The sequence below is a fragment of the Chiloscyllium punctatum genome, chromosome 7 (genome assembly GCF_047496795.1).
Source record: "Chiloscyllium punctatum isolate Juve2018m chromosome 7, sChiPun1.3, whole genome shotgun sequence".
In the NCBI taxonomy this organism is placed as follows: domain Eukaryota; kingdom Metazoa; phylum Chordata; class Chondrichthyes; order Orectolobiformes; family Hemiscylliidae; genus Chiloscyllium; species Chiloscyllium punctatum.
Window position 1 is genome coordinate 45,875,115 of NC_092745.1, and position 288,358 is coordinate 46,163,472.

At 44.1% G+C, this 288,358-nt stretch overlaps 1 protein-coding gene across 9 annotated transcripts; it reads right to left on the bottom strand.

Annotated features, from left to right (window-relative positions):
• Positions 1–31,692: 31,692 nt before the first annotated feature.
• On the bottom strand, positions 31,693–196,987 carry fam163aa (family with sequence similarity 163 member Aa). 9 transcript variants are annotated; one of them, XM_072573500.1, is made up of 6 exons: positions 195,718–195,784; positions 156,904–156,975; positions 61,986–62,097; positions 51,923–52,029; positions 37,556–37,670; positions 31,693–32,832 (listed from the first exon to the last, which is right to left on the bottom strand). In XM_072573500.1, the coding sequence occupies exons 5-6, from the start codon at positions 37,646–37,648 to the stop codon at positions 32,467–32,469; spliced, it is 459 nt and encodes a 152-aa protein (XP_072429601.1). In that variant the 5' UTR covers positions 37,649–37,670; positions 51,923–52,029; positions 61,986–62,097; positions 156,904–156,975; positions 195,718–195,784; the 3' UTR covers positions 31,693–32,466. The 9 variants fall into 9 exon arrangements, with proteins under 9 accessions (XP_072429601.1, XP_072429603.1, XP_072429602.1 ...); XM_072573502.1 differs by lacking the exon at positions 61,986–62,097 and adding an exon at positions 118,809–118,889; XM_072573501.1 differs by lacking the exons at positions 61,986–62,097; positions 195,718–195,784 and adding an exon at positions 196,910–196,987.
• Positions 196,988–288,358: the final 91,371 nt, after the last annotated feature.

The following is a 288,358-nucleotide window of genomic DNA, read 5'->3' on the forward strand; positions in this document are numbered from 1 at the left end:
CATCACAGCTCAGTACGGTTAACAAAAACCTAACTGATCCCTGGGCAGGTGACTGTGCCCAGTACAGCAGAAACATTCAGCCCTCACTCTCCCTTCTGTGCAGAGGAGTGAAAGAAAGTCCTGAGCAGCCAACTAGTATTGCTCAGCCTTCTTTTATAAGTCGTACTGTCTGCAAATCCCTTGTTGAAAGGAAAAGGATAAAAACCTCCTTCTGAAGCACAGAGAGGGTGAACCCTCAACCGCTGAATGAAAGATTGAGAATTGGTTTGTCCGTAATCTTGTGTCATCAGTAAGGAATCAGAAGGAGTTGAAAGAAAAGCAAAGGAAAATGTCTCATTGATAGCTGTCATCCAGATTGGTGCCAGGACTGTGCTTCTTCGTTTTTTTTTCTTTTCCAGCCATAGTGTTTATGTCTTGTCTCTTCGTGTGTCTGATTGCATTTTAGTGGGTTTATTTCAAAAGTGTAGAATTTAAGTTGTAGAGTTATAAGTTGGTAATTCATGTTTTGTTCTTGCTATTGGTTAAAGCCAGTTTGGTTACAATAAATAGTTATTGCTAATTTATAAATTGAGGCATATGTATAAATTGACAGAAGGTAAATAAGATTAGAGAGGTAAATGCTTCGCCCAAAGATCACAACGGGAGGAATGAGTTCTGATTTGTGCGGCACTGGCTCCAGTACTAGGGAAAGAGAGAGCTGTTCCTGTGGGATGGGAGAGGGTTCAATTGGAGGAATATTTTTTTAAAAAATGAGAGAGCAGAGGTGCGAGGTAGTGGAGAGGCTAAGAATTCAGTATTCCAAGCCTCTGACCTGCTCTTGTAACCACTGTGTGTTTGTGTGGTGAATCCAATTGAGTTTCTGGTCATTGCTAACCCCCAGCATGTTGATAGTGGGGGATTCAGCGAGGTTAACATTATTGAATGCCAGGTGATGGTTAGATCATCTCTTAGTGGAGATGATCAAAGCCTGGCATTTATAAGGTGCAAATGTCACTTGTCAGCCCAAGCCTGGATATTTTCCACATCTTGTTGCATTTGAACATGGACTACTGCAGTACCTGAGGAGTCATGGATGATGCGGAACATTGTGCAATCATTGACAAACATCCCCCCCTTCTGACCTTATGATGGGAGGAAAGTCCTTGATGAACCAGTTGAAGATGTTTGGGCCTAGGACACTACCCTGAGGAACTCTTGCAGAGATGTCCTAGCATGTCTTCGATAGTTCAGGTTCACATTGTTGCTCAGGCTGAAGAGGTTCCAGAGAATATTAAAAACAGAGTTCTGATAAGGAAGTCAAGACACTCTTGTCAGACCTGTTGATGAGGTAACAATGGTTTTTCAATTATTGAAAGGAAAATATTGTGAGGAGCACATGAAATTCGTACGGCAGGCCATGCAGCAATATGGAAAACTCAGACTTCATTTCACATTGCCAAGACTTCAATACAGATATGCAGTTCTGTGAAATAGATCTGTGTCAAATCATAGGGAAAATTCAAATGAGCACCATAATACCAGCTTTTGAAGTAGCATTCAGTTGAATAGCAGTTTACTGTGTCGGATCATCCATTAGCAAAAACAAAAGTAGGTCTATTCTCACAACTATGGATATGACAACCTGGTTTTCAGATTCTATCCCTTTTAAGATACCTAAGGTAATGGTGGAAACATCAATCAAATTAATCTGCTTGGTTTAATCCATTTATGCCATGAGATAATCAATTTTGAATTAATTAAAGTAAAATTCGTAAGTTAAGAAGACAAGTCCTCAATGTTAGTTAACAGGCCATATTTTTAGAGAGACTCACAGGGACATGGAAAGTGAAGCAGGAGCACTTGAAAACTTGATAACCAAAAATGAAAGAATAAACTGAAAAACATGTTGCATCTAGAACACTTCAAGCAGGAGACAAAATTTTGGTATTGCTTTTACACAGAAAAACTGCTGAAAACAAAACTCGGTGATCCCAAGATGTAGTTTGGAGGGCCGGTAAACTGACTTAGATACTGCCCCTCACAGGAAAAATAATCAGTTATGTCAAGTGAAGCTGCTGATTTGATATCACTGTATGGCAGAAGAGGAGAAAGAGCTGTTGTTAGGTAGTAAGAGCAGTGGTGGATATCAGTAAGAGTGAGGTGGATGGAGAAGTACACAGCTCGTTAAGTGAACTGTGGGCGGCACGGTGGCACAGTGGTTAGCACTGCTGCCTCACAGCGCCAGAGACCCGGGTTCAATTCCCACCTCAGGCGACTGACTGTGTGGAGTTTGCACATTCTCCCCGTGTCTGCATGGGTTTCCTCCGGGTGCTCCAGTTTCCTCCCACACTCCAAAGATGTGCAGGTCAGGTGAATTGGCCATGCTAAATTGCCCGTAGTGTTAGGTAAGGGGTAGATGTAGGGGTATGGGTGGGTTGCGCTTCGGCGGGGCGGTGTGGACTTGTTGGGCCGAAGGGCCTGTTTCCACACTGTAAGTAATCTAATCTGAACCTCTGACAATTCTACTACAATATGGTACAGTCAGATATTGTGTAGAGAAATGACAACTGAAAGAACTAGTAAGCTTACTTAGAAAGTATAAGGAAATCTGTAGTGATTCACCTGGACATACAGTTTTAGCCGAGGAGGTTCAGTAGCTATAAACCTTATCACTTTAGCTCAGCCAAACAAACTCAGGTGGGAAAAGAGATTCAATACATTCTGGAAAATCACTTGATTGAATCTAGCCAAAGCACTGGTGATATTAGTTCCTGGATGAATCAATTAGATTTGGCATGGACTACAGTGAAATAAATGCAGTAATGACAATGAATTCCTTTCCAATTTCTCGGTTAGAAAATTGAATTGAGAGAGTAAGCAGTCGCTCATTTCTTTCAAAGAATTATGTGGGCCTGGCAAGTACCACTAACATCAAAAGCTAAAGAATTATTTGCCATTGTTACACTGAATGGCTTGCATCAATGTTGTAACATGCCATTTGGGTTTAAACTTTTTCCCAACTACTTTACAAAGACTTACATTGCAACCAAGTCACAGCTAAAGAACTGAACTGTGTAGTTTATTTTGATAATCATAATAATATGGGAATTGTGTATAAATAGCAATTAGAGAACCTGTTTAAGCAATTGAAGTTAGCAGGCTTGGTATTAAATCTGACCAAAAATGAATTTGCAACAGCAAGGATAATTTGCCTTGGCCACATTATTCGACTATGGCAGGTGTTATGGACCAAGCCAGACCCATCAAAACATTTCGAGGAATCAGCCCGAACCCTAACTTTGCTAGTTGTTTTAAGCAGGTGTATAGTGGATATTCCAGGAGAGATGCAGTTGATCAACCCACTTAGTTTTAAACAAAACAACATTTATTTACAAGATTACCAAGTGAAACACAAACAAAAGAGAGCAGAATACCGAAAAACCTAACCTATTCAAAAACCCAAAAGATTATCCCATCTTAATGATGCTGTTCCTAATGCTTGCAATAATTCCCATAAGCATCCCTTGGCACAAAAGATAAAATCAAACCCAAGGTCTTACAGGAGAGAAGCCAGAAAGAGAGGAGGATCAGCCTGGACTTGCTGCTTAGGGCTCCAGCAGCTTTTTCAACTCGAATCTGCTAAAACCAAACCAAACCAGAGAAAGCTGAGCTGGGAGAACTGGCCACCCCCCTTTCATTGTGCAAGTGTTTTGTTTCAAAACTTGAAAGCCTTTTTCCTGAGGCAGTATCTGTTAGCTATAGTCAAACTGGCCCTAAAACCCTTAATCTTAGACTTTTCGGAGTCTGTGTCTTTTGCGATCTCTCTGTAAAAAACAAACCCAAGGACACCCTAACCTTGTTAACGGCACAGCATTGTCATACAGGTAATGCCAAGAAAGGCCGAGGTTAAGGCTCTGATTGAATTCCCTGTTTGAAAAATGAAATGGAAAATCATGGGATTTTTAGGAATATGTGGGTTTCTTTGAAAAGTTGTGCCCAACCTCAGCACAATAGTTGCATATTTATTATAAAAAATCACAAAAGTGGTATGGTCAACAGAATGTCAAGCAGACTTTGAGAGGAATGAATTGTTGCTGACTGCATCTGACTTTACCAAACCATCTAAAATGACAGTTGATTCCAGTGACTCGGATATAGGTACCAAACTTTTGTAAGACAATGACTCTAGAATAGAGAAGCCAGTGGAGAAACCAAACCAGTATTGGAGGCAGTATAGTATAGTAGAAAGGGAGATTTTTGGATTATTATTGGTTCTTCAACATTTGGTAGTCTGTATCCAACATGATTGCAATGAAACATTTATCTATATAGACTATAAACTGCTATAATTCATTGAATAGTTTAAAATTCAAAGTGCAAGTTGATCAGATGGAGTTTATTGTTTCAAACTTTCAATGTAAAGCCTACTTATATTGTTGGCAAAAGTAATGAGATGCAGATGTATTATCTTAAAAATTTAAAAAAAAAACTTGACTAAGGTACAAATTTAAGAGAAAGATGATAAATTGCATTCCAATAACGCCTCAGGGATAAATGAAGATGAATGGATGGAAGTCTCATGTGTTGTTGTATATATCATATACATTGTGAAGAAATGCATTTTTGAAATGAATTCCACTTCTCCTAGGGGTGAGGATATGTAAAAAGATGTTTTTTGGGGCTACGAGCTAAAATACATGGGACAAGATGGTACAAGATAAGAAAATGTATGCAGTTTTCAAAACAAGTACCTGGAACACATTGTAAGTTGTACCAACAATATTGCTTTATTCTAGCAGTGAGGGAGAATTCTAGACAGAACGGCAGTGCGTGTTTTGCCTAGAGACAGTCTTTTGATCGGCTTTTTAATCCAGACAAATTATTGTGAGCTCAGCATTGAAACAGCAATTTAATTGGTTCCTCGGCAGGTGGCAACAGTACAGTCGAAACATCCAGCATGTGAAGAGAAAGGATCCATATCTCTTTCCCCCTCTGTGTGGGGAGATAAAAGAAAAGCCCTAGTGGTTAACTGCTCTCCCTTCCCTTTCAGCACAAGTTGTTCTCTTTGTAAACCTTTTAAAGGAAAAAGGAGAAAACCATCCTTCAATGGCACATTGAAGATGAATCCTCAACCAGTGAATGAAAACTTGAGATTTGGTGTATCTATCACATAGAAACATAGAATTCCAACAGTATGGAAGCAGGCCATTCAGTCCATTGTGTCCAGACTACCCCTCTGAAGAGCATCCCACCCAGACCCTCCCTATCCCTGTAACCTCACGTTACCCAGGGCTAACCCTCCTAACCTGCACATCCATGGACATACCAGCAAGTTAGCATGACCAATCCACCTAACCTGCACATCTTTGTGACCATGGGAGGAAACCCGTGCAGACAGGTGGAGAACGTACAAACTCCACACAGATAATTGCCCGAGAGTGGAATTGAATCTGGATCTCTGGTGCTGTGAGATAGCAATGCTAACCACTGTGCCACCCTAAACCGTTACCTTGTGACATCAGCAAAGAATCAAAAGGAGTCAAATGAAAACTGAAAGAAAATGACTCTTCACTGTCAGTGATCTGGACTAATGTCAGAACAGTGTTACTCTTAATTTTTTGTTCTCACCCATAATATTTGCATTTTGTCTTGTGTGTCTCTATGTGCAAGGAATATTTTTTAAATGGGGTTTAAGTTATAGAGGTATAAGTTAACAATTCATTTTTCCTATATTGGCATTGATTGAAACCAGGGTCAGTTGATGCGGAGCTGGAAAAGGAAAGCAGGCCAGACAGCATCTGAGGAACAGGCAAGTCAATGTTTCGGGCCGAAACCCTTTGTCAGGACTGAGGAGAGGGAGGGAGCCCAGAAATAAATAGAGGGAGGGGGATGGGACTGGGGGAATTGTAGGTGGGATGGTGATAGATAGATGCAGGGTTATTGTGATTGGTCATTGGGAAGGTTGGAGTGGATAGGTGAGTGGAAGATGGACAGGTTAGGCCAGGTCAGGGAGGTGCAGAAGTGGGGTGGGGTTAGACATGGGATAAAGCTGGGGAGGAGCGACTTTGAAGCTGGTGAAGTCGCTGTTGAGGCCATTGGGTTATAAGCTTCCCAGGTGAAATATCAGGTGTTGTTCCTCCAGTTTCAGCTTGGACTCACTCTGACAGTACAGGAGGCCAAGGATGGACAGGTTGCTCGAGTTGGAGTGGGAGGGGGAATTAAAATGGATGGCAACCGGAAGGTTGAGTTGGTTGATGCATACAGAATGCAGATGCAACTGATCCCTCATTTTGATTACAATTATTATGAAGTTGAAGGCATGTACGTACCTTTAAGAGAGAGTGAAAACTGTTTTGGCAGTGAGAGTTTGCAGGCATTTGTCATGTGACTGTCTAGCAGTCTCAAATTGTACTGGAAAATTGGAAATATGTAACATTTGGCTGCTATGTTCTCAATAGTTCAAATTTAACCAATCAGTTTAAGTTATGCCCTGGGATACTAAATCGAATTTGAATTGTCCTGTTTTGATAACATCAAACCAATGAGACGATCGGATGCTTGGGTATAAAGAAGCTGGAATTTTCAGAGTTAGCCAGAGAGAGAGTAAACTGCCATCTAGAGAGAGACTGCTATTCAAAACACTCTCTATCAAAGGTACCTTTTTCATATGAAACATCTTTGCAGCAAAAGACCGAAGAGGACGCAGGGAGATCTACAGCCAGAGGAAGACAGACACTGTGGATGACAGCTGCTGTGTGGTTTTGAAAATTAAGTTGATGTAATTTTAATAGGGGCTTTGGAACAAGATTGTTAGGGAGGGAAGTGGATATCAAACCTTTACCAGAAAGGAAGCTTAGGGTTGTAAATAGTTGTTGTTTAATGTTCACCTTTCAAGTTAAAGAGTAAATTGATTTTCTTTTTCTAAATGGTGGAATTTGGGAGTTTTCTGTTACTCATACTTTAATAGATTATGAGATGAGGTGAGCTTTTCTAGGTGTTTGGTTTAATTAGCGCCATGTCATAAGAGTTTGGGGGCTTGACCAGGATTTGGACAGGTTTAGATAGATCCAGTCTGAGATTTTGACAGATCTGAATAGATTTGGGGTATGAAAGATCCCAGTAGATTTAAACACTTGCCAATTAGTGTCCCAGATATTTAAATAAGACAGAGGTGAGATAATTTGGATATTTTCGGTTACTTGTGGTTAGTTAAATTAATAGTGAGAAAAAGAGCACCTCGGATTGCTAAAGAGGTTCTGAGATTTGAAGATGATTCCCAAACTTGCCAAGAAAGTTCAGAAAGACAGAAAAAGGCCATACTTTTAGAATTAGCAAAGTGGCCAAAAGTAAAGCTGAAATTGTAAGGAGTTAAGCAAGCACTTGGGTGTGTCAGTGAAACAGACAAGTGCAGTAGAGTTAGAAAAACTTAAATTTCAGTTGAGGAAAATGGAGTTAGAAGATAAAGAGAGAAAGAGGAAAATGAAAAAGAGAGAAGGTTCTTAGCTGAGCAAAGAAAAAGAGAAGAAAGGGAGAGAAAAAAGAAAGAAAAAAGCAGAGAGAATTTGAACTGCAGAAGTTGTGTCTTAGCCAGGAAAGTTAAGTTAGCAGGATGGAGATGAAGAGAGAAAGTAGTGATATGTACAAATATGTTAAAACACTGCCACATTTTGAAGAGAAAGATGTCGAAGCCTTCCTTATTTCATTTGAAAAATTGGCTAGACAGACATTCAGGGGACTTGTGGGTAATGCTAGTTCAGGCTGAACTGGTAGGCAGAGCTAGTGAGGTATTTGCAGTGCTGTCAGGTGAGGGGTCAGGAGATTGTGAAGATGTCAAAACAAGCTATTTTGAGTGCTTATGAATTGATACCAGAAACATATAGACAGTGGTTCAGAAACATAAAGAGGGAACCAGGTCAGACTTCTGTTGACTTAAAAAGAATTTTGATAGATGGGTGCAGGCCTTAAAAATAGATAACACCTACGAGGCTCAAAGAGAGATTATTCTGCTAGAGGAGTTCAAAAACTCACTTCCAGAGATGATAAGAATTCACGTGGATGAACAGGAAGTTCAAGAAGTGAGAAGAGTAACAGAGATGGTAGATGAATATTAATTGGTGCATAAGGCAAAGTTTAGCTTCTGGCAAGAATTTCATCCTGGGAGGGATAGAATTTGGGAGAAGGGGAGATCCTAAACTACGAAACAAAGAGTAGAGAACACTGGTAATTGTTTACCGCAGGTTAAAAAAGAAACCCAAGAGGGTGGAAAGGAGGTGAAAAGCCTCAGGTGTTTCCACTGTGGTGAAGTGGGGCACATAAAGTCACAGTGCTGGTTGTTAAAGTAAGGCACTGTGTGGGAAAGATGTGGTCAAAGAGGCTAAGCCAGTGGCATCAGTGAAAGTAGTGAAGGAGACCCCAAGAAAAGCTGAGAAGCTGCAGGAGAGTGCACAGCCTGGGCAGGGGCTGGGGTATGGAGTTAGGGTCTGATCTCTATGAGGAATTCACCTCTGTGGGTTAAGTTTACTCAGAAAGTGCAGGAGGAGAAGGGAAAGAAGTTATAATTTTGAGAGATACAGGATCTAACCAGTTTCTAATAGTAAGAGATGAGCAAATTTGCACTCTTTCTGAACTGTTACCTGAGAGAGTGGTAATTTGTGGGATAGGTGGACAGAAATGTAGCTTTCCCCTATGTAAGATCAGGTTGGACTGCCAACTCAAGACAGGGGAAGTAACAGTGATTGACGGAGTGTCAGTTCCAGGAATTGTTCTTGGGAACAATTAAGCAAGGTCCAAGGTGGGAGTGACACCCCTTGTTGTGGACAAACCCAAGGAAGTCCAGGGACGTGAGGAGTGCAAAGAAAGATATCCTGGAATTTTCCCAGACTCAAAGTTTGCGCGAAGATTTGTAGCTCGGGTGCTCGTTGTTGTGGTTCTGTTCGCCGAGCTGGGAATTTGTGTTGCAGACGTTTCGTCCCCTGTCTAGGTGACATCCTCGTTCCTTGGAGCCTCCTGTGAAGTGCTTCTGTGATGTTTCCTCCAGCATTTATAGTGGTTTGTCTCTGCCGCTTCCAGTTGTCAGTTCCAGCTGTCCGTTGCAGTGGTCGGTATATTGGGTCCAGGTCGATGTGCTTATTGATTGAATCTGTGGATGAGTGCCATGCCTCTAGGAATTCCCTGGCTGTTCTCTGTTTGGCTTGTCCTATAATAGTAGTGTTGTCCCAGTCAAACTCATGTTGCTTGTCATCTGAGTGTGTGGCTACTAAGGATAGCTGGTCGTGTCGTTTCATGGCTAGTTGGTGTTCATGGATGCGGATTGTACACTACACAAAACCAATGTAGTGTACAAAATCCCATGCAAGGACTGCACAAAACACTACATAGGACAAACAGGAAGACAGCTAACGACTGGGACAACACTACTATGATAGGACAAGCCAAACAGGGAACAGCCAGGGAATTCCTAGAGGCATGGCACTCATCCACAGATTCTATCAACAAACACATCGACCTGGACCCAATATACCGGCCACTGCAGCGGACAGCTGGAACTGACAACCGGAAGCGGCAGATTCAAACCACTATAAATGCCGGAGGAAACATCACAGAAGCGCTTTACAGGAGGATCCCAAGCACTGAGGATGTCACCCAGACAGGGGACGAAACGTCTGCAACACAACTTCCCAGCTTGGCGAACAGAACCACAACATTTTCCCAGACTGTGTAGTATCAAGATGCCACTATCATAATTCACAGCACGAAGAAAAAACTAAAGAGAAAGATTAAGGAGTTGAGTTTCAGTTAGTGGACGCCCTGTTTGATGTAGTGGTGCAGGATAAACCCGAACAGGCCGAGGGTCAGGCAGAAGTGTTTAGTTCTGAAAGGCTAAGAGACTTGCAACAGAAAGACGAGACAATGAAAGATATATATACTCAGGAAAATAGTCTTGAGGGTTATTATCTTAAAGATAGAATCCCAAGATGAAAATGGAGACAATGGAAGGTTATTGCAAAGGAGAAATGGGCAGAGGTACACCAGATTGTGCTGCTGGTAGCATACAGACAGGAAGTGATATGGTAGCACATGAGCTACCAGTAAGAGGTCACCTAGGTGTATGGAAGACTCAGGCTAAGGTACCAAAGCCTGGAATGCACTATTGGCCTGGAATACACAAGGATGTGGTTACCTTTGCTGTACATGTCATATATGCCAAATGGTAGGTAAGCCACAGGCGGTAATAAAACCAGCACCTTTGTTGCCAATTCCCACATTCGAAGAACCTTTCACGCTGGTTATGATTGATTGTATAGGTCCCCTCCCGAGAACTAGAAGTGGGAACCCGTACTTGCTAACCATAACGGATGTGTCTACCAGATTTCCAGATGCAATTCCATTACCGAGTATTCAGGCAAAAAGGGTAGTGGAGGGGTTAGTAGCTTTCTTCACGGGTATGGTCTACCCAGAGAGATTCAGTCAGACCAAGGGTCTAATTTTACAGCTAGGCTCTTTAAGGAAGTCATGGATAGCTTAGGCATACAGCACTTTAAATCCAGTCCATATCATCCTGAGTCCCAGGAAGCTATAGAAAGGTGACATCAGACCCCGAAGATCATGTTAAGAGCATACTGTCAGGATTACCTGAATGTTTGGGATAAAGCTGTTAGAGGTACTCCAAATGAATCTACTCAGTTTACTCCCTTTGACTTAATATTTGGACATGAAGTGAGATGCCCTTTGAAATTAATCAAAGAGAAATTGACAGTACCAAAGTTGGAGATCTCACAGTTGGATTGTGTATCGGACGTGAGGGAGATATTAAATTGGGTAGGTGAGTTAGCTAAACAGCACCTGAAGAGGTCACAGCATAGAATGAACCAGGCAGCAGATAAAAACTCTGAAATTCAGACATTTTCCCGTTGGGATGACGGTATTCATATTGTTACCAGTGGTGGGAGATACCTTCAAAGCCATCTTTAGTGGCCCCAATCAAATTGAGAAAATGTTGAGTCGGCTTAACTATTTGGTAAAGATGCCGGAGAGGAAAAATCTGTATCGGGTATGTCATGTGGAAACTCATTATAATAGAGAGAAGGAACTGGAGGAACTGGTGTTAGTTACTGCCCCGCAGAGTGAGGAATCAAATCCAGATGTAGTGGAGTTTGATGTGCCTCAAAATACATTAACCAATGAGGAAGTCCTTGAGGAGTGGGATAGGTGAGTAAACTATCTCAGGAGCAAAGAATGCCATTGAAAGGTTTGTTGCTGTAATATAATGACATATGCAGGAATTCGATGGGGAGGGCTAATGCTATTGTGCATGAGGTAGAAAAAGGGAATGCTGTTCTGATAAAACAACACCATATCGGCTGAATCCTTTCAAAGCCAAACACGTCCAGAAGGAAGTGGATGTGATGTTCAATGAGTCAGAGCGGGTGCTGATCATGTTAGTTCCCAAACCTGACAGGACTGAACGATTTTGTGTGGACTATCAGAAGGTCAACACCATAACAAAATTGGACTCATACCCAATACCGAGATTGAAGGACTGTATAGAGAGAGTTGGACAAGCCAGTTATATCACAAAGTTGGACCTACTATGTGGTTATTGGCAGGTATCTTTATCAGAGAAAGTGAAAGAAGTCTTTGCAATTGTAACCCCAAATGGGCTATATCAATTCAACGTATTGCCCCTTGGAATGAAGAATGCACCCGTCACATTCGAAAGACTCATGAACAGAGTTGTGGCTGGGTTAACAAACTGTGCAGTCTATCTGGAATGATGTAGTGAGTCATGGAAAGATCACATGGTACAATTGGCAGAACTCTTTGAATGATTTGGAGAAGCAAACCTGATCATAAACTTAAAGAAAATGGATTTTGCGAAAGCAGAGGAGACGTTCTTGGAACATAACATTGGTCATGGAAGATTGACCCCAAGTAATGCAAAAACAAAGGCCATCAAGGAATTTCCATGACTAATCTTGAAGAAAGACGTGCTTCAATTGTTTGGACTAAGCGAATTCTACTGGACGTTTGTTCCAAACTTCTTCAGGGTAGTGGCTTTGCTAACAGATTTGTGAAGAAGAACACAAAATTTCAGTGGAAGAACAATGCCAGGAGGCATTTGACAATTTAAAAGCAGTATTAACCACTGCACCAGTTTTAGCTACACCAAACATTTTGGAACCCTTCAATATTGCAATCAATGCTTGCGACATAGGAGTTGGAGCTGTACTGCTACAGGAAGATGATGATGGAATTGAATGGCCAGTTAGTTACTTTACAAAGAAACTCAACACCCACCAGAGAAGGTGCTCTACAATCGAAAAGGAATTATTGAGTTTGGTACTGGCCTGACAACATTTTAATGTTTATGTCACGAACAATGTGTTGGAGATGGTTGTGTACATGGATCACAATCCTCCTATATTCTTGGAATGATTGATAGAATGTAAGACAATTTCATTAGAGTCTTATGTCACAAACCTTTAATTTACAAATCATACATGTTGCGGGTCACAAGACTGTGATAGCAGATGCGTTATCACAGATTTAACGGATAAGGTATAGATAAGATTGAATAGATACCAATGTTATATATATGTCTGTGCAGAAATTAATATGAGCTTAGATTAATGTCCTATGTATTTCATTGTAATGGGGGTTAAGAATTCGAAAACATGAAGCCATCTTTTCATTATGATGGTTCTTTTTCTTAAGGGGAAAGGTATTATAAAGTTGAAGGTGTGCACTGTACCTTTAAGAGAAAGTGAAAGCTGTTTGGGCAGTGAGAGTTTGCAGGCACTTGTCATGTGACTGACTAGCAGCCTCAGATTGTACTGGAAAATTGAAAGTATGTAACATTTGGCTGCTTTGTTCACAACAGTTCAAATTTAACCAATCATTGTAAGTTATGCCTGGGATATTAAAACCCAATCGAATTTGAATTTTACTGTTTCGATAACATTGAACCAATGAGACAATCTGATGTTTGGGTATTAAAAGCTGGCATTTTGAGAGTTAGCCAGAGAGAGAGTAAACTGCCATCTAGAGAGAGACTGCCTTTCAAAACACTCTCTATCGAAGGTACCTTTTTCATATGAAACATCTTTGTAGCAAAAGACTGAAGAGGACGCAGGGAGATCTACAGCTAAAGGAAGACAGACACTGTAGAGGACAGCCACAGTCTAGTTTTGAAAATTAAGTTGATGTAATTTTATTGGAACAATATTGTTAGAGTGGGAGGTGGATAGCAAACCTTTATGAGAAAGGAGATTTAGAGTTGTAAATTGGTTTTGTTTAATGTTCAGTGTTAAAAAATAAATTGATACTTTTTTAAGTAGTGGAATTTAGGATTTCTCTGTCACTCATACTTTAACAGATTACAAGGCGAGGTGAGCTTTTTTGAGTGTTTGGTTTATTTAGCAGAAGGGTCTACTGCCGTGTGTAACACAATAAATGCTTATTTTTTGGTAAATAAAGAAACCCGGTGCTCATATTCTCTTAACCTGCATTGGACAATGTGGTGAAACTTGGGAATCCAGTGGTTTAATCAGATGTTCACATTTGTGACACCTCCAGGAATAGTAAGGCTTGACTATAACCCCAGTGAGTCATGACAGGATGGTTCTCTCAATCAAAAGCAATTAGTGTCTGATCAACGGGTTCAGGCATCAGGTGGTGCAGTGAACACTGGGAAAGGCATGTCAGCCCTTGCTTCTGACTGCCTGCCTCCCTCAGTCTGTGACCCCAATCTGCCAATGCCAGTGGTCCAACTGAGCTTTGGCCTGGGTCCTCTGTGGTCCTGATCTAGTGCTCATTGAATTTCTACAGTGAGGAAACAGGTCCTTCAGTCCAACAAGTCCACACTGACCGTCCGATTTGCCATTACTCTATATTTATGCCTAATTAATGCATCTAACCTTCACATCCCTGAACACTGTGGGCAATTTAGCTTGGCCGATTCACCTAACCTGCACATCTTTGGATTGTGGGAGGAAACCAGAGCACTCAGAGGAAATCCAGGCAGACACGGGAGAATGTGCAAACTCCACACAGTCGCCTGAGACTGGAATCAAATCCGGGTTCCAGGTGCTGAGGCAGTAGTGCTAACCACTGAGCCACTGTGCCCCTCATGTATCACCATCCACTAGGCTCCTTCTTAGCACAGCTGAGCGCAAGAAGTGCCAGCCTCTAACTGACTGGTTGCTCTCACCAGGCGAGACTTCACCCTTCAAAGTCTGAATTCCAGGAGAAGATCACTAGTTGTTTATGGAATGGAGGACCCTCGCTAGAAGAGACAGTTGAGGGTATTCTCAGTGGCAGATGATTTCCCTCCCCCCTCTTCCACCCACAACTGTCTCACCAACATCTAACAGGTTTCTATCCTCAGTCTTAGCAAAGTAGCAGAGCCAATCTCTGCAGAATATCCCCTGCTGCACCAATGACTAATGACATTTTCCGGGAACCTAAGATTTCTACCAACCTGTAGGAGAGGTGATGGCCTAATGAGATTATTGCTACAATATTGCCACAGACCCAGGTTCAAATCCCACTGCAGCAAATGGTGGAATTTGAATTCAACCTGGAATTATGAGTCTAAAGGTGACCATGCATTGATTGTTGGAAAAGCCCATCAACTTCACTAGTATCCTTCAGGGAAGGAAATCTGCCATCCTTACCTGGTCTGGCCTACATGTGACTTCAGACCCACAGCAATGTGGTTGACTCTCAACTGTCCTCTGGGCAATAAATGCTGGCCTAGACAGTGACAACCCTCATCCTGTGAATAAACATTTTGAAAAAAATGCTTCGCTTTTGAGTGCAAACATGAAGTTGAATCTAATGAAATTCTAGACTTACTAAATGCATTTCTTCTTAAATCAGTTAAAAAGCTTCTCTCAAAGTCAATAAAAATCCCAGCAGCATCCAGAATGTGTGTTACTGCACATTTGCATATGTGTTCCAATGATAACCCACTTTGTGGAGTCCAGTGATGACGCTGTATGGTCAGAAGAAATGAAACGACCCTCTTATTGACCCAGATAGCATTTGCTGAAACTCTTGAGCTACTAAATTCTGTCAGCTCCTAACTGCAGGGGCTTGAAGGAGCAGGTGGCACAGTGAGTTGGAGCATTAGCCTTTCACCTCTGGATTACGCAGTTTGGAATCGGGCCCAGGCTAGTTGGAAGGAGGCCAGCTCCCTCCAGCTGCTGAACATCCCCAAAACAAATGAGGTCGGTCAGCTTCAGTTCAGCTGTCAGTGGGTGCGAGTGCACATTGACAACTTGACCTTCTGAGGGAAAGGATTGAAGCAGCAATGTTACTTTGCTGCACACATTCTGGGAAATGATCGCACACTTGCATACTTTGTACATTTAGCATACCGTGATACTGGATTTTCCTGTGTTTTAATTTGACCATCATGTGCATAGATACTGTGCTGAAAGCAGAACATGACAATATACCAGCGTGGATACATTTGTGAGAGATGTGGAGCTGGCTACATTGATTTTGCGTTGAGGATAAGATACTGTCATCTCTGTGCTGAACATCAATGTTCATTTACAACCCCCTCAACTGTTGAGGTTTTTAGGAATGCTGCCTTTGATAAAATGTGGATGGAAAGTCCTGTGTTGTTTTATTCAATTTATCCTAAACATCACATTGCATTCCTGCTGTGAGCTTGACACCTGGCCGTCCTGCACACTCATGACAAAAAAAAACAGATGCAGTAAGTTCAAAAAGGTGATTACACAATATTATTACATGGGGCTAATGGGAGCACTACACTGTCGCACATTCATCTTTGGACCTGGAGAGGGATAGAATGATTTTTACTGTCAATAAGCCATTCTACCACTTGCTATATCATTTATTAAGCTTATAGTTCAACTTCTAGTTTAACTCCACTTTCCTGATCTACTACATTACTCTTGACTCCCTTAGAGCCCAAACATTTATCGATCCATGCCTTGAATGTGCCCCTTAACTGAGCATTCGCAGCTTTTCTGTAGAGAGTGCAGAGGAGTCGGAACCCTTTGACTGAAGACATTGCTCCTGGTATCAGCTCCTTCTCCCTAGGCCTCAATGTTTAGATTCTCTAACCAGGGAACAAGCTCTCCACATTATTGACAGGAGCTGCCAGAATTGCATGTAATTTTCCATAAAGGGCAGAGCCCGAGCGGTGGAATGTTGTAGGGGCGTACGTGACGTGTACGGCTAAGCCGATATTGATGGCAAAATGGTGTGAAGAGTTCAGTGAAGCCTATCTTTAAGTTGGGAGTGACTCACTGCATTTTTTATGGATCCGCCAGGTGACCAGACAGGTCTCAACAGCAGCAAAAACAGAAGTTGCCGGAAAAAACTCAGGCAGCATTTGTGAAGAGAAATCAGATTTACTGTTTTAGGTCAGGTGACCCTTCCTCAGAACCCCAGGCAAGTCTCAAATGTTGCTCAGTATTAAATAGAATCCCAGGGTCCACAGGCACCATCCCTATGCACTTCTCGTGGATGGCCATTGGCACCCGCCATTTGCTACCCTTTCTTGATCCCCGTGGCACCTCCATTTCCAAGAAGCACACCTACATCGCAGGGCACACCAGCAAAGGTTGCTGTGAGGTTACTCCGCAGACAGTGACAGGTACCCCAGCTAATGGATTGGAGCAGGCCATATCTCAGGGCTGCTTGCTTATTCTCTTAGCATATATCAGCATGCTTCCAGCATCCACAGCTTGCCTTGCGTTGTCTTACTGTGCCAGGCTTGTCAGTGACTTGGAGCTTCAGCCACAGCCTAAGACTCTCAGCCCTGCCACGATGAGATCCTCTTTCATGCAGGCATGTGTTAAGGATTTGTCTGGGTTGGCTGAGGTGGGTAGGATGGTGGTGGATATATCTTCTTATCTCGTTCACTGAGACACCATATCGCCACCCAAGGGTAGGTCTGGGCTCCCGGTATGATCAGTCATGGGGACAGTCCCAGATGCTGGGACCATCATGTGCATAGGTACTGGGACTCTCCTTGAGCTGGGCGCAGTCACAGGTTGAGTCTGGCGACATCCTGTAGGATCATTGCAAACTGTCAGGGCTATCATGTATCGTCCACCAGGGAGCTGCAAATACAGTGGTCAAGGACCTGGTCAGTCCCAGCCTGGGACTGTTCGTCAAACTCTGATCATCAGAAAATCTGGGTTGAGCATAGTCTGAAGAGTCCATGCATTGAACATTGAGGAGGGTTCAGTGGGGGCCCATAGGAGCAGTCACGGGAATCACTGCTGAAAGGGGTGTAGGAATCAAGACTGGAGGGGCTACATGGTTGGCAGAATGGCCTCAGAGGGAATGGTGGGCTACCAATGGGGATATGTATTGGCAGTTATCAGCCTGTTATCTTCTAAGGGTGTGTGTAAGGGATCATGGTGTTGTCATTAAGGTGGATGATGGGATACAGCAGGAATGGAGGAGGCAAAGTTCAAAGTGTCAGTCTCCACACTGGGAGGGGGGGTTGGCGGGGGGGATTGTGGTGGTGGTCGGTGGGTGCGGGCGGTGGGTGGAAATGAGCCATTGGTGTTCAATAAAGACATGGAAGTTTGGTGGGTGGGGAGGCAGTGGGGACATAACTGGTGACCAGGCAGACCCTGGTGTTGACACTATCCACCGTGAATTGTGTTCCCTGTCACTAGCATTCATTCTCTAGATGTGCATGCCACAGGAAAATGGGTAGGTTACATTGAGCTACATGTGATTTGCAATCATTTCTTCACCAATTTTCAAGACAGGCAGAGTCAAAGTGCTTAGGCATCAAATGCTGGTGAAAGGTGAATTGTGCCATGCTATTGGTGTTTACAGATCTCAAATGGACATCTCAGTGATGGGAATTAGTAAGAATAACCTAAAATGAGGTGGATCCTGGCCGTAAGCTTCCTTACATCAATGGAGCTGTGGGAGGACAGAAGCATTACTTCATTAAGTATCCTGATAATGGACTCACACAGTCCATGCCAACCATAATCCCAAACTAAACTAGTCCCACCTGCCTGCTCCAGGCATATATCCCTCCAAACCTTTCCTGTTCATGTGCTTATCCAAATGTCTTTTACACGTTGATTGTACCTGCATCCATCACTTTCTCAATAAGTTCATTCCTCATGTGAGCCACTGTCTCTGTCAATAATTTGCCCCTTGTGTCTTTGGCCTGTTTATTCCTATTCTCCAATTCCTGTCTCTAACCCAATCCTTAATTCAAGCTAATGTTTATCTCTAAACCCACGAGTCTGAACATTCTGTAACAATCTCTTGTGGATTGCCCTTTGGAAATCGAAATGAACTTCATCCACTGATTCCCACTTTTCCAATAGTCTAATTGCACTCTCACAAAACATTAATAGATTTAGACTAATGTTGTCTTATTAACCTGTGTTGACCCAGCCTAATTGCACTATGATTCTCCATTGATTTTCTAGTCAAAGTTAACAACTTGCTGCGTTAAAAACAAAACTTTCCTACATCACTGCACAGTTTATTTTGTTGATCACCCTAAATCTGTCTCTTCTGGTGACAGAACCTCCTACCAGTGGAAACAATTTAGATGCTCTACCCTTCATGGTTTTAAATAAAAATAGAATACTTTGGATGCTGGAAATCTGAAGCAAATATAGAATCCCTACAATGTGGAAGCAGGTCATTCGGCCCATCGAATTTATTTTCTCTCTTTCTCCTTTCCACTCTCTCCCTCTCTGTCTTTGATCAATGGGGGAACATGTTGTTTAAGATATAGATTTGAGGGGACCAATTTAGAATCATTGAATCCCTACAGTGTGAAAGCAGGCCATTCGGCCCATCTAGTCCATGCGGACTCTCCGAACAGCATTCTACCCAGTCGCCCAAGGGTTGAATTGAATCCTGGCACTATGAGGAAGCAGTGCGAACAACTAAGTCACCATGCTGCTCCTAGCCACACCAAGTCTGTGGAGAGAGAAGCAGAGTTAAGGAAGTTTCAGGTCTGGTTTGACTCTTATTCAGAACTCATGAGTTTGAACATGCCTAATAGATCTGGCCTTGACCTCCTCTATTTGAATGTGAACAGTCCCATATTGTCCAGCCCTTCCACATAACTGATACAATTTGTGTTACTTTGGATGAAGACTCATACTCCAAGGCCTTCCATTCTCCTTGAGTAGTGACCCAAAAATCTCTGTCACACTGTTATCAGAAATAATTATCTACATAACAAGATGGTGAAGAAAGATCAGGGTCGAACAGAGGATGGAATGGGTCATGACTGTCAAAATATTTGGTTTGCTAATAGTCCAGGAGAGACAAGGGATGAATGGATCTTCTTTTGAGTAGGCAGCTGTAGCTATTGGAACGGGGTCAGTACTGGGGCCATGACTATTCACAAACTTGCATCAATGACTTGGACACATTGTCTTGAATGTATGATAGCTGTACTTGCTGATGACATCATGTAGGAGGTTGTCAAGTTGTCAAGAGGAGGTGGAAAATCTGCAAACAGTTAAGTGAGTGGGCAATAAAATAGCATATTAAGTATAATGTGCAAAGAAAACCTGCTTGCCTACTTTGGAAGAATATAAAAACAGAATCCTATTCTAATAGAGAGAGATTGCTGAATTCTACAGTGCATCGGGATCAGGGAGTCCTGCTACAGGAATCACAGGATGTTAGTACGAAGGTGCAGCAAGTGATTACAAAGGCAAAAAAAAGGTCTCCATTAATTGTAAGAGGGATTGCATTTAAGAAGAATGAAGTGTTACTGTAACTGCTCAGACCTTGGTGAGGCAACGTCTAGAGCACTGTTTTCAGTTTTGCTCACCTTATTTGAAAAATTATTCAATTCCTGGGTTAAAGAGCATACCTTCTGAAGAAAGGTTGAACATCTTAGGCCGATACACACATTGGAGTTTAGAAATATAAGAATCAATCTCCCTGAAACATAAGAGCTCCTGAGGGTACTCGGTAAGATGGATACTGTGAGGATCTTGACACCTCATTTTCTGGTCTGTCTAGTGCTGCTCCTGGCATGCCCTCCTGCACTCTCCATTGAACCAGGGTAGATCCTCTGGCTTGATGGTAATGGTTGGGTGGGGGATATGCCAGACCATGAGGTTACAGATTGTGCTGGAGTACAGTTCTGCTGCTGTTGATGGCCAACAGTGCCTCATGGGTTCCCAGTCTTGAGTAGCTAAATCTGTTTGAAGTCTGTCCCACTTAGCCTGGTAACAGTGCTGCACAACATGATGGAGGTTATTCTCAATGCGAAAGTGGGACTTTGTCTCCACAAGGATTGTGTGGTGGACACTCTTACCATAAAAACAACACCTGATTTTAGTTTCTACAATGACTATATTCCACCTGAAAATCTATACCCAAACAATGACAAAGAACAAAGAACAATACAATACAGGAACAGGCCTCTGACACTCCAAGCCAATACATTTTGCCCTTCCGTAAAATCTCTCTTCACTTACAGGATCTGTATCCCTCTATTCATGTATTCATCCAGGTGCTTCTTGAATGCTGCTATTGTGTCTGCTTCTACCACCTCCTCTGGCAGTGCATTCCAGGCATTCATCACCCTTTGGATGAAAACATTGCCTAACATATCTCTTTTGAACTATGGCGTTCACAGCGAGAATCTGTGTCCCCTAGTAATTGACTCCTCCACCCTGAGAAAAAAAAGCCTCATACTTTCCACTCGATCCTTGCCATTCATAACCTTAGGAATGTCTATTCAAGTCACCCCTCAACCTTCTACATTCCAATGAAAACACACCCAGTCTATCCAAACCTTCCTTCATAGCCAAAATTCCCCACACCAGGCAACATCCTGGTAAACCTTTTCTGTATGCTGTCCAAAGCATCCATATCCTTTTGGTAGTGTGGTGACCAGAACTGTATGCAATATTCCCAGTGTGGCCTAATTAAAGTTCCAGGAGACAGTGAGGATTGCAGATGCTGGAGATCAGAGTCGAGAGTGCGGTGCTGGAAAAGCACGGCCTGTCAGGCAGCATCCGAAGAGCAGGAGAATTGACATTTTGGGCATATGCCCTTCGTCAGGAATGAGGCTTGTGGGCCAGGGGACTGGGAGATAAATGGAAGGGGGTGGGGCTGGGGAAAGGTGGCTGGGAATGTAATAGGTAGATGAAGGTGGGGGTGAAGGTGGTAGGTCAGAGAGGAGGGTGGAGTGGATAGACAGGAAAGATGATGGACAGGTAGGACAGTTCAAGAGGGCCATGCTGAGTTGGAAGGTAAAGATGGGGGGAGGGGAAATGAGGAAACTGGTGAAATCCACATTGATCCCATATGGTTGGAGGGTCCCGTGGTGGAAGATAAGGCATTCTTCCTCCAAGTGTCGGGTGGTAAGTGCTTGGCGAAGGAAGAATCCCAAGACCTGCATGTCCTTGGGGGAATGGGAGGGGGTGTTAAAGTATTCAGCCACGGGGCAGTGGGGTTGTTTATTGTATGTGTCCCGGAGATGTTCCCTGAAGCATTCGCAAGTTGGCATCCTGTCTCCCCGATGTAGAGGAGACCGGATTTGGGAGCAAAGGATACAGTAAATGACATGTGTGGAATTGCAGGTAAATCTCTGATGGATGTGGAAGTCGTCTTTGGGGCCTTGGACAGAGGTAAGGGGGGAGGTGTGGGCACAGGTTTTGCAATTCTTGCAGTGGCAGGGGAAGGTGCCAGGAGGAGATGGTGGGTTGGTGGGGCGGCATGGACCTGACAAGAGGTCTGCTCCCAAGAGGACCAATTCCATCACAGAACATACCAGATGGTCTCCTTCAACCGCAATTTCCCCTCCCACGTGGTAGATGATTCCCTCCAGTGCTTTTCATCCACTTCCTGCACCTCTGCCCTCGAATCCCACACCTCCCAATGCAACAAGGACAGAATGCCCCTGGTCCTCACCTTCCACCCCACCAACCTCTGGATACATCGCATCATCCTCCACCGCAGGAAGTGCAAAATCTGTGCCCACACCTCCCCCCTATCCTCCGTCCAAGATCCCAAAGGAGCCTTCCACATCCATCAGAGATTTACCTGTACCTCCACACACATCATTTACTATATCCGTTGCTCCCGATGTGGTCTCCTCTACATCGGGGAGTCAGGACGCCTACTTGTGGAATGTTTCAGAGAACATCTCCGGGACACACGCATGATACAACCCTATCGCTCTGTGGCTGAACAGTTTAACTCCCCCTCCAATTCCGCCAAGCACATGCAGGTCTTGGGCCTCCTCCATCGCCAAACCCTAACCACCTGATGCCTGGAGGAAGAACGTCTCATGTTCCACCTTGGGACACTCCAACCCCAAGGGATCAATGTAGATTTCACCAGTTTCCTCATTTTCCCTCTCCCCACCTTATCCCAGATCCAACTTTCCAACTCAGCATGGCCCTCTTGAACTGTCCTTCCTGTCCATCTTCCTTCCCATCTATCCGCTTCACCCCACCCCGACCAATCACCTTCATCCCCACCTTCATCTACCTATCGCACTCTCAGCTACATTACCACCCTCCCAGCCTCAACACCCCCCCTCCCATTTATCTTTTAGTCCCCTTGGCCCACAAGCCTCATTCCTGATGAAGGGCTTATGCCTGAAACATTGATTCTCCAGCTCCACAGATGCTGCCTGACTGGCTGTGCTTTTCTAGCACCACACTCTCAACATTAACTAAAGTTCTATAAATCTGTAGCATAACTTGCCTATCCTTATACTCAATGCCCCTTTCAATAAAGGCTAACGTAATATAAACTATTTTTACTACCTTACCTACCTGCACCAGCACCTTCAGTGACCTGTGGACCTGTATACCCAGATCCCTCCGCATATCAATACTTCTTAGGATTCTGTCATTCACTGTATAATTTCCACCTGTACTTGAGCTTTCAAAATGCATCACCTCACACTTGTCTGAATTAATCTCCACCTGCCATTTTTCTGCCCTTGTTTCCAACTGATCTATATCCTGCTGTATCCTCTGATAATGCTTCTCACTATCTGCAACTCCACCAATCTTTGTATCATCCGCAAACTTACTAATTAGACCAGCTATGTTTTCCTCCAAATCATTTATATAGACCATGAACAGCAGAGATCCCAGCACTGATCCCTGTGGAACACCAGTAGTAACAGCCCTTCATTCCGAAAAGCATCCTTCCAAAGCCATCCTCTGCTCCTATGACTAAGCCAGTTCTGTATCATCTTGCCAGCTCACCCTGATACCATGCGACTTCACCTTTTTTGCCAGGCTGCCTTGAGGGATTTTGTCAAAGGCTTTACTGAAGTCCATGTGGACAACTTCAACCGCTTTTCCCGCATCAATCATCTTCGGCACCTCCTCAAAAAACTCAATCAAATTAGTGAGGAACGACCTCCCTGTACAAAACCATGCTGTTTATTGCTAATAAGTTCATGTGCTTCTAAATGCACAAAGGTCTTGGTTCTGAGAGTCTTTTGTTTCGGTTCTACTGTTTTCTACTATTTTTTATGTGGCCTTTCTGACTAGAGCAGCCTCGGTCAGGATTTTCCTGATCACTAATTCAGTGTGTTCATCAAGATTTAACTTGTTGCAATGCTGTATAGAGTAGATTATGCTGGATTCGATGGCTGGTTTGCAATGCAGAGGTAATGTCGACAGCGTGGGTTCAAATCCCCGCATAGGCTGAAGAGTTTCCTTTTCAACCTCTCGTCTTTCCTGAGGTGTGGTGACCTTCAGGCTAAACCACCACCAGGTGTCTCTTGCTTTATGTTCACTTTACCTTTAGTTTAAGGACGCTCCAATCTAAACATCTGACCTATACCTATCTGACCTAGAAGCTCGTGGGCAGCGGATACATAGGAACAGAACCACCAGTAGCTCAAGACAAGCTGAAGACGGAGGGTCACCACTATCTTCTTAAGGGTAACCAGGGATGAGCAATTAACCAGTCATGTCCACAGCCCATAAATGAATAAAATAAAGGCATTGACTCTTCTGAAAGCTCATTTGACTTTAGACTTAAGATTTACACTTTATCAGTTATGGCTGGGTATATGTGGACAAGGCGAATCTGAGTGATCCATATGCCAGTTAACTTGTGCTGAAGCAATTTTTGATTTGATCTTGGCCTGTGCCCCAATGCCCTTACCTAGCACTTGTGTTTTAGATATCGATTTATACTTGCTACGTGTTTAAAATGTGAATTACCTGTGCGCTGCACTCCCCCTCAACAGCACTTTAAGTTGCTTCCACCGGATTGGTTTGATGCAAATTTATTAATTGTGATTGAAATGTATCAATTATATTCCGGCATCAGCAGATTTCTTCAGAGATGCTTTGCACTTAGTTGGCATCTTTCACAGCCTCAGAGTATCCCAAATCCATGATGTACTCCCATAGCTGAGTCCAGCATGTGCAATGGTCTGTACCTAACTCTGCAACTCCATGTAATGAAAGTATCCCTCTTGTCTACTTGGTTTATTGGAGACTGGCTCCATGGTTCAGACCTCTTATGGAGACTGTGTGCCTTCACTTCAGACCAGGGAAGACCAATGATCATGCTTTTAATTTAGAACCATGTCATTTGGAGAAAAGGACACTTATAGATTTCCCAAGGCTGCAAGGTCAGGAGCTGAATGGTCTTCTTGGTTTTATTACTTAGCGCTTTCTCCCAGATCTCACCTGCCAATGGCCTCTGATGTTTTTGTCATTTTCCTTTGTGTTTAGATTTCCTCCTGTGACCGAGACAGCCGTTGACCTGAATACTAAGGTTTATCAGCAGTTAAGTATTGATTACAAGCTGCCCCTGCTTGTTATCAGAAATGGCTGATTTAAACAGCCTGTCATATTTTGGATGGGGGAGGTGAGGGAGATTTATATGACCAACAGTTTTGAAGGGATGGGCCAGATAGTCAGCTGAATGGGCTGTGAGACAGCCCGCACAATTGCAGTTAGTTTTTAACTTATTTTCTGTTCATTCATTAATTGCCAGAACGGAGAGGTTTTCGGGAGCTTCTTTAACTTTACAGTAATTGAGCAGTACAGTTGGACTGGTTTGTCCATGTTATTGATGTTTCTTGGTTTTGAAGTAGCTTATAGAGTCTATCACCACAGGCAATCCCTTTTCTGTGTCCCCTCCTCCAGGGTAAATTTGAACAAATTGAAGCACAGAAGGTGTGAAGCAGAGATGATATGCGTGGGATGAGTCCTGGGATTGGTTTAGCAAAGGATTGAGGTGCACACAGCAGATTAAAATGTAAATGTTTCAAAAGGAAAAGGTCTCAGTTATGTGTGTATATGTGCAGGCTCTAGTTGTGATAAATGACAGCTGATACTGGGGCAAGGTTTGGGCACAGATATAAGAGGTTGTTACCACATAGGAGTGACAAGTCGGTGGAAAGGAATGGCAAACTGCACCTAAATGGTACTGGGTATTGTGAATACATCCATATGGAAAACATTCAAATTCCTTGTTCTTCCTTTGCTAGATGGATGTTTACCAAATTGACGTAAAGGGCCTTTCCCTATACTGTAAATTTGCAAATGTTTCTTTAATGTAATAGCATTTTCTCTGCTTCCAATTCATTTTCGTCTGCAGAGCTCCACATAGGAATATAGCCAGCTGCCTGAGAGCTGGGAAAAGACAATTAGCTTTGGCTCAGGTGTGAACACACAAGTCGGATTTACCAGGATGTTGCTGTGACTGGAGGGCTTGAGCTATAGGGAGAGGCTGGATAGGCTGAGACTTTTCTCCCTGGAGCGTCAGAGGCTGAGGTGTGAACTTATGGAGGTTTATAAAATCATGAGGGGGCATGAACACGATGAATAGGTCTTTTCCCCAGGGTAGGAGAGTCCAAAGCTGGTGGGCATAGGTTAAAGCTGAGAGGGAAAAGATTTAAAAGGGAGCTGAGGGGCAACGTTTTCACACAGAGGGTGATACGTTTATGGAACGAGCTGCCAGAGGAAGTGATAGAGGTGGGAACGATTGCCACATTTAAAAGGCAGTTGGACAGGTGTACGGCTAGGAAAGGTTTAGAGGTATATAGGCCAGATGCAGGCAAATGGGACTATTTCAGTTTAGGAAACCTGATTAATGTAGACAAGTTGGGATGAAGTGCCTGTCTCAGTGATGCATGACTCTATGAATGAGATTGAAATACAAACAAGACACTTGATCCACAGCAGAGGCTTCACATCTTCAAGATATTTTATTACAATATTTTTAAATAAATACGATTTATTCTCCAAATCCAGTTAGCAAGGTACATCCAGCCCTTTCCAGTTTACACTAAGGGAGCATGCAAGGCTTTGGTGATGTATTGAATGCACACAATGAAGCCCTATTAATCAGAATGGGTATTGTAAAGAATGGTGCCCCCTTAATCTGCACTGTCATTGACAGCAGCATTGACACCTCTTTCCTGATTCACTGCAGAATCCTGAAATAGGCCATAAGATGTAGGCCATTCAGCCCATCAAGTTTGGTCCAAATTCCACTCTCCAACACAACGCTCGTCCGGGGGTGCTTGGGCCTTGCTTTTGTCCTTCCTGTTGATTCTCTGGGGAATTTTTTCGGCACATCTTGATGTCCCAGGGTGGAAACATTGGAATGAAACATGGCGGAGAAGGAGATAGGAGGTGAGGTGAAGGCAGGAGGTTAGAGGAGAAGGACATGTATCCCAGCTTTCCACAGCCCAGTGTCCTAAAGGAGTGCTGTGTGATCCTTCCACACTCTTCTGGCCCCTCAGTCTGCCTCATAAACGGTGCCCTGGTGTGACAAGGCTCTTTTGAATAAAGAAGTGAGCCCTCTGAACACAATCCCTGTCGTTGTGGGCTCTGTACTAAGCTTGGCCACACTGGTTGCACGTATTCTTCTCAGCTTCATTCCGTAACCCCAAAGCACCCTGGCCCTCCAACCCCACTACCTTCCCAAACCAGCCTCATGTACAAGGCCTTCCCACAACAATTGGGAAAATGCTCACCTCTTGGGGGGGAATGTCTTTGCTTCATCTGAGCCACAGGGATCGGGTTGGTCAAAGCCTTGAGGGGAAGCCTCCAATTAGGATTCCCTGTGCTCTGTGGCACTGGCACGACCAGCATTTCTGACCCATCCTTACGTGTCCTTAAGAAGGTGGTGCTGAGCTGCCTTTTTGAACCATTGTGTCCACATCGTGCAGTTTGGAAGATAGCTCGAGGATTTTGACCCAGTGACAATAAAGGGAAACCCATATAGTCCCAAGTCAGGATGACGTGTCGCTGTGAGGGGGAGTTTGCGGGGGTTGGTGTTACCATATATGTGTCACCTTTGTCTCTCTAGTTGATGGAGTTTGCTTATCTGGGATGAACTGTGATAAAAGATCTGTCATCAGAGAGCCACTAAATATTAACGTTTTGTTCTCAAATTACTTTCCATATCTCATTGCTCATGGTGTCGGGCTAGTAACGCACTTACATAGTTTCTGGCTGATAAAATCCAGTCAACTGATGAAGTTTCTCTGAAGGCCTTGAACTGAACTTGTGGGCTTACATGTGAATTTATGAATTAGGAGCAGGGGTAGGCCATGCACCGCCTTGAGCTTGTGCTACCATTTGATAAGATCCTGGCTGCTAAGATTATGGTCTATACTTTCCCATCTAATACTAATAACCTTTGAATCAGGAATCTATTTAATTCAGCCTTAAAAATATTCAATGACCCTGTCTCCACTACACTCTGGGGAAGAGACTTCCACAAGCTAATAACCCTCGAATAGGGGAAAAAAAATCCCCATGTCTTCCTTAAACAGGAACCTTTGGTTTATGGACAATCTCCTCAGTATAGCTGGGGATGTTGCATTTACAGAAATGAAACTATTATTATGCATCCAGCATGCAGCGTGTTGCAAACTCAGATGAGAAATGTTTACTAAAATCAGATCCTGTTACTTTCTTAAAACTAATGAATATGACCTTCTCTTGCTCCACCCTGCTATTTCAGAGAGCTCAGATGTTGTTGGGTTTGATATGTCTTGAGGTTTGGAGCTGGAGGGGTCTATTCCACGGACCATTGATCTGTCGACTTGAGTTAGCGCGGGACAGTGCACTAGTCTGGCAGAGAACACAGTAGCTAAGGAGGACGGAGGAAAAATATGTCAGAGAAGGAGAGCCAATTAGTGGGGAACAGACTGGATGGGAATCAGAAAATTGAAAGCCTTGGTATGAGTGAGGGACGGCAGTAGAGAATAAGAGAAGAGCAAATGCTTGGGGAAATAGGGAGAATACATGCAAGCTGTCAAATAAAACGATGAATGAAAAATTAGATACAAAAAAGGGAGAAGGTAATGAAGTAAAATATAGAGTGAAGGGTGGTTGCCAAACTGGTGATTTGACTGGCAAACAAACATTGGCAACAGGAAGATCTTCTTCAGAGCAAAGGGAAGGGAGAGAGGCAGCATTGTCACTTTAACCATCAAAGGTTTGATATTCTGCTCAGCTGATACCAACACACACACACACACACTTTCTCTTCACACATACACACTCATTCACACAGACAGACACAAACATACGCAGACACACACTTTCTCTCTCTCACACACATACAGAATCTCTCTCTCACACACACATGCCCACATACACACTCTCACAAACACACACACAGACGTGCATACACATACCAGTCCACACACAGACGTGCATAAACATACCAATGCGTGCGTACACATACACACACACACACACAATTTTCAAAGTAAGAGCTACTTTCACCTTAATGTTTCAATGTTTAGCACACCAAGGGAGGGTGTTGTTTATGAAACAGAAGTGCCTTGTCTTCAGAGCCAGCAGGGGATTATATCATAATCCAACTCCAATCCACAAAATTAGCAGGTTCTGGCTGAGCAAGGTTGAAAGCTGATCAATACAATTTGACATTGGATGATCCTGTAACAAGATGTCATCAAATGTCTCATCCTCACCATCAGAATAAACTCCCCATCACATAATTCCCAAGGAACAACTGTGATTTTAAATTCGTGCACTCTTTTGAAATGTACTACTGAAAGTATTGGATTTATTAAGTTGTTATTTCATTGTGACAATCTGTTGTCGCTACTTGTCTCCTTGAGCTTGTGCTGAGGATGAGTTACTGCTCCCCATGTTGCTAACAATTGGGAGGAATTGAGCATGTAGATCAGACCTTGTGCTAGTTACGATGATGTTGCTGGCCAATGGCGCATGTCCACTCCTCAGCACCTTCCATCTTCTATTGCTTTTGGCTATGGTAGAGCTTGGGTTGAAACAGTTTAGCAGCTCCACCAATATCTTTTAACTTCACAAGTGTTTTCCCTTTTCCCCCCGAAACACTGAGGTGACATTTCCAATTCCCATCATTGAGGTCTTTCTCGGCCTTCATGTGGAAATTTGTGCAGAATTATCAGCAAGGAGATGGAACCATGTCAGTGTACATCTGTTTAAGATCCTTTAGGTCACGGAACAGAAGAGACATCCATACCAAGAGCTGAGGCTTGTTTTAAACCCAGCCTGCCAAGGTGAAAAGCAAACCTTCAGTCTCTCTCTCTCTGAAACCTGCTGGTTTCAGCAGATGAACCACATGACGAGGTGATTTCACTCTTTGGGTGTTCCAGTGTGGACACACACACACACACAGACACACACACAGACACACAGATACACAGACACACACACACACACACAGACACAGACACACACACACACACACACACACACAGACACACACACACACACAGACACACACACACAGACACACACACACACAGACACACACACACAGACACACACACACACACACAGACACACAGACACACACACACACAGACACACACACACAGACACACACACACACACAGACACACACACAGACACACACACAGACACACACACACACACAGACACACACACACACAGACACACAGACACACACACACACACAGACACACAGACACACACACACACACACACACACACAGACACACACACACACAGACACACACACACACACACACACACAGACACACACACACAGACACACACACACACAGACACACAGACACACACACACACACACACAGACACACACACACACACACACACACAGACACACACAGACACACAGACACACACCTCCCACATGCTCTGAGACACACACAGGGCATTGACATTTCCTTGTAAACATAGCCATGAAACTGAAGTGAAATACAGTTCACGAACATCTCTGCAATGATGACATTGCCCACTGCAGAAAGCTGTTAGCTCGACCAGAAAACCAGCACACACAGCTTCACAAGAAACTTGACTTGTTAGTCGGTTTACCACTTTCATGGTAACGCGGCCACCCAGCTATGTTGTGAATGTGAAACAGTGTTTGGGAAGTGAATGTAAAACAGTGAAGCTTGGGAAGAAGCAGGACCCTTTCACTTTGAGAAGGACTGAACTTGACCGGGAATGGATTAAAAGCATATTCCGCATTCTGACGGGAAGCTGAGTAGTTAGTCATTCGGTGATTTTTACCATGAGCATCAGTGTTGCATGGATATACTGATCAAACCAGCAAATGGTCAGACCGCCCTTAGGCAATTAGACCATGCTTTCAAAAGCATATGTTTTTGGATGGAAGAGAGAAGGAGATCCCTAATTGTAGGGCCAATATCTCATAATAGGAAAGAGGAAGAGAGTTCCTGAGCATCAGAAACATCGAGAATCTTCTCTCAGACTGGATACTATTTCTAATTGACTGATTAGTAAACAGCAATCTTCCTTTATTGGAACTGACTACCCAAAACCTATGTCATTGTGAAACCCTCTTTCATCCACCCCATTACCCAAAAAACACTAACCTCCAGCCCAGCAACTTTAATGCAGAAAGACGACTCATCTTAGCAACATCAAACTCCACTCCATCCTTGACGTCCAACACCACAGTTCAATGCTTCTGTCCCAGTGGATGCTGCAATGCCTCTACTTCCTCAGGAGGCTAAGGAAATTTGGCATGTCCATAAAGATCTGACCATCTTGGTCCACCCAGGTACATCACGGCTTGGTATGGCAACTGCTCTGCCCAGGCCCATAAGAAACTACAGAGAGTTATGAACACAGTCCAGTCCAGCACGCAAGCCAGCCTTCTGTCCATTGACTCCATCTACACCTCTAACTGCCTCGGGAAGGCAGCCAACATCATCAAAGACCCCTCCCCCCCCCCCCAACCTGGTCTTCCGGCCTCTTCCAGGAGGCAGAGGGTACTAAAGCTTAAACATATGTGCCAACAGATTCAAGAACAGCTTCTTCCCCGCTGTTATTAGACTTTTGAATTCACCTCTCAAGTTTTAAATTTAATGTTGCTCTTGGTGCAACCTTCTGTGCAGCTGTAACATTGTATTCCTCGCTCTGCTCTATTACCCTAATGCACTTTGTATGTGCACATTTCACTGTACCTAGGTAAACAAATCAAATCAATACATTTCCCTAGTGTAGGGACAGGCACTGAGAGTCAACAAGCCAACTGAGAGTAGACAGTCATTGGAGCCTGGCCTGATCCTCCAGTCTATAATACATCTTCCTATAGGGACTGTTCCTTTTCTCACCCACCATCTCTTTCTCTCTCTAGCTCCTGCCAGCTGTGGTTAGATGCACTCTTGGAGCTTTCACCATAATATCTTCCACCTTCTACCATCCCGCCTGGTCACCAGGATTTTCCTCCATCATTCCCCACCCACCCCACGCCCCATATCAAAACTTCAGAAGGGTTGGTCGAAAAACAGAGTGAACAGACTTGGGAAAACCCGCAACCATATCCAGGAGCTCAAATTCTCTTCCTTCTCCCAACAACAGCCCCGTCTATTGGCTTAGGACGAGAGTGCACGAGGTGGAATGGGCAGTCAGTGATGCTGGAGAACCAGCAAGGGGAGTTTTAAAAGAAAGGTAAAGTTAGTGACTGGGAGCTGAGCAGCAAAGCTTACAATCTGGTACAGAACACAACCAGGTGAACAACATCTGAGGCTACCATGTGATGATCCGTAGTCAATATTAGTGAGTTGACGTGACAGCGGAAGCGAAAACAGTGAAATGGCACTTGTCCTTCTTTGATGCTTAGATTCCAAGCTGGTTTACTGGTGTCACCTTCAGGCCTTACATTTTGAAAGACAGTGCCCTTGGCCTCTTTGTAAAGAAAGAGGAACCACACTTTCTTTGCAGATGGTTTCCAAAAACACGTGAATGTTTCAAACAAAAGCGTGCAGCGAGACAGGCTTTGTTGCTTGTCCTGTGTTGTTAGTCCTGAGGGAAGAACGTTCAGGTGGATGCCCTGCAGAGCAGGATGAGTGCTGGGTCTTCATCGATGAGAATAGAAAGGGGTGAATTCCTTTATTGGAACCTGTTGTCCAAGGCCATGTGTTGTTTTTTGCAAACTCTCTTTTACCTCCATTTAATAGAGAAAACTAAAATCGTCTCCTTCTCTCCATCTCCCTGGTGCCCCAGTTCACACCTCAGTACTTATAGCCCTGACGCCCACAAACATCTCCCGCACAGTGTTCTGCCGGCTCATCGGGAAACCTTGAAGTGACGGCACCTTGAGGGGCAGCCCTGGCTCTTTGTAGCGGGCAGGAGTGTATGAGATACGTTCGCCCCCGTTGCGCATCTCGTCAGCGGTTCGAACATAAAAGGGCGTGCAACTGGGACACGAGCCCCTTGTGAGTGTCTGGCTAGGCTCCCCTGGCAGTGCCAATTGAGGGACCAATCCGTCCATGACATGCGCGTTGCATGAGTTGCAAGGGATGTGTGGGTGAGCGGGTATGTCCGAACATTCCTCCTCGTCGTCTGATTCATCCTTCTTGCAGCAGTAATACTGGGAGGGGAACAAAGAGACAGGAAATTTGTGTCAGTTGAAGCCAGCAATAAACAGCTTGCTTTGCCCACTTCCAATTATCTCCTGCCTGGCATCTCACATGCAAACCTAAAATTCTGCTGCCCTTACCCCGACTCTCACTAAATCCCCTCATCTGTCACCCTCAAGCTTGCATGTTAATTCCCTGACCAACGATGCTGCTATTTTTATTCTTGATTTCCAATTTCTTACTACCCCACCAGCCTCTGCATCCAAAGAATTATAATTTGCCGTTTCCACCGCCTCCAGGTGGGATGCCACCTCCAGATGCATATTCCCCTCCCCTCCCCTGTCAGCCTTCTACAAGGACTGTTCCCTATGAGGTACCTTGGTCCACTCCTCCTCCTCCTCCGACACTACCTCATAACCCCACAGCACCTTCCTATGCAATCGCCGAAGGTGTAACACAAGCCTGTTTACCTCCTCCCTATCTCTTTAATGTCCTGCGACCCTGAAAACTTCCAGATCTCTGTGTTTTTCGAGTTTTTGCACATCCTTGATTTTAATCACTTCACCACTGGGTGGTTGTGTCTGTAGCTCCCTGTGTCTGGGAGGTCTGGAATTCCCTGCCTAAATCATTCCACCTCTCATACCTGCTGTAAAATTACAGCTTACGCCCACCTTGGTATCTAGCTCTTACACCAGTCTGTAGGCCATCTGTCCTAGAATCTCCTTGAGTGACTCAGTGTTGAGTTAAATTTAAAAATGCTCCAGCAAATGACCTGCATTATTGTTGCTGCTTTATAAATGAATGAGTTGTTGCTGTACTGAGGAAAACAGTGGGTCAGCCTGCTTGGAAAAATTAATCAATTTTGCTTCCAATTTCCATCCTGCCCTCACCTTTTCCTGGTCCATCACCTCCCTTCCCTTCCTGGACATCTCTGTTTCCATTTCTGGGGATAGGCTGGCCATCGATATACACTACGAGCCCACCGGCTCCCACAGTTACCTTGACTATCCATCCTCACACTCTGCTTCCTGTAAAGACTGCATCCCATTCTTCCAGTTTCTCTGTCTCTGTCACATGTGTTTTAACAATGCCATCTTCTGCAGGGGCTGCCTCAGAAATGTCTACCTTCTTCCCCAACTGAGGATTCTGCACCACTGTGGCCAACAAGAGCTCTTTGTGGTGTCTGACCCACCTCCCGCACTTCGGTCCTCACTCCTTCTCCTTCCTCCCACAGCAAAGACAGAGTCCCTCTGACCCTCACTTAATACCCCACCAGCCTTCGCATCCCACCAATTTTAAGTTGCCATTTCCACCATATCCAACGGGTTGCTACTACCAGATGCATACTCCCCTCCTGTCTCCTCCTTTGTCAGACTTCCGCAGGGACTGTTCCCTCTGGGACACCTTGATCCTCTCCCCTTCCACTCCCAACAACCTCTCATACCCCCACAGCACCTTCCCACGCAATCACAGAAGGTCTAACACCTGCCTGTTTACCTCCTCCTGCCTCATTATCCAATGCCCTAAGGTGCACCTTCCACACGAGGCAGCAATTTACCTGCAGCACTTCACTCAATATAGTCTACTGTGTTCTCCGCTAACAATGTGCTCTGCTCTACGTTGGGAAGATGAAATCTAGGCGGGGTGACTGCTTTGCAGAACACTGAGAATCTGTCCTAAAAATGAGCCTGAACTTCCAGTTGCCTGCTACTTGAACACACCACTGTGTCCCAGACGCAAACGTTTCTGTCGTGAGTTTGCTGTAGTGTTTCAGCGAGCCTCAGTGCAAACTCAGACAACCACATCTAATTTTCGGCTTGGGGATCCCGCAGTCTCTAGGACTCAACATTGAGTTCAATAACTTCAGACCCTACTTTCTTCCTTCTATGTTTTTCACCCAGCCCCACACCAGGTCCTATTATGACAAGGGATTCTTTCAGCACACGCACCCATTCTCACGTCCTCCCAGGCTCATTATCACATCATACGGGTTGCATTCAGCTCAATTAACTCATTTTCTCACTCGCTCATAGCTCTGATTATCTCTTAGTCAATTTTTCTTCGGTCCTGGCTTGCTATGCATAATCTCCTTTCTTATCTCTCTCTCTCTCTCTCTCTCAGTTCTGTCTCCACTTACTTGTTCATCTCTCCCTAACCCTCACCCTCCACTTCTGTTTCAGCATAAATAACACCACTCTATGTAGAGTCATAGCGAAGGACAGCACTACATTAATCTAGTCCCATTTGCCAGCACTTGGCCCTTATCCCTCTAAACCCTTCCTATTCATATACACATCCAGATGCCTTTTAAATGTTGCAATTGTACCAGCTGCCACCATTTCCTCTGGCAGCTCATTCCATACACGCACCACCCTCTGCACAAAAAAAGTTGCCCCTTTTATATCTTTCCCCTGTCACCCTAAACCTATGCTCACTCACTCTGGACTCCCCCACCCCAGGGAAAAGACTTTGTCTATTTATCCTATCCACTCTGCTTTCTTCCCACAGATGCTGCCCAGACTTGCTGAGTTTCTCCAGTGATTTCTGTTTTGGTTTCAGACCTCCAGCATCTGTCGCTTTTTGTTTTATTATAGTTCAAGTGTGTTCAAGTAGCAGGCAACTGGAAGTACAGGTTCATTTGCAGGACAGAGTCTCAGTGTCCTGCGAAGCAGTCACCCCGCTTAGATTACATCTTCCCAAAGTAAGGCAGAGCACATTGTTAGCGGAGAACACAGGAGACTATATTGAGTGAAGTGCTGCAGGTAAATTGTAAATGATCCTATCCATGATTTTATAAAGCTCTATAAGGTCACCTCTCAGGATCCAACACTCCAGAGAAAACAGCCCCAGCCTATTCAGCGTCTCCCTAGAGCTCAAATCCTCCAACCCTGGCAACATCCATTGAAATCTTTTCTGAACCCTTTCAAGTTTCACAACATCCTTCCGATAGGAAGGAGACCAGAAGTGCACACAATATTTCAAAGGTGGCCTAACTGATTTCTGTACAGCTGCAACATGACGTCCCAACTCCTGTACTCGTACCAAACACCTTCTTCACTATCCTCTCTACCTGCGACTCCACTTTCAAGGAACTATGAACCTGCACTCCAAGGTCTCTTTGTTCAGCAACACTCCTTTGGACCTTAGCATTAAGTGTATAAGTCCTGCTCTGATTTGCCTTTCCAAACTGCAGCACCTCACATTTATCTAAATTAAATTCCATCTGGCACTCCTCAGCCCATTGGCCCATCTGATCAAGGTCCTGTTGTACTTCTTTGCTGTCGACTAGACCTCCAATTTTGGTGTCATCTGCAAACTTACGAACCATACCCATCACGTTCGCATCCCAGTCGTGTTCCCAGCTGCCAACAGTTCTGATAAAGAGTCACAAGTCACTTGAGTTGCTTACTTCACACAGATGCTGACCAGACTTGCTGAGTTTCTCCAGTGAATTCTGTTTTGGTTTCAGACCTCCAGCATTTGTAGTTCTTTGTTTTATTATAGTTTAGCCAACTGTGTTCTCTTATCACTGAATCTAATTCACTGCTGTCTGCTGCTTGTGTACAGCATCAGTTATTGCTCAGTCAGTAGCCATTCTACCCATGTTTTGTGAAGCTCACTGGCATAAATAGTGCTTCAGGGACTTGAGAATATTAATTAACCTGACACAAGCGCCCAACTCCATACTGAGAGGGTGCTGCACTGTCAGTTGCTGATGCATTTTGGATGAAATGCTATACTGACGGCCTGTCTGCCCTCTCAGAGAGAATAAGAGACGTCTTTGCAATATTTTGAAGAGGTGAGGGGTGAGATGACCCCACAGGGGCCACTACCCTGTCACCACGTCACCCTCTATTTCCAGGTGGAGAGTCCTTGACACTGATCCAGCTCCCTAGAGCCAGCTCTCAGAGTGAACAGAATCTCTGCTACCTCAGCTCTGATGAAGAGTCATCTAGTTTTGAAACATTAGCTTGCTCTCTCCCCATGGGTGCTGTCTGACCTGCTGTGATCTGATCATTTGTTATTTTCAGAATCGCTGACACTCCTGTTTATATCTGTCAGCCAGGACTCCCTGATTGGACTAGGCCCCTATCAGGAAACTACGAAGTTCACCTGGCTGATCATATTACAATCACTATAAAGGCAAAATCCCCTTTATGTCTGACCAACCATATGTCCTTTAACCAAAAACCCAGAAAATGGGGGGTAATTTATTTACAGTCGAGACTGTGGTGCTGAAAAGCACAGCAGGTCAGGCAACATCCGAGGAGCAGGAAAATCAAAGTTTTGGGCAGAAGCCCTTCACTCTCGTCTCTAATCTGCAACATCTACAGTCCTCACTTTCGCCTAGGTAATTTATTTACATGCCATTTAGATTGACAGCCCTGTTCCTGATGAATACATGAATGATGAATACACTTCAAAAACTACTTCCTTGGTTGTAAATAAATTTGAACCATTTCCTCAGACTGGGGAAGGCATTATAGAAATGCAGGCTGTGATTCTTTGTTCACAGCATGGTCACTGCTTACACTCTCACTGACAGTCTACCCTTGGTCACAGTCAAAGCATTCCAAACTGAGAGGGAGTGACAGACATCAAATTTGTGATACCCCTAGGGATTCATTCATCAATCAGAGCCCACTCACTCATCCTTCCCATCCCTCCACCCTCCATGCTAGCAGCCCCCTCCCATCCCGGTTACGGTCAGTCACGCGACATTTGTAAACATACCTGGAGTCTACAGTAACAAAGTACACCAATGATACACAGCAGTATCACTGTTGCTAGTATTCCACCAGTGATAACCACAGTTCCAGCTGTCATCCGACCAATCCTCCATCAAACCCTAGAAGAGCAAACAGAGAAATGGGTGAGGTTGATGGGTTTTGGGGCATTGGAGTAAGTGCTGGGCAGGGGCAGTAAGAGCAAGCTCCTTCCAAAATGACAATCTCACATTTTCATTCCACCCAGTTACAAAGGAGTGAGGCCAAAGGGGGGATTTGATGGTGAAAGATAAGAATTTGCTTCCATTCCTTTTACTGATCTATTTCCATATCTGGGGATAGGCAATCAACCAGTATATACTGGATTAGTGGTGCTGGAAGAGCACAGCAGTTCAGGCAGCATCCAACGAGCAGCGAAATCGACGTTTCGGGCAAAAGTCCTTCATCAGGAATAAAGGCAGTGAGCCTGAAGCGTGGAGAGATAAGCTAGAGGAGGGTAGGGGTGGGGAGAAAGTAGCATAGAGTACAATGGGTGAGTGGGGGAGGGGATGAAGGTGATAGGTCAAGGAGGAGAGGGTGGAGTGGATAGGTGGAAAAGGAGATAGGCAGGTCGGACAAGTCCGGACAAGTCATGGGCACAGTGCTGAGCTGGAAGTTTGAAACTAGGATGAGGTGGGGGAAGGGGAAATGAGGAAACTGTTGAAGTCCACATTGATGACCTGGGGTTGAAGTGTTCCGAGGCGGAAGATGAGGCGTTCTTCCTCCAGGCGTCTGGTGGTGAGGGAGCGGCAGTGAAGGAGGCCCAGGACCTCCATGTCCTCGGCAGAGTGGGAGGGAGAGTTGAAATGTTGGGCCAAAGGGCGGTTTGGTTGATTGGTGCGGGTGTCTCGGAGATGTTCCCTAAAGCGCTCTGCTAGGACGCGCCCAGTCTCCCCAATGTAGAGGAGACCACATCGGGAGCATTGGATACAATAAATGATATTAGTGGATGTGCAGGTAAAACTTTGATGGATGTGGAAGGCTCTTTTAGGGCCTTGGATAGAGGTGAGGGAGGAGATGTGGGCACAGGTTTTACAGTTCCTGCTGTATCCCTGGTGGTGGGGTCTTTTTGGAGGTGGCGGAAATGTCGGCGGATGATTTGGTTTATGCGAAGGTTTGTAGGGTGGAAGGTGAGCACCAGGGGCTCTGTCCTTGTTACAGTTGGAGGGGTGAGTTTTGAGGGCAGAGGTGCGGGATGTTGACGAGATGCGTTGGAGGACATCTTTAACCACATGGGATCAACCAGTATATTCATGCTCAGCTCACCCAAGACTTGGGCACACTGCTTCCTCAAGCCCTACTTCCTGTCAGAATTTCATTCCATTCTCACAGTTCCTGACTCTGTGACCCACAATGCCCTTAGAAAGGGAATTCCAGGACCTTGACTTTGTGAGAGACAAGGAACAGCGATATATTTCCAAGTCAGAAACGTGAGTGGCTTGGAGGGGTATTTGCAGATGGTGGTGTTCCCATATATCTGCTGCCTTTGTCCTTCTAGATGGAAGTAGTCATAAGTTTGGAAGGTGCTGTCTGAGGATCTTTGGTGAATTTCTGTAGTGCTCCTCATAAATTGTACACACTACAGATACTGAGCGTTGTTGGTAGAGAGAGTGGATGTTTGGGGATGTAGTGCCAATCAAGAGGGCTGCTTTGTTCTGGGTACAAGCTTCTTGAGTGTCAAGCTTCTTGAGTGTTGTTAGAGTTGCACCCATCCAGGCAAGTGGGGAGTATTCCATCACACTTCTGACTGGTGCCTTGTAGATTGTGGACAGGTTTTGGGGAGTAAGGAGGTGAGCTACTCATCACAGTATTCCTAGCCCCTAACCTGATCTTGTTGCTGTTAAGCTGATATGGTGAATCAATATGGTGAGTTTCCGGTTAATGGTAACCCCAAGGGTGTTGATAGTGGGGGATTCAGTGATGGTAACACAATAGAACATCAAGTGGTGAGGGTTAGATTGTCTCTTATTGATGATGGTCATTGCCTGGCATTTGTGTGGAGCAAATGTTACTTGCCACTTGTCAGCCTCAGCTTGGATATTGTCCAGATCTTGTTGCATTTGAACACAGACTGCTTCAGTGTCGTAAGTGGTGTTAAACATTTTATAACCATTAGCAAACATCCCCACATTTGACTTTATGATGGAGGGGAGGTCATTGATGAAGCAGCTGAAGATGGTTGTGCATAGGATTCTACCCTGAGGAATTCCTGCAGAGATGACCTGGAGCTGAGATAACTGACCACCAACAACCACAACCATCTTCCTATGTGCCAGGTATGACTTCAACCAGTGGAGAGTTTGCACCTTGATAAATGCCAGGCAATTACCATCACCAATAAGAGACAATCTAACCACCACCACTTGACATTTGGTTGCGTTACCATCACTGAATCCCCCACCATCATTGATTGCAGGTTCTCTATGGTTCCGTGATGCCACACTCGGTCGAATGCAGCCTTGATGTCCAGGGTTTGTCACTCTCACCTCACCTCTGGAATTCAGCTCTTTTGTCCATGTTTGAACCAAGGCTATAATGAGGTCAGAAGCTGAGTGGCCCTGGTGGAACCCAAACTGGGTGTCTTGATGGAATTGCTGCAATCAATGTCTCCCCCCCGCCCCCTGTCCCCCCACCCCCCACCCACACCACATCACCCCACTCATTCTGTCCGTTTGTTTCATTTCGTGCAAGGCCTTTCAATAAACATTATTTTTTGGAACGGAGATAGTTTTCTATCGAGCATACTGAACACAACGAATAAATACATTCCCACAAATGAGAAAAGCGGTCAGCCCGTGTTAAAATCGGAACGTAATTGATTGAAATGCTCACTGTGCATACTTAGCCCTTTACATCAAACAGCATCTTTGCACTGAAACCGAGCTCAGCCCCTCCATTATTAACGAGGCACCTCCAGGAAGCTTAGTCCCTTCTCTGGTCTCCTCAACAACTCCAAACTCTTAGCCAAGTCTAACTTCATGCAAGTCTTAACACCAGTTCTCTAACTTGGAGGCTATTGTCCCACCTGTCACACACAGCAGGTAACCCTTCTCTCACTCCTCATACCTATATCTTGGGATGTCTATTTTTTGTATGTTTTATCAATATTCCTGCAGTAAGTGTTTGTCACTAAATTTCTGCATCTCACATTTTACCTTGAACGTTGTCCTGAACAAGGGTGAGAGGTAAAGTTAGTAACACTTCTTATGCTAGATCCATTGGATTGGAAAACCTATGGAGGTGAGTAAGGAGGCAGATGACTTTACCAGTTGTATCAATAATGTCCAAGCTGCCCTGCATGAGAGCCAATGGCAGTAGCTCTCACCGGTGGGAGTGCCTCTCACCCAATGCTTTAGCATTAGGAGTCGACTCGCCCACTGAGCAAAGATGCTTAACTATGGAAGCCATTAGATACTCTTCAGAACACCTTTCCTCATCCTACCTATGTGAGTGGTAACTAGGTAGACCATGACAGCTGGGTCTTTCCCATCTCCAATTCCCTTTCTAATCCAGAAGTGATACTCCAAACACCAGATACAGCCTTCAGGATGGCTCTGTCCTTGCTGAACTCAACAGTATCTATTCCCCTAACTATTCTATCTATTATTACAATGACAATTATTTTTTCTCCTTCCACTTGAATGGCGCTTTGTACCACAATGCAGTGCCCATTCTCCCTGCAGCCTGTGCCCTTGTTCACATCAGGAGCAAGAAGCTCATATCTATTGGACAAGGGCATAGACAGAGGTTCCTCTAAGGCTAAATTCTGTATTCCTATCCCTGCCTCACGCACAGTCACACCCTCCTGTCCCTGATCATGGACTGAATTTGATGTCACTAATCTAAGGGGTGGGACTGAAACAGAGTCCAGGTACGTCATGTGTCTAAGTGTCCCTGGTTCAGACGTCAGCTCATCAGCTCTGTGCTGCAGGTTCTGGAGCAGCCAACTACGTACTGAGGCTCTACCTGTCCCCAGTGTTGCGAAGGATGGGCCTGGCCTTGCTGCCGCGGAACGCTCCGAGTAGTTGGACCGTTCCGTATCATCTGTCCTTCGTGGAGAAGTTTATGAAGAAAAACACCTTTGACCACAAGTCCATCAGGAAGTGGTCAGCACGTAGTGTCCTTGAGACCCTTTGGGAAAAGGAGAGGGTGGATCCTATTGAGCGGTTCCCTGAGCAGACTGTCAAAGCCATTTGGCAGAATGCCTCATCGCCAGAACTTTCCAACAAGCACCGAGACATGTCTTGACTGATGGTGAGAAGGGCTCTGCCTGTGAGATCCTTTATGCACACCCGGACTCTCAGCCGCACTGCATGTTGCCCTTGAAGCAGATGCAGAGGGGACGAGACTGTCACACACCTCCTTCTGGAATGTGCCTATGCGAAGGAAGTCTGGAGAGGAATGCAGTGGTGTTTGCCAAGGTTCATCCCAAGCAGCTCCGTGACATGGGACTCCGTGCTCTACGGTCTGTTCCCCGGGACGCACACCAAGACGGACATCAACTGTGCCTGGAGGATCATCAACTCGGTCAAAGATACTCTTTGGTCTGTCCGAAACCTGTTGATCTTCCAGCTGAAGGAGCTGACCCGGACTGAGTGTTGCGGACTGGCACATTCCAAGGTCCGGGACTACGTGTTGAGGGACGCGCTGAAGCTTGGGGCATCTTCCGCCAAGGCACGGTGGGGAAAGACCACCGTGCAATGTCTGCCTGCCAAAGAAGAACAGCAGGTCCACACAGTAAGTGGGCTCTGCTGACACCTCAGCTAAATATATGGATGATTAACGTACAGACCTGAATATACGAATGATTAATTCTGATCTCTGTATGTAAAGAAACGGAATGTATATGTATGTATGGCATGACCAATTGTATAGATATCAAAATAATTTTGTGAATAAAGTATATTGTTGAGATAAAAAAAATCTGCCCAGTTTCTGTAAGTCTCAATACTTTACCTCATAAAAATCTGGATATCACTTTTTAAATTTTATATTGGCCATGTCTCAAAAGTTCATCTTTGTGGGGAGAAATGTTTTTGGCATTACCACTGAATAGCATTCCTTTTTTCTGGACTCTGCCATCAGCAACTGACATCTCTCAAATTTTATAATCATAAGATAGAGTGATAGAAACAAAATCCTGCAGGTACTGAAAATCTGAAATTAAAACAGGTCTGATGAGTAGAGTTTCAAGTAGGATATGACTCTCCTTCAGAATGTAACTCAACTTTGTCTCCTCTCTCAAATATCACATTCTCTCCATGGATCACTCAGAATGGTATCCACTAACACCCCACCGTTGATACATGACTGACAGTTTTAGCCCTCAACTCATTCTCGAATGTTGATTTGATATTAGCAATCTTCCAGTTCTGTGCCTCTACTCTGTTAGTCCCTGAGATGAGGATTGAAGGATTGTGGCCAAGGTCTCTGCTCTTTCTACCTTTCTACAAAGGCCTTCCTATAAACAAAGATGCATTCCATCAAGACTAGGTAAGTAACAAAGTATTGCAATGTTAATCTATTTCTGATATCTTCTCTGTTGATACTACATCCTGTCCATAAGTAAGATCTTCCCTCTTTGTATTGCCTTCACATCATGTTCCTTAACAAACATTAGCCATGTCCTCTTCCATCAGATGAAACATTCTGCAGCTATCTCCTTGTAATGAACTATTTAGAAACTTTTTAGGGTGTATTCAGTGTTGCCTGCCAGTCTTTTCTCATAACTTTTCTTCGCCCTTAATGTTTACAATTGCTTTCTGTTTCTATTGAAAGATGTATTGTAGAGAAAGGCGCCATTTGGCCCATCTTGTCCATTACTTTCTAGATTTTCCCTGGTTATAACTGAATTTTGCTCTTGGCCTTTATCACCAACCTCCTTTTTCAGTTTCACTTTATCTTATATTCTCCTTATTATCAGGACACATTCATTTTAGATTCTCTGAGTTATTACTTTCAAAGGAAAATGTCTAATTTGCCCCCATCACTGTTGATCCCATCCCTTCCATTCTTCCCACCTCTCCACTCTTCCCCACCCCTCCACTCTTCCCACCCACTTTCTCACTACAGTGAGGGTCTTCTCAAAGCAGTAATGTTCTGAGGTGCCCAGAGGTGTCTCCTGTCTCACATTCTCCTCCATGTGGTTGTGTAATGTCTTATGGTCAGTATTTCAGTGAGTCTTCAAGAAACATGCTCAGGGTATCTTTATTGCATGTGTATGACCTGAGTAAATAACAATCTCATGCTCCATCTTGTCTCAGATCACTTGAAGCATGACACTGTCCTAAAAGCTTGCTGCTCTTTCATAAATCCTACTCATTGACTACAGTTCAGCTCTCAACACTAGCATCCCCTCGAAACTGATTACTAAACTTAGTGATCTTGGACTAAGCCCCACTCTCTGCAACTGGATCCTCAATTTGCTGACCCACAGGTCACATTCAGTGAAGACTGGGGACAATATTTCATCCTCACCAACAGTCAACACTGGAGCCCCCCCTGGGGTGCATACTCAGCCCCCTACTGCACTCGCTGTATACCCATGACTTCGTTGTCAAATACCAGACCAATTCCATTTACAAGTTTGCTGATGACATCACCATACTTGGTCAAATCTTAGATGGCGACAAAACAGACTACAGAAGGGAAGTGGACGACCTCGAAAAATGGAGCACTGAGAACAACCTAGCCCTCAAGGCTGACAAAACCAAGGAACTCATTATTGACTTTTGGCGGGATGTTACTCATGCCTGCCTACACATTAACAGCACAGAGGTGAAACAAATGGAGAGTGTCAAGCTCCTGGGAGTGGTCATCAACGATTAGTTTTCTTGGACTCTTCTTGTGGACACACTGGTTGCAAAGGCCCAACAACATCTCATCTTCCTCAGGCAGCTGAGGAAATTTGGCATGATGGCGAATACCCTTGCCAACTTTTATCGGTGCACCATCGAGAGCATTCTGTCTGGATGTATCACCACCTGGTATGGCAACTGTAGCATTGGAAGCAGTTACACAGAGTGGTGAATTCAGCCCAGACAATCACAAAGGCCAACCTCCCATCTATAGAATCCATCCACCAGGCCCGCTGTCAAGGAAAGGCCACCAGCATTCTCAAAGATCCATCCCACCCTGGCAATGTTTTTCTACAACCTCTACCATCGGGGAGAAGGTGCAGAAGCCTGATCACACGCACCAGCTGGTTTCGAAACAGTTTCTACCCTACTGTTGTTGGAATACTGAATGGACTCACAAACTCTTAACATTTGCCTGTACCTGTGTTTTTTGTTTGCCGCTATTTACCTATTATTTACTTATCTATGCTACTTAATTCTGTGATCTGCCTGTATTGCTCGCAAGACAAAGCTTTTCACTGTGTCTCGGTACATGTGACAATAAATTCAATTCAACTTATAGCTTATGACTAGCCAGACACTTCGGTGTTTGTGAGTACAAGTGTGTATAATAGTTGTAATAAATGTTGGATTCTTCAATACCATGATATCTCTGCCCAGATTCTTATCGCATGGGGAATAACATAGTATTGCCAGATTAAGTTGGAGGCAAACTCATCTTCATCACTCGAGTTGAAACCAATACAATGGTCCACTTGACTTCTTTAATGTGCAATGTCGCTGAAAGATCTAAAACTGCTCCCTCTTGTAACCTACTGTATCTCTTCAAATATTAATTCTGTTGACTTCCTTCTCCTCAAGTGTGTATCTCAGTGAAGCTGAATTGTTCCTCTCCCTTAATTTTTCTTCTTTTTGTATCTTGCACAAGGTGCCTTCACAGTGTGTGTGTTCTGCTGCTTACTCTTATATCACGTGGTGTTTATTTTCCCTGACTGCAAGTTTCTCCATTACTCCTTCTCTCTCTCATACGCAACCCACTGACTCCATGGAATCTGTCACTCTTTCAGCTGTGCAGTGAAGCATGTTTCAAATCTTCTCAATCAAGTTGAGCTTCCTTCCCTCCCCTGGCTCACACAAACCGTGTTCATATCAAGAAAATGCTTTGTGCTTCCAGATCCACCTGATCTGAGTGCCAAGGCGCAAGAAACACAGCACTGGTCGGCTTTCCAATGACCCCACTCCATCTCGCAGCTCAGCTGGGTATCCAGACCTTTCCCTTAAAACTGAACCAAGTCTTTTCTGCATGTCTTCCAGAATACCTTGCAAATAAAACAAAAATCACAGTTCATAAGCCAGTACATCACAGTGGCATCATCAGCGAACAATCTTTCTACCTTCTCTGCTCCAGCAGCTTCCAGCTCCCGATTTCTTGACCACTGCTGCTGAAATAACTGATGTTATCTGAGTTGGCATGGAGAGTTTCACGCCTCACTGTCTGCCTCTTGTCAATTCTGGTACAACAGCTTACTCTAGTCGTACTTGTTTTTCTGCTGACTTGAACAGTGAGAAACATTAGAGTTGACTTTATCTCTGCTTGGAGTCTCTGTGAATCTAAGAGCCACTTATTTATTCTAACAAAGCCTCAACCCGCGTTCTTGTTTTACTCTCTGAATCTTTTCCAATACTCCACCTGATTTACTTTCCTCCTCTTTTCCATTCCAATAATCCACTGCCTTTCATTTAAAGTGAAAACTGACCTTTTAAAAAGTAATTGTCTCTGTTTTGTTTCACCACATCATTCACTATCACAGCCAGGCCTCTCTACTTTAAAGGCTCCATTCTTTGTCATTCATAGTGCACTAATGTTCTTGGCCTTGCAAACCTTATCTGACCTCAAACTAACCACGCAATCACCTCAACTAATAAAGGTCCTTCTAGGACCTTTGTTTCCTTCTCAAGTCCAAATTATCCAAGTCTTGAATATGCTCCCTCTCCCTGGTGCGGTGATAACATCTCTCCTGCACTCCTGATCAAGTTGAAAGAGATGTCGATTGTTTAGTAGGTCATTCCCCTCCTTCCCTCAACATCCCGCTCATCTCAAGGTACCTCTGTTGTATTGCTGCTCCAATTGTCCCTTGGGTGTCATGCCCCTCCTGAAGTCTAAGTGGGCCATACATTCTGTTCTTCCTTCTCACTCTGTTGCAATCCAAAAGTATTACTCAATCTCCTCACCAAACTATATGATCTACACTTGGCTTCATCTAATCATCAAGTTTTAATGTTCTTGATTGATGCCCTACTCTGGGAGTTATGGTGCTTCATCCTGGGTTTCTCAAGTTAAGAAGGACATAGGACAATTTAGCAGCATATTCCGGCTGTGTGTGATATCCTGTCAGTATAATAAATGGCTATGTGCTGGATAATACAGAGGTCTGCCCGAGATATCCTCGCTAATGAAAGGGACAGCAAAAGAGCAATATGCCATAATATTGCAAAGTAAAGATCAAGATGGGTTAAGTTTATGTGAATTTCTCCTCAAGGTGAGATAATTTCTCCTCAAGGTGAGATATTTCACACTAAGCAGTATTGCTTGGGTGATCCTTGAGAACTGCCAAAGATCCTGAGACAGCACCTCCCAAATCCATGACCACTTCCATCTAGAATGGATACATAATCATAGAATCCCTACAGGTGGAAGCAAGCCATTTAGCCTGTCGGGTCCACACCAACCATCCAAAGACCATCCCACCCACGCCCAGCCCCCTACTCTATCCCTGTATCCTTGCATTTTCCCTGGCTAATCCACCTATCTTGCACATCCCTGGGCATTATGGGGCAATTTAGCATGGCCAATCTCGCTAACCTGCAAATCTTTGGACTGTGGGAGTAAACCAGAGCACCTGGAGGAAACCCATACAGAGACGGGGAGTATGACCGAGCTCCACATGGACAGTCAACAAAGGGTTGATGCTGTGAGGCAGCGGTGCTAACCACTGAGCCACCGTGCACACATAGGAACATCACAACCTGCAAGCTCCCCTCCAAGTCACTTGCCATCCTGACTTGGAAATATATCGTCATTCCTTCACTGTCACTGGGTCAAAATCCTGGAATTCCCTTCTTATAGAGTCATACAAGCACAGAAACAGACCTTTCAGTCCCAACCAGTCCATTCAGACCATATTCCCAAACTAAACTAGCTCCATATGAGCATTGTGATTCTACCTACAGCACATGCATTGTAGCGGTTCAAGATGGCAGCTCACCACCACCTTCTCCAGGGCAACTAGGGATGGAAGAGCTTATGCCGGAAACATCGGTTCTCCTGCTCCTCGGATGCTGCCTGACCTGCTGTGCTTTTCCAGCACCACACTCTCAACTAGGGGTGGGAAATAAATTCTGCCTCAGCCAGCAATGCCCACATCCCATGAGGGAACAATGAAGAAATGCTGCACTGTCTTTTGGATGATATGTAAAACTGATGTCTTACTGTTCTTCCAGAAGGGTAGTAAGACTCCACAAGATGATTTTGAAGAAAGGTAGAGGGGCTGTCCCAGCTGAGTTGCCCAAATGTAGCCTTTCATCCAATATCATTAAACCAGAAAATCTGGTCATTACCTTGCTGCTGTTTGTGGGATCTTGCTGTGTGCAGATTTTCAGTCGTGTTTCAACAGTGACTGTGCTTTAAGAGTGTTTGCTTAACTCTAAAGTGCTCTAGGATGTTCTGAGGTCATGAAAGGCGCTGTGTAAATGGAAACCTTTCTTTCTTAGTGCTTTTACATCTACTCTCTTCAATGAAGCCTGCAGGGCACAACACAACACAACTGAGGCTTTTCATGAATATTTTATTTATATTTAAGTACAATGGTTCATTTGATGTTTCCTCCTAAGCCAAGAAGCAGAGATTCATGTGAGTGTAAATAATTGTTTATTTGTGATGGATCATTTCTGACTGCTTTGTCATACTATTGACCCTATTTGTGGCCTCCAAAATACAGATTAGATTAGATTAGATTACAGTGTGGAAACAGGCCCTTCGGCCCAACAAGTCCACACCCACCCGCTGAAGTGCAACCCACCCATACCCCTACATTTACCCCTTACCTAACACTATGGGCAATTTTGCATGGCCAATTCACCTGACCTGCACATCTTTGGACTGTGGGGGGAAACTGGAGCACCCAGAGGAAGAGAATGTGCAAACTCCACACAGTCAGTCGCCTGAGGCGGGAATTGAACCCGGGTCTCTGGCGCTGCGAGGCAGCAGTGCTAACCACTGTGCCACTGTGCCACCCACAAATGTTATGTTTTAATTTAAGATTTGTCTTTCTAAGCCAAGCTCCTGGACATTAACCCAGTGAGCACTTGTGTAGTCACAACTCAAGGCACAAGGAGGAGTTAATCAGCTCTTGTGGCTCACTGGTGGTGTCCCCACCTCTGAGCCAGAAGGACTGTGTTCAAGTCCTACATGCTCCAAAGGCGTTTCCACACTGATTGATTAAAGTGCCGAAAAGGAGGAGCTTTAATTTGTACCCCTGCCCTGACATACCTGAGGAAATGTGAAAAATAAATCACCTCTCTACAGCTCAGTGTAATTTACACAAAGACCACTCTATCACACAATTAACCAAGGTTAAGGAACTAAATGTAATACGCACAGGCGGCCTGGTGGCTCAGTGGTGAGCACTGCTGCCTCACAGCAACAGGGTCCCAGGTTCGACTCCAACCTCAGGCAACTGTCTGTGTGGTGTTTGCACGTTCTCCCCGTGTCTGCGTGGGTTTCCTCCCACAGTCCAAAGATGTGCAGGTCAGGTGAATTGGTCATGCTAAATTGCCCGTAGTGTTAGGTGCATTCGTCAGAGGGGAAATGAGTCTGGGTGGGTTACTCTTCGGAGGGTTGGTGTGGATTTGTTGGGCCGAACGGCCTGTTTCCACCCTGTAGAAAATCTAATCTAATCATCTCCCAGTTTGCAGATGACACAAAGCTGGGTAGTGGGTGGAAAGTGAGGAGAGTGCAAAGATGCTTCAGTGTGATTTGGACTGGCTGAGCGAGTGGACAAAGCATAATGTGGGTAAATGTGAGGTCATCCACTTTGTGTGCGAAAACAGAAAGGGAGACTATTACTTGAACAGCAATAGATTGAGAAATAGGGAGGTACAATGAATTCTTGTGCACCAGCCACTGAAAGTAAGCATGCGGGTCCAGCAGGCATAACAAGAGGATTCCAGTACTGATCAGTAGTCTTGCTGTAATAGTCCAGGGCCTTGGTGAGAGCACAGCAGGAGTATTGTGGGTGGTTTTGAGCTCCTTATCTAAGGAAGGATGATCCTGCTATGGAGGGACTGCAGCAAAGGCTTACTGGACTGATTCTTGGTAGGGCAAGACTGATATTTGAAGAGAGACTGGATCGGCGAGGATTATATTCACTGGAGTTTAGAAGAAGGAAGAGGATCTTATAGAAACCTATTAAATCCTAACAGGACTAGACAGGATAATTGCGGGAAGGATGTTCCCAATGACCAGGGCGTCCAGAACCAGGGGTCACATTCTAGAGATATAGGTAGACCATATAGGATATGGAGAAATTTCTTCACCCAGAGAGTGTGAGCTGTGGAGTTCACTGCCTCAAAAACTGGCTAAGGCCACGTGTTTTCAAGAATGAACTGGATAAAGTTCTTGGGACTAAAGGGATTAAAGGGTATGGAGTGAAAGCAGGAATAGGGGACTCACTCAGATGATCATTCAAGAGGACCTTGAATGGCAGAGCAGGCCTGAAGGGCTGAATGGCCTACACCTGTTCCTATTTTCTAAGTGTATAGTCCAGGCAAAGACACCCTGACTAATGTGTGCCACTCAGATGTTCATGGTATTCATTCCCACAGAAATGCCAGGCAATGGCCACTTCTAACAAGCGAGAGTCTTACAGTTGCCCCTTGACATTCAATTCCATTACAATTGCTGAATCCCCACCATTTCAGTGGGGGTCTCTAGCGAAAACTGACCTCGACCAGCTATATAAATACTGTAGCTACAAGGACAGGTTTGGAATTCAGTGTCAATCAACTAATTTCCTGGCTTCCCAATGCTAGTCAGTTCACTTCCAAAAAAATGCTAGTCAGTTCACCTCCAAAAAAATGCATTAAATGCATAAAGGAACATAATTTTGTTCCTTCATAGTCTCTGGGTTAGAATCCTGTAATTCCCTTCCATGTGATATTTCCTACAATACATGGACTGCAGTAGTTTAAGAAGCCGGCTCACCTCCTCTACCAAGCAAGAGTTCACATTCAGTCTGGAGAGAGGTTTCTGAGTGCCAATGGAACTACAGCTCCTGTATGACTGCTCCTAGATGATTAGTTGCCTTGACAGTGATTGATCCTAACCCAGTGGAAAGTTAACACGCAGTCTGAGCATTTTCTTCCCAAGCCTTCATTGCCTTCATTTTAAACTACCACAACTGATTCAGGTATTATTAATCAATTCCCGATGAAGAGCTTAAGGTCGAAATGTCGACTTTCCTGCTCCTCGGATACTGCCTGACCAGTTGTGATTTTCCAGCACCATATTTTTTGATTCAGGTGTTGTTAGCCAGACTTCAGAATGTGAATGTATTATTCTTCCACTTGTCTCTCCCACTCTCTACCTATCCCTTTGTTGCATTATCTCTTGACATTGCAATCTGTCTTTTTCTCTCGTAATAAAGTGGAGATTAATATAGGAGCTCAGCAGAATGGGAAATGGCCTGTTTAATTCTTGTTGAGGCAGGCAGCAAGTATTTTTTGCTGCTGTTGACTGCTCCAAATGTCAAACGTGGGAAATATTGAGCTGCAGCCCACTGCAGCAGTTTTAAATCAAAAGCATGCGGTCAATCTGTCCCTCTCCCTCTAAATCCCATGTCTCCTTAGCTTTCTGCAAAACCCTGAGCACAACACTAAAAGTTCAACTGTAAATTGGCAAAGCATTGGCTGTCAGCCCAGCAGTGCAGGCTCTGAACTGGCTGGCTAAAACATTTAGATAAAGTCTGTATTTCTCTGCTGGCTTCACATCACTGCGGCAGACAGGGTAAAATGTTTGTTTCACATCCAATAATGGGGGTCATAGGCATGTTTTACTGTAGGTACACAATACTCACATCAAGGACAGGTTGCAAAATGAACAAAGAACTGATGTGTGATGATGTAGTGTACGGTCAGGAATGAATGGGATTGGCTTATGGGGATATGGTGTATGGTCAGGAATGAATGGGATTGGCTTGTGGCAATATAATCTGTGGTCAGGAATGTGGGGACGTAATGCATGCTCAGGAATGAATGGGATTGGCATGTGGGGATATGGTGTATGGTCAGGAATGAATGGGATTTGCATGAGGGAATGCAATATATGGGATTGGCATATGGGGATGTAGAGTATGAGCTACATTCTCACTTGGTAAATAAGGTTCAATCTAGCAGAAAATTGTCATGGGACTAACACTCACATTAGAACAGGCGTTGTTGTGTCTCGTTTCTTTTTACATGAGGGTTTTGAATTGTATATTTTGAATTGCAGTCAGATGTTTATCGTCTCTCTCTTTCTCTCCGGTCCCTGAAAGGTATAAAAATTCACGGTCAGTATTTGAACTCATCCAGCGTCACCTGCACATGATGGAACATTGACTTAAAGGGAAACATGCTTTCAGGCATCAAGTCACCTCAGATATCCTGCATAATGTCAACTTGTCTGAGACAGCTAGACAAAGTCAGTGCTTCGCTGAGCATGGAATGACCTCCAGAAATCTATAGCCTCAGCTGACATTTTGCATTTAAAGAGACAATTTCTCTTCAACCTTCCACACACCGGGCACAGTAAGGTTTTTGATGTCTTCCTTGCTCACCATTGAGATTACCCCACACCCCAACTATACAAGGCAGAGTCCTCAACCATGTTTGACCCTTTTCCTGTGCATCTGTGCTTGCTGCTACTTCCTTCCTCCCAGAACTTGGTAGGGTTACCCTTGTACTCTCCTCCTACCCCACCAGCTTCTGTTTCCAAAGGGTCATCCTCCATCATTCCCAGAACTTCAAGCATGATGCCACCATCAAAAACATCTTTCCCTCTCCTTTCTGTCAGCATTCTGAAGGGACCGTTGCCTCCGTCACATCCTGATTTGTTCCTCTTTTCATGCTCAACCTCATCCCCCTCCCACAGCACCTTCCCATGCAGTTGTAGGAGATGTCCTTTTATCTTCTCCCACCTCACTGTCCAAGATGCAAACAATCTTTCAAGGTGAACTAACAATTTACTTATCCTTCTTTCAATCTAGTCTCCTGTATTCACTGATCACAATGCGATCTCCTCTCTATTAAAGAGAGCACAGAATGGGCAAATACTTCACTGAATACCTCAGCTCAGTTGCTTGCCATGTCAATCTTGTTCTCATGCACATCCTTCTGCTCTGGGGATTCTGGGGTTTCCCACTGGAACCCAGCACAATCTGAAGAACATCATCTCATTTTCTCTTTGGGAACTTTACAGTCTTCTTGACTCAACATTGAGTTTCAGAGCTTCCGACCTTGAATTCTGTCCTCTATTTTGTTTCCCTTGCCTTTCCCTTCGACTCTACCAGGTCTGTTTTTTTTTCATTTTGCTTTCAGCAGATTAGAACCAAACTTGCCATAACGAATTGAGTTTTTTGAAGAAGTAACAGAGAGGATTGATGAGGGCAGAGCGGTGGATATGATCTATATGGACTTCAGTAAGATGTTCAACAAGGTTCCCCGGGGAGACTGGTTAGCAAGGTTAGATCTCATGGAATACAGGGAGAACTAGCCATTTGGATACAGAATGGGCTCAAAAATAGAAGATAGAAGGTTGTGGTGGAGGGTTGTTTTTCAGACTGTTGGCCTATGACCAGCGGAGTATCACAAGAATCAGTGCTGGTTCCATCACTTTTCATCAGTTATATAAATGATTTGGATGTGAGCATAAGAGGTGTAGCTAGTAAGTTTGCAGATGACACCAAAATTGGAGGTGTAGTGAACAGCGAAGAGGGTTACCTCAGATTACAACAGGATCATGATCAAATGGGCCAATGGGCAGAGAAGTGGCAGATGGAGTTTAATTCAGCTAAAAACGAGGTGTTGGATTTTGGGGAAGCAAATCTTAGCAGGACTTATACACTTAATGGTAAGATCCTAGGGAGTGTTGCTGATCAAAGCGACCTAGGAGTGCAGGTTCATTGCTCCTTAGAAGTAGAGTCACAGGTAGATAGGATAGTGAAGAAGGCATTTGGTATGCTTTCCTTTATTGGTCAGAGTATTGAGTATAGGAGTTGAGAGGTCATGTTGTGGCTGTACAGGACATTGGTTAGGTCATTTTTGGAACATTGCATGCAATTCTGGTCTCCTTCCTATTGGAAAGATGTTGTGAAACTTGAAAGGGTTCAGAAAAGATTTACAAGGATGTTGCCAGGATTGGAGGATTTGAGCTATAGGGAGAGATTGAATAAGCTGGGGCTATTTTCCCTGGAGCATTGGAGGCTGAGGGGTGACCTTATAGAGGTTTATAAAATCATGAGGACAAGGATAGGATAAATAGACAAAGTTTTTTTCCCTGGGGTGGGGGAGTCCAAAACTATAGGGCATAGGTTTAGGGTGAGGGGGCAAGATTTAAAAGAGACCCAAGGGGCAACTTTTTCACACAGAGGATGGTATGTGTATGGAATGAGCTGCCAGAGGAAGTGGTGGAGTCTGGTACAATTGCAATGTTTAAAAGGCATCTGGATGGGTATATGAATAGGAAGGGTTTGGAGGGATATGGGCCAGGTGCTGGCAGGTGGGACTAGATTGGGTTGGGATATCTGGTCGGCATGGACAGGTTTGACTGAAGGGTCTGTTTCCATGCTGTACATCTCTATGACGATGACTCTATGACCTACTATGTACACCCACTCTGTACCTTTTTTGCTCTTCCCCACAATCATTCATTGCCAATCTCTTTGCTTTAATTCATGGGAGATGACTTGCATGATAAAATTGCCTTATTGGTTTGCCTCCTTGATTACTCCACAATCAGGCACTAATTTATCCACAGACTTAATGCTGGTGGGCGGGAGATGTAGAGTCAAGATTAGAGTGGTGCTGGAAAAGCACAGCAAGTCAGGTGGCATCCGGGGAGCAGGAAAATCCCTTCACCAGTCTATATCTCCAGCATCTGCAGTACCCACCTCTGCTCAGGCCGGAGATATAGCCAACCAAGGCAGTGCTATACTGTTGAGGTCATACACCCGAAGCATGTGCAAGTGGCGCGTACAGGATCACCTTGTTGTTTGCTGGCTTGTGACCATTACCTGTTGCATGTACACAGTGTGTCTGATGTTGACCAGTATACTACCCCAAATACACCTTTGCAGGCACACACACAAGGTAAACCTTGCAGTTCATTGGCAGGAATAGTTGCAAAGCTACAGAATGTGATATCACTGAAGCTCATTTCCATTAAAATCCATCACAAAGGCACTTCTAGATAAATTCAAAGCATATACCATCGATACACTGCTTGAAGAAGAAAGCAAGTTCAAACCAATTGTTGCCACATCTTCAGGTGCTTGATTCTACAAAGTCCATTGCATTCTTCAATGAGGTTAATAAAATGGAATCTTATACACCATGTTGTGTGCCTCACCCAACAACAAAGTGTCCAGAATGTCAACATATATACAAGGTATGGGCGGCACGGTGGTTCAGTGATTAGCACTGCTCCCTCACAGTGCCAGGGACCCGGGTTCGATTCCAACCTTGGGTGACTGTGTATAGTTTGCATGTTCTCCCCGTGTCTGTGTGGATTTCCTCTGGCTGCTCTGGTTTCCTCCCACAGTCCGAAGATGTGCAGGTTAGGTCAACTGGCCGTGCTAAATTGCCCATAGGGATGTGTAGGTTAGGTGCATTAGTCAGGGGTAAATATAGGGTAGGGGAATGGGTCTGGGTGGGTTACTCTTCGGCGGTTTGCTGTGGACTTGTTGGGCCGAAGGACCTGTTTCTATATTGTAGGGATTCTAATTCTAATTCTCGATTCCACAAGAGAACATTGGGCTAAAATATGCATGAAACCCAGTCGCCCAGAGAAATCCAAAATACAACACAATACAGCAGATAAAGAAGAGCTGACTATGGAACAATGTCAAGGACATTTCCACACAAACATGTAATAGAGTCCAGGAAATAGCTGTGACATCACAGTTTACAGACCTCAGTCAGACAGTACATGTGGTCAGTTTGGCATCCACATGGATGCCATTGAAAAGCTGAAGCCATTACCTTCATCCATGTGATACACCCTAAAAGGAATGGACATCATGCTCTAGATGCCAAAATTGGTGCAAATATCATCCCTTTTCTTTCCAAGAGGTATACTGGGATACCTGCAATAATGTAGTGTGGTCCACACATAATAAGCTAACCGTGTATAATAGCCCTAACAGCCCATACTTTAGTATTACCCATCTTCAATATTAATACAAACTAAAAATCAAAAGAAATGTGGATACTGTAAATCAGAGATGAAAATAGAAATTACTGGAAAAGCTCAGCAGATCTGTGAAGAGAGAAATCAGAGTTAATGTTTTGGGTCGAGTGACCCTTCCTCAGAATATTAATACACCTATTCAGGATAGACATCTGTAACCTCTTACATTGACTCCAGACCACCACATCAATCTGACATAGTTAGGTCACGGCTGAGCTGAATAGAACAGAATCAGCAAGTTACATCAAATGATGACCAAACACAGCAGCTCAAAAACAAAAATCAGCTTCTTCATTTGGTGACTTTGATACATCCAATAGTTCCTCAAGTTAGTACGTTCATTGTGGTTGTTCACAGATGAATGAGGACTCTCCAGGAATGTCATTTCTAAATGCAAATAAGTGGTAATTTTAGCAAGCTCTATGTCAAGATATACTTGACTATATTCACATACGTAACATGAATCCATGTGGCAATCAATAAGAACTAATGGATAAATCAGGTTGTGTGAAATATGTCAATTCCATCAATCTCAACAACTGAGAGAGGCTGTTTCATTAGATTTTCTTTTGTGCAACAAATCAAAGATTCAATGTGTACAACAGTCGTCAGGACATCAGCCACCACACTCCATTTATACGGAGCCCCTCACGAAACTGAGTCTGACAACTGTCTTTCGTCTAAGTGCACCAGTCCCAGACATGTCAAAGATACGATGTTTAACATATCACAACCCTCAGTCAAACAGTCTTGTAGAGCGCACTGTTGGTATTGCAAAATTCTTGATAGTCATATGCAAACTGATTCACCAAGAATTTTGACTAGTTATATTAAATCTATGTATTGCTCCCAAAGGTAATGGTTACTCTCCCCAGAAGCTGTCATTATTGGGAGACAGATCCCAACAGTTCTTCCCTCCCACACTGTCATTACCTGACACTTTTTTTGTTAGAAAGAAGGGAATAATTGATACAGAAGCAAGTGGTAAACATGCAAGCAGTTATTCCAACTTAAACCAGAACAAATCACAGGATTTCAAGATTTTCATACAAACACATTAGTCATGTGGAAAGATACTGTATCATTGTGACAAGTTGTATGATGTTTTAATGAGTAATGGTCAAGAATCTATGAAGATATAACCAACATATCCAAACTGCGTGTAAGCAATCACTTCTCATACAGGATTACGTCACAGAGACAGAACATACTAATCTACACAACATGACAAATGAGACACATCCACTTGAGATGACAGACAGCTCACTATAGCGTTAAGCTACATCGCCAACTCGTGGTAACCATATAAGGACTGGATCTTGCTGTTTTGTGTATCTGCCAAAGAGTCATAACGTCATAGAATGGTACAGCATGGAAACAGGTGCTTCAGTCCAAGTTGTCCATGCCGACCAGATATCCTAAACTGATCTAGTTCCATTTGACAGCATTTGGTCTAAATCCCTCAAAACCCTTCATTTTCGTATACACATCCAGATGACCTTTTATATGTTGCAATTGTACCAGCCTCTACCACTTCTTCTAGCAGCTCATTCTATATGCAAAAACCCCTCTGCATGAAAAGGTTGACTCTTAGGTTCCCTTTAAATCTTTCCCCTCTCACTGAAAACCTATGCCCTCTAGTGTTGGACTCCGCTGTTCTGGGGGTAAAATTCCTTGGCTATTCATCCTACCCATGCCCCTCACGATTTTATAAACCTCTATAAGGCCACGTCTCTGTCTATGATGCTCCAGGGAAAACAACTCTAGCCTATTCAGTTTCTTCCTGTAGCTCAAACCCTCCAATCCTGACAACCTTCAAGGCATTATCTTAATGTGTAGAGATTATATAAGGACTCAAGTAAATATATACCATGAAACAGGTGCCATTCGTTAAAGAGAAAGGGAGTTTGTTATATAACTGTACAGATTCATATTAGATTCTTATTAGATTCCCTACAGTGTAGAAACAGGCCCTTCGGCCCAACAAGTCCACACCGACCCTCCAAAGAGTAACCCACCCAGACCCATTTCCCTCCGTCTAATGCACCTAACACTATGGGCAATTTAACATGGCCAATTCACCTGACCTGCACATCTTTGGACTGGCCAAACAGACCTGTACCTTTAGGCAAGTTACTTGACATCATGACATATGAAGCTCTGAGTATAAAGATCCTGTTTATCAGTCACTTCCTGGTCAGTGCAATGGTCAGTAAATACAGAAGCATGATTCTGTGTAACTCTGAAAGCTTTTGTGCACTGTATGGTCAATTCTGGTATTTCAATTACTTTCATTCATACAAACAGTGACAGTAGCTGTGGGTTTTTCTATTGCCAGCTCAAGGATTCAATTTTCTTTCCTTCAACTTGCTTGCTTGGCACTCTGGGGCGATGAATACCATAGCCCTGCATTTTTTAAAATCAGGTTTTAATTAGCTTCAGTTTCCCTAGCAATTTGAGATTTTCAATTTCCATTGCAGTTAGGGTCTGTGCACCCAACAGAACATCTATAAGTCATCCGCTCAGTCAACTGCTCTACAAGCACTTTAACTTGCCCAGCCAGCCATGGATTCCATCCCAATGCTATAGAAATAAATAAAACCAAAATCAAACCTGGTTCAAGTCACTGATTCTCTCTTCCATTACTGTAGGAATCTTACTTCCAGGAGATGACATTTACTTAGAAAACTGCACTAAAGCTGCCTGACTCCCGGATTAAGACATACTGCACATTATTGTTTATCACAGTCTGATCCTTGCTTCCGTTCCTGCTATTGTCCCCGTCTCCACCATCCAGTCTCTAGTGCTCTCTCTCTCTCTGTCTCACTTCACAGCTTGCATTGCCGTCCCTCTGCTCCAGTCTCTCACCGGTTCCAGGTGATTCTTATTGGCCATGCTGCCATCCACCTCATGCTGTATGATTCTATGACGCATTACTGTTCTTGTGAAATTTGCATTCAGTGAGCAAGTGGTGCGTTCTGAAAAACTAGAAGACCAGCAGGGCTTGGATAGTTCTGAAGAACAGTCACATCAGATTTGAAATGTTAACTCTGTTTCTCTCTCCAGACAAATGCTGCCCGTCCTGCTGAGTTTCTCCAACACTCTTCTTCTTTACTTCTGGGGTTGTTGGACAATTACTTATACACTACTAGAGAGAAAGCAAGGTGTAGTGAGACAGCCAGCATGTGATAGAGGGGATTCATGCATAACCATTTCTGTGTATAACGCATGGAGCAGACTTTGAAGAGTGAACTCCACTACATTCAGCTCTATTTTTAATCCAAGGGGTACTTTCCCCAGAGTCCATCAGACAGGTGAAAGCCAGCCATTAAACTTTAGGGCATTGTCACGATTCAACCTGGGGTCTTAAGTTTTGGCTGGATAACTTTCACTATTGCTAGGAATTTGGGACTCTTATTCCCTCACTCCCCAGCTGACCTCCTGTTCACCTCAGACCCAATCCTGGTCGAGACAATTGGGAGTTTAGTGACCAACATCCTGAGATTCCCACTGGATATAGAAAATGTAGGGTCTACTTTGAAAAGCTTGATTACCGTGACTGTACTCCATTTTCGATCCATTGGTTTTGCTGAGGCAGAGCTCATTTTTATGACCGTTTCTATCTTCCGCTTTGACAGGCAATCAATATAAGTGCCCTTGCCATTACTGTCATTGTAATACCACTGATCTTTGCTAGAATCTGCATAATATAAGACCCTGTGAGTAAATGCAAAGGCCATGGAAACCAGTCTCATTGTAACCGTGGTCAAACAAACCCTGCTCTGCACGCTTTGTTGATTGATAATACTGTCTCACCCTCTGTGTGTTCCTACCCACTGGACTGTTACGGATACTCCTGGCCCTAAATGGCAGCCCGCAGAGTCAGCAGCACTTGGTGTCTTACTCTGCTTTCTGAGCAATCAGCAATAGCTCTCGTTTAGATCCAGGGTGTTAGGCAGGGGCTTCTTGTTCATGCAGCTTTGCTAGCCCAAGTATGTTTATTCAGTTGAATTTTCAGCCACTTAGATCAAGCAGCTAGCAAGATTTGCCCTCCCTATATAAAACGGGCATTCTGTTTCCTGTTTGCTTTGTCTTGTCCGTCTGGCCTTCAAGCATTGGATGCGAAGCAAAAGAAAAATGGGAAAAGTATGGTGGAGAATTCTATGGTTGGTGCTCTGTTATTTGTTCGGGTCTCTTGTTTGTAATCTCCTCCAGCCTGGAAGGCTGTTTCTTTTGAATTTGATTGGAAATATTGTATGTAAAACACGCTGAGTTCTGCAGGACAGATACAGAGTCAGGCATTATATCACTTTACTGAAGATCTGCAAACGTTATGTCAATAACAGACACACTGTGTGAATGTGCTGCGCTTTGCAAGCTAAAAATAGCGAATTGGCCGTGCCACCTTCTCAATGTGAGGCTAATATTAGAGTATCTTTTTACTTGCAAATGAAGTTTGTAACATCTTCCTCCTCTCCTCTGTCTCTCTCTCTCCCTCTCCCCTTGATCCCAATTGACCTCTTTCAATAAAATGCCACCAGCTTTGATATATGTTAATTGTGACGTGAGAAAAATGATGAGACTATCACAAGCTACAAAAAAAGGAAGTATTGGTTATCACCCGTGGCATCGTAAGTCAGCAAAACATTAATTCTTTTGACAGTGTCAAAGTTAATCGGATGGTCACATGTGTGATCCTTCTCCCACAAGGTCAAGAGCCTTTTTGGGGCAAGAATGGACAGGAGGGGAGGGGAGGCTTCCAATTCAGGGTCTCACCTCACACCCCTTCATTTATATTCAGGCAGCGCTGTTTAAACAAAAATCCTGTGTCTTTTTGGAACTGAGACCAAAGTCATTATGCAAGGTGTACATTGTGAGTGTCCCTCTCTCTGAGCCAGGAGATCCAGGTTCGTGCCCCACCTGCTCAAGAGGTGTGTAATGCCCTCTCCGAGCAGGTTGGTTAGAAAATATCTTCAGGGAGTAAATGTTTTACAGGACTAACTGTATCCCTTTCCAACACTGCTTTGTACTGAAGGGCTGTGCAAAGCATTCACCTTTTCACTGTGAAAGGTACTAAACATTGGTCCTGTTGATTCCAGACTAGGTTAAACAGTCAAATTTATTTGCAACTAAGAAAGTTACACAGAAGCAGAGACACACCGCAATGAAGTAACAGTACAGCTCCCAGATGAATAGAGATTTAAAAGCAATAAAATGCCTCAAAACTGTAACTGTTGCCAGCAATAATGATTTTGACCTAACTATCTGATGAATTATTACCTGCCAAAGGAAAAGAACCCAAAGGAGCCATCCTTGGCTATTTCTATAAATGGCCGTATGAATCAGGAAATTTAAGTCCTTGGGACAAACTTACAGCTCTTGCAGAATATTCTGGGAATCCAAATTTTCAAGTTCAAAGTTATGATGCAAAATTCACAAAGAGTTTACTCATGGAGAGAGACTTCCCTGAGGGAGGAGTTACCATCCAGCTGGAGTAGATGTGGAAATTATTGGGAGCATCGGGACGAGATAATGTGAGGTCCAGCTCAGGCATGTTACTTAGCTGAGGAGAGGTGGAGGAGACATGGAAGAAATCGAGATCCTGAGTGTGACTGAGTTTGAAAAAGAGAGAGGAGAAGAAAATCAAACCTGTGTCATGAGGTAAGGTTATTCGTTGGTTTAATGATTGCTGATTTATCTTAGCATTATTCCCCTCTCTTCAAAGTTGAGACTTTTATCTAAGATGGTGGTGACTCAAAAAAAAAATCACTTGTAAAACAAAGTAAAACGTTGTTTACAGTGGGCCTGACTCCTGACAAAGAGCTCAGCACACTCATTGGAAAAGTAGCCACCAACTGGGAAATCAATTATCCCTGGATTGTTAATGCAGATAATGCTCTGGAGACCCGGGTTCAAATCCTACTATGGCAGATGGTGGAATCTGAATTCAATAAAAATTTGGAATTAAGCGTCTGATGGTGACCATGAAACCATCGGCCTCACTAACGTCCTTGAGGGAAGAAAACTGCCATCCTTACCTGGTACGCGCTACATGTGACCCAGACCCACAGCAATGTGGTTTACTCTTCACTGCCCTCTGGGTAATTAGGGATGAGCAGTAAATGCTGGCCTAGTCAGCGATGCTCACACCTGTGAATGAATAAAAAAAGTTTGGCTGACTCAGAAAAGGAGAACTCAGAAATAACAAAATGACAGACAGAACCAAGATGATTAATTATACAGCCTGTATTGCTGTCTGGCAGCAAAGCCTAGAGTCTAGGACATAGACAAACCACATCTATCAGGAAAAATGGCTCAATAACCCTCAATCTCCAATCTTTACAGCACTTTGTTGGCATCAGAAGGAATGACAAAGTCCCCAGTGAAGCAACCCTTTTAAGGATAAACATGCCAAGTATGCTATTGCCACTTCATAGAGAAGGCTTCAATGGCTTGAAGTACAGAATGGAAGGCAGTTGCAATCCAGTGAACTGACTGAGTTGGGAGGTGCCTGCACACTTGGAGCCCAACACAGGATCCAAAGCATCTTGTCTAAAGAGGCACAACTGCATCAACATCAATCACGACAAGTGGGAAACTGGAGCTGAAGACTGACACCAGCTGTGGGGGAGGGTCCACCCACCATAGTGAACTGTGGCATCAGAAACTCCAAAGCAAATGCCAGCCCTGCAAACACGATATCAACAGAGATCATCTCAACCAGAGACAACTTTGCCTGAGGCTAACGTTGTGGGAGACTTTGCCTTTCCAGAATCAGAATGCTTCATCAAAGGAAATGCAGCATATATGAGCCCCTCAAGGTTCTGAATCGACATTCCCAGCACCTCTCACACATAGAAATACAGACCTGTCCTGCATTGCTGGAGCAGGACAATTATATTCTGTTCTGTCTTCACCTGACATTGACAAGAGGCTAGAATCAAGAGTGTGGTGCTGGAAAAGCACAGCAGGTCAGGCAGCATCCGAGGAGCAGGAGAGTCGACGAGGCTGATTTCCAGCTGGACAGTGGTCAGGAGCATAGAGGTAGCCTGATATTTCCATTACTTTGGTCTCATTAAAAAGGCTCCAAAGGTATAATAGATATTCACTAACAAACTACTACTCCCTTTAGCTGCACGTGGTGGGACTTGAACCTACATCCCTAGTGCATTAGGCTGGCCCTCTGGCTTACTAATTCAATGACACAGAACACTAGAGCAGTGTGAGGACCTAGAAGAGACTAGCTTTAGAGGAAAATACAGTTCAGGAAGAGGCCCATTGTTGGAGTTGGAAGAGGTGACAGAAAAGGCCAAGGCATGAAATAGTTTAAATATATGGATAAGAATACTGATTCTATAATTATAGTACTAAATTTGAGGCACTGCTGGAGCAGGCAGCTATGTAAATCAGCAAGCAAGTGTGATAAGGGGATTAGTTACACGTGGTAGGGATTTCTTAAACATGGTGTGGAGGAGGTTGGGAGTTCAGTCAGGAGAACACAGGGGTGACATGATGGCTCAGTGGTTAACGTTGCTGCCTCACAGCACCGGGTTTGATTCCAGCCTTGGGCGACTGTCTGTGTGGAGCTTGCATATTCTCCCTGTGTCTGCGTGGGTTTCCTCCGGGTGCTCTGGTTTTCTCCCACGGTCCAAAGATGTGCAGGCCAGGTGAATTGGCCATGCTAAGTTACCCATAGTGTCCAGGGATGTGCAGGTTTAGTGGATTAGCCATGGGAAATGCAGAGTAACAGGGATAGGGTAGAGGGGTGGGGTTTGGGTGGGATGCTCATCAAAAGGTTATAGGGATAGGGTAGGGGATGGGATGCTCCTCAGAGGATCAGGATGGGCTGAGTACCCTGCTTTCACACAATATGGATTCGATAGTGCAGTGACCAGAACATTAGAATAGCTATATCTCCTGGTGACAAAGCACGTATTGGGGTTTTAGCAGCATTTGGGTTAAGCAAGGAGCAGAACTGGGTGGTGTTCCAGAAGTGGAGGTTGAAGTCCTTCACCATTTGAATCGGATGTCAGCGTAATGAAGTGATGGCTGGAGAATGAGATGGTGCAGCTGGCATGAGTACAAAAATTTACTTCCAGGGGCTGAAGACATTGGCTTTGGTTCCTCCCTGCATTAATATCCCCAGATATACCTGGCCCCTCTGTGCCACCACCACTCCCCCGCCCCCATTCTCACAGTCACACCTATGCCTGCACACCAACGTGCTGGAGATGCACAATCCATGGGGTAGTTGGCACCCGGAATAAAACTGTGAATTCCTGCTAGCCAGGTTGACCCACTCTTCACTTGGTACCCAGGCAGGATTTGACGGACTGCCTCTTCTGCACCCTGTAAGATCGCCGCAGTTAGCAGCCGCTCAAAGCACATTTAAACCAAGCCTTTAACTAATGTGTCGAGTGTGACAGTCCGTTTGTAGAGCTGAAATAGGAAATGGCAGCTTGATCTTAATAAACAGTATCATTGCATTATTGCACAACATCTGTGCTCAAATCGATCACTTTGAAGAGATCCAGCAGCGTCTGCAAGGTTATTCAGTTTCTGTATTATTGGGCTCACAATCTTCTTGCAATTTGCACAGATACTCGAGAGCTCTGCATATTGCCTGCACTTTATTTCCAATGAGTCCTCAGAATGGTGAATATTTACGGTTGTTGCCAGGATTGTCTCAGTATTTACTGGGGATGCAGAAGAATCTCAACTGGTGCAGAGTGCTCTTGAGAGTGTATTTATATTTACAGAGCATTCCAGTTGTGTCTTTATTTTACATGCTGGACAACAACATATAATGCCCAGGAATACATGCACTGAACCTCCAGGCCATTGGAGATTCAGTAAGAAGCACAGCAGAAAGACTTTATCTGATTAGGTTAACTTGTCTTCCTAATAAAGCTGTGTTTGTGAGCTGTGCTAAAGTGCTTCAGTGCCTGATAAAATACTTGCAGCATAATATATCTAACTCAGCACCCAGTTTGTGCAGAGCAAGCACCCACAAGCAACATCAGGGAAATAATCAGATAACACACTTTAATGAGACAAGGCCAGGCAGGGCTATGGTTTGGAAAAAAAATGCGCAGCCATTAAATAATACTGAACATCCTCAGCAAAAAGTTGTCAGCTCAAAATCTGCAGAGGTTACAGCATAAAAAAACAAGTTAGACCACGAGTGCAGTGGGACATGAACTTGTTATAATGTCTGCACTGGCTCTCCAAATCAGCATCTTATCTATTGCCTTCCCCGGTCTTCTCCCTGGGACCTTGCACATCCTTCCTTTTCAAATACAGCAAACTTTTTATTGTCTGAGACCTCGGGCCCTGAAATGTTCTGGTTGTTCGGATAAACAAGAGGACCACCTAATCAACGTAAAAGCACACACTGAGTAATGAAAACATAATGCAGAAGGTATACACATCATTGTTGTACTTTATTTACAGCATAAATAATAATGCAACTTTGCCTGAAATACTTTGTCTTCTCACTTGCACCTCAACTGACGACTCAGACATTGCAGTGAATCACGGTATTTGAGGAGAAATTGAATTATCTGTTGGTATTTCATATGGCCTTTCGATTGAACAATAAGTATATTTACATTGAGGTAAATACATTCAAAACTTACAATAATTGGACACTAATACGGTAAACATAGAACATAGAACTTAGAACCACTCTGGGTCCCACTGACCACTGATCATCCACTCCACTCCAAGCCCACTGATTGTTGGTTGTACCATTCCATCCTGGGCCCACTGGCCACTGACCATCCTGCCCCACTCTGGGCCCCACTGACTGCTGACCATCCCGCCCCACTCTGGGCCCCACTGACTGCTGACCATCCCGCCCCACTCTGGGCCCCACTGATTGCTGACCATCCCGCCCCACTCTGGGCCCCACAGACTGCTGACCATCCTGCCCCACTCTGGGCCCCACTGTCTGTTGGCCATCCTGCCCCATTCTGGGCCCCACAGACTGCTGACCATCCCGCCCCACTCTGGGCCCCACTGTCTGCTGGCCATCCCGCCCCACTCTGGGCCCCACTGTCTGCTGGCCATCCCGCCCCACTCTGGGCCCCACTGTCTGCTGGCCATCCCGCCCCACTCTGGGCCCCACTGTCTGTTGGCCATCCTGCCCCACTCTGGGCCCCACAGACTGCTGACCATCCCGCCCGACTCTGGGCCCCACTGACTGCTGACCATCCCGCCCCACTCTGGGCCCCACTGACTGCTGACCATCCCGCCCCACTCTGGGCCCCACAGACTGCTGACCATCCTGCCCCACTCTGGGCCCCACAGTCTGCTGACCATCCTGCTCCATTCTGGGCCCCACAGACTGCTGACCATCCTGCCCCACTCTGGGCCCCACTGACTGCTGACCATCCCGCCCCACTCTGGGCCCCACTGTCTGCTGGCCATCCCGCCCCACTCTGAGCCCCACTGTCTGCTGGCCATCCCGGCCCACTCTGGGCCCCACTGTCTGTTGGCCATCCTGCCCCATTTTGGGCCCCACTGTCTGCTGACCATCCTGCCCCACTCTGGGCCCCACTGACTGCTGACCATCCCGCCCCACTCTGGGCCCCACTGACTGCTGACCATCCCGCCCCACTCTGGGCCCCACAGACTGCTGACCATCCCGCCCAACTCTGGGCCCCACTGACTGCTGGCCATCCCGCCCCACTCTGGGCCCCACTGTCTGCTGGCCATCCCGCCCCACTCTGGGCCCCACTGTCTGCTGACCATCCCGCCCCACTCTGGGCCCCACTGACTGCTGACCATCCTGCCCCACTCTGAGCCCCACTGACTGCTGGCCATCCCGCCCCACTCTGGGCCCCACTGTCTGCTGACCATCCTGCCCCACTCTGAGCCCCACTGACTGCTGGCCATCCCGCCCCACTCTGGGCCCCACTGACTGCTGACCATCCCGCCCCACTCTGGGCCCCACAGACTGCTGACCATCCCGCCCCACTCTGGGCCCCACTGTCTGCTGACCATCCTGCCCCACTCTGAGCCCCACTGACTGCTGGCCATCCCGCCCCATTTTGGGCCCTCAGCTGCTGTGGTGCTCTGATGCTGTCAGTGCTGCACACTCCACAAGATAAGTAACAAAAAACAAAATAAACATTTAAAAAGAGAAGAATGAAATAATGGAAAAAAAAGAGAAGCAGGTAGAAAGGGGGAGCCAAGTCTGAGCCGGCATGCTGCCTGCTCCAACACTGCCACCTCAGTAACAAAATGCCTTGACAGGCCTCCGCAGTGAAGAATTCAACAGATTCATTAGCTTCTGAGGGTAGATATTCCTCCTTATCTCTGACCTAAATATGTGACTCTGTATTCTGTGTTTATGCCCTCTGGTCCTAAACTCTCCCCGAATGGGAAACAACCTTTCTGCATCTACCTGTCAAGTTCCCCTAAGAACCTTGTATGGTTCAATCAGATAACCTCTCATTCTTCTAACTTCCAATGAGTAGAGGCCCAATCTACTCAACCTCTCCTCATTGATTGTCCCTTCATAGCCAGTAATGCAGCCTAATGTATCTTCTCTGGACTGCCTCCAATGCCAGTGCATCCTTCCTTCGTTAATGGGCCCAAAACTGTTCATAGTATTCCTGCTGTGGTCTGCTAAGTTAGTTTTAGCAATCAGCTTTATTTTGTAATAGTGTGAACAATTCCTCCCTACTTTTATATTCTGTTCCCTGTGAAATAACGGCCAACATTCAATTTGCTTGCCCTATTACCTACTGAACTTGGATGCTAGCTTTTTTGAGATGCATGAATGTAGAATCCCAAATCCTTCTGTTCTGTCATTTTCTGCAGACTTTCTTCATTTAAACAATATTCAGCTCCTCCACTCTTCCTACCAAGGGGCCTCACATTCCACCACATCATATCCCATCTGCCAAGATTTTGCTCATTTTTAAAACTTATCTCCATCCCTTTGCAGACTCTTACATTCATCCTCACCACTTGCCTGGGCAGGAATCTCTCCCTCGCTTCTATTACATAATAGGCCTCCTCCACATATGCATGAAGGGGGATAAATTGTAGGCCTACATAGAAAAGAGCAGGAAAGCAGAGCAAATTGAATAACGTTCAAAGAAAAGACACAATGGAGTGAATGGCCCCCTTTTTGTGCTATGATACACAGCAATCTGTCGTTTAAAGGTTCATGTCAATGATGCCAAGGAGCTGCACATCACTGATTATAAAAAAGCACAGTGTGGGTGAAGTTAGAAGAGACAAAAAACATTGCTGGAAGACACAATAGTATCTCTGGAAGAAACAAACAGAAAAGATGGACTTGAACATCTGTTACTTAGTGTAACCAAAAGTAGAACCTGATGTTTCTATGATTACCATGCATAGCAATATTTGTTATTTTTAATGAATAATATTATCTTGCCTGAAAGTAGTCTTTGCCTTCTCCTTGACCAGTCTGTGAAGAAACCAAACCTCATAATGTGTCATCAAACCACAAGATAAGCAAGGATAAGGCTTCAAAACTACTAGAGTAAACAGCTGGTAAAGCCTTGGGGTATTTTTTTAAAAGTTGAAACAATAGAAGTAGCCTGAATGGGTGTGGTCAAGCTCTCACAGATCCAGGATTTTAAATTAGCTTCAAGCAGTTATTGCTGGGGTCTGAGCAGGGTTGGAAGGCAATGAATCTCTCCCAGCTATAACACTGTCTCCTTGAGTTTTCTCTGGATGCTTTCCTCCTGGGCTGCTGGAGTTGTGTGTGAGTCAAATCGGTTTTCCGAATTTGCCTTTTGCCAAGGGTGTGTTTACGAGATGTTATTATATTGGAACAGTTACTGTTTAGTAGTAAAACAATCCTTTATTCTGTTAAGTTTTCCAACAGTTACATTATACCAAACCTCTCTTTCTTTTGTTGTATTTTGCATAAATTGTGTAATGCTTAATGTCAAGTAGTTTGACCAATCTATTTGCAACTGAAACACAGCATCTCACATTTACCTTTAAAATAAGAAAATGTTGGGGCCTAGGCTATCCTCTTAACATATTTTGAGGAGGTCTGTTCTGGTCCATAACAAGTTATACATTGATAGTTCATTTTGGGTTTGCTTCTGGGGTTAGCATTGATTTATTTGAAATAAATGATAGCTTGCATTAGCTGGTCAGTAATCTTTGTTAGCTTGCGTCTATCAGACAGACAAATTGGGAACTTTGAGGAAATTGAGTAAAACTTTAACTTTGGTGTCAGCCCTGGGAGCAGGGGAGGCTTGAGTATTAACACCCTTTCTGAAGTGGATCATGACGGAAGGAATATAAAATTTTAGCTTCCACTCAAAAAACTGAAGAGCAGAGTTCAGCTGCCCAACAGTGACTTAAGAATTTCTAAACTATTTGACAGAAAAGTTAACAACAGAAAATGAAGACCATTCTTCAAGTACAGACTTAAAGAAAATTTATTGAAAAGAGGAAGAAAAATCAAGAATGCAAGTTTGCATTGTAATTTGGAGTATCAAAACCCTAAAAGTGAAGTTAGAGAAATTGTTACTATTTCAATAGTTAGAATGAAAAGTTCAATGTTTTATTTGACAACTAAGAAGTTTCTTCAATCTTATTTATTAAAATACAAAAAAAAGTCAGATAAAAGAGGCATTTCTAATTACATGATGTTGAATTCCATGCAAAAATACTTGGATGAAAATTGCTTGGTGCCACTAATGTCATGACCGACATCTTTGATACAGTCAAAAAAAAATTAAATCTTATTGAGTGATGCCATTTTTGAGAAAGTTTACACCCACGGATCTCTGAAAAATCTTCAGCTATCTTGGAAAAGGGATATCTTCTTTCAGCACTATGAAAAATCCCTATTAGCAAAGGACAACTGATCTTTACGTTGGAAACAGCATTTAACACAACAAAAACATTGACAGCTTTTGGCTTTACAACACCTTTTTTTTTATGACAGTAAAGGTTCAACAACAACTTTAACCAACAAAGAATATAATAAAGCAACAAAATTAGTATAGTACATACAGAGTAAAATCCTAACAATATTCTGGAACAGGAACACAATTAACAAATTCAAGTTGTTCAAAAAAAAATCTGTAATTAAGAGTCTAATGTTGACCATGGATCCATTGTTGATTGCTGGAAAAACCCATCTGGTTCATTAATATCCTTTGGGAAAGGAAACTGCCATCCTTACCTGGTCTGTTCTACATATGACTCCAGACCCACAGCAATGTGGTTGTCTCTTAACTGCCCTCTGGGTAACTAGGGACAGGCAATAAATGCTGGCCTAGCCAGAGATGCCCTCATCCCATGAATAAAATTTTAAAAACGTCCCTATCAATAATCGTACAATGCAATGAAGTTCACTGGTACCAATCTTTCCATCAGAAAGATTTAAGTTTTCTGATCCATTTGACAGGTGGAAAGCACAATTCTTGAGATTTCAAATAGCTTTACATTTGGAAGTCAAATCAAATACAGAACAAGTTAATGCACTTCTTAACCACTTGCGGACAACATCAGATCATGTGTTATACAGAGAACAAATCAATGAGAAGCAAATTACATTTGGTGATCCCATAGCAGCTTTTGATCAATGTTTCACTTCAAGAACACGTGAGACACTGGCAAAATCATGTTTCAATAACAAATATCAATCCCAGGACAATCTGTAGAAAGTTAGAGTCGTAGAGTCATATAGCACGGAAACAGACCCTTCAATCCATGTTGAACATAATCCCAAATTAAACTCGTCCCACCTTTCTACTCCTGGCCCATATCCCCCCAACCTTTCCTATCCATGTACTTATCTAAGTTTCTTTTAAACAGTGTAACAGTACTTGTATCCACCATATCCTCAGGACGTTCATTCCACATGTGAACAACTCTGTAAAATATTTGCCCCTCATGTCATTTTTAAATCTGTCTCCTCTGACCTGAAAAATATGCCCCCTTCTCTTGAAATTCTCCATCCTAGGGGAAAGACACCTACCACTAATGCTATCTATACCCCTCATGATTTTATAAACTTCTATGAGGTCACCTCTCAACCTCCTATTCCCCCGTGAAAAAAATGTCCCAAGCTATCCAGTCTTTCTTTATCACTCAAACCTTCTATACCTGGCAACATTTTGGTTAATCCCTTCTGAAACCTCTCTAGCTTAATAATATCTTTTTTCAAAACTGGGTGGCCAGAACTGGTCACAGTACTCCAGAAGAGGCTTCACCAATGTTATGCACAACCTCGACATGACTTCCCAACTCGGAGAACTGAGCAATGAAGGCAAACATGCTAAACGCCTTTTAAATTACATGTACATACTATCTGAACTATGGAGTTTTGGAAACATACAAGATCTCATTTCTGATAGAATTGCTGTTGGTTGCATAGATAGGTCTGTCACTGGACCTGTTCAATCAAAAGCGGATCTAACTCCAAAATGAGCAGCTGAAATAGCAATGAATACAGAGTCACAACACTGTTCAAGAAGCGCTACACAGCAAAAGTTTAATTTAATGCAGAACATTGTACAGCGAGATTAGGTTAAATACTGTAGATGCTGGAAATCTGAAATAAAAACAGAAAGGTCTGGCAGCATCAGTGGACAGAGAAACAGAGATAAAAGTCTGAGTCCTACGTGACTTCTTCAACATATTTGACAGAGACTGTTGAAGATGTAAGGCATAATAAACCAGCTGATCAGAAGAGACAGATCAGAACAATCAAATCAGGACAACATCAAGGTTGATATCCTAAACAATGTAATGTTATAGTATCTTGTTAAAAGTGTGGTTGAGAAACCTCCAATAGGCAAAAATAAAACTGAGTAATGTTCTAAAGCACAAAGTACTCATGATAATACAACAGCCACTTCTTGGACATGCACTACATTATGAAGAATATGCCAATCAATAAATCAAATTGTTCCAATACTGCATGTACATTAATGCTTTGAAGCATGAACCACACTTTGAAGAACACGTCAATTGCTCAGGGGAACAAACTTCTTTATTTGAAAAGAACCACACCTGAATGGACTCCTCATTTCTTCCTGGGGGTGACGAACAATAGAATCCAAAACCAGTAGTGGAAGAGATAATATCTAACCACTTTAAAATTGTCTAACACCATGGTAGTTATATCACCATAAGTTCCTTCAGTCAAATCAATGAAATCTCTGAGTTAATAGAACCCTGCGGAGAAATTTCCAAATCACCTATCAAGTGTTCCTGTATGGGGTCATAAACTTTCCCTATGGACCGACCAAAAATTATAAAGGCAGAGGCTGAATAGGCTGGGCTGTTTTCCCTGGAGTGTCAGAGGCTGAGGGGTGACCATATAGAGGTTTATAAAGTCATGAGGGGCATAGTTAGGGTAAATAGACAAGGCCCTTACCCCAGGTGGGGGAATCCAGAAATAGAAGGCATAAGTTTAGGGTAGGATAGGAAAAACTTTGAAGGGACCTAAGGGGCAAAGTTTTCACACAGAGGATGGTGCGTGTATGGAATGAGCTGCCTGGGGAAGTGGTGGAGGCTGGTACACTTATACCATTTAAAAGACATCTGGGTGAGTATATGAGTCGGAAGAGCTTAGAAGGATATGGGCTAAGTGCTGGCAAATGGGACTGGAATAGTTTATGATTTGAAGATACCGGTGTTGAACTGGGGGTGTACAGAGTTAAAAATCACACAACACCAGGTTATAGTCCAACAGGTTTATTTGGAAGCACAAACTTTCAGAGCGCTGCTCCTTCATCAGGTGGTTTCAGTATAAGATCATAAGACACAGTCTTCTTCAATATATAATTTCAGTTACATCACACTGTAAACTTTTGCTATAAATTTTGTGTCTTATGAGCTTATACTCTACAATCACCTGAAGGAGCAGTGCTCCAAACGCTAGTGCTTCCAAACCAACCTGTTGGACCAGAACCTGGCATTTTGTGATTTTTAACTAGGGCGGCATGGTGGCACAGTGGTTAGCACTGCTGCCTCACAGCACCAGAGACCTGGGTTCGATTCCCGCCTCAGGCGACTGACTGTGGGGAGTTTGCACATTCTCCCCGTGTCTGTGTGGTTTCCTCTGGGTGCTCCGGTTTCCTCCCACAGTCCAAAGATGTGCAGGTTAGGTGAATTGGCCATGCTAAATTGCCAGTACTGTTAGGCGAAGGGGAATGAGTCTGGGTGGGTGGTGGGTCGGTGTGGACTTGTTGGGCCGAAGGGCCTGTTTCCACACTGTAAGTAATCTAATCTAATTAATTAATTTAGAATATCTGTTCAGCGTGGGTGAGTTGGACTGAATGGCTTGTTTCTGTCCTCTACATCTCTATGACTCTAAGTCAAAGACCTGTCAAGGGATGGGACTGAGAAGGAACATACAGATGTTGTAGAAATGAGTAATCTAGGTAACTTGTTTGAGAATGTATTTAACATGCCATGACTAGGAAACTTAGGAATTAGAAGACTAGGAGAGATTGAGATCCGTCTTGTTCACCTCCTACCACCCTGATAGTCACATAGTTCAATAATGGAATTGTGACCATTGATAGCAACAGATCAAAACATGACTGCAGTTTCCTGCAGAATATTTCTGTATGGGTTGCCATGCCTCCAAAGTCCTCCTGATCTTCTCTGAAAGACTCCTTGACTGTCATGTCTCAAATTCCTCACAGTTTGTTGTCCAAAGAAATTTTTCCCTGTGTGTTAAAAATTCAGCCAATCAAAAGGGCAGAAATGCTTCTTGAAAAGGTGTTTGAATTCATTCCAACACATTCTCTACAGTTGCCATCTGCTGGTGCATTTTTTTGCTGTGACTTATCGCTCTACTGAATAATAACATTTCCCTTTGTTCCCATGATGAGAAATCAAATTACATCTTTTTGAGGAATATGGGAGAGAAATCTGATTGAATACTGGAATTGGCTCTTCTCGGGAAAGTTTACTGTTCCAAAACTGTTGCCCCTTTTCTTGTTGACCTACTTTCATTCCTGTTCCTCAATCTAAGTGTAAGTTCTTGTATCAAATCATTACCTCACCTTCCTTGTCTTTCAAACTCTTCTATCCTTGCAAATCTTCTTCTTGAACTCTCCATTCTTCTGACTTTAGCCGCCTGTACATCCCCACCTCTTCTCAGCCCTCAACCTGTCTCACCACTCTTTACCAAGTTGATAGCCTCAGAATTCTCTCCCCTACCTTTCTGCTCTCCAGCTGCTTCTCCTTCTTAAACGTCATCTCAATGACCTGAGAATTTGTTTGTCCCTCCTAATACTGCCTCTTTTATCTTAGGATTCATCATTTTATTGACTCTTTGAAGCACTTAAGACTCTCCTCTACTTCAAAGGTGATATGATAACAGACAGTAGAGTCTTGTTAGGCTTGTCAAGAATCTTCACCATTCATTAAGATTTCTGGATTGTGTAGTTGTTCACGCCAGTAGATCTTAAATCTACTGTTGCTTCCATGTAGCTCAGTGGAATTTGAAACTTGACAAAAATACAAGCCTGATGGAACTCTATTCACCTTGTTATCAAGGAGTTCTGTTAACATAGGTAGAAAAGTCTGTCAAAAGTTAACTGGAGTGTGGGCTGTCTAAACCAAGGCTGGTACTGAGCTGTAATAGAGTCAGAAAATGCTGGCGGTACTCAGCATGGCAGGTAGTACCTGTGGAGAGGAGCAGAATTCACATTTCAGGTCAATGGCCTGAAAAAGTGGAAGCATCGTGGCTGCTTGGTTTGATTTTTTTCCCTCTCTCTCACTTCTTTCTTCATTCTTTCACTTTGCATTCAGTGGCTGTTTTTGGGCAAACTTTACTTATTTACTTTGCCCATTTCTGAGCTCTTTTGCCTTTGCAAAATGAAAACTCCTGTCATTTAATCTCTCGTGCCCTTGATGCTTTTCGACGGATTTTTCCCTTTTGTTCAGAAAACAAAAGCGCTGGAAGTCATAGCCGGCCAGGCAACCAGAGCTCTGATGAAGAGTCATCTAGACTCGAAATGTTCGATCATAAGCTCATAGGACATAGGAGTAGAAATTAGGCCATTCAGCCCATCGAGTCTGTTCCTCCATTCAAACATGGCTGATAAGTTTCTCAAACCCATTCTCCCGCTTTCTCCCTGTAACCTTTCATCCCCTTGAGACTCAAGAACCTATCTATCTTCATATTAAATGTACTCAGTGACCTGGCCTCCACAGCCTTCTGTGACAGTAATTCCAAAGATCCACCACTCTTTGGATGAAGAGTTTCTCCTCATCTCCATTCTAAAAAGGTCTTCTCTTTACTCTAAGGCTGTACCCTTGGGTCCTCATCTGTCTTGCCAATGGAAACATCTTACTAACATCTACTCTGTAAGTTTCAATTAGATCCCCCTTCATCCTTCTAAACTCCATCGAGTATAAACCCAGTGTCTTCATTCACTCTTTGTATGTTAAACTTTTCATTCCTGGGAACGTTCTCGTGAATGTCCTCTGAACCTGCTCCGGGGCCAGTGCATCCTTCCTGAGATATGGGGCCCAAAACTGCGCACAATTCTCCAAATGGGTCTGACCAGAGCCTGATGGAGCCTCAGAAGTACATCCTTGTGTTTATATTCAAGTCCTCTCAAAATAAATGTCAAAATTGCATTTGCCTTCCGAAACACTGACCCAACCTGCAAGTTTACCTTGAAAGAATCCTGGACTAGAACTCTCAAGTCTCTTTGCACTTCAGACTTCTAAATTTTCTCCCCATTTAGAAAGTAGTCCATGCTTCTATTCTTCCTACCAAATTGCATGATCGGAGCCACTAATCCACATTCACAGCTTGCTCCCTCTCCAGGAATGCTGTCTGAGCCACTGTGATTTCCAGCACTGTGTGTTTTCAGTACAGATTCCAGCATCTGCAGTAATTTGCTCCTTTCCCTTTAGATCTTCCTACCCTCATTCCCCACCCCTTCACTCACTCAAAATCTGTTACATTTCTGTCTTTGCTTAGTTCTGATGAAGAATCATTACCCAACTGCCGTGTCACCTCTCGCTCTGTCTCCACAGATGCTGCTTGTTCTGTTTTTATTTCAGATTTCCAGCACCTAAGGTACTTTGATTTTGATTTCTGATCCCATTTGGAATCATTATCACTATCATTGCTGCTCTGCTACAGACCCAAGAAGAGGAGACTTCCATGATTCTTGTGAATCCAGGAAGATTGACCCGATTGTCCCCACTTTGACTGGTCTTTTGCTGAGCTGCTTCAGGTAAAGTCAGGGCAGCCAGGTCAGTCTCCAAAGGTGGCCATGTTTTGGGTACTAGCTTCCTGAAAATAACTTGTTTCTTCAACCGTGCAACATTAGCAGTGGGAGAAGATTGAGAACCAGTGGCTAATCATATGATCACGATCGTAGCCCCACCCGTCCACTTTGAACCAACAGTAAAGTGATAGAGAGTATCGTCCAGATATACAAGGAGCAGGAGTAGGCCATTTGGCCCTTTGAACCTGCTGTGTCATTCAGTAAAATCATGGCTTATCTGACTGGAACTACAAATCCATGTTCCCACTACAAGTATTCTGATTAGATTTCCTACAGGGTGGAAACAGGCCCTTCGGCTCAACAAGTCAACACTGACCCGCCAAAGAGCAACTCACCCAGACCCATTGCCCCACATTTACCCCTGACTAATGCACCTCACGCTACAGGCAATTTAGCATGGCCAATTCACCCAACCTGCACATCTTTGGACTGTGGGAGGAAACCGGAGCACCCGGAGGAAACCCACGCAGAGAATGTACAAACTCCACACAGACAGTTGTCCAAGGCTGGAATTGAACCTGGGACCCTGGTGCTGTGAGGCAGTCGTGCTAACCACTGAGCCGCCCGCTTCAGAGTTGAAAAGTGTTGCACTGGAAAAGCACAGCTGGTCAGGCAGCATCCGAGGAGCAGGAGAATCGAAGTTTCAAGCATAAGCTCTTCATCAGGAATGTGAGTTATTGACCGAAATGTCGACCCCCATCACTGTCTGACCTGTTGTGCTTTTCCAGCAACACAATTTTTGACTCTGACCTTCAGCATCTGCAGTCCGCACTTTCTCCTATAAAGTATTCACTCGAATGCTTGACAAGAATCAATCTACTTCTGCTTCAAAGATATTCAAGGATTCTGCTTTCACTACCTTTTGAGGAAGAGACGTAAATTTCTCAGTGAAAAATATTTGCGTTATCTCTTGTTTTAAATAGGTGGTGTTTGCATTTTAAATACCTTCAGATTCAAGAACAGCTTCTTCCTCACTGTCACTGGAATATTTCTTATTTATTCATTCTGTGGGCTGTGGGTGTTGCTGGCTGGGTCAGCATCTATTGCCCATCCCTTGGTGCCCTTGAGAAGGTGGTGGTGAGCTGCCTTCTTGAACCGCTGCAGTCCACCTGCTGTAGGTTGACCCATTAGGGAAAGAATTCCTGGATTTTGACCCAGCGACAGTGAAGGAATGCTAATATCTTTCCAAGTCAGGATGGTGATTGACTTCAAGGGGAACTTGAAGACGGTAGTGTTCCCATACAGCTGTTGCGCTTGTCCTTCAAGATGGAAATGGTCGTGGGTTTGGAAGGTACTGTCTGAAGATCTTTGGTGAATTTCTGCAGTGCTTCTCATAGATAATGCATACTGCTGCTACCGAATGTTGGTGGTGAGGGAGTGGATGCTTGTGGGTGCTGTACCAATCAGGTGGGCTGCTTTGTCCTGGATGGCGTGAAGCTTCTTGAGTGTAGTTGGGGCTGCATCATCCAGGCAAGTGGGATGCATTCCATCACACTCTTGACTTGTGCCTTGTAGATGATGGACAGGCTTTGGGGAGTCAGGAGGTGAGTTACTCACCACAGTATTCCTAACCTCTAGCCTGATTTATGTGGTGAGTCCAATTAAGTTTCTGATCAATGATAACTCCCAGAATGTTGACAGTTGGGGATCCAATGATGGTAACACCATTGAATGTCAAGGGGCAGTGGTTAGATTCTGTCTTGCTGGTGATGGTCATAGCCTGGCATTTGTGTGGCACAAATGTTACTTGTCACCTATCAGCCCAAGCCTGGATTTCGTCCAGATTTTGTTGCATTTGGGCACGGACTGGTTCAGTGTCTGAGGAGTCATAAATGATGCTGAACATTATGCAATCATCAGTGAACTTCCCCACTTCTCACATAATGACGGAGGGAAGGTCATTGCTAAAGCGGCTGAAGATGGTTGGGCCAAGGACACTACCCTGAGGAACTCCTGCAGAGATGTCCTGGAGCTGAGGTGACTGACCTCCAACAACCACAACCATCTTCCTGTGTGCCAGGTATGACTCTAAGCACCGGAGAGTTTTCCCTAATACCCATTGATTCCAGTTTTGTTAGGACTCCTTGATGCCACACTCGGTCAAATGCAGCCTTGATGTCAAGGGCTGTCACTCTCCCCTCACCTCTGGAATTCAACTCTTTTGCCCATGTTTGAACCAATGAGGTCAGGAGCTGAATGCCCCTGGTGGAACTGGGCGTCACTGAGCAGGTTATTGCTGAGCAGGTGCTGCTTGATAACACAGTTGATGATACCTTTCATCACTTTATTTTAATTGAGAGTAGACTAATGGGGTGGTAATTGTCTGGGTTGGATTTGTCCTGCTTTTTATGTACAGGACATACTTAGGCAATTTTCCACATTGTCTGGTAGGTATCAGTACTGCAACTATACTGGAAGCGCTTGTCTAGGGTAGCAGCAAGTTCTGGTGCATAAGTCTTCAGTACAATTGCCAGAATGTTGTTAGGGCCCAAAGCTTCCAGTGTCTCCAATCATTTATTGATATCACGTGGAGTGAATCGAATTGGCTGAAGATTGGTAACTGTAATGCTGGGGACCACTGGAGGATGGTGAGATGAATCATTCACTTGTCAAACTTCATGCTGAAGTTTGCAGCAAATGCTTCAGGCTCATCTTTTGCACTGATGTGCTGGGCTCTTCCATCATTGAGGATGGGGATACTTGTGGAGCCTCCTCCTCCAGTGAGTTGTTTAATTGTGCACCACCATATGTAACTGGATGTGGCAGGACTGCAGAGCTTAGATCTGATCGGTTGGCTGTGGATTTCTTAGCTCTGTGTATCCCTTGCTCCTTATGCTGTTTGGCACACAAGCAGTGCTGTTGGTAGCTTCACCAGGTTGACCATTTCATTTTAAGGTTTGCCCGGTGCTGTTCCTGGCATGCGCTCCTGCACTTTCCATTGAACCAGGGTAGATCCTCTGGCTTGCTGGCAATGGTTGGGTGGGGGATGTGCCAGACCATGAGGTTACAGATTGTGCTGGAGTACAGTTCTCCTGCTGTTGATGGCCCACAGCGCCTCATGGTTGCCCAGTCTTGAGTTGCTAGATCTGTTCGAAGTCTGTCCCATTTAGCACGGTGGTAGTGCCACACAACACGATGGAGATTATTCTCAATGTGAAGGCAGGACTTAGTCTCCACAAGGACTATGCAGTGATCACTCTTACCAGTACCATCTCTGACAGATGCATCTGTCAAATATGTTTTCCCTCTTGCTGATCCCCTTCCCACCTACCGCAGACCGAGTCTAGCAGCTACGTTCTTTAAGACCCGACCAGCTCCATCAGAAGTACTGCTGCCGAGCCGGTTATAAATCAAATTATAAATCTAATGTCAATCTCACTCTTTTTGCACCTCTCTGCAGACATAATATTGTATTCCTCTCTCTGTTCTATTAAGCCGTTGCACTTTGTATGGTATGATCTGCGTGTACTGCATGCAAAACAAAACTTTTCGCTGTACCTAAATCAATTCAAGTCCACAAAAATAGTGACCCCTAGTTCTAATTTCTCCCACCCTCTCCATATCTACGCTGTCAAGACCATTCAGTATCTTCTGTGTTTCAATCAAGTCATGGCTTACTCTTCTGCAGCCCAGTGGATACAATCCCAGCCTGTCCTACCTTTCATCATAAGACAACTCACGCACTCCAGTTATTAATTTAGGTAAACCACCTCTGAATTGCTTCCAATGCATTTACATCCTTCCCTAAATAAGGGGACCAATATATAGGGAGTACTCCATTTGTGATCCCACCAGTCCACTGTATAACTGAAGCCTGGGGCCTGATTTTCCAATGAGTGGCATTCTCATGAAACAAGGGAGCTCCACATTTCTGAGAGAAGACTCTGCTCAGGTCTCCCTTGGAGATACAGAGGGGTACTTCTCCTCCAATAGTTCTTTTGTTGTGCAGAACCAACCGAGGAAGGCAAACCATTCCCTCTTTACACTGTAGTCAGATGCTGTAAACTGACATTTAAAGGCCCTAACAGCCACTTTGACAAAGGTTTACCCTCATGGGTGAGTACACAAGGGAAGTGCAATGCTTGGGTGCTGGGGGAGTAGGGTGACAGGTGGGTAGGGTGCTAGGATGCCAGTTAAGGAAGGTGCAGGCTGGGGAGGGTTAAGACGTTAGGATAAGATGGACACGAGGGTAGGGTGCCAGGAGAGTAGGGCGTCAGGTAAGTAGAGTGCCAGCTGGGGTCCCGGTCCAGGTCAGGTCAGATCAGAAGGAATGAAGGGGGCAAGGATTGGTTGTGTGTTTAGATCTGGCAGTAGTGATGGGAAGGGTTCTGGGGGAAGATGTTGGGATGGGGATGACTCTGACAGCATTGGGGTGAAGGTATCGGGTTCAGTGGTGGCAACAGGTAAGGAGCTTGAAAGTTGGCATGATGTTGGGGAAGATATTCGATCTCGGAGCAATGAGTATTGGGGCCCATATCTTGTTGGTGATGGTGTTACGCCTTGGGGATGTCAAGTCTAGCTCTGGGGGTTCATAAGTGGTCTGGATGAGGTATAGCTGGGTGATGAGTGATGTAAGCATGGAATCAGTTGAACAGTTACTCAGGATTCAAAGTATTTAATAGTCTCAAATTTCCTGAGTAGCTATTTAATTAGTGCCATCGGAACTCTGTTTAAATGGAGACTTTTGGAGGATTCCCCATGTAGGGGAACTGCCCAGCAGACTATCTGATATCCTGGGCAAGATCTGTACAATGGGGATTCCATAGAACCTCCACGCACAACTCCCACCTAGACTGTAATAACAACTGTCTGCCCATCAGAAAATCTACTCAGTAATCTCCCTAAGTTTATATTCTCTTCTCCTCGCAATAAATGTTAGCATTGTATTAGCTTTCCTAATTATTTGTATCTGCACACCAGCCTTCTGTGATTAATTTATCATTGACAATGTTATCAAGCATCACTTACTCGGTTGTAATTTGTTCATTGACGCTCAGCTTGGCTCCTGTCATTAGTGCAGCTTCGCTCCAAAAACAGACAGAAGAGCTCAATTCAAGAAATTAGATCACCATTCACAAGTCTGAGAATTCTATGGGGAGTAATTTTTGACTGTTCACTATCTGCAGGGCTTAACTCAGGAGTGTGATGGAATATTCTTCACTTGCCCTGGATGGGTGCAGCTCCAACAAGACTCTAGAAGGTTGGCCGCATCCAGGAAAATGCAACCCACATCCACCATCTTCAACATGTACTCCCTTCTCCATTAATGTGTCAGCAGTGTGTACAAACTACAATAGCACCTTCCAAACCTGTGACCCATACCAAACAGAGGAACAAGGTAGCAGACATGTGGGAACACCCATACTTGCAAGTTATTTGCAAGCCACACCTGGAACAATTTCGCTGTTCCTTCACTGATGCTGGGTTAAACTTGAGGAACTCCCTCCCTAACAACATTGTGCATATGCCTACACCACTTGGACTGCTGTGGTGCATGAAGGCAGCTCTCTACTATTGTCAAGATTGATGAAGGATGAGCAACAGATGCCAACTTTGCTGGCATTCTTACATCTCACAATGATGGCATAATGAACTCTGAGTCGAATACATTCTCTCCCAGGACCTCAAAGTTGCTGTATCCTCATCTCACTCAGTTATGTGCACATTCTCTGGATGTTTAATGCCACTTGATCCTGACATTTTCTTATAATCTCTGCAAGTCTTCCAAGTGGACCTCCACCTAAAATTTCAAAATAAAATAATTCCATTTTCTCAGTTCGGAATACAATGTGGTCCATGTATTGAATGCAGCATTATCAACATCAAACTGCATTTATATAGCACCTTTAACGTAGCAAAACATCACGAGGAATTTTATAGGTGAATTAGCAAATAAGATTGGACATGGGCCTCAGAATAAGTTATTAGGATGGGTGACTGAAAGTTTGATGAAGTGATTATTTTAACGAGCATCCTAAGGAGGAAAGAGTGGTCGAGGGGCAAAGGAGATTTATGGAGAGAATTTCTCCAGAATTTAGGATAAGACACAGCCTGGTCACCAATAGTGGGGGAAGACTGAAATGCACAAAAGGCAAGATCAGAGGCATGTTGCAATCATTGAAAATTGTGTGACTGTGATGATCACAGAGATAAGGAGGGGTAAGTCGTAGAGGGTTTTAAACATAAGGATGAGAGTTTTACCTTTACTAAGAGAACCTCGTCAGAGCAGAGCTTCTCTCTCCTATACTCGTGATATCCAAAAAGAAAATGGTTACTACTCCTTTGACTTGCTACAAAATCGCATATATGCAGAATAAGGTGAGTGGTTAATCGTAAATATTACAGCCATCCACTGAGAAGTACAGAACTTGTATATTACTGCAAATCCACACTACACACAAATTCAGGTGACTGTTTGAAATTTGTCATTCTTGCATTTGTCCTGTTCAACAGAAGATGAAAATCTTTAGTAAAATATCTCCCTTTGTGATAATATTAAAGTCATTGGTGATAAAAAGAGCTAATTTCTGGAGATGTATTATTTTTAGAACTGCTATTACAGATTCATTAATTATCTAATAAAAGCAGCACCATAATGAGGAAGAGGGATAGAGTTAACAGTGTTTAAAGCAAAGAGAATTATTGGGGTGTGGGGAAGGGGTTTGCCTGCAGCATTAACATAATAACCATAGAACCATAGCTGTGAAAGGTATGTAGCTGAGAGAAGGAGGTTGTGTGATAGCCCTACATTGCCATTGGTGCCAATCCCCACTGGGTCCATAACTGGTGCACCACATTAGCAGTGGGTGCTACCAATGAGATGCATTGAGTCACAGAGTCCTACAGAATGGATGCAGACTCTTTGGTCCAACTTGTCTATGCTGACCAGGTTTCCCAAACTGAACCACAGGCGGTTCTGCTACAATACATGTTTGTTCAGCACAAACTAGCTTTAACGCCATTGAAGAATTTAGACCATTATTTTTAGAATGGGATCGTTCCTTACCTGTATTGGCTATAACATGATTCCTGTTCCATTAGTTTAAATGGTATAGCTATTGTATGATTTTCTTATAATGGAAGATCACATGAGAACAGAACCATCGTGTTATGTCAGAACCGACTGTAGTTTCATTTGCTTGCATTTCACCACCAAACCATTCCTATCCATGTTCTTGCCCAAATGTCTCCTAATTGCTGTAACTGTACTCATCCCTACCACTTTCTTTGGCAGCTCATTCCTGTTATGCACCATGTTCTGTATGAAAAAGTTGCCCCTCTGGTTCTTTTTTAAATTCTTTTCTCTGTTAAACCTATGTCATCAAGTTTTGGACTCCCCTACCCTTGGGAAAAGACCTTGGCTATTCACCTTATCTGTGTTCCTCATGATTTTATAAACTTCTATAAGGTCACCCCTCAGCCTCCAGTACTCCAGGGAAATATGTCCCAGGCCACCCAGCCTCCCCTGATAACTCAAACCCTCTTGTCTCAGTAACATTTTTGCACATCTTTTTTACATGCTTTCCAATTAAAACATCCTTCCTATAATGGGGCGACCAGTATTGTATACCATATTCCAAATGTTGCCTTACCAATGTCTTTTACAGATGTAACATGGATTCCAACTCCTGTGCTCAATGCTCTGACTGATGAAGGCAAGCATGCCAATTGTCTTCTTCACCACCCTGTCAACCTGTGACGCCATTTTCAAGGAGCTATGTACCTGCACCCCTCAGTCCCTCTGTTTGACAACACTCCCCAGGACCCTACTGTTAACTGTGTAAGCCCTGTACTGGTTTGTCTTACCAAAGTGAAACATCTTGCATTTATCTAAATTAAATTCCATGTGCCAATCCTTGGCCCATGGCCCAGTTAGTCAAAATTCAGTTGTATTCTTAAATAACCTTCTTCACTATCCACTATATCACTAATTATGATGTCATCTGCAAACTTACTAACCATGCCTCCTATATTCACGTTCAACTTGTTTATATAAATGACAAAAATCACCAATTGTTGCAGCACATCGCTGGTCACAGGCCTCCAGTGTGAACAACAATCCTCTACCACCACCCTCTCTCTCCTACCATCTAACCAATTCTGTATCCAGTTGGCTAGCTCTTCCTTGATCCCATGTGATCTAACCGTACGAATCAGTGTACCATGCAAAACCTTGTCAAAGGCCTTGCTAAAGTCCATGCAGACAATGTCTACTGCACTGTCTCCATCTATCTTCTTGATCACCTCTTCAGAAAAATCTCAATCACGTTGGTGAGACACTATTTCCCATACACAACGCCATGCTGACTATCCCTAATCAGTCCATTCCTTCCAAATGCACATAGATCCTGCAATTCATCAAATATAATTCAGCAACATCTCCCACTCCTATATTAAGAGGAAATCAGAAAGAGAACTGAAACCCCAGGATTTGCCAGAAGGTTCAGGTGATGAGTGAATATCTTCCCTGGGATTGCCAGGAGGGGGTTAGGGGCTGATCTGCAGCTTGTTGCCTGTGACATTAAGAGAAGCATTCAGATTGTGTAATTTAAGCAATTCAAGAGAATAATGTTTGAATTGGTGGTTTATGAATCTGTGTATTAATATGAGATGCTGTCATTGTTACTGATTCTGAGGTGGGAGAGTACTGTTTCAAATCAACGTCAGTGCTGTTACCTCGAATTGATCTGGACAGAACTTCATGTTAAATTCTGCATTTATTGGCCAGTGTTTGCAATATGATTATATATAATTGAGGAGCAGGAAGAAACTGGAGTCATAAGTTCACAACTGTTCACTCAACCTGCAGTCTGCCTTTTGCAGACTGAAATTACTGAGCAAATTAATATTGAACAAGGCTCTCACTCAGGGGTTTAAAGCTTGCTCAATGTGGTTAAGTAGACACAGCAAAGGACAGATGAGGTAAGAGAGTACAGCTAAGACACTCCCAGTATAGGTATCACTGAGGCAAAGGTGAGACACTGGGCTTACAGGTGAGGCATTGCTGTCAACTAATTTTGAGGCTACAACATGTTTGAATAATTGCAGCTGACTTTGCACCTAATAGGTTTTGGACCAGGAGGGTGGTGTGAGTGGGGGAATGTTATTGGTGGTGTTGGGGGGAGGTGGGGGAAGAGGCATGGAGTTAGGGTTATAATTTGCAGATTTGTAGCTCATAGAGGCAACTGCAAATTTTAGAATGCAGCTTAATTAACTGATTTGATTCTTTCTGTTGGGATTCCAAAACACAATTTATATACTTTAGAGCTGAAAGGAGAATTTCTAACTCTGCTGGGTTTCTTTGATGAGATGATGGAGCATTTGGAATATGGTCCTTGGAGACATTTTGGGGGAAGATTATGTGCTATTTGGAAATGTAATGTTCCCTTTGAGACTGCTAAAATTGGACAATGTGATGTAGGGTGTGCAATTTATATATTTGTTGGCATCATTTATTTATCATTTGGATTTTGAACTATTAACATGTGGGTTTTATTGTCTGTGCATTGGGTTGTGTGGGGGTGGTGAGGGGGGTGGTGTGCGGTGGGGGGAGAGTTGGGGCTGGGACTCAATAATTAATTAGTCAGTCTGTCTGGAGCCATAACCTTTAAAAATAGCATGGGACTGAGATGACTTCTAAAGTGATCATGGAAATTTGTTTACATTGTAAGAGTTTTAAAGTTAGGCAGATCGGGCATTGAAAAGCATTGGCTTGCTTCTAGTTTAGAAGAATCAGAAATCGATTTTATTTTGCTTAAGGGAAGAATCAATAGATTGGACAGCGTTTGGTTACATTCTGCAAAGATACTGTTTGAAATTAGATGCAATGACAGTTTCTTCGGGACAAAAGGAGTTTGTTTCGAACAGTTAGATGTGAGGTGGGTGGAGGCTTATTTTGGGTATGGAGGGTATGGGGAGAATGTTGGTGTGGTATGAGGTAGCATGGGCTGGCCTGGGGGATTCAGGATGTTGATATTATTTGGGCTAGTTAACTCTGTTTATGAAAGTTAGTGTTTTTTGCATCCATTCCTGGAGGGTTTGTCATGGAGCCAGAGTCCAGGCCCAAGTCCCACTCCAGGACTTGAAAGCTACACCAAGATGTATTCATAAATTGGTCAAAAAGTTGAATATTAATTTTATTGTATGTTGAAAGCAGGCACTAAGAGTAGAAGAGACTCCTGGTAGGCCATCTGATGGAAAGATGAAGCTTCCATCGTCACTAAACAGATCTCCGGGCTACAACATGTTTGAATAACTGCACGTTGCCACAGTAACCCGGCCACTGTTGGGGATTGGTTGGCTCAGTTGGCTGAGTGGCCAATGTGGGTCAGTTCGTTGCAAATAGCATAGAGTTTGATCCCCCTGCTGTTTGGGCTGGGGTTAGGCCCTGCCTCCTAGCCTCCAGATCCTCCTTTACTTCTAACTTAAGTGTAAAGTGATTAGCTTAATCTTCCTGAAATGTCACTTAATTTTTATAAATCAAAATATATTTGTCAATTGCAGGTCTTATCCTCAAGTTTATTAACAAAGGCTTATATTTTGCTGCAGTCCTCCATTCTATTAGCTATATTTAACTTGGTCCCACTCTCACATTTTGATGATCTTTCCAATTTCCTCATATTTATGTTAACAGTGAGCAACAATGGTTCCAGCAGTTATCACCTTTTGCTAGTCTAAGTAGGTATTTAACCCTTGTTTATTTTAGAGTAAGGATTCCACTCTCTTTCCTACTATCACTGGACTGTCGTCTCTTGTGTTTGTTTTACCTCCATGTCCAAACCTAGAAATTACATTAACTATCTGGCTTATTCCCTTTCCTAATGTCTTTTATATATCTGATATCTCTTCTAAAAATTCTTTTAACATGCTGGATGCAATCTCTCTGGATTGGCATTCATCATCCATATATTTGATGGGAATATTCTTGAAATCCCAATGAATCCTTCCATGTCAGCCTATTGAATACAGATCTTTCTGCTTATCCCATTAAATCCTCCTCAGTCCGTGCAAAATAGTATTATGGCCTCCTGTTTGCAGGTGGCACATTAATGAATTATATTGGTCAGGTAAGATAGCAGCCAGTTGACCCAGCCTTGAGCCTATTGAGCCCCTTAACTGGCTAATTACTGGCCTGTTTCCATACCCGTCGCAATGATATATAGCCTGGGGAAGATTCCATCGTCAATTCCATCGTCAGATGACTATCTGTGTGGAGTTTGCACGTTCTCCTGGTATCTGTGTGGGTTCCCTCTGCGTGCGCTGGATTCCTCGCACAGACCAAAAATATGCAGGTTAAGTGGATTGCCCATGTTAAATTGTCGATAGTGTCCAGGGATGTGTAGACTAGGTGGGTTGGCCATGGGAAATTCAGGGTTACAGGGATGGGAGCGGGGTGGGGGGAAGTTTGGGTGGGATGCTCTTTGGAGGATCAGTGTGGACTGGATGGGGCGAATGTCCTGCTTCAGGTGAAAAAGTAGGAATGTACATTCACTTGGTGGGGGTCTCCTCAGTCAGCCTTCCAAGATTCTACTGCTTCCTTAAGCCTCCACCTAGCCTGCAAAACCCAGTCCCCTCCACCAACCACACCTCCCAACACCTCCTGAAACCACCCCCCCACCCCAACTCCGACCGATAGTCCCCAATCCACCCTGACCAAAACCCTTTGAGGTATCTGTAAAACTGGCATCCATGTTCCTTCTTCTTGGGACTGGTGATAGCCCAGCAGCAGCCACTGTTGGGTTCTCAATCTGAATACAAGGCAGCTCTTGAGAAGTCCTATTCTGAGCTCATTAAGACTGCACCCCCGTGTACTATTGTTGTCGGTAAGCCTTTTTTAAAGCCTGTATAGTCAAGAAAGACGTTTCTACTAGCAATATGAGTTATATGGCCACCACTCTCTCCGGTCAAAACCTCTCATACCTTTCCATGATAATCTTCTACTGTTTCAGTTTTGAGGTTATAGACTTATCTCCATGTCCCAGTGACTCTCTCTGTGGCAGACTCTCTCTGTAACTGCAGACATTTCTCGGTGTGTCCCAGTTATTTCCCTTGTGTTGATCGCTGGATGACTGGCTGAGCCCTCTGTTAATCTTCCTTTATGTTTCTGCATTATAGTTGTATCTCCATATCCTACCCAAGTGTTAATCTAACACTGTATCACATCATGGATTACGAACCCATTTCCCAGATGCAGTTAATATTGATCGGTGTTAGACTGTGGGTTACAGCTTTCCCTTTGTGCATAGATTGGGACTAATGGATAGAGCATTAGATGAGAGATGAGGCCAGTGGGAGGCTAACACTGAAATGTAAGTATGGTCGAGGTAGAAACTTCATTGTAAATGTTTGAAACTGGGGTCCATTTAAAAGTGAATGTTTTTAGTATTTCCTGCATACCATGAGGTCTCATGTAACGGCTGCTCCAGCATTTATCTCCTTCCCTCTAACATAAACTATTTCTAATAAATGCAGATAAAAGGAAGGTGACAATAAAAGGTCACCGAGGTCACTATATTCTGTAAGCTGACGTCAAAGAATTAACTGGCAGTTTATTAACAATGCATTGTTTAAGGAAGTGACAGATTTGTTCTCAAAATGAATGGAAACTAGCCTTCAGATGAAGGTGGCCAAGGGAACAATGGTTATCCTAACAGAGTCGTGGAGTTATACAGCATGGAAACAGACCCTTCGACCCAAGTCATCCGTGGTGATCAGACATCCCAGTCTGATTTAGTCTGATTTGTCAGCATTTGCCCCATGTCCCTCTAAGCCATTCATATTCATTTACCCTTCCAGATTCTTTTTAAATGTAATTGTATACCTCTCTACCACTTCCTCTAGCAGCTCATTCCATACACGCACCACAGCATAAAAAGCTACCCCTCAGGCCCCTTTTAAATCTTTTTCCTCTCTCTTTAAACTGATGCCCTTTAGTTTTGGATTCCCACACCCTGGGATAAATACCTTGGCTATTCACCCTACCCATGCTCCCCCTGATTTTATAAACCACTTTAAGTTACCCCTCAGTTTCATATGCTTTCGGGAACTATCAGACTATCAAACCTCTCTCGATAGCCCAAATCTTCCAGTCCTGACAACATTCTTGTAGATATTTTCTGCACCCTCTCAAATTTAACAACATCCTTCCAATAGAAGGGCGACCAGAATTGTATGCGGTATTCCAAACGTGGCCTCAACAATGTCCGGTACAACTGCAACATGACATCCTCATACCTTTGCTCAATGTTCTGACCAATGAAGGCACACACACCAAATGCCTTCTTCACCACCCTGTCTACCTGCAGCTCCACTTACCAGGAACAATCCACCGGCATCCCAAGATCTCCTTGTTCAGCAATACTTCCCAGGGCCCTACCATTAATTGCATAAATCCAGACCCGTTTCCCTTACCAAAATGCAACACCTCACATTTATCTAAATTAAACTCCCCATTGTTACTCTTTTACCTAGTCGCTTATCTGATCAAGGTCCTGTTTAACTCGGAGATAATCTTCTTCACTATCCATTACACCGCCAATTTTGGTGTCTTCTGCAAACTTACTAACCATACCTCCTATATTCACACTCAATTCATTTATGTAGGTGATATTGTGAATAGTTGTCCCGTGACATAGGATGCCAATTCTTCAAACAGACAATATCAGCAAATGCTCAGAGTGAAAGGGCAGTCCTTGTCCTGAGACAGTGCTCGTCAGGCAGTTGTCTTCTTCAGGTAGAAGATGGACCTGATGAGTTTGAGGGATGACCCAGTGAAAGGTTCCCTAAACACTTCAGCTAGAGTGCAGGAGGCTGCCTTCACAGCTTCAGTAAGATTGACATGCTCTGTCCATCCCTGGGATCATTGAACCATCCCTAAGTGTCACAGGTCGTATACTTTATTTATCTAATTCACTGAAGTATTTTCTGTAGTAACTTTAATAACCCATCTGAATATTCCTTTTGGATGGTTGACTGCCTAAATCTGGTAACTGTGGTCGCGAAACTCTAAAGTTCGAGACAGTTAGAAAATACTTAGCTATGTGGTTGATGTGCTGTGACCTATGGAGCTATGAATTGAGAGTTGAAAAGTGCGATTAAGCTGAAACATTCTTTTTCAGAGTCAAAATGTGTGATGCTGGAAAAGCACAGTAGGTCAGAGAGCATCTGAGGAGCAGGAGCCATTTTGGGCTTAATTTCAGCTTGAGTAAACATTTTGGACCAATTGGCCTTCTAAACTATACATTTACGATGTTTGTATGTTTTAAACTATCCTCCAGTGTTAAGAGTGTATCTTAAATGGTACTCCCCTTGTATTCTAATCAATATAATAACCAAAATCTCATAAGCTGTCTACTAAGTAGTCTACTAAATAAATCTATCTATGTCAATCCATGGGTTCAGATTTCTCTCCATATCCCAATTCATCCTTTGCGGTCTCTGACCTTGACTGAGCATTCATGCTACATTTCCCAATGATTCTGTTTACATCAGTCCACCAGTTACAGCATTGCCTCTATATTGATCACAGTTAAGAGCAATCCAGTTTGGACCCTGCATGGCTCAGCTCTCTCCTTGCTCTAAATAATCTCCTTGCACAGGCAAAGGAGTAGACCAATCAGTCTCCCAGTCTGTTCTGCCATTCAGTGAGGTCATGGTTGACGTGTGGCCTAATTCCATTTATCGGCCTCTGATTCATATCCCTTGCTACCTTCACCTAACAGAAATGTATCAATCTTAGACTTCAAATTAACAACTGATGTAGCCATTGTGGAGGACAGTTCGGAATATCGACCACCCTCTGTGTGTAGAGGTGCCTCCTAACATGTCTCCTGCATGGTTTGACTCTAATTCTCAGACTATTCCATCTTGTCTTAGAATCCTCCAACCAGTTGAAATAGATTATTTTATCTACTCTGCCTTATCCTGACTAATATCTTGAAGACATCGATCAGGTCACCCCTTAATCTTCTAAATTACAGAGAAAAAAGGCCCAATGTGTATAATCTCTCCTCATAATTTAACCCCTAAAGTCCAGGTATCATTCCCGTAAATCTATGTTGAACTGCCTCCAAGGCCAATATATCCTCCCTCAGGTTGTGCCCAGATCAGCTCACAGTACTCCAAGTGGGGCCGAACCAGGCTTTCATGTTATGGGGCAACACCTGAGGAAGAGGAAGAGATTTTTCTGCGATAAACATTCTGGAGATTAAGGAAACTCCAGACAAGGTAACGGAGCAGACACCTGGGTTAGAATAAAAAGGACAGAAATTGCTGGAATAAAAAAGCTTAGCAGGTCTGGCAGCATCTGTGGAGAGAAATCAGAGTTAACGTTTCAGGTCCAGTAACCCTTTCTCAGGACTGGACCTGAAACGTTAACTCTGATTTCTCTCCACAGGTGCTGCCAGACTTGCTGAGCTGTTTCCAGCAATTTCTGGTTTTGTTTCTGATGTCCAACATCTGCAGTTCTTTCAGTTTTTATTTAGGAGGAGCGATGACCTCCGAGAAAAACAAATTCAATAGCTAAAAGGCCTTCCAGTGTAGAAACAGTTTATAGATGGTTCACCATCAAAATCAAAATCTAGGCCATCAGTTCTCAAGCCAAATGCCTACCATCTTCCAAGTCTGAAGAGAAATGGGTTCTGGAAGAATTGTAAATCTTTCAAACTATCTGAAATTGTGAATCCAAAGGCTTGGGGGACGATAAATGGAATAGTGGTAAAAATAATTACATACAGGAATGTACGAATGCTAAGTGTGGAAAGAAATAAAAATATGCCTTGAAATATTATTCTGGAAGGGTTAACATCAGACAGCATGCCTACCTGGGTGGGGAAGCTGGGAAAATAGCTCCAAGTCTTGAATGGGATGGTTATGTCATCAATGTTGCCCAATAGCCTGGGTAACAATGTCTAACGTAACTTCTACTGAGTCACTATCATGAAATAAATTGCAGCTTGAAAAGTCAACAGCCCCTTCTGCTTAGGTCTAGTGGTTGCTCTTTAAACCTAATCAAGGAATGGTGGCAACATCCTGAAATCCATAAATACCATAATCTTATCACCACAGTTATGTCAGCCCTTAATCTTTACATTCAAGGACATACAAATCTAGCCGGTGCAATATGTTTTCACCATTTAACCTTGTTAGTGGCGGTATCAGACATTACTTTCAGATATTGGATAGCAACGGTATCCAGGGATATGGGGAAAAGGCAGGAGGATGGCAGTAAGTAATAGAACTGGCGTAGGCACAATGGTTTGAAAGCTCTCCCTCAGCACTGTAATAATTCTGTGCATCTGTCATCACTGTGGTGGATCTTTACCTTACACTCTTCAGGGCTAATGTACCTATTCTAAGCTGCAGTCCACAACCCTTTGATTTCCTGTGCCAATCTGTGGGATGCAGACCCTCCTGCAGTTCATCCTCCTGGCCCAAGCAGCACAAGGCATTTGCTGATCTCCTGTCAGTGCCTTCCTAGATAACTAAACTAGATAAGACCTTACTGGCCATCCTAACTAACCTTCAAGTGCAGGTGCAAAGACTCGGTTTGTGAGATAAGGGTGGCTTAAGTGTTGGAAAACAAAGTTGGTTCCCAGGAAATATTATTGAGTTGAGTAGCTGTCAGTTAAGGTTATTTTGGAAGTTTATTGATAATTGTCAGAATGTACTATATGATTATGGCCTGTACCTTTCTTTTAAAAAAAAATATAAAAATGTTTTTGTTTAAGCCATGTGCACAACTCCTCTGAGGAACATGGAACTGTATAACCTCTGTTTTTCTGGACGATCTGTGCCCAGCCGTATGAAAACTAAAGTGTGAAGTCTTAAAGGACCAGATCAATTGTGAGTGTTTATTGACTGATCACGGAACAGAGAGATCCCCCGAGGGTTCAGATCTTCACTGTTATTGAAATGGTCGTGATGGAACTGATAAGGCATAACCTTCCTGCCCAGTAGTGAGGCTTATGTTAGTGTATAATGGCTTTTATAGTTTAAGCAACTTCACTCATGGTTAAAACACTGGGTGAGTTCAACTCCTAATGTTAAAGCACTGGGTGAGAGCAAGAGGAAAATGAACTTCTTCCAAGACACCCTGGGTGCAAGAGGCAAGCTTCTGTGTGCTACACACTGCCTGTATCTGAGGCAGAGAGAGGAGAACCTAATCTGGTGCTAAAACACTCTAGGAGGAGCTACAAAAAGAAAATCGGCCTATGTTCTTGAACTCAGAGGAGGAGGGATATAGTGATTATAATGAGGTCAGCCAGATGGACCTCATACAATATGAGTTCTCTGATTGGGGCAGTTAATCTGGTTCAATCTGAGAACCCTGGCTGACTGATAGAAACAGGAATGTCAGACATCCACGTTCACACTGAGAGCTGACTCTGAGAGAGTTGGACCAGTGTCAAGGGCTCTCCACATGTAAATAAAGGACGAATGGATACCAGCCTATGTGGGGTTATTTCACACATGATTACAAAATGCACAAATTTCACAAAGCTGCCTCAGATAAAACAATCAATTCTGTATCAAAAAAGCTCTGTATTAAAGAGCGTGGATAGAGGTGGAAAGGGTGGATCTGGGTGAGAGTGGTGCAAGTGTGAGTGGAAATTTTTGATTTGAATTGGGGTAAACAGGTCACCCATGTCTAATTGTTAGGATCTTGAACACACTGTGTGCCAGGGAAGTGGGAATGGATTCCATAAAATGAGAACAAAAAGATTTCTAGAGCACTTTTGACAACCTAAGGACCTTCAAAAGCTTTTTATAGACAAAGAAGCACTTCTAAATTATAGTCGCATTTCTAAAGTCGGAAATGGAATAGACAATATTCCACTAACGTCAATGTGATAATGATCAGATAATCTATTTTTAATGATGTTTACTGAGATATAGTTATTAGCTAACAGTAAAAACAAACTGGATATGTACTTGAAAAGAGAACATTAACAGAGCTATGGCCAAAGGGGAAAGCGACTGCTTGTATTGTTCTTTCAAAGAACCAGCACATTCATAATAGTATGGCCTTCTGTGATTCCAACAGACACATGGCACCTCTTTGAAGAAAACAATAGCTTTCGTTAAGATAGATTATGATACAGCACATTGTTACGATAGGAGAGTCCTTAAACCTGAAATAGAAGCACTTGGCTGTGGTCGTTTGCAGGATTGCATTACAATAATAGAACAATATAGTTCAGAACAGGCCCTTTGGCCCTCAATGTTGCGCCAACCTGTGAACTAATCTCAGGTGAGATCATCCCAGATGAAAGGTGATATCACAAGCAACTGAAAACATCAGCGACTATAGACGTTACTGTGGAGTCCATTAGATGGGACTCTTCTATTGTCCAGTCCCTTAGTTTATAGCTGCTGGAAATTTGAAATCATCCAAAACTCTGTTTCCCACTTGCACCAAGCACTTCCCTCAAACCCTTGTGGTCTCTGATCTACATCAGTTCCCAAAGAAGCAACATGTTGGTTTTAAAGTCCTCACTGTTTTTACACTTTTTCACTTTAGAATGAGTAGAGCATGGTCTGGATATTGTTGCAAGAATTTGGTCATAGTCATTCTTGGGAAGGCAAAGCAGCAGAGTATGTTGGATAATGATTAAGCTCTGACATGTTAATACACAGAACATATCATCATTGTTGGACAGCTTTGGTGAAGAGTCAGAGAGTCATAGAGATGTACAGCATGGAAATTGACCCTTTGGTCCAACCCGTCCATGCCGATTAGATATCCCAACTCAATCTGATCCAATCTGCCAACACCTGACCCATATCCCTCCAAACCCTTCCTATTGATATACCCATCCAGATGCCTTTCAAATGTTGCAATTGTACCAGTCTCCATCACTTCCTCTGGCAGGTCATTCCATACACATACCACCCTCTAAGTGAAAAAGTTGCCCCTTAGGTCTCTTTTATATCTTTCCCCTCTCACCCTAATGTCCTCTAGTCTGGACTCCCCCACCCCAGGGAAAAGACTTTGTCTATTTATCCTATCCATGTCTCTCATGATTTTATAAACCTCTATAAGGTCACCCCTCAGCCTCCGACGCTCCAGGGAAAACAGCCCTACCCTATTCAACCTCTCCCTATAGCTCAAATCCTTCAACCCTGGCAACATCCTTGTAAAGCTTTTCTGAACTGTTTCAAGTTTCACAACATCTTTCCGATAGGAGGGAGACCAGAATTGCACGCAATATTCCAACAGTGACCTAAAAGAAATCAGAGTTAATGTTTGGGGTCCAGTGACCCTTCCTCAGAACTGATGGTAGCTAGGAAAATTTACAGCATCCACACTTATTTTTTATATATCATCAGTGTTGCCTGTTAACATCAGCACACATGCGGAACCAGGACTGAGCCAGTATGATTCCATGTACGCTGTCTCCTATCTACTCATGTATACAGTGTCAACAGTAAATTAAGTTTCAGTGAATACACATCTCATTTGCCTCTCTCTACATTCATGCTACGAACATGCAACATTCAACAATGGCAACATTTCCATGCCACCTCAGAGACTGGCAGCAGCAGTTCCTGTGGGATTATTGGTCTCGCGTGTTGGGGAGCACAAAACTGGAAAAATCCCTATATACACACGTTGCCATGGTTACCCTGGTCAGAACAAATTTGGACAAAACCAATAGCCACAGTGGAAGGGAAGCAGATTCATTAGGCTGGATTTTATTGGGATGCGAGTGCAGCAGATAGAAGGAATGCCTCAAGAAGGACATTTGTCAGTCTTCTGTCAGACACAGAAGAAGCCTGCCCTGCAGCCATGTTGTGCCCATGGATGGGCTAAACTAATGCAGAGTAGGAGGAAGACTCATTCACTGGAACTCTTAGCCAATCAGATTGAACAGCAGCTCCAGCTGCCCAGAGATTGGGAGCAGGCACTGCCCATGCTGTAACCAATACCAAGGAGAAGACCCAATGGATTACTGGTCCATCGCAGCATTGGGTGAAAAGCAGGAGGGATGGTAGTTTGATCACCTTAGGGAGGGGTTAACCAAGGTGGATGGGTGAGCTTTAAAATCCAAGCGAGGAAGGAGGAAGGAAGGGGACCATCTTCTGGGGTGGATGCCCTGATGTCCTCCGAACGTTGTACCCTTCCTTCTGTTATGCCTTTTACAAAGCTTGACAGACTGTCCACTCATGCCAGCCTTTCAACGCTGCCTCTGCTTACAGGATGGCTTTTTGGAACAGCTAGTCATGGAGCCCACAAGAGAGCAGGCTATTCTGGACCTAGTGCTTTGCAATGAACCAGACTCTATAAAAGATCTTAAAGTAAGGGAACCCTTAGGAAGTAGCGACCATAATATGGTAGAGTTCAGTCTGGAGTTTGAAAGGGAGAAGGCGAAATCTGATGTAATGGTGTTACAGTTGAATAAAGGTAATTATGAGGGCATGAGAGAGGAACTGACTAAAATAGACTGGAAGCAGAGGCTAACCGGGAAGACACTAGAGCAAAAATGGCAGGAGTTTGTAGGTATAATTGAGGACACTGTACAGAGGTTCATTCCCAAGAAAAGAAAGATTAACCGGGGAGGGATTAGACAACCTTGGCTGACAAAGGAAGTCAGGAAATGTATTAAAGAAAAAGAGAGATCCTATAAAGTGGCTAAGAACAGTGGGAAATCAGAAGATTGGGAAGGATACAAAAGCCAACAGAGGATAACAAAGAGTGTAATAAGAAATGAGAGGATCAAATATGAAGGTAGGCTAGCCAGTAATATTAGAAATAATAGTAAAAGTTTCTTTCAGTACATAAGAAACAAACGACAGGCAAAAGTAGACATTGGGCCACTTCAAACTGATGCAGGGAGCCTAGTGATGGGAGATAAGGAAATAGCAGGAGAACTTAACAAGTACTTTGCGTCAGTTTTCACAGTGGAAGACAGGAGTAATATCCCAAAAATTAAAGGGTGTCACGGGGCTGAGTTGAGTATGGTTGCCATTACGAAAGAGATAGTGCTAGAAAAGTTAAAAAGTCTTAAAATTGATAAATCTCCTGGCCCCGATGGGATACACCCTAGAGTTCTGAGAGAGGTTGCTGAGGAAATAGCAGAGGCATTGGTTGAGATCTTTCAAGAGTCACTGGAGTCAGGAAAGGTCCCGGACGATTGGAAGATGGCTGTAGTAACCCCCTTGTTCAAGAAAGGATCAAGGCAAAAGATGGAAAATTATAGGCCAATCAGCTTAACCTCGGTTGTTGGTAAAATTCTAGAATCCATCATTAAGGATGAGGTTTCTAAATTCTTGGAAGAGCAGAGTCTGATTAGAACAAGTCAACATGGATTTAGTAAAGGGAGGTCATGCCTGACAAACCTGTTGGAATTTTTTGAAGAGGTAACAAGTAGGTTAGACCACGGGAACCCAGTGGATGTGGTCTATCTGGACTTTCAAAAGGCCTTTGATAAGGTGCCACACGGGAGACTGCTGAGCAAGGTGAGGGCCCATGGTGTTCGAGGTGAGCTGCTGGGATGGATTGAGGATTGGCTATCTAACAGAAGGCAGAGAGTTGGGATAAAAGGTTCTTTTTCAGAATGGCAGCCGGTGACGAGCGGTGTCCCGCAGGGTTCGGTGCTGGGGCCACAGCTGTTCGCATTATATATTAATGATTTGGATGAGGGAACCGGGGGCATTCTAGCGAAGTTTGCCGATGATACAAAGTTAGGTAGACAGGCAGGTAGTACTGAGGAAGTGGGGAGGCTACAGAAGGATCTAGACAGGTTGGGAGAGTGGTCCAGGAAATGGCTGATGGAATTTAACGTGAGCAAGTGCGAGGTCTTGCACTTTGGCAAAAAGAATATAGGAATGGACTACTTTCTAAATGGTGAGAAACTTAATAAAGCCAAAGCACAAAGGGATCTGGGAGTGCTAGTCGAGGATTCTCTAAAGGTAAACATGCAGGTTGAGTCTGTGATTAAGAAAGCGAATGCAATGTTGTCTCTTATCTCAAGAGGGTTGGAATATAAAAGCAGAGATGTACTACTAAGACTTTATAAAGCTCTGGTTAGGCCCCATTTGGAGTACTGTGTCCAGTTTTGGTCCCCACACCTCAGGAAGGACATACTGGCACTGGAACGTGTCCAGCGGAGATTCACACGGATGATCCCTGGAATGACAGGTCTAGCATATGAGGAACGGCTGAGGATACTGGGATTGTATTCGTTGGAGTTTAGAAGATTAAGGGGAGATCTAATAGAGACGTACAAAATAATACATGGCTTTGAAAAGGTGGATGCTAGAAAATTGTTTCTGTTAGGCGAGGAGACTAGGACCCGTGGACACAGCCTTAGAATTAGAGGGGGTCATTTCAGAACGGAAATGCGGAGACATTTCTTCAGCCAGAGAGTGGTGGGCCTGTGGAATTCATTGCCACGGAGTGCAGTGGAAGCCGGGACGCTAAATGTCTTCAAGGCCGAGATTGATAGGTTCTTGTTGTCTAGAGGAATTAAGGGCTACGGGGAGAATGCTGGCAAGTGGAGCTGAAATGCGCATCAGCCATGATTGAATGGTGGAGTGGACTCGATGGGCCGAATGGCCTTACTTCCACTCCTATGTCTTATGGTCTTATGGTCTATCATGGCACGGGACCGGAAATATTGGCATCACTTTTACTTGTAACACGCTTAGTTAATCCTTAATCATTTATTTACATATGGGGGTGGGCTGACAGTTTCAGCCCCCTGTCCCTGCCCATTCCCCCACTCCTTGGAAATGGCTTGGGAGTAGGTGGAAAGTTGGTAGCCTGGGCACATGCCCCCATTCACCTGTCTCTCTCTGCCAAGGATACACGAAGTGAGGGACATGTAAAAGCCAGCCCATTGCACGTTAGAGAGGGAACATTCCTTTGTGACTAATGATTTCAGATAAGCTGAGTAACACAGAATGCGAAGTGAGGTTTCTTATGGTGACTGGAATCAGATAATAAAATGAAACTGTCCCGAGTATCTTTGGGCAATTGTCTATCTCGATGAGAGCTCACTGGTTGTCTCAAAGATCCAGAGTGCAGAAATCTGTAAAGCAACGACAAAAAAAACAGCTGGCTTTTGGAAGGAAAAGGAATATTTTAGTTCAGATTTTCATTAGAAACAGGGTAGGTTTTGATTGTTAGACTGAAAAATAATCACAGTACTCATACCCTTGAAATTCCACACAGTGAGGTGCCCTAGTTTACCATCAGTTGGGAGTGAATTGCGGCCCCCTTCAATAACTGGGGGAAAGGCATTTAGAGTCAGTTCATTGGCATGGCCATTAGTGGGGCCATTGGTATAAACTCAGTGTAAAACAGTAGTATAGGAATTGGCGTGCAAAGTTTGAAAACCAGCCAGCTTGGTAACCGCACCAGCGAGCTATAGGCATGGCTGAAGGAACAGAGGGAAGGATTTGTTTTGGTTAAGTGATCATCAGTCAGTTTGACTGGATGTCTGATATTGCAGCACTCTGCAGAGGTATCTAACGTGAGCAAACCCAGACAAAGAAAGGACAAGAGCATGACACATGGGGACAAGGAGATGCCACAGTTTCACTGAGCCAAACCTACCAACATCTGCTGGATACCACAAAGCCAATGGCAGTTCAGAGGGCTAGACCTCACTTGTGAAAAGAGGTAGAGGCAATGGACTAAATTTTAACAAACTTTCAGTAACAGGCTGGGAGGCCGAGCAATGGGCATAGAATTGAATTGAATTGAATTGATTGTCACATGTACCAAGGTGCAGTGAAAAGCTAGAGAAGGCATAGGTCAGGCTGTGGGGGCATCTTCCTGCATTGTTGATTTGACAGTGACACCAAGCAAGAAAGTGACTTACGCTAGTTTAGTTACTAATAAAAGATGTAGCTTCAATCACTTTTATAACCAGTTAAGTGACCACAGAATCTAAGATTGAACAGAACTATGGAGTTCGGATGAGATCTTTAATCTTTAATGAGAACTTTCTATATTCATCTCCATTGTATTAACCACCCAATATCTGTCAGAAGCACACTCTTTCTTTTCATCTCAGTCTCTATCTCTTTCACCACCCAGACAGCTATGTATTTGTTTTCCCTTCCTTACCACTTCATTAACCATGACTTTGATAGCAACTACCTCTTCTTTAAAGACACCTCATTGTTCAATTAATATTTTACCTTTCAAACTGTGATTCCAATTTATCCTAGTGAGATCCACCTTTAGCCCATTTGAAGGTCAGTTTTCCCTCAGTTACTTTGGATTGTTTCATGTCTTTTTCCATAGTTACCGGAAACCTTATCATACAATGATTGCTGTTCCCTAACTCTCCTTCCTGACACTTAATCCAATAACCTAAATCATTTCCAAGGTGGAGGTCTAGCTGTGCTTTCTCTCTTGTTAGATTGGAAACATACTGTCCTGAATATAATCTAAGAACTCTTGACCATTCTGCCCTTTATGCTACCACTATCCCAGTCAATAGCTAATTGGTTAGTCATCTCTGTAATTTCCTTGAAAATATTTTCTGCTACCCATTAGTTGGTACCCTACAGATTACACAGAGCAATATATTGTTGTTCTGTATATCTCTAGCCAAACAGATGATGTCACTGAGCATCCTGTCTCTCCAGCTCTGCAATATTGACCTTAATTGACAGCTTAAATCCTCCTCCTTTCCTATTTTTAAACACCCAGTCCAGCTCTGATTTGAGCCAAGCCTCTGTTATAGCCACAGCATGATACTTCCACTATGACACCTATCAAATTGTCAACACACTACCTCATAAACTGTAATGTAATGTGCTTTTGACTATATTACTGTCTCCCTTACCCTGAAGCCACCTAATAACTTACAATTCCCTACTCCAGTGCTACCGGTCTCTCCTGACATTCTGTACAACTTGGTATTGCTCTCTGATATTACCTGTTGGTTCCCATACCCCTCTCCAGTCAGTCTGAAGCCTCCCTTATACCAAATTTGAACCACATTTAAATTGTAAACAGGAAGTTCCAAACATATATTCAGAGTAACTGAAAAATGGAACTAAACCATCAGGTGAGATGGTAAATAGTATGTATTAAGGACAATCAAAGCTCAGTTGAATGTTGCAATGCAATGGAGGGAAATGGGAAGTTTGATTGGATTGGGGTTGAAGTTCAATATGCTAGAAGCTTGAACAGGAGCATTTAATAAGTTGTTTCAATGTTGTGATGAATTAAACTCAAACTTGAACAAGTTCTCTTTGAGGCTATATATTTGGGGTGAGTGATGGAGAAGTAGGCAGTTTCTTTAAATTGAGCTGGGAGTGCAGAACTAGAGGATATGAACATTACATAATGAAAACAAGAATCCAGCAGGACTTGTGTTGAAAGGATATGTTTTGCCTCTTAGAGATCTGGAATCATCTGGTTCTGTGCCACATAGGAGATGGATTGAGGAATATATATGTTTTTTTCAGTCTAATAGATGATTTCAGACTGGACAGTGTTATGGACCAGACCAAACCCTCCTCAAAATATTCAGAAGATTGTCTAGACCCTAACCTTTTTTCAATTTAAAGGCAAATGTTGCGTTCTAGATGCAATTTGTTTGGTTAAGCTACCAGAATTAAAGTTTTACGGTAGAGTTAAGTTATTCATCCACTATAGTTAAAAAAACAACAAAAACGAGAAGGAATTGGAGTAACTTAACTCTACCGTAAAACTTAACAGGATGATAGATACAGAAACTATTGTTAATTAGCTGGTCCAATGTCGTAACATCCCATAAACACACCCTTGGCAAAAGACAAATTTGGAAAATAAATTGTCTCACATGTAACTCCAGTAGCAGGCACAGAACCCTCCAGCTTTTGGCTGTAACCAAGAGTTTGATCACACCCACTCAGGCTGCGTCTATTGTTCTAACTTAAAAAATAAATCTGTGGCCTCACAAGCTCTTTACTCTAGTAGCTTTGGTAGATTGCTCAGTATTTCTTCCTTAAAACCTCAATTCAAGAAAGAACAGGACAAAAAAAAAACCTTAAAGCCACAGCATCATCACAACAGCATCAGTGTGTGTCATACAGTCATAGAATCATACAGCATGGAAACAGACCCATTGGTCCAACTAGTCCATGCTAAACATAATCCCAAACTAAATTAGTCCTGCTCCTGGTCCATATCCCTCTAAACCTTTCCTATTTGTGTATCCATTCAAATGTCTTTTAAATGTTGTAATTGTACCTGCATCTACCACTTCCTCAGGAAGTTCATCCCACACTTAAACTATCCTCTGTGTAAGAAATTTGCCTCTTATGTCTTTTTAAAATCACTCTCCTCTCCCCCTAAAAATGTGCCCCCGGTCTTAAAATTCTCCATCTTAGAGAAAAGACAACTACCATCAACTCTATCTGTACTTCTCATTATTTTATAAACTTCTATCAGGTCACCTCTCAACTTCCTACGCTCCAGTGAAAAACGTCCCAGCCTATCCAGCCTTTCTTTATAACTCAAACCTTTCACACCCAGCAGCATCCTGGTACATCTCTCCAGAACCCTCTCCAGCTTGACAATATCCTTCCTATAATTGAGGAGTAGATTGGATTTGTGATTAGATTAGGTTGATCACTACGGAACTCTATATTGTGAATTAGTTGTTAGACTATAGTAGATTTTAAGAAGATATTCCCAGCACTGACTATTATCTTTAGAGGAGCTGTTCAAAGTTCAATACCCACTTGTCCAACACTTTCCAGTCAGCGTTGGTGACTGGCAGCTGCTGATGCCTCATTAACCTTTGGTTGTGTTTTTGATTACATTGTGATCTTGTCTTTATTGGCTGTTTACTGGGCTTCTGATGATTTGAGTGAACCGAGCAGTTCCATAAACCTATCCACTGCCAGGTGATTGATTGCTGTTCCAAAGCAGCTGGCGATGACAGCCCAGGAATCGCTGTCATCATTTTCCAATTGAATAGCTCACAAAGTTTCTGCTTCATAGACCTCACTGGCAAGAGTTTGTCACATTGTTGACGAAAAATAGTCACAAAAACAATGCCACAAGATTTAAGCTTGGCAATGACTGCTTAACATGTCAAAATCTTGCAAATGTTTGGCCGAACAGAGGGAATGGATGCAAACACCATGAGTCACAGGAGTGCAAGTGCTGACAGTGAGGATGCTCAGGTATTGTAAGGATACAATGAAGGCTCTGTCCAAACACGATAGGGATATTGCAAGTGTAAGGTGAGTAAGAAGTGCTCTCAGAATGTGGAACAACTCGATACATTTCACCTGGGAGTGGCCTCCCTAACGAGTCTCATAAGTCTTTGATGCAAGGACCATCCAGGAAAATGACATCTTGGAGGTGCTCAGTGTATCACAGCTGTTTTAGAATTATTGTTGGTCCAGGGCAAGTTTTGTACATGCAGTTTAGCTTTCACTGAAATGAAGGAGTTCAAAAGCAAATTTTAAGTGAAAATCCAACTCAATCCAGAAGGAATGTTGCACGTCTGAAAGCCAACTCGGCAAATGGAAACACACCGTGCACATAAAATGTCTCTGAGCAGCTTGCTCAACCTGAAATTGACTCGTTAAAGATTGTCTTTTGTCTCTCTGACTTTACTACAATCGTCCTGTCTTCTTCATCTCTTTGATAGTTATCCCTGTCCAATCTAAGAATCTCATTTTCTTCCGCTGAAGTTTCCCCTCCCTCTTGCAGGTCCGCTCTGGCTCCCTGAAACAATCCACTGGCTAAGAAATTAAGGAGAGCTGTTACCTTTAGGGCTGCAAGGATGGGGAAGGCACCCAAGGTCTAGGGTGTAGGGTGTAGGTTTGCTCGCTGAGCTGTAGGTTTGATATCCAGACGTTTCATTACCTGGCTAGGTAACATCATCAGTGGCGACCTCCAAGTGAAGCGAAGCTGTTGTCTCCTGCTTTCTATTTATATCTTTCTCCTGGATGGGGTTCCTGGGGTTTGTGGTGATGTCATTTCCTGTTTGTTTTCTGAGGGGTTGATAGATGGCATCAAGATCTATGTGATTGTTTATGGCGTTGTGGTTGGAGTGCCAGGCCTTGAGGAATTCTCTGGCATGTCTTTGCTTAGCCTGTCCCAGGATAGATGTGTTGTCCCAGTCAAAATGGTGGTTTTTTTCATCCGTGTGTAGGGCTACGAGGGAGAGAGGGTCGTGTCTTTTTGTGGCTAGCTGGTGTTCGTGTATCCTGGTGGCTAACTTTCTTCCTGTTTGTCCTACGTAGTGTTTGTGGCAGTCCTTGCATGGAATTTTGTGGATGACATTGGTTTTGTCCATGGGTTGTACTGGCTAAGCAAAGACATGCCAGAGAATTCCTCGAGGCCGGCACTCCAACCACAACGCCATAAACAAATGCATAGATCTAGATGCCATCTATCAACCCCTCAGAAAATGAACAGGAAATGACATCACCAAAACTCCAGGAGAAAGATATAAATAGAAAGCAGGAGACAACAGCTTCACTTCACTTGGAGGTCGCCACTGATGATGTTACCTAGCCAGGTAATGAAACATCTGGATATCAAACCTACAGCTCAGCGAGCAAACCCACACCCTAAACCTCAACCTGAGCTACAAACCTTCACAAACCTTGCAAGCACCCAAGGTGCTTGTCCAGTGCCTTGCAGAGGTATGAGCCAAGGGTTTAGACATTCTAGGGTATCCTTGACACTAGCTGTCATTCATCTGCAGAGAGCTTCCCTGCTACATGGTTGCTCCTGTTCTGCTCCTTCTCCCTCGCAAGGCTGCTATTTGTGTTGTTGCTATTCTCATAGGAGCCATCAATGGCAGTTCCTTCAAAGCTGTAGGAGCAGAGGGAGGTTGGCAGGCTCAATGCAAACTATGCTTTCTTTTGTTTCAATTCACTCACAGCAGATGGACATTGCTGGCTGCACCAGCATGCATTCCCCTTCCCCAGTTGGCCTTGAGAAGGTGCCTTCTTGAACTGCAGTGTGTCCATTTGACATAAGTACACCCTCGATGCCATGAGGGAGGGAGTTCCAGGGTTTTGACCCTCTCTGTGAGCAAGGTATGTGTGAATAGTAAGTGAAAGCACACAGTGCTATTCAAGTGCCACTTTGCCCTGATACCCCCTCCTCATGAATCATTTGGTTCTGTCCATACAGAAGGCCGAGTCTACAACCTGCATCCTCTCCTTGTGATCCTGCACTGTTGTGTGACCAGAGAGGACAGCTCCGTGCCGCTAATATTGCAAGTTCTTGAAGAAATCCCCACCAGCTGGACTATTTTCTTGCCTGATAATGTTCCTTCTCATGGCACAACAGTCACACTGTTCTAAGTTGGCTTAAGAAATTCTCAAAAACGCCTTGGCATGAAGGAGCTGCCCGAAGGTACTGGACTCCCCTGCACTCTCTCCTAAACCTGGGTACACCAGACCTCCCCTGGCACTCTCTGTCTTGGGTGCAAGGATATGGCAGCCGCAGTGTCATGGCTCACAGACTCTGGCCTGCCATCCCTATTGGGGAGGATGGGGTTTTGAGTGAATGCTGTTTTGACCCAGAGATCACAAAACGTCAATTAGACCACAATGTATCCTCACTCAGGTCTTCTTCATGGGAGCAGGCTGCAATGAGATGATGGGAGCTACTATTTCAAAGCAACTTGGAGATAAACGTGATCAAGTTAGACCAAAACTGACAACCCCTCAGGGGTGCTGTAGCCAAAGAAAATATGGAATGCTATTGATAACTTCAAATTCAAATATCATTTTGGGGTGAAAAATGCACAGAAGCCTCGACATAATTGCCTTTTCTGGCCCCCACCCTGCCTCGCCATAGAAGGCCTTGAATGGACCAGCAGCCATTAGTGGGCGGCACGGTGGCACAGTGGTTAGCACTGCTGCCTCACAGCGCCAGAGACCCGGGTTCATTTCCCGCCTCAGGCGACTGACTGTGTGGAGTTTGCACGTTCTCCCCGTGTCAGCGTGGGTTTCCTCCGGGTGCTCCGGTTTCCTCCCACAGTCCAAAGATGTGCAGGTTAGGTGAGTTGGCCATGCTAAATTGCCCGAAGTGTTAGGTAAGGGGTAAATGTAGGGGTATGGGTGGGTTGCGTTTCGGTGGGTCGGTGTGGACTTGTTGGGCCGAAGGGCCTGTTTCCACACTGTAATGTAATGTAATCTAATCTAATCAGCCATAAGGAAGTCCAACCACAGAAGTAACTGCAAGTCAGGCTGAACCACTTTCTCAAGTACCTGCCGCCTGTACCTGTTCCTGGCCAGCCTTCAGTAGTTAGGCCCGTGAACCGGTAGCAGCCCCTGGACTGATTGTGGTGATACCTACCTGTGATTGAGGGAAATCTACCCTTGCTTCATGATCTGTGCCATCCTATTGCTTTTCGCACATTGTCGTGCTCTTCATGGGCAAATGCTGCTTTCTCCACACACGCTTCAGACACATGCACACACACCACCCTTTCACACCTAGGCTTCACTGTGCCGGACATCTAGCTCAATCCCCTGCAGTAAATGCCAGTCTGACCCATAAGCTGCTGTCTTGCTGAACTCTGCTTGGGTCATAGGGTCATCTCATGCCTTAGACATGCCAAGGTAAAGCCTACAGTGAAGGTGAGGACAACAATCATTCTCAATGTTTTGTTTGAGGGGGGGGGAATGTCAAAGGTCAGATGGCCACCTGGGGCAGCACTCCGAAAGCTACTGCTTCCAAATAAACCTGTTGGACTATAACCTGGTGTTGTGTGATTTTTAACTTTGTGCACCCCAGTCCAACACCAGCGTCTTCAAATCATCCTATAATTAGGGCGAGTCAACATGATTATAAAGGGAAAATTGACTAATGTATTAGAGTTGTTTTTGGCTATAACCACCAAGATGTATAAAGGAATTGAAACAAAAATTATACAAAATGATTTTGCATAGGATAAAGTTTCACAGGGTCATGTCCAGTACAGATAAAATATCAATAAAATGACAGAAAACAGAGAATAGGAAGAAACTGGTAATCTTCAGTTTGGAAGGTTTGAAAATACTATTGGGTGACAGCAAAGATGAGACCTGGGACCCCCAGTTATTTACAACCTACATGAAGAACACAGGTGAGTGAACCTACCGTAATGTCTCCAGCTTGGTTCATAATACGAACCTAGGTGTTAATGTATGCTGTGAGAATGCCAGAAATTTACAAACAGATACAACTAAGCTCCCTCCATCATAGATAGACTTACAAATGAAGATTGTGTTCAGCTTCATTCATAACTCTGAATAATGAAGCATTCAGAGCCGAAATATAGCAAATCTGGACAAGTTTGACTAACACGTCTTTAGTTAAATTCATACTGTCTCATTATGACGTCTCTAACAAGAGAGAATATAAATATCTCCCTGTGGTCTTCAACTACATTACCACTGGTGAATAATCCCACATTAATGATCCTGAGGATTAACATTGACCAGGAACTTTACTAGAGAAACCATATGTGGTCACTCAGTGGTTAGCACTGCTATCTCACTGGGCAACTGTCCTGTGTGGTGTTTGTACGTTTTCCGTGTATCTATGTCAGTTTCCTCTGGGTGCTCCGGTTTCTTCCCACTGTCCAACAATGTGCAGGTTTGATGGATTGGCCATGCCAAATTGCCCATATTGTCCAGGGATGTGCAGGCTAAGTGGGTTGGCCATGGGGAATGCAGGGTTATAGAGTAGGGGGTGGGTCTGGGTGGGATGCTGTTTGGAGGGTTGGTGTGGATGGGCTGAATGTCCCAGTTCCACACTGTAGTGATTCTATGATTCTATATAAAGACTGTTGCTACACAAACAAGTCAGAGTCTGGGATTCCTGCAGGCAAGTAATGCAACTCTGGGTTCAAGAATGAGGCTAGGTAGCTAAGGTGGATTGAATAAATAGCCTTAAAGGTTTGGTGGTAAGTCAAACATGTATAGAAATTACTCAAAAAATTCACAGAAATATATAGAACAAAAAAAAAGCAAGAAAGATGTCTCCCTAGGAAGTTGAATATTAGATTAAAGGAAGAGTGGATGAATAGTCCCAGAAGCATGATGACATGGGAGTGTTTGAGAAACAAACAAGGGATGACCAAAAGAGTTGATGAAGAGGTTAGAAATAGATCAAGAGAGTGAACTAACCAGGATTATAAAAACAGATTGTTAGAGGTTTACAAATTATGAAAACAAAGAGAGTAGCTACAGATTGGTCTCTTAGAAGCAGAGAAAGCAGAACTTACCATTGGGAATGAAGAAATGACAGAGATAGTGAACAAATATTTTCTTCTGTCTTCACAGTAGAAGTGGCAGAAACTCTATACCAGAAATAGAAGGTAACCCAGGGTGAATAAGAGTGATGAACCGTAAGTAATTAATGCCAGCAGAGAAAGAAAATGAGGAAAATGAGGTCCTGAGAGTTTAGAAATGTCCAGGACATATACCCAGGAGTCTGATTTCTCATAACCTCTTAAACCCTAGAACAGTCTTATGGATTGAATGTGTGGCATGGTGACTCAGTGGTTAGCATTGCAGCCTCGAAGCACCGGGGCCTGGGTTCAATTCCTGCCTTGTGTAATTGTCTGTGTGCAGTGTACATAGTGTGGATGCTCTCCAGAGGATTGGTGCAGATGTGATGGACTGAATAGCCTCTTCCTGAACTGTAGGAATTCTATGAATGTTAGGAAATATAGCACTAGCTTTCGAGAACAACAGGTCAATTAGCCAGTCATCAGGGAAATGCTGGGTTCAGATATTAAAGAAGGTTTAATAATGTACTAGGAAAATCAGATATCATTAACGCTGTTCAATGAAAGGGAATTCATGCTTTGCAAATTTGTTTGATTATTTACTTAGGAGGATGGATGCATCCTTTGGGCCAACTAGTTCATGCTGACCATAATCTCAAACTAAACTAATTCCACCAGTTTGCATTTGACCCATATCCCTCCAAACATTTCTTATTCATGTACTTATCCAAGTGTCTTTTAAACATTGTAATTGTACCAGCATCCACCATTTCCTTTGGAAGTTCATTCTCCATGCAAACCACTCTCTGTGTTAAAAAAAATTCCTCATGTCATATTAAAATCTTACTCTTCACACCTTAAAAATATGCCCCCTGATCTTGGAATCCCTCACTGTAGTGAAAAGCCCACTGCCATTCACCTTACCTATACCCCTCATAATTATAAACCTCTGTAAGGTCACCTCTCAACCTTCTATGCACCAGTGAAATAAATTCAAGCCTATCCAGGCTGTCTTTATAACTCAAACCCTCCATTCCTGGCAACATCTTGGTAAATCTCTTCTGAAACCTCTGCAGTTTAACTAACTGGCAACTAACAAGGCAACTAGAACTGTACACGGTATTCCAGAAGAGGCCTCAGCATGGTTTGTAAAACCTCAATATAATCAATTAGAATACTTACGGTTAAGAATCATGCTGGAGGTAAACTTAAACCTGGTTAGACAATATGTGAAGCACTGAGAGCTGTTCTGGGTGTGACTCCTTAATAAAAATCTTGTGGAGGATATCGGTGTCGATTTACCAGAATGCTACCTCTAAGGGTTAAAGTTGCCTACAGCACACAAACTAAGTTGTATTTCCTAGAAATTAGAAGGTTGAGAAATATTTGAGTAAAACATGTAAAATTTTAAGAGAATTAAATAAGAGGTTTTATTGATTGATTGCCATGTGCACCGAAGTACAGTGAAAAGCTTTGGTTACGAGCAGTCCACGCGGATCATATTAAGCAAGGATGTCCAGATCAAAAAGGCTTAGACAGAGGTATACAGGTTACATTGCACAGGGTGCGTCCTAGGCGAGATTATCGTTAGCTAGATCAGCACTTTTTGAGGCTAATAACATCCGGGAAGAAGCTGTTCCTGCAACATTTCACCAATTGCATAAACTAGTGTTTGGCAGTAGAGAACTTCTACCTGCTGTGATTCTTGATTAATCACTCTCGGCAATCTGTCCTGCTTGCAAATTGAACGCCATAACCATGGCAGGAACTTCCAACTAGCATATGACATTGCTGACTTTGACTGGCAGATGGCCCAGGGTGTGTGGGAAAGGTGTGTTGTTCGCTGCTGTGCAGGAAGTGTTCTGTTTTCACCCAAAGCCAGTAGTCTGGTCAGAATCAAGTTTTTACTGAAGTGTCACTCAGATAGTCGCCTGCAATGTGTGCGCCTCATGGTAGAGGTCACATGACTACAGTAAGGACATTTGCATTGCCTTTCGATCCGAACACTGAGTAAAATAAATCGTGAAGGAGATGGATATCTGTTTGAAGTAACCATTGATTGATTTTCAGCAAGAGCTGAGCTTGCAATCACGGGGAACAGTATGTTTTCAGACTAATTGGTCCAACCAATACTCTGTTTGTAAGGTAAGACTGAGCAGTTTGTGTAGGATGTGCATTCCTGACTCTCTGTGAGTGAGCACAGAGAGGATGTTTTCACTTGTGGGGAAAAGCTGGACATCATCAATATAAGGTGGTCACTACAAAATACAGCAGGGAATTCAGAGCAAACGGCCTCAGCCAAAGAGTGATAAGGATGTGAAATGCGAAGTGGCTGGAGTGAAAGGTTTAGATACATTTAAGAAACAACAAGCACAGGAGGGAGATAGGAATAGAGGTATACAATGGCAGATTCAGATAAAGAAAAATAGGCAGAGCTTTACTGGAGTATGATGGACTAGTTCCTGTTTGTGATTGGCATACGCTGCGTAAACCTTAGGAATGTTTATTGCCTAGCATAGCTGTCCTTGAAAACTGCTGTTGAATAAATAAATCCAAATATATTCTGCCACAGAAATGCCAATATGCACTGGCAGAGTGTTTGTTTGTGGATTTCATGCAGTTATTTGGCTGCAGAGAGACGGGAGCAGGTCTCTCCTGCGAAGCCAGTCTCGTTTTTAGCTGCCGCATGTCTGAGGAAGGTAGTTTGTGAGCAGCTGCCATCCAGTTGGAACTAGTACACCTTCTGGGCAGAGACAAGGGAGAGCAGCTGAGCTCCAAGTTATGATTACTCTCCTCAATCTTCAAGGTGTAAAAAGATTGTAATGGGAGCTCTTTCGAGGGAGCTCAATGAACTCTCACTGTTAGGGTGAAATTTGAACCCACGACTCCCCATATGCTAAATTTAAGCAAACCTGTTGGTCAAAGCACTGACAGGTGCAAGCTTTGTTTTTCTGTTCATATTGATTCAAAAATACAGTTTTGTGTTACAAACTGTCATACTTTCTAATTTCAAATCTTGTCTTCACTCAATCCACTTCCCAATAGATGCCCAGGACAGAACTATATCAGTATCATCTGCATATGAAAGCAATATATTGCAGGTGCTGGAAATCTGCAATATTTCAGAAAATGCTACAAGTAGTCAGTGGAGTTTTCTCCTATAGGTGTTGCCAGACCTGATGAGAGTTTCTGGCATTTTCATTTTGCATTTTCGACCTGGTAAACTTAGCTATTAGAGTATAGGAAATGCAAAATCTCTTGAGCCTTATAACTAAAGAACTCTTGTGAACTTGGAACAGAGTGCAGAGACTCCATGTGAATTTTCTTCACTTGTGAGTTTAAACAGTAGGCTGTTCCACCACAGAGTATTCAGAGCACGCTGTCAGCCAATGTTCACTTTTCCAGGATGCTCATAGGTTACCACCAGCTCCCCCCCAGACCACCACCACTACCAATGGATTTTGACATAATGACAGTGTGGAAATCAACTGAGCCAGCATGTATATCCTATAGTGATCGGGTATGATGCGATAGGTGACTGGATCAGTATTTACAAATATCAGGCCGATAAACAAGCAAAGATCCATGACCGTGATTGTCTTTGACAGAGAAACTGTAATGATATAAACAATGTGTAATTACTTTGAACGTAGAGTCATAGAGAACTACAGCACAGAAACAGACCATTTGGTCCAACTTGTCCATGTCAAGAAGATACCCTAAATTAATTTTGTCCCATTTGCCCCATATCCCTTGAAACCCTTTTTATTCATATACCCATCTGGATGCCTTTTAAATGTGTAATTTTACCAATCTCCACCAGTTTGCCTGGTAACTCATTCCATACATGCACCACCCTCTGTGTGAAAAAGTTGCCCGTTTAAATCTTTCCCCTTTAAACCTACGCGCTCTAGTTTTGGACTCTTCTCCCCTGGGGAAAAGACCCTATTTGGGGAAATCTGTAATTATTTTTAAAAATGTTTGCAATGGCTTTTAAGAGTTTGCACCAAGCACAAAAGGAGTAAATTCTAACTGTTGGATAGTGAAAAACTCCTGATCCATCCCTTGACATGAAAGCAGTACTAAAGGGAAGGATGTTAATATGCAGAGATCCTGGGACACAAAAAAGTGACAGCGTTGGAGAGAGGAGATGTGGTCAACAAGCTGACTAGGAGAGCTGGATTCCTGTGCAACATGAATAGGACTGCAGCTGCTGTTTCTTTTATTTCCAAAAGATTGAATGCCCAGATTTGGCCTCGGATATAAAAGCGATTTTGGTAGCTTTCTGCTATCATAATGGATAAGACTTGTCTGTTGGAAAGGTTCTGGAAAAATGTGTACAACACAGGGGAAGATAGCACAGGAAGAAACACAATTTACATGAAAGCTGCAGCCTGCAGAGAATGGGTTAAGTCCAAGAAGGAAAGGACTGGGGATCTGCTTGTAGGAACTGTGCGGCTACAATTGGGACTGTTTCCTACTCAGGAGCTAATCTCCACTGTATCTGGTAGTCCTGGATAATTTGGGGATTGCACTGACACTGGTTATTAGTTTATTAGATTATTAGAACAGATGAGATTAGTTTTAATTTATGCTGATTCTGATTTGCTGCTAAAGTGAAGAGTGAAGTCTTATCTGGTAGTTTCTTCATTTGTTGGTCGCTCAGTAAATTTGGTTTACAGATTCCCACAGGGATTGTGATACTAGCTGATGGCTGATAATACAAGAATGAGAAGAGTGTCATTCAGGCCTCTGCTGGTGCTGTTTCTACGCCAACCACAACTACAACTTGCATTGGTGCAATGAAATGCTCCAAAATGGCTCACAGAATGCACCACAGGGGAGGACTGGACTGGACTTTGCAGTCAGGGATGAAGGAAGAGCTTTTACCGTTCATTGTGCTTTTAGCTGTTCACTGACTTCCCGTAGACATTGAGTGAGAATTTATAGTTCCTAGAGATCATTTCCAGCCACAGCTCCTAACTAAGGGGTACATTTTTAAGGTGAGAGGAGAGAAATTTCAAAAAGATGTAAGTGGCAAATCCTTTACACAGAGGGTGGTTCATGAGTGGAATGAACTTCCTGAGGAAGTGGTTGATGCAGGTACAGTTACAACTTTTTAAAGACACTTAGATACCTACATAAAATGTTTGGAGGCATATGGACCAAGTGGAGGCAGGTGGGACTAGTTTAGTTATGGTTGGCAGGGACTGGTTGGACTGAAGGGTCTGTTTCTGTACTATGCAACTCTGTGACTCTATGATGGAGACAAACTGTCGTCGTAAGAATTTATAATCAACTTAGATGAATCATTTAATTATATCAAAGAGGGTTCATAAAATCATCAAACTGTAGAATATACCATAAGTTACCAGGTGACGGATTTTTAAAAATATTGTGCCAGACTAGGCTAACATTTGTACACTCAACCTAGATTGAGGTATTGAACTTGGGGAAGTTTTATCTCATTTAGTTTCTTTGCATAGCTTAAAGAATTTCTTTGGTTGTGTTGTGTTATTCGGGATTTGAACTGAATGGGGTTGCCAGTGCAATGGAAATCCTGCACAAACATAATGTTAACGAGCCTACGTTCTCACAACTATAAAACGTGTAGTGAAGAGAATTCAGCAATCAATTTGCGTGCGGCAGTATTCCGGAAGCTGTAATGGGTTACACAGTCAGTTAGACTGTTTCTGTGGATGTTGGTCAAAGCAGCTGGTTTGAGCTTCCGTGTGGATTGCATGGACGCCAAGAGTGCAATCCTATCTTGTTCAATCCTCACAGTGTGGTCTGGCCTGTATTCTGCACTATAAAGATTGCTCTCCTAGACTAGACCATGCCTATATTCCTGATGAAGAGCTTATGCCCAAAATGTCGACTCTCCTGCTCCTTGGATGCTGCCTAACTGACTGTACTTTTCCAGCATCACACATTTGGACTCTGATCTCCAGCATCTTCAGTCCTCACTTTCTCCAGTGCCTACTCTGGGTGTACTGCACCTTTGTTTATGTTTTATCTAAACGTCACTGTGGTCTGCCATTTGGGTTCCAACAAACTTTTTTATTTATATATTAATGCAGCGATTACTGATCCTTGCGACATTGTAGAATTGTCCCTTTCCTCTCTCCTCTGACAGAATGCGACTATCCATGCTAGAGATTCATCGCCATCTTCATCATCATCGTTAATATTTTCATTCTCATTAAACTACAACAGCAATTTGAAATGACATACTGTTGTCATGGCAATTTGTTTCCCGTCACTGTCTAGAGTTATTGTAATGTTCTATTTCATAAATCCAGCTCCGTCTCTATGCTTCAAGTGAAAGATATCCACAATTAGCTCCTGCAAACAGGATCTGCATCAAGGTCAGGTTGGGAATTCATTTAGAATTCATGGGACAGATAGAACAGATATACTGTGGGGGTGCAATCTTGGAAGTCCTGAACTTGAGATTCTGTATTTGGTGGCTGGTAGGATCAACAGTGGAGGTTGGAGGAATTATTAAAATTCTGGTGTTCCACTTGATACAATCAATGATAGCAGAAAGAGTGCATGAGGTGTGGAAGGAGATTAAATGGTTGGGTAGAGTGTGAGATAGGGAAGAGTGTACATGGGATAGGGAAAGGGATTAAATGGGTGGGTAGAGTGTGAGATAGGGGAGAGTGTACATGTGATGGGGAAGGGGGTTAAATGGGTGGGCAGAGTGTGAGATAGGGGAGAGTGTGCATGTGGTGGGGAAGGGGATTAAATGGGTGGGTAGAGAGTGTGTTGGGGGAGAGTGTACAGGTGGGGAAGGGGGTTAAATGGGTAGGTGTGTGATAGGGGAGAGTGTACATAAGGTGGGAAAGAGGTTAAATGGGTGGGTGGGTGTGTGAAAGGGGAGAGTGTACATGGGGTGGGGAAGGGGGTTAAATGGGTGGGTGGGTGTGTGAAAGGGGAGAGTGTACATGGGGTGGGGAAGGGGGTTAAATGGGTGGGTGGGTGTGTGATGGGGAGAATGTACCTGGGGTGGGGAAGGGGATTAAATGGTCAGTACAGTGTGTGATAGGGGAGAGTGTACATGGAGTGGGGAAGGGGATAAAATAGGTGGGGTACAGCTTGTGATAGGGGAGCGTGTACATGGGGTGGGGAAGGGGGTTAGATGGGTGGGTAGACAGTGTGATAGGGGAGAGTGTACATGGGGTGGGGAAGGAGGTTAAATGGGTGAGTGGGTTTGTGATGGGGAGAGACTACATGGGGTGTGGAAGGGGATTAAATGGGTGGGTAGCATATGAGGATAACACAGGACAAGTCAGCTCCAAGAGAAAAACCTGGCTTCCTGGTTCATCAATTGAATTTTGTGCACTTGGTTACTGTAAAGGTTAATCACTGAATATATTCAGACAAGATTGTCAATGTTGTTTAATGAAATCACACACTTTTATTAGACTAAACAAAACAAGCCCCACATTTCTGACTGTTCAGAAAGATCTCAACATAAACTGCAAAACAAAATTTCAATCTTCGACAATAACCATTACAGGTAATCAATTCCACAGAAATATCACTCTGAACTCAATTCTTTCATTTATTATTTAAACCAGACTTTTTGGTTTCCATTCTTCAGTCAGATTTCTCATACCATTCCAGTTCTAAACCATTTTGTCACTTCTGACAGATTGGAACTTGCTCCAGAACCTCTCAGATTGGAGATTTCTCAGACTGAAGCCCTTCTGCGAGGAAGAAACTATTCTCCTGGAGAGAACTCTTGATTCTTCTTAACAAAATTCAAAACTGAACTCATGGCCTCTTGTCTATTTTCTCTGTTGCAAACTCAGCAGTATAAATGTTTAATCTATTAACACCACTAGAATCCTGCTAAGCACTTAAATGAATCACATGCTTTATTTTGAAGTGGTGTATTAAGGTCAATAATTCAAAAGACTTTGTGACATGGAATCGGAGATTTGTAGAGTCATACAGCATGGGAACACACCCTTCGGTCCAACCAGTCCATGACAACCATCTTTCCAAACTAAACTAGTCCCACCTGCCTGCTCCTGGCTCCTACCCCTCCAAACCTTTCCTACTCACATACCTATCTGAATGTGCTTTAAACATTGTAACTGTACCTACATCCAACACTTTCTCAGGAAGTTCATTCCACACACTAACCACTCTCCCTGTTAAAAAAAATTGCCTTTTTATGAATCTTAAAAAAACCAAAAAAACTTTAAAATCTTAAGACCCTTTAAAAAGCTTCATTTGCAGAAATTAACTCCTAATCCATCTACTTGTTTTAAAGTTTAAATTTATAAAATGACAGTACAGTAGTCTCCCTTATTCCGCCGGGGATATGCTCCAAGACCTCCAGTGGAAGCTTGAAACCACAGGTCAGTGTGAACCCATTCATTTAAATGGGAATCATACCTTCCCAGCAGCCCCCTGGTCTCTGGTTCTGGAATGTTCCCTGTTATATGTTCAGGCTGCGGTAACCCACGGGTAACTGAAACAGCGGAAACCGGACCCATGGATACGGGGGTCACCCCTGTATATTGTACAGCTTCATGCCACTCTGATTTTAAGTATGTTGATTCCCTGCAAATGTTTATGCAAGTAGGAAAAGCTACTGAAAGGTCAATAGTATCATTTGTTTTAGAAATTAGAGTTTTTGAAATAATGAATGTTTTCAAGGAGTAAATTAGGGGGAGGGACATTATTTTGCTTTCAAGCATAATTTGTTGTTCGGATTGCTTTAAAAAAATTCAATGGTAGAGCTGTATTGTCATGTCTTGGCAAAATTCAGTTAACATCAGTTACATTCGCTCCTCAGTAGTGCTTGTGGCATCCTTGAAAATTGGCTGTTATATTCCCTTTAGAGGAGGACAATAAGTGCACTTCAACAGTAACTTATCAACAGTTAGGGGATGTGGGACATCTGGAGGCTTGAAACCACAACCTCCGTTTTGATTTGGGGAGATATAAATGATCCTCCAGTTAAAACCATTTCGATGGAAGAGACTTTGAAACATGGAGCACTTCTGGTGCAGAATTTGACTAAAGGCTGAGATCTTTGCAGCTTTTTAATCAAGGTTGGATAGACATGTGACGGAGGGAGATAGAGGGTTACAAAGATGGCATGTTATGGCTTTGTAAGTCTTTGGTTAGGCCACACATAGAGTACTGCATTCAATTCTGGTCACCACATTACAGGAAGGATGTGGAGGCTTTGGAGCGATGCAGAAGAGGTTTACCCTGCCTGGATGAGAGGGCATGAGCAACAAAGAGAGGCTGGACAGTCCAAGGTTGTTTTGTCTGGAGCAGTGGAGGCTGAGGGGAGACTTTCTCCAAGTCCTTACAATTATGAGATGCAGATGTCAGAATCTTTTTTCTAGAGTTGAACCGTCTACTATAAGGGGTCATGCATTTAAGGGGAAAGTTCAAAGGAGATATGAGGGGCAAGTGTTTTTACACAGGGAGTGATAGGAGTCTGGAATACGCTGTCAGGGATAGTGCTGGACGCAGATACAATAGGGGTGTTTAAGGGACTTATAGATAAGCACATAAATGTGCAAGAGTTTAATTTGGTGTCATGTTTGGCACAACATTGTAGGGTCCATTCCTGTGCTGTACTGTTCTACGTTCTATGGGGAGACAGGGAGCAGGACAATGGCTTGACTTGTGAATTGCTCAGGCAGAGAGTTGGCGCGCACGCACACACACTGAACTGAATGACCTGCTTCTCAATTTTCATTTTGCAGGTTATCTTCAAAATACAATCCTGCGCTGTGTGCGTCAGCATATAATTAAATCAAATACGTAATAGGAAAGATCGAGATATGAGCCAACTGACAACACAATGGTCCTCAGCTTTTATTAAGCTCTAGTTTTATTTTTCTGGCAGTAAGCTTGTGTTTTACTTCCACTTCTGCCTGGCTCACTCATTTAACAAAACTGAAAGAACAAAGTGCAGTACAGCTCAAGAACAGACCCTTTGGCCCACCAAGACAATGGCAACATACATGAAGTCTTTCTAAACTAAAAACTAATTGCCTCCACACAGTCCACATCCCTCTATCCTCTGCCTATTTGTGTATCTGTCAAGATGCCTCTAGAACATTGCTATTGTAAAGAAGGGTGTTCTTGGGGTGGGAGGGGGAGATGATTGGTAACGGTTCCACCCTGTTAGATGGGGGTGGAGAAATGATCAGTTTTGGGAGGGGGCATTGCAGGAGCAGCTAAACAAAACAGCTAGGTCAGCATTTTCAAAGTGCTGACGGTGATTTCTACAGCTGTGTGCACAAGGGGGAGACCGGGGAGCGAAGAATCATAGTGTAACTTGATGTGAGAGAAGGAGGCACACATACCACATTATAAAGTTCTGTCTATTACTCACCTGGTCCAACAGACTTCATTTAAGAACCACATCTGAGTTACCAGTCAGCTATTGCTTGACCTGTCAATATGCGTTAATGTCCTGGCAAAGACAGTGAGGTTATGGAGTGAGTACGTTTTTGGTTTTCAGTTCTGTAAAGCAGGTTTTTTTTAAGAAACAGAGACTCAACTTTTGCATTAAGTGAAAACAGCATTTCCAATAAATCATGTGACTTAAGCTAAATGACTAGACAAACCTTTTGGTGGGATAATTGCTGGAAAGCTTAGAATATTGAGCTTCCCCTTTTGGGAAGGTCAGAGGCTGGAAGCAGGTCTGATACAGAATGTTCTATCCGGATTGGTAGTTGTGTTGTTTCTCACCATCAAATTGGATGAAGTAACTGTGAAAAAGCCCTTAGATCTCAGTGAGGAAAATCAGCCCATCTCTGTGTGCCTTGGGGATGGATAGAGAGAATCACACTGAAAAATATGTATAAAGTAACCAAAAGGAAACACATGCAACCTTATCAGTTACAGTGCAAAGATAGGAGTGATATTTGACCAGGCCTGAGTGTCTGCAAAGATTCTTATTAAGTGAGAAAAAAGTGAGAAACAATTTTTCTTTTTGTTGTTTATGATAGGCTCTTTCCAAATTGTCCTATATAACTCAGTTTTTTTGGGGTGTTTATCTATTCTCTTTTGTTGAAATTATACAGGCGATTTAGTGTGAAAATGTTCAAAGACTGACCATTAGGTAACCAAATTGCAAAAATAAACTTTATATAGTCTCTCGAGCCAGCTTTCACCTTGCAATCTGATTTGTCCAGTATTATGACCAGCTGGGACGTAACAATACCACACGATACAGAAGCTGATACAGAATTCCAGGAGTTTGAGCAAGTGTTTATGAAGGAACAGTGAATATCTTTCCAGGTAAGGAATGGTATGTGACTTGGAGGGCAACTTGCAGTTGGTACCATTCCCAACCTGCTGTGCTTAGCTTTTTTGGGTGTTAGGGGGTCACTGTTATGAAGGATGCTTTTGAAGAAACTTGACTGTGCTGTTGGAGTGCATCTTGTCGATGGTTCACACTGTAGATGTGTTCATGGGGTAAAGGGAGATAATGCTTAGGTTGCTGGGTGGGGTGCGAGTCAAACTTTGCCCTGGGTGGTGTTGCGTTTCCTGAGCATTGTTGGAGCTGCATTCATCCAGGCAAGTGAAGAGAATCTCAAAGCACTCCTGACTGTGCCCTGTAGATAGTGGACAGGCTTTATTTAGGTGCTCCAGTTCAGATTCTGGTCAATAGCAACCCCCAGCATTTGAAACAGAAGATTCAGTGATTAATGTTTTGAATATCAAGGGGTGATGGTTTGAGTCTCTCCTGCTGAGGTTGGTCATTGCCTGGTATTTATGTGACACAAATGTCAATTGCCAAATCCTCTAAGTCTTGCTGCATTTGAGCATGGACTGTTTCTGTGTCTGAGGAATTACACTTAGTACTGAGCACTGTGTCGTCATCAGCAAACATCCTCATGCCTGACCTTTTGATGGAGGGAAGGTCATTGCTGAAGCAGCTGGAGATCGATGAAGAACCCCCACAGTAACGTCCAGAGACTGAGATGATTGGCCTCCAGCAACCACAACCATCATCCTCTGCAGTGCCGAGGGGGTGCAGTGTTGAGGGAGTGCAATGCTGAAGGGGTGCAGTGCAGAGGGAGTGCAGTGTTGAGGAGGTGCAGTGTTGAGGGGGTGCAGTGCTGAGGGGGCGCAGTGCTGGGGGGTGCAGTGCTGGGGGAGTGCAGTGCTGTGGGTGTGCAGTGCTGAGGGTGTGCAGTGCTGAGGGTGTGCAGTGCTGGGGGAGTGCAGTGCTGAAGGAGTGCAATGCTGAAGGGATGCAGTGCAGAGGGAGTTCAGTGCTGAGGGGGTGCAGTGCTGAGGGGGTGCAGTGCTGAGGGGGTGCAGTGCTGGGGGGGTGCAGTGTTGGGGGGTGCAGTGCTGGGGGGGTGCAGTGCTGGGGGGGTGCAGTGCTGGGGGGGTGCAGTGCTGAGGGGGTGCAGTGCTGAGGGGGTGAAGTGCTGAGGGGGTGAAGTGCTGGTGGAGTGCAGTGTTGAGGGACTGTGGTGCTGAGGGGGTGCAGTGCAGAGGGAGTTCAGTGCTAAGGGGGTGCAGTGCTGGGGGAGTGCAGTGCTGAGGGTAGTGTGGTGCTGAATGAGTGCAGTGCTAAGGAGGCTCGGTGCTGAGGGAGTGCGGTGCTGAGGGAATGCAGTGCTGAATGAGTGCGGTGCTGAGGAGGTTTGGTGCTGAGGGAGTGCAGTGGTGAAGAAGTCCCGGTGCTGAGGGGTGCAGTGCTGGGGGAGTGCAGTGCTGAGGGGGTGCAGTGCTGGGGGAGTGCAGTGCTGGGGGACTGTGGTGCTGAGGGGGTGCAGTGCTGGGGGAGTGCAGTGCTGGGGGGCGCAGTGCTGGGGGGATGCAGTGCTGAGGGAGTCATACTGAGGGAATGCCGTGCTGAGGGAGTGTGGTTGCTGAGGGAGTGTGGATGCTGAGGGAGTGCGGTTCTGAGGGATCATGATGCTGAGGAGGTGTGGGACTGAGGGAGGGAAGTGCTGGGGGTCTATGGTGCTGAGCGAGTACAGTGCTGAGATGGCATGATGCTGAGGGAGTGCAGTGCTGAGGAGGTTTGGTGCTGAGGGAGTGCGGTGCTGAGGGAGTGCAGTGGTGAGGAAAGGCGGTGCTGAGGGGGTGCAGTGCTGAGGGTAGTGTGGTGCTGAATGAGTGCAGTGCTGAGGAGGTTTAGTGCTGGGGGAGTGCAGTGTTGAGGAAGTTGGTGCTAAGGGACTGCAGTGTTAAGGAAGTCGGCGCTGAGGGACTGCAGTGTTGAGGAAGTTGGTGCTAAGGGACTGCAGTGTTGAGGAAGTCGGCGCTGAGGGACTGCAGTGTTGAGGGAGTGCAATGCTGAGGGGGTAACTTGCTATGATCTCTCCCTAAATTAATTTGTACAGTTTTGGAAATTACTTGTTACTTTGGTTTGACCCTTAGCATGTGATTCTGATACCTATCATGTTATTCCTGTCATTTGGTTTGTCTCCAACACCACCTCACTTTTAATTTTTTGTAATTATCTCACTGCTTCAATTAATCAGATTAGAGGTCATCTCTTCACTTGTTTTCAGCTGTTGATACTTTACTCACACCATCTGACACTCTTGATCACCCACAGAGACCTATTATTCAGGCTGTCGACAATCCACTCACACCCTGTGTGTGATTTTTTGATCAGTCTGATTATAAAGTTTGTGCCTGGGTTCCCTCTTCACTTCACCTGACATAAGGACAGCACTCCAAAAACTTGTTATCTCCAGTAAGCCTGTTGGACTATAACCTGGTGTCATTCCCTAACAGTAAGAGACAGAAAAATGGGAAAGGGGGATTGTGTTACATTTTTCTATAATACAACTGTGACCATGTTTCACAAGGACTGTGCTTGCTGGAGAGGTCCCGTGAAACCTCGTCAGATTATGAACAGTGCTATTTAAATGCAAGTTCTCGAATTCACTGAGAAATAAGAAAAAGGTGCTTTCACAGGAATGGTTGGTGTACAACACTGTCTCCAACCCATGCTTTAAATGCCTGTCACTTTGGAATGTGTGCAATTGATTTATAAACACAATTATCAACGGGAAATTAATCTTACAACATTGTCATAAATAATTGACTAAGATGTTCCTGCTTCATATCAAAATTAATCCAAGATGCCAAACCATCTCAGTTATCCTTCTTTCTATCAAAATCACAAGATTAATGGCAGATATCTGACCTCTGTGTTACGACAAGCATGAACTTAATTAACAAATTGAGCCTCAGTGTCCTCAAATGCTATTGAGGTAGGTGTGGACTATTCTGTCATTAATCTCACCAGCACGTAGGGAACACCATTAAATCATCACATTGTTTCATGGTTTCTCTCCCCCAGTATTTCAACCTGTCTTATCTCAGACCTGATCAATTGCTTGTCTGATTTTGTCCGGAATCTCTCACTATTTCAGCTCGGTTATGTGCTGGGAGGGGAGTGAGAGCAAGGGGCCTGTGTTCTATTTCTTACACTGACCTAGAAAGAAGCTCCCTCCTATGGATGGCCCCCACTCTACCCCCCCCCCCCCCCCCCAGAGCCCAATGGCCCCCAACCCTACGCCTCCAGAGCCCAATGGCCCCCACTCTCTCCCCCAGAACCCAATGGCCCCTACTCCCCTCCCCCAGAGCCCAATGACCCCCACTCTACCCCCCAGAGCCCCGTGGATACCCCCACAGTGCCATCACAGCAGTGGGTCCTGCTGGTAGTGTGGGCGGAGGTCAGGATGATCTGATGTAAGGGTAGAGGAGCATGGATACCACCATATGCTGTGAAACTGAAAACTGGATGAACCCTCTTGGACTGTACACACTGTTTAAAATGTGACTGTACTTTGTCCGTTCAGGGTAGCTGTAATGAGTACCTCGTGTGCTACATGAGAAGAAACCATTCTGGACCACCGTATGTAATATCACTGTTGTACAGCACACCTTTACAAACGTTATGAATCAGCTGCAGTTTTCAGCACAGAAAAGGCATTCCACCAGCTCCACACTCCAAACCCAACACCGTGTCACTCACTCTGAGGCTGGATTTAACTGACTCCACAGGTCCTCACTAGTCTGTAACCTTCACCAATGCACCAATCGGAAAAAAACTAAGTGGTTCTTCATTTCAGCTGCTGTCTTGCACTTCCTTCCTTTCGAGAGTTCAGGCTCTGATCTGGGCTTCCGAACCTACCATTCCTTCTGTCCGTAAAATTTCTGGATGCCAACTCATACTGACTCCTGTCCAGCCATCAGCGCCTGTGCTTTCGGGCCTGAGCAATGCTTTTGTTTCTGGGTTCCTCAGTCGTGTCTACAAAGCAGCCCATCGCTTCACCTTCCTCCCTATTTCTTTAGTCCATCTCAATTCCACACCCACCAAAAAGCATCCAGATCCACCGTTCCTCCAATTCTGCTGCTTGTTTATCATCATTCCACCATCCTTCAGCTCGTCAATTGCTAAACACTGGGAATCCCCTCTGTCACCTCTCCTCTACTCTAAGACCCACACCTCCCTAAAGTTACTATATCAATACAGGCTATTATTAATGGAGATATGATTTCTCTTTGAGAAACCATTGCTGTGTTTTAGTTGTTATTAACTGTTTTCATCTGTTACTTCTCTCTGAGTATTAGCTGCTTGGTATGATTCAGTGCTGGTTGCACAGATTGGGTTTGATGTTCTGTACTTCTCCCCTGATTAGCTGGGAACGATCAGTTTCTGTACTATTTGCCATGGAGGTAACATTTACACTACAACTCACCCAGCCATGAGCTAACTGATCAACACCAGGAGGTTTGCAAACTCACCTCACTGTCCCTGTCCAACACGATTACCTGAAATACTCGTCACCCAAAGGAAATCTCCTGTTCCTGCTGCTGCTGCCACTTTGGGATACTTATGCCATTGACGTGACTGTCACTGTCCTGAGGTTTAGTGTTGTGACAGTGTGAAAATCTGTGACCCTCTTTACTTCTCAGTCAACCTGTCTGCCTGTCCCAGGCCCTCTCTTTCTCTCTCTAACTGTCCCTGACATTTTCTCTTTCATCTTTGCTCCAATGTTCCCTGCCTGTCCCTGACTCTCCCTGTCTGTCCCTGATCCTCCCTCGCTGCCTTTCCCTGATTCTCCCTCTCTGCCTGTCCCTGATCCTCCCTTTCTGCCTGTCCCTGACTCTCCCTCTCTGCCTGTCCACGATCCTCCCTCTCTGCCTGTCCCCGACCCTCCCTCTCTGCCCGTCCCCGACCCTCCCTCTCTGCCCGTCCCTGATCCTCCCTCTCTGCCCGTCCCTGATCCTCCCTCTCTGCCTGTTCCTGACTCTCCCTCTCTGCCTGTTCCTGACTCTCCCTCTCTGCCCGTCCCCGATCCTCCCTCTCTGCCTGTCCCCGATCCTCCCTCTCTGCCTGTCCCCGATCCTCCCTCTCTGCCTGTCCCTGACTCTCCCTCTCTACCTGTCCCCGATCCTCCCTTTCTGCCTGTCCCTGACTCTCCCTTTCTGCCTGTCCCCGATCCTCCCTCTCTGCCTGTCCCTGATCTTCCCTTTCTGCCTGTCACCGATCCTCTATCTCTGCCTGTCCCTAACTCTCCCTCTCTACCTGTCCCTGACACTCCATCTCTACCTGTCCCTGACTCTCCCTCTCTGCCTGTCCCTGACTCTCTCGCTCTGCCTGTCCCTGACCCTCTCTCTCTGCCTGTCCCTGACCCTCCCTCTCTAACTGTCCCTGATCCTCCCTCTCTGCCCGTCCCTGATCCTCCCTCTCTGCCTGTCCCTGATCCTCCCTCTCTGCCTGTCCCTGATCCTCCCTCTCTGCCTGTCCCCGATCCTCCCTCTCTGCCTGTCCCCGATCCTCCCTTTCTGCCTGTCCCCGATCCTCCCTTTCTGCCTGTCCCCGATCCTCCCTCTCTGCCTGTCCCCGATCCTCCCTCTCTGCCTGTCCCTGACTCTCTCTCTCTGCCTGTCCCTGACCCTCTCTCTCTGCCTGTCCCTGACCCGCTCTCTCTGCCTGTCCCTGACCCTCCCTCTCTACCTGTCCCTGATCCTCCCTCTCTGCCCGTCCCTGATCCTCCCTTTCTGCCTGTCCCTGACTCTCCCTCTCTGCCTGTCCACGATCCTCCCTCTCTGCCTGTCCCCGACCCTCCCTCTCTGCCCGTCCCCGACCCTCCCTCTCTGCCCGTCCCTGATCCTCCCTCTCTGCCCGTCCCTGATCCTCCCTCTCTGCCCGTCCCTGATCCTCCCTCTCTGCCTGTCCCTGATCCTCCCTCTCTGCCTGTCCCTGATCCTCCCTCTCTGCCTGTCCCTGACTCTCCCTCTCTGCCTGTCCCCGATCCTCCCTCTCTGCCTGTCCCCGATCCTCTATCTCTGCCTGTCCCTAACTCTCCCTCTCTACCTGTCCCTGACCCTCCCTCTCTACCTGTCCCTGACTCTCCCTTTCTGCCTGTCCCTGACCCTCCCTCTCTGCCTGTCCCTGATCCTCCCTCTCTGCCTGTCCCTGACTCTCCCTCTCTGCCTGTCCCCGATCCTCCCTCTCTGCCTGTCCCCGATCCTCCCTTTCTGCCTGTCCCCGATCCTCTATCTCTGCCTGTCCCTAACTCTCCCTCTCTACCTGTCCCTGACCCTCCCTCTCTACCTGTCCCTGACTCTCCCTTTCTGCCTGTCCCTGATCCTCCCTCTCTGCCTGTCCCTGATCCTCCCTCTCTGCCTGTCCCTGACTCTCCCTCTCTGCCTGTCCCCGATCCTCCCTCTCTGCCTGTCCCCGATCCTCCCTCTCTGCCTGTCCCCGATCCTCCCTTTCTGCCTGTCCCCGATCCTCTATCTCTGCCTGTCCCTAACTCTCACTCTCTACCTGTCCCTGACCTTCCCTCTCTACCTGTCCCTGACTCTCCCTTTCTGCCCGTCCCTGATCCTCCCTCTCTGCCTGTCCCTGATCCTCCCCCGCTGCCTTTCCCTGATGCTCCCTTTCTGCTGTCCCTGATCCTCCCTTTCTGCCTGTCCCTGACTCTCCATCGCTACCTGTCCCTGACTCTCCCTTTCTGCCTGTCCCTGACTCTCCCTTTCTGCCTGTCCCCAATCCTCCCTCTCTGCCTGTCCCTGATCTTCCCTTTCTGCTTGTCCCCGATCCTCTATCTCTGCCTGTCCCTGACTCTCAATCTCTACCTGTCCCTGACCCTCCCTCTCTGCCTGTCCCTGACTCTCTCTCTCTCTGCCTGTCCCTGACCCTCTCCCTCTGCCTGTCCCTGACCCTCCCTCTCTACCTGTCCCTGACTCTCCCTTTCTGCCTGTCCCTGACCCTCCCTCACTGCCTGTCCCTGACTCTCTCTCTCTCTGCCTGTCCCTGACCCTCTCTCTCTGCCTGTCCCTGACCCTCTCTCTCTGCCTGTCCCTGACCCTCTCTCTCTGCCTGTCCCTGACCCTCCCTCTCTACCTGTCCCTGACTCTCACTTTCAACCTGTTCCTGATTTTCCTTCTCAACCTGTCCCTGACCCTCTCTCTCTGCCTGTCCCTGACTCTCCCTCTCTGCCCGTCCCCGACCCTCCCTCTCTGACTGTCCCTGACTCTCCCTCTCTGCCTGTCCCCGATCCTCCCTCTCTGCCTGTCCCCGATCCTCCCTTTCTGCCTGTCCCTGACTCTCCCTTTCTGCCTGTCCCCGATCCTCCCTCTCTGCCTGTCCCTGATCTTCCCTTTCTGCCTGTCCCCGATCCTCTATCTCTACCTGTCCCTAACTCTCCCTCTCTACCTGTCCCTGACCCTCTCTCTCTGCCTGTCCCTGACCCTCCCTCTCTACCTGTCCCTGATCCTCCCTCTCTGCCCGTCCCTGATCCTCCCTCTCTGCCTGTCCCTGATCCTCCCTCTCTGCCTGTCCCGGACTCTCCCTCTATGCCTGTCCCCGATCCTCCCTCTCTGCCTGTCCCCGATCCTCCCTGTCTGCCTGTCCCCAATCCTCCCTCTCTGCCTGTCCCCGACCCTCCCTCTCTACCCGTCCCTGATCCTCCCTCTCTGCCCGTCCCTGATCCTCCCTCGCTGCCTTTCCCTGATTCTCCCTTTCTGCCTGTCCCTGACTCTCCCTCTCTGCCTGTCCCCGATCCTCCCTCTCTGCCTGTCCCCGATCCTCCCTGTCTGCCTGTCCCCAATCCTCCCTCTCTGCCTGTCCCCGACCCTCCCTCTCTGCCCGTCCCTGATCCTCCCTCTCTGCCCGTCCCTGACTCTCCCTCTCTGCCCGTCCCTGACTCTCCCTCTCTGCCCGTCCCTGACTCTCCCTCTCTGCCCGTCCCTGATCCTCCCACTCTGCCCGTCACTGATCCTCCCTCGTTGCCTTTCCCTGATGCTCCCTTTCTGCCTGTCCCTGATCCTCCCTCTCTGCCCGTCCCTGATCCTCCCTCTCTGCCCGTCCCTGATCCTCCCTCTCTGCCCGTCCCTGACTCTCCCTCTCTGCCCGTCCCTGACTCTCCCTCTCTGCCCGTCCCTGATCCTCCCTCTCTGCCTGTCCCTGATCCTCCCTCTCTGCCTTTCCCTGATCCTCCCTCTCTGCCCGTCCCTGATCCTCCCTCTCTGCCCGTCCCTGATCCTCCCTCTCTGCCCGTCCCTGAACCTCCCTCTCTGCCCGTCCCTGACTCTCCCTCTCTGCCTGTCCCTGATCCTCCCTCTCTGCCCGTCCCTGACTCTCCCTCTCTGCCTTTCCCTGATCCTCCCTCTCTGCCCGTCTCTGATCCTCCCTCTCTGCCCGTCCCTGATCCTCCCTCTCTGCCCGTCCCTGATCCTCCCTCTCTGCCTGTCCCTGACTCTCCCTATCTGCCCGTCCCCGATCCTCCCTCTCTGCCTGTCCCCGATCCTCCCTCTCTGCCTGTCCCTGACTCTCCCTCTCTGCCTGTCCCCGATCCTCCCTCTCTGCCTGTCCCTGACTCTCCCTCTCTGCCTGTCCCCGATCCTCCCTTTCTGCCTGTCCCTGACTCTCCCTTTCTGCCTGTCCCCGATCCTCCCTCTCTGCCTGTCCCTGATCTTCCCTTTCTGCCTGTCCCCGATCCTCTATCTCTACCTGTCCCTAACTCTCCCTCTCTACCTGTCCCTGACCCTCTCTCTCTGCCTGTCCCTGACCCTCCCTCTCTACCTGTCCCTGATCCACCCTCTCTGCCCGTCCCTGATCCTCCCTCTCTGCCTGTCCCTGATCCTCGCTCTCTGCCTGTCCCTGACTCTCCCTCTCTGCCTGTCCCCGATCCTCCCTCTCTGCCTGTCCCCGATTCTCCCTCTCTGCCTGTCCCCGATCCTCCCTTTCTGCCTGTCCCTGACTCTCCCTTTCTGCCTGTCCCCGATCCTCCCTCTCTGCCTGTCCCTGATCTTCCCTTTCTGCCTGTCCCCGATCTTCCCTTTCTGCCTGTCCCCGATCCTCTATCTCTGCCTGTCCCTAACTCTCCCTCTCTACCTGTCCCTGACTCTCTCTCTCTGCCTGTCCCTGACCCTCTTTCTCTGCCTGTCCCTGACCCTCTTTCTCTACCTGTCCCTGATCCTCCCTCTCTGCCCGTCCCTGACTCTCCCTCTCTGCCCGTCCCTGACTCTCCCTCTCTGCCCGTCCCTGATCCTCCCACTCTGCCCGTCCCTGATCCTCCCTCGCTGCCTTTCCCTGATGCTCCCTTTCTGCCTGTCCCTGATCCTCCCTCTCTGCCCGTCCCTGATCCTCCCTCTCTGCCCGTCCCTGATCCTCCCTCTCTGCCCGTCCCTGATCCTCCCTCTCTGCCCGTCCCTGAACCTCCCTCTCTGCCCGTCCCTGACTCTCCCTCTCTGCCCGTCCCTGATCCTCCCTCTCTGCCCGTCCCTGACTCTCCCTCTCTGCCTTTCCCTGATCTTCCCTGTCTGCCCGTCCCTGATCCTCCCTCTCTGCCCGTCCCTGATCCTCCCTCTCTGCCCGTCCCTGATCCTCCCTCTCTGCCCGTCCCTGAACCTCCCTCTCTGCCCGTCCCTGACTCTCCCTCTCTGCCTGTCCCTGATCCTCCCTCTCTGCCCGTCCCTGACTCTCCCTCTCTGCCTTTCCCTGATCCTCCCTCTCTGCCCGTCTCTGATCCTCCCTCTCTGCCCGTCCCTGATCCTCCCTCTCTGCCCGTCCCTGATCCTCCCTCTCTGCCTGTCCCTGACTCTCCCTCTCTGCCCGTCCCCGATCCTCCCTCTCTGCCTGTCCCCGATCCTCCCTCTCTGCCTGTCCCTGACTCTCCCTCTCTGCCTGTCCCCGATCCACCCTCTCTGCCTGTCCCCGATCCTCCCTCTCTGCCTGTCCCCGATCCTCCCTTTCTGCCTGTCCCTGACTCTCCCTTTCTGCCTGTCCCCGATCCTCCCTCTCTGCCTGTCCCTGATCTTCCCTTTCTGCCTGTCCCCGATCCTCTATCTCTACCTGTCCCTAACTCTCCCTCTCTACCTGTCCCTGACCCTCTCTCTCTGCCTGTCCCTGACCCTCCCTCTCTACCTGTCCCTGATCCTCCCTCTCTACCCGTCCCTGATCCTCCCTCTCTGCCTGTCCCTGATCCTCGCTCTCTGCCTGTCCCTGACTCTCCCTCTCTGCCTGTCCCCGATCCTCCCTCTCTGCCTGTCCCCGATCCTCCCTTTCTGCCTGTCCCTGACTCTCCCTTTCTGCCTGTCCCCGATCCTCCCTCTCTGCCTGTCCCTGATCTTCCCTTTCTGCCTGTCCCCGATCTTCCCTTTCTGCCTGTCCCCGATCCTCTATCTCTGCCTGTCCCTAACTCTCCCTCTCTACCTATCCCTGACTCTCTCTCTCTGCCTGTCCCTGACCCTCTTTCTCTGCCTGACCCTGACCCTCCCTCTCTACCTGTCCCTGATCCTCCCTCTCTGCCCGTCCCTGATCCTCCCTCTCTGCCCGTCCCTGATCCTCCCTCTCTGCCTGTCCCTGATCCTCCCTCTCTGTCTGACCCTGACTCTCCCTCTCTGCCTGTCCCCGATCCTCCCTCTCTGCCTGTCCCCGATCCTCCCTCTCTGCCTGTCCCCGATCCTCCCTTTCTGCCTGTCCCTGACTCTCCCTTTCTGCCTGTCCCCGATGCTCCCTCCCTGCCTGTCCCTGATCTTCCCTTTCTGCCTCTCCCCAATCCTCTATCTCTGCCTGTCCCTAACTCTCCCTCTCTACCTGTCCCTGACTCTCCCTTTCTGCCTGTCCCTGAACCTCCCTCTCTGCCTGTCCCTGACTCTCTCTCTCTGCCTGTCCCTGACCCTCTCTCTCTGCCTGTCCCTGACCCTCTCTCTCTGCCTGTCCCTGACCCTCCCTCTCTACCTGTCCCTGATCCTCCCTCTCTGCCCATCCCTGATCCTCCCTCTCTGCCCGTCCCTGATCCTCCCTCTCTGCCTGTCCCTGATCCTCCATCTCTGCCCGTCCCTGATCCTCCCTCTCTGCCTGTCCCTGATCCTCCCTCTCTGCCTGTCCCTGATCCTCCCTCGCTGCCTTTTCCTGATCCTCCCTCTCTGCCTGTCCCTGATCCTCCCTCTCTGCCTGTCCCCGATCCTCCCTCTCTGCCTGTCCCCGATCCTCACTCTCTGCCTGTCCCCGATCCTCCCTTTCTGCCTGTCCCTGACTCTCCCTTTCTGCCTGTCCCCGATCCTTCCTCTGTGCCTGTCCCTGATCTTCCCTTTCTGCCTGTCCCTGAACCTCTATCTCTGCCTGTCCCTAACTCTCCCTCTCTACCTGTCCCTGACCCTCTGTCTCTACCTGTCCCTGACTCTCCCTTTCTGCCTGTCCCTGACCCTCCCTCTCTGCCTGTCCCTGACTCTCTCTCTCGGCCTGTCCCTGACCCTCTCTCTCTGCCTGTCCCTGACCCTCCCTCTCTACCTGTCCCTGACTCTCACTTTCAACCTGTTCCTGATTTTCCTTCTCAACCTGTCGCTGACTCTCCCTCTCTGCCCGTCCCTGACCCTCCCTCTCTGCCTGTCCCTGATCCTCCCTCTCTGCCCGTCCCTGATCCTCCCTCTCTGCCCGTCCCTGACTCTCCCTCTCTACCTGTCCCTGACCCTCTCTCTCTGCCTGTCCCTGACCCTCCCTCTCTGCCTGTCCCTGATCCTCCTTCTCTGCCTGTCCCTGATCCTCCTTCTCTGCCTGTCCCTGATCCTCCCTCTCTGCCTGTCCCTGACTCTCCCTCTCTGCCTGTCCCCGATCCTCCCTCTCTGCCTGTCCCCGATCCTCCCTCTCTGCCTGTCCCCGATCCTCCCTCTCTGCCTGTCCCTGACTCTCCCTTTCTGCCTGTCCCCGATCCTCCCTCTCTGCCTGTCCCCGATCCTCTATCTCTGCCTGTCCCTAACTCTCCCTCTCTACCTGTCCCTGACCCTCCCTCTCTACCTGTCCCTGACCCTCCCTCTCTGCCTGTCCCTGACTCTCTCTCTCTGCCTGTCCCTGACCCTCTCTCTCTGCCTGTCCCTGACCCTCCCTCTCTGCCTGTCCCTGACTCTCCCTTTCTGCCTGTCCCTGACCTTCCCTCTCTGCCCGTCCCTGACTCTCCCTCTCTGCCCGTCCCTGACTCTCCCTCTCTGCCCTTCCCTAACTTTCCCTCTCTGCCTTTCACCGATCCTCCCTCTCTGCCTTTCACCGATCCTCCCTCTCTGCCTGTCCCCGATCCTCCCTCTCTGCCTGTCCCTGACTCTCCCTTTCTGCCTGTCCCTGACTCTCCCTTTCTGCCTGTCCCCGATCCTCCCTCTCTGCCTGTCCCTGAGACTCCCTCTCTGCCTCTCCCTGTCTGCCTGTTCCTGATCCTACCTCTCTGCCTGTCCCAGACTCTCGCTCTCTGCCTGTCCTTGATCCTCCCTCTCTGCCTGTCCCCGATCCTCCCTCTCTGCCTGTCCCCGATCCTCCCTCTCTGCCTGTCCCTGACTCTCCCTTTCTGCCTGTCCCTGACTCTCCCTTTCTGCCTGTCCCTGACTCTCCCTCTCTGCCTATTCCTGAATGTCCGTCTCTGCCTATCCCTGACTGTCCTGCTCGGCCTGTCCCTGAGACTCCCTCTCTGCCTCTCCCTGTCTGCCTGTTCCTGATCCTACCTCTCTGCCTGTCCCAGACTCTCGCTCTCTGCCTGTCCTTGATCCTCCCTCTCTACCTGTCCCTGACTCTCCCTCTCTGCCTGTCCCCGATCCTCCCTCTCGGCCTGTCCCTGACTCACCATCGCTGCATGTCCCTGACTCGCCCTCTCTGACTGTCCATGACTCTCACACTCTGCCTGTCCCTGTCTGTCCCTTTCTGCCTATACCTGATCCCCCCTCTCTGCTTGTCCCCGATCTTCCCTCTCTGCCTGTCCCTGATTCTCCCTCTCTGCCTATCCCTGACTCTCCCTTTCTGCCTGTCCCTGACTCTCCCTTTCTGCCTGTCCCTGACTCTCCCTCTCAGCCTGTCCATGATTCTCCCTCTCAGCCCGTCCCTGACTGTCCCTCTCTCTGTCCCTGACCCTCCCTCCCTATCTGTCTCTAATCCTCCCTCTCTGACTATCCCTGATCCTCCCTCACTGCCTGTCCCTGGCTCTCCCTCTCTGTCTGTCCCTTATCCTCCCTCTCTACCTGTCCCTGATCTTCCCTCTCTGCCTATCCCTGATCCTCCATCTCTGCCTGTCCCTGACTCTCCCTCTCTGCCTGTCCCTGATCCCTCCTCTCTGCCTGTCCCTGACTCTCCCTCTCTGCCTGTCCCTCATCCTCCCTCGCTGCCTGTCCCTGACTCTCCCTCTCTGCCTGTCCCTGATCCCCCCTCGCTGCCTGTCCTTGACTCTCCCTCTCTGCCTGTCCCTGACTCTCCCTCTCTGCCTGTCCCTGACTCTCCCTCTCTGCCTGTCCCTGATCCTCCCTCTCTGTCTATCCGTGATCCTCCATCTCTGCCTGTCCCTGACTCTCCCTCTCTGCCTGTCCCTGATCGTCCCTCTCTGCCTATCCCTGATCATCCCTCTCTGCCTATCCCTGATCGTCCCTCTCTGCCTATCCCTGATCATCCCTCTCTGCCTGTCCCTGATCCACCCTCTCTGCCTGTCCCCGACTCACCCTCTCTGCCTGTCCCTGATCGTCCCTCTCTGCGTATCCCTGATCGTCCCTCTCTGCCTGTCCCTGATCCTCCCTCTCTGCATGTCCCTGACTCTCCATCTCTGCATGTCCCTGACTCTCTTTCTCCAACTGTCCATGACTCTCCCTCTCTGCCTATCCCTGGCTGTCCTGCTTGGCCTGTCCCTGAGACTCCCTCTCTGCCTCTCCCTCTATGCCTGTCCCTGACTCTCCCTCTCAGCCTGTTCATGATCTTCCCTCTCTGCCTGTCCGTGCCTCTCCCTCTCTGCCTGTCCCTGATCCTCCCTGTCTGCCTAACCCTGACTGTCCCTTTCTGCCTATCCCTGATCCTCCCTCTCAGCCTGTCCATGACTGTCCCTCTCTGCCTGTCCCTGAGCCTCCCTCACTACCTGTCCCTGACTCTCCCTCTCAGCCTGTTCATGATCTTCCCTCTCTGCCTCTCCCTGGCTCTCCCTCTCTGCCCGTCCCTGACTCTCCCTCTCTGCCCGTCCCTGACTCTCCCTCTCTGCCTGTCCCTGATCCTCCCTCTCTACCTATCCCTGACTTTCCCTCTCTGCCTGTTGCCAACTCTCCCTTTCTGCCTGTCCCTGACTCCCCCGTTCTGCCTGTCTCTGACTCTCCCTCTCTGCCTGTCCCTGATCCTTCCTCTCTGCCTGTCCCTGATCCTCCCTTCTGCCTGTCGCCGATCCTCCCTCTCTGCCTGTCCCTCTCTGTCCCTTTCTGCCTATCCCTGATCCCCCCTCTCTGCCTGTCCCTGACTCTCTATCTCTGCCTGTCCCTGATCCCCCCTCTCTGCCTGTCCCTGACTCTCTATCTCTGCCTGTCCCTGATCCTCCCTCTCTACCTGTCCCTGACTCTCCCTCTCTGCCTGTCCCTGATCCTCCCTCTCTACCTATCCCTGACTTTCCCTCTCTGCCTGTTGCCAACTCTCCCTTTCTGCCTGTCCCTGACTCCCCCGTTCTGCCTGTCTCTGACTCTCCCTCTCTGCCTGTCCCTGATCCTTCCTCTCTGCCTGTCCCTGATCCTCCCTTCTGCCTGTCGCCGATCCTCCCTCTCTGCCTGTCCCTCTCTGTCCCTTTCTGCCTATCCCTGATCCCCCCTCTCTGCCTGTCCCTGACTCTCTATCTCTGCCTGTCCCTGATCCCCCCTCTCTGCCTGTCCCTGACTCTCTATCTCTGCCTGTCCCTGATCCTCCCTCTCTACCTGTCCCTGACTCTCCCTCTCTGCCTGTCCCTGACCCTCCCTCTCTGCCTGTCATTCCTGACCCTCCCTCTCTGTCTATCCCTGACTCTCCCTCTCTGCCTATCCCTGACCCTCCCTCTCTGCCTGTCATTCCTGACCCTCCCTCTCTGTCTATCCCTGACTCTCCCTCTCTGCCTGTCCCTGACCCTCCCTCTCTGCCTGTCATTCCTGACCTCCCTCTCTGTCTATCCCTGACTCTCCCTCTCTGCCTATCCCTGACCCTCCCTCTCTGCCTGTCCCTGACTCTCCCTCTGTGTTTCTCTCTGGCTCTCCCCCTCTGTTTGAGCCTTACGTTGTCTCTCTGTCTGTTGTTTGCTGCCTGTCTCTTACCTTTGTTTCTTGTTTGCCTCTTGTCTGTCTGTCTGCTCCTCTGCTCCTTCCTGACTGTACCTTGCCTGCTGTCTGTCTCCGATCTCTTGATTGTTTACCTGAATTCTCGCCTGTTTGTCTAATTTGACCGGCACTGGTGTTCCTGATGCTGTTTGCCCTACCCCCAGATCTGGGAAGATTGGATTTAACCCGGGGTAGAGTATTCTCCCCATTAGCAACAGTAGTTGCATGAGGAATGCTCCTATAATTGAATAGAAACTGGGACAGTTTGGTATCAAGTGAATGTTTCGGCTGTTTCTTTAAGCCTGCCTTCAAAGTTTGGATTTCTCTTTCTGCTAGACCATTGGACAATGGATGGAATGTAGCTGGCCTGAAATGACCAATATCATTTGACTTTAGGAAATACCCAAATTCTCTGCTGGTAAACAACGGCCTGTTATCTGTGACCAACATTTCGGAGAGTCTGTCTATTCCAAAAGCTGTGCACAGTTTTTCTATCATCGCTCCTGTGTTTGACGAATGAACTCTATGCACATCCAGTCATTTGGAGTGAGTGTCCACAATGACTAAAAACACTCAGCCTGTGAAAGGACCTGCAAAGTCAACATGTAATCGCATCCTGGGTTTACCTGACCATTCCCATGAAAGTAGGGAGCTGCTGGCAAAACCTTTTTGCCTGTTTTGGCCCTCTGAGCACTATCCCACCAACACAACTACGTCTGCATCCAATCCCAGCCACCAGACATAATTTCTCATCAGCATCTTCATTTTGGAAACCCGTGGTGGACTTCAGCCAGTATCTGGTGGTGGCCTTTGCTCGGGACAATCAGTCTTGCTCCCCATAATGATATGCTGTCCTCTACTGTGATCTGGTCTCTCCGGGTTCAGAAAGGTTTCAGCTCTGGTTGTGATGGCCCTTGGGTCTCCTCCCAGTACCACCGGCTGTTTCAGTTTCTGCGTCCAAAGTCTGATATTGTCAGCTGGCTGGAAGTATGTCGATAAAAATAAAAATCAATTACAGACCATTCCAGTGGTGGTACAGACGCACAACCCTTTATCCGAAATGCTCAGGACCAGCTGGTTTTCGGAATTCAGCATTTTTCGAATTTCAGAATAAGTGACAGTACTATGGCGAAGTTTTAAAAAACCTTACTGAAGCGCAGACGTACTGTGAGTAAAACAGGCCCTGAAACAGAATTGAGGCCTATCAGTGCTGGGCCACACCCCCCCCCCCCCATGTTGTATCTGAGTGACACGCATCGAGTGGGTGGGTGTGGAGTTGGGTTAACTGTTTGCACACCAAATGACCTTGTTAATGAGAAAAAAAACTTCACAAAAAAAACCTTTGGATTTCGGAATGTTTTGGATTTCGGGATTTCGGATAAAGGGTTGTCTACCTCTACCACCGGTGGTGCATCTGCCAGTGGGAGGTGGCTTAAAGGATCCCTATTTGCTACTTGGCCTCAAGGATGGCGGTTCCAACTTGTAATTATATTTAGTTAGTACAAGAGCCCACTGCTGAATTTAGCCTGGAGGTTTGGGGCAGCATTGCCTTGTCCTCTTTAAGCAGACCTTGTAGGGGTTTATAGCCTGTTATTATTACAAATTTAAGTCTGTAAAGGTATTAATAGAACTTCCTGACTCCAAATCCGACCGCCAAACCTTCCTTCACTATCTGGGTGTATTTACCCACGGCATTAGCCAAAGTTCCTCCTCTGAGCTAATACTACCCCGATGCTGTGCAGGAAGGCATCGCATGTCAATACCTGATCTCACTTGGGATCATAGTGTGCCAGCAACTGAGAGGATGATAACTGGTTCTTCACTTCCCTGAAAGTTGTGGCTTGGTTACACAAACATTTCCAAGGCTGATCCTTTTTTGTAAGAGTTGACACAAAGATGCCAAGATGGAGGCCAGACTATGTATGAATTTTCCTTAATAGTTCACCAACCCAAGGAAAGGCCTAAGCTCTGTACAGACTTGAGAGCTGGGGCTCCTTTAATCGCCCTCACTTTATCTTCCAATGGGTGTAACCCAATCCTGTTGGTTTTGTAGCCTCAGGAGGTCACTTCGGGGTGCCTGGAACACCCATTTTTCCCTTCTAAGGTATATATCCACCTGTGAGAAACATCTAAAGACAATGTCCAAGTTATCTCAGTGCTCTGTGCTATTCTCCGTGTTATAAGCACCTCGTCCAGATAAATAGCGACCTGGGGTAGATTTCGTAAAATGTTCTCCACCATCTGTCGAAACATTATTCAGGCTGATGATCCCTCAAAAGGCAGTCTCATACATTGACACAATTCCATATGGGCATTCATTGTAGCATATTTCTGGGAATCATCATCTAACCACAGGTGCAGGTACATATGGCACATGTCTGCCTTTGTCAAAGACAGCCCACCCTGCCAGCTCTGCATATAAATTCTCTATCTGAGGGATTAGCTGTTTATCCAGCTGTGGAAAGCAATTTACCATTTGTTTGAAATCCCCACAAAGGCGAACTGACTCATTGGGTTTTACCATTGGTATGACCGGTGCTGCCCATTCCGCAAACTGGACCGGTTTGATGATTCCTTCGTTTCCCAGCCTCCTAATTTCTGCTTCCTCTCTTGCCCGTACGGCAAAAGGCACTGGGCGGACCTTGTAGAAACGTGGAATTGCTTCCTGGTCAACATGCAAGGTGGCCTTGGATTCTTTGATAGTCTCTACACCTTCCTGGGAAACATCTGGATATTTAATTAGGACTTCACTCAGGCAGCCATTTTCTAATTGAAAAATGTTGAGCCAATCTGGGTGAATCTTTCTCAACCTATTTCACTCCATCAAGCTTGGATTGAGCCTTTTACTACGATCAATGGTAACTGAACCAGCTGCTTCCCATACAAGATCGGAACTGAAGTTGTACCCTTAATCTGGTATAGGTTCTCAGTCTATCTGAAGTCTTGGGCAAACGTAAGGTTTGGAGCCTGGAGGGAATTTTGTTAAAGAGTATTGCTGCTATCACTGAAATGGCTGCACTGGTATCAACCTCCATAAGAACTGGGTGACTATTTAACCAGATGTTTATTTTGGTTGGTTCTGATTTGAATGTTGCTAAGCTGTTTAATTGTTCCAAACCAGATGTAGATGTGCTTTCCCCAGGGTACCAGCCTATGAATTCTCTTACTCTATTCAGGCTTAGTGGGAATCTACTGCTGTCTTGAGTCCACATACTGGCTGTAACCTCAATGGCTTGCTGACCTGGATCATGAAGAAAATGTTAACTATTTGGCAGAGGCTTGACTTTGTTTTGGGGTTTCCCTGTGGGCTGATCTAGAGTCCCTTTGTTCAGGACATGCAATTGCCTTCACTCAAGTGGGTTTTTCCCAAGCTCAGTTCGTCCAGTGAGGGTGTCCACTTTCATCAAAATACCCTGCAACTTGTCGGCTCTACTTGATGTATTTTCCAACAATAAAGCCAGTTGCAGTGCCTGTTTGAAGTCCAGTTGGGCTTCAGCTAGTGGGTGCTTTTGCACGGTTACATCATTAATCTCGCATACCAAACAGTATCTCAACATCTCATTAAAAATTAAACCAAAGTCACCTGCCTCTGCCAGACATCTTAACCGAGTCAAAAATCCCAATGCAGATTCCCCTGGTTCTTGAATTGACGAGTATATCTGATAGTGTCTCTCAGAATTAGAGAAGGCCTGGGGGTCATAATATTCCTTAATTAAATCTGTCAGCTCTTGATAGGTTTTAGTATCTGCTGCTTCAGGGAAAGTAGGCTCCTAATAACCGAAAAAGCTGCGGTCCACGGGCTGGCAGGAGAATTACTCATTGCTTTTCATCTGCCCCAATGTCATACCAGGCCACATACCAGGCCCAGTCTTTGGTGGCAGGATTGAACGAGCTTCCCAAAAGAAGCATGATGCCGGAATTGCTTACCCCCAACTCAAAGACGACTATTGTGAGCCAATTTCTTCAGGAGAGTGCTTTACTTTTGCCACCATTGAAATAACTCCACAGAGACCCGTATCCCATCACCAAGTTAGTCTTTATTACCATGTGGAGATTGCTTGACACTGATCTAGCTCCCTCAGAGCTAGCTCTCAAACATGAACAGGAATGCCAAAGGTGCTGTTCACTCTATTTTATCAAACCGTACGAAATACAACCAACCAACGGTGAACGATAAGCAACAGTTTGCAAGAAACAGCATATTACAGGGGAAAGGGGTAGCAAGGCCAAACCCCAAGCCTGACCATACAATGAGCTCTCAGCGAAATGTGGGTGAACCCAAATCCCATCTTATCTTGCCAAAAAGGAACAGTAGACAGGAACACATACAAAACAGTCAGACCAAGTGAACAATAAACCAGTGTATAATTCCATAGACACCCCTGGTAAACCAGCAAATGACTCGCCCCTTCCACCTTCTGGCCACTCAAAGGCAACCCGTCCCCTTTGGCTCTCGGAGCACTCCACACCCGTGTGTGTGTGTGTGTGTGTGTGTGTGTGTGTGTGTGTGTGTGTGTGTGTGTGTGTGTGTGTGTACTCTTCAAATTTAAGACTACAATCACTATTTACTGGGCAGCAGTGACTCCAAACTCAATATTGTTCAGTTTCTAAGGTGGCCCATAGGATGCACCTCAAAGTATTTGAAAATGCTACTTGTGATCCTCCAAATTCAGTGGCAAAACAAAATGGCCCAACAGCAGCAACCTGTTGCAAGCCAACTGTCTGCCACTGATATTATAATACTGCTGAGCAGGACTTTTTATCCATGTGTCTGCATATGTGTGTAGTGTATCTGTGTCTCTGAATTTGTGTATGAGATGTTTCCTTGTGAGCTTTCAGGATCTGTGTACATAGAATCCCTACAGTGTGGAAACAGGCCATTTGGCCCAAATAGACCCTCCCAGAACAATTCTCCGACTGTATTACTCTACATTTACCCCTGACTAAGGCACCTAACTTACACATCCCTGAACACTATGGGCAATTTAACATGGCCAATTCACCTAACCCACACATCTTTGAATTGTGGGAGGGAACCGGAGCACTGGAAGGAAACCCACACAGACACGGGGAGAACGCACAAACTCCACACAATCACCTGAGACTGGAATCGAACCAGAGTCCCTGGTGCTGTGAGGCAGCAGTGCTAACCACTGAGCCACTGTACCGCACACGTGCATGTGCATGCGCAGTACTTCTGTGCCTCTGTGCATATTTGTGTGTGCTGTCTCTGTAACAGTACTGACTCTGTGTGAGGTGTTGCTGTGCCTGTGTACAGTTCAATGGGCAATGTTCAGCTCTTCATCTGTCCCCTGTCACACTGCTTTTTAATCACAAACCCAGACAGTCAAGCTGTCAGTGGTAATTTACAGCTCAATTCACGGAAAAGATGTTTCTCTGTTGGATTGCCTGCACCATTTATCACTGGCTGTCTGCTCTCATCTGCTGCGTACTCAGAACCTATCAGACAAATGGCTCTTGGAGGCCTACCACAGAGAGGATAGCAGAGAAGGCTGTAACTATATACCGAGACTACACGGTCAGCTGTGACTTTAGCTTTTTAACCACCCAGTTAGCACATTTTCTACTGGGGTTAATGATCAATGTTTACACACTGCAGCAGGACAATTTAACTAACGTTGGATGGTGGGAGGAGATTGGATGATACACTGGCTGGATTCACATTACATTGCTCTAACTCTCTCCACTTTAACAAGGAGACCAGTGCCTAATCTTCATCTCCCGGTAGCTCACATCAGGTGGGATTGAGAGAAAAAAAATGAAAACGGTTGTGATTGTCCTGTTCCTGATTTATGATTGTTAATCAGTGATCTCATTAAAATTAGAGGCTCTTTGCAGAATCATCAGAAAAAGTATTTTCCGACTATAAAGAAGAATTCTAAGGGGATGACCCAGAATCTCTGGTTAACCAAAGAAATCAAGGAAAACACCAAACTCAAAGAAAATGCAATTGATTGCACAAAGATGAGTAGCAGGTCAAATGATGACTTAGACTATGAAGAATGGCAGAGAATGAGTAAAAGTAGACAGGAAACAGAAGTTGTGGTATGAGAGAAAGCTTGCTAGAAATGTAATGGTGGATAGCAAGAGTTTCTAAAGGTATTTTAAAAAAGGAGTAAGTAAAGTATGTGTTGGTCCTCTGTAGAGTGAGAATGGGACATTAAGTAATAGATAATAAGGAAGTGACAGATGAAATGAACAAAAATGTGTTAAAGTCTTCACTATTGCAGATACAAAAAAACAAATAAATGAAGGAATAAAGGATTTACTGAATCTACAAGCATGAGGAAAGTAATACTAAACAAACTGATGGATTTATGGATTCATCCTAGGGTCTTAATGATGCTGTAGATGTGTTGGTGTTAACTTTCCAAACTTCACTAGTTTCAGAAAAGATTCAATCAGTCTGGAAATTAACAAATCATCTCGAGAAGGGAGTGAGGAAGCGAACATAACATTTTCAGCCAGTTAGCTTGTTGTCTGTTATGAGGAAGGTATCAGAATTGATCATGAAAGATGTTATAACTGCACTCTTAGAAACATTCAAGCAATTCGTGAAGAGTTGGCATAGCTTCACACTAGAGGGGAATCATGTTTAACCAATTTATGGTTATTCTTTGAAGAAGTAATGAGCACTGTCAACAAAAGGGAGCATGTTAATATACTGTACATGCATTTCCGGAAGGTATATGACAAGGTACCATATTAAAGGTGTATAGATTATATTTTTACTTTATTTTTGATTGTGGCTTGAAATTGGAAATGAACTGTTTTAAAACCAATGGAAGGATATGCTACTCTTTTAAAAAACAAAGTCACTGAAAATCATTGTAAGTCATTGAACACAGCTGCTTTGAAAGGATTTGGGGAAAGTGTATTATAGATGACAGAGCACCACAGGGTCTATCCAAAGTGGGATTCGGCCGGTAACGGGTTGCTGATTGGTTTGTGGAGTTGTGACGGGTTGTGGATGTCAAAGGTCATCAACCTGAAGACAGCTCTTTACTTGCTTCCTTGGCAGTTGAACAGCTTGTAGGTGTGAATGTTACTCTAAGAAGGCTGTGGATCTCTAGAAGCAGAGATGGTATCTCTCTTTCTCTCTCGGAAACGATTTGACAGTATTTGAAGACAGTTGCTTTCTCTCCCACTGATTTCTATTGGTTTTAACTAATATGTCATAGAATTTATAGTTTGTGAACCAGTTGCCCTGTGATTCCTGTGGAAAGGTGAAGGAAATAAAGGATGTTTGAGACCAAAAGAAACCCTCCATTGAAATCTGAGGACTAGTGCCATTGAACTACTTCCAAATTATTTTCTTTCTCTTCACTCATAACACCAATGTTTTGTTTTCCTGTGTCTGTCTATATTTATGTGTCGGGGTTTTTACAAGGGTGTTAGAGCTTTAACATTTAGCGGTCATTATTGATAGTTCATTGCTGTCGTCACAGATTCTATTCAGAGTCAGAGTCCTATAGCATGGAGAAAGGCCCTTTGGCCCAAATTGGTCCAAAATGTTCATCCAGGCTAATCACATTTCCCTGCACTTGGCCCATGTATTTGTGATAGAACAGCAATTCTCGTTATGTACAGAAATGCAGCCCGTTTTCCATACTCAAAGGTCTGAGCAATGAAGGCAAGCCTGCTTAACCATCCTGTCTATATGTGACACAAACTTCAAAGAATTATGTACCTGAATCCCTCGGTCTCTGTTCTACAACACTACCCAAGGCCCTACTTTTAATTGTATAAGTCCTGATCTTGATGATTTATCAAAATTCAATACCTTGTATATATCCAAATTAAACTCCATCTGCCACTGTTTAGCCCATTGACCCAATTAATTCAAGATCTCTTTATTACCATTGATAACCTTTTTCACTGTCAAAGAGCTGACACTGGAGGAATGGGTCAAATGGCCTCCTTCAGTGTTGTATTACTCAATGACTTAATGAAGCTTTACATCGCCTATGACTTGGACAGCACCTTACTCTGTCAATGCTCAACTAAATTGTGGATTAGCCATTCTAAATTTCCCATAATATCCAGGGATGTGCAGGCCAGGTAGATTTGTCATGGGAAATGCAGAGTTACAGGCATAGGGTAGGGGGTGAGTCTGGGTGGGATGCTCTTTGGAGGAAAAATGTGGACTGGATGGGCCAAATAGCCTATTTCCACATTGTGGGGATTCTATAAAATGACACTCTGCTTCTGAATCCCTGTACATAGTGCCAACTCAAATACATTTGCTGTCAAAGCAGAGACTCTGGATGAAAACAACAAAATTGAATCCAAATGGGGAAATAGAGAGAGTGAACCTTTAGTAAATGAGGCATACCATTATTTTCTCTTTTTATTTGAAATAAGAAAAATTGCTGAACAAGACACACATTGTCGAAGGTGTTCATCTTGAAATCATTTTGCAAGATTTCATGTGATTAAAGCAAACATTTATACTGATTGGTTGCAAGTGGATTCTGATTGGTAAATGCATTGTGTTGGAGAATGCATCCAGTAATGTTGATTGACAGTTAACAGCCAGGGTTTGTTAAATTTTAAAACAGGCAGGTTGACATTGATTAGACAGGGCATTGACCTGACAGTTGCCTGACTGACAATCTTAAATCATTTGTCAGCATGACAATATAGTGTCTATGTGCTTATTTGATATGGTGAGCTGATTCATCACCTCAAGCTGATTCATCACCTCTGCACTGCAGCATTGCCCCACCTCGACCTGCTACCATTATATGAATCAGTATTCATTGATCTTCTGGACTCAGGAACTCAAACAGTTGAGTTCAACTTTAACAACATCATGTATGTCTAAAACAATGAAATTGCCAGGGAATCCCCACTGACCCTGCACTTGCAAGTTTCATTCTTTGATTCCATGAGAAATGTGGCTTACATGGAATTACATCTAACCTTCTATTCCTTGCATATTCTCAATTTGCCGAAGTTGAACCTGTGACCACATGTGAGAATTTCCTACGTGTCTTAACAGTCTCCAGCTTGCACTCAAATTCACATTTGAAATGGAGCGGTCAAATAAACTCCATTCCCTCGATGTCCTGGATGAGAAAAAGGGGTTTCTATCACATAAAATCTGAAAGAACTGCAGATGTTGGAAATCAGAAATAAGAAGAGAAATTGTTGGAAAGGCTCAGCTGGTCTGGCAGTGTCTGGGGAGAGAAATCTGAGGAAGGGTCACTGGACCTGAAATGTAAACTCGGATTTCTCTTCACAGATGCTGCCAGACCTGCTGAGCTTTTCCAACAATTTCTGTTTTTGTTTGGGTTTCTATGACAGTCTACCTATGCTGCTCAGTATAATTATTGGGATCCTTCCACTCCCACATATAGGAACGTGGGAACAGGAGTAGGCCATTCAGCCCCTCAAGCCTGTTCTGCCATTCAATGAGATCATGCCTGCTCTTTGGCCTAAGTCCACTTACATTCCTTTGGCCCAAATCCCTTAATGTTTTTACTTAACACCAAAATGATCTATCTCAGATTTAGAACTCATGCTATGAGATTGGTGTTATTGGAAGACTCATAAATCATTCATCAGGTGAACTGAATGCTGAAATAGGCCACATCAAAGTCATCCTGTGTAGTGCTCCTTCTAAGCTGTGTGGCTGGGTTCAGTTCTAGCTGCTGCTAGTGCTCATTGAACTCAGAGGTCAGCACAGAAGGTTAAACAAAAAGTGGGAACATTAATTCTGTAGAATAATAGCCATCCTGATCAAATAATTTCTCACTGCAGATCACGCTAACATATGAAGTACTCTGTGGTGATTGTAACAAGGTCAGCCACATGGACATCATAGAATCGGAGTTCCCTGATTGGACCAGATTAACAGCCCCAATCAGGGAGCCTTGGCTGACAGATATAAACAGGAGGGTCAGAGGTTCTGCTCACTCTGAGAGCTGGTTCTGAGGGATCTGGATCATTGTCAAGGACTTTTCATATATGAATACAGGGCGGCAAGTTGATGTTATACCGACCTCTATGGAGTTATTTCAGACCCAAAGGCAGTTACTATTGGTCCTGAATAGCTCCCAGTCAGCCCTCATGTAAGTTATCTTAAAGACTTCAGCACCAGATGAAGCTCCCTGTTTCACAATGTGATGATGAAGCTGTTACACAAGTGGTCGTCACCAGGAATAGAATTCTGCTGTCAAGCCACAAAGGTGTTCTGCCCATTGCACAAATGAATAATGTGGTAGATGAGTTTCAGTTCAGTGCCAGGTTTGTAGACCAAAAATCTCCAAGTTCTTTGGCTGTTCACAACAAACAAGCTACTAATCATACCGAACCAACACATACAAACCTTGCAACACTGTGTCAGACATTAGGTGCAACTCTGCAACTGGACAGCATTTGCTGGATAATCCCAAGTGTGTGAGGCATTATGTTGACAGCCAATTGTAGATTGTCTGTCAGGCTTGCAGTGGAACACACGTTTATGTACTGAAAGCTGCATTTATTAATAAAGATGACAGACAGAAAGAACACGTACACACACTGTGCCATCTCTCAAATCAACAAAATAGATGACAGCCATTCGCTGGTTATTTTCTCAGGGCATTGTCCTGACCAATCAGGGTCAACTTGCCTGGTTTAGAATTTAACAAAGCCTTGTATTAAACTGTCAATCACTATTAATGAGTACATTCTCCCTGGCAATGCTCTGTACCAATCCGAGTCCACTTTCCAACCAATTAATCCTCTCCCCTTGTGCAGTATAAATGTCGGATTTCCTCTTGAATATTTGCCAAAAGTCCTGATGTATTCAAATTGAAAAGATTCAACAATGTGCCTTTTATCAGTAATTCGCAACTTCCATACCGCCAGCAACTATTCACGAGGAAAATAATGCGTCTCGGTTTGGGTGCCAGCGTAGACCCTAGAACCTGTAGCAGCGTTAGGCAAACTGATTGGCACAAAGTAAAAACACAAGCTTTCCACCCGCCAGTTAGCCGGATCTAACCATTGAGTTGCCCTAAGCTGGCTGATACACCAGCATCTATCAAACCGCTCCCCCACCACACCACATCCCAACTCAGAAATAGCTTGGAGTCACATCCATATTCTTTTCCTGACAGTGACATGGTTGGCAATGGTCAGGAGCTCTATTCCTGGAGTCGCAAACAATTGGTATCTCAGATTCATAGCCACTCTTCCATTCATTCACATTATTGGGGAGAAGCAATCTAGGGCAAAAGAAAAAGTTGGTTGTATCTCATGGGAGATGCTTGGACTCTGCTAACTTTGTGTAGAAGATGAGGGGCATTTTATTTTTGGGTGAATTACTGAAATGTGCTACAGCTTACCACCTGCTCATAGAATCACACAGCACGGAAACAAATGCTTTGGTCCAAACAGTCCGTGCCGAACATAATCCCAAACTACACTAGTCCCACCTGCCTGCTCCTGGCCCATATCCTTTCAAATCTTTCCTATTCATGTACTTACCAAGATATCTTTTAAAAGATGTAACTGTGCCCACATCCACCATGAACTTCCTCGGGATGTTCAATCCACACGTGAACCACCCCCCTATGTCTGAGTCAATGGAATGTCTTGACGAATTATCTTGTACTGAAAATGTGTTGCTGGAAAAGTGCAGCAGGTCAGGCAGCATCCAAGGAGCAGGAGAATCAACGTTTCGGGCATAAGCCCTTCTCCTGCTCCTTGGATGCTGCCTGACCTGCTGCGCTTTTCCAGCAACACATTTTCAGCTCTGATCTCCAGCATCTGCAGTCCTCACTTTCTCCTAGAAGTATCTTGTACCACAAGCTTGTATTTGAGCATGTCAGAAGTCATTCCTAATATTTCTGCTGACCGCACTCTATAATAGCTGATTTGTCACCCTGCTAGTGTCAGCTTACTCAGTAACAGAATACGTGACAAGATTATTGTTCTTTACTTCACCTGACTGTGATGCAGGCTTAGATCATCCCTCTGTATGTTGCTAGACTCATACCAGTGTGAGGAGGAAGATGCCCTCCAGGCTAGTAATAATTGGAAGAAAACAGTCAAGTCACATTAGCCTGCAAGACCCATTCATCTGTTCTGTGTAGCTAGGCTTGTGATCCATCCTCTGTGATATATCTGAGCTTCAGGCTACAGTCTTGCCTGGATCAGGATAACATCCCCTGCATTTCAGACAAGATATTATTTCATTGCCGATAGTTCAAAAAAGGTTCACTAGGATGATCTCTGGTATGGAGGGATTTTATTATGAGTAAATGCTAAATGGGACAGCATGGTAACTCAGTGGTTAGCACTGCTGCCTCACAGTGCCAGGGACCCAGATTTGATTCTACCCTTGGGGGACTGTCTGTGTGGAGTTTGCACGTTCTCCCCATGTCTGTGTGAGATTCACCCAGGTGCTCTGGTTTCCTCCTGCAGTCCAAAGATGTGCAGGTTAGGTGGATTGGCCAGGGGAAATGCAGGGTTACTGGATCAGACAGGGATCTGCAACTAGGTGAGATGCTCTTTGGAGGGTTAGTGTGGCATTGACGGGCCGAATGGCCTGCATCCATACTGTCGGGGTTCTAAATCATTTAGGATGCTACTCATTGGAGTTTAAAAGAACGAGAGGAGATCTCATTGAAACATAAAGAAGTATTAAGGCTTTTAATCGGGTTAGTGCTGAGAGGATGTTTCTTCTCATTGGAGAGTCTAGGACCAGAGGGCTTAGTCTCAGAATAAAGGGGCACCAAGTTCAGACTGAGATGAGGAGGAATTTCTTCTCTCAGAGGGTTGTGTGTCTTTGGAACACCTTACCACAGAGAGCTGTGGGGGCAGAGTCCTTACGTATATGTAAGGCTGAGACAGATTCTTGATCCATCGGGGAATCAAGGGCTATGGGGAAAGGACAGGGAGGTAGATATGAGAAACGTCACATCAGCCATGATCCTATTGAATGGTGGAGCAGGCTTGGTGGGCTGACAGCCTACTCTTGGTCATTTTTCTTATGGTCTTATTCTCGTGACCTTTCTGTGCGAAAAGGTGAATCTAGTGCCAAACCAGGGGAAGTTGTGTTTTAAGGATCCAAGTGAACTGTATTTCCATCACTGAAACGCATTTCATGTGGAAGATTTAAGCTGTCAAATAGCAGGGTCTGTGGTCGAATTAGTCTCCAGACTGTATTCAAAGCCAGGCCCCAAAGGTGAATGGAAACCCACCTCAGACATCACTGCCACCATCAGAAGCACAGTTTCTATGAAACGGATTCTTTATAATAGCTGGGAACATTAAGGACAAAGACTCTCAAAGGAAATGGTTCTAAATATCACAGGAACAGTTAACTAATGAGTAAATGTCTAGGACCAGGCTCATTCTGTTCACAATTTTACAATAAACAACTGAACATTCCACACTGCCCACATGTCCATTCAGTTAAGTTAGCCCTCGTGAATTTTCTTATAAATCATTTATTCAACCAAGCTGTTGATATTGATGATATGTCTGTGGATATTTTCTTACGCATTGAACACAAAAGCCGTATTGAAACTCTGCTGAGTGAGTGCTGCACTGCCAGAAATGCTGTCCAGATAATAATCCATTAAACCAAAGCCTTGCTCAACCGCAAAGATTGCTATCACTTGGCAGTACTTTGAGGGAGACCAGTCAGGTTCTCCATGGTGACCATGCTGATATTGATTCTCCAGCACAATCGGAAACGTTGATTTTCTGGCCATTACCATGATATTGCCTTTGATAGCGCTGTTTGCAAATTGCTGCTTCCCGTGTTACAAGGCGAACTATACTTTCGAAATACTTTCATGGCTGTGCAGATTTTGGGGCCAGGCTGAGGTAGAGAAGCACTTGGTGAGTGAGAGCTGATGCAGGATAGGGGGGGGGAGTTTGCTATGGAGATGATGGGGGCTGGTGAGAGGTTCAATGATGATAAGGGAAGGCCTGTGTGCAGACAGCAAGTGATAGGGCAGCTGAGTTTTATGATAACACAGGGAAGGGAAGATAACACAGGACCTGGGTTATACTGTCAGGACTGCACAGAAGGAAACAGTGTCAGAATCTGGATTGCATTGTTTGAAGAGATGCAATTCCAATTGAACTGAGTTGATCTTTTTTAAATTGAATGTAATTTATTGTCACATATATTCAATGAAAAATATGTTAAAAAGTGTGTAACTTGCTTACACAAAAGCACCATTCACATTAAGTTAGAATTTAAAATACTTAAAGACAGTCCAACTTAAATTCTCTGCTGCTACAACATTCTGCCGATAGAGACCTGCTCCAGGCTACACCAGCCCACACCATGTCCCAGAGACAGTGTCCTGCTCGAGGCTACACCAGTCCACACCATGTCCCAGAGAGAGTTTCCTGCTCTGGGCTACACCAGCCCACACCATGTCCCAGAGAGAGTTTCCTACTCCATGCTACACCAGCCCACACCATGTCCCAGAGACAGTGTCCTGCTCTGGGCTACACCAGCCCACACCATGTCCCAGAGAGAGTTTCCTGCTCTGGGCTACACCAGCCCACACCATGTCCCAGAGAGAGTTTCCTACTCCATGCTACACCAGCCCACACCATGTCCCAGAGAGAATTTCCCACTCTGGGTTACAACAGCCTACACTATGTCCCAGACAGAGTGTCCCACTCTGGGCTACACCAGCCCACACCATGTCCCAGAGAGAATTTCCCACTCTGGGTTACAACAGCCTACACTATGTCCCAGACAGAGTGTCCCACTCTGGGCTACACCAGCCCACACCATGTCCCAGAGAGAATTTCCCACTCTGGGTTACAACAGCCTACACTATGTCCCAGACAGAATGTCCCACTCTGGGCTACACCAGCCCACACCATGTCCCAGAGAGAATTTCCCACTCTGGGTTACAACAGCCTACACTATGTCCCAGACAGAATGTCCCACTCTGGGCTACACCAGCCCACACCATGTCCCAGAGAGAGTTTCCTGCGCCAGGCTACACCATCACACACCATGTCCCAGAGACAGTGACCTGTTCCAGGCTACACCAGCCCACACCATGTCCCAGAGACAGTGTCGTACTCCAGGCTACACCAGCCCACACCATGTCCCAGAGACAGTGTCGTACTCCAGGCTACACCAGCCCACACCGTGTCCTAGAGACAGTGACCTGTTCCAGGCTACACCAGCCCACACCATGTCCTAGAGACAGTGACCTGTTCCAGGCTACACCAGCCCACATCATGTCCCCGAGAGAGTGTCCTGCTCCATGCTACACCAAACCACACCATGTCCCAGAGAGAGTGACCTGTTCCAGGTTACACCAGCCCATACCACGTCCCCGAGTGTCCTGCTCCAGGCTACACCATTCCACACCATGCCTCAGAGAGAGTGTGCAGCTCCAGGCTCCACCAGCCCACACCATGTCCCAGAGACTGTGCCCAGCTCCAGGCTAAACCAATCCACACCATGTCCCAGAGAGACTGTCCCGCTCCAGGCTAAACCAATCCACACCATGCCCCAGAGAGACTGTCCCGCTCCAGGCTACACCATTCCACACCATGCCCCAGAGAGACTGTCCCGCTCCAGGCTACACCATTCCACACCATGTCCCAGAGACTGTGCCCAGCTCCAGGCTAAACCAATCCACACCATGCCCCAGAGAGACTGTCCCACTCTAGGCTATACCCACCCTTACCATGTCCAAGAGACAGTGTCCCATTCCAGGCTACACCAGCCCACACCATGTTCCAGAGTCAGTGTCCCTTTCCAGGCTATACCAGCCCCCACTCCCAGAGACAGTGTCCCGCTCCAGCCTACACCGACCCACACCATGTCCCAGAAACAGGGTCCTACCCCAGACTACACCAGCCCACACCATGTCCCCAAGTGAGTGTCCTACTCCAGACTACACCAGCCCACACCATGTCCCCAAGTGAGTGTCCTACTCCAGACTACACCAGCCCACACCATGTCCCCAAGTGAGTGTCCTACTCTGGGCTACACCAGCCTACACCATGTCCCAGAGAGTGTGTCCTGCTCCGGGCTACACCAGCCCATACCACGTCCCTGAGAGTGTCCAGCTCCAGGCTACACCAGCCCAAACCATGACCCAGAGAGAGTGACCTGCTCCAGGCAACACCAGCTCACACCATTTCCCAGAGAGAGTGACCTGCTCCAGGCTACACCAGCCCACACCATTTCCCAGAGAGTGTGTCCTGCTCCAGGCTACACCAGCCCCCACCATGTCCCAGAGAGAGGGTCCTGCTCCAGGCTACACCAGCCCCCACCATGTCCCAGAGACAGTGTCCCGCTCCAGCCTACACTGACCCACACCATGTCCCAGAGACAGTGTCCTGCTGCAGGCAACACCAGCTCACACCATTTCCCCGACAGTGTGCCCGGCTCCAGGCTACACCAGCCCTTACCATGTCCCAGAGACAGTGACCGGTTCCATGTTACACCAGCCCACACCATGCCCCAGAGAGAGTGCCCGGCTCCAGGCTACACCAGCCCTCACCACGTCCCAGGGACAGTGACCTGTTCCAGGCTACACCGTCCCACACCATGTCCCAGAGAGAGTGTCTTGTTCCAGGCTACACCAGCCCACACCATGTCCCAGAGACAGTGTCCTGCTCAAGGCAACACCAGCCACACCATGTTCTAGAATCAGTGTCCCGGTCTAGGCTACACCGACCCACACCATGTCCCAGAGACAGTGTCCCGGTCCAGGCTACACCGACCCACACCATGTCCCAGAGAGCGTGTCCCGCTCCAGGCTACACTGACCCACACCATGCCCCAGAGAGTGTGTCCCGCTCCAGGCTACACCAGCCCTTACCATATCCCAGAGACAGTGTCCCGCTCCAGGCTACACCAGCCCACACCATGCCCCAGAGAGAGTGCCCGGCTCCGGGCTACACCAACCCACACCACGTCCCAGGGACAGTGACCTGTTCCAGGCTACACCAGTTCACACCATGTCCCTGAGAGAGTGTCCTACTCCAGGCTACACCAGTTCACACCATGTCCCAGACAGAATGTCCCACTCCGGGCTACACCAGCCCACACCGTGTCCCAGACAGAATGTCCCACTCCGGGCTACACCAGCCCACACCGTGTCCCAGACAGAATGTCCCACTCCGGGCTACACCAGCCCACACCGTGTCCCAGACAGAATGTCCCACTCCGGGCTACACCAGCCCACACCGTGTCCCAGACAGAATGTCCCACTCCGGGCTACACCAGCCCACACCATGTCCCAGACAGAATGTCCCACTCCAGGCTACACCAGCCCACACCGTGTCCCAGACAGAATGTCCCACTCCAGGCTACACCAGCCCACACCATGTCCCAGACAGAATGTCCCGCTCCAGGCTACACCAGCCCACACCGTGTCCCAGACAGAATGTCCCACTCTGGGCTACACCAGCCCACACCATGTCCCAGACAGAATGTCCCGCTCCAGGCTACACCAGCCCACACCATGCTGCTACCAGGATCCTACTCCATGTGAAAGGGAGAACCCCGCTCCAGCCTTCACAGGCTGACCAACCGTCTCTGCAGCCACATAATACCCTCATAATACCCAAATAATACCCTCATAATACCCATATAATACCCATATAATACCCATATAATACCCATATAATACCCATATAATACCCATATAATACCCTTACAATAACCACATAATACCCTTACAATAACCACATAATACCCACATAATACCCACATAATACCCACATAATACCCACATAATACCCACATAATACCCACATAATACCCATATAATACCCATATAATACCCATATAATACCCATATAATACCCTCATAATACCCATATAATACCCTCATAATACCCATATAATACCCTCATAATAACCAAATAATACCCTCATAATAACGTCTGTTCTGGTTTGACTCTATCCCCGAACAATCTTGCTGAGAACCTGTTTGCTCAGTTCACTGAATTGAATTGAACAGTTTATAGTCACTTGTATTTTACTGTCCAAGTGTGTGGTGCTGGAAAAGCCTGACCTCTGTGCTCTTCCAGCACGACTCTCTCGACTCTGATCTCCAACATCTGCGGTCCGCACTTTCTCCCACCTGTATTTTACAGTGAATGATACAGTAAAGTGCAGTGAAAAGCTTTAAGTGTCGCCACGAACTAGCACCATTTTGAATAGCTCAAGAATAAAAATATATAACCAAAACAGAGTTTATCTTTGGTCTGCAGCCTCCATCTGGCTCCTGAGCCAAGCTCACCAGGGACAGCCGCGCTGTCATCCCTCCTTTACCACCTCACTGAACCACCAATCTAGGAGTCGCCACTCTCCAGGTGCCACCTTTTCACCACTGGGGCCCACCTTACAGCCGAGACCAATGAACGCAAGTATCCCCAGCTCCACTGCTGCCGTTACCTTGCTGATAACCAGGAGGCAGCGCTCTGGGTCTACCGCAACCAGGAACTGCAGCTGCTGCCTCACCGATAACCTGGAGAGTCCATGCTCCTGGTCTACCACGACCACTCAGTTTCCACCTCAGTGACGCCATGAGTAGCTTTTCAGTTTCTGCTGTCACTGGATGGAGTGGCGGGAATTCTGGCCAGAACATGAAAACCAGCAGCATTTCCAGCTCTGTCTTTTTTAAGCGACCATTGTTACAGTTCCTTCATCTGTGCAGAATTTCTATGACCTGAGTTCAATTCAAATTCATTCTTAAGAAATCAATTCTGTTTACATCCTGTCCCTTTTAAGATCTCTGTGCATGAGACACTCACATACTTATTTGCCAAAATATTATTAGAGATTTTCCTTGCATGAAAGAGCAACTTTGTGAAAATAGCAGGTAACGTTGCTTGCAGGGAGTCTGAGCTTCTGGCAAGGAATAGAATTATGGGATCAGGGCAACATCGTGCTGCAAGGATGAAGAAAGAATTTTGTAAGAGACCTTCCCAGATGGTCGAACAGCTGCTTCTTTACCTGTTTCAGTTTGTAAAATTAAGTTTGTATCCTTCAAGTACAAAATCTCCCCTTTACTGGGATATTTGAAAAAGAAGACGAAATACAAATTTGCTTAAATGCTGTTTCTGTGTGAGAACCTTCTCCCACTTTTCAATATTTAATCTTATATCCTTCTATTCCTCCCTCACATCTGCTTGACCAGATTCCCCTTGAATGTGTTTATGCCACTCTGTCAGCATTTCGTATTCTTTCAGTGGATGTGGGCCTCATTTATTGCTTATCCCTACTTGGCCTGGAGAAGGTACTAATGACCTGCCTTCTTGAACCACTGATGTCCATCATGCAGGTACACCCACTAAATCATTGGGAAGGGAGGCCCATGATTTTAACCCAGTGACAATAAAGTTACGGCAATTTATTTTTAAGTCAGGATGGTATGTGGCCTGGAGAAAATTTTCAGGGTGCAGTATTCCCACGTGCTTGTTGCCCTTGTCCTCCTGTATGGATAGGGGTCGTGGGTTTGGAAGGTGCTGTTGGGGAGCCCTGGAGAATCACTGCAATGCATCTTGTTATATTGTACACATTGTTGTCAGTGTGTATCAGTGATGAAGGAATTAAATGTTGGAAATATGCTGGCAGTTAAGCGGGCTGCTTTGTTCTGGATAGTGTTGGGCTTCTTGAGTCTTGTTGGAGCTGCACTCGGCAGGCAGGTGTGGAGTACTCCATCACACTCCTGACAAGTGCCTTGTAGCTAATAGCCGGGCTTTAGGGAGTCAGGAGGGGAGTTACACATCTCAGAATTCCCAGCCCCTTGACTTGTTCCTGTAGCCACTCCATCAGCTAGTCCGGTTCAGTTTCTGATCAATGGAAACATCATAAACATTGACCATGAGAATTCAGTGACAGCGTGTACCATTGAATATACTGTGGGTATGTGAGGCTGGCAATTTTCCTGCAAGTAACTCAGCTCTTATCTCTTGTCCAAAGCCTGTTGATCATCTACAATGCACAAGTCAGGGGTGTGATGGAATATTCTCTACTTACCTGGTTGAGTGCAGCTCCAAAAATACATGGGAAGGTTGATGCCATCCAGGTAAGTAGAGAATATTCCATCACACGCTGTCACTGAATTCTCATGGTCAATGTTCATGATGTTTCCATTGATCAGAAACTGAACTGGACTAACTTTATAAATGGAGTGGCTACAAGAACTATATTCCATATTCTGTTCCTCCACTTTGGACACACAGTAGCAGCAGTGAATATCATCTATAAAATGCAAAGTAGCAACTCACCAGCACTCCTACACACCTGCATGTGAGAGTGTTCAGTTTCCGAGCATTCAACCATGCTTTAAGACAAACTTTAGTAATTGTGCCTGCCCCAAGATGACCAGGTGGCCCATACTGGACCACCAAATGTCTGCTACATAGCCTTCACTGGACTGTAGTCTCTGTCCAGCATGCCCCTGCTTTGCCAAGCTTCTATCTCAAGTTGTATTTGGTAATAGCTCTGAAAGAGTTAATGTTGACGTTGCATTAGCTCCACCCAATTTGACTATGTATTTGCATGGAGACAGTGTATTCTACTTTAGCCTTTGTAAAAAGCGGATCAATTCTGTGCAGCCCCTGAGAATCCTTAGTATTTATGCCGGGCCAGTAGTGAAACTAAACTCATTGATATCATGCAATAGACCATTTTATTATTCCTGATGAAGCGCTTAGACTCAAAAGGTTGACTCTCCTGCTCTTCAGATGCTATCTGATCAGCTGTGCTTTTCCAGCACCATGCTCTTTGACTCTGATCTCCAACATCTGCAGTCCTCACTTTCTCCATCTTGTTAACTTAGTCAAGTTCCTCTTCTATTTAGACTCAAAAGTGGTTCCTCTGTATCACTGATCATTATCACTGACTATAAATTCTGCGTCCTATGATCCTGCCCCACTAGCTACCCGACGAAGGAGCAGCGCTCCGAAAGCTTGCACTTCCAAATAAACCTGTTAGACTATAACCTGGTGCTGTGTGATTTTTAACTTTGCCCACCCCAGTGCAACACCTCCACATCATCGATCATTAGGCAGGCTGTAGGTAAAGGAGGAATCCGCTGACAGCAAACTATCTCAAACAACACTGACTGTGTGCCACACACCAGTAGCGATGACACATGCAACAAGTTTCCAACCAAGGCAATCGTGGTAAATGTCATGCCCGCTTTGCCAACTGCTTTCCACTTTGCCCATTCTAGCAAAACATATTTACATTTGAATCAGCTGATATTGCTCTTTCTCTCCACTCAGGAACGCTATGGTTCTTTCGACATGAACAAAATTACATCAATCACAAAAGTCCCATGCAAAGTGTTCTTGTAATTGATGTGTTATAGATCAACAGCTATTGCTTATGCTGTGTGGTCTTGGAGAATTTTGCCTGTCATTTTGGAAAATCCCATCACCACTGATCAATCATACTAGTTGAAAATGCTAATAGTTATGGAACTGATATTGCTGCCCACCACCGTGAGACTACCATTCTGTAAAATAATGCAAATCACAATATTTGTCACATCTATTTCCTGTTTTACAATGCCTTTGTACAAATAGTAATGCTTGGTTGATCCATCTTTATGTCAATGTTAACACGCAAGGGCAGTGCCCATGAAGGAGCCCTGTCTCCATTGGCTTCAGGAAGCAAAAGTGAGGACTGCAGATGCTGGAAACCAGATTTTAGATTAGTGTGGTGCTGGAAAAGCACAGCAGGTCTGGCAGCATCCAAGGAGCAGGAAAATTGATGAAGGTCCTTTGCCCGAAATGACGATTTTCCTGCTCCTCGGATGCTGCCTGACCTGCTGTGCTGGTCCAGCATCACTCTGATCAAAACTCCATTGGCTTCAGATTTGCCCAGACATAAATCTTTGGAATCCCTGCATTCATTCTCTCCACAGCTAGTGCTGTGGTTTTCCTACCTTCGTGACAATCACTCAGATTATTTCCTTACACTCCTGTCCTGCCAGAGGTTGGAGATCGATCTCAGTCTCCTGCAAAAGAAAAGAGGGAATTAGGATATTTTGCACCATTCTGTTTGTCACACTGTCTAGCAACAAGCCACTTCTTGCTGAATCCATCAATCAGATTAACAAATAAGACCCAGTCTCATGTACAAATAAATGTTTGAAAAAATCCCCAGTGCTCCTAATATTCCAATAAATGAAAACTCTGCATTGCCTTCTGCTTCATATGATTTTTACATTATGTTTCCCAAAGCTCTGGCCTCTTTAGCACAACATGACAAAATAAATATCAAATCTATTTCAATCCATGCCCTAAAGCAAAATTGTCATGTACAGCTTCTTATACCACAGTTATTATTTTATTTGCCTCTCTTTAAGACACTCTTTCTACTCTAACAGTGATTTCTATTTTGATTTTGTTTGATTATGCTTGGCAGAAGAACTTTGAGATATTTTTAACTATGTAAAAGATGCTGTACAAGGATGAGTTGCTACTAGATTTCTCCTACCAACCTTTATCATTCAGAGAGAGATGCAGCCATTTTCATGATCATTCACCCCATATACTTCCTATTTCCCTTGGTCAGGTTAAAAATCCAAGACATCTATTTGAACATGAACTCTTTCTCCTCTCACTATTCCCTTTTTCTGCCCTCTTTCCCTCTTTCTGTGTTTTATTTCCTTTACACTTCATTCTTTGTGATATTTATTTATATTTGTCACTGTCTACCAGAATTTCAACAAAATTACATTCAATTCCATCAGACGCCTGCCTCGTGCTTTGTAAATGGGTGGACAGGCTTTGGGGAATCCTGAGGTGAATCACTTACTGTCTAATTCCAAGTCTCTGACCTAGTCTTGTACTTGTCATATTTATATAAATATGTAGATGATTACAATGATTTATAGAAATAAATAAATATGGCAAAACAAGTAAAGGTTCTGATCAAGCTTTCTACCAGAATTTCAACAAAATTACATTCAATTTCAACCCACACCAATGATAATGCAGACACTTCCATAGAGCAGAAGTCTCAGAGGAATGCCCAAATACGTTAGTCAATGGTAAATTCAGGATGTCCCTAATTTTGAGCTGTCACAAGCTACTCTGACTTCAAAATTAGCATGTTCAAACAATCAAGCAAAATCTTCCATGTTTTGCTTTTCTGTTCACTTTGCTTCATTCAAATGACTGCACAATCCTTTCTTTTCTTAGAAAAATACATGATTCTGAATTATTTGTAGATTCTCACCCTTTGGGGACATATCAGGTTCCACACTTCTCTAATTTATAATGCCAGTCGGTGCTAGTGGCAAGTAACATTCACGCCTCACTAATGCTAGGCAATTACCATCTCTAGTTAGAGTCCATCTCACCACAACCCCTTGACATTCAGTGGTGTCACCATCACTGAATCCCCCATTATCAACATCCTGGGGGTTATCATTGACCAGAAACTCAACTGGACCTGCTGTATAACTACAGTGGCTGCAAGAGTGTATCAGAGGCTAGGAATACTGAAGTGAGTAACTCACATCCTAGCTTCCCAAAACCTGTCCACCATCTACAAGGCGCAAGTCAGGAGTGCAATGGAATACTCCCTACTTGCCTGGATGGGGTGCAGCTCTCAACAACGCTGAAAAACTTGACACCAGTCAAGAGAAAGCAGCCCACTTGATTGGCACCAAGCCCAAAACACCCACTCCCTTCACCACTGAAGCTCGGTAGCAGCAGTGTGCATGATCTACAAGATACATTGCTGAAATTCATGCTCAATCCTCAAACAGCACCTTCCAAATCCACAACCATTTCCATCTAGAAGGGCAAAGGCAACAGGTAACTGGGAACGCCACCACCTGCAAGTTCCCTTCCAAGCCACTTCACTCTTGATTTGGAAATATATCACCATCCCTTCACTGTTGCTGGGTCAAAATTCTGGAATTCCCTCTGTAATGGCATTGTGGGCCTACATACTCAAGAAGACAGCTCATCACCACATTCCGAAGGGCAAGTAGAGACATGCAATTAAAGCTAGCCAAGTCAATGATGGCCACGTGCCATGAGAGAATTAAAAACAAAATCCATGTTCCTTTGAGAAGAACTAAAGCTTGGTGACCGAAGAATGTGTTTTCTATCAGATTGGTCTCCAGTTATCTAGAAAGGTGCCAGGAAATTGCCAGCACCAACGAGAGAAATTTAGCCACATTTAATGGACATTCAACACCATGGCAGAATTCCCCCAGTGTTAACATCCTGGAAGTTATCATAGATCAGAAACTCTACTTGTTTCACCTTTTTAAATTTATATAAATAATTATAATCATCTATGTATTCATATAAATATGACAGTAACAAGACTAGGTCAGAGACTTGGAAATGGACAGTAAGTGACTCACCTCAGGATTCCCAAAGCCTGTCCACCCATTTAGAAAGCACAAAGCAGGTGTCTGATGGAATATTCCCTGTTTGTCTGGATGAGTGCAGAGCCAACAACATTCAAGGAGCTTGCCACCATCCAACCCGCTTGATTGGCACCAAATCTACCATCTTAAACATTCCCTCCCTCTACCTCTGATGCTCATTAACAGCAGTGCATACCATCTGTGAGATGCACAGCAAAACTCACCAAGGCTCCTTCAACAGCATCTTTCAAATCTGTGACACTTGTAATCTAGAAGGACAACATACATGGGAACACCGCCACCTTCAAGTTCCCTTCCAAGCCACCTCCCATCGTGACTTCGAAATATATCATCGTTTCTCAGTGTCACTGGATCAAAATCTCCTTAATAGTTTTGTGTTCGCACCTACAACCAATTGATTGCAGCAGTTCGAGAATGTGGTTCATCATCACCTTTCTAACAGCAATTAAGAATTAGCAACAAACTCTAACCGAGCTAGTGTTGTTCACATCCAATGAAAAAAACAATTAAAACAAAATGACTGTTGTGGAAAGTCTTCTGCTCAGCATACGTTTATGAGTTCAGTTAATGGATCTAGATGCAAATCAATGAGCTCTCTGGCTCTATCTGAGCAGCAGTCACAGATGTAAGAGATAAAATTAAGCCCAGCTCTAAATTATGTTGCAGCAAAGCTGAGGTTTTATATTTGAATGCACGGGCCTGAAAGGGTTAATACTGAGAAGTGCCATAAGCACCACCCATTATGATAATGTCCCGTGGTCACATGGGCAGAAGAGCTTAGGGTCTCAAAGGCTCCTCCTCAGAATCTCAGTAAAATGTCTCAAATCAATCTAATCAGTTGATAGTTTGAAATAAACAAAATATTTTTAATTACATTAGGCTCTTCTAATTAGACCAGGCCGTGTTTTTCCTTGCCCACACAAACAGCCCTGTAGTTTCCTACAATGAAAGAGGATGGTGTGCAGTAGGTTATGCTGTGTGGTGAGCTGGCCCATCGGTAGAACACAGACCGCACAAAGCCTTCACTGCCTTTTGCACAAGTGTGGACCCCAGACCAGCATGAAGGCTTCACGTTCACATTTACCCTGAGGCTGATTTATTGCTCCTGTGTTCGAGGCAATTCCAGAATTCCCAGAATGGGAATTGGACTCAGCTTTCTGCCTCCATTAAAAATTCCAAACTCATCATCATTCCCCCATCTTGACTTCATTTCACTGTTACACCTGCTTATCTCAAAATATCCTCCAAATTTCCCAGCAGCCTTGTGTGTTCTCCAGTTTGTCCCTGATATGTATTTCTTTTTTATTCTTTATTCTTTCATGGCATGTGAGTCTCACTGTCAAGACCAGCATTTATTTACCATCCCTAATTGCTCTTGACCTTGTTATTTCAGAGCGCAGTTAAGAGTCTACTATATTGTTAGAGTCCGCAGTCACGTTTAGGCCTTCCCAAAATGGTTTTAGTGAACCAGATGAGTTTCTACAACTTTGTTGAATTCATGCTGTCCCTTTGACCCATCTTCTGCTCGCTTCATCCTGTTCCTGCTAAACTGTTGACTATCTAATTTCCTCCTGGGCCTAATTCTCGGGGGTATTGTAAATGGTTTCACCTCTCCGCATTTTCCGCATCTCAAAACTGTTGTCAACACCCTTTCCCCTTAATCCTTTGTATGTAAACGACTGACCTATATTCAGTCTTTTACAAAAAGTGCTCTTCAGCAGCTCTGTGTTGGAATCTCTCCAGTCCGATCTCCACTTGTACTGCATCACTGAGAGAGTCTTATTTAATGTCATGAAGGTTATCTGTGATTGCTATCTTGGTGAACAATTCTCCAAACACTGCAGAACCTTTTCGCAGCCTTTGACAAGTGACCTCCTCCACCAATGTCTCATCACCGCTGCACGGTTCACTTTTAGATTGAATAGAGTGAGACATTTTCACCGGAGTGTAGGAAATTTATAGCTGACCTTTTGGAGGTCTGTAAAATTATGACGAGTATTGACAAGGTGAATGGTCGGTGTCTTTTCCCTCGGGTGGGGCATTTCAAGACAAGAAGGTGACAGGAGAAAGATTAAAAAAAAAGACATGGGGGTGATTTTTTTGTGTACAGAGGGAGGTCTGTGTGTGGAATGAACTTGCTGAAGTAGTGGTGGATGTGGGCACAGTTACAATGTTTAAAAGACATGTAAGTAAGTACATGAATAATTAATGTCTGGAGGGATATGGGCCAAACACAGGCAGGTGGGACTAGTTCAGTTTGGGATAATGGTCAGTATGGACTGAAGGGTCTGTTTCCGTGTTGTATGACTCTATGACTGTGTTGTTGGGTGCCTGTATGACATCCTGTCCTGGATAACTCAAAATTTCTCACCTTAGATTTTGTGAAAATTAAAATAATTGATGCTAGTCTCAGACATGATTTTTTTTCCCTCAACCAACTCCCTTGGCCACTGCCTCATTTTGTAAACAACTGCTTTCAGTGTGTTATTTTTATTTGTACATGTGAGTGTGATTGCCAATTCTTAAGTGCTTAGACAGCAGTTAAGGGACAGCTACAATGGTGTGACTTGTAGGATATACTATGTGAGGATGGCAGATTTCCTTCCCTAAAGGACATTAGTAAACTCAGTGGGGTTTTATGATAATGGTTACAGGGTCACCATGAGGCTAGTTTTTATCTTTCAGATTTTTATTCAATTCAAATCTTATCATCTGTCATGGTGAGATTCAGACATTGTCCCCGGAATATTCACCTGGGATTCTGGATTGCTAACCTGGAGATAGTACCACAGCTGAGCTGTGCTTTCCCCACCACGTGTACCTTGTGTCATAATATCACACCACTGATCAGAAACTGAACCAGCTGTATAAATACTGAGGGTATATGAGAAGGTCAGGGGCTATGTATTTGTTCACTTCCTCACTCCCCAATGCTTGCCCACCTTCTACAAGGCACAAATCAGGATAATAATATTATCAGGACATCAGGACATATAGTCCTGCCGCAATCCCCTTGCTGCTTTAACTCTCCTCTGTGTCTTTATCACTGTGAACTTGGATGTCATGATTGGCCACTCATTCCCCTCTCACTGAAAAATTCAATGGAAACTCAGTTGTCACATGGTACTCTGCAGTAAGACCCACTCACTTGATGCACTCCTTCTTCCTGATCATCATTGCTTTCCAGTCCCACAATACCTCAGATCGAGATTTCTTATCAACATGGATACATTCTTTGATAACTTTGCTCTCCCAATTTGCAAATGCTCTAAAAACTCTATTCCACCAACATTGATTTGTGAATATTCTTCTTGCTCTGCACATTGTTAGTGGCAGTTTTAGCCATCTGTGCCTTACGTTGGGATCCCCTTTGACTTCAATTCCCTCTCCCTCTTTAAACCTGACTTTTTGATCACAAAATTCAGTTTTATATCTTATATCGCTCCCTTTATCCCAGCAGTCATTTTCCCTTCTTGGGATATTTTTCCACATTGAAAAGTATATGTAAAGTATAAGGGCTCTCGGTTTGCAGGCAAGTTCAACATCCACTTTCGACACAGTAAGGATCCCATGAATATGCCTTGAACAGATCATCTGTTTGTGGTGATTGCTTTTGTGGGCTTGGATATTGGGAAGTGACTTCTGTTCATGAAAGAATACCATGGAGTTGTTCATGTTTAATTGAACCATCTAAACATTTAGAAATGGCATCCATCTGATGAGCATGTGTCAGAACCGCAAAGTATTTTGGCCATTTTTAACATATAATTTCAAAATGTCTTTTTAAAATAGGGCCTAGGCAACTGAAAATGTCCATGGATGTTACTTAAGAAGCTCCTCCGATCCTCAAAGCCAGCTTACAGGACAAAACCAGCAGACCTTGTGGTGCCCACGACCCATCTGACCACCCCAGAAGAAGGTCAGGCCAGCTGCAGGCAGCCTAAGTGAGCCCCAGGCTTGGGCCTGCTGGAAAATGGAGGGACCTGAGAGACTGTCCCAGGAAGGAGAACCAACACAAAACGCTCACCACCCCATAAGCAATGTTTATCTACAACTTCTACCATCGGGGAGAAGATACAGAAGCTTGAACACACCCATCAGCCGGTTTCAAAACAGTTTCTACCCTACTGCTGTTAGAATACTGAATGGACTCTCAAACTCTTAACATTCGCCTGTACCTGTGTTTTTGTTTTTGCCAGTATTTACCTATTAAAGTCTTATCTTTGCTACTTAACTCTGTGATCTGCCTGTATTGCTCGCAAGACAAAGCTTTTGACTGTGCCTCAGTACACGTGACAATAAATTCAATTCAATTCAAATGGCTGTCCAGAGAGAGAGAGAGAGAGAAAGAGAGAACATGGAATGTCACACCTAAAGAAAGGAACTTCAAACAACAGCCCTTCAGAGTAGGAAAAACTGGGAGATATCTTGTGACACCAAAGTTAATGAGGGGCTCAACTTTCTTTGAAGAGTACACAAGGAGAGTGATTTAAAAGCTAGTTTCAGCATTACTGAAGTGTGCTCATGGGACTGAGTGGCTAAGGTACCTCTGCATACCAGCCTCGGTTCAAACATTAGTGTCCTCTGAATGTCACAGACAAAAACTGTCCCCTGTGTTTCAGGTAATGAGACTCTTAAACTTTGTGTGCTAGAGGCCAGCTAGCTAGCAAGCTGGATAGAAAGAAATAAGATAATAAAGACTGTTTCTCTCATTCTGAATACAGGAATACAGTCCTGCTCGGAAAGTATCAATATATCAAAAACTCAACCAATCTGCAAAACTAAAACTCTTGAAATTGACTATTAACTACCAATGTCAATGCAACCAGTAACATTGACTGTCCTGATTACCATTTACAATTTTCCACTCTTCACAAACATAAAGACTGATTTGTATTTTTTTTTAAACTTTCGTCTTTCTGGACACACCTTTTATTTCTAATTTGCATATACATGTGTTGCCTTACCAACTCTTCTTCCATTCATTCATTAATAAATTAATTCTTCATTAACTCAAGAATACCTGGTTAAATTAGCTCCAATGAAACATAACCCCATTCGGGTCTGGGAGAAACATGCCCAAAAGGGTGGCAACGGTGGCTCAGTGGTTAGCACTGCTGCCTCAAAAGGGTCAGAGACTTGGGTTCAATTCCAGCCTCAGGTGACTGTTTGTGTGGAGTATGCCCATTGTGTCTCCCACAGTCCAAAGATGTGCAGGTGGGATGGCTTGGCCATGCCATGGTGTCCAGGGAAACATGGGAAATGCAAGGTGACATGGATAGGAGGTGGGTCTGAGTGGCATCCTCTTGAGAAGATTGGTGTGGACTTGATGGGCCAAATGGCCTGTTTCCACAATGAGGATTCTATGAAGGAAAGGGAATGCATTTTGAAACTTACCTTGTTGTGAAGAACTGAGGGGGTGGGTGAATAAAGAAGGGGAGCCAGATCATTCACCATCACGTAGGAGTGTAACCACTTGGGGTATCACACCTGTCACTGTGACAAATTGGGGCACATCACCCAGGGTCTGGGCAGGACACAACAACTTGATTGAAGGATGGGAATGTAACAAGATGCCAATCTTCTACATTTGCATTCCATTGCTGTCAAAATAGTTCAAGTTAAAACAGAATTTGGTCTTCATCATTGAGATTCAAAATGAAAGACTACAGATTTGATTTTCCTGATCTTTCCTGGTTGTGGTTAATTGCATTAGCTGCCTGCTACATTAAAGTCAGGAAAGCCTGAATATTGAATCATTACCAATGTCAGATTGTAAGGTCTTCTTATGAAAGCTGACATATTGGCACATGTATACAGGCAAAAATTAGAAACAAATCAGATCAAGAAGCATTGGGCTCTGATGAACATTCGCCTCGGGTCTTAAAGGAAGTCACTAGTGAGATAGAGACATTATCTTTGATATTACTAAACTCCACTTACCCACTCTCTCACTGTAACCCTTAATTCCTTTACTGTTCACAAATCTATCCTTGCCTTAAAAAACATTCAACAAGGGAGCCCCACCTGTTTCAATGGGCAGGGAATTCCATAGATTCACAACCCTTTGAGAGAAGAAGTTCCTTCTCAACTCATCAGCTAAATCAAAATCTGCTCCCTCTTATTTTGATGCACTGCTCCTTAGTTCGAGCTTCACCTGTCAGTGGAAACAATCTCTCTGCTTCTATCTTATCAATCACCTTCATAATTTTTTTAAAAAGATACTCTTATTGAAACAAAGATTTTTAAAATTACATGAAACCAAAAAAAACATACAACTCAAAACGATACAATGAGATACCAAAGCTGCTGGGTTTGGCCTTCATAATTTTATATGTTTCTGTAAGATCCCCCGCCCACCCCCGCCTCCCTCATTCATCTAAGTTTCAATTAATATAATCCCAGTCTAGGAGAAAGTGATGACTGCAGATGCTGGAGATCAGAGTCGAGAGTGTGGTACTTGAAAAACAGCAGGTCGGGCAGCATCCGAGGAGCAGGAGATCGACGTTTCGGGCATAAGCCCTTCATCAGGAACGGGCGCAGTCTGACCTTTCCAGCACCACACTCTCAACTATAATCCCAGTCTACTCAATCCCTCCTCATAAACCAAACCTCTCAATTCTGGAATCAACCTAGTGAACCTCCTATGTGCTTTGCCCAGGACTAGTACATCCTTTCTCAAGTAAGGAGACCAAAACTATAGATAGTATTCCAGGTATGGCCTCACCAGCACTCTATACAGCTGCAGCATATCCTCCCTGTTTTTAGACTCCAACCATTTAACAATAAAGGGCAATATTCCATTTACTTTCTTAGTTACCTTTTGCACCTGCAAACCAACTTTTTATGCTTCGTGCACAAGGACCCTCAGTATAGCAGCATGCTGTATTTTTCCCCATTTAAATAATAGTCCATTTTGCCGTTATTCCTACTGAAATGGATGACCTCACATTTACCAACATTTTACTCCATCTGCTAAACCCTTGCCCACTCCTTTAACCTACCTATATCCCTCTGTGTCCTCTGCACAATTTGCTCTACCACTTATTTTCATGTCATCTGTGAACATTGACACACTACACCCATGGTCCCCAACTCTAAATCATCTCTGTAAATTGTAAACAATTGCAGTCCCAACACTGATCCCTGAGGCACGCCACTGGCCACTGATCACCAACCAGTAAAATACCCATTTATCCCCATCTTGCTTTCTGTTAGTTAACCAATCTTTTATCCAGAAAAACTGAGTCAGAAAAAATAGAGGAGAAGCATTTTATCTCAATGTTGAGAGATTACAGAACTTTGGAATGAAAATAATCTGGCTGATTGGTGCACGAATCATCTAAGATTAATACAAGTGTGCTGCAAGTAATTCGGCAAGATAATAGATTGTTACCATTTTTTACTTGATCTCTTATTGGCAGTGTCACTAACTCTGGTTGAAACATAAAAACATAAAATGATAGATAATAGGTGCAGGAGTCGTCCATTTGACCCCTTGAGCCTGCTCTGCCATTCAACGTCATCATGGCTGATCATCGCCCTTAATACCCTAATTCTATATCTCTTGATCCATTTATTCACAAGAGCTATATCTATGTTCTTAAAAACACAATTATTTTGGTCTCTACCACTTTCCGTGTTAGGGTATTCCACAGTTTCACCTCTCTCTGGGTGAAGGAATTTCTACTCACTTCAGTCTGAAAAGGTTTACAGCTTTACGGGGGCAGCACGGTGGCTCAGTGGTTAGCACTGCTGCCTCACAGCACCAGAGACCCACGATTGATTCTAACCTCGTGCCACTGTCTGTGTGGAGTTTGCACGTTCTCCCCGTGTCTGCTTGGGTTTCCTCCGGGTGCTCTGGTTTCCTCCCACAGTCCAAAGATGTGCAGGTCAGGTGAATTGGCCATGCTAAATTGCCTGTAGTGTTAGGTGGATTAGTCAGGGGTAAATATAGGGGAGTGGGTTTGTCTTCGGAGGGTCAGTGTGGACTTGTTGGGCCAAAGGGCTTGTTTCCATGCTGTAGGTAATCTAATCTTATCCTCTCGTTCTGGACTCACCCACCATTGGGAACATCCTTCTTGCATGTAACCTGTCTAGTCCTGTTAGATCCTGCCTCATGTTTGTAAATTCCAGTAAATAGAACCCTAACCAACTCAATCCCTCCACAATCTCTCCTTTCGGGGCAGCACGGTGACTCAGTGGTTAGCACTGCTGCCTCACAGCACCAGAGACCCACGATCAATTCTAACCTCGTGCCACTATCTGTGTAGAGTTTGCACGTTCTCCCCATGTCTATGTGGGTTTCGTCCCACAATCCAAAGATATGCAGGTTAGGTGAATTGGCCGAGCAAAATTGCCCATAGTGGTCAGGGATGTGGAGGTGAGGTGCATTAGTCAGGGATAAATATAGGGTAGCGGAATGGGTCTGGGTGAGTTACTCTTTGGAGGGTCAGTGTGGACTTGTTGGGCTGAAGGGTCTGTTTCCACACTGTTATGATTCTATGTAGCATTAGTCCAGCTATCTCAGGAATCAATTTGGTAAACCTTCGCTACACTACCTCTATAGTAAGAATGTTCTTCCTCAGACAAGGAGACTGGCGTTGCACACAATATTCCAGACATGGCCTGATCAATGCCTTGTAACTTGTAGGAAGACAGCTTTGTTCCTGTACTCTACTCCTCTCGCTATGAAGGCCAAGATACTGTTTGCCTTCTTTACTGCCTATTGTACCTGCATGCTTACTTTCAGTGGCTGGTGCATGAGGATACCAGTCTTGCTGAACATTCCCTCTCTCAATTTACAGTCATTCAAATAATCATCTGCCTTCCTTTAGTTAGCAAAACGAGTAACCTCATATTTATCTCATTATACAGCACCTGCCCTGCATTTGCCCACTCACTCAGACAGTCCAAATCACACTGCGACATCTCTGTATCCTCCTCTCAGTTCGCCCAACTTTGTGTCACCTGACAAATTTTGAGATATAACATGTACTTCCCTCATCTAACTTATTAACATATATTGTGAATTGCTGGGCTCCTAATGCTGATCCTAATGCGGTACTCCACTAGTCATTACCTGCCATTCAGAAAAAGATTCATTTATTCCTACCCTTTGTTTTCTGCTAACCAATCCTGTATCCATCTCATTATACCAGCCCCAATCCCACAAACTTTTACAGAGTAATCACTTATGTGGGACCTAGTCAAAAGCCTTCTGAAAGTACAAATAAACAATATCTACTTGCTGCTCTCCCCCCCCACACCCCCCCCCCCCCATGAACTCTACGAGTTACAGCATAAAATAAGTCCAGTAAATGTGTCAAGCATGATTTCCCTTTTGTCAATCCATGCAGACTGTGTCTGATTCTCCTCCGGCTTTCTTAGCGCTTTGCTATAAAATCCTTGAGCACAGCAGGTCAGGCAGCATTCGAGGAGCGTGTCATTCCTGATGAAGGGCTTTTGCCCGAAACATCGATTTTCCTGCTCCTTGGATGTTGCCTGACCTGCTGTGCTTTTCCAGATTCACTCTAATCTTGACTCTAAGCTCCAGCATTTGCAGTACCCACTTTTGCCTGTAAAATCCTTGACTCTAGCATTTTTCCCCGCTACTGACATCAAACTCTCTGGTCTACAATTCCTTGTTTTTTTCTCTACTTCCTCTTTTGTATAGCGAAACTCCATTAGCTACCCTCTAATCTGTAGGGACTGTAGTAGAGGCTAAAGAATCTTGGAAGATGACCACCATTGTATCCACTATTTCCAAGGCCACTTCCTCAAGTACACTGGGATGTATATTATTAGGCCATGGGGATTTATCAGCCTTCAATCCCAACACCATTTATCAGCTTCTCCAACACCACTTCTCTACTAGCACAGGTTTGCTTGAGTTCCTCCCTCTTACTAAACCCTGTGTTCCCCATCATTTCCGATATAATATTTATGTCCTCTTGTGTGAAGGCAGAAGCCAAGTATTAGTTTAGTTTGTCAGCCATTTCTTTGCTCCCTGTTACAAATTCCTCTGTTCCTGATTGCAGAATTCTTCACTGATCTTTTTTCTCTTTATATAACCATAAAAACTATAGGTTGGATACATTTCTGATCAGCCCATGGCTTCCTGCCACTGTTTGTCCAGCCTTCTATCCTGTCCTCAATATTTTAATAAGTTGTATCATTTAAAGAAGATGAAAAAAAATGTCATCACTGACTTTTTTCCCCTAATTTTTTCCTTCTTGGGATACTTGCAGCTGCATTTGGAAGACAGATCAGTGATTCCTGGACGCTTCAGGACAATCCTGCATCCTCATCACATGAACATTTTCTGGAGAAGGGGAGGGTCAGAGCTCAGATGCTAAGTTCTTGTACGGCAAGAACAGCAATATGCGAATGTCCAGCCATTCCAGATAATCTCCTGAAGAACAGCTCCGACTGTTAGTTATAACACAAAAACCATATAAGCTTTCCACGTGCCAGTACTGAAATGAAACAAAAAGATCAGCACGGCAGCTAGTTCAGAAACCAGAAGAAACCAGTGTGATTTATTTTTCTTTATGGTCACAATAAGGAAGGTAACTGATATTTTTCACTCTCTAACTGATAAAGAGGCTTCCAGCATGTTGCTGCAAGATGCTTACAGTGAAATCACTTCTACATTCTAAATTCAAGCGCTGCCAATATAAAGCTAGCCAAGTCTCAGTAATGCATCAGAGAACTAGAAATCATATGTGATGTTATCACGAGAGCTTCTAATGAGTCTGTATCAATGCCACTTTAGTGGAATGAGTTCATTATTTTCTCTAAATGGGTTAGTGATTCCAATACCTCCATTAGAAGTGGATAGCTGACTTGATATGAATGTGTTCAATGCATTTACATCAATCTAAAGCAGGCAATATACAAGCTCCAGAAACGTCACAACATCAAAATCCCTCAAATTACAGCCTTGAGAATCTGAAGGGAATCATTTGTAATTTGACTCCATCTGAACACATCATCAAAATGTACAACCTACAGTTTAGTCACCTCTTTGTTGAAAAATGGAAACCAGTCACACTGCATCACTGAATTGTGGAATTCTTTTTTGCAATACATTCATTGCATGAAGCTAGGTATTACAGTTCCCAAAACATTCCATAAATTCAGCATATAAATCCCCATCAACCTAAATGTATTCAGGCATTCCATTTAACCTCACAAATCTTTTCGATGGATTCTTATTTTGAAATTGACGTTCTCCTTTTTTACTGAAGGTTTGTCATTGCCGTTGGAGCTGGTGATTGTAATACGTTTCTGTTTCTGAGATCTAATTTACTGAATGAATAAATTCCTGCTGAGGTAATTCCAATGGTTTCCTCTTGATTATCCCAATAGCTGTCTGAATCACAGCCAGAGTGGAGTGGTCTCATGGTGGTGGTGGTGAGATAGGAGATGGGAAGGCCTTTCAGTTAGGCAGGATGAAGGCATGGATTATAGCAAGTTCAGAAAGAGGTTTGCTGATTGTCTGGTTGATATTAAGAAGGAGATGGTGTTCAGTATTTTGAAAACAGTAAGTCCTAGATAACTGAAGGAGACATGGCAGATTATTTAAGGTCTTAATGGAAACCTTTGTGTCCTCTTTAGCCACAGGCAAAGTCCCAGAAAACTGAAGAATAGCTAATGTTGTTCCTTTGTTCAAGAAGGGCATCTTGGATATTCCAGGAAAAGTTGGACTAGTGAGATTTAGATCAATGGTAGGGAAATTAATGGAGAAGGTTCTTATGGACAGGATTCACTTGCATTTGGAAAAGAATGGACTTATTAGGCATAATTGGCAAGGCTTTATGCATGCAAGGTCATGTTTGCGAGACAAGACCTCGCATGCATAAAGCCCTTGAGCTTTTTGAGGAAGTGACAAAGATGATTGATGAGGGTAATGGAGTGGATGTTGACTACCTGGACCATAGCAAAACCTTTTACAAGGTCCTTCATGATAGGCTGGTCTAGAAGATCAAGTCACATGGAATTCATGGTGAGTTGGCAAGTTGGGCACAAAATTGGCTTGGCTACAGGAAACAAGGGATCATTGTGAAGGGGTGTTTTTCTAACCAGAGATCTGTGACCAATAGTGTTTCACAAGGGTCAATCTGCGACCTGTGTTGTTTGTAATACACATGGAATCAGAGAGTCGTAAAGGTCTACAGCACAGAAAGAAGCCATTTGGCCCAGCGTTGCCATGCTGCCCAGCTTTTACAACTAAACTAGTTCCATTTGCCTGCATTTGCTTCATATCCCTCCATATCTATCCCATTCATGTACCTGCCTAAATGTTTCTTAAATGACGAAATTATAAATGATTTAGATGAAAATGTACATAGTCTGGTTAGTAAGTTTGCAGATGACATGGGAATTGGTAGAGTTGTAGATAGCAAGAAAGGATATAGAAGGAAGCAGCAGATTAGAAATCAGCTGGAAACTTGGGCAGAGAAATGGGTAGATGGAGTTTAATCTGGACAAGTGTGAGCTGATGCACTTTGGGGGCAAATGCAAGTGGAAAGCATACAGTAAATGACCAAACTCTTAGGAGCATTGTTATGCAGAGGATTCTTGGGTTGAATTTCACTACTCCCTGAAAGTGGCAACACAATTGGATAAGGTGGTAAAGAAAGCATACAGTATGCTTGCCTTCATCATTGCATTGAGTATAAAAGTTGGCAAGTCAAGTTGCAACTGTGTAAGACATTGGCCAGGCCACATTTGGAATACTGTACACAGTCCTGGTCACTGCACTGCATTAAGGACATGGAGGCTTTAGAGAGGGTGCGAAATAGGCTTATCCAAGATGGCACTTGCATTGAAGTGTATTAACTGTGAGGAAAGGTTCAACAAACTTGAATTGTTTCAGAGGCTGAGGGGCAATCTGATAGAAGTATACAAAATTATCAGGGGCATGGAGAGGGTGATAATGAGAGCATCCTTCCAAGGGTCTCAATGTGAATTATTTGGGGACAAAGATTTTATGTGAAGCGTGGGAGGGAGAAGGTGCAGTTTTAATTAGATGTATAAGGAAAGTTCTATTGACAGAGGGCGATTGGTGTCTGGAATCAGGGGAGGTGGTTGAAGATACAATCGCAAAGTTTAGGAGGCATTTAGTCAAATATATGAGTAGGCAGGGAGTAGACGAATATGAACCATGCACAGGCAGATGGGAGTAGTCCAGCAGAGCATTCATGGGGGGCACAGAAATAGTGGGCTGAAAGGCCTGTTCCAATGCTGTATTGTTCTAAGTTTTATCGATGCTTCCTCTGTAAATACTATACCATGGTAAGCACTGGAAAGGTACAATTTCATTCAGAGGCTTGTAAAAAGCCCTGGAGCAAGCCAAGAAAAGAGAGAAAATCCAGACAGACTGAGAAAATACAGAAACATTAACAAAGGAAACTCTCCAAGAAGCAACTGGATGCTCAGGAGGTAAAGTTATAGATTCCTAAGGCAAAAGGGAATAACCTTATGAAAAACGGTGCAAGGACCAGAAAGGTAAGGCAAGGGAGTGAAAAAGAAGCATCTTAACTCTTAAAATGACCATTGTCACCATTGACATTGTTCTCCATAAAGCACAGCAAAAGGGCCAGAAAACAGAGCAGGCCTACAGAATCAGGGGCGGCTTACAATTTACTTAAGCTGAAAATGAACAAATTCAAAGAAATCTTTTGGAAGAGTTGAACAGAAGGAGAAAAACTGAGAAAGATTAAAGAGTTAAAAAGGCCAGAAAACTAATTAATTCACAATCTTTTTAAAAGCTGCATCTCTTAACTTTAGTTTAAAATTTGTACAGAACAAAGTGCTTGTTTTTTTTAGACTGTGAAAGATGGGAAAATGTCCATTTTGACCAGTAAGAATGGAAAAATTCATCTAGAATGCAGACGTCAAGAAAACCTGAGAGAGAATAGGTAGCAGCCATTTTGAACATTCAAATTGGGAAATACTGAAATAGGTAGGAACACCAAGTGAACAGGAAAAGAAAGAATTTACAAATGAAGCTTGAAAGCAGTAGGTCACTACAGAACAGCCAGTAATGTGGTTTCAAACTTTATTGAAAAATGTAATATAGTCTTATGGTTAAAAAATGGCAAATACAGGGAATGCTACACAACATCTAGCAAGCTCTGCAGTAATTGAATCCCAACAATGTGGAAACAGGTCATTCAGCCCATCAAGTCTACACCAACTATTAAAGCATCCTACCCAGCCCCTAACCCTATCCTGCATTTCCCATGGCTAGTCCATCTAGCCTTCAAAATAAGGGCAATTTAGCATGGCTGATCCACCTAACCTGCACATCTTTGGACTGTAGGAGGAAACTTGCATAGACATGGGGGAGAATGTGCAAACTCCATGCAGCCAGTTGCCCGAGGGTGGAACTGAACCTAGGTCTCTGGTGCTGTGAGGCAGCAGTGTTAACCACTTACCCACTGTACTGTAATAGAACTTCAAATCATCTTCACCAATTCAAGAATACAAGCTTCAGGAGCAGCAAGTTATAATCAATATTGCGATGATTCAAATTTAAAATTCCTTTCCAATAATAAGCTCAGTATGTAGAGAAGAAATTGGAAAAGGTATAATACTACCCAACATATTCAAAGTCAGAGAAGGACCAAGCACAACACAAGATTAGATTCACGGAGATGCCAATGTTTAAGTTACAGAATTGTCTCAAAATCAGATAGCAAGTGCAGAAATAGGACACTTGTAGAGCTGCAGAAAAGGAGAAGGTAACGCACTCAAAGAGCTCAATATGGTAGAAGACTGTCCATTAGAAAAAAAAAGATCTCAAGGCATTCAGAAGGGAAAGTTATGAATCCAACAATCCAGATTTCACAGAACCTGTGTATGACAATGGACATCCTGCTAAGATCAGGCTTAACGCAAGTGCTGAGGTCACAATCCTACCAGAGCAGTCACCATGGCTGAGGAAGCAGAAACATCACCTAGAGAGATGAAACAACTTGGCGTAGGTGGAATAACTATCAAAAGCAATCTTTAATTTGGAGCTCCTGACATGCTCATGACAACTCTTAGGAATGTAGAAGGAGTTTGACTACTTCCAAGTGGATACTGGTCTGAAACAAACACTTATCAAACCACTCATTCACAAAGCAAACAGGTATCGAACAACACTGGTCTGGAAACACACACCTGTCAAACCATGCATTCAGAAGGGAGCAGTTATTGAAATATTAATCAAGAAACAAACTGTTGTTGGCCAATAGTCCAAGCAGCAACCACTAGAAGATTTCTTTGAGCTTGCTAGACTCATGACAGAACACAAAATGAAGGAAGAACCTGGCAAAAATACCTATGATTACCATAGAAAAAAAAACATTTTATATGGCCAAGAATAATGTGGCCAGCAAACCAATAGAGACACAAACAAATTTGACAATAATCAAAATTTAACCAATACTGTGCTACCATTCGTCAGTAATGTGAAAGGACAGCCAAACAAAAATTCCAGGGAGTTGGCCAACAGCACATATTTGGAGCGCCAAAAACATTTCAAAATCTCAGATGATTTGCTAACACAACAAAAGATTAGTACTCACTGTTGGGAAGACATGTTGAAAAGAATACATTAGGGAGACATAGACACTGGAGCTCAGTCAGTGTTGTGGCGCCCAGAGATCTCCAAACAGATTAAAGATCTCATAACTTATCTTGCATAGAAGGATGTTTGGTCAGGAAAATCGTGCTTCCATCTTGAAACTCAGCAGAACCTGTGAGAAGCAGTGAACACTGAGAACAAGAATGAGCAGTGTGATTCACTTGAACCTATTCTGGAATCTTCGGCTGATCATCTTCAGACAATACAACAGTCAATGCCAGTGACAGAGTTAGTGCTGGATCAGTAGCAAACTTTCAGTAACATGAGAGATTGTCAAAAAAAAATCTGCTTTACTGGTTAAACAATCACATAACTGAGGATGTTCAGCCTGATGGACATCTCAAGGGTGATGGATTGTAACAGACTCCATGGGATATAGTCCAACGTCCACAGATCCTGGACATACTCAATAAGAAGAAATGCCTGGAGGATGCTGCAAGAAAGAGATCACTTTTCTCATTAGAAAATGACTGCCTGATCCAGAAATTCTACAAGAGAGAAATATTTGTTTCACACAGTAGCTGTCTTCCGGGATGGACATTCATAAGGTTAATGGTTCTCCAGATGATGCTATGGGGCAACCACTTGAACTAGCAGGGAAGAGCTCCTCTATGAGAGAAGGATGAGGAGATTAATGGTCCTCCAGATAATGCAATGGACTAACTTACAAGGGCTATAGGAAATGATGGCTTGCATGAAGGCTAACTGAGGGATAGACAAATGCAGTAACCAGTACCTAAGACACTAACCGAGAGAAAGAGAGAGAGAGAGAGAGAGAGGAGGAACTTGAGCTTCTGAAATGGTGTGAGAGAGGTGCAGCAACTTCATAAAAAACATGCGAGAGTGGGTCAGTGACATCTTATACAGCTTGAGAGAGCATGGAGACAGAAGCAAACTACCTCAACCAACACTTACCTGGTACCACCTACGGGTCAAGGTGATAAATGCCACAAGATATAGTCAGGGGAATAGACACTGTTCTCTGTGGCCAGAATCAAAATTCCTGAAGGCTGTTTTGTCTGCGTGTTGCCTGGGTTCAGGATATCTCATGTGGGCTGAGGAGGAATTTGGAATGGGAAGGGAAAGATCCAGTTGTTGTGGTCCATGTAAGTACCAACAATAAGGAAGAGGAATGAGGTTCTGGCTGAAGGAATATGAGCAGTTAAGAGCTAAATTGAAAAGCAGAACCAAAAAGGTATTGATCTCAGACTACTACCTGAGCCACAAGCCAATTGGGTGAGCAAGCTTAAACAGGTAAACATACTGCTGAAAAATAGGTGTGGAATTAACAGATTCGAATGCATGCGCATTGGGATCAGAACTGGGGAGAAAGGGAGCTGTACTGCTGCGACAGACTCTATGTGAATCATGCTGGGACCCGAGTGCTGGTAAATCAAATCACTAGGGCTGTAGATAGGTCTTTAAACTAAATGAGGATGGGTGGATTCAGTTGCGCATAAAATTGAAAAATCAAAGGTCGAGGAGAAGTAGAATCATCGGTTAGTGATGGGTTTGATTGTTACCTGAAAATAAAAGGCATGGACAGATGTGTGATTGTTATATATTGTATCAAGGTGCCATAAAAGTGTGGGGAAATTTGAAAATAGAATAAACTTTAAAGGCTTTGTAACTTATTAATGAAGCATTTGGAATAAAGTAGATGAACTGGTGGCACAAATCAAGTTAAATGGATATGATCTCACAGCCATTATAGAAACATGGTTACAAGGAGATTAAAATGGTGAACTTAGCATTCAGGGATGCTTGACCTTTCAGAAAGAGAGGAGAGATATAAAAGGTGAGATGAAATCAGAACAGTTATGAGAAATGATCGAAGCTCAGGTGATTTTGAGTCCATTTGGAGGCAGACAAAAAAAACCAAAGCAAAGGAAAGGTAGGAGTAGTAAATAGACCTCCAAAAAGTTGGTCACCCTGTAGGCTGTACTTCAACAAATAATAGGAGCAAGTAAAAAGAGTAGAGCAATAATTATGGGTAATTTCAATCTTCATGTAGATTGGGTGAATCAAATTGGAAAAGGCAACTATGACAGCAAATTCATGGAGGGCATTAGGGATAATTTCCTCGAGCAAATATGTCAAGGAGGCAAAAGTGAGGACTGCTGATGCTGGAGATTAGAGTCGAGAGTGTGGTGCTGGAAAAGCACAGCAGGTCAGGCAGCATCCGAGGAGCAGGAAAATCGACATTCGACATCAGCCTGACCTACTGTACTTTTCCAGCACCACACACTTGACAATGTTGACCCAACCAGGGAGCAGGCTGTATTGGATCTGGTAATAGATAATGAGGCGTGTTTAATAAATTAACCCAGAGTAAGTTTATCCCCTAGAAAGTAGTGATCATAACATGATAGAATTTAATATTCATTTTGAGTGTGAGAAACTTGGTTTACAAACAATTGTATTTAACTGAAATAAAGGGGGTTGTAATTAAATGCCGATCACGTTATCTAAAGTGAACAGGGCAGATAGATTAGCAGGAATGTAAGAAAGCAGTGATGGTCATTTAAGGAGATTATTCTCAGCAAAAATACATCTCAGTACGGAGGAAAGATTCTAAGAGAGGGATAAACCAACCAGGGCTAACCGAAGGAAGATAAAGAAAGTACTAAAGAAAAAAACATAAGGAGGCAAAATCCAGTGAAGACTGAAGGTTGGGATAAATTCAGAATCCAGAAAAAGAGGATTAAAAATATAATAATGACAGAAAAACTAAACTACGTGGATCGACTAGTGAGAAATATAGAAAAACTGACCATAAGACCTTATTTAAATGTTTAAAAATGGAGAGAGAGAGAGAGATAAAAATCGACACAGGCCCCTTAAAAAGTAAGTCTGGGAGACGGTTTTGGGAGACAAGGAAAAAGCAGGGGAATTAAACAGATAGTTTGCATTAATCTTTACAGTGGAACATACTGTGAACATTCCATTAATACTAAAGAATTCAAGGGAAAAATTAAGTACCATCACAATCACTAGAGACAGAGCATTAGAAATGTAAATGGGCTAAAGACAGATAAGTCCCCTGGCCGTGATGGATTGTATCCTAGGATCCTATAAAGAGGTAGCTATAGAGAGAATGAAAACATTTGTTGTAATTTTCCAAATATCCTTAGATTCTGGGGATGTGCCAGAGGATTGGAAATCTACTAATGTGGCACACTAATTCAAAATGGGAGGGAGGCAAAGAGTAGGTAACTAGAGGCCAATTAGCCGAATATATATTGTAGAGAAAGTATTGGAATCAATTATTAAGGAAGAAATAGCAAAACATTTGGAAAATCATAATCTAATCATACAGAGCCAGCACGGCTTCTTGAAAGGGAGATGGTGTCTGATTAAATAACTAGAACTTTTTAAAGAAGTCTCAACCAGATTTGATAGATGGGAGGGTAGCCAGTAGGTATGTTGCATGTGGACTTCCAGAAGGCATTTGACAAGGTACCTCATAAAAGGTAAGTCATTAGATAAAAGCCAAGCTGTTGGAGGTAGCTTATTGGTAATGGATAGAGAATTGGATTATGGGCAGGAAATGGCGATAATAGGTTCCTTATCGGGCTGGCGACCTGTGAATAGTGGGGTTCCACAGGGATCAGTGCTGGGACTACAACTATTTACAATATGCTGTATACTGATGACTTGGAGGAAGAAAATGAATGCTTTGTAGCCAAATTTGCAGACAACACAAAAATAGGTAGAACGGCAGGTTTTGAAAGTTTACAGAGAGATATTGATAAGTTTAATAAGACTTGACATGTGGTATCATAGAAGCCTTACAGTGCAGAATGAGACCATTTGGCCTATCAAATCTGGTCTCCAAAGAGCATTTCACTCAGACCCAACTTCTCACCCATTAACCCTGCCTGGAGTTTTTAACCTACTTATCCTGCAAATCATTTGGTAACTTTTTTTTAAAAAAAAGCATAGCCAATTTGCCTAACTTTGGATTGTGGGAAGAAACACACATAGACAAGGGGCAAATGTGCAAACTCCACACAGTCAGTCAAGGCTGGAATTGACCCCAGGTCTCTGAGATTGTGAGGCAGCAGTACAAACCACTATGCTGCCCCTAACTATTGTACCACTGTAGCACTCAGGAGTATGGAATACAATATTGGAAAATGTGAAATTCTTCATTTTGGAGGAGAACAAAAGAAAAGAATACTATTTAAATGGAAAAGGACTGCAGAAAGCTGCAACACAAAGGGACTTAGTGGGACTTCTGCATGAAACACAGAAAGCTAGCACACAGGAGCAGCAGCTCATCAGGAAGGGTAAGGAATGTTGGCCTTTAATTCAGAGGGGTTGAAGAATAAGAGCAGGGAAATCTTCCTGCAACATACAAAGTACTGGTGAGACCATATATGGAGTACTGTGAACAGTTTTGTTTCCCTTATTTAAGGACAGATATAATTTCATTGGAGTCAAGATTAGAGTGGTGCTGGAAAAGCACAGCAGGTCAGGGAGCATCTGAGGATAGGAAAATCAATGTTTCGGGCAAGACCTTTTCATCAGGAATGAAGCTGGGAGCCTCGGGGGTGGAGAGATAAATGGGGGGGGGGGTTGGGGTGGTGGTGGGACTGGGGAGAGGGTAGCTGAGAGTGCGATAGGTGGATGGAGGCAGGGGTGAAGGTGATAGGTCGGAAGTGAGGGTGGAGCAGATAGGTGGGAAGGAAGATGGATAGATGGGACAGGTCATGAGGATGGTGCTGAGCTGGAAGTTTGGAACTGAGGTAAGGTGGGCGGAGGGGAAATGAGGAAACTGGTGAAGTCCACATTAATGCCCTGGGGTTGAAGGGTCCCAAGGCAGATGATGAGACATTCTTCCTCCAGGCATCGGGTGGTGAGGGAGTGGCGGTGAAGGAAGCAGTTCAGAGAAGGTTCACTGGGATGATCCCTGGTCTGGAAGGATTGTCTCTTGAGCAAACGCTAAACAGGCTGGGACTCTATTCACTGGAGTTTAGAAAAAAAGAGAGGAGATTTCATTGAAACATATAGGATTCTCAATGGGCTTGACAGGTAAATGCTGAGATTCTAGATTAGAGTGGTGCTAGAAAAGCACAGCAGCTCAGACAGCATCCGAGGAGCAATGCTGAGCAATGTTTCCCTTCGTGGAAGAGTCTAGGACCAGAGAGCATAGTCTCAGAATTAAGGAGTGCCAGTATAAGAATGAAATGAGGAGGAATTTCTTCTCTCAGAAGGTTGTGATATTTGGAACTCTTTGTGACAGAGAGCTGAGGGAGCCAAGTCCTTCTGTCTATTTTAATGCTGAACTTGAAGTGTAGGGGAATCAAGGGCTATAGGTCAGGGGCAGGTGAGTGGATCTGCCATGACCCTACTGAATGGTGAAGCAGACTTGAGGGGCTGAACAGCCTATCCTGTTCCTTTTTCTGATGATCTTATGGTGTCAAGGCTCAGTTAGTTCAGTTAGCTGAATGGCTGGTTTGTGATGTGAATAATGTGGGTTCAATTCTTGCACTGACTAAGGTTACCATGAAGACTGTCCTTCTCAACGTCTCCACTTGCCTGAGGCATGGTGACTCTCAGCTTAAACCAGGTCTGTGTCTCTCTCTAAGGGAGCAGTGCTACGGTCTTGGATGGGTGTAGTCATTTTACTGTTGAATTGAACCTGATGTCTTGCAAGAGAATGTCAAGTCAATGAGAAGTAATATAATGAGTAATAAGTAATATGCAATCATACTATACATACTGAGCTTATCTTCTACTGAAGACTGTGCGCATCTCTCCCCACATGATATCAGTAACTTAGCCTGATGCTTAGCCTGAAGTATTGATGATGGTGAATCAACCAAAGGCATCCCATAATGTTCAACTGGTCATGACCCGAACATCATCTGAGTTACCAAGGCTTAGCAGTAGTTCCATTGTGCCATGTTACATATAAATGACTTGAATATAGCATAAAATTTCAAAGTTTGCAAATGATACCATATTTCTATAACTCAGTCACGGATGTGGACACCAGTGGCTGGGACAGTATTTATTGCCAGCTGCTAGTTGCCCTTGTGAAGATGGTGCTTTCTTGAGCTGCTGCAGTCCATGTGCTGGAGGTTGACCCACAATGGTGTGAGGGAGGGAATTCCAGGATTTTGTCTAAAGGACAGTGAAATCCAAGTTAAGATGGTGAGTTGTTTGGAGGGGAACGTGCATTCAGTGGTGTTCCTATATGTCTGCTGTCCTTCTGAATGAAGTGGTCATGGGTTTGGAAAGTACAGTCTAGGGAGGCTTGGCAAATTTCAGCAGTGCATCTTGTAGATGGTACACACTGCTACTACTGAGCGTCGGTGAAGGAGAGTAGACTTTTGTCAATACGATGTCAATCAACTGAGTCTCTGCTTCCTGAATGGTGCTAAGCTTTTGAGTGCTGTTGCAGCTGTATTCATCCAGGCAAGTGAGGAGTAATCCATCACATTCCTGACTTCATTGAGTAGTGAACAATGAAAATTTACTTACTCAACTGCAAGTGGACATCAACTGCAATAATGGGACAAGTGGCTAATGAACTTGAATAAGGAGAAGTGCAAAATTACTAAAGAGAATTGTGAAGTGATACATTTGTTAGAAGGGAAGGGGGATAGGCAATATACATTTAACAGTACAATTCTAAAGATTGTGCAGGGACTGGGGAACTTGGAGGTCCATGTGCATAGATCTTGAAAGGTGACAGGACATATGTTGCATTGTTAAAAAAGCACACGGATACCTGGATTTCATAACTCACAGAAATGGGTACAAAGGCAGCAACGTTCTGTCAAATTTTTAGAAAGTTCTGGTTAAGCCACATCTGGAGTATTGTGTCCAGTTTCACTCACCACCATTTCAGAAGAGTGTGAGGGTCCTTGAGAGGGTCCAGACAAGTTTGACCAGAATTATTCCAGGGATGAGGAAGTTTAGTTATAAAGTGAGCTTTGTGAAGCTAGGGTTGTTCTCCTTGGGGAAAAGCACTTTGAGGGCAGTATTAATTGAGGATCACGAGAGGATCATAGATTAATTAGGTGAACAAAGAAAAACTGTGCCCATTAGCTGTCTAACAAGGATATGGGGAAATAAATTTAAGGTATTGGGCAAGAGATGTGAGTTGGGGAGGGGGGGATGTGAGAATAAACTCAGTCTGTAGTAATGATTTCGAACCCACTGTCTCGGAGGACAGGGAAGTGGAGAAACCAACAATTTTGAGAGGAATTGGAAAATCATGTTATGAACGGTGAATGGAGCTGAATAGATTACTCTGCACGAAGCCAGTGTGCACTTGGTAGATTGAATGACCTCCTTCTGTGACATTATGACTTTATGTCAATCCCATTGACTGTGATTTAACTCTCTCTCTCTCTCTCTCCCATGATGTAGTTATTGATTTCATTCAGTTTTTGCTTCTTATGAAACAGTGACAGTGATGTGACACTGAATCTCTAAGTGGGTCATTACAACTTACTTTAGTTGCCGAAGTTGCTGTGTATAAAATAAAAAAAAATACAGCCCAGTGCTATGTTAAGCTGTTATGATTTATTTCTGCATGTACTTAACAAATACTAAAGTTCACGAGTTATGTCTCACTCCCCCCCCAGGGACGAGAAAATGTTGTGTAGTTGTGTATGTGGAACTTAAATCTCTAATATTCACTCCCCTTAGTGAAAAACAACCCAGAAGAATAACCAGCCTTTAAGAACGACCTGTGTGAGATTTCCTTTGGAATTCAAAGCAGATGTTTGTTGTCCTCCATAAGCAGCCAACAAGGCAGCAGGAGAAAATACATGCTGGCAAGTATAGAGAGATAATTGGAGATAGACAGATGGATAGGCACACTGACATATTTGAGTGAGGCTGGACAGGAAAGAACGATTAAGATGCTCCTAGTTAAATAGTATCAGAGAAGCACAAGCAGACAAACTCTTCTCAGGCAGGCACCCAATGACTTGGGACAATACAGAATGATCTAGCTCATTATCTCTTTAATGTTTAATTGAATCTTCCTCAACAGTTTAAAGATGTCTGTTCGTCTCACTGGCTAATTGGTTTAGAGATTAGACCGTGAAGTTTCTGTGAATTTAAATGTAAGAAGCACCTTTGCACTAACCCAGAATGACTGAAGGTAAATGCATATATGGTTCCGATATTTAAAGGATAATGAATGGTGGAGAGGAGCAGCCAGGAGTTCGGGTCGAGGCTGTGATTATCCCGTCCTCATTACATCCATCACTTATTCTCTGGTTTCTGACTCTTCTACTAATGTAACAGGCCTCGAGCTCTCTTATGTAAGGCCACAACATCCCTCTGTGCCTCTCATGGTACTCTCTGAAAGGCCATTGTGCCTCTTTACAAACAGAAACCCTAACATTGCAGTTCATCTTGCTGATCTTCCTGACCAACACATGCACTGGGCACTGAGCCTGTCACATTCCAATTCATCCTGCTTCCTCTCTCCGTTTCTGTCAAATTAACATTAGCTCCTACTCCCCACAGCTCACTTCCGTATCAACAAGCTCAGCACCCGCACAGTTGTAGACGTTTGAAAGCATTACAGCTTTGATTGGTACTTAGCTCAACGGCGGTAACATTCTGCCTCCAACCAAACCAGACAGAGATGAGGAGAAACTTCTTCACCCAGAGTGTGGTGACTGTGTGGAATGCTCTGCCCCAGAGGGCAGTGGAGGCCCAGTCTCTGGATTCATTTAAGAAAGAGTCGGATAGAGCTCTCAAGGATAGTGGAATCAAGGGTTATGGAGATAAGGCAGGAACAGGATCCTGATTAAGGATGATCAGCCATGATCATATTGAATGGTCGTGCAGGCTCGAAGGGCAGAATGGCCTACTCCTGCACCTATTGTCTATTGTCAGACACTCTCATCTCCTATTCCTCCATAACTCTCATTCTCTATGATCCTCATCATTCCTCCCTGTGTGACCTTCAACCTTTATCCCTCTGTGACACTCACCCTACAACCCTTAGTGACCCTCCCATTCCAACCCTCAGTGACCCTCCCTCTCCAACCCTCAGTAATTCTTCCTCTCCAACCCTCAGTGGCTGTCACTCTATATTTGTCTATGTTCCTCTCCCTCCCATCCCCTACTCACTCTCATCTTCCATTCAATTGTGACTATTTTTCCTTCACTCTCTATCTATCAGCGACTGTTCTTGCACAATCTGTAAGAATATCAGTACGTTCAAATCTTGCAGCTTCTCCTTTCTTATTGGGTTGGAAAAGTACTGTTGCAGAGAGGTCTCCTGCACATGCTGTTGAAACCCTTTCCCATCTCTGCTCTTCACATTGCCTTTATTCAGAAAAATAAAGTTCCCTATATCATTGCCAGCACCTGCACAATGTTGGCAATGCAACAAGGAACCTTGCAAGAGAATTAGGGGAATGAATTTGTGGCTCCGACACTGGTATGGGAGGAGTAGGTTCTTATCTATAGGGCCACAGCATCAGTACAGGGGAAAGTGGGATTCATTCTGTTAGGATGATCTATGCCATTCTGTGCTGAGACCAGTGCTCTAGCCCACTGTGAATCTAGGGAAATAAAGAGGATTTTAAACCAAATAGTTGGGTCAAGAAAACAAATTTGGGAAGATGGTAAATCAAAGGGTAGAGACAATGTGATTGAGAAACATGTTAACATGGGAAATGGTAACCAGACCATGGCAAGAAGGGAGAGAGATCACAAACCTAAGAGTATGTCAACAGATAAGGCTAGAGTCTGCAAAAAGGACGAAGTAGAGGCTCCATTTCTGAATGCATGCAGCCCTTGAAACAAAACAGATTAACTGAGAGCACACATATAAATAAAACATGTATGATCTGATAGTTATTATAGAAATATAGGTACAGGGTGACATAGATTGGGAACATGACAATTGAATGAGACAGGAAGCACAGGAGTAAATGAAAGTGAAGAGGTGGCGTTGTTAGCTAATTATTGTATTTGTACAATAGAGACAGATGATCTAAGTTCAGGAAAATAGGAAGTGGAAATAGTTTGGGTCAGGATGTGAAATGATAAAAGCAAGAAGGAAGTGGTGTACAGCCCCCCCCCCCACCCCCCCCCCCAACAGTGACCACATGGTGGGAGGGGGTGGGGTACATAAATGGAGAAATAATGGGAGCTTATCAGAAATGCAGAATGATCATCATAGGAGATTTTAATTTGCTTACAGACTGAAAGATTCAGATGGGAAAAGATAGCCTCCTTTCATAAAATGTTTCAGTATAGTTTCTTACAATATATTCAGAATCATAGAATCCCTCCAAAGAGCATCCCAGCTCCCTGCACCCAGTAACTCTTCATACCCTATGGCTAATCCACCTAACGTCACATCTCTGGATTGTGACAGGAAATCAGAGCACCTAGAGGAAATTCAAACAGACACAGGGAGAATGTGTAAACTCTACCCAGCCAGTCACTCCAGGGTGGAATCAAATACAGATCCATAGCACTGTGAGGCAGCGGTGCTAGCCACTAACACATCATGCCATCCAGAGCTAGCCAGTGAGATGCCTACACTAGACTTGGTATTGTGCACAGATAGAATTAAACACAGGTTACTGGTTGGAAGATTAGGCGGAATATTAAAAAAAAGAATGACCAAATAAGGAAGGAAAAATTGGAGTCCGAGAGAAAGCTAGATAGAAAGATAAAAACAGGCAGTAAACATTTCTGCAGATATTTCAAAAAATTACCAAACTGAATCTGGAGATTTGATAATGGGAAATCAAGAAATTACATATTAATAGCATTGGTATTTTGCATCAGACTTCACTGTGGAGAATTAAAGCAACACTCCAGAAATAGCTTTAAATCAGAGAAGGAGGGAGGAACTTGAGAAAATTACAATCACCAGGGAAGTTTGTTGAGAAAATTGTTGGAGCTGTAAGTTGACAAATCCTCTAATGGACTTCATCCTAGGGTCTTCAAAGAAGTAGCTAGTAAGATATTTAATGCATGGGCGTCAGTTTTGAAAATTCTGTAGACTTGGGTTAAGTTCCATTTATTAAGGAAATAGCGTATGTTCTTCAAACAGGGAGACAATAAACAGGAACCTACAGGCCAGTTAGATTCACATCTATCATTTGAAAAATGTTAATAGTTATCAATGAGGACATTATAGCAGAGGACCGAGAAAAAAATCAAGGCAATCATACAGAGCCAACATATTTTTGTGAAAGGGAAAGGGAAATCGTGTTTCACCAGTTTATTGCAGTTCTTTGAGAAAGCAACACGTGCAGTGGATAAAGGGGAACAGGATTATGTGTTGTATTTCCATTTCCATAAGGCATTTGACAAGATGCCACACCAAATGTGACTGTGGAAGACCAATGTCATTGTGTAGTGGGTTAAGTATTGGCACAGTTAGAGGATTGGCTGGGTTAACAGTGAGTAGAAAGTAGGCTTAAGTGGGTCATCATCTAGTTGGCAGGATGAAACATCTTCATCACAGGGATCAATGCTGAGGCCTCAACATTTTAAAAAGTACATGAATGATTTAATTGAAGGGATCAAAGTTACTTAACAAAGGGATCAATGATATTAAATTTGCTGGTGACACAAAGTTTGTTCGTAAGGTAAGCTGTGAAGATGGCAACACAGGGCAATGGAGTATATTGTGGGAAAATGTGAAATTGTCCATTTTGGCAAGAACATTAAAGAAAGGATGGTGAGAGATACAGAGGCCTGAGGTGCAGAGCGATCTGAGTGTCCTCTTGCATGAATTGTAAAAGGTCGGTATATGGGTACAGCAAATAATTAGGAAAATTAGTAGAATGTTTATATTTTATTGTGAGGGAATTGAATACAAAGGCTGGGAGAATATGCTTCTTGTATGGCATTGGTGAGACCGCATCTGCAGTATTGTGTACAATATTGGTCACCTTGTTCAAGAAGGATGGAAACGTGTTGCAAGCAGGTTGGAGAAGGTTTAATGGGCTAATATCAACCATGGAAAGATTGTTTTATTCGGAAAGGTTGGAAAGATTATGTTCATATCCAGGGCAAAAGTGAGGACTTCAGATGCTGGAGATTAGAGTTGAGATTATAGAAGATTCCTGATGAAGGGCTTTTGCCCGAAATGTCAATTTTCCTGCTCCTCGGATGATGCCTGACCTGCTGTGCTTTTCCAGCACCACACTCTTGACTAGGTCCATATCCACTCGAATTTAGATGCAGAGGTGTCATATAGTCATAGGGTCATCCAGCGCAGCAACAGACCCTTCAGTGCAACTAATCCATGCGGAGCATAATCCCCAAACCAAACTGGTTCCACTTGCTTGCACTTGGCCCATATCCTTTCAAACTTTTCCTAATCATGTACTTATCCAAATGTCTTTTAAATGTTGTAACTGTACCAGCATTCACCACTTCCTTTGCAAGTTCTTTCTACACATGAACCACTCTGTGTAAAGAAATTGCTCCTTGTGTCTTTTTAAAATCCTTCTCCTCTCACTTTAAAACAACTGCCCCCAGTCTTGAAATCCCCCAATCTAGGGAAAAGACACCTGCCCATTCGCCTTACCGATGCCCCTCATGATTTTATAAACTTCTGTAAGGTCACCTCTCAACCTCCTACACTCCAGTGAAAGAGGTCCTAGCCTACCCATAGCTCAACCCCTCTGTGCCTGGCAACATCCTGGTAAACCTGTTCTGAACCCTCTCCAGCTTAATAATATCCTTCCCACATCAGTACGACCAGAACTGCAACCAGTACTCCAGAGGAGGTTTCACCAACATCTTATACAAACTCAACATAATATCCCAGCTCCTATACTCAAAAGGTCTGAGCTCGATTGAAGCATATAAAATCTTGAAGTGCCTTGACAGTGTGATTGTGGACAGGATGCTCCCATTTGTAAGAGAATGTAGAACTTTGTGTAACTGTTTAAAAATACAGGGTTGTCTATTTGAGACAAGAATGAGGAGAAGGTCATGAGGCTTTAGGATCATCTTCCTCAGAAGGCAGTGGGTAAAAGGTCTTTGAATACTTTGAAGGCAGATATAAATAGATTCTTGGGGACAGGGTTGTCAGGGGTAGGCAGGGGATGTAACTTGAATTTACAATTAGGTGAGCCATGATCTTATTGAATGCTGGTCCAGGCTTGAAGGCTGAATGGCCTACTCCTGCTTTTGACTCATATGGTTATATATTTGTATATAATGCACTTATGTGCATATTGCATTGTCAACAAATGTGTTCCATTAAGTGCTCACTTCTACTTGCCACATTGTAATGCTGAATACATAGATGTGTTAATGTGTTTAAGTGTCAGTGTGAAGCAACAGAAGACTGACTTCTATGAAGGCTCTTGTGGAGGCAATTCTTTCGAAGTGGAGAGATCAAGAATAATGATTTGGTCATGAACTGTTTTTACCTAAACTCCACTCGCTGGCTCTAAAATTAATGGAAAGAGCAGACAGAATGATTTGGAAACATTCAGTGAGAGTGACATCTTAAAGTATCCAGTTGTTGTTGGCAAATAGAGGCATTGTATTTAAAGAGCTGAACTCATGCTTTTCAGCTTTTGAATGATGGGAAATCAATGAAAGGCTCTCTCCATAACATCCCTGTGCTACACTGATGATGGACATGCCAAAGAAGGTCCACTGAACCCTTTCCAGGGCACAGAATAGATCGTTTCTCTTAGAGGTCTAATTTGTGCAGAGTTATCTTTGTTTAAATTCCTTTCTGTGGATGTGGCTGCAGAATTGGTGGTCTGGTGATTTTGATGAAAGACTGTTCTTGGTTGATACTGGAAATAGAACGTAGAACGTTACATCGCAGTACAGGCCCTTCAGCTCTCGATGTTGCACTGACCTGTGAAAATAATCTGATGCCCATCTATCCTACACCATTCCATTACTATCCATAAGTATGCCCAATGCCCATTTAAATGCCCTTAATGTTAATGAGGCTACTACTGTTGCAAGCAGGCCATTCTATGCCCCTCCTACTCTCTGAGTGAAGAAACTATCCCTAATATTTGTCCTAAATCCATCACAAATGAAATGAAATGAAATGAAATAACTGTTTGACAATAAAGGAACATTGAAGCTTCTGTGATTTGACCTAATTCTACAGTTGTAGCCAATCAGGCAGGAAGTACAAGAGGATAGGAACAGTTACTGCTGACAATCGGCTGTGAAAGGAGGACCAATATTTATCTGGGACCATGCTGTGCCCAAAACATTACCTTTTTCATATTCTGGTGACAGCATTAAGAATCATTATCATTTGTCAATTGTGGTAATTGTTTGAACTGTAGGCTCAGATTAAAAGGGAAAGAAAAGGACAAGGTTCCACGTGGAACAAAACAAAATTCGACGAGAATAAATCAATAAAATGTTCACGACAAGGAAAAGAACCAACAGAAAGACTTGGCTATAATCAGAAATTTGCTACTCTGCTTTGCTTTCTTATCTCTGTAAGTGGATGATTGTAAAATTTAATCATGAGACTCTAAGGGAAATAGTATTTGCATATACTGAAAGCAATTTGGGATGCCCATTAGGTGAATTGATATAATGAGAATGTGGAAACCCAATAAAAGCAGTGCGCAGGCAATGAAAAGAGTGGTTTAGAGGAATAAACAAGTTGATTTTATAGACTGTGAAGAGCTATTTCCAAAGCGATTACAGGAGGAGGCTTTTCACCAAACCAGATTCAAAAAGGGGTTAAATTATACATTAAATAACTGAATGTTACAATCTACATCAGCTAACCACAAAACAAAATCTGGAAATCAGATAGTGAAGTGTTTTGGTGAAGGATGCAAAGATTTGGATTGCTGGATCATAACCGAAAGACTGCAAGCAGACTAATTTTATTTTGGACTGATGCCTGTGATAATGAGAATGCCATTGTAATTTGTCACTGTTGGCGTGATGGAAGCATTGAAAGTGATCTTGATGGATTTAATGGAAAATTATTTGAGAATTGCAATGAAAGGAAATGGGAGAATCTGGAATCAACGCAGATACCTATGGCTGATCTGGATTAAAACAGGGGTGCCTGGCTACACAGCTGTAATGTGCTGTAGAGCTCATTATTAGTGTCTTCACCATGGGGAAAGGAATTTTTTGACTACACTACACAGGATGATTGATGGAACATGAGGTATCTTGTATTGGGAGAAAGGAATACATTGAATTACACATCATATGCTTAATTTGGTGAACAATCTATTTTACACCAGCCAAATTAAAACATTTGGGAATAGAATATATAAAATATAAGAAATGGGATCCATTACATTAAGGAAATTCAAACAATAATTTATGATTGGATGAAGCATGCTGGAGGTCATGGAGCTGACAAAACATACACGTGTGAGGCAATAGAAAGCAGATTTTTTTTCTAGTTCAAGGTGGGCAATGCAAGAATATCAATATATTTGTGCTTTTATTTCCTTCCAACAGTGATAAAGATGGGATTGTTTAAAATAATATCCTGGAAGTACTTGCCTTTTCCCCTCAATGATGCCAGTATCAGAAGAGGATGTATTTTAGCAACAAGGATATTGAAATACGTATTAAAAAAATTGGAGAAATATTGAGCACAAACAATTAAGAGGGGAACTTGTGATTTTTTAAATTAAACATGGCATTTTATTCATAGTTGGTGACGGTAGAAGGCTTGCTGCAATATATAAAACAATATACTGCTATGAGATCCTGCATCAAAGGTCATTTACAACACAGCTATGGCTCAGAGAAAGCAACAATTGGTGGTGTCAACATGGTGTGAAAAGGCATGGACCATCTCTAGCCCCAACCCTAACTCATCTCCTTTGCCAATCAACTCAAATGTCTTGGTGACCTAAAATGTCAGGCAGTGCTGCACTCTGCATGAAAGAGACCATGAAGGAAGTGATTTAAAAAGAGGCAGCTTTATGATGGGACAGAGTGGGAAGGTGCTGTCTTCAGGAGTCACAGGCATGAAGCCATCTGCATGAGTCCTCATTAAAATCAATACATGAGTCAGATGTGAGCTTAATGTGCAGAACTTTGATTGGGTGCTTAGGGTGTTTAAGATGCTTTCTCAACAATGAACAAAGCAAAATATTAGTTATGCTATTGACTATCTGTATGAATCTGTTTAAAATGTAAAGGCATGAATAATATTCTTCATCCATTTGATGATCTGACCTCACCAACTCTCCAGCCCTTCAGTAGCTGGATATCCATTAACCTCTGCCCTATGTTTGATTCTCACTTCTCATCTTCCATTAACCATGCCTCACTATCAGTTATCGCTCTTCCTGGACCCTCCAATCCTGGAACACTGGTCAATTGAAGTCTTGGGCCATCCTCCAACTCCTAGTTTTTCCACTATCATTTTGCTTCTCTGACATCCAACACTGGGTGAACGGATATCATTGTACATCTAATTAGATATTGAGAAATGTGAAGTCATTGTCCAATTCCTTAGTGACAGACTCACTCCTCAACCACTGACTGTATCACTCTCCCCAGCGGTTGTATGAGGCTAGTTTTAACCTTGGTGTCACATTATGATGCTGAGTTGAGCTTCTGGTCACAAACCTATACCCTCAGTGAGACTGGCTACATCCACCATTGTGAGATGGCGTAACAATTCTGCCCCCCACTTCAGCTCATCCACTGCTGAAACCCTCACCTATACTTTTGCTATGACTAACTGAGACTATTATCATATCGATATTCCACATTTAACTCTCCACAAAATAGATATTGTTCAATTTTGTATGTCCTAACTGGCACTAAGTGCCCTTGACATATCAGCCTGTGCTGACTGGTCTGCATTGGGTTATGCTTAGGTAATGAATCCAATTTAAAACACTCATCTTTTTGTAACCCTCTCTAAGATCTCACCCATCCTACACCTATCTGTGTAAACTCCTGGCCCTGGATTCCTCCCAATCTCTGTAAACATCCCTAGCCCCTATAGCCCTCCCTATCTCTGTAAGCTCCTCCAGCCCCAACAATACTCCCTGTCTCTGTGAGCTCCTCCAGCCCTACAATACTCCCTATCTCTGTAATCTACTCAGCCCCTACAACATTCCCTATCTCTGTGAGCTCCTCCAGCCCTACAATACTCCCTTTCTCTGTAATCTCCTCAGCCCCTACAACATTCCTCATCTCTAAGAGCTCCTCCAGCCCTACAACACTCCGTATCTCTGTAATCTCCTCCAGCCTCTACAACCCTCCCTTATCTTTGTAACTTGCACAAGTCTCTACAATTCTCCCCAATATCTGTAGCCTCCTCCAGCCCTGAAAACTATCCCTCCCCATCTCTACAAACTCTTGCAGACCCTCTAATTCTCAAGATTTCTTAAACTTCTTCCAGACTCAACAGCTTTCCTATCTCTGTAACATCCTCCATCTCTGATGACACTCCCGAAGTCTGTAATCTCCTCCATCTCCACCTTTATAAACCATTCCAGACTCTATAACTCCTCTGCACTTTTTAAACCCCCTCCAATTTCCATTACCCTTCCTATCTCTGTAACTTTTGCCACCCTCACAACCATCCAAAGATATTTATTTTACACAAGCACTTATTTTCAGGGGAACTGTTACTTTTAGTGTACCTTTTACTTTCCCTTCGGGGATGGCTGGAAAGGTGATAGGAGGATTCTTGAGCTAATTATCAGCCCTTTGAACCACATCATGATCACTCCTTCAGTAGTCAACAAGTCCTGGCATAGAATTTGAACCTGGATCCAATCTTCAGGAAGTCGATTATCCCTGGTGATCTCCCTTCCAAGTGCTGACAAGGGTAAATTTATTTAGTTTCTCGTATTAGGTGAGGTTGGGGTGTTTTCACACTAGAAAGTTCTTCCATTGGTGAACAGTAAAGGAATTAAGGGTAATGCTGAGCAGGTGGGTATGTGGAGCTGAGTCCATGAAAAGATTAACCATGATCTTGTTAAATGGCAGAGCAGGCTGGAAGGTCCAGATGGCCTCCTCCTGCTACTATTTCTTACGGTCTTTTGTTCTAACGTTCATTCTTCCTTTCACTGAGAAACTCAGTTAGCGCCAAGTGCAGGCAAAGTTTCAACAATCATTGTAGTGCCAGAGGGATGGAGAAACAAATGAAGGGACGATTCTGTGCCAACAAATTGGGCTTTAAAAGCCAATTATGGATTTTCCAGCTAATTCACCAACTTGCTGGCTTTGATGGGTATCAAGGGAGACCTGGCATCTTGATTTGGGAACCATTTTATAATGTTACGAAGAGCTCTTTCCCCTCCAGGAACTATCCCAGGAAGCTACGACAGCAAGAAACAAACTTATTATCTTTGTTCCAAGGGCTCTCCTTGAAGGTGTCTTTTTGGTTTTTCAGGGCTTTTTTTTTCATTCTCACGAATACATTAGGTGATACAAACACTTAGTAGCAGATGCATAGCTTCTGCATCTGTGTTCATATATGAAATATTTGAAGTCAGAAGCAGAAGTAGAAGAATTCACCAATAACTTCAATAATTATCAACCATCCAGAGAACTTAAAGCTACAACACACCATGGAAACATTGCATTTTTTGACATCACATTAGTATTTAAAATGACGCATGACAACAGGCAAAAGTTAACAGCAAGAGTGTTCTTTTGCACACACAACTCCACACGCAAAAAAGCCATTATTTCAAAAACAGACTGGTGATATCACAGCTAACACATTTTCATCATATTTGCACAAAGGTGAGTGATTTTAATCAGGGAGGTACCACCATTTTTTACTACAACCTAATTTCAACTTCAGATTTAAATGTAACAATTGATGTGATCATTACAATAGCAAACACTACATTTCCTTGGTATGCAGCCTTAAACTAGACATTCCACATGCATTTTCAAAGGATATGCAACCATAGTGATTTCAAGATTTTCTGGCTCTCGGTTAGCTGAGCATTTACTTTTGACAGGTTTGAAACTGTTCTCTCTTCTTTGCAGTCTCTTGCTCAACAAAATTCTCCTCCTGTAGCCATCTCGCAAAAATGCCACTTGAACGTGCCTTCTTCCTTCCCAAATCTTGTAGCCTTCTTCTCCCCACCTCCCAGTACACTTGCAACAGCGTTCTTCCTGCATCCCCATGGGACCCTCCTCCTCTTCTGCTGGCCAGCACTTCCCAGCCAAATCCCTCCTTGGACTTGGCCCAATAACTCATCCCATGTTCAATTTCCATCACCACTTCTAGTTGCTTCCCAACTGTTTAGCCACTCCTCCAATCACAGATGGCTTCCTTCCAATGTTGACTAGTGATTGGTAGTGAGAACATGAGAGGGCCAGCCTGTGATTTGATGTTCAGCTTGATTCTCTGCTAGGTTTGCCCCCCCCCCCCACGCACACGCACACGCACACTGACTTTTTGTCACTTATTTTGGGGATGTCATTGCTGCCTTTCCTCCACACTTCCTGTGTATTTTGGAGGCTGTAGGAGTAGTGGCCATTCGGCCCTTTGGACATGCTTCATCTTGGATTGGACATTGTTGATCTGATTATGGTCCTAACCACACTTTCCTGTCTTGCCCAAAACCATGGCCTACACCTCTTAACTTTTGTCTTTGTCTTTGTCTATCTATCTATCTATCTATCTATCTATCTATCTATCTATCTATCTATCTATCTATCTATCTATCTATCTGTCTGTCTATCTGTCTATCTATCTGTCTATCTATCTATATCTATCTATATCTATCTATCTATCTATCTGTCTATCTATCTATCTGTCTATCTATCTATCTGTCTGTCTGTCTGTCTATCTGTCTGTCTGTCCAGAACAAGATTGAGTTCTGTATTAAGGGTATAATTCAGAGCCGGAAGTGTAACTGACAAACACTTCACATGAGCCTGAGTGTCTCAGGTGCTGTCTCTGATCCAAAACCGGTCAGCTCTAAAAGACGTGAGCCAAGTGTACAGAGACAGACAGAATACAGAGAGACAGAGAGAGGTGGACAGACAGAGAGAGAGAGAGAGAGACAGAGAGAGAGAGAGAGAGAGATGGACATAGGGACTGAAGACAGAGAGAGACAGACACAGACAGACATACATACATACATACAGAGAGAGATGGACAGAGAGATAGACACAGAGACAGATGGACAGACAGAGACCGACATACAGAGACAGAGAGACAGACAGATGGACAGGCAGACAGACAGAGATGGACTGAGGGACAGACAGACAGAGACAGAGAGGCAGACAGATGGACAGAGAGACAGACAGGTGGACAGAGAAATAGATAGATGGACGGAGAGACAGAAAGATGGACAGACGGAAAGAGGCAGATGGACAGAGAGACAGAAGGAGACAAGAAGACAGAGAGCGAGACATAGGAATAGAGAGAGAGAGAGAGTGTGTGGGTGTGTGTGTGTGTGTGAGAGAGAGATGGAGAGAGAGAGAAACAAGCAGCAGACAGAGAAAGATAGACAGACAGACAGGCAGGTAAGACAGAAAGACACAAGCGGTAGTAGCAGCAGCCGTTTACAGAGGACCCGGCTCCAACCGGGAGACTGAGCCCGTGCTTTGCAGGAGAGCTCCCGGATCCCAGCCCTGAACGGCTGAGCGAGCAATTTCACCAAAGAAATGCATTCGCCCCTGTGGATCAGTCTGGGCTGCGGGAACTTGGAAACCAATAAAAGTTGACTTTTTTTTCTCTGCACGGCCCCCACAACCCTCACAACCCAACCATCTCTCACCTTTGTGTCTTGCCTTTGGAACTGCTTTTTAACTTCCCTCCCGACAGCCGCGGGTTTTGCAGTGGTTCTCAGTTCCAGCGCCGCTGGCTGGAGAGTTTAACATTAGGGTTTCTCTAGTCCGGTCCTGGTCAGTCTTTAGCTACAGGCTATCCTAGCATTGCTCCCCCCAGTCAATCTTCAACAGCCCTTTCTCGTTTGTTCTGGGATTTTTTTTTTTTTGGTTTCGCCTTCCTCTCTCAGCCCCTGAGTCCGGAGCCGGGAGAGCCGGACTGTTCAGGTGCACCGACCCATTGCGGAGCCGAAGCTGGGGCGTGCGGGCGAGAGAAACCGGGAGAATTATATCCTGCAGCGTGAGGAGGGGCGGGCGCAGGGCTGAGGCAAGATCCCCCGGGGAGGGGATGGGGAGCTCGGGTGGGATTTTCAAGGCTGAAACCAGGCCGTCTGTCTGACCAGCCAAGTCCCTCAACGGCTAGTCATGATGATCAGATCAATGGCGAATTACCCCCCCCCCCCTGAAACTGACCAGCCCCGAATTAATTCTGAAACTGACCAATGCTAATTAATTCTGAAACTGACCAGCCCCGACTTACTCCCGAAACTGACCAGCCCCGAATTGCCACTGAAACTGACCAATGCTAATTAATTCTGAAACTGACCAGCCCCGAATTAATTCTGAAACTGACCAGCCCCGAATTAATTCTGAAACTGACCAGTCCGACTTACCCCTGAAACTGAGCGGTCATGAATAATCTTGAAACTGAGCGGTCCGAAATACTCCTGATACTGACCGGCCCCGACTTACTCCTGATACTGACCGGCCCGCTAAAACCGCTGAAACTGACCAGTCGGAATTAATCCCGAAAGTGACCAGTCCTGAAACACTGCTGGTGGTGCTTGGGGGCGAAGGATTCCTGAAAGCGACCAGCCAGTGCCGACCCGGGCCTGAAACCGAACTGTCAAACTTCAGGCGGTAATGTGGGGTCTGTGAAGAGAGCAGACTGTCTCTGAGACTCCAGGGGTATCAGCCGGAGACCGGAGAGGAGCCGAGCTACCCTCTCTCTCTCTGTTAGCCTAGTTTGTGGTCTATCCGTCTTGGAGAGGGACCTGATTAAACCAAGTCAAAGCGCCCTGCCTCTCCCTCAATCAGCGTCACTGAAGATATATGCTGTTTTTGTTTAAGAAAAGCTCTTACACTGGAGAATTTTGACCTTGCAACGGGGAGCTGTCCCAAGTCCTTGATTCTGAAGACCAGGCGCCGACTTGCCAGCGGTTTCTTTATCTTTGATGAGCATTCGCTCCGCGCCCCCTGCTGAAGGAGAGATGCTTAGCCCGTCTCCCTGAGCTCATGATGGCTTCTCAAGTCCATCAACTTCCCAACTGTCTTCCAGCCCCTCCCTTCCTCTTGTTTCCTTTCTATCTCACCGCCTCCCCCTCTCTTTTGAGAGGCTCTGGAAGTCGAACAGGACAGAGAAACAGGGCAACATACCCAACAGGAGCCATGGAGAACGGGCAAGAGAGTGGACTAACTGGACAATGTTTTCAGCTCAAATGGTCCCAGGGCTTATTATGCTTGTTATGTCAGCACCCGACATCCCATTCATTTCTACAGTACCATCACCCCTGATAGTTCAGCTCTGTGTGTTCCAGCAAACTTCAGTCCTCACACCAAGTGGTGTCAACTCAAGTGTCAGTCTGGCTTGAACATGGCCCAGCTTCTGTCATTGGACAATAGGCGCAGGAGTAGGCCATTCGGCGCCCTTCGAGCCAGCATCACCCTTCGTTATGATCATGGCTGATCATCCACAATCAGTATCCTGTTCCTGCCTTATCCCCATAACCCTTGATTCCACTATCATATTACCAAAGCGAAAAAAAAAGGAACTTTGGTTTCTCCTGTGAAATCGGCCAAGGTGGGAATTAAGTCCCCACCCCTGGTCTGATTCATAGGATTACAGATGTAATGAATAATCAGTGTAACTCCTGTTTCTCTGAGCCAAATTCTAACGTGCAAGCTGTGACCATTATACATAACCAAATGATGCAGACTAATGATCAACATCTTGCCTCTGTTTGCCGTGTTACATTGTTACGAAAGCATGTATTCATTTGAATGTGTGTTCAGTTGACCATTATGTAATATACAGGAGGGAGCGCTTGATACAACATTGGTTCAGATTTTTCTTTCAGGGATTGTTGCACTCTTGACTGTTTATTTTTCTAAATCTCCTGTTTTTTTTCTTTCTCAAAAACCCCCCACACTACCACCTAACTGTGGTAATGCTTATATTTTCCCCAGCATCCATGTTATGTGTGTGCAGGTGTGAGACACAGTGAAAGACACAAGGTGTATGAATCTTTATTCAATTCCCACCACCAGGAAGAAAGAAAACACCCAAGTGGCCAGTGACAAGTAGTGCCCTTCACATCAAAGGGCAATGCTGTGTGATCAAACAGTGAAGGGGGGGAGGCACAGGGATTAAGTCAAAATAGAGTTGGAGGGGGAAATAATACACTCCAATCCCTATGGTGCCCACCTTTCCCTGAAAATCTCAAGGATGTTCGTGGATACCGCGTGCTCCTTCTCCAAGGACGCCCGGGCTCTGACACACTCGCGGAAGAGGGTCAGGCAGTCGGCCATAAGACTGCACTCTAGCTGTGCGTTATTCAACCCACGAGACAAACACGTGCATTTATTATCAAGTTTGAGTAAACTCGAACAGTACGGTCACAACCAGGAGCCTCAGTTAGAATATTGAATGCTATATTAGAATCGGGTGAAGTGAAATGTGGTGGAGGAATTCAGAGCAGGACAAAAAAAGAGCTGTCCTATCCTGTCTTATTGTTGCTTTTAGAATTGCTGACTCGATTTGGACATTGCTGGCTAAACCACCATTTAATGTTGATCCTGAATTGGCCTTGAGAAGGTCGTGATGAGAGCTATGGAGCACTCACAACCTTACCCTTAGTTTGTTGTTGAAGGAAGACTTGCACGGGCCTCTAGGAACTAACCGAATCTGCTTCCTTCACCACACATCCCAAATGTATATGCTCCTCCCTCCTCAATGAAACCTTGTCCTTTGCACTGTGTGCACAGACATCCAGGTTATTACTAGTCTTCAGTGTCAACTAAAATAACAGCATGCACATATATCATATCTTTAGGGTAATAAAGCAATTCAAAGTACTTCCCAAAATTAAGCTCAATTTGACAACAGGCCGCATAAGGAGAAATGAGATCAGGTGAAGTGATGGAAAAGGTACATATTAGATAAAGGGAGAGAAGAGAGATGCAGGGGGGCATAGGGATGGAATTCCAAGGATTTGGGACAGATAGTTGAAACCATCATCACTATCAGTTGTAGGTGCTATACATTGGGGTTGTACAAGAGAGTCAAATCGAAAGAACGTTGATATCTTGGAGACCTTTCGAGTTAGATGAGATGATAGGGGTGGGAGGGACGAGGGAAGTTAGACCACAGAGGACATTGAAAACAAAGATAAGAAATTTAAAACTGAGCATTTCTGAAGCAGGGGCCAATATAGGTTCAAAGAAGACAGTGGGTGAAGTGTGAACAGATTTGGAGAGAGCTGGGATATAGGTAGTGTAGGTTTCTGCAGGTTCTAGCTTACAAAGGATGCAGTTAACACTTGGCATTGCAAACTGGAAGTGGGTGCTTTAGCTGACTGCAGCCGGACCGATTGATGGAAATGGGGTATTAATAATTAATTAATTGTTCCCAGAAGCTTTGTTCTGGGATTGGGATATGAGTGGAAGATTCAGGTCTGTTGCTTGGATATGTGGTGATGATGCCTGTGCTATTCTATCACATTCACAAACATCCACTCCCTCCACCACAGATGCTTAGTAGCAGCTGTGTACACAGCCTATAAGATGCACCACATCTAGAAGGACAAGGGCAGCAGATACATGGGAGCGCCGCCACTTGGAAGTTCCCCTCCAAGGCACTCACCATCCTGACTTGGAAATGTATCACTGTTCCTTCGCTGTCACTGGGTCAAAATCCTGGAATTACCTCCCTTATGGCATTGTGGGTTAATCCACAGCAAGTGGAGTGCAGCAGTTCAAGAAGGTCTTACCATCACCTACTCAAGGGCAACTAGGGACGGGCAATAAATGATGGCCAGCCAGCGACTCCCATGTCCCACAAATGATTTTAAAAACAACTTCCTGATTGACTGATGTTGGAGTGGGCAAAGAATTGCCTGGTAATCCAAACAACCACCTTATTCTTTTTGGTCACTAACTGAGAGGAGGAATAGGCATTACAGTCACTGATACTCCAGCCTGTCCTGCATAGTTAGCCATAGGCTTGTATATTTTTTCTGCAGGACCGAAGGGTCTGTTTCCATGCTGTACATCTCTATGACTCTATGACAAAGTGCCCCTAACTATGAATCTAGTTCTGAGATAAATGAAGTGGAATGTGGTTGAAGTGAAATGGTACAAAGAGAATTTGTGTTGATCTGCTGGTGACAAGTAACATGTAATCCAGCACTAGCTGGCCTGACTGAGATCAAGCAGGCCACCAGTCTCTATGGGAATGCAGCCTGTCTCTTCCATCTGCTCTGGGTACTGGTGCTTAGGGTGTCACATGGATACAAGGCTGGTTCGCAATATAGGAGAGCTTTTAAAAACAGTAATTGGCTGAAAGTGTAGGTCGTATTGTAAATTTTGATATTGCAACATCTCATTCAGATCTTTAAAAGAGAAGATCCCGTCTAAAATATTAATTCTTTACAAATTCCCCTGTTGGGAGTAAATTGCATAAGCTTGTGGCAACAAATAGAGACAACGCATATGGTATCTTTTCCTGGCCAATGTTTATCTCCCAAACAACACTAAGCCTCATTATCTTGACATTGATCTTGTTACTGTTTGAGATGGACAAGAAACAAATGTTCAAATTTTGTAAAATAAACTCAAATTTTTGCCTGGTGGCCATGTTCATGCTCTTCTGCCATTGGATCCTAATCAAAACCAGGACCCCTGCCTGATTTTCTACTGTCCATCATGGTGAAAGGGTGCAAATCCAGTATTCCAAGCACTTCCTTCTCAGCATTTTCATTAATAACATATTAAACAAGAGAAATGTTGTAAATGGTACTAACCTGAAATAATACTCGTAAGCAAGTTTTGAGAAGATTTGTAGCTCAGGTTGAGTTCTGGATGTAGGTTTGCTCGCTGAGCTAGAAGGCTCGTTTTCAGATGTTTCATCACCATACTAGGTAACATCTTCAGTGAGCCTGCGATTGAAGGGCTCGAAGGCTCACTGATGATGTTACCGCGTATGGTGATGAAACGTCTGAAAACAAACCTTCCAGCTCAGTGAGCAAACCTACATCCATAATACTCATAAATATAACAAACCTCTTCCACTGAAACAACAAACTGCCTTTCTCTTTTGTGTCTCCTGCGGTGAATTCCCATCAATTTCTTTAGAAAGAATCCCTACAGTGTGGAAACAGGCCATTCAGCCCAACAACTCCATACCACTCTCTGAGGAACATCCCACCCAGACTCATTCCTCCACCCCTATACCTGCATTTCCCATGATTAATCCACTTAACCTACACACTCCTGGACACCATGAGGCAATTTAGCATGACAAATCCACCTAACCTGCACATCTTTAGACTGTGGGAGGAAACTGGAGCACCTGGAGGAAACACATGCAGACATGGAGAGAATGTGCAAACTCCACACAGACAGTTGTCTGAAGCTGGAATCAAACCTGGGTCCCTGGCACTGTGAGGCAACAGTGCTAACCACTGAGCCACCATACCACCCCAATTTCAGGTTTATTCAAACATAAAAACCTGCTATTTTGTAGAAGATGCCAAGATTGATCCAGCATTGCAAATATTGAGTCATATTCTGACAATGAAAAGGATAGAATCATTGAGGATGATGTCTACTCAGTTTTATGGGCTTCATGGTGGTTGAATAGGCTGATTCTTGAACGACAGATCTTTGGGCAGATGGGACATGATGTCTTATGAGGTTGTGGGATCCAAAGTAGAGAATTTCTTTCCTTCTCTATGACTACTCATTCTCACCATTAAGACTTGCTGACTCAAAGCACAATGTAGCTCGATGGACAAGTTACCACCATTCTGAAGGATTAGTCTCGAGGTCCTCTCAGTCATTAGTTGCCGTGCTTCGAGGAGTGCTACAGAGCCTCTTTGAAGTGATTTCCTTGTCCTCCCTGGAGTACTGGCCATTTGCGAATTAAGGAAAAAAGGACCGGGAGTAGGAAATGCTTTTCAGCCATTTTGGACAGAGTGTCCATTTCAACTGATTTTGCCGCAGTGTTGTCTGAATACTTGCAGAGTTGACTTCAAGTATAACAAATGTGTTTGCACGATGATCTGCCCATCGAATCAGAGGAATGGGTGTTGGCATTTTTGTTAGAATTTCTCCTGTACCCCCCCCATGTGTTGCTGATATAATGTTTGGGTCTCAGTTCAGTACAGGAGTATGGTTGGGACAGCTCTCTTTAATTTAGGGAGACCTTTACTGCCAAACACACACTGCCATAACTTGAAGAATGCTGAGCTGGTGTGGCCGATTTGCACTTGATCTTGTTATCTTTGGCTGCCAAATTATGCTCAACATATTTCAGGATTTGGGAGAAATGTGGAACTCCGGTATGGCAGAAAAAATAGTAACTGTCTTGAAATTATGCTGCAGAAACTATCAAGGTATTTCCCTCTTGCTCACAGTCGGGAAAGTTCTGTCATGATCTCCTGAATTATCTATTTTCTGTGCTTGAGGAAATCCTGCCAGATACACACTGTGTCCTTGATTGTTCAGGAGAACATGACCTTTGTTGCTGGACAAAATCTGAGAAATAACACCAGGAACTTTCCATTGCATTAATCCCTCAGATTCTGTGAAAGGGATGAATAATTACATTATCAAATACCATATTGGACAAATACACAAATCAATTTAGGCTTACAGTAGGAATCCTTTGTTGTACCTAAAACCCAGCTCACGTAACTTCGTTTTAGTAAACAGTAGCTATTTAGCGGAATATATCAGAGATATTGATCATTCCCTGCTAACAGATAATAGCGTCTCCATTGCACTTTGATGAGCAATAAAGTTGTCTTTGGTGTAATATGCTTCAATCGGCTTCCAAAACGTAATGGATATAAATGAACCATTGAGGACCCATGATGCCTCTTTTGTAAATTTACATCCTGATGTTTTAATGTACTCAACAGACCAGGTGGTTTTGAATCCACCAACTGATCCAGTGTGGAATTTATTGGTTCACCAGATAAAATCAGCAAACACCACCAGCCATGCAGCTGAATCATTCATTTAATGAGCTTTTAGTGCCTGTAATTTTTGCAAGCAGAGAGGTCTGATACACTGCCACAATATGAGTCTGATGGTAAAATAGATATATCGCTGAATAATCTAGTAGCTGTGAATTCCAATTCTGTCACAGCAACTTGCTTGTTTGAGCTCAGTCAAACAGTATTCTGTTTAAAAGTTCATACCATTAGTATTATCTGTGGAGTGGTTCCACTGTGTTCCAAACCCAATGGACTTCTTGATGTTCTTTGCAGACGCAACGCTGCCATCTTTACCCAGCCTGGCCTCTATGTGATTGCAGATGCACAGCAATGTTGCTGACTCTCAGCATCTTCATGGCCTACCAAGTCACTCAGCTATATAAAACTGCTACAATGAGGTATAGTAAGCGTAGATCTGGACAGACCACCCTGTCACCAACGTAGGTAAAGGATTTAAGATCATAAAACCTAAGAAGTAGGAGATGTAGGCCATTTGACTATCACATTTTTCCCACCTTCAATGAGAATTGGCTGATCTGATAATCTCCTCTTCATCTCTGTCTCAGATGGACAGTTCATTCTGAGATTACACATTCTGGTGCTAGATTCTCCCACAGAGGGAACCAATCTCTCCATATTTACCCTGCCAAGCCCCCAAAAAATTGATATCTTTCGATTAGGTCTTCCATCATTCTTCTAAACACAATGAGTACAAGCCCAATTCACTCAAATTCTTACCATAAGAAAATCCCTCCATGGTCAGGATCAACCTAATGACCCTTCTCCACCTTCAATGTCACTATAGCTTTCCTTGGATAACAGGCCCAAAACAGTTCACAGTATTCCATCTGTCGGCTAACTAATGTATTGTATGGTTTTAACAGGAGCTCCCTATTTTCATTCTCTTTGAAATAAAGGTGAACCTTTCATTTACCTTCCCTGTTACCTGCTGTACTTGGATGGTAGATTTTTGTGATTCATAGATAAGAACCCTTAAATCCCTCTGCACTGCAGCATTCCCCCATTTAAATAATGTTCAACTTTTCTGCTCTTTCTGCAAAGGTGCATAATTTGACGTTTTCCCATACTCTATTCCATCAGTCAAATTTTTACCCATTCACTTAACCTACCTATATCCCTCTGTAGATTCTTTGAGCTACCCTCATGACTTGCCTTCCCCCTATTTTTGTGTCATCTATAAATTTGGCTAAAGTAAATTCACTTCGGTGATTGACATAATCAATGTATATTGTAAGTAATTGTGGCTCCAGCACTGATCTCTCTGGCACTCACTAGTTACAGATTGCTGGCCTAAAAATGCCTCCTTTATCCCAACTGTCTGAATTCCATTAGTTAACCAATCCTCTATCCTGTGCTTACAGAACATAGAACACAGAACAGGTGACAGTGAGTCCTGCAGATGCTAGAGATTAGAGTCAAGAGTGTGTTGCTGGAAAAGTACAGCAGGTCAGGTAGCATCCAAGCAGCAAGAAAGTCGACGTTTTGGGCAAAAACCCTTCATCAGGAATGAATGAACATACAGCACAGTACAGGCCTTTGGCCCTCAATGTTGTGCTGACCTTTTATCCTACTCTAAGATCAAACTAATCTTCAAACTCTACATTTTACTGTCATTCATGTGCCTATGCAAGTGTCTCTTAAACGTATCTGACTTTACTACCACCACTGGCAATGCATTCCACGCACCCACCACTCTCTGTGTAAAGAACCTACCTCTGACATCTCCCCTAAAACTTCCTCCAATCACCTAAAAGTTGTGATAGTCTCATGATAGCCACTTCTGCCATGACAAAAAGTCACTGGCTATCCACTCTATCTTTGCATCTCATCATCTTGTACACCTCTATCAAATCACCTCTCATCCTTCTTCGCTCCAATGAGAAAAACTCTAACTTCTTCAAACTTTCTTCATAAGACATGCCCTCCAGTCCAGGCAGCATCCTGATAAATCTCCTCTGCACTCTCTCTAAAGCTTCCACATCCTTCCTATAATGAGGCGACCAGAATTGAATACAATATTCCAAGTGTGGTCTAACCAGGGCTTTAGAGAGCTGCAGCATAACCTCGCAGCACTTAAACTCAATCCCTCTGCTCATGAAAGCCAATACGCCATACGCCTTCTTAACAACTCTATCTACTTGGGTGGCAACTTTGTGGGATCTATGGATGTGGACCCCACAATCCCACTGTCCTTCCACACTGCCAAGAATCCTGCCTTTAACCCTGTATTCTGCATTCAAATTCCACCCATCAAAATGAATCACTTTACACTTTTCCAGGTTGAACTCCATCTGCCACTTCTCATCCTGTCAATGTCCCGTTGCAAACTACAACAGCCTTCCACACCATCCACAACTCCACCAACCTTCGTGTCATCAGCAAATTTACTAACCCACCCTTCCACTTCCTCAACCAAGTCATTTATAAAAATCACAAAGAGCAGAGGTCCCAGAACAGAGCCCTGTGGACCTCCGCTAACTCCTCTGACTCCATGCACAAGTTCCCTCCATTATCCCTGATCGGCCCCACTCACTCTGGCCATCCTCTTGTTCCTCACCTAAGAGTAGAATGCCTTGGGATTTTCCTTAATGCTACCCAACAAGGCTTTTTCATGCCCCTTTCTAGTTTTCCGATGTCCATTCTTCAGTTCCTTTCTGGCTACCTTGTAACGGTCTATAGAGCTCTGTATGATCCTTGCTTCCTCATGTACTATCCCATGGGCTCTTATGTTATTAAATAGCTTCTTGTGTGGTACCTTATCAAATGGAAATCCAAATTTATTACAACTATTGATTTCCCTTTTACATCTTTTTCACAGACTTAACATTTTCCCATGGACAAACATTAAGCTAATTGGTCTATAGTTACCTGTTTTTCTTTTTGGCTCCATCCATTTTGAACAACACATTGGCAGTTTTCCAGTCCTTTGGGACTTTTCCAGAAGCTTACTACCAATACATCCATTATCTCTTCAGTTACTTCCTTTAAGACTTTCGGCTGCACCTTATTAAGACTAGGATAGTTTTCAGCCTTTAGCTGCATCCATTTCCCAGTACACTAGTGATATTTACTGTGTTTATTTCCCCCTGCTTTTGGATATCACAAAGGTGCACCCAGTCCATGAAATCCTGTCAATTTCTTCCCATGTGGGGACTTGCAACAGCATTACTACTCGTGAAGCAACTCAGAGTGGTCAAGCTCACAGAACCACATCTATCAGCCGGTACCTGAGACTTCCCCTTCACCATCTTTGGATATATTCTATCCAACCAAAACATACAGACACAAAGGAATGGCCAGAGGAGGCCTTAAAATAGACTCGAGACCCTATGAGTACCATGGTCAAACATCGCCAAGAAAACTTCCTTCAGTAACTACTCACACCCACGCCTTCCCTTCATCTCAACTCAGACTTCTGATTTCAGAAAACACCTTATCTCAACAGTGTTGGAGAAACAGCCTAAGATTGTAATCAAATGGTTCTTGTTTGCGGATTGGAATTGTTAGTGCCAGAAGAAATGGCTATTTCAAAACAGGGCACGAAGAATGGAAATCCTTTTTAGTTAGCATTTAGTTCCAATTAATGACTAAAGTGAGCTGAGCTTGTCAAGGTTGAATGGAGGGTTAAGTTGTTGTTCACTAGAAAGAAGAGAGATGTAACTTAGAGTGGCCTTATAGTACTTCTATTCAAAAAAACTGAGAAAATGGAAAAGTTTTTGAAGGAATTAAATTTGAATTCCAAGTGCTTGCCATGACCCTGTTTAAGAGAATCTTTGCAATGAGGAGTATGATTCCAATAGATCAAAGTGGTGTGGAAAGTGGAAGGATTTATTTTGAGAATCCAAGGTGTAAGAGATGGCTTTAGCCTGAAAGAATGCTTTAGAGAAAGAGACAACGAGGGAGGAGAGAAGGAGAGTGTGTCACACAAACCTGGAGAAGTCCAGAAGGCTAAAAAAAAGAGCAGCTTGTGAAACGGACTCATGTCAAAGGAAACACTTACAGGTTAAGAAGTCTAGCCAAAGTAAGGCAGGCAGGTACATTCATGATTCACTTTTACATATGTTAGATTTTAAGGAACAGAAGCCCAGTTAGTTATAATTAACTGAACAAGTGTTTGAAGAAGGAAGACAAACTATGAGTTTCATTGCAATGCAGGCATCCCAGAAGGAGCTACTGCCCAATGCTAATTTGAAAAGGTAAAGTTATGTTCGATCAAGGACCCACAGTTGCAACTACAGGTGTGTAATTATTGACTCAAACGAATTGGGTTCTTTAATATAACCAATAAGTGTGTTATTCAAATTTTTATCTTAGCAGCAAACAGAATGCTTATCCAAAACACTGCTGCCCATATGGGAACTTACTTCAAATCCCATTTGCCCATCATCCTTGGTCTTCATCGGCTCTCCATCTGAGAATGCTTTGATTTCAAAATTCTCATCCTTTTTGAAAACTCCTTCCAGGGCTTGGACCCTCACTATCTCTGTCACCTTTTCTAGCTCTACAACCTTTCCAGATTTCTGTGCTCTTCAGTTCCACCCTCTTGCCATCTCCTGACTTCATTGCCTCATCATTGGTGGCCATAATGTGAAATTCCCATCCTAAACCTCTTCACATCTCATGCCCAACCTTTAAGACTCTGAGTTAAAACCTACTTCCTTGGACAAGCCTTTCTCATTTGGAAGTTGCTTACTGTGAAATTTAATTTGGTTTCATTCCTGTGAAACATCTCCAGATGTATTACATTATAGTCAGTATATAAATGTAATTTGTAGTTGCTGACTTTATTTGAGATTCAGACAATGAGTGCAATGACAATTTATAATAAGTAGAACTGAACTGATACTGAGCTCCTGTGTCAAACTTTAACTGCCTTTGTATTTAAGATTTACACATATACACTATTTTGCATGAATAATGAGCTGGACTAAGTCAATAATTTAACAGTGTGGGATCATTCACCTAATAGTGTAGATTCAGGGGACATAGATAAGGCAAGTGAATGTACTGCAGCCAGATTTGCAGATGACACAAAGCAACTGCAGAGGGACATGGACAAGCTAAGTGAATCAGCATTAACCTGGCAAATGGAATACAATGTGCGGAAATGTGAGGATTGGCATTTTGGCAGGAAAAATAGAGGAGTTGAATATTAGTTAAATGCAGAAAGACTGCGGAAAGCGACAGAACCAAAACATTTTGGAGTCCTCATCCACGAATCATAAAAAGCCAGCATCCAAGTTTAGCAGGTGCAGGGAAGGCAAATGGGTTGATGGCCTTTATTTCAAAGGAAATGGAATATGAAAGTAGGGAGATTTTGCTAATATTATACAAGGTACTGGTTCAGCTGGAATACTGTAAACAATTTTAGGGTCCTTTATCTAAGGATTACTGGCATTGGAGACAGTCCAGAGAAGGTACAATAAATTGATACTAGGTATGAAGGGATTGTTTTATGAGGAAAGGTTGAGTAGATTAGGATTGTAGCTATTGGAATATAGAAGAATGAGATGCGACTGTATTGAAACACACAAGATTCTTGGAGGAGGACAGGATAGATGTGGAAAGGTTGTTTCCACTTGTAGGAGAGCATGGGATGAAAGGGCATGACCTCAGAATAAGACAGAAATAAGGAGGAATTTCTTCCCTCGCAGGGTAATGAATCTGTGGAATTCTTTATCACAAAGGGCTTTTGAGGATGACTCATTAAGTATATTCAAGGCTGAGATAGACAGATTTTTAATCAGCAAGAGAATCACGAGTGACAGGGAAAAGGCAGGAAAGTGGTGTTGAAGATTATCAGACAAACCATGATCCCATTGAAAGGTAGAGCAGACTCAATGGGCCAAATGGCCTACTCCTGCTCCTATGTCTTATGATCTTCTGAACAGGGAGTGATATAGAGAACAGCAAAATAAGATTTTTAAACCATCATCAAAATGTGTTAACTAGAAGAAACGATAGCAAGCCTGGTGCTGCATTTTTATACGGTAAATCAGGGCAGGACTTATAAAATAGAGTAGCCTTTATTGTCACAAGTGAGTGCAGTGAAAAGTTTGTAATGTCACCTCTTGGTGCCATCTTAGGTACAGAGTAATTTGGTGCAGATATTTTAAGTGTTGTTACAGATTTTAAAAAAGGCTAGCATGGGAACAGAGTTTACAAAGTCCAGAATGGTACTAGAAAGTGACCATAAAGTACTTAAGTTCCAGTCCCTTTCCAATATGAGTCCATGCTTGTTGGCTCCTGAACATGAGGCCACACTACCACCTCCATGTGCCGGTCTCTGCCCAGGACTCGTTTGGCCACCACTCCAGATGTGGCTGGTGCCTATTCTGCTACCACGGGACCCGGCCCGCACACTCTGCTCTCAGTGTTCTGGGCTCTGGCCACCACACATCTTCCTCGACTCCACTCTCCATGTTAGGCAGGATAATCAAAGGTTGGGGGGGGGGGGGGGGGTGGTGGTGGTGGTGGAGGGGAGATTAAAAAAAGCTACAAAGAGGCAAAATAAGAAAGATATAGGAAAAGGAACTGGCGAGCAGAAGATCTCCACTCTGCCACCATCTTGACTTGTGGTCAATACACTTAATGGTAAGGTCCTGGGGAGCATTGCTGAACAAAGAGACCTTGGGGTGGAGATTCATAGGTCCTTGAAAACCGAGTAGCAGGTAGACAGTATAGTGAAGAAGGTGTTTGGTACACTTAGTCAGTGCATTGAATACAGGAATTGGGATGTCATGTACAAGACATTGGTTATGCCACTTTTGGAATATTGTGTTCAATTCTGGTCTCCCCTGCGATAGAAAAGATGTTGTGAAACTTGAAAGGGTTCAGAAAAGATTTACAAGCATATTGCCAGGATTGGAAGGTTTGTGCTATAAAGAGAGGCTGAATAGTCTGGGGCTATTTTCCCTGGATCATCAGAGACTGAGGGGGACCTTATAGAAGTTTTTAAAATCATGAGGGGCAGGGATTAGATGAATAGCCAAGGTCCTTTCCCCCATGGTAGGGGAGTCCAAAACTTGAGAACATAGGTTTAAGATGAAAGGGGAAAGATTTAAAAGGGACCTAAGGGGCAATGTTTTCACACAGAGGTGCTTGCATGGAATGAGCTGCCAGACGAAGTGATGGAGGTTGGTACAATTACAGTAGTTAAAAGGCATCTGGACGGGTATATGAATAGGATAGGTTTACAGGAATGTGGGACAAATGCTGGAAATGGGACTAGATTAATTTAGATTAGCTGGTCGGTCTGGATGAGTTGGACTGAAGGGTCTATGCTGCGCTGCACCTCTCTATGACTCTATGATGCAAATTAGTTTGCAATTGTAATGTATGCGAACACGTAGTTGAGGTGAATTAGGTAATACTGTGAGTGAAAGTAAGAAAGTGACCAAATTGTTGAACAATTATTTTGTGTTAGTTTTCCCAGTTGGGGAAGAGGATAATCTACACATAAATCAATACAAAGACTGGAGTACACCAAAGATAATAATAATTACAGTACAGGAAACATCATGAATTTATTTTTAAGCTGAAGAAATGAGAAGTTGCAGCCTCTTATGCTGAAAGCACAATGATTATTCCGGAATGTACTCCACATACAGTGAATTTCTCACCTGCCAGTGAAACCACTGACCTCCTCACCTTTGCTGGCTTAATGTTTCCAATCGTCCGTGCAGTTCATGGTGATTTCAAATGTAAATACCGTCCACTGCAAATACTGGCTCTTCCTATTTTCCCCCTGGCGATTCTCTTCAGTGAGTATTGTATACAGCGGAGAACAAAACACTGATGGGAGAAGCTGCTGCTGTTCTGTCAAGGAAACTGCACAATGCACAGTAAGCTTTCAGTCATCTTCAGGGCTGAATGTTCAAATTCTCACCCCTCTGGAAAGTGCACTCAGAGTCAGAAATACCCTCAAGTGCACTTAAGGCACATTAACACTTGGTCATAGAGTCACAGAGCTGTACAGCATGGAAACAGACCCTTCAGTCCATATCATCCATGCTGACCAGATATCCCAAATTAATCTAGTCCCATTTGCCAGCACTTGGCCCATATCCCTCTAAACCCTTCCTATTCATATACCCATCCAGATGCCTTTGATGTGTTATTGTACCAGCCTCCACCACTTCCTCTGGCAGCTCATTCCATATACTTTCCACCCTCCGCATGAAAAAAAACCTCTGAGGCCCCTTTTAAATCTTTCCCCCTCACCTTAAGCCTATGCCCTCTCGTTTTGGAATCCCCTACCCTGGGGAAAGGGCCTTTGCAATTTACCTTCTCGCTGCCACTCTGCCGGAGCTATCCCTGCAGTTGCCCGTGGGGTGGTCCTATCATCAAACAGGAACTGGAACAGTTTGGGATTGAGTGAAGCTGTAGGCTGTTTCTTTAAGCCTGCTTTTAATGTTTGGACTGCACCTTCCATCAGACCATCGGATGATGGACACTTTGGAGCTGTCTGAACATGCTGAATGTCATTCGACTTTCGGGAAATTCTCGAAATCAATGAGACGTAAATGACATCTCATTGTCCGTGACCAATACATCCGGGAGGCCATGAATCACAAATGATGCTCGCAGCTTTTCAATTCTCATCCTTGAGTTTGCCAAATGAACTCCAACCACTTTGAATGAGCATCCACAATGACCAAGAATATTGAGAATGGTTGACATGTAACCAAGTCCACAATTAATACCGATAAGGGTTTGTACCAATATACAAGACTGCCATTTGGGGTATCAACAGCCAGCACCCTTTTCCAGTGGATGATGGTCTACAATGAAGGTCTACTCCAGGTTGCCATTTGTCTGGATGATGTGCTAACAACCAGGAAGACAAATAAAGAGCACTTGGAGAACTTGGACATAGCGCTTAAATGTTTTGCTCAGGTGGGCATACACCTTAGAAGGGAAAAAATGTGTGTTGCAGTCACCTCAAGTAATCTAATTGGGCGACAGAGTCGACAAGACCCGGTTACACCCATTGGAAGATAAAGTGAGGATGATCAAAGGACCCCCAGCTCCCACATCTGTACTGGAGCTTAGGTCTTTCCTAAGGTTGGTGAATAATTACAGGAATTTCATACATAACTTGCCCTCTGTCTTGGCACCCTTATACTGCTATTGATAAAGAGTCAGCCTTGGACTTAGTCATGTAGCCAAGAGGTCACCTTCAGGAAAGTGAAAAAGCAGCTGTTGTCATCTAAGGTGTTGGCCCAGTACGATCTGAAGTGAGAGGTGGTGCTGACAACGTGAAGCCTCCTTGAATGGTATCAGGATAGTGTTGGCTCACTGATGGCCCAAAGGAGAGGAACGGACAATAGTGCAGGCTTCGGCTGGTGCTGAATGCAAATATGCCCAGATAAGAGAAGGAAGATTTGGTGGTCATCTTTGGGGAGAGAAAGTTCCACCAATACCTTGAGGGATGAAAATTTGCAATAGTAACAGACCACAAACTTTTGTCAGGGCTACTTGAAGAGGTGAAGGTCATTCTACTCTTAGCGTCTGATGATAGCCCAAATGGCAGTCTTGTACATTGTTACAAAACCTCATGGTTTTGCAGAATGTGGCATACATCTGGGAATTCTCATCTAGTCACAATTGCAGGTGGGCGTAGCTCAAGTCCAGCTTCCTGAAGTATAGCGCCCCTGCTAGTTTTTTACCATTTCTAGCCCTCTCATACCCTCCAGACTCCAGTGATGCCTGAAAGATAACCACCAATGCTCCACAATCCCCCCAGCTATCTCCTTCAGAGCCCTTGGGGTGTCGGCCACATGGTCCACATGATTTATCTGTGATAAGACCTTTCAGCTTCCCTAGCACCTTCTCCTTAGTGTTGGCCAGGGCACTCACCTCTGCCCCCGCCTCTCGTTAAATTTTGGTATTTTACTGGTGTCTTCCGCTGTGAAAACTGATGCAAAGTTCCAATTCGACTTTGCCACCATTTCTTTGTTCCTCATTACAACTTCTCTTGACTTATTACCCGGCAGTCCAATGTCCACTCTTCCCTCTCTCTTACCTTTTATAAACAAAGAAACAAAGAAAATTTACAGCCCAGGATCAGGCCCTTTGACCCTCTAAGCCTGAGCCGATCCAAATCTACTGTCTAAACCTGTCACCCAATTCCTAAGGATCTGTATCCCCCTGCTCCCCACCTACTCATGCATCTGTTCAGACACATCTTAACTGAATCTACCGTGCCTGTCTCTATTGCCTCTGCTGGCAACGTGTTCCAGATATCTACCACCCTCTGTGTAAAGTACTTGCCACGTGTATCCCCCTTTTATGTATCTAAAAAAACGATTGCAATCTTCTTTTACGTTACTAGCTAGCTTAATCTCATAGTTCATCCACCGCCACCCCACCCCACTCCACACCCCCAACTGCTTATAGCTTTCTCAGTTTTCCTCTGTTAGCTTTTAAAAGCTTCTCAATCCTTGGTCTCCCCGCTAATCTTTACCACATTTTATGCTTTTTCTTCTGCTTTTATGCTGTCTTTGACTTCCCCATCAGGCGTGGTTGGCGCGTCTTCCCCTTAGTATGTATCTTCCACCTCAGGATGAGTTTCTGCTGTACCTCCTGAATTAGTCCCAGAAACTCCTGCCATTGCTGCCCCACCATCTTCCCTGCTAGGCTCCTCTTCCAATCAACTCTGGCTAACTCCTCCCTCATGTCTTTGTTGTTACCTTTACTCAGTAGTAATGGCATTATTAAACCTCTGAAACTGCAGGACAAAATCTATCATATTATGATCACTGCTTCCTAGGCGTTCCTTCACCTTCAACTCCCTAATCAAGTCTGCCTCATTACACATCATGTTCCCTAGTCGGCTCTACCATAAGCTGCTCAAAAACAAAATCATCTTACAGACATTCCATAAATTCCTTTTCTGCTGCTAACCTGATTTTCTCAACCCTGCATATTGAAGCCCCCCATGATTATTGTAATAGTGCAGGGTTTTTCTACCTCCTGATTCATTTTGTGTGCCACATCCTGACTACTGCTGGGGGCCCTGTACCCAACTCCCATCAGGGTCTTTTGCCCTTTGCAGTTCCTCAACACTACCCATGCAGAGTCTATGCCTTCCGACTTGATATCACATCTTGCTATTGATTTAATGTCATTCCTTACTGACAAGGTGACTCTGCCTCTTCTGTCCACCATCTGCCCTTTCAATAGGACGTGTACCCTTGGATATTTTGCTCCCAGCTCTAATCCCCTTGCAGCCATAATACCTACAACATCATCCCTGCCAATTTCAGCCTGTGGTACACACCCATCTACCTTGTCTCATCTACTGTGTGCATTAAGTACAACATCCTCAGTCTTGCTTTGATTGGCCCCTTTCTCAGAGATGTCCCCTCATCTGCTGTCCCCGAAGTTAAATTCCTGACCCTTTCCATACTGACTGTCCTATGACCTGTTCTGGCAAATTTAATAACTTCTTTCGACCCCACCCCATCTCTTTAACTTTTTCTGTGATTTTCCGTGCACTGAACCCACCCTATTTAGTGTAAGATCCTAGTTATGCGATTCCCAAGGATTTTCAAAGAGAAGGGGCATTCTTCCAGCCAATATTTATCCCTCACCTGATTCTAAATGATTTAGTCATTGCCCAGTTTTGGTTTGTAAGAATTTCCCTTGTGCAAACTGGTTCTCATGGTTTCCTACTTCAGAACAGCGACCAGCCTCCAAAGAAAAAGGCATTTGACAGTATAGAATGCCTTGAAACATTGAAAGACAAGTTATTTTCTTTCTTTTGCAAACTCCTGAACCAGGATTCCATGTTGTGCCCAGGGTGCAAGATCCTGTGACTCTACATCACCACCATAAGCTGATCACTATGCTCAGTCCTATGACATCAGCCTGCGCTAGTCATTGAGTCATAGAGATGTACAGCACAGAAACACACCCTTCGGCCCAACTCGTCCACGCCGACCAGATATCCTAACCTAACATTGTCCCATTTGCCAGCACCTGGCCCATACCCCTTCCTATGCATATACCCATCCAGATGCTTTTTAAAAGTTGTAATTGTACCAGCCTCCACCACTTCCTCTGCCAGCTCTTCCATACACGCACCACTCTCTTGTGTGAAAACGTTGCTCCTGAGGTCCTTTTTAAATCATTCCCCTCTCACCCTAAACCTATGCCCTCTAATTTTGGACTCCCCCACCTCAGGGAAAAGACCTTGTCTATTTATCCCATCCATGCCCCTCATAAGCCTCTATAAGGTCACTCCTCAGCCTCTGACACTTTAAAATGTCTTTATAGTTGTCATGTGAAGCAAAGTGAATGAATACAGTGTATCCACAGAGGAGGGATGAAAACTATAACTGCCTGACAGCGCAGCTCACACACGCAGTTTCTCCATAAACAATAGAATGTCAAAACACACGCAAAAATAAATTAATCTTAGTTATTCTCGACATGACTTGTCTCACTTCCAAATGTTCTGTCTGGTTGTGATGTGACACACAGCATTGGGATGTCCATTGGGAATTTTGCTGGAGAGTAGTTAGAGTAAATTCACTGAGTTTACAGCACAAGCTTACTAACGACATGGAACAATCTTCACTCTTTTCACCGATAGTTGAGGGGCAGAAAAAAATCCCTACAGCTACCATCAATCCTTATAACAAATCCATGCATGAATTCTGATTTCTCTCCACAGACGCTGCCAGACCTGCTGAGCTACACAAGCAATTACTGATTTTGTTTCTGATTTACAGCAGCCGCAGTCCTTTTGGCTTTTTTTTAGAAAATCTGTGGTTGACTGGGACCTAATCAGGCTCGGATTTAAAGGGAAGGATGGAGCCAGAAAAGGGATGCATTATAATCTGAGGGGCTCAGTGCTGGTCAATGCACCAAAGATGTATATGGCCTTGAGACTGTACATATGTATGAAGAGAACAATGAAATGCAGGAGGAAGTCATCCGGCTTGTGTAGCCTACTCTGTCATTCAATAAGATGACGGCTGTTCTGATTGTGGCTTCAAATCTATATTCCTGATTATTCCCACACCGATAATCTTTGATTCCTGTTGATAAAGTGAGGGGATGATGCCTGCGCTTTTACTCATGGGTCCTCCACAAAATAGAGCAAAGGGCACTATACGGAATTTCTTTCTATTATCTCGTGGTTCTGAAACCTGCTCAGTGCAGTGACAGGGCCGTCGAAACATCTGCCTGAAAGGAACACACACAGTGTTTGCCAGGCAATGAGGATTACCTTCTGGGAAGGCTGTTTATACCGAGAAGGAGATTAAGCAATACTCCGCAAGTTGCAATACAAAATGTGATTCAGCCCCAAAGAAAGAAACATTTTGCGACTTTAAGGAGAATTATGAACGTGGATAATGGAAGTGGTCCATTGCTGCTGCTGTGATTATATGGGTCAGGGAGAGATCAGCTGTGTTTCAGCACTCCATCTGAAGCACTGCATAAAAAGGGACTTGTAAAAATCTAGGACTAAGCAATCCTTCAGGCAAGAGACTAAACAGAGTCCAGGGTCATCACAAGATCGTCAAAACTAAGCATTTATCTCCCAGTGGAGTGGCAAAGAAACTCGCAATATTTGGGCCACATTGCATTCAGAATTTACAGTCCGATTCCAGGGGGATAAAGCTGTAAGATGATTGCAACTGTTGCAGAGAGTTAGAAATGAATTGATCATTGGCAGTCAGGTATAACTGTCTGGATGTGGTACTCTTTTACTCACAGGAGAGGGAATCAAGTGAAAGAAAAACATTTTTCACATCGGCAAGCATGCCTTGAAGATTTTTACTGCCCAGCATTATTTTTATGTCGTGAAACTATTAACTGTTTCTGTGATGTTAGTTCCCGCAGATTTCCTCTGCACTGCTTTGATTTGTGCAATGGAATATTTCCCAGCCAACTGAGGGGGGGTGGGGCTCAGTTTAAGATCACACGGTGGTCTTATGGGCGGCATGGTGGCACAGTGGTTAGCACTGCTGCCTCACAGCGCCGGAGACCCGGGTTCAATTCCCGCCTCAGGCGACTGACTGTGTGGAGTTTGCACATTCTCCCTGTGTCTGCGTGGGTTTCCTCCGGGTGCTCCGGTTTCCTCCCACAGTCCAAAGATGTGCAGGTTAGGTGAATTGGCCATGCTAAATTGCCTGTAGTGTTAGGTAAAGTGTAGATGTAGATGTAGGGGTATGGGTGGGTACGCTTCGGCGGGGCGGTGTGGACTTGTTGGGCCGAAGGGCCTGTTTCCACACTGTAAGTAATCTAATCTAATCACATCCAAAAGACAGCACCTTCAACGTTGCAGCACTCTTGTCAGTACTGCACTGGAATAGCAGTCTGGGAAACCTAGTCATAGTCATAGAGTCATACAGCACAGAAACGGATCCTTCGGTCCAACCAGTCCATGTCCACCATGTTCACAAGCTAATCCCACTTGCCTGCACTTGGCCCATATCCCTCCAAACCTTCCCCAGTCAGGTACTCCTCCAAATGTCTTTTAAATATTGTAACTGTACCTGCATCCACCACTTCCTTTGGCAGTTCATTCCACAAATGAACCACTCTCTGTGTAAAAAGGTTGTCCCCTCATGTCCTTTTTAAAACTTTTTTCTCTCACATTAAAAGTATGCCCGCTAGTTTTCAACTCCCCCACGTGAAGGAAAAGACACCTGCCATTCACCTTATCTATACTGCTTATGATTTTATAAACCTCTATAAGATCACCCCTCAACCTGCTACACAACAGTCTGCTGAAGTTCTGAATATGCAAATGACAAACACTGCCAAACTTCAACAGGCTGCATGACATTTGAAAGGATCGGTTTATATTGCACAACGTCTTCCTTGTCAAAGTTGTCTAACTTGAGCCGAGGAGTGTGCTGATGAGTGTAGCTCAGTGAGGAGCACTCTTGCTCTCAGTCAGGAGATTCTGGGCCCACTGTGTGAACATGCAATCTTTATACAGGCATCCAGATTTTAACCAGTTGTAGCCCAGTATACCATAAACTGTGTAACTGGCTACTTTCCTACAATCTCCAGGCTTTTGAACCCCCAAACCTGATGTTAGTTAACTGAGGTGCTGTCTTTCCGAAGTGATGTAAAACCATTGCCCACTCAGCCTCTCAGGTGGATGTTAAACACCCTAGCGCTATGAAGAAGGGCAGGGATGTTCTCCATGGAGTGGTGGCCAATATTTGAACATCGTTAAAACAATCTTGTCATTTATTTCATTACCCTTTTTCGGGATCTTCCTCTGTGAAAACTGCTGACACATTTCCTATGATAGTGATTACACTTCAAAACAACTAAATGGTCTGCAATGTGCTTTTGGACACCCTGAGGTTATGTGAATAAAATTAATTGCTTCTTCAGGTTGAGGGAGAGGTAGAACAGTGAGTGAATGAAGGGTCTGTTGCCATGCTGAATTACTCTATGACAGGATGGAACAGACTGTGCCCTAGAGCTGAATTATTCCATTGAGATTTGCCAAGGGTGCACAGAGTAGGCCATTTCTATTTTGCATATAACTGGAAAGAAAACGTACAAACTTAAAACCTGCAGCAGGAATAAGTCATTGGCCCTTTCCTATAAATCAGTAGGATCATGCTAACCTAATTGTGGCCTCAACTCCACGTTCCTGCATTCTTCCAAAAACCTTTGGCTTCCTTCTTAGTCAAGAACTTTTACCTCCCCTTGTATATTTGCATCGTCACCAGCATTGAGACTGGCTTGATGTTCCACAGATTAATTGAATTTTAAATCTTGCTAGCTGCTATGGTGGGATTTGATTCCATATGTATAGAATCCCTACAGTGTGGAAGTAGTCCACTTGGCCCATCGAGTCCACACAGACCCCCTGAAGAGCATCCTACCGAGACCCACCCATTCCCTGTAACCCTGCATATCCTATGGCTAATCTGCCTAACCTACACATCCCTAGACACTATGGGGCAATTCAACATGGCCCATCCACCTAACCTGTACACCTTTGGCCTGGGGGAGGAAACCGGAGCAGCCAGAGGAAAGCCACACAGACATGGGGAGAATGTGCAAACTCCATGCGGTTGTCCAAGGGTGGAATCCAACCAAGTCCTGGCATTATGAGGCAGCAGTGCTAACCACTGAGTCACTATGCTGTCCAGACCCCCAGGCCCTCAGGTACTTAGTCCAATGACATGATCACTTTAATCGCCATCTTGCTAGGCAACAAGTTGGGTGCAGAATTTAACTAATTACCTAACCTTGGGCATGGCATTCAAAAACCTGCAGGTAGGAGGAAAGATGATCAAAGTTGCACAATTATGGGATACTGCACGAGAATGAGTTAGAATCAGAAATGGTGAAGAGCCATTATCTCAATGGAAGAAGATTATGGAGATAGACATGTGAAGTTTCCTCTTTGGATTCATGAAAGATAGATTGTGAATATGCTTTAAATGAGAAGCTTTGCAGGAGCTAAGGTATATAAATCAGTAAAGGCTAGTGAATCCGTGACTGGTGGTTCAGAAGTGAAATTAGGAAGCACGTTTTCACACAAAAGGTAAATCTGGTAATATTCTCTCTCAGAAGCCCGTGGATGCTGCACATCTTGAAATCTATGCCTGACAGATTATTGTTTGGTGACAATACCTAGGGATATGGAAGAAAGACACGTGAGTGGAGTCTGATATCCATCAGCCAAGAGGGTCACATTTGAATTTGATCCTGTGCAATGTATTTTGCAAGCTCGATGTAATCGGGGACAAAAATATAGCACGCAATGTTGACAATGATTTACAGAACCGATGGGAGATAAGTGTTGCTTAGGGAATAATATCTTGTCTAAGGGAGATTTTCCTGCCAGGATTCCAAATTAAACATAACTCATGCTGTCGACAACACACAAAACATATTTAGTCCACTGAGCCTTTTCCTTCAAATAGATTATGTGTCTGATATTCAAGATTGACTCTCCTCAACATGTTTCATTGTCTGAAGAGAGGAATAAGAAGATTACAAGCTGAGTGGAGTGGAAACAAAGGATTATGGAGCTAAAGAAGAATCTTATCAGCTGTTCATTGATCACCAGACAGAAAGGACTATCAGGCAGTCAATTTCATCCTTATGTGTATTGCTTTCATCAATTTCTTTGTTCAGTGTGCACATATTTTCAAATCTGAGGCAATAGGTGGAGTTCAGGCTCCTTTCCAAACAACATGAGCGTATTCTCTTAGCTGACAATTCAGTGCAGTATTCAAAGCATGCAGCATGGTCTGAGGTGCTGGCTTTCAGGTGTGATGTTAATCTGTGGAGCTCTCAGTTGCTGGAAATACTCAGTGCCATGATCCCAGTGTTTGTGAATCACTGTCTCACGTCCACCATTTTTCAGGAGCAGCATGGAGAGAGGGAGAGAGGGAGCGGGGGCTGCCAGGAGGTAAGTTTCCCATTTAAAAGGGACTTATCTCAAGAGTCAGGTCTCTGTTTTTCAGGAGCAGGAAGGAGAGAGAGAGAGAGAGAGAGAGAGAGAGCTGCCGGGAAGGTAAATCATTGCTTTAAAAAATTTACCTTGTGAATACGCAGAGCGCACACTGAGCAGGAGCAGACACAGGACTGCTGAATAAGTGGGGTAATATATTTGGACGGTTGTGTTACACGAAACAATACTTAGGTAGTGTCTCCTACCCATTCTCCTCCTCTAACCAAAATATGAGGTCAGAAATATGGTTTCAAGGTCACAAGAGTTCACCGGCAAGCAGGAAGGTGGTTTGAAGTGTGTCTACTTCAACACCAGGACCATCCAGAATAAGGTGGGTGAACTTGCAGCATGGGTTGGTATCTGGGACTTCAATATTGTGGCCATTTTGGAGACATGGATAGAGCAGGGACAGGAATAATTGTTGCAGGTTCTGGGATTTAGATGTTTCAGTAAGAACAGAGAAGATGGTAAAAGAGGGGGAGGTGTGGCATTGTTAGTCAAGGACAGTAATAACATGGCAGAGAAGATGTTTGAGATCTTGTCTACTGAGGATTTATGGGCTGAGGTTAGAAACAGGAAAGAGAAGGTCACTCTGTTGGGAGTTTTCTATAGGCATCCGAATAGTTCCAGAGATGTAGAGGAAAGGATAGCAAAGATGATTCTGGATAGGAGCGAGAGTAGCAGGGTAGTTGTTATGGGGGCCTTTAACATTCCAAATATTGACTGGAAATACTATAGTGTGAGTAACTTAGATAGGTCAGTTTTTGTCCAATGTGTGCAGGAAGGTTTCCTGACACAGTATATAGACAGGTCAACAAAGGGTGAGGCCACATTGGATTTTGTGCTGGGTAATGAACCTGGCCAGGTGTTAGATTTGGAGGTAGGTGAGCACTTTGGTGATAGTGACCACAATTTGGTTATGTTTAGTTGGGCGATGGAAAGGGATGGGTATATACTGCAGGGCTAGAGTTATAGCTGGAGGAAAGGCAATTATGATGCAATTAGGCAAGATTTAGGATGTACAGGATGGGGAAGGGAACTGCAGGGGATGAGCACAATTGAAATGTGGAGCTTATTCAAGCAACAGCTACCGTGTGTCCTTGATAAGTATGTATCTGTCAGGCAGGGAGGAAATGGTCAAGTGAAGGGAGTTTACTAAAGAAGTTGAATCTGTTGTCAAGAGGAAGAAGAACGCTTATGGTAGGATGAAATGTGAAGACTCAGTTAGGGCGTTTGAGAGTTACAAGCTAGCCAGGAAAGACCTAAAGAAAGAACTAAGAAGAGCCAGGAAGGAATGTGAGACGTTGTTGGCGGATAGGATCAAGGAAACCTCTAAAGCTTTCTATAGGTATATCAGGAATAAAAGAATAACAAGAAAAAGATTAGGGCCAATCAAGCGTAGTAGTGGGAAGTTGTGCGTGGAGTCCAAGGAGATAGGAGAAGCGCTAAATCAATATTTTCTGTGGGTATTCGCACTGAAAAAAGACAATGTTATTGAGGAGAATACTGAGATGCCAGCTACTAGACTAGGCAGGATTGAGGTTCACAAGGAGGAGGTGTTAGCAATTCTGGAAAGTTTGAAAATAGGTAAGTACCCTGGGCCGGATTCTCTGCAAAGCCAGTGAGGAGATTGCAGAGCCTTTATTTTTGTGTCGTCATTGTCGACAGGAATAGTGCCAGAAGACGGAAGGAGAGCAAATATTGTCCCCTTGTTCAAGGAGTGGAGTAGAGACAATCTTGGTAGTTATAGACCAGTGAGACTTATTTCAGTTGTGAGTAAAGTGTTGGAAAGGGTTATAAGAGATAGGATTTATAACCATCTAGAAAGGAATAAGTTGATTGGGATAGTCAACACAGTTTTGTGAAGGGTAGGTTGTGCCTCACAAACCTTACTGAGTTCTTTGAGATGGTGATAAGGGTAAAGGTGGATAAGGGTAAAGCGATCAATGTGGTGTATATGGATTTCAATAAGGCGTTTGATAAGGTAGGCTATTGAACAAAATACGGAGGCATGGGATTAAAGGTGATCTAACAGTTTGGATCAGAAGTTGGCGAGCTGAAAGAAGACAGAGGGTGGTGGTTGATGGGAAATGTTCATCCTGGAGTTCAGTTACTAGTGGTGTACAGCAAGGATCTGTTTTGGGTCCACTGCTGTTTGTCATTTTTATAAATGACCTGGATGAGGATGTAGAAGGATGAGTTAGTAAATTTGTGGATGACACCAAGGTTGGTGGAGTTGTGCATAGTGCTGAAGGATGTTGCAGGTTACAGAGGGACATAGATAAGCTGCAGAGCTGGGCTGAGAGGTGGCAAATGCAGAAAAGTGTGAGGTGATTCACTTTGGAAGGAGTAATAGGAATAAAGAGCACTGGGCTAATGGTAAGATTCTTGGCAGTGTAGATGAGCAGAGAGATCTCGGTGTCCGTGTACATAGATCCCTGAAAGTTGCCACCCAGGTTGATAAGATTGTTAAGCAGGCATACGGTGTGTAGCTTTTTTGGTAGAGGGATTGAGTTTCAAAGCCACGAGGTCATGTTGCAACTGTACAAAACTCTGGTGCGGCCACACACGGAGTATTGTGTACAGTTCTGGTCACCGCAATATAGGAAGGATGTGGAAGCTTTGGAAAGGGCTCAGAGGAGATTTACTAGGATGTTGTCTGGTATGGAGGGAATGTCTTATGAGGAAAGGCTGAGGGACTTGAGACTGTTTTCATTGGAGAGAAGAAGGTTGAAAGGTAACTTAATTGAGACAAAGAAAATAATCAGAGGATTAGATAGGGTGGACAGTGAGATCCTTTTTCCTCAGATGGTGATGGCTAGCATGAAGGGACATAGCTTTAAATTGAGGGGTGATAGACATAGGACAGATGTCAGAGGTAGTTTCTTTACTCAGAGAGTAGTAGGGGCGTGGAATGCATTGCCTGCAACAGTAGTCGACTCGCCAACTTTAAGGGCATTTTGATGGTCATTGGATAAACATATGGATGAAACTAGAATAGTGTAGGATAGATGGGCTTCAGATTGGTTCTCACAGGTCATCGCAACATCAAGAACTGAAGGGCCTGTATACGCTGTAATGTTCTTTGTTCTATGTGTCTCAGAATCTCACATTAGAGTTGATCACACTGATGGTGACAGAGACTGAGTCAGCACAGTAAGGTGGGCTGACAGGCCTCTATTTGTATTCTATCTGACCCTCTCATTCATGGAACAGCCGCCTCCAGGTACAACAAACAAAGAAAATTACAGCACAGGAACTTCCAAGCCTGCGCCGATCCAGATCCTCGATCTAAACCTGTAGCCTCTTTTCTAAGGATCTGTATCCCTCTGCTCCCTGCCCATTCATGTATCTGTCTAGATACATTTTAAATGACAATATTGCGCCCAACCCTACCACCTCCACTGGTGACACTTTCCAGGTACCCACCACCCTCTGCATAAAGAACTTTCCACATGTATCTCCCGTAAACCTTGCCCCTGTTATCTTGAGCTTGTGACTTCTCGTAATTGAGTCCCCCACTCTGGGAAAAAGCTTCTTGCTATCCACCGTCTCTGTAGACCTCAATCAGGCCACCCACGCTCCCCCACCCCCAACCTCCGTCTTTCTGATGAAAATAATCCTAATCTACTCAACCTCTCTTCGTAGCTCGCACCCTCCATACCAGGCAACATCCTGGTGAACCTCCTCTGCACCCTCTCCAAATCATCCACATCCTTTCGGTAATGTGGCGACCAGGACTTAGGCAGTATTCCAAATGTGGACAAACCAAATTCTATACAACTGTACCATGACCTGCCAACTCTTGTACTCAAAGTCGATGAAAATATCCAAGCACAATGAAAGCACAGGAGCTCGAACATGAAGTAAATCAGTTAGATTCTTAAGTCCATTCCTTCAGCAGCAATAACATGTCAAAGTGCCCTGAATGCAGGAATCAAATCCTAAAATATGTCACAAAAGCACTTAAAGAAATGTCCTAAGTTTGCTTCTTGTCTATAAAAAACAGCAAGCCTGAGTTTAAGTTTGTTAACTCCCCACCCTAACATCAGCACAGAGAAGCAGGTGGGAATGTATCTCTCTGGCTATTGGGGTTTCAGCAGAAACAGAGCACATGAATGCATGCAAGCCTCCTCTTCCCTAACTGTGCCTTTCTCTCGTCTTCTGCTTAATTTGGCCGCCTTTCCAACACATTATTGCACTATTTCATTCTTATTCTCCATCATGATTCAATAAAAGAGGTGACTGATGGGTTTAATTGCCTGTAAATATATCTCATTAACTTTTATCAATAGGTTGTTAACTCCATTATCATTCTCCCTTATCTCCCAATATTCTTTTTCTTGCAATCTCCTCCTCACTCAGTCATCTTCCCTATTGCTAAACTGTCGCCAGACAATTAGGTTTCCACTTTCATGTCTCTCTTAACTTTTGCTTCCAATATTGATCTCTTTCTACTTCGTTTTCCTGCATTAATGCATTAATTTTAAATTAGAGATAGATACATTTTTCTTAAGCAAAGGTGTTGAGGACCAAGACCAAAGGGATATGGAATTAGGCCATGCAATCAATTAAGACCCCTGTACAAGGTTCCTCAAACGTGGTACTAGGTATTAAGGGTACTGGTTTTATCAATGCTTGAGACTTTCCAATTACCTGACACATGTGACATATACGGCAAAATTCAATCACATCCTTATGCAGTCCAGAACTGCTCAGCTTTTGACTTTAGATACTTGATGCTCGTGGACTTCTGACTTAATTGTTCTCAGGATACTGTTCCAAAAGTCTTCCATAATAACGATTTCCCTCACATATTCAAAACCTTCTGTGAACTTCAAACAGAAAAACCATTAATCTCATCATGTTTCTTCTTTGTAGTGAACTTAAATATTGGATTTCCTCTTTGCCCTTGCTAAAACTTAATTGCGATACAATACAGCACAGGAACAGGTTCTTCGGCCCACCAAGCCTGTGTCGATTCTAATCCTTACTTAGACCCACTACTTATCACCCACACACAGTTTCTATTCCTCTCTTCACTTCCTATTCACCTGTATTTCAAGATATGCCTTAAACGTTGCTAACATGCCTGTTTCCACTACCTCCACTGGCAGTGCGTTTGAGGCACCTGTCATCTTCTGTGTGAAAGTGTTTCTCTACACTTCTCCCCAAAATGTTCCCCCTGTCACCTTGAACCTGTGCCCTCTTGTAATTGATATTTCCACCCTGGGAAAAAGCTTCTGACTATCCAACCTATCTATGCCTTTCAGAATTTTGTAGACCTCTATCAGATCACCTCTCAGTTTCTGCCTTTGCAGTGAAAACAATCCAAATTTATCCAACCTGTCCTCATAACTAAAACCCTCCAGACCATACAACATTCTGGTAAACTTTCTCTGCATCATTCCCAAAACAGCCACGTCTTTGGTGACCAGAACTGCACGCAATATTCCAAATATGGCCAAACTAAAGTTAAAATTAGTAAGCTTCAAAAAAATGCTCATAAGTGTTAAGTACCACAATTTTAATTGTCTCATAATTGGAAGATTGTTCTGAGAAACTAGAATAAACATTGGTTGCTTTACCAGTGTTATGGACCAGGCCAGACCCCCTCAAAACGTTACAAGAAAGTAGCCCAGACCTTGGCTAATTGTTTTGAGAAGGTGTAACACAGATATTCCAGGAGGGATGCAGCTGGTCAAACCATGTAGTTTTAAACAAAACAGAATTTATTTACAAGATGACCAAATGAAATACAAACAAAAGAGAACAGAGTACAGAATAACTGAACCTAACCGAAAACCCAACAGGTTATACAACTTAATGGTGTTGTTCCAAAAACTTGCAACAATCACCATAAACTCCCCTTGGCTCAAAAGGTAAAATCAAACACAGGAGTCTTAAAGGAGAGATTTCAGAGAGAGAGAGGTGGCAGCATTGGACACCCTCTTCCATGTAGCTGTTTCTTGGACCAGCAGCCTCAAAACTGCCTGATTGCTTTCAGTGAACAGCCAGGCTGCCAAAAACCAAAGCTGAAAATGTGTTGCTGGAAAAGCGCAGCAGGTCAGGCAGCATCCAAGGAACAGGAGAATCGACGTTTAGGGAATAAGCCCTTCTTCAGCCCATGCTGCCTGACCTGCTGCGCTTTTACAGCAACACATTTTCAGCTCTGACCTCCAGCATCTGCAGTCCTCACTTTCTCCTGCCTAAAACCAAATCAAACCAGAGTAAATCTGAGCTGGGAGAACAGGCCATTTCATTCCTGATGAAGGGCTCTTGCCTGAAACACCAATTTTCATGCTCCTTGGATGCTGCCTGACCTGCTGTGCTTTTCCTGCATCCTACTTTCGACTCCCCTTTCACTGTACTAATTTTGTTTTTAAATTGAAAGCCTTTTGCCTGAGGCAGTATCTGTTAGTTTTCATCCATTGGCCCTAAAATACTAATGCCCCAAGTATCTGCTTTCTGAGCTGTTGTTTTTAATTCCATCTCGGTCTTTTGGTTAAGTTTTGCAAACCATTGGGATAATTCTTCCCTCTCCTGAAAAGATATAGACACTGACACAGCTGAAAATGTGTTGCTGGAAAAGCGCAGCAGGTCAGGCAGCATCCAAGGAACAGGAGAATCGACGTTTCAGGCATGAGTCCTTCTTCAGGACACTGACACAGGCTTATTGGTTCTGTAAATTCACTGAGATAATCCATCAGCCTTTACCTCAGCAAGTTCCAATACTCGTACTTGTCTGCGGATTACAAATCCTGCAAGAGTCCCCGAATTATGCTATGATCCTGGACTAGACCATTACATTTATCTTACAATCTGACTCAGGAGCAGTGGCCTGTTAATTTTTTAAAAAATAGAGTAAGTGGGAGATCCAGAGAACTTACTCAACGAATAAACAGCACAAGATTCCATGACTTTTAACAAATAACAATAAACTTTACTATGCAAGGTTAGAATAACAGAACAATCTACAATATGTCACAACTTATTTCTAATGCCCAGAATTAACATGTGATAAATATGGCTAAAAAAAATCAATACAATGGTGAGCACGGATGTAGATAACCAGGAAGCAGGTCCCATGAAAATAGCTGAAGATTGCAATGAAAGGTCAAGGAAAGGTCAGAGCACCAAGGCTCATAGGAACACAGGAACACATGTAGGTCATTCAGCCCCTTAATTCTGTTCCGTCATTCAGGGAGATCATGACTAATCTGTGGCCTAACTCCACATTCATTTGGTCTTTGGTCCACATCTCTTAATAAAGTGGATAATTTTAGTTCAGAGGAATTAGCTGAACTAGAACAGAAAAAGAAAAACTAAAGCAGTTGACTAAGTAAGCGTACGCCGAAGAGGAATCTGGGTATATCCCAGAAAGTTACTATCTTAAAAAGGAAGTCTTGATGAGGAAATGGAGACCATCACACATTCAGGTGGATGTAAAATGGGCCGAAGTTCATCAAGTTGTATTATCAGTGGGTTATAGGAAGGAGGTGTTGTGGGTAGCACATGAATTACCAGTAGGAGGTTATTTGGAAGTATAGAAGGTAAGTAATTGCTGTTACAACAGCCATGTGAGATCTCATGAGATACAGGAAATACTAGGAAAATTCAGTAAGACTTTTTTTTTCAAAAATAAACTTTATTCATTAAATTATTTGGATCTCTAAACAATTGGTCATCCCATTCTTGTGCACACATTACATTTCTTTACATACAGACATCAAAATTTATTTTTCTTATATACAAGTCTGTACATTTACTATCCAGCTCTTCTGCTGAGGCGTCAGTGGAGACCAAATCACTGGGTGGGCCCCCTGTTCTTCTTAGGAAGGCAGATGTTACACAGTGGTCTTTCCCTACCGTGCTTTGGCGGCAGCTGCCCCATACTTCAGTGCTTCCCTCAACACATAGTCCTGGACCTTGGAATGTGCCAGTCTGCAACACTCAGTCGGGGTCAACTCCTTCAGCTGGAAGATCGACAGGTTTTGGACCGCCCATAGAGCGTCCTTCACCAAGTTGATGATCCTCCAGGCACAGTTGATGTTCGTCTCGGTGTGCGTCCCGGGGAATAGACCGTAGAGCACGGAGTCGCGCATCATGGCGCTGCTCGGGACGAACCTCGACAAACACCACTGCATTCCTCTCCAGACTTCTTCTGCATAGGCACATTCCAGAAGGAGGTGTGTGACAGTCTCGCCCCCACCCCCCACCCCCCTGCAGCTGCTTCGAGGGCAGCGTGCGGTGCGGCTGAGAGTCCGGGCATGCATAAAGGATCTCACAGGAAAATTCAGTAAGACCCCAATTTACAACAAATGATTCTTGTAAGCAGCTTGCCACCACCTTCTCTAGAGCAATTAGGGATGGGCAATACCTCCTTTTTTTGTTAGCATTGTTACATGGCGGTGAATGAATAAAACAAGAAAAGAAAAATCAAGTGTGAAAGATTTCAAACTTTGTTTGGAAGGATATCTTATTTTGTTCTTCTGCTATTTCAGTAACTGCCATCTTACCATATCGGAATCCGGCCTGTGGAAATACGTTTCTAACTTCCCATACTGCGATCAGATTTGCTTATTAGAACACTGTAGCCTTCTTAGGCCAATCACAAGAGGATGCCTTAATGCTACTGGTGGTGTCAGTGTTTGCAATAATTTGTTTCTGACGCAGTTTGCAAGTTGTTTATATTTCACAGACAGCGATTCTAAAGCAGGAAGTATTCCTTAACCTTGCATTGATATTCAACACAGACTGAATCGACATAACATTTTAACTAATTTCGCCACGTGTTGTTGAAAGCACTATCAAGGAAAGCACAGTTGAATGAGCAAATCACATTCATTGCAAGACTATGCTCTTTGTCCTGTGTTCTAACTTCCCTTTCCATCTCCTTTAGAATCATTGAATCATTACAGTACAAACACTATTCAAGCCCATACCGACCCTTAAAATAAAAGCATCTCACCCGGACCCATGCCCCTACCCTATAACCCTGCATTTCTCATGGGGATCCACCAAACCTACACAGCGTTGGCTAATCCCACCTAAGCTGCACATCTCTGAACAGTGGGAAGAAACCCACACAGACACAGGAAGAATGTGCAAGCTCCACATAAGGCTGGGATTGAACCCAGGTCCCTAGTACTGTAAGGCAGCAGTGCTAACCACTGAGACACTATGCCACCCACTCTCTTTTAGTCTCCCATGCAATTCACAAGTCGTGTCCTTCCAAATCTCTTTGGGTTTCAAGCTGTCTTTTGCGAACTTGGATTCCTCTTGTATCTTGTGTTTAAAAACTGGTAAGCAGACCTGGTTTGGAGTCAGGTGACTTTAACTAGGTCGCTTTGTAGCCTCAGTCATTTCCTTTGAAACACCTTTTTCAGCAACTCTACAGGCCTTTTATATGGCTCTGTATTGTCCTCTCTTAATGTTGATTCATCCGTACTGCTGCTCGAAACAGCTCTTTGCTCAATTTGATTACGAATAGACAAAACATTTATGTTCAGGGAAAGAGCTTCACAGCTGGGGCTCTCTTTCCCATATACACTACCCACTGCTCCATTTCCCAATATGAAGTGTACATTTTTACTTGGAAATTTAGGAATGTGCCCAACCCCCCCATTGGACAGAGCACAATTTAAATCCCTAAAGCAATGGGAAAGACACACACGTCCCCTCAACACCCTGTATCAATTTGTTTTGATTCAATGAATTTCTGAAGAAGGGCTCAAGTTCTTTTTGGCTCCATCTTGGACAAAAACAGAGTGACTCAATAAGCCCTCATAGCTCTTGGCACCCAAATTTATTTCCATTGTAAAAATATTACAGGTTTCTTCCAAGCTGCAGTTCCTGATCCAACTTTACTTGTGGAGGTTCCTGTCATGAGCACCCATTTCCTTTACTGGTACTGTATTCTCTGAAGACACCTTCAGCATTCCTACCACATCCACCAATGGTGATCGGTTTAGCTCAGTTGGCTGGATTATTGGTTTTACAGAGCAGTGTGGGTTCAATTCCCATCACCGGTTTGAGGTTACTACAAAGGACTCTCCTTCTCAACCTCTTCCCTCACCTGAGGTCTGCTGGCCCTCAGGTTAAATTACCAACAGTTCCTTCTCTCTAATGAGAGAACAGCTCCTACGGTGACACAACAATACTCCCCCCAATTTGCCATTTGACCTCCAACAACAAATTACATTAATTTCCTAACATCACTTTTATTCAAAGCTGGAAGAACAGCACCTACAAGAATCGCTTGTTGGAAATCGGGATCTTACTGATTTTTCTAGTATTTGCTGAGTTGCATGAGATCTCATGTGGCTGTTGTTACAGCAGCTACTTATCTTCCCCAAACATAAACAATTTGCTAAACAAAGACACGAGGCAATTTAAAGATAATAGTGCTGAAGTTTAGCAGACCATAGATGCTTGGTGCCACAAGTTGGTGAAGAAAACGGAATGCTTTGATCTCAGGAACAATGAAGCTGACCTTACAATGAAGATTGACAAGGGGACAAATGATATTCTGAAGCTCTGAGTTACTCACTGATGAAAAAGATTCAAGACTTCCAGCCCCAAAAATAAAGTATACCAACACGTTCTCGGAGTCAGAAGGATCACGTCATCCTTGCTGGATAGCTGCCTTCTTCTGTTGGAAGATGGACTGGAAGAGATTGAGGGAATGTCCAGGAAAGGTTTCCTAATGCTTTGGCTGCCTTCACAACTTTAATGGGGTCAACACAATCTGTGTTCACTGACTATATATTCTCTGGTATCAGTGAACCATCCTCAATTGTCGCTGGTTGTATACATTTTTTTGTATAATTAACTAATATACTATATCTGAACTGCTGATTCTTAATAAACTATCTGAATATTCTTGAAATGGTTGCCTGCCTATATTAGGTAACTGTGCACCAGAACCTCATACGGCAGTACATGTGGTATAAGTGCATCCACAGTGCTATTAGGCAGCGAGTCCCATTATTTTGACACATTGCAACAGGGAATGAGAGCAACATACTTCAAACCTAAGATGATGTCGAGCTTGAGTGGAACTTGTAAGTGAGGATGTTCCCATGTATCTGCAGTGCCAGTCTTTGCTGGTGGAGGTCACAAGTAGAAAAGTTTGGAATGCACTATTGAAGGAACCTTGGTGATTTGCTACAGTGAGTCTTGCTGCCTCTATATGTTTGTAGTAGAGTTAATTAATGCTTAATATAGTGGATGGGATGCCAATCAAATTTTGCCCTGGATGGAGTTTAGGGCTTATTCATCCAGGTAAGTGAAGAATATTCCATCACGCTTCTGATTAATGCATTATAGATAGTGAACAGGCTTTGTGAAGGTAGAAAGCAAGTTACTCACTGCAGGATTGCTAATCTTTGATCTGCTCTTGTAGCCACAATGTTTAGGTGCCTGACCGAGTTCAACTTCTGGTCAATGATTAGATGCTAATGATGGGAAATGCAAGGATGGTAATGTCCTTGAAGATCAGGGGGAAATCCAAGTCAAGATGCTTCGACTTTTGCTTGTTGGAGCTGGTCATTGTCTGCTGCTTTCAGGACAGGAGTGCTACTGGACATATATCTCTGCCCACCTACACCTACTGATGGACCTTATTTTGAGGTTGGCAAACTCTGCTGTTTCAATCATCTCTCTAAACCCTCTTGGCCAATAATCATGGGCACCTCCTCATGATGCCAGCACGACTGTTGTCCTCTTGCCCACCATTTGAAGGTTAGCTTTCATTCTCTTGAGGAACAAAATCTTCCTGTTTTCCAAAACACTGTACTGATAATACGATAGTGTGGTGTCTGTTGTTTATGTTTGTAGAAGGCTAGTTCCTATTGTAACACTGTTAAGTAAGGTCTCATGCTACACAGGATATACTAAATATGGAGTGCTAAGAGAACACAGTTTTAAAGGAGCCCCCACTTTCCAATTACAGAGATATTGATCGATCAAGGAATTGATAAAATTGTGGTAAATGGTTATCAATGTCGGCAACTGTGAGGGCGTCCACTTTGGACTAACCAAATGGTGATTTTAAAAGGGGGAAAACTAAAATTAATGGAGGACAATGGAAAGAAACAGCAGGTCATAGTGGAAGGATGCTTATTGGACTGGAGGCCTGTGACTAGTGGAGTGCCTCAGGATCAGTGTTGGGCCCATTGCTGTTTCTTATCTATATCAATGATTTGGATGAGAATATACATGGCATGATTAGTAAGTTTGCAGATGACACTAATATAGGAAGCATTGTGGACAGTGAGGAAGGTTCTCAGAAATTGCAGCAGTACCTTGATCAGCTGGGGAAATGGGCCAAGAAGTGGCAAATGGAGTTTAGTATAGATAAATGTGAGGTCTTGCATTTTGGGAAGTCAAATCAAGACAGGAGTTTCATGGTGTATGGTAGGTCCTTAAGGTGTGTAGTGGAACAGAGGGACCTTGGAGTCCAGGTACACGGTTCTCTGAAAGTGGAGTCATGGGTAGACAGGGCAGTAAAGAAGGCTTTTGATACACTGACCTTCATCAGTCAGGGCATTGATGAAGTTATGTTGCAGTTGTACAGAACGTTGTGAGGCAGCATTTGGAGTACAGAGGAACCTCGAACATCTGAAAATCGATTACCTGAATTTCGGATTATCCAAAGAAGATTTCAAGGTGCTGCAAAAATGTTACATCAAAGAGGTAAGTGTGTTCACTTTACCTGTACTGATGAAGATGTGAAAAAGCTGGCAAAACAAAGAAACACAAGCACATCAAGCATCAATGACTGGATATCGTTTTAGTTAAGAGCTGTTACACATCCCTTTGCAAAAGTAAGTGTTTTACAGTACAGAGCATTCCCATCACTTTATCGGGCCATTCATGAAAACAAAATGGCTGAGAATGTAAATGCATGTGCAAGACGCTACTCTGTCTTTCTATCACGAGACTGAGTTCCAGAAACTGACAAATGCTCTTGTAATTGGAGAAGCTGTTTGGGACCTCGTTTAATGCTGTCTTCACCACTCATCACTACTGCTGCATTTTTAAAAAGTTTTCTCGTGTTAACGTTGCTTTATTTTGCTCACCACGTGAAGTCTGTATCCTCTTGCGCTCAATACATTAAAATTATAGATTAAAACAAATTCTCCAGTAGAGCACAGCATTAGATCAGCATGGCTTCCCTTGTTTATCCGAATAATCAATTTTCTAAACGAAATAGTGCCTGCCCATCTCGTTCGGATAATCAAGGTTCCTCTGTATTGTGTTCAGTTTTGGTCACCTTACTATAGAAAGGATGTTTTTAAACTGGAAGGAGTACAGAAGAAATTTACAAGCATGTTGCCAGAGCTTGAGAGTCTGGGTTATAAGGAGAGGTTGCACAAGCTAGGACATTTTTCTGAAGAGCATAGGAGACTGAGGCAGATCTTATAGAAGCATATAAGATCCTGAAAGGCATGGATAGGGTGAATGTACTCAGTCTTTTTCCCACGGTTGGGGAATCGAGGATTAGAGGGCCTCAGTTTAAGGTTGGAGGGGAAAGAATAAAAGGGAACCTGAGGGCAACGTTTTTACAAAGAGGGTGGTACGCATATGGAATGAGCTGCCCGTGGAAGTGATTGAGGTGATTACATTAACAACATTTAAAAGGCATTTGGACAAAACACGGATAGGAACGATTTAGAAGGATATGGGCCAAGTGCAGGGAAATGGGGTTAGCGTGGACGGACATTTTGGTCAGAATGGACCAGTTTGGGTCAAAGGGCTTGTCTCCCTGCTCTATGGCTCAATGACCAAAGTCTTGAGCATCCGTGTATAATGATCAATAAATATACAGCAAATAATGAAAATGCTCATGGAATGCTGTCTTTATATCTGGATAAATAACATAAGTGAAGTATACTGGAGAATGGATGGGGGAGAATGGAGGACAATTTCCACCAAGGATAAACTGCTAATGCTATGTAAACCATCAAGCATTTTTGAATGTAAGAGAGCTAGACAGTTAAGAAGTATAAAAGGAAAAGCATTTATTTGTGTGGTACCACTGAAGTTGTACAGTATAAGAAGGGACATGTGTAGCACACTACAAAATTGTATCAACTTGAGCTAGAGACATTACAGTTTAACATGACAACCATTTGTCTATTTATTTACCTATATATGGTAATTAAAATTACATAGAAGTTAGCATTGATGCTGATAACAGAAGTAGGAGGGATGTAAACCTTTATTACCCATCTTCTGCAGAACCCTGCTTGACAATTGATTCACCCTTCTCCAGAATTTATAACAGGTACATTCTTGCGGTTTCTCTGCAGTGCGGAGAGAAATTCCTTCTTGGATTTGAGAAAGCCCCTTGTCGAATTTTCTACTTCAAAATTTTTGAAGTTGATAGCATCATCCACCTTGCTGTATGTGTCACCCTGTCACCACAGGCACTTCACATCAGCATCTCTACCAAACCTGCCGAGAAACAAGCTGAAATAACGATTGGCCATTTGCAATAATTTTCAGTGGAACTGGCACACAAAATAAAACAAGAATAGGCCATTTTGTCTTTGAACCTGTTCTGTTATTCAATTAGATCATGGCGGATCTTCATCCTACTTATACTTACCCACCTCAGCTCCTTATCCCTTAAAGTTTTTGACTTGTAAACCATCCTGTGAGTTTCAGAAATAGAATCATATTTAAGGTAGGGCTTTGTATTCTGTAATAATATACATCTTAGTCTGTCACTGAATTGAGTAAAGGGGCGGTTTGAAATTCACTGACACACCTTATGTATCTTAGACAGACAGGACACCTCGATACTATTTTGTGGAAGAGTGGTGGGGGAGGTGTGTGTGTGTGTGGTTGGGGGGGGAGGTGCCTTAGAGTCTTGGTCAATATTTATCTATCAAGCATATCCCTCAGACTATTTGCATCTTGACCACTGCTGAGATTCTGTGAATATTTCCAATTTCCAATATTAACTTCCTTGCTTCTGTTTCACTGAATTCTTACCATTTATGAAAGCCTGCAAGATTCCCAACAGATGCCTCACTGGTCATGGCCACATTGCTGTTTATGGGAGCTCACACTGGGCAGATTGGCTCCTCCATTTCCTACATTACATCAAAACAAAACACACACACACAGTGGCTGGAATGTGTTTTGGGAAATCCTGAGGTTTTGAAAGGCGCGGAAGCAAAGTCTTTATAATTTCCTTTGATTTTAGTTTTAGAGCTGCACAGTGGTGACTCATTATTTAGCAAAGGGAAAGAATGTTTAAAAGATTTTTATGGCCAAGGGGCCAATATTTTTATGATGTACCTTGTGTAATGGTTTCACAATGTAGGCAGCTTAACGCTAGTGAGATCATTTGCACTTTATGTGTGTCCATTGTTAGTGCCAGGATTTAAATGACTAGCGTGCGGTGATTGTGTTAGGTGGTTGGAAGCATTGTGGAAATGGATTGAACTGTGAAACAAAAACTGTGGAGGCCTAGGTTCAAATCCCATCATGATGTTGGGGGGAGTTTACCTTTTATAAATCTGGAATACAAAGCTGTCTCATTTACAATGATCCTGAAGTTGCCTGCGTGTTGCAAAAATTAATTTGCCTGAGGGAAGGAAATCTTCCATCCTCACCTGATATGGTCTATATGTGAGTCCAAATCCACATAAAGTGGTTTACTCTTAACTCACATCTGAAATGGCCCAGCCAGTCACTTGGTGGTGTCAAAATGTCTAGGAAAATAAATACATTGTTTGTACATACATTGCACCTTCAACACCATAACTCCAACTAAACTAATCTCCAAACTCCAAAACCCAGGCCTCTGCTCCACCCTCTGCAACTGGATCTTCAGCTTCCTGACCCACAGACCACAATCAGTTGTATAGGCCTTTGGTTCGGCCACATTTGGAATACTGTGTACAGTTCTGGTCAGGGAAAGTGAGGATTGCAGATGCTGAGGAAGCACATTGGGTCAGGCAGCATCCAAGCAGCAGGAGGATTGACATTTCAGGCATAAACCCTTCACCAGGAATGAGGCTTGTGGGTCGGGACTGAGAGATAAATGGGAGGGGAGTGGGGCTGGGGGGGAAGGTAGCTGTGAAAGCGATAGGTGGATGAAGGTGAGGCTACCCCTCTGACCTATCACCTTCTCCCTCACCTTTATCCACCCATCCCTTTCACAGTTACCTTCCCCTCAACCCTAACCCCTCCCCCCATTTATCTCTCAGCCCTGGCACACAGGCCTCATTCCTCTTGAAGGGCTTGTGACCAAAACATCGATTCTCCTGCTTGTCAGACGCTGCCTGACCCACTGTGCCTTCCCAGCAACACACTCTCAACTACAGTTCTGGTCACCACATTACTAAAAGGATGGCTTCGAGAGTTTCACCAGGATGTTGCCTGGTATGAAGGCTGCTAGCTATAAGGAGATGTTGAGTAGATTAGGATTATTTTCACTAGGAAGATAGAGGTTGAGGGGGACCTGATTGAAGTCTATAAAATCATGAGAGGTACAGACAGGGTAGATAGCAAGAAGCTTTTTTCCCCAGAGTAGAGGACTCAATTACTAGGTATCATGAGTTCAAAGTAGGAAGGGAAAATTTTAAAGGGAGTAATGCATGGAAAGTTCTTTACGCAGAGGTTGGTGAGTACCTGGAACAGGTTGCCAGCGGAGCTGGTAGAGGTGGGCATGGAACATCATTTGAGATGTATCTAGACATACATGAATGGGCAGGGAGCAGAGGGATACAGATCCAAAGGAAACAGGCAACAGGTTTAGATAGAGGATCTGGATCGGCGCAGGCTTGGAGGGCCGAAGGGCCTGTTCCTCTGCTGTAATGTTCTTTGTTCATTGTTCTTGATACAAAGATAACAATCTCTCCCTCGATGTCAGCAAAAATAAAGAGCTGATCTTCGACTTCAGGAAGCAAGGAGGAGGACACGCCCCTATCTACATCAGTGGTGCTGAGAGAGAGATTGTTGAGAGTGTCAAGTACTTCAGAATGATGATCACCAACAATCTGTCCTGGTCCACCCACATTGATGTGACAGTCAACAAAGCACAAAAATGCCTCTACTTCCTCAGGAGGCTAAGGAAATTTGGCATGTCCATAAGGATCCTCATCAACTTTTAGATGCATCATAGAAAGCATTCCATCTTGAAACATCACATCTCGAAACATAACAGCTTGGTACAGCAACTGCTCTGCCCAGGACCGTAAGAAACTATAGAAAATTGTCGACGTAGCCCAGACCATCACTGAAGCCAACTTTCCATCTACTGACCCCATCTGCACTTCTTGCTGCTTCAGAAAGGCAGCCAGCATCATCAAAGACCCCTTCCACCCCAGTCGAAATCTCTTCCAACCTCCTGCATCAGGCAGAAGAAACGATGGCTTAAACACACATACAAACAGGTTCAAGAACAACTTTTTCCCTGCTGTGTCAGACTTCTGAAATTTCCAATCTAATGTCAATCTTGCCATTTGCACCGCTTCTTTGCAACCGTAACTTTGTATTCCTTGCTCTGTTCAGTCACCCTGTGATCTTTTTGTCCTTGTATGGTATGATCTATTGTACTGCATGCAAAACAAAACTTTTCACTGTACTAAGGTACACGTGACAATAACAAATCAAATTAAAGTCAAACATGGACTGCAGTATTTCAAGAAGGCAACATCATCATTTGCTCAGTGGATGGATGAAAAATGTCTGTCTTACCAGTGATGCTCACATTCCAATAATAGACAAAAAAAACATACCTTGCTGCACCAAACATCTGTGTGGCCAAACATCTGACACTGAAGAAACATGCAATGGGAAGTGTCAGTGTTATAGCTAAAACTTAATTCTGCAGGGTCTCGACAGCTCAACTCACCTTTTGTAAGTATTTTGGAGCCAGCAGACTACGAGCTTTTTGATCCCTAAACCCTGACATTCCCACATAGCAAAGATTCAGAATACCAGGAATTGAAACCACACTGGGAATCTCAAGAATGTGAAAACATCCAGCTCAAAACTGCAGGAATAACACAGTTACTGGGAGTGGAAGTGATAATTAGTGGCACTGAGGGAAAGATGACAAAATAGAAATGTTTGATAAATAGTAGAATGTTAGTGGAGGCACAATAACAAAATGAACTGAATTTCAGAATTTGCAACTATCCAAGGAAATCCAGGAATTGTCAGAATACTGAGGAGTTCAGGAAATGTAAACATGGGAAATTTTACTGACTTTGATTTTGGGAACACCATCAAATCCTCAATAAAAATGAAGAAAGTTAGCTCATGAGGTAAATCAGAAAATAAAGAATCATTGTAGTTACGGCCACACTGTGATTACATTTATGTTCCTTAACAGTCTTTTGGGACAGACTAAAGCCTTGAGCAGTCAGCTTGCAATGGGACAGATGTTATAAACCCAGCTCCACACTTCGAGGTGTATTTAGATTCTGCTTCAAATTCAAAATGTAAGGATTTCGGAAGGTGACGCTGAAATCCAGATAAACCCCCTACCAGTCTTGCTCCTGAACGGAAGCAACAATCAAACCTGTGACCTGCAAGAAAGTTCATGGAACCCAAATCTAAAATGTTAATAATTACAAAACAGTTACGTCATTCCACGCAAATTAGCAGCAAGAATTGGCCATTCAAGCTCTCTCGTCTGATTATGATCTCTAATCCAAATCCAGCCTTTGGCAATAACCTTTCAGCCAACGTTTAACAAGAATCTACCAAGCCTCATTCCTGATGAAGGGCTCCTGCCCGAAACGTCGATTCTCCTGCTCCTCGGATGCTGCCTGACCGGCTGTGTTTTTCCAGCACTGCACTCTTGGCAACAATCTATCCACACCTGCCTCAAAAATACTCAAGGCCAAAAGTGCCTAACAGGTTTTTTTAGGGTCTGATCAAAATGAGTAAATGAAGATACATGAACTTTGACACAAAGTAAATTTATTAGCTTAATCTAATTTAGATGTCTACAAACTAATGAGTGAGCCTATTAGCTTTAACTGCTTTAGACATGTTCAACAAGTGAGTCTCAATCCCTCCTGTTGTTTGGGTACTCCTGTGTGATGCTGGCATTTGCAATTCTAACTTGGTTTTCACGATACTGGTCCAGTGAACCCCAGTCTGATGGTGACAGGTCCCCTGAGCTGGGAAGTGTCCCCAGTATTAATACTATTCTGAATCTGATATTATGTGCTGTTTTGCCATTGCTAAGTACTTTTCCCAATCATTCCTTTGTACAAAAACAGGTCTAGGCATCTGTGTGTCATTGCACAACAGTCTGTTCAGAAGTCTAGCCAAGGTCATTATGGTTACCTTCCACCCAAACAGGCTGTTTTTATACCAAGTCTGTTTTTCATGTGTTTTCCTACAATTGCTCATTAACCTGAATGATTAACTCTTAACAATCTGGTTTGAAGTTATCATGTTTGAGCTTAACACTACAGGGACTCTGTTTCCATCAGCTTTTCAGAGACAGAATTCCAAATGACTCTCAGTTGGAAAAAAATAATTTTTCTTAACTTCATCTTAAATGGGAGATTCCTTATTTTTAAGTCCGTTTATCTATTTGTCCCAGTTGTTCATCTATTTTTTTCTGCCAGTTATAAAACCCCAAAAGCATTGCAAAATAAAAAAGCCCTGATTTTAATGTCAGTGACTACCATCTACTTTTCTTTAATATAGTTTAGTTTAGTTCTATAATGGTGATGACCATTACACCCTGTCCCGTAAAACCCAGGAAGGTAGAGTTTTGGCTTGGGTCACTTTCAGTACACAGATATACAATGAGATATCTGTGTTTCTGCTTTGAGAGTTAAAGCCCTATAAGGTATGGTTGATAGTTGAGTGTCTCATGGTACAGTGGTGGTGTTCCTATCTCTGGACTGGGAGGTCCAGGTTCAAGTCCCACCTCCTCCAGAGAGGTGTGTAACAACATTGTTAAAAGGTTATAGAGTCACAGAGATGTACCAGCATGGAAACAGACCCTTCAGTGCCGACCAGATATCTTTAATTAACCTAGTCGCATTTGCTAGCACTTGGCCCATATCCCCCTAAACCCTCCTATTCATATACTCATCCAGATGGCTTTTAAATGCTGTAATTGTACCAGCCTCCACCACTTCCTCTGGCAGCTCATTCCATACACGCTAGGTCCCTTTTAAATCTTTCCCCTCTCACCTTAAACCTATGCCCTCTAGTTTTGCAAGGACTGCAATAAACATTACATTGGACAGATTGGCAGAAAACTAGCCACCGGGATACATGAGCACCAACTAGCTATCAAAAGACATGACCAACTATCACAAGTATCCTTATACACAGATGATGAGGGACACCAGTTCGATTTGGACAATACATCCATCCTAGGACAGGCGAAACAAAGACATGCACAGGAATTCCTAGATGCCTGGCGTTCAAACCAGAATTCCATCAAGAAACACATCGATTTGGACCCCATTTACCAACCTCTCAGAAAAAAACCAGAAGTGATATCACCCACTACAACAGATCAAGACACATAAGTAGAAAGCGAAACAGAACATCAGCGCTACAATGGAGGCTCACTGATGATGTTGCCTAGCCTGGTGACGAAACATCTGAGAACAAATCTTCCAGCTCATGAGCAAGCTTACAACCTGAGTTTTGGACTCCCCTACCCAGGGGAAAAGACCTTGGCTATTCGCCCTATCCAAGCCTCCACCACTTCCTCTGGCAGCTCATTCCATACACGCTACTTCCCTTTTAAATCTTTCCCCTCTCACCTTAAACCTATCATGATTTTATAAACTTCTATAAAGTCATCCCCCCCCCGAGTTTCCAATGCTCCAGGGTAAATAACCCAGCCTAGTCAGCCTCTCCTGTAGTTCAAACCCTCCAAACCTGGCAACATCCTTGTAAATCTTTTCTCAATCCTTTCAAGTTTCGCAACATCCTTCCTATATCGGGGGGGCCAGAATTGAATGCAGTATTCCAGAAGTGGCCTAACCAATGTCCTATACAACAGCAACATGACCTCACAACTCCTATACTCACTGCACTGACCAATAAAGGCAAGCATACCAAACGCTTTCTTCACTATCCTCTCTACCTTTATTAGGAAAATCAATGAGCATGAAATAACAAGGGAGACTGGCACTGGATAAAATGGAATCAGAGTCTAGGGTAGGAAAAGGTTTGTGATCATACTCTGGCTTGGTTATAGTGCTGACTGGTTACTCATGATTAGTCGGCCAATTTTGCATGTTTGTAACATTCCCAAAGTAATTTCAATGAGTTTCCAAGCACTGTCTAGAATGTGTGGGCAGGGTTAAGGCTAAGCTGCCAGAAACTGGATTAAAGACTGAGAGTAGCAGTGTCCTTGTTGGAGATGAGGCTGGATTTGTGAATAGGGAGTCATTAAGGAGCCTCGTAACCAATGGTCCATTTGTTCTTCCCTGTTTAGCAGATATGTAACTTCGACAGTGACTTTCAGCTTTCTCCATGCTTTCTTACAGAGGTAGCTCCTGGCCCCCAGAGTGACGCCTCCCAACAGCTCCTAGGTAGAGCAATGAAAGCCTATTAAAGGGAAGCTGCAGGTGGGGATCACTGAGGGATTCAGACTGAAGTTTGCATTGTATAGCACTATGCTAACTGATTTCAGTATTCATCTGGAGGTCTAAGCTGGCTGCGGAGACACCATGTACAAAACCTTGGATAAAGTGGGGCATGAATGTACCCAGCACCGTCCACATCCTGACAGCCACCTTCGTGTGCAGCTGTATCAAGCTGTGCGTGGATCCTCAGTACCCAAACATTAAATGTCACTACATACTGAGGTTCTACCTGCACTTGGAGTTGCAAAGGATCAGACTGATCTTGCTGCTGTGGAACACTCCAAGTAGTTAGACTGTTCCATCTCACCTGGCCTTTGTGGGGAAATTTGCAAAGAGAAACAACTTTGACCGCAAGTCCATCAGGAAGTGGTCAACATGTAGCATCCTCAAGACCCTGCGGGAAAAGGGAAGGGTGAATCCTGTTGGGTGGTTCTCTCGGCAGACGGTCAAAGTCATTTGGCAGAATTCCTCATCACCAGAATGTTCCAACAAGCACAAAAGCATCACTTGGTTGGTGGTGAGAAGGCACTACCTGGGAGACCCTTCATGTACACCCAGTCGGTCTGCGCCACTGCACATTGCCCTCGAAGTGGCTGCAGGAGGGGAGCTGTTGGTGGGGTAGAGACTGTCACACATATCCTCCTGGAATATACCTTTGCAGAGGAAGTCTGGAGAAAGGTGCGATGGTGTTTGTTGAGGTTCGTCCCGAGCAGCTCCGTGATCAAGATACTGTGCTCTACGGTCTGTTCCCCGGGACGCACACTGAGACAAACATCAACTGTGCTTGGAGGACCGTCGACTCAGTGAAAGACGCTCTTTGGTCCACCCAAAACTTGTTGGTCTTCCAGAGCAAGGAGGTGACCTCGACTGAGTGTTGCAGGCTGGCACATTCCAAGATCTAGGACTACGTGCTGAGGAATGCACAAAAGCTTGGGGCAGCTGTCGCCAAGGTGTAGTGGGGAAAGACCACCCATTGAGGTCTTCCTGCTGAAGTTAAAGGGGGGGCCCATTCAGTTATTGGACTCTCCCAATGCCTGAGGTATATCATATAGTCTTGCACAAGTAAGAAATGCCTTTGGTTTGATTTTTGGATAGAGTTAAACACCAATGTTTGTTTGTTCCTTCATATGCTCTTTTACAGAACCAAAGTACTTCAGTGACTATGAATATATATAACTATATTGTTATGATAAAGTATAGTTTTGAAATTAAAGAAAAGTCAGACCAAAGGTCACAAGTCTATCCTGCCTCTGTTGTGACCTGATAACGGCAGGCACTATAGGAGGGCTAGCCTTTCAACCCCTGAGTGCGATCTGTGGGTAGGGATTATTGGATTGTTATGTTACAAATTGGCTTGACTTGCAGCCTCATGCAGGGAAATCAGTGTTGAAAAGACCATGCTGGGAATTGAGATAAGGTTGATCCAGACACTCGATCGATATTGCAGAGCAGGAAAGCAAGGTGTAAAGATGGCTTGGTGCAGAGAGGGAAGTCAATAGCTTGTGGTCCAGGTTTTGAAGACAATGGGTGGAGGGATCATAATCAGAGTCAGGATTAACCCTGTGCTGGTGTCTTGCAAGACTGTGGACCTGGGAGGGAATTACAGATTTCAAGGGAAAAGGAGAGCCAAGACTATAGTGGGGTGGGGTTTGTAAACAAGAATGAGAATTTTAAAATGCAATGATTGTTCAAGGGGAAGCCAAAACAGATCCTCTGGCAAATCTGTGGCAAGTGGTCGGGGATTTGTTGAGAGTTAGGAAACTTACAGCAGAGGTTTGGATGACCTCAAGTTTAGGGTGGGTAGAATTCAGGAGACCAGCAGGTTCAGTCCAGTGGGAGAAAAGATGTGGATGAGGGTTTCTTCAGCATTTCAGCTAATGCAGAGTCAGTCCTGGGTTATGTAATGGAAGTAGAAATAGGCATGGTTTAGGAGGAGCATGGAGGTATCAGTGATGGGGCAGGGGGGCTGGGCCAAGAATGATTTGACTTGGAGAGAATATGGAGGGACGTACAACATCGAAGAAAATAGGATGGACTTCCAGAAAACCACCTAAACAACCCTGTTTCCCCCCCTCCCTCAGCCCCCCACATCAAAAGTCAGGTTTAACAATGCTCCTTATTCAGAAGTACATATGCCAAATTGGTAAACTTCCCAAATGGAGCTATCTATCTCCATAGCAAAAATCTGACCCATTAGCCTAGATTGTGGCAATATTTAATTTAATTGGGGGATGGTTATGCTCATCCACTATTGGATGGCTGGTAAGCAGTCTGATAATTCAGAGTAAGCAGTCTGGTTAGCCAAGAAGGCAAACACTGACAGTACTTTGCCTGTAGTCATGGTCGAATCCATCACCATGGTTTCATCAAGGGGACAGATGTTCACACCCCTTGGCTAGGTTTCAGGCCACGCCTTGATGTCAATTTCATTGTCCACACACGTCCACAGAAGACAAGCTGCTTGATCACAAGAGGATGGACGCTCTGAAGGGAGTTACAGTGAGGGAAAGTGAGATCGGACCTGCTGACACAGTCCACAAAGTCAGTGTTGGGAGTGTTGAGCTGGACAGAAAGGAGATTGGCAAGGTCTGCCCTCAGTGAGCACTCTGAGATGGGGGGCTCTCTCAGAGTGAGGAAGAAGGAGGTTGAGGCTCTTTCTCATGGTGAACCAGCACTAACAGCCTTGGTGACTCCTTTGCTGAATGTCAGCAGAGGTGCAGTATAGGCTGCTCTAAGATAATGAGGAGTATTAAGTACCATCCTATCCAAATGATTTAATGTTGGCTTACAATGTGTACTTTTCCTGCAGGAGTCACAACACAGTGATGTGTGTGCTGAGCTAGTCTCAATACCGGGGTGTAACTGGCAGGAAGACCAGGGATAGATGGCAGCTGTAGATTTGTGAGGTGCCAAGGAACCTGGGTTAGGTGGAGATGCCTTCTAAAGGGACGTGGTGTCAAACTGAAGCCCCATCTGCCCTCTCAAGTGGCTACAGAAGATCCGTCTGTCACTGTTTGAAAAATAGTAAGGGAGTTCTGGCCCACGTGTTTCTCCCAAAACCAACATCCAAAACAGATCATCTGGTCAGTTATCACATTGGTGCTTGTGGGATCTTGTTGTGTACAGATTCCCAGCCACGTTTTCTACAGTACACAAGCGATAATGCTTCTAAAAGTGCCTTCTTTGACTGCAAAGTGTCGCTTTTCTCTTGAATTCGCTGAAACTTTTAGCCAGGAACCCAAGGAAAACGTGCAGCCTTCCAACGCGTCCCTCAGTAACCTTGTCAGAGTAAGCCATAAATAGGCGTGTGATGTGATCGACACCAGTTTAATTGGGGTAATGTGCACTTCAACTGGAAATGAATTGTAATCTGTCTGAGTGGCCAAAATAATGGCAATGATTTAAAGTTATAGACCGCTGCTGGTTTGATTCATGAAGTTAATGATTGGAGTCAGCAAATTGAGCTGCAGAGAGAAGCTGCAGCATCATTTATACCTCCCTGCAAGCATAACATGGCCTTCCGATTTGTCCGCAATCTCCACGATTTTCTCCTGAGGCCAGGCCATCTCTTTCTTTGAAGTAACAATGATAGAGTGACTGTCACACTGGCAGTGACATGTTATTCTACCTCTCCAGCAAACCAATAGATGTCGTGTAGTTGGATTTCCAAAAGCCATTCAATAAGGTGTCGCATGAAAGGTTACCACCCAAGGTTAGAGCTCATGGTGTTGGGGAGGATATTTTACATGGATAGAGCTAACAGGAAAATCAGGAAAAATGGATCATTTTCAGATTGGCGAATGAAATCGTGGGGTGCCTCACAGGTTAATGCTGGGGCAGGGGAGCTTCAACTATTTACAAACTGAGCTAAAATCTGTATTCTGGTCAACTAAAGCCATTCAGACTCAGTGATGGGCTACCAGCCAATCAAAACCAGCAAGTCACAACGAGTGCACTGTGACATCAGATGGGAAGCATCAGATGAGCAGTAGGTGTCTCTAAGGCTGAGGAGTGACTGCTATTTTCCAGTTTTTAGTGTTTATTCTTGCTCAAATAAGAGCCTTCAGTTTAGCAATGTTTACAAGTATGTTGCCAGGGTTGGAGAGCTTGAGCTAGAGGGAGAGGCTGAGTAGGATTGGGTTACTTTCCCTCGAGCGTCAGAGGCTGAGGGGTGACCTTATGGATGTTTAGGGCGTCATGAGGGGCATGGAAACGGCGAATAGTCAAGGTCTTTTCCCCAGGGTAGGGGAGACCAAAACTAGAAGACATAGGTTTAAGGTGAGAGGGGAAAGATTTAAAAGGGACCTAAGGGGCAATATTTTCCCAGAGAGAGTGGTGCTTTTATGGAACGAACTGCCAGAGGAAGTGGTGGAGGCTGGAACAATTACAACTTTTAAAAGGCATCTGGATGGGTATATGAATAGGAAGGGTTTAGAGGGGTATGGGCCAAGAGCTGGCATGTGGGACTAGATTAATTTAGAGTATCTGGTCAGCATGGATGAGTTGGACCAAAGGGTTGGTTTCTGTGCTGTAAATCTCTATGACCATCTGGTGAAGTATGTTAGAAATTATCCAGCTGAGGTTTTCAGATTTGCCACAGACACAATATTTTCACCCCATTAAATGTTCAGGATATTTGAGTTTTGCAGGTCATTATGATGCTTTGAGGAATAAGCATGTGACAAACTCTATTGTTAACCTCCAGACATGGGCATTGTTGGTCTTGATTGGCCATCCCTCATTTGCTTGGGTGACCAATAGGCAGGGGAAGAGGATGAAGGGCTTTTGCCTGAAATGTTGATTTCACTGCTCGTTGGATGCTGCCTGAACTGCTGTGCTCTTCCAGCACCACTAATCCAGAAAGGGGAAGAGGACTAGGCAGGCAGTTCGGGAATTCTCCTGATAAACAGATATGCTGTTTTCGATACTCCCAAGGGGACTGGCCTCACAGGGGATAACAGCACCAGCTAAATTCATGGCACCATGATTGGCTCTGCTGCACAGAAAAGGAGCAAAAGGTGTGGAATTGCTATAATCATAGGGGCTTCAATTGTAATGGGAATAGATAAGCTCAGTGGCTCAATGGTTAGCACTGCTGCCTCACAGCGCCAGGGGCCCAGGTTTGATTCTCCCCTTGGAGGACTGTCTGTGTGTAGTTTGTACGTTCTCCCCGTGTCTGCATGGGTTTCTGCCGGGTGCTCCGGTTTCCTCCCACAATCCAAAGATATTCAGGTTAAGAAGATTGGTCGTGCTAAATGAGGGGTTATGACAAAAGGATGGGCAGGGTCTGGGTGGGGTCCTTTGCTGAGGGTTTGTGCAGGTTAGATGGGCCAAATGGCCTCTTTTCGCAATGTAGGGACTCTATGATTTCAGTGGCCACATATGAGACTGCAGGATGGTATGCTGACTCTCTCATGCTGGGGTCAAAGATGTCTCAGAGTCGACATCCTGAATGGGTCATGGTAAACATAGGTAAAAAAGGGATGAGGTCCTAAAAGCAGAATGTAGGGGATTAGGATGTGCTAGCCAGAGTAGAAATAGGACACATTGGATGAACACATTACAAAAGAGATGGTGTGAGGAGGCAAGGTTTCAGATACTTGGGATATTAGAACCAGCTCTGGGGGGTGTGAGGCCAGTGCGAACTAAACAGTTTACACACTGGGTCACTGGGCCAAAACGTTTCTCTCCACAGACACTGCCAGACCTGCTTAGTCAGGAGGGAAGCATTGGCTGAATGGTATTATCACAAGGCGATTAAGCTTGAAACTCAGCGCATGGTCGGAGCACCTGGGTTCAAATCCTGCTATGAGGGAATTTGAATTCAAGTAAAAATATGGAGTTAAGACTCTGCTGCTTACCGTGAAATCATTGTCGGAAAAACCAATTTGGTTCACTAATGCCCTTTAGGGAAGGAAACTGCCATCCTTACCTGATCGGGCCTATATGTGACTCCAGACCCACAGCAATGTAGTTGACTCTGAATGGGATGGGTCATAAACACTGGCTGAGCCAACGACGCGCATATCCTACATATGAATTTTTTAAAAATATATTTGCAGAAATTTCTGATTTCCGACATCCACAGTTCTTTCGGTTTTTTCAAAGCGAAAAGGAATGGGTGAAGGTCAGCCTGGGAGGATCAATAGTTGCTCATGGAGACTATTAGTGGATGACAGTGGGCTGTTTGAGGTAGCGGCCCATGTCTGGTGTATGGGGGTTGAGGTAAGGGCATGGGGGAAGGTGCTAAGACCCTAAAATTATTGAGTTCGATATTGAGTCCTGAAGGCTGCAGCATCGCCAGGTGGAAAATGTGGTAAAAAGCCTGAAACAAATGTTAACCAGGGAACACAGTGGTATATTGAATTGTTAGGCTTGAGGAAGCTCAGGCTCATTTTTGCAGACAGAATGTAGGTGCTCTGCAAAGCAGTTGCCCAGTCTGTGTTCCACCTCCCCAATCGGCCTGTCCAAATTGCACTGCCACATCCCTGCATCCTCCTCACACCTTCCACCCAGATTGTGACATCTGCAAATTTTGAGATAACACATTTAGTTCCTTTATCTAAATCATTAACAGATGTTGCAAATAGCTGGGATCCTAGTATCAAACCCTGCGTACTCCACCAATCACTGCCTTCTATTCTTTGTTGCCCAGGAGAAAGTCAGGACTGCAGATGCTGGAGATCAGAGTCAAAAAGGATGGCACTGGAAAAGCACAGCAGGTCAGACAGCATCCAAGGAGCAGGAGAGTCAACGCTTCAAGCAGAAGGAATCCCAATGAAGGGCTTATGCCCGAAATGTTGATTCTCCAGTTCCTTGGATGCTGCCTGATCTGCTGTGATTTTTCAGCGCCACTTTTTGATTCTTTGTTTCCTGTCCGTTAACCAAGTCTAAGGATACAGGTATCCATTTAGGACTGAGATGAGGAGAAATGACTTTGCCCAGAGAGTGGTGACTCTGTTGAACTCCGTGCCACAGCAAGCGCTTGAGGCCAAAACATTGAATGTTAGATATAATTTATAGTGCTGTAGGTTCAAAGGGTATGGGGAACATGGGAACAAAGTACTGAGTTGGATGATCAACCATGATCATACTCAATGGTCAAATAGTCTACTCCTGCCCCTATTTTTTATCTCTCTAGACCCAGCAGGGCCTAGATGGCAGGTTTCCCTCCCTAAAATGCATTAATGGGCCCAGTTAAACTTTTGTGATAACTTGGTAGCATTTCACTGGCACCGGATATTTCAATTTCTGGAGTTTTGTTCCCCTGAACTTAAATTGTCAAAGCGATATTAGAATTTAATGCTGTTTCAGTTATCGTAATTAGATTCTGGATTAGTGGTGCTGGAAGAGCACAGCAGTTCAGGCAACATCCAAGTAGCTTCGAAATCGACGTTTCAGGCAAAAGCCCTTCATCAGGAATAAAGGCAATGAGCCTGAAGCGTGGAGAGATAAACTAGAGGAGGGTGGGGGTGGGGAGAGAGTAGCATAGAGTACAATGGGTGAGTGGGGGAGGGGATGAAGGTGATAGGTCAGGGAGGAGAGGGTGGAGTGGATAGGTGGAAAAGAAGATAGGCAGGTAGGACAAGTCCAGACAAGTTATGGGGACAGTTATTAGGCCTCTGGAACAGGCCCAGTAACCTGACCACCACAATACTGCATGGATTTGATGGCAATGCCCTTTCCAGGGTAAGTGGGACATGAGTCCAGACATTCTGATCCAGAGGTACGGACATTACCACTGCATCACATAACCTCCCAGTTAATTACATTCATTATTCTCCTTCTCTGAATTAATTAAATCAATTGAGAAAGGAGTCAAGTGAGGCAAATGTTAATATGCATTTGGCGTAAAGCATTTGATTGCAATTAGTACTCGAACTAAGTGGCGATGAATCAACACAAGTTGGGGAATAAGGCATTAAAGTGACTTTTTCTTTCTGTGTGTGCCTTTATTTTATGTAACAGCATTTCATAATTAATTCGAAGCATCGTACCTTATCGGTAATTCAATCAAGATTTGGAAAAGTTCCATTCCTGAAAAGCATCTCTGAAGAGAGCTGCAGCAAGTGCCGGAGATTTCCTGATCCGTTCCTGCTTTCGAATTTTGCTAATTAAAGATCAAATTGCTTCCTGGCTCAGACTGCGTTAGTCACTGTAATGGATTCAGTGCTGATGATTAAACAGACCCGCCATAGAAACCTCATTCCCTTTTTTTTCTGGCTACCGCTGTCCAAATTAATTCCAACGAGCGCTCATTAATCAAAAGCCTCCAGCTTTGCTGGTGAAGTGCTAACACAACTACTGTTCACAGCCCCGAGGAAAACAGACAATGGAACATCTGCACACACTCCAACAGCTTCATTACAAAGGAACAACTCCTTTGAGATGCTGGCTGTCCTCCCATCATAAGATGGGCCCACACAAGACGCGTAGCTGGCCTGCGATTTCTTTAAATAATTACTCTCTCAGTGGTAGTGTATCGCCCGCTCTGAGCTCTAGGTTCAAGCAGCCACCTCGTGGCACTTTCCCGGTTCGCACTGACAGTCAGTTTTGCCCTGTTCGCAGGAGGCTGCGCCAAATAAACGCCAAAAATAAAGAGAAGAGGGTTTTGCGTGCTTTTGAAAGAAATATAAGGAGATAGAGCAGTGAGCTTGCAGCTAAAGCCACTCAGTAACTTGCAGGGACTTCTGGTTAGGTTTTCCCTGTGGCCCACTATCGGGTTCAACTAAGGGTCACAAGCCCACACTGTGTGGGAAATATCCACTCACAGTGAATTTCTCCAAAGGGACCAATTAGTAGCCATATGGTAGGTTTGCTGTTCTATTAGAGATGCTGGACGGGTTGTCAAAGCTCAAGGGACAGCCAGCAGCTTGCCAGCTTGAAGGGACAAGCCTGCTCTGATAGACGAGGTGTGAGGGAGAGATTCCCTCACGGCGGCAGTGTCCACTCCCTGGCTCTTTAGAATTTTAACCAAAGTTTGGCTTCAGCAGCTAGACTCACCAACGTGGGTGGGGACTGCAGCTGCTGCAGCACACAAAGGCCTGCAGGGAAGGCCTCAAGGCCTAGTCAGATTGCAGGCTTGTGGCCTGCCACTTTTAGACCATCCCTAGCAGGAATCTTGCAGGCCTTTCGTATGAAGCTAAGATATACCAGGGGAAAAAGTAAATAGGAATTCCGGGTTCAAATCCCAGTTAGTCGCTCCCCCAATTAATTGTTCTTTTAAGTGACCACTGGAGCAGAGACGGTCCATTGTGTAAGATACTGGGTTCTGAAAGGGATAAAGACTGAAGCTCCAACCAAATTGATGATGTTGAACTGGCTTGTGTGGGAATGATGCAGAACATCTGAGGGTCTTGTGGAGCGTAGACTTAGAAGTGACGAGCAGGGGTTCAGCTTGTACAGCCTTGCATTAAGGTCAGGGCCAAACTGATTTCAACCTCAACTCTACATTCATATTCATCCTTGTTAATCTTTCATCCCTTTGTCCAATTACGAATTTAGCTAGGGCTGCCTGAAAAGAAATGTAAAGATACAACCTCCACTATGTTTTGAGGAAGGGATTTCCGAAGACTCACAACCCTCAGAGAACAAATTTCTTCCTATTTTTGTTTGAAGTGGGCAACCTCTCACTTTGAAACCGTGGCACTTAGCTCTAGATTTTCCCATCGGAGGAAACATTGTTTCCACATTCATCTCATCAAAAGCCCTTTGGGATAAAGCTGCAGGTCTCTTTATTAACATTACTGATGCGAAGGAGCCGGTGTTGGACTGGGGTGGACAAAGTTAAAAATCACACAACACCAAGTTATAGTCCAACAGGTTTATTTGGAAGCACAAGCTTTCAGGGCATTGCTCCTTTGTCAGGTAGCTAACCCTGATGAAGGAGCAGTGGTTCGAAGCCTTGCACTTCCAAATAAACCTGTTGGAATTTAACTTGGTGTCATGTGATTTTTAACATAATATTATTGATCATGTTCAACATGCCAATGTAACTTGTGCCTAATTGCTAATCTACCCTAAACTACATCTTGTTAAGGTAAAAGCCTCCAGTTATTATGACTGAAACTCACTAGTGCTCATTCCTCTATCACCATTAACCAAACAGGGCCCTAGACCCAGTCAAGGGAAGAAGAATGATAGCATCCACTAAGGGGATGTGATGGCCTAGTGTTATTATCACTGAACTGTTGATTGTTGACCCAGACAATGTTCTGGGGACCTGGATTCGGCAGGTGGTGGATTTTGAATTCAGTGAAAAGAAAAATCTGGAATTAAGAATCTAATGATGACCATGAATCCATTCGCTATTGTCAGGAAAAACCCATCTGGTTCACTCATGTTCTTTAGAGAAGGCAGCTGCCATCCTTACCTGGTCTGGACTACATGTGACTCTGGACCGACAGCAATGTGGCTGACTCTTAATTAGGGACGGATGACAAGTGCTGCCTAGCAAGCAATGTCCTCATCCTGTGAATGAGTAAAGGAGAAAAAAAACCCCACAAATACCATACTTGCCTCCTGCCATGGCAAAAATAGCCTGGGGATGGAATGGATCCAAGGAATTAGTGCACCAACTCATATAATCACTACATTATGGAAATAGATCAACTAGTCCACACTGACCATCCCACCCAGACCCTCCCTATCCCTGTAACCTTGCATTTCACAAGGCTAACCCACCTAGCTTACACTTCCCTAACACAATGGGCAATTTAGCACGGCCAATCCACCTAACTTGCACATTATTGGACTGGGGGAGGAAACCGGAGCACCCGGATGAAACACATGCAGACAAGGGGAGAACTTACAAACTCCAAACAGACAGTCTCTTGAAGGGTGGGATCAAACCAGGTCCCTGGTGTTGTGAGGCAGCAGCGCTAATCACTGTGCTGCCAGTTTGTTTGTATATGTGACAATAAATTGCCATTCTACTCGATTCTATTCTATAAGAACGCTCATGACCCAGTTAGGGCTTTTGCAAGGCCAACTGCATTTACAATATAACAGTTCACAAGTGGCTGGATTTTGTCATTTTCTTGCCCTGCAGCCATCCCCTATTATTATTTCACCTCTCCTGCCTTCCATCCCCAGATTGGGAGTGCTATTTTAAGTGTCCAGCTTCCTCTGTTCCCAGCCTGCTTTGTCCTGAAAAACAAACCCTTTGGGGCCAAAACCCAAAATGATTTTTCAAAGTGGCCTATCATACATGAACATTAATTTGAAAATACCAGCACAGGCTTAAAATCTGGAACGTTTGGGCTTTTCGGGTGAAATTACAAATCGATCCTTGGATTCAAGTTTAAATTGCCCTGACACACATCCCTTGTTAAAACAGTCAAATCTTCCAATGACTTTGACCTAAATATCTAACTCTCTATTGTAAGGTTTTAACAAGGAGCTGACGATCCTTGTAATTTTTATTTGATTTCATCGTAATGTAATGTTCTGCAGGAAATGCATCTATCCTGTCTCTTAAACCTTTTGCCTCAGACGTTCAGTGATGTGCGTTGCTACAGCAATAATTGGGATGAAGCTATCCGTTTGCAAGAAAGCAATTAGTCAGTGCAGTTTAACCATTAACCTGCTGACTGAGACTCCCACTTCCCTAGGGCAGACTGGGTTGGTTTTCTGTATTCGTAACTCAGTAGCTGAAATTTCAAAAAGCCCTAACTAAATAAAGCACAAATTCCCACTATTTTGAATACTTCATCTGTGCTCACAGATTCATTCTCTCACATCGTGTATTCTCTTTTCTCCATTCTCTCACTGTTTTTATAGATTCCCATTATTAAACCAAATGATGCCATTTTAGGCCTTGGTTCCCCCCCCACCCCCAACACAGTAGGTCCAAATCAGAGCAATTTACTCTAACTTTGACTCACTACAAAACAGTGGTTACTACATCTTAGAAAGGAGTTCATTGTGTGAACGTTTGAGAGGAGATTGTGGAATCTGGTACAATTACAACATTTAAAAAGCATCTGGATGGGTATATGAATAGGAAGGGTTTATGGATCAAATGGTGGCAAATGGGGCTAAATTAATCTAGGTTATCTGGTCGGCATGGACATGTTGGATTACAGTGGCTGTTTATATGCTGTACATCTCTATGACTCTATGACTGTCTATCAGTAAACTTGCAGGACGGTATATAATTAGCAAAATTATTTTCAATCTGATAAGTGGTAAGAAAAATCAGGAAGTCACATCTTAATTGGAAGATCGGAATTTAAATGGGGTAGAGGTGTATTGCAATCTAGAATTACCATTCTGTAAATCGCTAAAAGTTACAAAACACATTGATGAGGCCCTAAAGAGAAGCAAGACTGTCTCTTGAATTTATTTCTCAGAGGTAGGATTGAAATGAAGAGAAGCTGTGCTAGACCAGAGTGGCCAATTGTGACTAAATGGATCCCTGGTGGTTTTGTCACATGACTTGCCTCCATGGTCCACTATTAATTGGCCAAGATATTCATCTTGTGACTCACTGCCTTCCTTTACCTGTAAATTCCTCCTCATTAACATCTGGGGGACAGTGCCGAAATTGGGAGAACTGTTTTAAAGTCTAGTCAAGCAACACCAAAATAATGCATGGCTTAGAAAGGGTGGACGTTGGCAAGTTGTTTCCGTTAGGTGGGGAGACTAGGACTTGTGGGCATAGCCTTAAAATTAGAGGGGTTCAATTTAGAACGGAAATGAGGAGACATTTCTTGGAAGCTGGAATGTTGGGTGTCTTAAAGGCAGAGATTGATAAATTCTTGATCTCGCATGGAACTAAGGGCTATGGGGGGAGTGTGGATAAGTGGGATTGAAACACCCATCAGCCATGATTAAATGGTGGAGTGGACTCTATGGGCCAAATGGTCTTGCTTCCACTCCTATGTCTTATGAAATTAACACTTGACATAGTCATTCGCACAGGATCATACCTTATAATGTCCCAGGCATCAGCATCACCATCCACTGGCAGGACAGACTCAGCAGGGGTGGCAGAACACTGGTATACAGTTGGAAGGGAGATACCCTGGGATTCCTCAACATTGACACCAGACCCCTGAAGTCTCATGGCTTCAGGTTAAACATGGACAAGGAAACTTGCTGATTACCACATATAGTCATCTCTTGGCTGATGAATCAGTACACATCCATACTAAACAACACTTGGAGGAAGCACTGAGGGTGGCAAGGGCACAAATGTACTATGGATGGGGGATTTCAATGTCACCACCAACAGTGGCCTCAGCATCAGCACTATTGGTTGAAGGACGAATATTATCCAGCACACCATGGTAAACTTCTCTACTCTTCTTTGAAATAGTACATTGGCACTTTATTGTTCTACCAGTTTGACTTTTCATCTACCTGTTAATGATTCTACTGTCTTTACATTCCAAACCCCCACCCCCAAGACCACCCCCCACATCCACACCCCCCACTTTACCTCCACCCCTCTTCCCAACAATGTAAACCTATCCAGTTCCCCACTCAAACTGATTGCCAGCTTAAACCCTCAACTAAGAGAGATTCCAGAGTTTTAAGTGAATTTAGTCAACTTCATCAACTTTAGATTAGGTTGTGTGAGAAAGAGCTTGTGACTCTGAGACTTCAGCTTCCACACCCACTTTAGGGAACCCTGATGTAGATATATTACAGTAGAAACAACCTTATTTATAAGTTTATATCATTGGCACTTGGAATCCTAATTTAACAATTCTCGGACATTGTCATCTACGTGCAGGTTCAGGAGGTTATAAGTATGAGACTACAAATCTTCTAGAATTGCTCATGAATATTTATTATAAGAAGCAGGTCTAGATTACATTCCAGGAATGAATACTGAATTGATGTAGGATATATAATACTTGAAGGCAGTCACCTCACTTACACAGATAGTGACTATTGCAAGAAAAATCAACATTCAATGTTGCATACTCTGACTGAGTCATAAATATATAACTAATCAAAGGTAGTTATAAAATGGTCATTCCATTTTAAATTTATACACAATGTTTGAATCCACCATAAAACTGCTTTTAGATACTCAAACAAATAGGATTAAGAAAAACCTTTCAGAATCTAATATAATTTCTTTACAGTGTCTTTGGCCCAGTTTTCAAGGGGAGTTAGAGTAAACATGACCCTTTTGTCCTCTAAGATGGTTGACCTAAGTCTCTCTGTTTGTGTGTACATCTGTAATGGCTTATTAAGACTCATAGCCTGTCTCTATGGGTTTTTAAATGGGTTTCCATTGCTCATTATAAATCCTCAAAAATATTTTCTATTTAATAAGTCAGCTCTTCTTTTCACAGCTGTCCCTTAATGAATTCTTCTGGTTCACTTCATTCGTCTGTATTCTATCCTACAGGTGTTTGGAAATTGTCCAACAGTGATGCCTCTAAGGTCCCTAAAAGTCCCACACTTTTCTCCAATGATTTCTCACTGGTTTCTTGGCATTTATTCAAATGCTGCATCATGCATTTTCAATAATTTCTATGAATTTAATTAACACTTTAATTTTTCCATTAAGTTGGTCACTTCCTTTTACACCCCGGGCAATATAGAACTCGCTGAAGATGTGCCAGGCCAGATCGTTTGATCATGTCTCCAGGATGGACCTTTTGACTCAGTAGAGGACTCGAGAGGGTGGATGTTGGAAGAATGCTTCTTCCTGTGATGGACACCAGAACTAGGAGGCACAGGTTAAGAATAAGAAGTTCCGCTTTATGAAGAAAATGCTTTCCTCTCAGAAAAAACTTGAATCTACAGAATTCACAAGAAAACTGTGGAGGTTGAAACATTGAAATTACTTAAGACTGAGTTGGACAGATTTCTGATAGCAAATAGAGTCAAGAATAATAGGGAATTGGTGGGGAGCCGAGCGATTGGTGGTGTTAGGCAACTACCTGATCAGACATGACCTTACCGAGTGGCAGAACAGATTACAAGGCCAAATGGCCTATTCCAATTGCTCGGTGTTAAGTTCCCCTGCTCCTAAGTGGCACAAAATACAGAATACGATAACGCGGGCATTTACAAAAATACAATGCACAGGCACCAACCTTAAGTCTGGAACCTCCCCAGACAATAGCAGTTGGGAATTGGGCAGTGTGGAATGTGAAGCTGTCTGATCAGATGTTTGTGCTGAAGGAGATGTCAAACACACAGCTCACAGTACGCGATGGAAGTTCAGGAACTTCAGTTAGTTACATCTGATCAAATGTTTTGTGGATGATTCCTAGCAAGGTAGGGAAGGAACATGAATATGAGTAAAGTTTAGGATTACTCGCAGATAGGAAACTAGATGCAATTGCAGGGCACTGTGCTCGGTATATTGGAAATTGGTCAAGAGACAGAGAGGGGGCTGTGATCTTGTGGCTGGAGGAGAGGGAATCTAGGTGTCATTATGTTTGCACACTCCTCCCACGGATTGCACTTCAGGTTTTAATGCAGGGGAGAATGGTCAAAACCATATTGGCAGAATTTCTGACTTTAACTATCGCTGGATGGGCAGCCAGAAGACAATGGTGTGGAGTTGAGGGGCAAGAGGCAGAAATCAGTAATATATGGAGTTGGAACAGCAGCAGGATAAATGAAGCCTGATTGAGTTTTGCTGCTGAGGGCTCTGTCTCTGTCTGTCTCTCTCTCTCTCTCTCTCTGTGTGTATTCTGCAGAGCACCACTCATTCTCTGAATGGAGCTGCAGATAAACAACTTGCAAATTTAATTTGAGATGCACCAAGGGAGTAAACTTGAATAAAGGCTGTTATGGACCAGGGATTCCATCTTGATGCTGCAAAACCCAGTTCCTGTCTTCCTGTCTGATTGTTCTAAGCAGCTCACTTGGCACAGTGCTGATTTAAATAACAGGGCATCCTGTGGGGCACAACCACAGCTGTCAGCTGGTACACTGGGAAGAATTTCTCACTGAAGGAGCCACAAGGCATAGTTCTAGTCTCTGCTTTCAAACAGTTTTTCTTCCAGTTTAGCTAATGCCCCGGTGCTATTGGCACCATGACCCAATGTTTCCCATCACGCTCTCTTTCAGGACTCCTTAATAGCAACAGTTAACTCTTTGTCACCCAGCATCTCCACCCTCATCACCCCTGATCAGTGACAAAATTTCAGGCTACCTCACCATTCAAATATAAAGGTATGAGCTGTTTTGAGTTGCAGCAATGTTGTACTAAGCAATATGTTAGTCTCCGACTTAAGCTTCATCCAACCGGTCTTGTTACAACAATACTAAGAAGGGAGGACTGATTGAATTGTTAGAACAGAAGCGTGTACCTGGTCACTTTAACTCTCAGAAAATAGTGGGATGGCTGGGATGAATTATTATAGAATCCCTACAGTGTGGAAACTGGCCATTCAGCCCACTGAGTCCACACCAACCTCCCACCCAGATCTCTGTCCCTGTAATCCTGCACTTCCCATGGCTAATCCACCTAGCCTGCAAATCCCTAGCCACGATGGGCAATTCAGCGTGGCCAATCCACCTAACCTGCACATTTTTGGACTGTGGGAGAAAACCAGAGCAACTGGAGCAAAAACCCACACAGACACAGGGAGAATGTGCAAACTATACACAGAGAGTTGTCTGAGGGTAGAATCAAACCTAGGTCCCTGGTGCTGTGAGGCAGCAGTGCTAACCACTGAGCCACCATGCTGCCCTTTATAAGTTATGGCAGGATTTGATAGGATGAATACAAAGAGTGGTTGCACATGAAGTGAACTGAAGAAAGGGACCATAAATAATCCAGTCAGGAATTCTGGAGGAACGTCTTTATCAAGGTGGTGTTATGTCTCACTGTCAGAATATTGGTATGCCTTTAAGAGACATGTTCCTGAAATCCCTACTGTATCGTAGCATGTGACCTGGAGGGGCTCAGATGCTATCTTACTTGGGGTCCTGGAAGCTTGACATATTATTGACAGCATGCTGCTCTGTTGGACCCAAATAGCCTGACATGAGCCCAGACACTGACGATCCCTTGTTAAACAATTTAGCAACGCAGAAAGTTTGTGACTGATGCTGACATGATGAGTGCTGTTTTTAGTTTCGTCAGACTCTGACAATAGACTGCAGTTCAGTGGCACACTGCTTCAACACAGATGTATTAAATTTGAAAAGTGACTCAGTTGTCACCCTTTATCCATGCCCAAGCAGTCCAGTGCATTGTACGCTACATGCTATCAAATCACTGATCATAAACTGCAACACCAAAACAATATTTTCACATCATGTTGCTGCACTTCCATGCAAAACCAATGAAGAAGGGATTATCATTCCCAGCACAACTTATACTCAGAATGCAAGTCTGAACAAGCTTGTACAAGGACAGGGCATTCATTTTCAAAGACAGAAGATAATGGGTGATTAGGTACAGAAGCACCTCAACAGCACACTGGGCAGAGAATGTCGGTTGGAAAACCTAAATACTCAGACACAGGCAAAAGTTTCTACGCTTATTTTCATGGGTGACTTCAACTTCCCTAATATTGATTGGAACCTCCTTAGTGCAAAGAGTTTGTATGGAGCAGATTTTGTCAGGAAGTGCTCCTGACTCAATATGTAGATAGGCTGACTAGGGGGGAGGCCATATTGGATTTGGTGCTTGGCAATGAACCAGGTCAGTTGCCAGAACTCTTGGTGGAAGAGCATTTCTGTGATAGTGATCTTTACTATACTCATGGAGAGGGATAGAAGCAGACAGTACAGGAACGATATTGGGGAAAAGAGAATTACAATGCTATGGAGGCAGGAACTGTAGAGCATAAATTGGGAAATGCATGACAGAAATGTGGAGGTTGTTTAGGGAGCACTTGCTGCGCATGCTGGATAGGTTTGTCCCACTGAGGAAAGGAAGGGATGGTAGGATGAAGGAACTTTGGATGACAAGGGATGTGCAACATGTAGTCAAGAGGAAGAAGGAAGCTTAGTTAAGGTTGAGGAAGCAAGGATTAGACAGGGCTCAAGAGGGTTACAAGGTATCCAGGGAGGAACTGAAGAATGGATTTTGGAGAGCTACAAGGAGGCACGAAAAGCTTTGGCGGTAGGATAAGGAAAATCCCAAAGCGTTCTAACTTGCGTGAGGAACAAGAGGATAGCCAGAGTGAGGGTAGGGATGATCAAGGATGGTGGAGGGAATTTGTGCCTGGAATCAGAAGAGTTAATGGAGGTCCTTAATAAATATTTTGCTTCAGTATTCGCTGGTGAGAAGGATCTTGTTGTTTATGAGGACAGCGTGAAATAGGTTGATATGCTCGAACAGGTTGATGTTAAGAAGGAGGATGTTCTGGAAATTTTGAAGAACATGAGGATAGATATGTCCCCTGGGCCAGATGGATATATGCAAGGTTACTACGGGAAGTGAGAGAAGAGATTGCTGCGCCTTTGGCAACAATCTTTAGATTAGATTAGATTGCTTACAGTGTGGAAACAGGTCCTTTGGCCCAACAAGTCAACACCGAACCTCCAAAGAGCAACCCACCCAGACCCATTTACCTACATTTACCCCTGCACCTAACACTACAGGCAATTTAGCATGGCCAATTCACCTAACCTGCATGCTTCTGGACTGTGGGAGGAAACCGGAGCACCTGGAGGAAACCCACACAGACACGGGGAGAATGTACAAACTCCACCCAGACAGATGCCCGAAGCAGGAATTGAACCCGGGTCTCTGGCACTGTGAGGCAGCAGTGCTAACCACTGTACCACCGTTCCTCCCTTTGTTTCCTTACTGTCCACTGGAGTAGTACCAGATGATTGTAGAGTTGCAAATGTTATTCCCTCGTTCAAGGAAGAGAATAGGGACAACACTGGGAATTACAGACCAGTCAGTCTTATGTCAGTGGTGGGCAAATTATTGGAGAGGATTCTGAGAGACAGGATTTATGATTATTTGGAAAAGCATAGCTGATTAGAGATAGTCAGCATGGTTTTGTGAGGGGCAGGTCATGCCTCACAAGCCTGACTTAATGCTTAATACTGACAAAACACATCATGAAGGTAGAGCAGTTGATGTGGTTTACATAGAGTTTAGCAAGACATTTGATAAGATTCCCCATGGTAGGCTCTTTCAGAAAGTAAGGAGGCATGGGATACCGGGAAATCTGGCTGCCTGGATACAGAATTAGCTGGCCCATAGAAGACAGAGGATGGTAGTAGATGGAAAGTATTCAGCCTGAAGCTTGGTAACCAGTGGTGTTGTGCAGGAATCTGTTCTGGGACCTCTGCTCTTTGTGGTTTTTATAAATGAATTGGATGAGGAAGTGGAAGGGTGGGTTTGTAAGTTTGCTGGTGACACGAAGGTTGGTGGAGTTGTGGATATTGTGGAGGGCTGTTGTAGGTTCCAACGGGACATTGACAGGATGCAGAGCTGCGCTGAGAAGTGGCAGATGGAGGTCAACCTAGAAAAGTGTGAAGTGATTCATTTTGGAAGGTGGAATTTGAGTGCAGAATACAGGGTTAAAGTCAGGATTCTTTGCAGTGTGGAGGAATAGAGGGATCGCGGGGTCCATGTCTGTCGTTACCTCAAAGTTGCCACCAAATTGATTGGGTTGTTCAGAAGGTGTATGGTGTTGGCTTTTCCTCAGCAGGGGGATTGAGTTTAAGAGCCACGAGGTTATGCTGCAGCTCTCTAAAGCCCTGGTTAGGCCACACTTGGAATACTATGTTCACTTCTGGTCACTTCATTATTGGAAGGAAGCTTAAGAGAGGGTGCAGAAGAGATTTGCTGCCTGGACTGGAGGGCATGTCTTATGAAGAAAAGTTGAGGGAGCTAGGGCTTTTCTCACTGGAGAGAAGAAGGATGAGAGGTGATTTGGTAGAGGAGAACCAGATAATGAGAGGCACAGATAGAGTGGATAGCCAGAGACTTTTTCCCATGGTGGAAATGGCTATCACAAAGGGACATAAATTTAATGTGATTGGAGGAAGGTTTAGGGGAGATGTCAGAGGTAGGTCTTTTACACAGAGAGTGGTGGGTGCACGGAATGCATTGCCAGCAGTAGTAGTAGAGTCAGATACATGGGGGACATTTAAACAACTCTTGGATAGGCACACGGATGACTGTAAAATGAACGGTCTGTAGGTTAGTTTGATCTTAGAGTAGGATAAAAGGTCAGCACAATATCGAGGGCCAAAGGGCCTGTACCGTGTGGTACAGTTTTATGCTCTACGTTCTATATGCAGCCAGCTCAGAACATATAACTGATCATGGTGGTACATTATGAAGGAACAGAGGCCAGCACAGACCAATATATGAAACACCAACCTTGCACAACGAGGTGGAGGAAGAAAACTCCAACAGTACGACTGGGCAGTAATGCTGAGTGACATCAGCCAGTAGCAAGACAACAGGGAATAACACATATCTCTCCCAATGGGTATATAATTCCCCTACAGTGTGGAAGCAGGCCATTCAGCCCACTGAGTCTACACTGACCCTCCAGAGAGCATCCCATCCGGACACCCTACAGCTGTAACCCTGCATTAACCACAGCTAATCCACCTAACCTGCACACCTTTGGAAACCGGACCAAACTCATTGACATGGGGAGAGCGTGCAAACTCCACACAGTCAGTAAACCAAGAGTAGAACTGAACCCAAGTCCCTGGCATTATGAGGCAGCAGTGCTAACCACTGAGCCACTACACCGTCAGTCATGGTCGAGGAAGCTTGTGTACAGCATGAATACTAGAATGCACCAATCGGCCAGAAAGATCTATTTCTATTCTGTAAATCTCATGTAATTTGAATCTTTATAGTGAAAATTGTGACCTTAATTCATACACAAGTTTATATGATCGCACAGACAGGATTCTTCATTATCATGGTAAAATATCAGCATCCCTCAGGCCCTCTATCTGCTCCAATTCTATCATGTAACCATGAATCGAGAAGACAAGGCTTTCACTCTGTGATATGCCTCTTCCACTTCCTTACACGAGAAAGGCTGTCACTTTCTGTAAAAAGAAAATACTGGTGGTGCAAATTGTGTGAACTGTGATTTTGTCAAGAAAGGTAACTATTACAGAACAGACCATGTGTTGTCAAACCTTATCAAATCAATAGTGAGAGGTGCTGCTAATTTGAAAGTGAGAATGAGTTCTCTCGACAGCCAGTGTTCCCTGTATGCGTTTGTGTCTCATGTGCAGTGTGTTGGAAGTGTTGGTAGATTATTATGACTGAGAGTTTATGATGGATGACACTCAAGGTATATTGTCACTGTCTATTGTCCAGCCCTAATTTGCCCTCAAGGAGGCAGTGGTGAGCAGCCCCTTGAACCGTGCCAATCCTTGTTCGTGTCAGAATGGATGTATGAAGCCATCACATCATACCAGTGGTGAGTCAATTGACGACAACACACGCATTTTCAAAACTGATGATTGAGAGCCTCTTGAAATTGTTGAAGATTTGATTTTTTTAATGTACCTATGCAAGTTTTGTGAAGTATGCTTGTGTCCCAGGCTACATCAGAACACTGGCACGCATTACAGGATGGCAACAGAGTACCAACTGAGGGCATTGCCTCACTCGGTATCTGAGAGTGAAAGTGGGGGTGGTGGGGGGGGGGGGGGGGGGGGGGGGAGCGTTCATCTCCTCAGGAAGGTTGGCCCAGTGCAGATAGAGTCATCAAGCTCAAGGAGGGCGAATTAACCTGCCAGTAACTTAGAATTGAGCCTCTGTGGGCAAGGGCAGCCTAGTGAAGTGGCAGGAGGCTCACATGGCTCACATGGGGAGAACGCCACCTACCAGATCATCACCAGACATGGCAATGTTTTCAACCTGTCTACAATACCTCCATAGGTAATAAGTGAAGAGATTGCTCGAAAATAGGGGAAAAAGTACACTATTGCTTTTCACCCCAAATTGCACAGAAGATTGATCTCAGATGCCAAGGCAGCCCTGAAGGTTCGGAAACCCCCCAGTTCCACAGGGACACCCACAACCCCCATCAGTCTGTGTAAAGTCCTGACCGTGGCTCAACAAGATAGATCTGCTCAAAGCGCAGCATGTAGCTGTTGTGGCACAGCAGAGGCATTCCCAACTTTGTCCTTAGATTATTAATAGCCAAACTTCATCAAGAAAATGGATTCAAGCAAGATATGTGAACAGAGCTGCCGGAGACCAATAATCCATAATGCAGCATTGAGAGGTTCACTGATACGTACACATGCACTGAGACACACACATGCATGCACACACACACGCGCTCACAAAAACACAGACACACTCATGCAAACACACACATGCACACACACATACGCACAGTTGCACACATGCAGATACACATGCACAGTCACACACGCACACATACATACATGCACACACACACATACATGTGCACGCACACATATACAGACACACACAGACATGCACACACATACAGACATATACACACACACACATGCACACGTATACAGACATATATGCATACACAGACACACATACACACACAGACATGCAAATGTACACAAACATTTACACACAGACACATATAAACAGATGTACACATACACACAGATGCACACACACACAGATACACACGTTTATGCACACACACATGCACACAAACACAGACACATAAATACAGATGGACACACACGGTCTCATATACTTGTAAATACAAGTATGTATACATACAAATTGAACAGAACCAAATGAACACATGCACACACAAGCACATGCTCAGAAACATATACATCTACAGTCATGCATACTGAGACACACACATTAATACTCAGACAAGTATACACATTTGCCCAAGTACACACACACACACACACACACAGGAAACTCTCACAGACACATTGACTCACCAGTCACAAGTGCAACTCTGGGATCAGAACTAGTTTTTCCTTGAGATTTCAAACTAAATCAATTGGTGCAAGCATAAATAATCTAAACAGCTGATTATCAGCAGTCGGAAAGGAAACATTTAAAAGCAGAAAGGGCAAATATATTTACGTAACCAGAAGCATGACGTTTGCCCTTTAATGGAATAAGGAAAAAGAAAGCTCATTGAGGTGAAGACCAGCCGAAAAAAAAATGTCATCTAGAAGCAATTTTACTTCCAAAGGTCACATAAGGCAGGAACACTGGATCATGCAGCTAGCTGTTCAAAAGGCAAGTGGTAATTGCAAATATAATTCATTCTGTCATAAACTGCATGGATAACAAATCCAATATCTCATCAACTGTAACTAACTGAGCAGCTGGCTGGATCTGCTAAATGTCGTGGTAATGTATGACCATAACTTTGTTATTCTCTGCTCAATGTTAGCCCCACTCGACATTATTTGTTACACATTAGGGTTAGGAGTTAACCACAACTTAACCACAACTTTAACGCTGCCCCTAATGCACAAACTGACTCATCCTGAAATAAAAATCACCATCTCTCTTCAATCAGTCTGCAGAAAGCCAGTCACTCTTCCTGCAATCCTTGGAATGTGAGGGAGAGGGATACACCAGGACCGATAGTATGAGAAACAGACAGCACGTGATGGAGAATGATGATGTCTGTTATTCTACCAAAGAATGTTGGTGCTGATCAGAATAGAGTTTCTCAACCAGGGATTCTTGGCCTCCTGAAGATTTACCTGAAGGTTTCAAGCTAATCTTTTTTTAGGGGTTTGTGAGAAGGTTTCAAGAGGTCCTTTCTGGGTTTGAAAGAGACTGATGAAATTAATATATGATTGGGTGCAGTAGTCCATTGTGTTGATATCAGAGGACATGATCAGAGTAAAGAAGGAGCTGTTAGGGGACAGAGCTGAATGTGCTCCAGACAGTAATGGAGATCAGTGTGGAATCAGGCCATTCAGCCCATTAAGTCTACACTAACCTGCTGAACAGCATCTCACCCAGACCCAAACTATCCCCGTAACCCTACATTGTTGCATGGCTAATCCACTTAGTTTGGACACTATGGGGCAATTTCCCATGGCCAAAGTATCTAACTTGCACATCTTTGGACTGTGGGAGGAAACCAGAACACCCAGAGGAAACCCAAGCAGACATAGGGAGAATGTTGCCAGGGATAGTTGCCAGAGGATGGAATTGAATCCAGGTCCCTGGCGCTAGAGGCAGCAGTGCTAACCACTGAACCACCATGCCACCCGTTAGTTTTATGTAACTTGTCAATAGTTGTAGCAAGGCAATAAGCTTTATATCTTTTGCCCAATAAGACTCTTCTGGTTAGACCAGAAGGTTAGCTGTCCTCACCCACTTTAGGCTTAATGGAGCCCCCACATAACGTTTTTATCAGAGGTAGATGAGAAGGTTTCAATGGGTCCTCAACGTGCAGGCACCACAGAGGAGGTATTCTCAAACTGGCACAAACTCACCATGTGGTAAGGTCAATGAAGTTGACAGGTATCATCTGCAGCACTAGGCTTGGAAAAGGCATGGCATCATAAAGTAGTGCTCAGGAGTAAAGGATGAACCTGGAGATAGGCAACAGCACATGGCTGTAGATCTTCCTGCCTCAAGTCTGGCTATAACTACTGAAGAACATTGAGGAGGTGGAGGAGTGAGTGAAACTGTCCATAAACCCTGCAGAATTAAGACAGCTCAAAGAAAAACTTAGAGACTTTAATTTATATAGCACCTTTCTTGACAATCAAAAGTCTCAAAGTGCTGTACTGTCAATTAAGTACTTTTGAAGCATAATCTGTTATAGTATAGGAAAGCCAGCAGCTATGAGACACTAGAACAAGCTTCCATAAACAGTACTGATAGAATGAGCAGGTTATTCTTGACATCAGAAATAACTGCTCTGCCCATCTCTCAAATATTGTCTGGGATCTTTTACATCCACCTGAGCAGGAGGATGGGGCCTCTATTTATTATCAGCAACTCCGAGGGTGCAGCACTCGCTAAGTATTGCACTGCAGTGTCAGTCATGAGCTGGAGTGGGATTTAAACCCTAACCTTGTGAATAAGGGACCAGAGTGTTACCAACTGAGATGCAGCTGCATCAGTTTATGTGCCCTTTTAGTGAACATACACCATAACCGCAGTGTGTAATTCATGCACAAGTTTATTAAGAAACAGCAGTGAAAATACAATGCATAGGACAGTGTTATGACTGGAGCATACTGTCACTCTTGAGTCCCATCACTCCATTTGTTACAATACAAATTTCAATGTTTTACCCACTCACTAATGGGATGATTACATGCTTTGTTATTATTACAGTTAGAAATTTTAAAAAAGTCAACCAGGTTCCTTGAATAAACAACAAAATCATTAATTTAATGTGAAACCAGAACTTATTCGACAAAGATGTAAATCTGATGAGCATGCAGTTTGAAATAAACAAGTATAAACCCTTGCCCTTCTGGATGTAGGTTTGCTTGCTGAGCTGGTAGGTTCATTTTCAGACATTTCATCACCATACTGAGTAACATCTTCAGTGAGCCTCCGGATGAAGCACTGGTGGTGTAGCCCGCTTTCTATTTATGTGTTTGGGTTTCCTCGGGTTAGTCATTTCTTGTGGTGATGTCATTTCCCATGGTGGTGACATTTCCTGTTCTTTTTCTCAGGGGGTAGTAAATGTGATCCAAGTCAATGTGTTTGTTGATAGAGTTCCAGTAGGAATGCCATGCTTCTAGGAATTCTCGTGCATGTCTCTACTTGGCTTGTCCTAGGATGGATGTGTTGTCCCAGTCAAAGTGGTGTCCTTCTACATCCGAATGCATTCTTGCAACTACCTTGTAAGAACAGTAACAAACACCACATTGGACAAACAGGCAAAAAACTAGCCACCAGGATACCTGAATATCAACAAGCCACAGAAAGACATGACCCACTCTCACTAACATCCTTACATACAGATGAGGAAAGACACTGCTTCAACTGGGACAACACATCCATCCTAGGACAAGCCAAACAGAGACTCATATGAGAATTCCCAGAAGCATGGCATTCTTCCCGGAACTCAATTACAAACACATTGACTTGGATCCCATTTACCACCCCCTGAGAAAAAGAACAGAAAATGACATCGCCATAGGAAATGACATCACCACAGGAAATGCCATCACCAATCCAAGGAAACCCAAACACATAAATAGAAAGTGGGCTACACCACCAGTATTTCATCCGGAGGCTCACTGAAGATGTTACCTAGTATGGTGACGAAACGTCTGAAAATGAACCTTCCAGCTCAGCGAGCAAACCTACATCCAGAAGTTCAACCTGAGCTTCAAATCTTCTCAAAACCTGTTAACTTGCCCTTTTAAATAATCCAACATGCAAACACACACATGTGTGCGCACACACACATATATGTGCATGCACAAACACAAACACATTAAAAATAAAGAAATAACTTTCTTGGCAGAGAACAATTTTGAAGAAATTTTGATTGGTCATTCTTCAAGGAAAAAATAATTAAGTTGAAAGATTCGATATGGATTTTAGTTAGCATCCTGGTAAGTACAGGAAGTTGGCACTGGTACCTTTTGATGTAGTTCAATCAGAAGGAGACAAGAATTCAGAGGTTTTTCAGGAGAATGGTTGCATCAGTTTATTTCAGGTCTTACAGTGGACCCAGAAAGGCAGAAGTTGAGCTATGTCACAGTACCCTAACTGAACCTCAAACAATATCCAAAAACAGGCATGGGATTTCAAGTAAGCAAGTTTAAGCCATTAGCTTAAGTCATAAGACTTCTAAGAAGTACCTTTGAAACAGAATGCACCAATGTCATTTTAGTGACTACTTCCAAACAAAGCAATAGTTCAGGCATCTCTGCTTAGCCTTATCAAGTGAACCACTATCAATGATCTTTCAATGTGAATCCTCAAAAAATGCATTAGTGATGAATTGTCTTCTTAATAACATTGAAGATTTAAGATATGTAATGGGTGAAATCAGTCCTAGATTAAATCTCCTAGATGGATGAAGTCGAACACACGAACACATGAGATTGCAGACAATAAGAGCAGACAATACAACCCACTGATCCTGCTCTGCCAATAAACCCTTTGGCTTCATCTCCACATTCCTGCCCATTCCCACATTTCTCTGAGAGATCAAATATCGGTTTTCCTCATCCTTAAATGAATTCAATGATGGAATATCCAGAAATCTCTGGAGTAGTGAATTCCAAAGATTCACAACCCTTTGAGTGATGATGTATTGTTGCCCTCAATGATTAGTTCCTTATCCTGAGAGTGTACTCCCTTGTTCTTGATTCCCCAGTCAGCAGAAACAACCTCAGTATTAAGGCTGTCAAATTCTTCAAAACGTTCCATGTTTCAGTGAGATGACCTGGAAACTCCAGAGAATTTAGACTCAACTTCATCTCAGGTTCATTCAAGTGAACCGTCTCTGTCTCACAACGCATGCAAATGTTTCCTTCCTTGAATATGGAGACCAAAGCTGAGCACAGTATTCCAATTGTGATCTCAACAACGCTTAGCAAGAATTCTTTATTCCTCTAGTCTAATTGCTTTTCCATGTTCCTTTAAAGTACACCCAAGTGTCCCTGAGCATAGACACTTGTAAGTTTCATGCCTTTATATAAAGAAAGTTATGTTTTTTTTCAATCTGACAACCAAAGTGAATCACTTTGCAATTCCCGACATTTTATATTCCATCTGGCATATTATTATCCATTCTTTTTTATATCTCTTTATGGACTGTTTGTGTCCTTCTCACAGATTACATTTCCAACAGCAAACATAGGTACATTGTGCCGTAGTCCCTACAGTTATGTCATTAACGTAAGATTGTAAATAGCTGAGGTCTGAGCATGGATCCTGTAGCACTCTACTAAGTCAAGACTGCCAAGTGAAAATATTTCATTTATGCCTGTTCTTTGTTTTTTTCTCTGTTAACCAATCCAAAATATATACTAATATCTATTGCCCCAAACTCCATGAAAACTTATCTTGTAGATAAACCTTTTGTGTTACACCCATTCGAATGACTTTTGGAAATCCTGGTTCCCCTTTACCTACCCTACGTTCACAACAAAAACAACTCCATTGAATTTGTCAAGCACAATTTCTCTTCTATAAAACCATGCTGATTTTGTTTGATCCCACCATGACTTTCTTAAGACTTCCTCAAAAATAGATTCCAGCATTTCCTTAATGATTTGCATTAGGCTAACTGGCCTTTCGTTTCCTTTTTTCTCTCCTCCTCTTTTTGTGAATAGTGATGTCATATTTGCTAACTTCCAATTTGCAGTTCCAGAATCTACGAATCTGAATTTTAGTTCCTTAAATTTCCCCAGTACTTCTCCTCAGTTGAGGTTAATTACCTTCAGTCACTTACTCTTTATTAACCCCATAGCTACTTCATTATTGGTATGTCTATATCTATACAAACACATATATCTTGCCTTACGAAAACAGTCACAAAGAATTTGTTCAGTGTATCTCTGCCATTTCTTCATTCCCTGTAATAATTTCTCCTACCTCTGCTTCTCAGGGAATAATGCTTAATTTAGCAACTCATTTCCTTTTTATGTACTTTTCAAGCCCTTACAATCCGTTGTATTTGCCTGGTGAATTTGTTCTCGTTTTCAAAATTTTTTTCCCTTTCTAAAATATTTTTGTTGGTTCTTTGCTGATTTCTGAAACATTTACAATCCTCAGACTTGCTATTATTCTTTGCAAAAATATAAGCTTTTTCCTTTAGTATTCTTTTATTTTTCTAATCCACAGATGGATATTCCTTGCTGTGTATTTGTTTTTCAATGGAATGTATTTTTGATGAACATTTTGAATTGTTTCTTTAAATGTTTCCCACTGTTTATTTATCTCCATACATTTTAATCTTCAAACCTAACCAACCTATGACAACTCACCCCTCATACCCACATTGTAATTTGCTTTGGTTAAGTTTAAAATTCTTAGAGTATATCTCCTACTCCATAGGCTTGCAAGTTTCTGACAACATTATGCACCTCTTGCTTTGAAATAATACTGTCTTTGACATTTTTAAAATGTCTTTTGAAAACTAAACATGAATTCTTTAAATACAAACTATTGTCTATCTACTGCAAATATTTTAATGTATTTTCCAATCCAGCACAGCTAATGGTCCCTTCATATCTTCATAATTGCACTCATTTAAGTCTAAGACATTGGTTTCAGATTGAACTACATCTTTTTTATATGGGACTACATATCTATATTTATGAAATATGTTAAAAAGTGGAAGATATTGTGCTCGGGTTCTGGAGCACAATATCTTGCACTCTGGATAGTTGGAAAGGAATCCAAATGTTTCCTTGGAAATATGCTCAACAGTTTAATGAGGGCCATGATCCATCTGCTGATTGTAGGAAGCTGAGTGACTTTGGAAAATAGCCAAGCAAACCTTTTATGGAGATAAGAAGTAATGTTCATTGCTCTTAATTGCTCAAGAATCTTTCTTTGGAAAACACAAGGGCTTGTGGTGATAGTTGCCTCACAACTCCTTCTGGACTTGGTTTCTGTTTTCATATACAAGCATTTGAATTAGGAGCAGGGATAGGACTATCAGCCTCTTCAGTCTGTCCAGATACCGGGTTTTGTATTTTAAACAAAAAGACTGAACAATTTATTTAATTTACAATAAACTTTAGCTGTGTAAAATGTAACCATAAAGCAATCTAAGTAATGTCTATGCTTTAAAACTGATTTTTTTCCAGCTCCAATTCACACAAAACATACACAGAAAAACAAACACAGTTAAGGAATAAATAAAAGAAAATAATAGAACTGGCTAGATTATTTAAATGCTTTTCATGATGCGTTGCTTCATAGGCATAAATGTGGACTCCTTAGTTGCTGCTCTGGAAACATTGATCTGGGTCACCTTTTCCGTTCACTCAGGTAGTAACACTTCTTACTCAGTTTTCTACTTGCTGGGCTTCCAAATCCTGGCAAAGAAGGTTAGGCAATGAGCTTTCAAAACCTTCATGCTGTGTCACCAGCAGCCAAAAATCTTTGCCCCAAAAATATAGATCAAAACACAACTCCAATTATGGTCCCTCACTGATAGACTGACCTTCTATTTCCAAGGCATCAATTATCATTCAACATCCACCATCTGCTTGAAAATGTGGTCTCTTCCAGACTTGCCAGAACCAATTCCCAGGAACTGACCTTGTTAATAGCCAAGTTCTGCTCTCCATTTAAATACAATGCCCTTCCCTGGATTACTTTATCTTATTCATTAATCAGACTATAATTAAACTCTAGATCTGGCACCACAAACAAACATAAACTCATTCAATTTGTTCTTTTCCTTTTACCAAAGATATTTCCAAAATCCAAAGGTCATCTTCAGCTCATAATTCATAGCTCCAAACCAAAATTGATAAAGCAATAAAAATATAAGTAATGTAAAATCAGCAGAAATTCGAACAATTGTAAGAATATGTCAAATTCTTTCTTTTGTATTTCACACCATTAGCTAATGGTGGTGTCTTTTCTTCTGCCCTTCTTAAAATGTCATCTCTGCAGATTCTTTGTTGTCTTTGTATTGTGTGAGTGTTTTGAGATTAGAAGTTCTAATTCTGGATTAAAGCCCAGATGTTACCTAGTTTTGCCACTTGTTTTTGAAAATTAATTTTGTTTTTCAACGAACATCTTTTTGGAGTTCATTAAAGAAACCTGGTGGAACCTTTTTTTTTAAAAGTTCTGGATAGCAATACAAAAGGGCGACAATTGATCATTTTACTGAATGAATGAAAAAATTTATATAAATGGTGTGACTCAGAGAGTAGTGATGCTCAATTATTGGTGCCTTCCCTAATTTGAGTTATAATGTTCAAACTTAATGGAAAATTCAATCATGCTGTGGTCATTATTCCTTGAAGGTCATTTTTCAACAAGACTGTTAATTATCCCTTTCTTATTGCACAATACTAGATCTAAAATAACGTATTCCAGTTGTTTCATCATTGTATTGCTTCAGAAAACTATCTCAAGCAAATTCCAAAGTTCTTCTGCACAATTGGAGCTTATTAGTTTTACTCAGTCCGTATGTAGACTGAAATCACCATGATAATTGCCTCTGTCTTGCTTTGTGCACCTCTAAGCTCTGGTTTATAGTGTGCCCTACTTTCGCACTTTGATTTGCTAGTTTGGAAAGAGCATTTGCAAATATTTGCAGCCCCTTGCTGTTTCTGAGCTCCAGATAAACGGATTTGACACACTGTTCTTCCGACTAGAGAGTCACTAATGCAGTGACCCTGCCCGTCATTATTAGTACCACCCCACATCCCGTTCCTTCCGAAATGTTGAAAATCCTTTAACATTCAGTTTCAGGTCTTGGTCATCCTTCAGCCAGATCTCTCTAATAGCACTTAAATCATACCCTTTTACTTCCACCAGCAACATCAATTCATCTATGTTATTTCAGATGCTGCATGCATTCAGATAAAATGATTTTAAGTTTGCCTTTTTAACACTATTCTGTCATTTGACCCTGGTTAATTCTCTGTGTTTTTTTGTTGCTGATTTCCACTTACATTTACAGTTTTTCTAATTCTTATAGTCAGCTTTAATTTTATTCCTTCAGAATCCCCTCTTATGTTCCAATCTTCCTGACAAGACAGTTTCAATCCTCATGACAGCAATAGAAAATCCATCAAAGTCCCAGTAATAGAATCATACAGTCATACAGCACAGAAACAGACCCTATGGTTCCATCCACTTCATACCTGATCATATTTCTAAACTAAACTAGTTCTACCTGCCTATTCTTGGCCCATATCCCTCTAAACACTTCTTATTAATGAACTTATCTAAATGCCTTTTAAAAGTTGTAACCGTACCTTCATCCACCACTTCCTTTGGAAGTTCATTCCACACATGAACTACTTTCTGTGTAAAAAAACAAAATGCCCCACCAGTCCTTTTTAAAGCTTTCTCCTCTCACCTTAAAAATATGCCCTCTAGTCTTGAAATTCCCCAAACCTAGGTAAGACACTTGCTATTCAACTTACCTGTACCCTTCATGATCTTATAGATCTCTATAAATCTGCTAAGGTGCAACCTGTCCAACTTGTACAGGTCTCACCAGCCCCAGAACTGGTCCCAATGTTCCAGAAACCTAGCATCCTCCCTCCTGCATCATTTCTTTGTACAGCCATGTGTTCACACATTCAACCTTTCTATTTTTATACTTATTGGCAGGCAACACTGGGAGTAACTCTGCAATTATGCCTTGGAGGTCCTGGTTTTTAGGCTTTTGCCTGAATTCTAGTTTCTGTCGGTGTTGTTGGTACTGATTGTGGACCATAACCTTTCTGTCTATTCACCTTCCTCCTGCAGCTGCATTATGGCCTTGGGGGTAGCAACCTTAGTGCTCATAATAGAATTGGCCTGAAAGAGTTTCTGTTCAAACACTTCACAGCCACTTAATAGAAGCTCTCATTATTGACTGCCTAAATGATGCAGCAACCCGGGATGCTGCCACGGTTCTCAGCTTTGCTGCAGTCTCGTCAATTGTAGCTGGTGGTTAATTGACAGAGAAATAATATTCAGGTGGACATCTATTTCAGTGCAGATTGACAGCCGAATTGACACAGATTGGTAATTGAAAATGACAGATTGAATTCAGACCTTCAGCCAGCCAGTTATTAGTGTTGTGTGTGAGTTTCTAACTCTGTCACTCACAGAGGCAGCACTGTTATGTCATTGTATTATGTGCTGCTGGAAAAGCACAGCAGGTCAGGCAGCAGTCAAAGAGCAGGAGAATCAACGTTTCGGGCATAAACCTTTCTTCAGGAAGGGTGAAGAAGGGCTCATGTCCAAAAAGTCGATTCTCCTGCTCCTTGGATGCTGCCTGACCTGCTGCGCTTTTCCAGCAACACATCTTCAGCTCTGATCTCCAGCATCTGCAGTCCTTACTTTCTCCTGTCATTGTATTATGTCTGATGTTAATCATGGGCTTTATAAGTTCCAATTTGCAGAGCCAGCTACGTCCCGTGTCCGTGTATAAATGACTGCATTGATCATGATCAGCAATGGTCCCCGGTTTGCTTCCAGTTCTGCAGGCCTGTAATTGGCTTGTTGCACATAGCATGCTATCTCTCAAACAGTATTCAGTGACATTATTGACGAATATCCCCAATAAAGAGGAGAGTGATTCATTTTAATGGAACGTCACCTCTCTCCAATTTAAAACAATGAAGTCAGAAAAAAAAAATTTGAAAATCAGGCCGTCATTCATACCCAGGTAGCAAACAAAGACTGAAGTGGGAACTGGTGGTGCTGAAGGTATAAGACACAATATCCCCACTTTGATCTACTTAAACACTGAGGTAGATAGCCCCTCTGGAGTGCCACAGTGCAGAGCGTGCCTTGATGCTGGGGATCTTGCTGGGGAAGGGCTGGAAGGAAGGTGCTGGCATTTGGAGTGAAGTGGAGAATGTGTAACACTGCCCTGTTTATATCTGTCAGCCAGGGCTCCCTGACTGGGGCTGTTAATCTGGTCCAATAAGGGAGCTTATATTCTATGGGGTCCACCTGGCTGACCTCATTACAATCACTACAGTAAGGAGGCTGAATGCTGCGCCCGGGGTCAGTCTGACCAGGACTCCAGGATGCTTTCCGTGCATTTAAATCCAAAATAACGCAGTCTTATCCTTGATTTTATCTTGCTGCATTGTACAAACTGTTTGGATAAAAGCAGTAACCAAGTTTAGGGTGAGAGGGGAAAGATATAAAAGGAATCTAAGCGGCACCTTCTTCACCCAGAGGGTGATGCATGTATACAATGAGCTGCTAGAGGAAGTGGTGGAGGCTGGTACAATTGCAATATTTAAAAGGTATGTGGATGGGTATGTGAATAAGAAGGGTTGGAGCGATATGGGCCAAGTGCTGGAAAATAGGACCAGATTAAATTAGGATATCTGGTCGGCATGGACAAGTTTGACTGAAGAGTCTGTTTTCATGCTGCACATATTTATGACTCTATGTTCTCTATAAATGACCCTAATGTCTCCCTTTAACACTGAAGTAAATCACATGCTGTTGAATCTGCTCTGCATACCCGCATTTGAAACAACCAAAGACCTAACTACTTGCCCAACTTGCTTGATTGAACTTGTTTCTTTTATTGTATCTTTTTTGCAATGTTCAACCTGCTTCATGTTTTTCTCCATCGCCACCATCACAATGCTGCCAAGTTTCTGAATAGATGCCACTTTCAGATGAATCATTTGAGGGGTGGGTTTGTATGCGACACCGTTCACTCAAAAAGGTCATTATTCAGTTGGGAAAGGTAATAAGGAGGATTTTGGACATCACCTTTGCCTTTAAAGATTTCTGCCTTTGGGAACAGTAAGAATAGAAATCAGAGCACCTACATAATACAACATAGGAACGGAAGTAGGCCATTCAGCCCATCACGTTTGCTTCAATGAGATCATGGTTTATATGATAATCCACCCCTCCACTCTCCTGCCTGTTAGCCAAGGCTCTGTGAGTGCAGGACACAAACCCAGGCACTATACTTAGATTCCAGCGCAGTGCAGAGTGAGTGCTGCACTGTCCAAGATGAGATGCATAAACTGAGGCCATGTTTGCTCTCTGAGGTGAGGAATTGCTGAAAGGGCATTACTATAATGAAGGATGGGGAATATTTCTCTGTGCCAATATTTATCCCTCACACAAAATAACTGAAACAGTTTACCTGGTCATTATCACATTGCCATTGTGTGATCTTCCTGTGCAAACACTTGGGGGCCACACTTCCATTTTACAGCAGTGACCACACTTCAAAAGTACTTTATTGCCTGTTAAGTATTTTGGGGCTTCAAGTTCTCTAATCACTGATTCAAAGTACACCAGTCCATCTGTCCCTTCAAGAATTGATGGCAAACCAACTCCAAAAACCATTGTCACATTCCCCTCCACTCTTCCTAAAATTGACAGTCTACTGTTCTCAATCATCGGAAGTCAGATGCCTACCACCATTAAGTCACGGCTCCTGGTTCCAAATCTTTCCCCAACTGGCTCAGGAGGCTGTGGTATTTACCAAAAACCAGCTCCAGTGTTAACTCCTCTATTCTCACTGGCCTGGGTCAAAATACAGTCCACTTACATGTCTGGGAAAGGAAATCGCTTAGTGCCTGCTCTCACTGAAGGTAATTTTCCACTAACAAGAATCTCCTTGATGATTGTATTCCCACATCAGCATATTTTACTGATCCATTTAACTCCATAGCACCTCTAACCTCTCTCTGACTCGGTGACCCATGACACATCCTATCTTCATTCACGATATCCCTCCCCTGCCTGGCTTTAATTACTTTCCTCCTTTTGATATATGAATCAGACTTTGTACTAAAGAGAGTGTAATGAAGGTTTACCAGACTGATTCCTGGGTTGACAGCACTGATGCATGATGGGAAGCTAGGACTATATTCACTGGAGTTTAGAAGAATGTGGGTGGGGGGGGGGTGGATCTCATAGAAACCTGCAAAATACTAACAGGGCTAGACTGGGTTAATGTGGAAGGATTTTCATGATGACTGGGGAGTCCATGTCCAGGATCCCTGCCTAAGGATATGGAGTAGGCCACATAGGACTGAGTTGAGCAGAAATGTCGTCCCCAGAGAGTGGTGAACCAGTGGAGCCCTCTGCCACAGAAAGCAGTTGAAGCCAAATCTTTTCATAAAGGAGTTAGATAGAGCTCTTAAGGCTAAAGGGATCAAAGAAAAGAGAATGTGGGAACAAGATCCTGAGTTGGATGATCAGCCATGAACAAGTTTGAAGGGCCGAACTGCCTGTTCCTGTTCCATGTTTTTAACTGGTCTTATTTATCCTTCCATTACTGGTCAATATTCACTTAGAGTTAGCCCATCACTCCATGTCAATTCTGAGCCAGGATTCAACAATATGGAATGAATTTTTATTTATTTATTTGTGGGACGTGGGCATTCCTGACTGGTTCAGTATTTATTGCCCATGTCTAATTACCCTTGAGAAGATGGTGGTGAGCTGCCTTCTTGAATCGCTGCAGTCCATGTGCTATAGGTCACCCCACAATGCCCTGAGGGAGGAAATTCCAAGATTTTAGATTAGATTAGATTACTTACAGTGTGGAAACAGGCCCTTCAGCTCAACTAGTCCACACTGACCTGCCGAAGCGCAACCCACCCATTACCCTACATTTACCTAACACTACGGGCAATTTAGCATGGCCAATTCACCTGGCCTACACATCTTTGGACTGTGGGAGGAAACCGGAGCACCCGGAGGAAACCCACGCAGACACGGGGAGACTGTGTTAATTCCACACAGACAGTCGCCTGAGTCAGGAATTGAACCTGGGTCTCTGGCGCTATGAGGCTGCATTGCTAACCACTGTGCCACTGTGCCACCCAGTGACAGTGAAGGGACGGTGATATATTTCCAAGTCAGGATGGTAAGTGGCTTGGAGGGGAATTTGCAGGTGTTGTTCCTATGTATCTACTGCCCTTATCCTTCTAGTTGGAAGTGGTCATGGATTTGGAAGGTACTATCTAAGGATATTTCATGAATTCCTGCAGTACATCTTGTATATTGTACACACTACTGAATATCTTTGATTGAGGGAATGAATGCTTGTTGATGTGATGCTAATCAAGTGGGCTGCTTTATCTTAGATTCTATCAAGCTTCTTGAGTGCTGTTGGAGCTGTGCCTATCCAGGTAAGTGGGAAGTATTCCATCACACTCCTGGCTTGTGCCTTGTAGATGGTGGACAGGTTTTGGGGAGTCAGGAGGTGAGTTACTCTCCGCAGCATTCCTGCTCTGACCTGCTTTTGTAGCCACAACATTTATGTGGTGAGTCCAGTTGAGCTTCTGATCAATGATAACCCCCAGGGTGTTGATGGTGGGGGATTCAGTGATGGTAACATCATTGAATGTCAAGGTACAGTGATTAAGTTGCCTCTTATTGGTGATGGTCATAGCCTGGCATTTGTGTGAATGTTACTTGCCACTTGTCAATCCAAGACTGGATATTGTCCAGGTCTTGTTGATTTGAACACAGCCTGCTTCAGTGTCTGAGGAGTCGCAAGTGGTGTTGAACATTGTGCAATCATCAGTGAACATCCCCACTTCTGATTGTATGGTGGAGGGAAGGTCATTGATGAAGCAGCTAAAGATGGTTGTGCCTGGACACTACCCTGAGGAGTTCCTGCAGAGATGTCCTGGGGCTGAGATGACTGACCTTCAACACCCACAACCATCTCCCTTTGTGTCACGTATGACTCTAACCACCAGAGAGTTTTCCCTGATACCAGTTGATTCCAATTTTGCTATGGTTCCGTGATGCCACACTCGGTCGAATGCAGCCTTGATGTCCAGGGTTTGTCACTCTCACCTCACCTCTGGGATTCAGCTCTTTTGTCCATGTTTGAACCAAGGCTGTAATGAGGTCAGCACTGAATGGCCCTGGTGGAACCCAAACTGGGCGTCACTGAGCAAGTTATTGTTGATTACTCTGTTGATGACACCTTCCATCACTTTACTGATCGTCGAGAGTAGACTTATGGGGTGGTAATTAGCTGGGTTGGATTTGTCCTACTTTTCTGTACAGGACATACCCCCAACATTCCTGAGTGCCAGATATAAGTCCAACCAGTGTCGAGTTTGCTCCCTGATACCCACAGATTCCAGTTTTGCCAGGACTCCTTACCATCCTGAATTAACAGTTGCAGCCCACCTCACACTTTCACAGGGCGTGTTTTTGAGAGACATTTATCACCAAAGCTTGATGTGGTGCTCCTTGACACTCCCACTTCTACTCCTGCCCATGAAGGACTGTCTTTTCCTCCATTCCTATTTCTCAGTGTTGGAGCATGGAATTCCACTGGGTAGGTCCATGCTGGTGGACAAAGTGCTACAGTGGGTTACCACTGTCTTCTGCAGATGGCTGAGACAAAGGCTCTCCCACCTTCCCTACTGTCGGGCATCTTGCAATGAATAATTAACCAATAATTAAATCATTTGGCCACGTTAATGGATGAACCACCCACACATCCAGCTGTGAGACACTGCACCAGAGGAGTTCCGCTGCCTAAGAACCTTATTTCAAATCTACTTGAAATTTCAGACTGGTTGCTGTGCACTTTATTTCTGTGGTGCGAGTTTTATGACCTCCAGATGACCCTCCTATCCTAATTTAAACCCGACCCCCTCCTTGAACCCACCAGCACCACAGAGCGTGCTCACCTCTACCAGGTTACAGAGAGGATTGGAAGCTGTGAGAAGGTTTAGTGAGAAGGCTTTCAATTGACAGCAGATAGTGATGTGTAATCTCGTGTCTCAGTTTATAATGTGGCTGTATTATGAGGGAACGCTCTCTTAAACCAGAGACAAACAGCCTCTAACAGATCTTGTAAAATTTTTATAGTCTCCTCGCTTTAGCCCAGACTAAAATATAGATGCAGTGATTTTGCAGAATTTAAATACTCATTCACACTAAAGTGGATGTTCAGGCACATTCGCTAAAATGTTCTAGCAGATGTGTGCCTGCTACTAGGTTGATATTTTAGCTCTAACTCAATGAAATAAGAGTCACTGCTGATTTGATCACTGCAAAGAGAAACTAGGGGCAGATTGTGAAACTAGTAAATTGTGAGAAAGGATATGACGGTGCACTGCTTAAAGATTAAGATTTCATCCCATCTCCAACTGTTACGTACAATCGAATTTGCCATCTTCTTTTGAACCGCAAGGGAGACTTATTCAAACAAAATGGGGAAAAAGGAAAAAAAGCTATTAATCTCCTTTGTCAATGGCAGCATGGCTTTTGCTCCTGAAATTCTCATAGGGGTATGAAGCTGTGAATCCTTTAAGGTTGGCAACTCTCCCTATTTGGTTGCTGTTGATCCCATAGCTGAAGAGGTTGGCAGCAAATGTGGCAGGTGGCAGACCTGATTTAGGGGCAGTGCTGCCAGTGTGAAGGTTGGTCTGTTGAATCTGATACCAAGGGCCCAATAATGAATGCTGCTGAATGGGGGTAGGGGAGGGGGTGGAGTGGGGAAACCCTTGTTGACATACCTGTAAGAGTTAAACAGGCCAGTACGAATACATGGGTTCAGTTCCATAGAGAAATCCTGTCAGGAAACTCTGAGCTTACGATCTGGCACTGCCTGTGTGAGTAAAGTCAGTAGAGTGAAGAGAGAATATTTGTCAGTGTACTCCCAGCTAGCATATCGCTTTTGAAAGGCAGAAAATTAAACAGGGTGTATGGTGGCTCAGTGGTTAGCACTGCTGCCTCACGACGCCAGGGACCTGGGTTCAATTCCTGTCTGTGTGGAGGTTACACATTCTCCCCGTGTCTGCATGGGTTTCCTCCGGATGCTCCGGTTTCCTCCCACAGTCCAAAGATGTACAGGTCAGGTGAATTGGCCATGCTAAATTGCCCCATAGTGTTAGGTCAATTAGTCAGAGGGAAATGCGTCTGGGTGGGTCACTCTTCAGAGGGTTGGTGTGGACTGGTTGGGCTGAAGGGCCGGTTTCCACACTGTAGGGAATCTAATCTAATCATACTGGAAGCCACAAAGATCCTGTTTGGGCAGACATGCAAACACTTTAGGCCTGTTTCAACATGGGGGCAAAGGATTTATTTACTGTGTCTACTCCATGGTTGGACTCCATAGCTTCTGGCTCTTTTTTCAGCTTAGTTTGCCATCTTGGGTCCAACATTCAGGCTTAACCAATCAACTATCGTGAGCATCAATATAGAGAAGAGTCAAACACATTAAAATTGAACATTACCCGGTCCACTATCATTTTCTCAGAGCAATTAAAGAGAGGAAATAGATGTAAATCTTATGATTCATGCCTAAATCCAAAGAATAAATTGTAAAAAACAGATCGTGATTGAGTTTAATGAGCAGCTCATATGTATGTTATTGAGGGAGAAAAGGTAGTATACATAAAGAGAATGTGTGCTCTTCAAATCGGGTTCTGGGATTGCCCATTGACCTCAACCAATAGGGACAGCCTCTTTTAAAGGATGCCACAGCCAAATGTTGGATAATTTGTTTGCAATGCATGGTTCATAAGGAGCATCAATCTATCACCGATCTGAAGATTGAGTCTCCTGTCCCAGAGATTAACAGCTGTACCCTCTGAGTCAAGCTAACATTTGTTGCTGGGGAGAGAGAAAAATGGAGGCATTGGGGTTGAGCTGATAGGTCACGACTCCTGCTGTTGGCAGGTTGACCTTGCCATTGGCACCAATCTGAGAGGGGAATGCCCATTTTGCTTTCAGATGGGACCAACAACGCATGTCTCACATGTGACTGAGGAAATGAGCTGAAGGAACAGGCCAACATCAAAGATAAGGAGAGTCAATTAAGAACTCTGGGCAAGGAATCGTCGCCCTCCAGTGGAAGGATGTGGGATCAATGATCTCCAATCTGCAAGAAGCTATCAAATACCTCCTGTAAGGGAATTAGGAAAGAATCGGGGAAAGAGGTTTATTCTCAGGCCACCTTTTATGAAATCATATGGCACAGAAGAGGCCCTTCAGCCCATTGAGTCTGTGCCAACCTATCTACACTAGTCCCACTTTCCAGCACTTGGTCCATAGCCTTGAATGTTACGGCATTTCAAGTGCTCATCCACATACTTGTTAAAGGTTGTTGGGTTTTCCCTCTCTGCTGTCCTCTCAGGCAATACAAATTCCCATTACCCTCCAGATGAAAAGAAACTCCTCAAATCCCCTCTAAAACTCCTGTCTAAAATTATGTTCCCTTGTTACTGATCCTTCAACTAAGGGGAGCAGCTACTTCCAATCCACTCTCTCCATGCCCCATAAATCGTACCACCCCTCAATTAGATCCCTTACCAGCCATCTATGCTCTATGCTGCCTGACCTGCTGCGCTTTTCCAGCAACACATTTTCAGCTCTAAAGAAAACAACCCAAGTTTATCCAGCCTGTTTTCATGGCTACACTATTCCACCCCAGGGAAAATCCTGGTGAATGTCCTCTGCAAGCCTTCCTATGCATTCACATCCTTCCCATAGTGTGGAGACCAGAACCGCACAATACTCCAGCTGTGGTCTAACCAAAATTCTATGCAGTTCCAACATAACCTCACTGTTCCTATAATCCATGCCATGATTGATAAAGGCATATGTCTTCTTGGCAGCCACCTTTAGCGATCTGAGGACAAGCAACCCAAGATCCCTCTGTTCCTCTGAGCTTGCTAGTGCTTCACTATTCATTGAGTACTCCCTTGTCTTTTTAATTTCAAAGTGTATCATCTCACACTTACCAGGGTTAAATCTCATCTGCCACTGATCTGCTCATCTGACCAATCCATCTATATGCTCCTGTAATCTAATGCCTTCCTCCTCACTGTCAACCTCCCAGCCAATCTTTGTGTCATCCACAAACTTACTAAGCATTAGCCCCCATTTGCTCACCATATCATGAACAACAAGGGACCCAGCACTGATCCCTGTGGTACACTACTGGACATCAGGCCTTCAGTCACACAAACAGCCATCTACCACCCTCCATCTCCTACCACAAACCGACTTTGGATTCAGCTTGCCAAGTTACCCAGAATCCCTTGTGTTTTCACTTAGAGTCATAGAGTCATAGAGATGTACAGCATGGAAACAGACCCTTCGGTCCAACCCGTCCATGCTGACCAGATATCCCAACCCAATCTAGTCCCACCTGCCAGCACCCGGACCATATCCCTCCAAACCCTTCCTATTCATATACCCATCCAAATGCTGAATAAATGTTGCAATTGTACCAGCCTCCACCACATCCTTTGGCAGCTCATTCCATACATGTACCACCCTCTGCGTGAAAAGGTTGCCCCTTAGGTTTCTTTTATATCTTTCCCCTCTCACCCTAAACCTAAGCCCTCTAGCTCTGGACTCCCCAACCCCAGGGAAAAGACTTTGCCTATTTATCCTATCCATGCCCCCTCATAAATTTGTAAACCTCTATAAGGTCACCCCTCAGCCTCCGACGCTCCAGGGAAAACAGCCACAGCCTGTTCAGCCTCTCCCTGTAGCTCAGATCCTCCAACCCTGGCAACATACTTATAAATCTTTTCTGAACCCTTTCAAGTTTCACAACATCTTTCCGATAGGAGGGAGACCAGAATTGCATGCAATATTCCAACAGTGGCCTAACCAATGTCCTGTACAGCCGCAACATGACCTCCCAACTCCTGTACTCAATACTCTGACCAATAAATGAAAACATACCAAACGCCTTCTTCACTATCCTATCTACCTGTGACTCCACTTTCAAGGAGCTATGAATCTGCACTCCAAGGTGTTTTTATTCAGCAACACCCCCTAGGACCTTACCATTAAGTGTATAAGTCCTGCTAAGATTTGCTTTCCCAAAATGCAGCACCTCGCATTTATCTGAATTAAACTCCATCTGCCACTTCTCAGTCCATTGGCCAATCTGGTCAAGATCCTGTTGTCATCTGAGGTAACCCTCTTCACTGTCCACTACACCTCCAATTTTGGTGTCATCTGCAAACTTACTAATTATACCTCTTATGCTTGCATCCAAATTATTTATGTAAATGACAAAAGGTAGAGGGTCCAGCACCGATCCTTGTGGCACTCCACTCGTCACAGGCCTCCAGTCTGAAAAACAACCCTCCACCACCACCCTCTGTCTTCTACCTTTGAGCCAGTTCTGTTTCCAAATGGCTAGTTCTCCCTGTATTCCATGAGATCTAACCTTGCTAATCAGTCTCCCATGGGGAACCTTGTCGAACGCCTTACTGAAGTCCATATAGATCACATCTACTGCTCTGCCCTCATCAATCCTCTTTGTTACTTCATCAAAAAACTCAAAACCTCTTAACAGTCTCCCATGTGGGACCTTGAGAGTTACATCAGGAGGGACTTGGAGGATAAATCCATATAAATCACATCAATTGCACTGTCCTCATCGACACCCCTGGGCACCACATCTGATCACCACCTCTTCTGGACATTTTTTGTGTTTTCCTGATGGAGAGCCATGATCCTTTCTCTGAGCACAATAAGGAGGCCGTGTATATCCAAACAAAGGAAGGTGGGCATGTAGCAGATAAGTTAACCTGCTTTAAACACCACTACATAGAAGAAAGGCAACTCAAGGTCTGCATCACCACGCTAGGGAAGCAACAATCCATTTTACTGCTGTCCACACTTACACAGGGACAAGAGAAAGTCATTCAGCTCCTCATCATTCAATGATATCGATCATGAGTGATATTTAATAAATCCGTTACAGGACATGGGTGTCACTTATTGCCTATCCTTAGATGCCCTTGACAAGGTGAAAGCGGAAGTTACATCTTATATTCAGTCACCCACCTTGGCTCACACCGTGACACTGCATACCCTTGTTTACCAAAAGTCTTATTGTGGCCCAGTAATAAAGGTTTTGGGACAGTCTTTTGAGGGACAGGGAGGGAGAGAGTGTTTCAGATTTCCATGACAATTAACACTGGAGTTGTTGCACAGGCCCAGTTGAAGGCTTTGGATCTGTTTTGTAAATGCATGTAGTTAGCTCGCCAGTCACTGTAACTCTCTCGCTGTCCTGTCAGCAGCATGAGCACCCTGCCTTTCTGGGAACTCCTAGCTTCTGGTAGCCCTTCCCGGCTGCTGTCAAATCAATCTTGTCTGCTTTTTATTCTTCCTGGTGTGAGGAACTGCAGCAGGTTCAGTATTGCCTGGGCTCTCCGCACTTGATCTGTCGAATTCTCATTTTAGAACATAAGAAATAGGAGCAGGAATAGCCCATTTGGCCCCTCAACTCTGCACTTCTACTCAATAAGATCATGGCTGCTCCTTTTGTGGCCTGAGCTTCACTTACCCCACCTGCTCGCCGTGACCTTTAATTCCTTTACTATTCCAAAACCTTTGCCTTAAAAAACATTCAGCGAGGTAGCCTCAACTGCTTCCCTGGGTGGGGAATTCCACAGATTCAGGACCTTTCGGGTGAAGATGCTTCTCCTCAGCTCAGTCCTAAATCTGCTCCCTCTTACTTTGAAGCTCTGCCCCCTCGTTCTAGTTTCACCTGCCAGTGGAAACGATCTCCCTGCATTGATCTATCTATTCCCTTTGCAATTTTATAGTTTTCTTTAAGATTCCCCCTCATTCTTCTAAATTCCAATGAGCAGACTGGGACTATACCTAATCTCTCCTCATAGGCCAACCCTCTCAACTCCGGAATCAACCGAGCGGATCTCCTCTGCACCTCCTCCAGTGCCCGTACACCCTTTCTCAGGTAAGGAGACCAAAACTGTACACAGTACTCCGGGTGTGGCCTCACCAGCATCTTATACAGCTTTTTGTTTATTCATTTACAGGATTAGGGTGTTGAAAATGTGTTGCTGGAAAAGCGCAGCAGGTCAGGCAGCATCCAAAGAACAGGAGAATCGACGTTTCGGGCATCAGCCCTTCTTCAGGAATGAGGAAAGTGTGTCCAGCAGGCTAAGATAAAAGGTAGGGGGGAGGGACTTGGGGGAGGGGCGTTGGGAATGCGATAGGTGGAGGGAGGTCAAGGTGAGGGTGATAGGCCGGAGTGGGGTGGGGGCAGAGAGGTCAGGAAGAAGATTGCAGGTTAGGAAGGCGGTGCTGAGTTCGAGGGATTTGACTGAGACAAGGTGGGGGGAGGGGAAATGAGGAAACTGGAGAAATCTGGTTGGAGGGTACCCAGGCAGAAGATGAGGCGCTCTTCCTCCAACCGTCGTGTTGCCATGGTCTGGCGATGGAGGAGTCCAAGGACCTGCATGTCCTTGGTGGAGTGGGAGGGGGAGTTGAAGTGTTGGGTTGGTTGGCCCCGTGTCCCAGAGGTGTTCTCTGAAACGTTCCGCAAGTAGGCGGCCTGTCTCCCCAATATAGAGGAGGCCACATCGGGTGCAGTGGATGCAATAGATGATGTGTGTGGAGATGCAGTTGAATTTGTGGTGGATATGGAAGGATCCCTTGGGGCCTTGGAGGGAAGTAAGGGGGGAGGTGTGGGCGCAAGTTTTGCATTTCTTGTGGTTGCAGGGGAAGGTGCTGGGAGTGGAGGTTGGGTTGGTGGGGGGTGTGGACCTGACGAGGGAGTCACGGAGGGAGTGGTCTTTTTGAAATGCTGATAGGGGAGGGGAGGGAAATATGTCTCTGGTGGTGGGGTCCGTTTGGAGGTGGCGGAAATGGTGGCGGTTGGAGGGGCGGGGCTCAAGGGCGGAGGAGCAGGAAGTGGAAGAGATGCGGTGGAGGGCATCGTCGACTACGTCTGGGGGGAAATTGTGGTCCTTGAAGAAGGAGGCCATCTGGGTGGTATGGTTTTGGAACTGGTCCTCCTGGGAACAGATGCGGCGGAGACGAAGGAATTGGGAATATGGGATGGCATTTTTACAGGCGACAGGGTGGGAGGAGGTGTAGTCTAAGTAGCTGTGGGAGTCGGTCGGTTTATAGTAAATGTCTGTGTTGATTCGTTCACCCGAGATAGAAATGGAAAGGTCTAGGAAGGGGATGGAGGAGTCTGAGACAGTCCAGGTGAATTTGAGGTCGGGGTGGAAAGTGTTGGTAAAGTGGATGAACTGTTCAACCTCCTCGTGGGAGCACGAGGCAGCGCCGATACAACCATCGATGTAAGAGGAAAAGGTGGGGGGTGGTGCCAATGTAGCTGCGGAAGATGGACTGTTCCACATATCCTACGAAGGGGCGGGCATAGCTGGGGCCCATGTGGGTGCCTATGGCTACTCCTTTGGTTTGGAGGAAGTGGGAGGATTGGAAAGAAAAGTTGTTCAGGGTGAGGACCAGTTCAGTCAGTCGAAGGAGGGTGTCAGTGGAAGGGTACTGGTTGGTACGGCGGGAAAGGAAGAAGCGGAGGGCTTTGAGGCCTTCGTGATGGGGGATGGAGGTGTACAGGGACTGGATGTCCATGGTGAAGATAAGGCGTTGGGGACTGGGGAAGTGAAAATCATGGAGGAGGTGGAGGGCGTGGGTGGTGTCCTGAACGTAGGTGGGGAGTTCTTGGACTAAGGGGGACAGGACCGTGTCGCGGTATGCAGAGATGGGTTCGGTGGGGCAGGAGCAGGCTGAGACAATGGGTCGGCCGGGGCAGTCAGGTTTGTGGATTTTGGGCAGGAGGTAGAAATGGGTGGTGCGGGATTGTGGGACTGTGAGGTTGGAGGCGGTGGATGGGAGATCCCCTGAGGTGATGAGGTTCTGGATGGTCTGGGAGATGATGGTTTGGTGGTGGGAGGTGGGGTCATGGTCAAGGAGGCAGTTGGA

What these genes read in the sequence shown, in the direction of transcription:
- fam163aa (XM_072573507.1), bottom strand. Translation starts at nt 37,648, where the DNA reads ATGACAGCTGGAACTGTGGTTATCACTGGTGGAATACTAGCAACAGTG. An exon ending in TTTGTTACTGTAGACTCCAG is followed by an intron (nt 32,833 to 37,555) that starts GTATGTTTACAA and finishes TTCCCCTCCCAG; the next exon opens with TATTACTGCTGCAAGAAGGA.